The sequence below is a fragment of the Opisthocomus hoazin genome, chromosome 2 (genome assembly GCF_030867145.1).
Source record: "Opisthocomus hoazin isolate bOpiHoa1 chromosome 2, bOpiHoa1.hap1, whole genome shotgun sequence".
In the NCBI taxonomy this organism is placed as follows: Eukaryota; Metazoa; Chordata; class Aves; order Opisthocomiformes; family Opisthocomidae; genus Opisthocomus; species Opisthocomus hoazin.
The window spans coordinates 121,616,086-121,904,443 of record NC_134415.1 but is presented as its reverse complement, the minus strand read 5'-3'; the positions used below and the strand labels follow the sequence as shown (position 1 = coordinate 121,904,443).

Sequence of the window (288,358 nt, the reverse complement as noted above, 5' to 3'; positions counted from 1 at the left end):
AAAAAGAAAAGAAAAAAAACCTGGCAGGCAGACAGCAAGCCCAGCTGGGACAGCGGGTGAGCTAAACTGCAGGCTTCTTCCCAGTATCAATTTGACACCATATCAAACACTAAGTACAGTCATTAAAAAAATTCCTTCATTCTATTTGTACTGAGCGAATAGCCAGTTAAAGACAGAGCTTAGCGCTGGAAACCATATTCTCAAAGAAAACAATATTTGGGAGAGTGCAGGGAAGAAAAGCAAGATATGACTGCAAGGCACAGAGCTTCTCAGCTGATATTGAATCCACATGCCTCTGGTGACTTCAGCAGAGCTACAAAACCAATACAGAGGTTTGGCACCGGGACTGTAATAAACAGGTAAAACTCACCATATTAGTAAGTGAAACTACCATACTACTTTCAATAAATAAATGGGAACTTCTCCATTGATTTCAATAGGAGTAGGTTCAGACCATGGAAGACCATACCAGCAGCAGAGTCACCACACTAGAAAAAAGCACTCACCTTCTGGAAAGCAAATGTAACCACACATTCATGCATTTTTTTTGTAAAACAAATCCAGAGTAAGAAATAATTTGGCATTTTATTGGCAAAGGGTGAAAATCCTTCAGTGAAGCCATCACTTCATACAGGTGCAAACACATTGTAAGTTACCACCACGCCAAAATTACAGCTGAGGCAATGTCAACTCTTTTCACGGCTACATAGAAAATAGCTGATATCAGAAAGAGGAAAACGGTATAGAGGAAAATCTGTAAACAGAAGTTCTATGGTGAGTGAGAGCAGTACCAGACATATCTGATTATGTCCAAATATAGCACTAGGAATAGGAAAATCTACTTCTAACTTAAAGACAGTTTTTAGAAAACTAATTTTGTTAAGTGCTCATTATTGCCACTGCATTTATGGTTTTTACTGCGTATCTAATTAGTCCATATCATACATCACTTTCTAAGTAATTTCTTTCTGAAAAAAAAGCCCAATTTTTGTCCCGTAGCAACAGTTTGTGTAGATCTAGAAAGCAAAGAAAAGCCACTGGTCTGCACTCTCAAAATATGGAGGCCAAAGGCGTTAACCATGAGCTAGTACATTATATTCTTAACAACTGTTTGCCTTGAACTTATCATCCTTACAAAGACATTCAATCTTGACTTACAATGATTCAAAGAAGCTATCATATACTAATCTGAGTTATTACAAATATTACTCATGGGCATTGAAGAATTTTCCACTTTATTTTTAAGTACAATTAATGTAGAATTGTATTCCAAATAAGAGATTCCACTGAGAGTACTTATACACCAGTCTTCAAAGATAAGAAAAAAACTCCACATCTGACAGAACATAGCCACCGCCTGATCTGTCAGAAGCACCTGGAAATCTAGCAAGTTCCTATCTATTACACATCTACTTAAAAAAAGAGTAGACAAAACCCTCCAGCTGGCAAAGCCTACATCCTTTATTGACTTTTCTGTACGATACAGAATAAAATAGGGGCATATGTACATGTGTAAAAAGGCACAAAGAGCATATTTTTTAACCAAAAAATGCATTTTTCCTGACAGTCCTGTACTTCTTCACTTTACTGATTGAAAAGCACCTTTCTGAATTGCATTCTATGGATACGTGGGAAATATTTGAAATGTCACATTTATTGTTCAGTTGGGATGATCAAGACAGATTCTTGATTAAATGCAAATAAATTATACATGGAATTTTCTCTCCATTTTCCTACTTCTAATCAACACATCAAAAGGAAAAACTTCAACTTCAGTTGGTGGAATGATTCCTGCATCCCATTGGTCCCAACTGATTTTAGGAGGAATCCCTATCAATATAGAAATCCGCCCTTGTCAGCCACAAACAAGGCTTTAACAGTCACATTTCTTATGAACTCCTCAACAATAAATGTATAGAAAAAGAAACCTGTATTAAGTAGCAGCCCAAAAACTGAGTATAGAACGGGCACGTATCAGAGATAATAGTTAAATGTGAACAAAGTTGTGTCAGAAATATTGAGGATGCTTTAAGTTAATTACTGAGGTCATTGAATTCGTTTGCGGAATGTCCTTCACTGCAGGTCTCTCAGCGTTTAGCTTCAGTTTTAATCATCCTTTTCAGGCCTGCAACATATATGAAAAATTAGCAATTATTTTATGACAAAGCAGGAACCTCACACTCTTCTATAAACTTGTGAAAGTTGGAATAATTTGGTAATTTCTCCTCAGTCTCCACCCTAGTTTGTAAACCAACTGGCATAAACCAACATAACATTTCAGGCTAAACCAGTCAAAGAATAAGTGAGCTACTCTTGGACTATTTCTTACCTGATTCAAATCTGGAAGTTAAATTCTCTGCTCTTACTAAAGGGATTGTTCAACCTTCTGCCTTCATAAGGAAACTCAAATAGAGGAAAGCTACACTTCCGACTGCGGGTGGCTACCCTGTTCATATGAAAAACTGGCAGCAAGAGCTTTCTTTCTTTTACTCAGTAGGATACCAGATGGCCGCAAAAGTTTATTCATGGGAAGAACTTGTTAATTTCATTAATTTTCAAGACAATAAAACAAGAGAAGGGAATAGCAGTGTGTTTATCAGTGTTACACAGAAGTAGCAACTGCAACATCTACAGGCAGAGGAATACCATGAGGATGCAACTCCTAGTGCCAAATACTCAGATACATTATCCCCACCCAAGAATGCAACTAACAGTCTTCAGAATCAAAAATGTGTTTTCCTATTTGTAAGCCTTTTCCTTTGCCCCCTATAGCCTACCATGAGTATCTGTGAGACATTCTCCATTTTTGTGTCTAGCGGTCATGAAGTAAATGTAAGTTTTGAGTAGACAGAAAACACAAGCTTAGAGTGAACTGTCTACCGCCAAGCTATTGCATCTACTGGGTTTTGCATTTCTTTATTTTTCTTCTTTTAAGAGTGAGGCCTCTAATTATTTCTTTGTCAAAGAGAATTTAACTTCCCTGTGCCCCAACATATACTTCACCAGATTTTCGTTCTTCACATACCTGTCTTCAACTGCCATCTGAGTCCTTTGGCAAGCAATATATTACTGAAACTTTCTAATCATTATATTAAGTAATAAGTTTTTTAAGATCCTCTGAATGCACATAACACAAGGGTGTGGAAAATAAAAATCATGCTAACAGATAAAAAAATATTATTTAAAGTGGAAAAAAAATCCTAGAAATAAAAAGTCAGAGCAGAGATACTCCATTTACGTTGAAGAAGATACCTAGCAAGTAGTAATGCTGTAAAAACATTGGCATAAGAGGCAAACGAAAATTCATTGCAAGTCTGCAAAGTTATATGGCTTTAGCAGAGGCAAATATAGCTCTGAACTACATGTATAGGAAAAGGAATGTTCTTTTTCTTTTTATCTCATGGAGTTTTCCATGGTTCTACCCAGCTTGGTCCTTGGAAGTTATTGACAAACTGAAGGGAATTCATAGGAAAGTACATAAATTGTCCATGGTTTTAGAGCAGTTGGTTTAAAATGAATGTGTGAACATCAGAAAGATAAGTGCTAAGCAAAGAGAAAACATAATAACAACATACATATATTTTAAAGTCCTAAACACTGAGGTTGTAACAGAAGTACTTGGGGTGGTATTCATAGTTTAAGTGGAGGAGTAGGATGGCAGCAGGGAATTGAGAATTCAGGCAAAATTGAGACACCTATTTAACCACAGAATAGTTTACAAAAGAAAGTAAAGGAAGCTTCAAGGCTCCAAATATTTAAATGGGGCAGCCTAATCTATTAAAAATTATTATTCAGAGAATAATTTGATTTTTGAAAGTATTACGGGTTTGCATGGCAAAGATTTGGTAGCAGGGGGGCTATAGGGGTGGCTTCTGTGAGAAGCTGTGAGAAGCTTCCCCCATGTCCGATAAAGCCAGTGCCAGCCGGCTCTAAGATGGACCCACCACTGGCCAAGGCCAAGCCCATCAGCGACGGTGGTAGCGCCTCCATGATAACAGATTTAAGAAGGGGAAAAACCTCTGGTAAAATGGAAGTCGAGAGAGAGGAGTGAGACTACGTGAGAGAATAACTCTGCAGGGACCAAGTCAGTGAAGAAGGATGGGGAGGAAGTGCTCCAGGTGCCGGAGCAGAGATTTTCATCCTGCAGCCTGTGATGAAGACCATGGTTAGGCAGGCTGTGCCCCTGCAGCCCATGGAGGTTCGCGGTGGAGCAGATCTCCACCTGCAGCCTGTGGAAGACCCCAAGCCGAAGCAGATGTATGCCTGAAGGAGGCTGTGACCCCGTGGGGACCCTGTGCTGGAGTAGGCTCCTGCCAGGACCTGTGGATCTGTGGAGAGAGAGGAGCCCGCACCGGAGGAAATTTGCTGGCAGGGCTTGTGACCCCAAGGGAGACCCACGCTGGAGCAGCTTGAAGGACTGCACCCCATGGGAAGGACCCATGCTGGGGCAGTTCGTGAAGAACTGCAGCCTGTGGGAAGGACTCACGTTGGGAAAGTTCATGGAGAACTGCCTCCCGTGAGAGGGACCTCAGGCTAGAGCAGGGGCAGAGTGTGAGGAGTCCTCCCCCTGAGGAGGAAGGAGCAGCACAGACAACGTGTGATGAACTGACCGCAGCCCCCATTCCCCGCCCCCCTGCACCGCTCAGGGGGAGAAGGGAGAGAAACAGGAGTGCGGTCAAGCCCAGGAAAAAGCGAGGGGTGGGGAAGGTGTTTTAAGATTTAGTTTTACTTCTCATTATCCTACTCTGATTTGATTGGTGATAAATACAACTTTTTTTTCTCCCCAAGTTCAGTCTGTTTTGCCTGTGACGGTAACTAGTGAGTGATCTCTCCCTGGCCTTATCTTGACCCTCGAGCCTATCATCGTATTTTTCCTCCCCTGTCCAGCTGAGGAGCGGGAGTGATAGAGCGGTTTTGGTGGGCACTTGGCATTTATCCAGACTAAACCAAAACAGCAAGGGACTAAACTAGATCACTGATGTTTAACCATTCTGGTTGGGTAAGTCACATCTTTCATTAACATTTGGAGACACATATGCCTTACCATAAAGGACTTGGTTCACGTGTTCAATTTTTATAGGCATATAGGTGCAGAGCTCCCAGAAAGCAGCAAAAGTATTGCACATCTGTGAATCATTTGAACTGCACATGTGTTACTTCCATGTACCTAAATCCTGGATTGGATTGGGTCTTGGAACCAGCACACTTACTGGGACATCACCCATGACAAGTCCACCCAGAAGCCTCTGGGAGTTCTTAGCTGGCTGTCAAAGATGACGTCTGAGAATGGGCTACTTCTGCTATTAACAGCTGGACAGATTACTCCCGGCTGCCTTTGTCTTCCCAAGGCAACTTGGGGCTATACATGCTTTGAGGGCAACCTCAACTACTTCCTAGCCACCACTTTTCTGAAAGAAAGACCTTTTCCTCCCAGCTCTAATGAGAGGAACATTGTTATTGCTGCAGTAGATCAGTTGAAATATTTATTTTTGTTTGTAATATCTATGAGATTTCCACATATCTCTCAGAAGCCATATCTTGTCAGATCTGTGTGCTAGAAGACCATTGTTTCTTATTTCCTGTATGTTGTCTTTTTTTATTTACTACACTGAGAAAAGCAATTGGCAAAGAGCAGACACAACAAAGATAATGCAACAGTAGAGAAGATAACTGTAATTGGTAGGTATTATTTACCCATTTACCATAAAAATACTTGAAGTGAAATATCAACTGAAACTTTGTCTTAGAGATAGTTGAAAATAATCCCTTAAGACAAAGGAGTAAGAGATTGTTTATAAGAGCTGGTTCTCAGCAGAGGTTTTGGGAAGGAAATAAGCATTCTTCACCAGTTGCACAGTATATTGCCTTAGGCAGAGTACGTTGATACTAAACCAGTTTGTCTTATTATTCATCTCTGTTCATTTCTGCAGTTGGTTTTGGTGTTGACATGAAAATAGATTAATGACAGAGTATCTAAACAAATGTTTTGTCTAATGGAGATCTTATAAATGACATGCCAGTTACATAAAATGTCAGATTCTCTTCTGTCGCTGTGTTTTGCATCAAAACAAAGTATGTGATTTATGAGGAAAACAATTAAATACAACCAAAAGAGCATGGAAGGGTTCTCCTTAAATTCCTCAGAGCTTCAAAATAGATTTTTTTTTAAGAAGAAACAAAAGTTACTGACAAAAAAAATTTTAACCCCAGAAAGCCCATAGGAATATTGAGAAACTTACACTACTCTGAAAAGAAAGACCTAGTGGAAGCTCCACAAAGCACTTACAGAGAGGAATGGCAAAGCAAGAAAATCCAAAAAAAGGCTCACAGAGTGGATGTAGATTATATTACAATAACGTAATCCATGAATATTTTGTACACAAGACTGCAATTCCCCCAAACGTACAATTATAAATCCAAAAAGTTTCTAAGTGACCAGTATTTCTGTCACCTAACTTGCAGATTTCTTACGGTGTCAACAGAAGGATAGAGAGACTCTCAATCACAAACAATGATTAAAAGCATCTAAGTGAGGTTTCTGCCCTGAATTCTTCAGTGGAGTCTAGACAAGGACTTGCAATGCCTAGTCCTATGTATCTCTCCTGTTGCTACAGCCAGGAGAGTAAGTACCCATGCCTTTTCATAGAGGGTCCTAAACACCTTGTGGAATGCTTTTAACTTCAAATACTCATTAGACTTGAAGTGGAATGGTACAAATTCCTGCACTATGTCTTGTTGACTGCTCTTCCCCAGTCTTGATTTCTGACTGGTCACCAGCCACTCTTTCCCATCATCCAGCACAAATATTATTGATACACCCAGAATCCTACTCCATAGTGGACAGCCCATGGTGCAGCTTATCCACTGGTTAATCACTGCTTCAGAATGCATTTCTAATTCCTCCCCTCTTCCAGGGACTCACGCTTGCCCAGACACATGACTACACTGCACACTGCGTGTGCTACAAAAAATGTCACAAAGCTTGGTGCCTATAGCTAGATGGCCTGAATTCCTGCTGTGAGAACATAAAGGAAAACTTTTTGTTTGACAAAACTATGACACCTGCAGATCCACTTGGTTTCTGCCACTCAGTGCAAAGAATACATTTTACTCTTCCTTTCTGATTCTTTAAAGGAAGGGGACAAGTAGCCCCCTGGACCAAGTCAAGAAAACATTCTGGAGCAAGTCAGGAAATGAGGTCAAGTGGCAGTATGCTGAAAACCTTCTTGGGATGAAGCAAAGACTGTTGATCAATACTTTTGTTGGGGCACATATCCTAGGTTCAAATGTGACTCGATTTCAAACATCTGGAGTCAGGGCCCTGACTGGCCTCACTTGGGGCCAGGAGCCCAGCTCAGGTCCGTGCCTTCAGTTCCTCCATGAGCTGTGTCACAGGTGTACCTGTCCACATCTGACCACGGACCCTGTTGATTTGGACTCAAGATTTGTGGACCCAGTTCCCGGCCTGATCTTGGACTGGCCTGGGGATCACTGGACTGTGTCTGGTCCTAGTTGCCATTGTCAAGCCTGATTCTGATCCTGACCAACATCCTGGCTTCAGCCTGGCCTGCCATGTCACCATGGACCTGCATGATGATCTGGACTCATTGCTGATCCCGGCTGCCATCCCTAGGCCTCCTTTGCTCCCTTCCTTGGAGGCAGCGGGATGGGGCTGGCAAGGCCTCTGACCTTCTGGCCATGGCTCCCAGGCCTTAGGGAGCAGTTGACCCTCACTTGCATCCTGATACCTGGGCTTGGAAGAGTGATTCAGTCTTCCCAGCATAAATTCCAAAGTTCCACTTGGTTCAGGCTCCACTCAAGATGTTAAGTGAGGCACTCTTTGCACAATTGGTCAACAGTAGCTGTACTGTTCTTTCCCATGCTCAACACCCTTCTTGCCATTCACAGAATTGCCTCCTGTATAGAAAATTCACCCCCATGTTAAACTTGAGAGGGCTTAATGCCTCATCTTCTGTGTTTCAAGGGAACCCTCCTCAAGCAGATTGTTCAAAACTCTCCACGTCTGCCTTGGAGCTGAGTCAATGTACAAGCAGGAATGCAAAAGTCGCAAGACCAGAAGGGCAGAGGAAGGAATGACCAGCAATCCCCTTGGAAGGAGGGGTTCCCAAGAACCAGCATTGCATTAGGCCATCTCTAGATAAAAGAAATGGAAGCGGTCCAGACATCAGATATCATCTGTGTTCCCTGTTTCACTCATATTCTAATAACTAGATGAAGATCAAGGTTGGTTTTGCCTTTTTTGTTTCTTTTCCAAGACATTTGCATTCACAACCACACAGCCAACCAGTTTCAAATCTCTTCAGCCTCAAGAGGCAAGTTCCCTAAGCAGTACAATATTATGAAGGAGACTCTCCAGCGACTTGGGTAGAGTTTGACTACCTCTGTTCTATGAAGGGTTAACATGCTTACTTTAAGACAGATGCTATTTAGAAACTGCAGAGATGAATTTATAATTAATTTATAGATCACATGTTAATTTAATAAGCTGAACAACTGGAGAAAAAAAGTGCAGGAAATGTCTTAAACATTATAAAAAAAAAAAACATGTTTTTAACTTTAAACTGTATTTGCATTCAATGACACATGATAAAAATTGTACCACACAAATTTAAGGTAGAAACCCTCCATGCATTTTTGAAGTCATCTGATACTAAATACTCAAAGAAAAAAGAATCTTGAATTAAGAAGTGTACGAATTATAAACTAATGCATTCCAGGTTGTTTTAAAATTTTGTCAAATAAAAGGTGAATTATACCAAACCAAGATACTGGTAAATTGCTGGCAGTCATACCTACCAGTGAGTTAAACCAAAGCAAAACAAAATTTAAAAAGCTGAATTTAGAGAATTTTTAATCACAAAGTCAAAATATGGATTTGTTTACCTGGGGAAATTGAGGCATATTCTATTATAGCCACTCAACAATAATTCTACCAATACAGTTCTTAGAAACATGGTGATTTTATTCTTAAGTAATTTCTAAGAAGATTCATTTATTCTAGAATCATATTGACCAGAGGGCTTTAACTAAATTTTTACTGAGCAGCTGTAAAAGAACACTTAATACCAAATAACTATGCTGTATATACCAATAACTGGACCTTAGAATATCAGTGGGTTTTTGTGTCTACTGGAAAAAGAATCATGGTTGTGTGTTCTTATAAGAATATAAGAATGTATATTTGCACTGATTTAAGTAGTTTAAATTTCTAATGTTCAGTCATGAGACTTCCCTTTGATTGAACTATTTGTGGGATCATTGATAGTCCCATCAATTCTGAGGACATTAAAACCCTGCTCACGAACTGAATAAAAATCTGGATGGAAGAGGTCAGATTACAAGTTTCATTTTAATGTAAAAATTGTTACTTCAGAATTCTATAGAATCAGAATATATATACCGTTGAGCCCTATTGTTTTAAGTAATTTGATTTACTAAGAGATCTGATATAAACAAACAAACAAAAAATCTTTATTTTAATCCATATTGTTTTTATTTAACTTTAAACGCTGCTTTGAATTCAGAGAGTTCCACATTTCTTAAGTTGCAAAGCAAGTAAAAATTCAATAAATTCATAAGAAACATGTTATGGGTAATGGCCTAATTAAAATTCCTGAAGCAGTATGGGTGTTTTGTACTGCACTTACCCTAATATTCACCCATTGCACATGCGTTCATTAATCTTCTTTCATTCGATTCTGTAGTTTCTTTCTTTTTGTGGGTTATATATTACAAAAATAATATTGCTAGTGCTCATTTACATAACCAGAATATACTGTATTCCCGTGATTTGCGCACTTCTCTTCTCTAGCTTGAGAAGGTTATTACAATTATAGGCCAGAACATGGCATGATGATTGGCGAAGAGTGTTTTCTGAAAGACTGTGTGCTGGTTAGAACTGAAATTACCATTTGTTTCAAAATGTTCCAGGGAATGATTGCCCACTGAGATAATGTAAGTTAAGAAAAGAAAACTTCAAACGGAGTTTAACGATGAAGTTGTATCGTGTGTATTTAAGGGAAATTCAATGTATTTAATACAGTGCCCCGTGTTGCAGAGTGCAATACTAATTCTCTTTAAAAAGCTTTTTCTTCCTGTTTTTCTAACAGTACCATAAAAAAATCATTGTTACAATTCATCATTACAAACAGTCAAGGCTAGCATTTTATAGAAGCACAAGTAATTATAAGGAAAGGATATGTTATAGGAATAATAAAACCCCAGTGTAAAGGTCAAGCTATGTGAAGTAAAAAGCTTTTATTAAAGAACCTCTAGTTCTGACCTAGAGACCCTCAAAATCATTATGATCATCCCTACCTCTGTCAAACCTAAATGGTTAGGTCAAGAAACATATTTTAATATCTTCAGCATAACTTTTACTTAGAATGCACTCTTGAAAGATCAGATCATAGCAGTATCATGGGGATATGGGTACAGAATACCAGTATTTGCAAACAGTAACTGCACTCAGCCTCTCACTTTATTTTACTCTTACTTGTGCTTCTGGTTCATTACTTTTAAGAACAATTTGGGGCAATATTTAGTTTAGTCTTTGTCTAAAAATTATTGAAAAAAATCACACTGGATTAATCTTTTCATACACTGTTTCTAGAGCAGCCAGAAGTTCTAATTTTGTAAAACTGAATATTATAAATACTTGTAAAAACCACAAAGGAAGGTGAGAAGTTAATAAGCCCAAAAGGCAGTGAACATAAAATAACAGTAAGAGGATCATGGACAACAGTTTCTCAGTGACCATTCCTAACTGATCTGCAAAACGGCGTGTGCCCAAAAAAAACCCAAGGGATACAAATGTGTATTTGAAGAGAACACAAATGCACACAGTTCTCTGACCACAAAGGACAACTCATTGACAGCTCACTGTCATATATTCTACACAATTTTACTGCCTTCCAATGACAACTCTTGTGCAAAGTATTTTCAGATTTTTTACTTAGCTATTAGTTTAACTTCATTTGTTTCACAGTAAAAGGCAAGGAAAAAATATTTAAGCTATAAAATCTAAGACACTTGTAACAGGAAAGTGTCATTCAACATGATGGAAGATGCTGAATGAGATGGAAGCACACGGGTAAATGAATAACTGTGAACTTGTAGTCACTTTTTGCTAAGCTCCTGGAAAAGCAATGTTGTCAGCTGAGCGTCAATGAAGCGCACACTGATCTGTAATGGATGGAAAACTCTAAGGCCGGGATTTCTTGAACATTGCCTAAAAGGTTCAAAAGTTGATGAAATCAATGGGAATTCTATGTCTCATTTTCAGGAGTGGATATGAAAACCATTACTTTACGTGCACTTTTCAGCTGGAAAAATGAAGCATTTATGTGATGGAGAATGAAAGTCTTTCCATGTTCTCATACAGACCTCCCAGGCACTGACGAGAACATCCTTCCATATTCTCCCCTTCTCTGCATCCACTTCATTCGTCTTCTCCATTCACGTACACTCTTTTTCAGCATAACCTCCAAGTTTTTTCTGTTTTCACCATCTTTTTATCTCTATTGTTTATTGTATTAATTAACAGGTGAGCATATATTTTTATTGAACATGCACATATAAAAAATAACATTAAAAAACCATTTCAAAGTCATATGCAAAAGTGAGAGCGTGCCAGAAATAAGCTCATCCATGCAACCTCAGCTGATTCGTCTTGGGCATTTGCATTTTGATACAGGCTTTAATGACACGATCACAAACTTTTTTCCACAGCACCCCAGCCATCTCAGTGCTCAGATTGGATGGTGCTTACTTCATGAACAGCTGTTCAATATTTACTTCGTTGTTCAATACATGGTCCCATTGTTCAGTGGATGGCCTCATGCCATCTTTGTTGCACACTATTCAAACACTTCTCTGAAGGCATTTATTAACTTCCCCATGAGTTTTCTTTTATCATGCTCATCAGTATAGTTTTGAAAGCTTTACAGATATTCATTATATCCACAATATCCATGTGAGATGATGGGTTTTATGCATATCCTACAAATGCAGAACTGAAGCAGGGAGATTACAGTCAATAATGAATTTTCAGTATCCAGTTTGAAATACCCTGGGTCTGATTTACAGCTCCCATTGACCTAAGTCTTCAGCACTTCTTTAAATTTGTTTTCACAGTCTGAGGCTGGGTACCAAGAAAATGAAGCACATTCTGTTAGCAGCAATCTATCCAAAGATTGTTTGAAGTTACTTTCCCAGTATGACATACCTAGAGCTGAGATAGGAAGAGAACTCAATTGTCTAGACTAGCATCCACATCTTCATTACGAGGTTCTCCCTTTCTCTTACTGAAATCTCTTGCTTCAGCTTTACATTCCTTCCTACGCCTGCAACAAATTGGTGATGAAGACAACCTTATCTGTGACGCAAACTCTAGAGAGACAATCTCCATCGTCTTGTCGGGACAGAGATCCTAGAAGCAAAAACATCCGGATCTCCAACTAAAAGTTGTGCCACAACACTTAGGCAAACCTTTAAAGTAGATTTCCTACCCTTTGATGCCCTGAATTGTCAATCCTAATAATGTCTCATTTTCCACCTTCAGTTTTCCCTGTTATTGACTCTTGCCCAGGTAATCTCCATTTCCTCTCTCTAGTTCCCTTTCGGTTTTCCTTTAGCTCTCCCCTACATCCCTGAGTGCTTATTTCTCTAGATACACTGTTTCAGTCCAGCTCTTATCTTTCTCAGATTCAGCTTTTGTTTCTATTGCATCTGAACACACGGTTCCTTCATCTTTTTGTGACAGAAGAAGGTTTATAGCTGAAAACAGATAATTGTCATAACGAGTATAATGCAAGACCAGTTCCCTGCTCTCATTTCAGTGTCCATATAAGCCAGAATGTCTGTCTTTGTCACTGTGAGCTAGGGCATGTTCCTTTTCTTGGTGAAGGATGGCGCCTACCAAGTGGAGAAAGACCCTGGGACCCTGAGACAGCTGAGGATGCTTTGGATTTTTAAATCCATAAAACTTCAGGGGTTTTATCTGTATCTTCACTGAAGTAACAAAAAAAACCCACTAAAGGCACACCTTTTCTTGCCAAACCAACCCCCTGAAAATTCCCTAAATTTAGGAGTATTGGCACATTTCAAAGCATGGATTTCAAGAACTTCAGTGACATGGGCAAAAATACATATTTTTTCCTTGCATCATTCCTAGAAATGGCAGAACTATTTTGGCTGGAGCTTTCCAGAAAAGTACAGCCTGGGACAGCTACTTGGCATGGAAAATTCAGTCAAAACAGTTACATTTTGGCACTATTATAAGTAGACGAAATCAAGGTTTCATAATAGGAAGCATTAGGTAATTTTAATAATAGGCAGTTCTATCACCTATAAAACCTTTAAACAAAACAAAATATTACGTGTGCAAACAAGTATCAAGAAAAGTCCTATTAAAAACTGCCCTAGTGAAACGGAGAAAAAACAAACATGCAAAAATATGAAATATCACATCCTGATCCTGAAAAATAAAGACACGTACACTTCTCCACCTTAACACAGCAAGTGTCTTGAGATTTCTTCACCTCAGTCCAAGACCAGAAGAACACAAAACATAACTTTAATCTGCCAGGAAAAAAAAGAAAAGTAAATATCAAGTGAGAGTCCTTGAGCTTCCTTGCTTCCCTGTATTAAAGCATGGCTAGTCTAGGGCCTAACCTCCGACATTCTTCCGGCTGCTTTAATGTAGCATAATGAATCTCCAGATACTGTATTTTTACTACCTCTGTGTATTACAATCTGGTGAAGGCTTTTTTTTCATATCTCTCTGTCGTTTTCTCATTTTGTCAATACTGAAAATATTGAAGAACATCTGATTGCCCTGGATTCCAGTCTCGTGATCCAGGACTTACTTCAAAACTATATAATGTCTTTTACTGACTTTTAAACAATTTTATTACAAAACACTGTCCTGGAATGAAATACAGTGGTGATGCGCAAGGAATAGCAGTTTGGAGTGCTTAAGATAGTTAAAAAATCACATTTATTCAGTAGTTCCTACTTTTTAAAGACAAAGAGGGTTTTATGACTGCCTAATCTGTCTTGCACAACACACTACAAATCTCCCACAATAATTTCCGCATTGCTCACAGAATTTTTTTATTTGCTACGGAACATGATTCAGAATCATATTCACTCTGGATTTAAAATCTTTATGTAATGGCAAGTATGCCACATCTTTGAAACAGTGGATTTAGTCATGAAAAACAGACGATCCAGCACTAGCACTACATTGAAAGAAAACCCACCAAGTCTGTTCCGTTGTACTGAGTGCAGCAAGGGATTGACTTGAATAAAACTGATCATAGGCTACGCAGATAGTTCAGGATTCATATCAACTAGCAGAAAATCTCCAGGATGAAAAGAGTTATCTAAATTAAAGGGTTATATGGATATATACAATACAATATAACTTGTAAATATTGCGTCTATTGTTTACCATAATCCTAGGCAGTAAACTCACAGGACCTTGCTGGTTTAAATAAAATGCAAGAAGGAACTGACCGAAGGATACATTTTAATAGCCCTCTGTCAGAGAGAGTTAACACACTTGCACCTCTAACAACAGCATTTTTATTAAATCTTTATTATGTTGTATTAAAAAAAAGTCCCCTTAGCCCTCAGGTAGTTGGTTGATGCTGAGTTTTCAAATGAAATATTGATGAAGTTCTTTGTTTAGAAGTTTAATTGTATCTTTAAATGACTTACATATGTTTATATGCTTTACCCTCCAATATAAATGCCATATGATGCTCTATCATACTGTCCGGAATAGTCATTATGCATTTCACCATCACAACTGTTACATAACAATAAGCAGAAAAAAAGGACAAAAGGATAACTAAGTTAAACCAGATCCTATACATACTTATTTTGTTGGTAACACAGATCGTATCTCCAGCAAAATGTGCTTCTAATCATGTAACATAGCGTAGTACCGTAATACATTCCATATTTAAAATTTTGGTCAATGTATAATATTATAAAAGATACTAAAATGTACTCTGCACTGACCTTTCAATTTCTCTGCCATGGGCAGGGGGAAGAAGATGACTCATATGGATAAAGAACAGGGGTAGAATGAGGAGACCTAAGGTCTATTCCTTAAAAGAAAATCAGTTTTGCTTTTATATGAGCTGTAGAGATCCATCACTCTTGTGGTACAACATTTAAAGGAAAAGAAGATTTATTACCTTTCCGAGTAATGGATGATAATTTTGATATCATTTTCCTGATTTAGGAGCTAAAGGAACACTTTCTAAAGTGACAGCATGTTAGAGATCCATGTCACTTCATGAGAAAGAGGTGCTGCATTAACTGTGATCCCACTGTCTCGTACAAGGTGTTTTGTGTGCTTCCTGTAGAGCATATTTTGGACATCTGCCCCAGGCAGTCTCTATGGTTAGTCTTCAAGGGGTTTAAGACAGCTAGATGACATTATAGGAGATCCTAAACAAAGTTGTCCACAGTTTTACACATGCAAGACACCCACTCAACCACCTGTGCAGCGCTTTTTTGACCCACAGCTTGGGAGTGGTGTCATGGAACCATCTCAATTTCACTGCGAAAAGTGACATGCTTCTCTGTGCCCTGGGTAGGCTGGAGAGTCATCACAGGCAGAAAGTAGAGGAAAGAAAAAGGTACGAGGCAAACTTGAACGAATAAGGAAATTCTGGATTCATTAGGTGGGATACTTGCTTTGGTAGTTGTCAGGGGGGATGGTATCTATGGCTTATATGAACCACACTCTGCAGACTTCTTATTCATTGTTCAAGTACCACACTAAAACCCTTCCAGGGGAGTATCAGTTCACAGCCCATGAAAGCCATTTGCAGAGCTGGCAGAAAGAACCCCCGTTGATCAAGAGGACAGACTGTCAGTGTCTGACTGTGAACAACATTCCCCGTCTTTCTAAAATAGCAAATACTGTCTTGCTAAATTTGTTCTCTTGATGACAATTTTCTTTGTAAAAAATGGCCCCCGAAATCTGTCTTTCCCATATAAGGAACCTGCTCCAGTTATTATACTAGCAATCAACAACATCTGAGAAACAACTTCACTTATCATTTCAAGCAGAAAACAGTGTTTTCCTATCTAATAAGTTAGAATGAGGTCTATGTGGAACAGGAAAAGCTCTAGAAAGTACCTATGAGGACCGTTAGTTTCACAAACAGAGTTAAAGTGGGATAATCCCCTTTTTTTGTAGCTGCTGCTATTCTATCGCAAAGTCCACCTGCAAGAGCTGACAGTTTTGCAAGTTTTTATAAAACTGCTCCAGCAACGTGTATGTAACTTTGAAGTCCTGCATGTTAATTGCATTACCTGAGAATTAATGGAAGTCTTCTCATACAAATGCCTATTTTGGAAAGACAAACTTTTAGCAAGACATGCTCAAACTTGTTAACCTTTTATGTCACACCAAAAATATAACTGCAAGTTTTTTCAATATTTTATAGCGTAAACAACATTTCCTGCTATAATTTTACACCCAATTGACAATGGTATTTCACCAATTTCAGTAACTATTTAGTTAATTGTATCCCACATAAAAGAGAGATTTTTTTTCCCCTATTTTGTTCTCATACGAAGGCTGGATTTTATTCTAGTCTCACTGGTATAATACTATTTATTTTACAGTCGTTACTTATTAACACCAATGGGAACAGAAACAGAGCCATCAAATCAGAATTTCCTCTTTTTTCCTTGATGCAACCTGATGCTTTCTGGTTTACCATGGAATGGTTGCATGGTGAGAGAGACAGATTTGCTTGTGTTTTTAATAATGTGTTCTCTTCAGAGAGAGTCAATATTTGCTCTGCCCAGTTTGGCTGGCTTCGCTTTAAAAATCCTTATTTCTGGTTTAAAAAGATTGGAGATGGCAAAGAACACATTCATTAGGACATTGCTACAGTTGAGGACGTGTGACTGGGAGGAACATTCATTTTCGTCAGAGGGAATTATATTATGCCATTTGTTTTGCAAAGTGAGCAAGTTCTGCCCTAAAACTAAATAAAGCCCTTGACATCCACTGAAATGTCATCCAAGAACATGATGCTTAAAACCCTTTCAATTTTCTGTGTCAAACTTCATGACCATTTCATCTCAATTTGTTCCTGGGCCAACACTGTCCGATAGCCATTCCTTGTGTGTATCCATCCCTTTCTCTTACACTGCCAGACAGCAAGTGTGCGCCCCTTGCCTCTGTTTCCTGCACTGAATAAGCTTGGTACTTCCATCTAATCTGATAAGGATTTAATTCCCCTTATTGTGCTGGACTTTTCTGCTTTCTTGAAAATGCTTACCAGAACAGTACACGCTATTCCAGATAAGGTCTTATCGGAGAGCTGTATCAGGACAAATAGCCTATCTTTATGGAAGAACTGTTTTGGAAGTATTTCAATTGAAATTTAATGGAAATACCATTAAGCTTTGTTTGGCTTTGTAAAAGGTGATACAAAATACTCTGAATCAGTGCAGCTGAAAAAATACAGTCCTCAGTGATGCTCACTGAGAAAAAAAAATTCCTTTTTGAGATGACTCGGTTAATTATTTTGCTTATTTGCGACCCAAAATGAAAAGAAAAAGCAAAAAGCACTGTCATTACTCATTATGTACACAATTTATCACAGAATGCAGTCCTGTCCCTCTGCTTATTAAGCCTCACCCAGACATTCTTTTGTGTTCTGGGCTTCTGAAAAAGCCTTAAGTAAAACTGATGCTACCTAACTGAATCACTGCAGTCTTCTGCAAAACTCTGAGCTCACTGCTGTTTTCTCACCAGTATATAGAAGCTGATTTGGGATTTTAAACATTTCATGCAGTGCATGAAACAAAAGAACTTGATTATTCATGCATCACATGGATTACTCTCTTTTTTATGGTGGAAAAAAAATAACAATTTGCACTTCTTGTTATATTTCATTGTGCTCAGGCAGGAGTCTATCCTGCTGACCTCTCCAGTGCAGCCTCCTGTTAGTGAAATATTATATGTGGCATGAAAGGGAGAGCAAATGTACCACCCTAGAATGCGAATCACTTTGCCTTTTCTTTCTTTCTCCTTCTCTGACTGATCTCTCCTTTGAGAAACTCTTGTGGGCATTTGCGGGTGCAGTTGCAGTCCCCCGCTGCCCCAGCAGCGTGCAGGTCTGTCAGGGACATCCAGGTGGGCTGCGCTGATGTTAGCTCAGGAGATGAAGGCGTCTGGACAGAGGCAGCCCCAGCAGTCAGCCGGGAGCAGTGGACAGGAACAGCCTGCAAGGGTTTCTCAAAGGAGAGATCAGTCAGGGAGTCAGAGAGGGAGTCTGCAGCTGCAGAGCAGGGAGGTGCTTTGTTATTGCTCTTGTTCTTTCTTTTTTTTTGTTTTTTGAACTAAGGTAGATTGTTATTCCTTTAAGTAAATCAGCCTCACCCATGTTAGCCTTCTGGTTCAGCTCCGAGTATTACGTTCTATCCTGAAAATAAGGCTGTGATTTTCAAAAAGCCTAAGGACTTTGGACAGACAGAACTCACCTAAAAGCTGGGATATTTTATGTTGGCATCTTTTGAGTGATTTTCATGGTTGTGCAGATGAAACAGAATCTGAGTTTGCAGTGAGACCTATGCAATAGCTGAACAACGTTCCCGTTCTTCTGGGCTGCTGCTTCTCCCTGGTACTGCAGAGAAGAAGCTAAAGGGAAGGATCAGGCTGTGCTGGACCGGGCAATGTTCTCTTCACTCCCTTCTCCCTCCTTTCCTCCTGTGCCACTCCAAGAATGAGAGGGAATGTAATCCTAACACCACGTCCAGAGTGGAACAGTCACAACCCAGTTTTTGCCCCTGGTAGACAGGAAAGGTTCAGTGACAAATCCCGAAGTCACAGGCCGAGATCATACCTATGGGCATGGTCAGGCAGGCTGACGGGCTTTCCTCACCACAAAGCCAGTGGCCATGCCCTACCGCCTGCCCCAGGGAAGCCGTGCTCAGCAGCTCAGCCCCACCAGGCCCTACCTCTCCAACGCACCACGCTTGCCGGAAAGGCTTTCTTCGGGAACAGCTTTGCACAAACGGATGTTGGAACCTGAACTAGCACCAGACAGCAGAGTTGGTATCAGGTATTGGTGAATTGCTATTAACAGTAGTAAATAAAATGTAAACATGGGTAACTTGACTTTACAGTGCCTTTGTCTACTGTCAGAACTTTTCCTGGGTGTAGGCATATGGATGGCACAACAGGCTTCCCCACTGGCAGTGACACTAACAGCTAGCAATGGCTCTTTAGTTTCTAGCTTCTTAGAAAAAAGGCAATGAACTTTCCTAGTTAAACTTTTCCCCTCATTTTTGCAAACCCCATACCCCTCCCCTGCCCGCAAAGCCCTAATCTTTTTATCTAGGTGGGAAAAAAAGAAATAGAGAGGAAGAATATTTTTCTGATGTACTCGTACAGTTAAAAATCATAAACAGTAAAGAAATCTACGTGCTAAGGTTCCAACAGAAACAGAGACTTGGCTGACTTCTGTAATCTGAACTTTGCATTAATTAAGTGTTTTGAATTTGATTAGAATAAATTCGCCATCCCTTTTGGTCCAGCATTTGCCCCTTTCCAGCCATTTTAAAAACCATATCCAAGATGATCCGGGATCCTAACCAGAGAAATGAGAAAGGAGAGGGGAGGATGGGGACTTGAGGGCAAAAATATAAGCAGGGCCCAAACAGACAGAACAGTTGCCACCTGCCTAGGGTTTGCATTTGGACTGTGTATCTGTCTTACCTTGTGAGAACTGCGCTGACGACACCCCCAACTTCATCCTGAATTCACATATTTTATGCACGTATTTTTTCACTGGAACATAATTATTTTATGAAACCAAGAAACATCAAATAAACATGGTAACAATTATTGGTGCTTTGTTCCTGCTTTTGTTGGATCTTGCAGAGGCACTTGACAATGCAGACCAGGGCTACTTTGACAATGTTTGAAGAACCAGTTCAGCCATAGGTTGATGTCAACTGCACTAATCAGAACTCTCAGTCGATAACTGCATTCATATGTTGCATGACACTACTCAGATATGTGTGGCAAGCTCCACGGGACACACAGGCTATTCGACATTCACTTTCTTTTCTAGACAATCTATTTTTAAACTATTAATTCAGCCGTGGTGTCACTCTAATTTTTCCTTCAAATTCAGATTTGCCCATTCCCAATAATACACATAGAAGTGTGGCCGCCTCTCTTATTCTGAAAACCTTGGAGAAGAGTTCTTTGTTACAACACCACAGCCTCGTAAGGAGAGCGTGGAAGCAGGAGGAACATACAGGGAGTTCAGTTCCCCCTCCAGCTACAGAGAGTCTGAACCCTCAGCTCCCATTCCCCAGTGCTCTGAACAGCAGGCTACGCACCACGCTTTGCTTGTGCAAGCATGCGAACTGTACGCACAGAGAGGAAAGGGGGAAGGTGTTGAAATCTGTTCTGTGCCGCAGCCAAGAAGTCAAGATTCATGGGGCCAGACAGCCACTTAACCAAGTCCGATTGTGTAATCTGCCAGGCAACCCACAGTCCTGGGAAGCAGAAGCAGAAGCTGCTGATCTGAATTCCCCATCTTCACCCTCGACTTTGTATTTTAAATGTAGCTGTGGCTGTTATGCTCCATACTGGACTGAATAATGCCTATGCGTCAGGCAGCTCGGGCACCATGTGCTGTTTTCTTCTGTAAAAGCTATATGGCCTTTTGGGGACATGGTTTCAAAAAATTTCAGCTGCAGCTAAAAGGTGTCTTGAAGCACATGCTGCAGCAGAACTGTAAACACAAGTTTTCATCAGAGTATTTAGGACCCTACAACCATCTGGGTTATTATTCTTGGCTTTAGATGTTTCACATTGGTTGTGTTTCGGGCAACTTTGTGTTATTCTGGATCTCAGACATCCACAACTAAACAAATCTTCAGCTCCTGCTGTTAACTCCTGCACTGCCCCAGTGCTACAGGTTTTCTACTGAGTTGAGCAGAGAGATGTCTGAACTGAGTCCAGTGGTTTCATTAGTATGCCACTTCGGATCTATGTGTTCCTGTTCAGGAATTTAAACATTGATAGAAAAATCGGGTATGTTGAAATACTCACTTGTCTTTTGATCATCTAGAAAGTTTTTCCAAGTGCTATATGCAGCTTGAAAAGAAATTTTATGCTAAGAACTGCTGCTTTTTTAATGCAGAAGTGAAAGAGAGAACCTGCGTTTTCCTTTCAAAAAAAATGGTGTGTTGCCAGAACATTGCTATTCAGTTGCATTAGGATCTTAGTCCTGATGGAGTTCTATCCCTTGAAGACTCATCTCATGGGAAGCACAAGGCACATGCTAGCAGGGGCAATAGAGTATGCTGAGTAGAAACTGACAATAACATGTCTGTTGATCTGGCAGTGTGAGTTGCCACCTTAGTCCCTCCAATACTGTTGTGATAGCGGCAGAAGAAACAAGGTTTCTTCCAGGTTTCTGACTTGACCATGGCCCTTTCCCCTCTGCATGGACCTGGAGCCTGCAGCCAAAGTCCATGGTCCCAGGTATTTCAAATATGCAGTTTAGTTTCTACAAAATTATCTGGAGTTAATATTTCATATTGTAAAATACATTTCTTTCTATAACACCATGCCTGTGACATGGCATGGTCCTAACTACCGTCTTTGTCCTGGCCCAAAGCTTATGTATCAGCACAGCCACATTTTACACAGTAAGGCTTATTCTGCTCTATCATCTCACTTGGAGTTTTGTTTGCAAGACAAAGCTCACAACCCCAGTGCTCTACTTCTCTGTGTTAAGTTACTCGTCCCATTGCTACACAATGAGGAAACTTGGTATCAGTCAATTTTACATGGATTGTTCTGTAATTGCAACAGACCACAAAAAGATTTCTGAACGTTCTGTTTACAATAACAAACAGGAGTTTTGTTTCCGCGCAGTATTTTCCATGATGTCTACAAAACACTTAACACTAGTGAGAATGCTAGAGTGCTGAGATCACTGTTTGTCATGATGACCAGCGATTTCACAGTTTCCCTGTGCTCCCCATTCCCCTATAGCATCTGTTGTCTCCTGTCTTATAACCAAACTGTAAATTCTTCCAGGTATCTTTGTTTTTACAGCACTTAGCACAGCAGGATCCCAAGGACCTCAAACATTTCAGTAATACTGCTACCAGTATCTTTTGAAATCTTTTGGGGCTCAGTCCAGTGCGTTTTAGTTGCTAATCTGTAAAGACAGGGAAAGCAAAGAATTATCTTTACAGCTAATCTTTTCCACCTCCTTTGAATACTGTTCACACAGTTCGTATCACTAGGGTTGAGCTGTCTGCGTGGTCGGTCCAGAAGAACCGTTTTCTCCATCTGAGTTCTTTGCCTGCTGTACGAAGCTGAGCTCAGTGGGCACTGTTATCAGCAATGACACGGGCTATGGCATCCCCTGCCTCTCTATTTTTATTTACTTAATTGAGTAAATTGATTTTTTTTATTTACTTAATTGAGAATACCCACTCATACTAAATCAACTCAAAGTCATTCCTAAAGACCCTCTTCAGTATCAGAAGTGGGAGATTATATGACCTGATCAACAAGAAAGCATCCACTAACTAGAAGCAGATTTCCTCACGGAGCAGCCACAAGAGAAGTTAAATCACAGAATCACAGAAATTACCCCCTTTCTTCTACTACAGAGGAAAGGTCCCACTTCCAAGACATCAAGTGAGCAATGCCTGAGAACAGAGAATCTAGCAAGGTCCTAGGTTACACCCAAGAAGGAACAAAAGGCACAGAGAGCATTTATGAGATGTAACTGTGCCACTCCCACTCTCTCACTGCTCGTAATAGACAAAAAGATTATTGGAAAACATTTGGAGTGGCTGCTGTGAAGGAAAAGGAGAAGAAAGCAGGGCTGATGTAATATTTTGGCATTTGGATGAAGAAGTAGGAATGGGTTTTGAAGTCACAATGGAGAAAGTAATGACAATAATCAGAAGAGAACTTAAAAAAATAAGAAAAATAACATCCATCGTGTGAATATAGACATCGGTGAGCAGGTGCTATTGTAGGTGCTGACAGATGGGAAGGAAAGTGAGCAATTATGCTTTGGCTGATTCTGCTGTAAGGATGAAATGTTTTGCTGCATGAGTGAAAAACTGAAGTGTGTCAAAGACAGGGAGATGGCCAAGGCAGAAGGCTCTGCGGTGCTACCCGGAGAGCTAGGAGGCAGGGAAGGGAGAAGGGGAAGGGGAAGGGGAAGGTGAAAAGGAAGAGAGGAGAAGGGAAGGGAAGGGAAGGGAAGGGAAGGGAAGGGAAGGGAAGGGAAGGGAAGGGAAGGGAAGGGAAGGGAAGGGAAGGGAAGGGAAGGGAAGGGAAGGGAAGGGAAGGGAAGGGAAGGGAAGGGAAGGGAAGGGAAGGGAAGGGAAGGGAAGGGAAGGGAAGGGGAAGGGGAAGGGGAAGGGGAAGGGAGCAGAGAGAGAGATGGTCAATCAGCAGACCTATCTATAACATCAGTGGCCTCAGGAACTCACTACTAAGAACTGAAAGAAATATATAGTATATATAGTATAATATATAGAAATAAATACTATAAAGAACTGAAGAAAAAGCTCAAAAAGCTTCTCATTTTAGGTTTGCTTCCCTATTTTGAAGTCAGATTGTTTCTATATTTATTCCATATGCCCAAAGTGACTTTCTTAAATTACTCTGTTTAGAAATAAACACATGGAATCAATAAACATCTAGAATATTAACTTGCATATTTCCTTAATGTATGCATATTTCTCTCCAATTTTCCACACGAAATGAGACTGATTCACTTAAATATCTTGGGATCCACAGAATCACAGAATCACAGAATGTTAGGGGTTGGAAGGGACCTCTGTGGGTCATCCAGTCCAACCCCCCTGCCCAAGCAGGGTCACCTACAGCAGGCTGCAGAGGACCTTGTCCAGGCAGGTCTTGGATATCTCCAGAGAAGGAGACTCCACAACCTCCCTGGGCAGCCTGTTCCAGTGCTCCATCACCCTCAGAGGGAAGAAGTTCTTCCTCATGTTCAGACAGAACTGTCACCCTCTGTCAAAATTTCCATGATTTCAGGGTTAGCTCAGTAGTTGATCAATACCTTCGAGAGGTAATATGCAGAGTTGTGAACTTACATATTTTAAGTCAGCTGCTCAGCTTGTGCGTAGCTTGTGCATATTTACACTGAATTCAAGTTACCTCTGTCAATTTACACAGATGAGAAATGGCCTATTATTTCCAGAAAAATAAGGAGGATATTATGCATACAGAAGTCACTCCTTGTAAAGAAATACAATCAAGGTTTCTTGAAAGGTTTTTCTACTTTGGGATATTTTGTGCCACGTTTTTTACATGTTCTTTGAAATTTCAAAATGCTGGTTTATATTCTGCAGTTCTTTGTAAATGTAAAATTAACTCACCTCCGCTCATGTTTACAGTCTTCCTCTGGATTAACACTGAAAGCAGAATTTTGTTCAATATGAGCATTCCCTCACTATTTTTTTCTTGAATTCCTGGAGCAAAGAACTTGTCCTCAGATCATCTAACCCTGCTATCCCCAGCAGTGGCAAAAGGAGACGCACATGACAGCACATGATCTTGGCTACTTTTTGTGGTACATTCCCTTCAAAAACTCCCATACCCCATCACCATCAAATGAGGGATGCCAGAGAATATATACCTGTCTGGTCCTTCTAATATCTGTTAATGGACTGTTGTCCATTAATTTGCCTAATCCTTTTTTGAACTCACTGACACTGCCTGCACAACATCCTGGGGCAGCACATTTCAGAATTTCATTACTTCTTTTACAAAGAATAACTTTTTCTGGTCTGTTTTCCCTTTTTTCATTATTATGCCCTTTGACAGTTCAGATTCTGTACAGGTGACTCATGCCAAATTCTCACTGACTACTGTTATGAATTACCAGACCCAGTTCAACACAGGGAGACTACTGCCTGTTTTGCTTTTAATTTTGTAAGGACAACAGATTCCTTGGCTGGAAGGACAGCGTGGCCCAGTTTGCAGGAGGAGGTAAAAGGGAGAGGATGTAAGCACAGCAGCATGTACTCCATGTACTATGAACAAAGACAACAGATCATAGAATCATAGGTTGGAAAAGACCTCTAAGATCATCAAGTTCAGCCCTCAACCCATCACCACCATGCCTGCTAAACCATGTCCCAGAATGCCACATCTAAACATTTCTTAAACTCCTCCAGTGATGGGGACTCCACCACCTCCTTGGGCAGCCTGTTCCAATGCCTGACCACTCTTTCAGTAAAGAAAGTTTTCCTAATATCAAATCTAAACCTCCCCTGACGCAACTTGAGGCCATTGCCTCTCGTCCTATCGCTAGTTACTTTGGAGAAGAGACCAACACCCACCTCACTACTACCTCCTTTCATGTAGTTGTAGAGAGTAATAAGGTCTCCCCTCAGCCTCCTCTTCTCCAGACTAAACAGCCCCAGCTCCCTCAGTTGCTCCTCATAAGACTTGTTCTCCAGACTCTTCACCAGCTTCCTTGCCCTGCTATAGACACACTCCAGCACCAAAATGTCCTTCTTGCAGGGAGGGGCCCAAAACTGAACACAGTACTCCAGGTGCGGCCTCACCAGTGCCGAGTACAGGAGCACGACCACCTCCCTACTCCTGCTGGCCACACTGTTCCTGATACAAGGAATCATGGGCAGCTGAAGAGATCTCTTGATATATTAAATCATTCTCAAGGACTAGGTACGATTGGGATCAAGTGAAGACAAAAAAAAACACTGAATTTGAGAGTCCTTCCCCTGTCACTTATGTTTTCATAGAGTTCTTGATGTTACCACTAAAGATTTTATGTTGTTCTAACCCAGTGGTTCCCAACCATTACCAGCTCATATGCCATAAGACTGGTTAGCAACAACATGTGTGTACATCCTCTTTGGACTTTCAGTCTGATTGATTTCGAGTGTCTTAATGTCCTGCAAGCATGAACAATACCAAAAGACAAAGAATCCATCATCTTCCAAAGCATGGTATTAAGATTTTGCCTGTCGCATAGCACAGGCCAAATACCTTATACCAAGCATTATGGAGCACCGGAGCTTATGTAGCAAGCCTCACTTTATCAACAGACAGTTGATAGCATTTATCTGTTAGAAAGACTTCCATTATTTGTTCACTTTACATGATGTCAAACGCGTTACAGTCCTCACTGCACAATACTCGCTGTGAATTGCATCACTGTGAAAATTAAGCTGCATACTTCCATTTTTCCTCGTCTTCAAATTCCATGCTACTGTATTCTTTCATCCCTTTTCTTTGTTACAATGAAGAGTTACACTGCTGGAATAGTAAATATCTTGTTCTCTGTACACACAAATGTGTTTTAGTAAGTCTGTTAATTTGTTTTATGTATCACTAAACTTCTTTACACCTGATTATCCAAATCATGAACCATTCTTTTGCCTCTTCTTAAGTCTTTCAGTTTTATAAAATAAGGACATAGGGAATGGACAGAGCATGCCAGAAGTGGCCATATTAAGTGCAGAAGTTACATGAGCAATAGAAAGACAGAATACTGTCCTCACTTCTGCCCGCTATTTGCCAGTCTCCATGTCACCTAAGGGTGTGCGAATCTGTACTTCAGTCACCCCTAGGATAGCTTACTGCTTGTTACTGCAGGTTCATCGTTATGTATGCAACTACTTTAGCAGTGATTTTTCATGTAGGAGATTCCCATTGATGTTTATTTTTAGGTATCCAGTTTATTTTCTTATGCTCCGTTTAAACCAGCATTTTCTTCATATGATACCTTCTTTTTCTGTGATCAACTGCCAGTGGTCCTCCCGTAGAATCTTATCTCTGTACTCCACCATACCCTTAAAGGTTGTTTCATGTAAAGGCTATAAAAATGTCAACATGGATTAGCTACATTCATATTTTTAATTACCCAATCATTTGTGAAGGACCTGCTTTCAACTGAATGGCTCTGCAATTGCTTCGTTCCCTTCACTCATTGCTTTTATTAAAACCGACACGCTATACAGCCTCTTTGACAGCCACGCAGGAATCACACAAACAGAAGACAAGGAGCTGACAGAGTTTCACCCATGTGTTTTGACATCATCCCATCATACACACCTCTCTGGAGTACAGGGTTATGGCTTTCAGGCCTACTGCAGGATAATAAAGTCTGTCAGATGACGTTCTTTTTCCCACTGCTGCCTGCACTCTCATAAATGGAAAAAGGATTCACTCTATTTGAGATGTAGTAAGCGAATTTTAATTTAGGCAGACAATAATTTTCCGTAACTGAGATACAGCTGAACTTATGAGAATGATCCCACTATATTTTTCTAAGTTTTATAACTTTTATTTTATAAGATATCATTGTTAATGTCTCAATATTTAATATTTCAGAAGTTGCCAAGTCCCAAAGTCAAAAAGGAACACTTGAAACTTTTAATAGGCAAGCTCTGCTTGACAACATGCCTCCCTACACATAAGTATAAGCTTAAGGCAGAAAATTCAAAGTAGGAAAAAGTACTTACTTTCAAAAGTATTCCCTGGAACAAATTACACAGCAATATGATACTTTTTTTTCCTCTTAGTATCTTCAAATCAAGACTCTTCCTGAAACTACAGGTTAACCAACCACAAAGTATCACATGCAAGAAGAAGTAATTGTTTGAAATTTACCATACATATACTGCATAATAAAATTATATTGAATAATATAACATTATTCTGGCCATTAACTCTATAGCATGAACTTTATAGGATGTACTTGTTGCAGTCTATGACAATAACAATTTATTTTGAAATTCACATGTCATACTGATGCAGTAAAATATGTTTAAGAAAGGCAAGCCCAATAAATCTCGATCTTCAAATTTCTGGGGACAAAAATTTCTACACAGAAAAGTTGAACTTCTTGACACAGTTCGACGTTGTTCTGCCAAGATGTTAAAAAAAATATTCCAGCTGGGCAGAGGTGTATGAAGCATTCTCAGGAGAAAACTTGCTTCTATGACAGTAAAAGAATACATCAGTTCTACCTTTTGGCCCTTCTATAAAAATAAAACTGTCTCTTTTTTTTCTAAACTTTCTAAAATCCATTGTACATAGATTTTTTTTGCCCATTCAGATTTATCTACCTGCCCATTTTCCATCCAGCATGTTTCTCTGCTCAGATTGCTTAACTGCTCGACTGTTCCTCAAAGAAGCAGAGACCTCAGCTTTCCCTTTGGCCTCCAGTGAGGTAGTGGGTTGACGGATAGGATGTAGATTGACAGTAAAGGTAGGTCTACTTTACTGGATGGTCAGATGGAAAACAGGACTTCTTTCACTCTTGCAACATTCATATTTCTCCTGTTTGCAGGAACAGGTCCTGTTTGCACTCACCAGGTGTGGCGACAGGGAAATAGCAATTCCCTCCTGACCTGTTAGTGAAGAAGTGTGTTCCCAACTCTCCTCACATTTCAAGCTCTGCAGACCCCAGGATGCAGTGAGGTAAGAGGCTCACTGCAATCGGTCCTCCTAGGAGCTTTGCTTTCTTTGGTGAGATGCAGCATTTATTTTGTGGATGTCAGGAAGCTGGAGGGGATGGCTTGTTAACAGAGACTTATACTCAAGTTGAATCTCAGCTGAAGAGGAGCAAAGGCTGGAGGCAATAAGGGCTGCATTCTTATATATGTCTCAAGGGAACTGCAAACTATACTGACAAAGGTCTGATAAAATTCAATGAGCAGAAGATCCAGGGCACAGACAATGAATGATTTTTTACCATCTTCCTCCAAATGTAAGTACTTCCTGTTCCACAATTACAGACGTGAAACCAAGCCAGAGCAGTGGCTGTGAAGGTGCGTGTGATAGACTTGGTCAACTCACGCTGTGTAAAAGGTGTATGTGATGTGCCGTTATCTTCCCCTCCCAATTCTAGCTGGATGTTTCTTTCACTGTTAGCACATCGCTTTTTGTTTTGTTTCTCTTTTGACTACTTCTGTTGGGAAAATATTCAGACATTTCCCCTGAAATCGAAGCTGGAAATCAACTTCAGAATGGTGAGGTGAGTCTGTTAGCAGATGATCCCTCCCAGCCCTTTCACATGCTCAAAGGAAATGCTGGAGTTGGAGTGGAATACTTCAGTCCCACAGGTTCAACGCAAAGCAGATTTTAATCTACAGTTTGTATTTTTGCTGGTAACACACATTAAGACACTTGATATCTTAATGAGTTGCCATATTCAAAGTACAGAATCGGGAAAAATAGATTTCAGATGGAAGCTAAGCCCCCTGTAAGCATCCCGAAGCACAACAGCTATTCAGACTGTATGTTTTCCCTTTCAGAGAGGCACACATGCCAACAGATTGTTTAGGGCCTCCTCCGAGGCAGAACATACTCAGGAACTTCAGTCTGCGGAAAGGCTCTTAATGGCCCCATTTACAGCAGTCATGAAAATGAACCACGACTTCTTTTCTGCCCAGCTGACATGGTAGAGCTTTCATCCATTACCACCGAACCATGGCAGCTCCAACCTGTTTTATGGGAACCATCTCTGGTATATGCCACCCTTCGGTCTCTGTTCAAGCATCGCCAGGAAGACAGCTTCTTGGCACAAGCGAGGAGCACGCCCGAGACTCTGTGCTGACAATATGGACGATCACGTGGCAACACCTGGACTCATGCCACCACAGATTATTTTATTAGTAGACATGGAGCCCATGTATCTAGCTCTAATTATTTAATGTCAAAGTGTTCAGCAGCCAAGAGAGCCCAGCCTGAGATACCTTCAGTGCTGCTTTTGGGTGCCTTATCCTCTAGGCCTCCAAACAGTAATACTGCAGTGAACACATGGGCAATGTCTAGCGTGATGCTCATTTATCAGGATAATCAATCAGCCCGGGCAGCTGTGCTTCCAGTTGTTTTTGTTGTTGTAAGTAGACCCAGTGGAGCTATATTGGTCAAACTAACAGACCATCCATCCAGTCTGCTGTGGAGAAAAGAGACCAAGACATCTTTTGTCCCTGGCAGTAATTCTTCCGTAGTAATACAATGCAGTTGAATGGGTGCTTTCCAAACATACTCTACACTATTCTCACAAGCCTGGAGAGCTTTTATTTATCTGTGGACAATGTTTGTTTTTTAATTGGACATTATGGAAACTCTGACAGTAATGTAAAAGATGATTAGCAATAAAACAAAATATAAGCCAATAGCTTCTAAATTTAATAATAGGCTAAATGTCTACATTCAGACATGGTTAATCAAAACCAGTTTGTAAACTTCATTTTATTCAGGTCAGCCAGTCAACAGTACATGTAATGCATACTATAAAACTGATTTAGGGCTTTTGGACACCCAAGCATCTACATAAACCAAGCAAGGATTAACTAGGTCTGTCTACTCATAAATTACAGCACATTGTTTTTAAGTGAACAGGATAAAAAGCAACATGCCGTGAACCATCTACATCATACTTTTTTCTCCTTTGACCAATTTCCCAGTTACTCTCTCAAATTATCACTCCAGTCCCTTCTTTGTTCATCTCTGTATTGTTTCCATATAACTGTCCAAATCCGCCTGCAAGGCAACTAATCAAAAAAGGCTGAAGCACAAGAACATTGACCACTTGATAGTTTGCCCAGCTTATTAAAAATATGAGTTTGACATCCTGCAGCATGTTTTAACAATTGGTTCACAAATTACAGCATGGCTAAATGCAATTAAATTCATTCCATTCTACACAAGAACTATTTAACATATGCTGTGAATCTTGTACACAGATCAGGACTCTGCAGTGTTTTTCTACAGCTGTCAGTCAAGTCTTGTTGCCTTGTGCTACAGACCCATGAGATCTCGTAACACAAACAGGCTTGGGCTGGGTCATGGCTTGGTTGGGATTTTGACAAAACAAAACAAAACAAAACAGGAAAAAACCTCAAAACCCCATTCAGATGGTTTTAAGCAGCAGTGATGGCCTTCCATAAGCAAAGTTCTTCACTTCTCTGCAGTCACTGAAAGTCAGTACTGGGTTCAGTCACCTCTGTGCTTGTAGAGGTGAACCATGCCTAACCACTAGACCAGTGCATTGACTCCTTATCTCAAATACCTGAATGCATGCAGAGCTGTAAGCACTTACCGCTTATTCCAACAGCAGATTTTGCATAACTTCACAGTACTTTTCCTCCCCCTTCAGAGTTTGGACCTGCAGAGTACATGTTTTACCCAGTACAATGTAAGTGATAATATATTGGCTCATATGAACTAACATAGTATCTTTCCCACAGATATTACATGCCACTTCATATATACCAGATCTGAGAAGCATGTGATATACAACTCTCAGGGGATATGAAACACATGTGGGTCTGATTCGCCACTTTGTTATTCCAACTGTACACCGTTGCAACTCTAATGAAGTTACACCAGTGTAAAACTGTTGTACTGAAGTGGAGGATTAAACCCATATGTCTTTCTGTATGAGCCAAATTTCTGGGACAACGTTATTCAAATAAATTCGGTAAACATACCAACTTCTTCAGAGTCCTATACCTGTTTAGTCTTCAGACAGTACTTCTCGTGCTTCAGGAAAAGCTTTACCTTCAAGACAGCAACCATTATTTGTTATCAGGATTTCAGTAACAATCTGACTTCTGCATATTAGTTTAGCAACATTTTACTGCAACTGAAAATTAACTAATTGTGTTTGGTTTGGATTTGTAGAAAATTCTGAAAACTTATAAGCTATATGTTTGTATACTGTCAGATACATTTATCCACTGACAGATAAAAAAACAAATATTGGACTGATTATCATAAAGTGTCATTTAGAAACAGGGATCTGTGCTGCTGCTCGGAGGGCACATGATTAATCTAGTTCAATGGACAAATAAAAAAGTTCAGATTACCTCCGTATATATTTCTTCAGAACATTTCACTGTATTCATAAAGTTGACATTTCCTTCTGGCTGAAGAACAATCATTCAATCAGCCTAAAGAATCAGGCTTCATTTCCTTTCACCATTTTGATTGCTGCTTTTCATGCTACACAAAAGTGTTGAAGTAAAGTAATAATGATGATAATAATAATTGATAATGATCATAATAGTAGTAGTAATAATACTACTAACACTAACACTAATACTAATACTTTCTTTGGAAGACATGGTAAAGAGAGTGATAACTTTTTCCGCTTTTAAGTTATTTCTACAATTCACCAAAAATACGCTTTCAAGAAGTTTCAGTCACTGGAATTCTACATTTGCAGAAAGAAAAAGCTTTTTCTGAAAAAAAAAAAAAAAGAAAAAGAAAAAAAAATCCAGTCCCAGTCCCACTATGTTAAATTCCAGTGCTACTGAAATCAATTTGATTACTTAATGAGCAATTTTTATGTCATATATGTGGTGACTGCAAGATCAGTTTTTTTATATCATCGTCAGTAACATTGTTCCAGCATCAACCAAAATAATTCTAAAATAATATGAAGAAAAAAAATTCCTTATGTATTTTAATTTCAAATAATTACAGCTCAATTCTCACTGTATGTTATGAATTCTTTTCCTCCAGGAAGTGTCTTTGATAAAGGCACCAATTTATTTGTCTTGTTAAGTATTTAAAAACTATTCTATACCTCCCTACTTACACCTTCAATGAGATTAGATATGGCAATCATTAAATAAACTTTGTGACCAGTTTTATATTTTGTTATTATAATAGCATATATTAATAGTTATTAACATTGTAACTAAGAAATAGTAGTTACTTCAGCTACCAAGGACCATAATTAATATCTCATAGAAATATTATTCATGAAGTAAGTACGTTAGAACTAGAAGGGCATATCTAAATAGCAAAATTTCTACGATAGAAATACTTTTTTTGAAGAATTATTTCTAGTCACTTATTTAGGGCGTGATTCCTCTCACCTAATTCTAATACTAACGAATGTTAGGGAGTTGATTCAGTCACTTAAATTTAGGTGTTGTATACCTAGGTGAAGGTGCTGAACACCCAGGGTACAGTAGGGCACCCCATGCACCCACGGAGCTGGCAGCTCTGATGTGCCATTTACTCTCTTCTGCAGCACCAGCTGAAGGTCAGTTGGGAAACAACTATGTTCCCACTATGATCTGAATTTCCAGTTTAAGCAGCACAGTCAGTTGGGTCTGAAACAGCAATTCAGCTTAGGGTAGGATTCAGTTACATAAACATAGGCATCTGTGCCCATTGGGAAGTGTGAGGGCTCTTTCAGAGTAGCTTCCATTCATCCCATCCTAATAGAGATGCGTGAATAGGACAGAAGCAGTAACCATTCCCCTTCATTGAAAATAAAGACTTTCATAAAGCTGAATTAGATGGTGACCCCTGGCATTCCATCCATTTGCCTACACATAGGTGTCTAGTGTCATTTTAGATTCTCTATTGTGTCTGAGATGACCACATGGTGATGGACATTCTGCAGCCTTCTTCAGGCTTTCCACAGCAGCAGCTAGGATGTAACTGAATCAAGGTCTTATGGTGGGATCCAGGCATCAGAAGCCATCTTAGATACCATTTTAGATATCTGAAACTTCTGCATGGGGCTGACCGGTATTAAACAGAACCTAAAGAAAAGCCACATCTTTCACCAACCGAAAACCAGGAGGGATCTCACATATGATGTCTCACGAATGACATCCCTACAGTCCAACACCATTGCTCCATCCCTACTTGGGATTTGATGTGACATCCATTAACTTGTAGAAACACTTGAACTGCTGGTAGGAGCTTTGCTGTATGGGAATTTATCTAATATAATTGTCCAGTGAATCCATTTCACCTCCTCCTCAGTCTCCTCTATTCTCTCTCTAGGACCATTCCTGTTTCTAGAACAGTTTTCCCACAGCTCTCTGGAGGATGACTGGTCATTTCACCAGTGCTGCTGTTTCCCAGAACATCAGTCTCACTAGATGATATTTTGCAGTATCATGTTCTGATGGACAAGGTCTTACAACTAATGCTGCTAGAAAAATATGAACTGTGTGCAGATTCACCTCAAAACCCTACAAACGAGTCCAGGATTTGTGGGTTTTTTCCCTACATTTCTGAGGCTTCAACATTTCTATACAAGATGATTAAACACAATTCCAAGCCCAAAACGTTACAGAAATGGGTAAAGATGGCAAACCTTTGGGCTAAGCCCAGCTAGGAAAACAGAAGGAAATATTACAACACATTTATCGTATATCTGACTATATGTCTAACATCTGAATCGAAATAATTTCTACTTAAGGGAGAATTACATTACAGGTACTTCTAATAATACTGCATACAGCATGAGACATCACAAAATACAAAAGCCTTCATGATGATTTGGAAAAGCAATCAGAATTTAAATGAGATAAAAACCAGACATCTTTTAATTCTTCTTCGAGTTTTGTCCCTTCTTGTTCACAACATGACTCAGAGGGGCAGATCCTTACCTGATATAAAACAGTCAGTCCAGCTTTATGAAAGTCAAAGAAGCTACAGTCACACCAAAGGAAAATCTGGCATGGTGCATCTAAACTGCAGATATAACACTAACTGTGACTAATTGTGAATGTTGTAGATGTTTCCTTCCTACGCACGGTTATGTCTTTACCTGAATATCTTCCCGCTTTTTATTATTAGGCCTAAATAGGACATCAAAGGTTATTTTTTTTAAATCTTCATGGAAAAATGTCTCTCATTTCCATACAACTCTTTAAACTTCTCTTTCTTACTTTAATTTGCCTCTGAGGACTTCAAAACATCTTATTGTCTGCAGTAGAAGAAACATCTGTTGAAGTCATACATAGTTTATTGGCTGGAATCAGTGATAAAAGACAGCATAGGGACTCACCAAAACATTTCATTACTAGCAATGTAAAACAAAATATTATAAAAAACAGCTTTTTTTTTTTTTAAATAAGAGAAACATGGGGAAAATTTTGCAAGCCAAATAGAGAAGAAAAACCGTGACTTTAATTCATCAAGCCTCCGGATTTTGTATTCCAGCCAGCTAAGGCGTAACCACGCTACAAAAAATGTTTTTTAATTAGCTAAGAAAGAGAAACAATTTATGAACAATGGTACTCCTCTCCACAGGACTTCCTGTTTGGAGGAATTGCTTTCCACACTAGAATTAATTTTCGCTCTTTCTACCAGTGATCTGCTTTACCACTTGTCTAGTGCAGCCTGATATTAATTACTACTCTTTTTTTTTGGCATAAAACACCAACAAGGCCCCAACATCACATTTCAGATCTAAGCCAGCCTCCTAGGAGGTAAGGTGGGAAGTATACGCACTAATTTTAGCACTGGCATATTTTTTCCCCTTTTTATTAGTCTTCTCCAATTCAGCACCTCTCTGCATTAGGCACAGAGAATTTGGGAAAGAAAATCATCTGACAAGCTTACTGAAAACTGACCATCTTACTGGCATGACAGTACACAGGCAAATAATTTGGATAAAGCCTCTGGTAATGAGGAGGAAGAATTGCAAGGTGGTACGTCTGAAACTTCATTTCACAAGTTACACTTCTTGTGCAGGAGCAAGGATGACTGCATCATCAGAAAGGACTGATACTTAGCAAGATAATCTGGCAATCTGATACACTTGTCCATTCAATTTCCATCCACTTGCAGGTCTTCAAGCAGGTTCTAGTTCTACTGCTTTTGCTCAATTATTCTTTACTCTTTTGTTATTTTGATATTCCATTTCCTTTTTAATGGTACCCTGTGTACCTTTTGCTTTATGTGTTGGGTTTTTTTCTCCCTTACATCCTAGAACATTAAGTTCTGCCCATTTTCTCATTATCCACTTTCGTCTTTTCCTTTCGCAGATTCCCTCTACTTTCCATCATCTTGCTGTCCCTTATGCACAATTCCATGTGATTTGCCCTTTCTCCCTCCTGATTCCTACTTTTCTTCCTTTCTTATTAGCACTATCTATTCCATTTTCTTCTCCTTCATGTTCATTTTTGTCTATTTTCTTTTATTTGCCATTTCCTTCTCTGCGTTTTTTTTTGAGGCTCTCCATTGTATGCACACATTAGCATTACAGAGTGTGGAATATGGCTACAAATGAAATGAAACCTACTGGTTGAAGCACCAGGGATCTGCTTGTCTCTTACACATTTCTTTCCCGCATTTCTCTCCAACTTGACGATCGTTCTATTCTCCAATGTCCTCTACTCTTTTCCAATAGCATCAGTTGTTTTCGCTTGAGGTAAGAACTGTTTATTCAACAAAAAGTGTTTTCCTTCTGCATATAGAGTCATCAAAAAGGCACAACTATTAACTATGGATGAACAGATAGGTTTTGCCTTTCTTTGCCAGATTTCTTAATTCCAAGGTTCAGAGGTTTATGACTTGTTTCTTGTAGTTCCAGATCTGCGGTCAGGATGCCCTAGCATTCAGCTGGAAGGATCTATGGCTTCTATAAATATTTTTTGTATTTTGCTATTTCAGACAACTCTGTAACATTTATGTCAAGCATCGATATTTTAATAAACCCACAGCAGCCACCAGGATCTTCTTTACAACCTTTTTTCTAAAGCAGGTAAGCATTCTGTCTCCTTCAAGGAAGCTGCAGAATATCAGAAGGATATTAAATATATTAGGATAAGTCAATGTCAATGATTCAAAGCAGAATGTTTACAAAATATAGTTTAACAAGGTAAGAAGTAATATGTTATAGATGTCTACAAAGTAAAAAGCAGAATCTGCTGTAAAGAGTCATTGCTATTGCTCCTACTCAGAAAAATCTGTTTCTGCACTTTGCTGCTTCTAGAGATGCTAGAAACAGCACAGAGTAGCTCTGTTTCTATACCTGAGTTTGTGATCTCTTCCCATAGTTGTGGAAAAGAAAAAAAAGTCTTAGGATACTACTGATCTAAACATAACAAGATTATGTTCATCTGCAAAGCTGCACACCGTAACGGATCTTCGGTATGAAGATGGTTATGGATATTCCTGGATTATGTGATGAGCACAAGCTAAGAGATACTATCAAGATTCATGGAGTCTGAGAATGTGGCTGTATGGTAATTTCACAATGAGATTTTGAAAGTCACACTATTTTTTCTTTTCTAAAAAAAGTACTAAAGCTTGGCATAACAAGCAGTGTGCCATATTTTCCAGTATAACATCTTGCTGAATTTCTGTAGATGAACTGCCTTGAGTTGTACTAACTAAAGTGAGCAGCCACATAATCTTGTTTCTATAACCTTAGCCTTATGCACTGTAAGTTCCTGAGAATATAGACCTACTATATTTATGTCTATTATGGCGATTATCAAGCACATAACGAGAAACAGCAAATAGACTGGGTGAGCATTCAAAAGGTAATCTACAGCAACCCACCCACTTGCTGCTGCAACAGAGAGGTTTATTTTTGCTGAAGAAACCAAATCCTGAAAGGACTATATGAATGTAACAGTAACAGGAGAATTTATTGAAAAATGATGATATATAATTAAATGTCACGTTCTTTAAAAACAAAAAAAAAACCCCAGGATCTTTCCATCAGAGCTAAGGAGACCTGAGAATATAAACTAAGTAATTTCTGGCTGCTGGTTATTACCATTTGATAGTTTTTCTATAGCCTGTGTAAAATGGACTGTCTTAGCCACCTCCTGAGGACTGCAGGCCATAACAATTCCTTTTGTGCTACATGCTCTTTCCATAGGAACTAAAGGTGTGATTTACTGATGGTAGTTGTCAATAGAAAGAAGTTCCATGCCGTTTCCCATGTCTTATAGTATCTTGTCTGGCCTCCACATGGGTCTATTGTACATTGCATGCTGCTCCAGGTGGACACCTCAGGTATCGCAGGCCACAGGCACCAGGCACCTATACTTAGGCAACTGAATAACTACCTACATCTTCACTAAGTGTCAGGGAACCTCAGATACCCAGCTCATGTGCAGATGCATAAATATTGACATATATTTAAGTTTAGGCTCTGAATTTGAAATACGGTTCTGAATTTAAAGCTGAATTCTAATCCCCAAATTAGAGAGGATTAATCACATTCACATTATTCCCCGGTGTTTACATCACACAGAAAAGATGCTGTTTGTTTTGTAATGCTATAATTTTAGCTATTGCTATAGTGGGTTGCAGTTTTCCAGCTCTCAGAGTTCAGGTCTGTTGCCTAAACTTACATACCTGAGACGGCCTGGTGTATCTGCAACACCCACGGGCCACTGACAGATACAGCTTAGGAGCGGGAGGAGACCCATGTCTTTCCAAGGTGTCAGTCCAAGGCCATGTGGGCACCTCAAGGAGCCATGCTGGGGCAACTGAACTGCACCAAAAGCATGATTAGCTCACTTGGGAATGGCTCTTCAAGACCACAGATGAGACACAGTAATAAGGCGATGCCTGTTCAAGTTTATGATGCACTTACTGAATAAAAAGATGACTGGAACATTTCTGTTCCTCCTTCAGTGCATTGGCTTCTGTCAGATTTACTCTTCCTGAGGAAACAGAATGGAAAAAGACAAGAATAGTTGCAAAGCATCTCAAAATCGAATAAAAAATAGGCTATAACAGAAAGGAATATTTACATCCTCTGGATTTGAGATGTGTCAAAATAGTTAAAATAGTGGACAGAACTGTATCAAAGGTTGTGTTCTTACATTTGTTCCCTAAATTATTATCAGTAGTTTTGGTCAAATAGTGCAGGTATTTTTCAAGTCAGTGCAGCTTGTCTGCAGCCCCTTTCCAGCTGATAGCCTCCCCTAACTCTTTGGTTACATAGACCTAAACTGTCAACTATTATTAAAAGGTACATTATTTTCGTTACATAAAGATGGAAATGAACTCTCATGGAAGTTTCAGTGGGATATACTGCAAATAAAACAGTTTAGAAAATGTAAGATAAAACTTCCAGAATTTTCAGAGCATTCATCTAACCATCTCAACACATATGCCAAAAAATCATGAGAAGGTTGGCAGATCATAATATGGTAAGGCAGTCTGTAATGTTTAGCTGCATCACATAATGCTTGTTCAAAAAATTAATACTAACAGTTGCTGTATTTGATCCAGAGCTGGTAGCCAAAACGAAGATTCGCTTATGTTATACTCTTAAGCTAAAGTCTCACCATATTTAAACTGTTTAAATTACTTAAATTATTTAAATTCATAAACCATTGACTCTGCTGGGGTCAGAATTATGTCTTTGTTCACAAGGATTTACTATCAGTGCTTCCTTGATTACTGGTGGTTGCCTGCAACAATTGAGTTGTCACAGGTATAGTAGCTATTTCTGCATTTAAACAAATCAACACCTCCAGTGCTTTATACAATACTGCGCAACAAATTACCAATATTTGGCTTTTCTGGTAACCATTGAATGCATGGAAGTCAAAGAATTATAGATATTTTTATTATTTTTGGCTTCTCAATGGACATTTACTTCAAGTTCATATAAGGTAGCCTAATTAAGTGATAGAGGCTTATCTATCAAAGTTCCTCAATATTCACTAACCTCACAAGCAATCACTGTAATATTCAAAGCTGAGTAAATGCAGGGCAACACAGGATACATGTAATTCCCTGAGTTTACCTCTCTGCCTTAGTCAGTCTGGATTGGCTTTAAAGACTGCCCTGAACTGATCAGTCATGTTATCAGGTTTATTTGCCTTCTGGTAATGTCAGAGAGATCAATGAGGACAGAAACTGTGGTACAGCAGGCACTGTCCCTCCTTTCCTTTAATAGCTGATCTCTGCAGCAGCGCTTCCAGAGTTCAAAGGCAAGATCATCCAACTCGTAAAATAGGCCAAAGTCTACCCAGAGAGTGCAAAGCAATGTAAAATTGGATACAAGCTGACAAGGTTTTCAGATGTACTGTAGGTAGTGAAAGAACTCTGAAAACATGAAATACGTGACTGAGGCTGGAGCCTGTAAAACTACTGCAGTTTTGCCAACATCACATTCTCCTACAGATTTGGAAACACACAAGAAATTCAAATGTTATAGAACAAAGCTAGGATGAAATGAACAAAAAATTTTAAGATTTTATACACTTCATGGTGAATTATATTTTTAGGATCAATTCAACTGACAGACTTCCAAGACTATAAAACGAAAGGGTTCCTGCTTAATTTGAGTACTGAACTGGCCAATGTGGTGGGTTGACCCTGGCTAGCAGACAAACACACACCCACCCACTCGCTTGCCACCCTCCCCGGTGCCACAGGGAGAAAGCAGAAAGAAGGCGAGAGGACTCACGGACTGAGCTAATGACAGTTTAACCGGTAAAACAGCAGTTGCATGTGCAAGCAAAGCAAACTAAGGAATTAATTCGCTGCTTCCCACTGGCCTGCAGATGCCCAGCCTCTTGCTGGGGAGCAGGCCCTCTGCACACGCAATAGTTACTTGGGAAGACAAACGCCATAACACTGAACACTCCCTCTTCCTCCTTCTTTCCCGCAGCTTTTATTGCTGAGCATGAGGTCTTATGGTATGGGATATATGTTTGGTCAGTGGGGATCAGTTGTCCCAGCCGTGTCCCCCTACAATCTCTTGCCCTCACTCAGCCACCCACTGTGGGTAGGGAAGCGGGGAGAAAGCCTTGATGTGGTGCAAACACTGTTCAGCAAGAGCCAAAACGCTGGTGTGTTACCATGGATGTTGTCTACCTCGACTTCAGCAAGGCTTTCAACACTCTCTCCCATAACATCCTCCCAGGGAAGCTCAGGAAGTGTGGGCTGGATGAGTGGTCAGTGAGGTGGATTGAGAACTGGCTGAATGGCAGAACTCAAAGGGTTGTCATCAGCGGCGCTGAGTCTAGTTGGAGGCCTGTAACTAGTGGTGTCCCTCAGCGGTCAGTACTCAGCCCAGTCTTGTTCAACTTCTTCATCAATGACCTGGATGAAGAGTTAGAGTGTACCCTCAGCAGATTTGCTGATGACACAAAACTGGGAGGAGTGGTAGATACACCAGAAGGCTGTGCTGCTATTCAGCGAGACCTGGACAGGCTGGAGAGCTGGGTGCAGAGGAACCTGATGAGGTTCACCAAGGGCAAGTGCAGGGTCTTGCACCTGAGGAGGAACAATCCCATGCATTAGTACAGGATTGGGGCAGACCTGCTGGAGAGCAGCTCTGCAGAGAGGGACCTGGGTGTCCTGGTGGACGACAGGTTGACCATGAGCCAGCAGTGTGCCCTGGCTGCCAAGAAAGCTAATAGGATCCTGGGTTGCGTTAGGAGGGGTGTGACCAGCAGTTCGAGGGAAGTTCTTCCCCTCTACACTGCCCTAGTGAGGCCTCATCTGGAGTAGTGTCCAGTTCTGGGCTCCCCACTTCAAGAAAGATGAAGAGCTACTGGAGAGAGTCCAGTGGAGGGCTACAAGGATGATGAGGGGACTGGAGCATCTCTCCTATGAGGAAAGGCTGAGGGAGCTGGGCTTATTCAGCCTGAAGAAGAGAAGGCTGCGAGGGGGACCTCATATATACTTACAAATATCTGAAGGGTGGGTGTCAGGAGGATGGGGCCAGACTCTTTTCAGTGGTGCCCAGCGACAGGACAAGGGGCAATGGGCACAAACTGAGGCACAGGAAGTTCCGTCTGAACATGAGGAAGAACTTCTTCCCTCTGAGGGTGACAGAGCACTGGAACAGACTGCCCGGGGAGGCTGTGGAGTCTCCTTCTCTGGAGATACTCAAGACCCGCCTGGACAAGGTCCTGTGCAGCCTGCTGTAGGTGACCCTGCTTCGGCAGGGGGGTTGGACTAGATGACCCACGGAGGTCCCTTCCAACCCTGAACATTCTGTGATTCTGTGATTCTGTGATCAACACTGTTTCAGCCACAAATGCAAAGCACAGCACCTCACAGGCTACTGTGATGAAAATTAACTCCATTCCAAGCACACGCAGAATTTGTCTGAGTGGCTGGATAGCAACTACATAATAAATACTAATTCAAGTACAACTGGGTTGATGAATTGTAGAAGGAAGAAGGGTCTAGAAAAGTCACCAACTACCCGTAAATAGGGACTTCATTGAGGATCCCATTGTCCAACATGCCTCATTCTGCAAGAGCTCCAGTGACCCCACAAGAAGGGAGGGGAGGAGAAAGCAAAGTGTTGCATGAAGGTGAAGGATCTCCTCATCATGCAATAATACAGAACCGGCGATTACACCCATTCTGTCAGCAGAAAAGAAGGGGGCTGTAATGCAAAGAAGGGTAATTAGAAGAAGTCTAATAAACATTTCATTGAAAACATTGCAATATGAATAGAATGTCTAAATTCTTCCTTCTAATGAAGAGGAATTATCAAGCCAGTAACTCAGGCAACTTATTTAAAAGTTCTTCCAGTTTTGAGCAGTTTCCATAGACCTAGGAACACTCCCTGCTTTTTGGACTGTTTTACAAGAGAAAGTGTTGATTTTCTTTACATTAGTATGTCCCACAGACCCAACCACAAGTGAGCTCACTCACCCACTTGTGCAAACGGAAGCAGGTCTTCAAGCTTGGCGTTCTCCACAAAAATAGTTTTGGAACCCTCCTTTGGCCTGGAATCCCTTCAAGTGTCACAGAGAACAAAAATATTAACACTAAAAAAAAAAAAAAAGAAAAAAAAAAATCTTCTCTTTGATGCTCTGTACCTCAGATCATTCTCTTCAAGAATTTGGCTTACCCTGTTCTCAGTGTAGCTTAAGTTTGGTCACTGTTTTGGATTTCTTGCTATGCACAAGAAGTTTTCTCACTATTTTCTGTAAACTCTTTCAAGAATTAATCTGGCAGGGTGCTGGACATTCTGGCCTGATCCAGAAAAACACTTAAGCCTGTCTTTAAGCATCAGAGTAGTTCTAACCAGATTGAGCTCATAATACTATTGTTTTACAAGATGGTGAAATATCTGTTTACTCATTAAAGTCTGAATATTAAGATTCAAGATTGCTCGTTATATCCATTACAGATGTTTTCTCCTCATAAACGACAATCAAAATTTCATTTGTTTGATGTTTATATCTTTGTTCAGTTCTCTACTCTATTGGATAACTCGCAGTGAAAAATTCCAGGCTCGTCTTGAACAATTTATTGTGCTTTTCTCTTTCTTCATTATTATTAATGGGAAATTCCAAACTTTGCAGATAAGTTTTATATAGTCTTTCAAATAGGTCAGAACAAGAGAATATCAGAAATGTTTAAAAAGCCTGTTTTGCAATTTATGGCTTTTATAAAAAAAAAACGGAAAAAACAAAAAAAAACAAAGCTTCAATTGCTTTCAAAAGTAGAAAATTGCAAAAAACCTCTGAGACTGATGCACCACAAAGGAATCTGTCTTGCAAACATTTATGTGGCCAATTAATTTTAAGCACATGAGTAGCACACCACATCGTATACTTTCATTAATGACCTAGATAATACAAGACAGAACATGACTATTACGCTTTTAGATGACACCATGAGAGGAGAACTAACAATGTCATGGCATAAAAAAAAGTTAGGCTTTCTATTTGCCGCATAATAATAGATTTATTTGTATATATTTTATTTAATGATCTTTCAACATGAAAAAACTCACGTCAAATATTTTCAATGAGCTCAGCACTGCATTTAGCACAAATCTATTAATCTGAGAAATCATGCCCAGCTCTAAACTTCAACGACTACCATTCCTTGCAGCAAAACTGTTACCTCTACATCCTTATTGTCTCTTGGGATCAAAACCTGTAGGGTCCTGACTGATACAAGAGATGACAGCAATAAAGTCTTTCTGCCTTTCGCAAGGCTTTTCTGACTATTTCTCTGAATTCAGCATTATTCCTGTTTATTCATAATGTCTCACGTAGAAATTAAATTGCTGTTTCTTACCAGAAAATCACTTTCAAGTTCAAGTTCCACATCATGAAGTCATCTCACACCTTTTGAGGCTTCACGGCTAGAAGAACACCCTGAGTAAGCCCCTTCAGTCACTGTAACTGAACGGGTAGTTTTAGATGCCCCAACTACCTGAAACCTTGCAGGCTGCCCTCTATTCTTGACTCTAGCAAAGGCCATGGGTCTCTTTGTAATGCCCAACCTTAGTTAGTCATGGCTTGCTTATATTCAGTTGTCCTTATGCTATTCTTTAGTTTAATTAGCTCTTACCCTTCTTTGGTAGTGACTCTCTTGATACAGCTACAGATAGCAATTATCTCCTTTTCCAAACATTCTGATTAGATGCTCCTATAATTGATCATCTTTTCATTTCATTATAATGACTGTGTTCCAGATCGTGTTTGTTTTTCCTAAATACTTATCACTCAAACTGCATAGTGTTCCAAGTAAATCAAGCATTTTCTTTCCTGTATGACACTCTGATTCTCCCTGTCCCGAGGACACTTCTCAGCTTTGTTTCAGTGAATTTTACTGGAAATGTCCACATATTTCTTCTGTATTCATGAATATTTTTTGCCTTGGAGAGTCCCTCTAGTCAAGGGAAAATTCACTCAATCGTGTATTTTTTCTGGATCCTTGGGTTTATTTAGGATTCTCCCTGTCCCGAGGACACTTCTCAGCTTTGTTTCAGTGAATTTTACTGGAAATGTCCACATATTTCTTCTGTATTCATGAATATTTTTTGCCTTGGAGAGTCCCTCTAGTCAAGGGAAAATTCACTCAATCGTGTATTTTTTCTGGATCCTTGGGTTTATTTTTGTCTCTGGAAGGAACTGGACATAGTGGCTTCTGGATATAAAACCACTGTGACTTTGGTCATACAAAACCGATAGATATTACCTCTTTTTACAAACCATTATAAAGTACAGCTCACTTGTATGGGTTGATATTAGAGCATACAGATTAAAATACTGAAGTCTATCTATAGCATGGTATCCTCAGTGATATTTTCTGCTCTAGGATTCTTCATCTTTTTTTACTCACTTTTGGGACAAGGTATGACTTTTCGTAAGACTTTGCTTAAGATTTTGCTCAAGCTTTTGGCTGTGCCTTTCTGAAAAGATGAGTGTTTGTATTTGAGCAGAATTACAATAGTTTTTAATAAGCACAGTATCTAAAAGTGTGCTGTACAGTCTATAGTACTAAAAGCTTATTACATTTGTTAGCTCAAAGAGTTCAAATAGGACGGAGTGAAAACAATGGAGCCAGACTCTTCTCAGTGTCACCCAACGACAGGATGAGAAGCACTGAAACACAAGAAATTACATTTCAAAAAAAGAAAAAACTATTTTTTTTTTTTGTACTGTGAAGGTGATCAAACATTGGAGCAGGTTGTCCAGAAAACTTGTGGAGATTCTGTCCTTGGAGATGTTCAAAATCCAACTGGACACAAAGCCCTGTGCAAGTGGATCTAATTGACCCTACTTTGAGCAGACGGGTTGAACTAAGCAATCTCCAGAGACCTCTGACAACCTCAGCCGTACTGTGAGTCGGTGACTCTGTGAAACCTGATTCTTCATTGTCAATGTTGAAACACCCAATTAGCATGTGGACAACTGTCTTCCAAAAACTACAGCAGTAGAACATTTGGCCATCTTACAAACTGAAGCCACTCTAACAAGAAAGATTGACAGGAAGCCCAACAGCAATGAGAAAAGAGCATTCTGCTGGGATAGCAGATGCTGACCCTAGGATTGTTTAGCTGTTTATGTTAGACAGTCACTGGATAACACAGAACCAGTTTCCCTTACCGGTGAATACTGAGTAAACTGCAAAGTCAGGTTTCCTCATGCTTCGTCACCTTCCAGCCACTGTAACTTCCTCGTTTGTAGGTGCACAATGTTTTAGCTTCACTGACAGGGCTAAGGTGTGAACCATCTTATTTCTTCCTTCAGCTGCCAGACAGCTTGGTGGTTAGCACACTTTTCTAGACTATGAGATAACTTCCCAGTCCCTTCAATCCTATTTGTTAGGTAAATACCTTAAGTGTGAAACTGTCAAACTGTGAAACTGCTATACAAAAGACATTGCCGCTGCTCCATTGGTTGATGCACGGGGACTCAAGATATTAAAATCTAAGTGAGTGCTGACTAAGGAAGTCTTAATTCGACTGTGACTTAATGTTTAATATCATAGCCAAGTGCTCTTGAGCTTTGTTCTGAATGATAAACATAAAAGCTTATAAATCAGTTAAGGTTTGGGGTTTTTTTAAATTATTCTTTACTAAATGTCTATAATACAGTACGGAAACTAAGAGTTCAAACACCAGTCATAAGTAAATGATATAGGAAATATGTGTATATATAATTATAGCTTATGTCCTGTAAAGATAATCTTTGTTATGGAACAGTGAAAACAAATACAGAATCAAAACCACAAAAAATGGGAAAGAATGGGCAGAGAGGAAAAGATAACAAGTAAGATTAATGTAATCGGCAGTATATTAGTCTGCTATCTGATACTCAAACTGAGAGTGTGTTCTGTAACACTGAGCTACGACTTGACTGATCTGATTGGAATAAATGGGTCAGTCAGTCAGTTTGTGAGAACCAAAAAGTGCAGCCATAACTGGTCTTATATATTCAACTTGTTTACACTGAGCTGGTCGTCTTCTGTACCAAGCCTCTCACTTCTGACAGAAAATGTTAACACTGCATCATAAGATAGTTCTTAATCATAATACATGGTATTATTTTGATCATATTTGCATCTTATGCTCAATACTCTTTACAAACAGGAAAGTAAAATAAAAAGAATAATCAATTTTCCAATTTTTATTTTGTAGGTGTCACTGATCTTCCTGTAGCATAACATTTTACAGAAAATATTGCTCTTTTTCAGTTGTCAGCTTATCCTTACTCAAGAATATTTGTCAGAACATGTCTGGCTAAAGTCACAAGACCAAGGGTATCAGTTTTCAAAAGTGCTGTGCTGTACAGGCCTGCCAGCTTATTTGGAAACAACTCAAGAATCTTTAGTAGGGCACTGCGTAACAATGACAAAAACCTTAACCTAGAAGTGCTATGTCACCTTTGAAACAGAACTAAACTCTCTTGGCTGGGGCCACTAGAGCCTCTAGTGGATTTTTTTTTAAATTGCAAAACTATAGTGCAGATACCGAACCCTGTGGTTGACAGACCTGTTATTCTACTGGAGAAATTTCACAGCTTCCAATATAACTGCCTCAGTCTAAACAGTATCCTCATGACATGCTCTCCTGAGGACCTCAAGTATTTTTCTCTGTGTGCAAGACTTCACCACTTACTTAGAAGTAAACTTCCACTCTATGTTCAGGTTTTGAGGGAAGACTCTATGCCTTTGTCTGGAAACTGGAAGTGCTTTGATGACAAAAATATGCAACTTTATCATAAATATAAAGAGCCAGGTTCAGCTGTGCACACATAAGCTGCTCATGCCATTTTAGATGAAGCAGGATTTACTGCCTAGCATGTAGATGCTGCTTGAGCAAGGCACTTTTTCCCTACACTCTCTGTCTCACCTGCCAGCCTAATGCAGATGTCTCAGATATTGTAAAGCATCTCAAATAGCTACGTATACATCTGTAGGTAATTGAACGAGCCCAAGCAATGGGTTTCAGATTTAGACTTCTGAACTTAGATGTTTGCCAAATAAAGTATTGATAAGTGAGCTAGATGCCTAAGCCCCTCTTATAGCCCGCGGAGATCTACTCAACACCATCATTGCAGCCTGGAGTAGTCTCACCTTACAGTAGACACCTAGGTCAGTTGCTTACATACAGGCTCCATCTACGACACCCAGGGTGTTCCACCTCCTCCAGCCACCTCCACAGAAGGCCAAGGAGCTCCCACAGATCCTGCATCACATCTGCCAGTCAGAAGCAGTTGTCACCCAAGGGCATCTCAAGTGGCAGCAGACGCTTAAGTGCGGGCAATTGAATCAAGCCCATATATTTTGTTTACTTACCTAGGTCACACATAGATACCCATACTGTAGACATACTCTATCATTAGATGCCGGCATCTGAATCTGAACCTAGATCCCAACAGAAGTTTTGACTTGATATCTAATATTGCAGCATAAATTTCCATAACTGGAAAGAAAGTATTTTCCAAGCCAGCAGATTAACTGGAACTATATTACAAAAAGCTTAAAAGGAGTCAGTGGTAAAATCCCTAGATTTTTACTGTATACCTAGAAATAAGTACTTAGAAGCTTTGCAAAATCCAGTGCTGCATATCTATGCGCTTTGGTCCTTCAGTACATTAAGTGATGACGTCACATGACCTACTATGTGACAGTCTGCAAGCACAGGACCCCAAAAAATCTTCTGCATTCTTCTGAATAAAATGAATTTTACATCAAAGTAAATACATTGGCAGGAGTAGATGATTTTGGTGAAATACTTCAGAATTTATAAGCAAGAATATTGACATGATGATTGCACAGTACCATTATGATCTGATGCAATTACATGCAAAAGGGGCTTTGCGCGTCTTGGTCATTACCTTAAACTGGCACATTTTCTCTTAGACTGATTTAACATATTTTTTAGAATTTGTTAACACTTTCTTATAGTACATCAAATTATCCCAGAAAATGTATGGTAACATTTGGAAACATCAAATTTATTTCACAAAATTGCTTTCACATTTTAAGAGAAGATTTCATTTTACTTGCTGTGTTTTAGAGTAATCAATCGCTATAAGAAGAAAATTGGGATTCCTTTTCACGTGTCAGTGGCTGGCCACACATTTAGTTTTCAAAGAAGAAACGCTCTAATTAAGAAACTATACAGTTATAAATGACAGATAAAAGCTAGCAGGAAAACTGCAAAGGCAGTCTACTGGGTTTTTTGGGTTTTTCTTAGCAGATTTCTTTGAGGATTTTTCATTTTGGAAGTTCATCACTCAAACCGTTTTTCATCATACATACTTTAAACAAAATCACCGATTTTCAACAGTCTATTTATTGTGCTACACATCACAATTAGTAATTTAAAAAAATTAACAGTTTCCCTAGAACACATTATCAAAGAACATGTACAACTCTTATTTAGCAGAAGGATTTTTTCTCCCACAAAATCCACTGATGCACATCCAAGAAACCCCTGGATAGAGCCTGCTGAAGATCTTTTGCACTTCATGTATAAGACTACTCAATTCAAATAATGTGTGCAATGCTGAACTTACAAGGCATTAATGCCAGAAATAACAACTGCACTATATCAAGCCCAGGAAAAAGTAATGGGACCAGAAAGGGAGATTTTCCAAAAATTAGAGTTTTTATTTCATCTGTAATATCGTTGATAAATGGAAACGCTACCATGCAAAATCTCAGCACTTTTTTGGCCGGAAAGGCACTCAAGCTAATATAATGAGTCTGGATTACAGAAGTTTGCCAAGCTTAGATCACGTATAGATTAATAATGATGTCTTTTAATGTCTTAATGATCTCTTAATGAAATACATTTATAATGGTACAATTTGGTGAGGACTCACTAAACATTTTTCATATCAGAACATGATGTTCAAAGCTAGGTTCTTAATAATAATTAACACATGTACCGCGCTTTTTCTCTTCAAAGTGCTCTAGGAACATTAGTAGTCAGTTAAAAACCCATGTGCTGAGCGTACGCTATCTCTTTAGGCTCTAAGAGGCCCACAACAATCAAACTGGAGCTAGTCAGGAAAGTCCAAGCAGAAAATATATTTCTTCTGCGTTCTGAAGAATTTTAGATCAAGGCAGGAAAGACATGTCACAAGATAAATTAAACGCAGGTGGCAGCCACTTCATGCAAATACTAGTAGACAAATAATATAAACATAGACTACACTTCAAAAAATGTATCCAGAATTAAAGCTTAATAAATTTTTTCTAAAAAGAAAAGGCAACCTACGAAACAGAAGACTCCCCCAAACCGTCTGAAACCTCTTGCGTTGCTAATTTCTGTCCTCAGCATGCAAAGTGATGATTTTAGCACAAGCAATCAGAGGCTTGTCGTACTGATTTAAAACGTGCTAATATTCAGTATCTGCAAGCTATAACAAAACCATGTGTAAATCATAGTGATTTGCTCCTGCAGCTGATGCCTGGCAGCACAGGGGTTAACTGAACAAATAGGAGATTGCAGCTGGCTAATTTGTCAGTGCTCATCATCTGCCAGACAACTACAGATAGGTAAAGAAATTACAGATGAGTTGTAGTCAAGCAAGACTCGGATTAAGTACCCAGAGAACATGGTAGCTTGGGAAGAGAGGCTTACCTTCTCGAATTCACAATAATATGCCCCCCAAACCAGGGAAAACTTTATTCTGAGAAATTCCTTGCAGTGCTAGAATACAAGAATTTTTTGCACAGCATTGTACTCCTTTGGACAGAAGAATTAACATACACGTGATAACATGAATTCAGAGACATTGTTCTATATTTGGGAATATTACATAATTTTTATTTACATAAATAATTCAAATACATCTTTGAAAACTCATGCAAGAAGCTACCTGTGTATAAAAACCTGGGCTTTCTAGTCAGGCTAGATTTTAATGTTGTTTCCATACCCAATGCAACCAATGTACTTGTTTTCTAAGTAGAGACAACAGGAATTTCTACACTCCCAGGGATATTGTGAAGATAAACGCATAAAAGATTCATCAGTAATAGGGTTATGTGCTTAAAATAAATCTGTTGCTAGCTTTAGTCAGTTCAAGTTGTGAAAGATTTGGTTGTCTGCTCATGATCTCTGTTTCAAGGAGAAACAAAAAAATCCTAAATGTTTATATTTAGTTGAATTTGAATTTCAGCAGTCCAAAAAAGTGTTACTTTTTATCACTTCTCATTTTCTTCACCATTTGTCAGCAATGTAAGATTTAAAATAAACAAGAGATACTGCAGCTTCATTAATATGAAGCCCCATGAAAAAAATCTAATATTAAGCCCAGTATGTTTTAGCAAAACATGTTTTTTTCTGGTTTTTTGAGAAAGAAGTTGGAGAGCGGAGAATTCGGTGATCAAAAGAGTGGCATGAGATATTAAAATAATAAAGAACTGGTTGTAACAAAGGAAACACCTTTAGTAAAGGGCAGAAGCTGAAAGTCTGATTATTTACACATTGCACTCACTTGGACTTCTTCCAGCCATATACTGGAATTTCACTTTATCTTATGTTAATTTTTTGGAATCTGGCAGTGTAATGCTTGTGAGGTCTTCAGAAATATGACCTAAAAAAAGTTGATAGCAAACTCGTGAACATACTTGTCCTATTTAAATTATACAACCAGCACAAGAGGAAATACAAGGGAAGGGGAGAAGGCTGAGAAATGCAGGGCGAGGCTATAGGATCTCAAGCTGCTGACTTCTGAGTCTGAAGAAAGAAGTAACCATTTTCCATTCTTTTTCTTGGAAGCCACGGCGAGGCCATGTTTCATGGAGCCAGCCTTGCCCTACCATAGCCATCTCCCTCCCGCCCGCTGAAGAGTCAGGCTACCCAGGCAGGCAAGCAGTTCCAATAGACCTCTGCAATGTCAGGCAGGAAATTCCTTTCAGCACAGCTTTCAGCAATGAAACGGACTGTCAAAACATCTTCCCAGAGGATTACAGGGCTCCTGCCCAGGAATTAGCAGAGAAAGTTCGGCACTGACATTAGTACAATGCTCTGAGCTCCACTTCAGGCATAACAAGGGCAGTGTTAACTTACATTTATGTGGAGGCTACTTAACGCTTTCAAACTCAGTGCAAGAATGTCGCTTTCATAATACAGGCTATTAAGAACTTCTAAAACTACATCAAATGTAAGAAAATGCTGCTTCTTGTCTAAAGCACAATCTAGTGTGTGAGCTTCCCAGCTTGTACATGGAATTCTTTTCTTAACTAAATACGCAGTCTTTTTTATTTCTGTCCCATGTCTTACATAATTTTATTAAAGACCTTTTTATAGTCTTCCCAAAAATCCCAACCCAATGCATATGCAATCACATTCTGCATGAATAGGTAGGTGTCAGTGGGCAGAGGAGGTACACATGTATGTGTCTTCTGCCCTCTTTCAACCACAGTAACTGCCCAATTTGGAAACGTTGTTAATTCTAGAGGCTTTTTTAGTTCAATTGATAAGGTGGTGCTGCTGACTGGAATTCACTCAGTGATGGCTGACTGCCAGGATAGGATTCAGCCCCATAAACACATGTGAAAGTGCTAGCCAAGGTGTCCTAGTGTATGTCACTGTGTCTCGAGATGTTCAGACACCAGCTGCCAGACCAGAAAGTGCCCTACAGGTGCTGTCTCATCTGTGCCAGACCCCTGCAGATTGTCTTAGATGCACAAGAACATCTCCAATAGCACTAGATGCCTAGGCTTAGGCAGGTGAATCCAGCTTCCAATGACTCTGCAAACAGAATGAACAGCATAACTGCCACAACAGCAAAAAAGCCGAGAGCTCAGTAGCTGCAACAACAGCCTGACCCCCACCTCTGTGCTACTTCAAAAAATCATTGTCTTGAAAATAGCAACTACCTGAAATGTACCCCCCTAAAAAAACCCCAACAGGTTCCCCAAGCCTGCAATGGAAAATAACTGTAGAACATTACAAAGTATCGCTGAAAAGGAACTGTCTGTTTTTATTATCTGAATATACCTTGTAACTTAACAGGAGTTTGTTGACAGTCATGTGTCAGCAAGACACAGACTAACATTTATAGCATTGCTATATTTTTTGTAATTTTAAACAGGTAGGTATCCCAGAGCAACAAACAAACAAAGACCACAACCACTGGCCTCCTCCCCTTGCTTTTCCTAAATCATCTAGTAAATGAACCTGTCTTGGATCTGAATAATAAAACCAGTAGTAACTGGAGAGATGTGTCTGTCTATAAGCCACAAGGAGTCCCCCATCTTTTAGAAGCTTGTCAGGAAAAAAGTGGAGTTATAAAAAGAAAGATGGAGACTCCCTGAAAAGTCTGTGCCCAAGCAGCATTCTGGAAGGAGACATATAGGAAAAGCCTCTCCACTACTGCTAAATGACAGAAAATATAAATAAACCAGAATGAGCTTCCCTTCTTCTGTACAGGGGAAGAAGACCTTCTGTGAAGTCAGAATCACAGGTACAAGGAAAAGGCAGAAGAATTTACTTGAGAAAAACGGATGAGTCATTCCAGGCACTGTCATGCAAACTGTAAGGAAATCTGATGCACTGCGTATTTGGAAACTGCCAGAAACCACGGCAAAATACCAACAGCTCTATTGGGTTTGCATGGCAAGGTTTTGGTAGCAGGGGGGCTATAGGCGTGGATTCTGTCAGAAACTGCCAGAAGCTGCCCCGATGTCTGACGGACCCAGTGCCAGCCGGCTCCAAGGTGGACCCACCACTGGCCAACGCCGAGCCCATCAGTGACGGTGGTAGCACCTCCATGATAACAGATTTAAGAAGGGGGAAAATAAAAACCCTGCAAGAGAGGAGTGAGATGATGTGAGAGCAACAACCTGCAGACACCAAGGTCAGTGAAAAAGGACCAGGGAGGAGGTGCTCGAGACGCCTGAGCAGACAGTCTTCCCATGCAGCCCATGGAGCAGACCATGGTGAGGCAGTTTGTGCCCCTGCAGTCCATGGAGGTCCACGGTGGAGCAGATCTCCACCTGCAGCCCATGGAAGGGACCTCACACTGGAGCAGGTGGATGTCTGAAGGAGGCTGTGACCTGTGCTGGAGCAGGCTCCTGCCAGGACCTGCAGACTCATGGAGAGAGGAGCTCACACTGCAGCAGGTTTGCTGTCAGGGCTTGTGACCCCGTGGGGGACCCACGCTGGAGCAGCCTGTTCCTGAAGGACTGCAACCCCATGGGAAGAACCCATGCTGGGGCAGTTTGTGAAGAACTGCAGCCCATGGAAGGACCCATGTTGGAGAAGTTTGTGGAGAACTGTCTCCCGTGAGAGGGACCTCATGCTGGAGCTGGGGCAGAGTGTGAGGAGTCCTCCCCCTGAGGAGGAAGGAGCAGCAGAGACAACGTGTGATGAACTGACTGCAGCCCCCATTCCCTGTCCCCCTGTGCTGCTCGGGGGGAGGAGGTAGAGAAACAGGAGTGAAGCTGAGCCCGGGATGAAGGGAGGGGTGGGGGGAAGGTGTTTTAAGATTTGGTTTTATTTCTCACTATCCTACTCTGATTTGATTGGTAACGAATTAAACTAATTTTCCCCAAGTTCAGTCTGTTTGGTCCATGACAGTAATTGGTGAGTGATCTCTCCGTGTCTTTATCTTGACCCTCGAGCCTGTCATCGTATTTCCTCTCCCCTGTCCAGTTGAGGAGGGGGAGTGATAGAGTGGTTTTGGTGGGCACCTGGCATCGAGCCAGGCCAAACCAAAACACCCTGCAGCCTGTGGAGCGGACCATGGTGAGGCAGGCTGTGCCCCTGCAGCCCATGAAAGTCCGTGGTGGAGCAGATCTCCAAGTTCGTGGCGGACTTTCTCCCGTGGCAGGGATCCCATGCTGGAGCAGGAGAAAAAAGTGAGGAGGAAAGGAGCAGCAGAGACAACGTGTGATGAACTGACCACAACCCCCTTTGCCTGTTCCCCTGTGCCGCTTGGGGGTAGAAGGCAGAGAAACAGGAGTGAAGTTGAACCCAGGAAGAAGGGAGGGATGGGGGGAAGGTGTTTTAAGATTTGGTTTTATTTCTCATTATTTTACTCTGATTTGATTGGTAATAAATTAAACAATTTTCCCCAAATGGAGCCTGTTTTGCCTGTGATGGTAATTGGCGAGTGATCTCTCCCTGGCCTTATCTCAACTCATGAGCTTTTCATTATATTTTCTCTCCCTTGTCCTGCTGAGGAGGGAGAATGACAGAGTGGCTTTGGTGGGCACCTGGTGTCCAGCCAGGGTCAACCCACTACAACAACCAAGAGCCAGAACTAGTCAGCGGATAAGGTTTTTTCTGAAGAACGGGCTGGGAAGTTAAAGAGGACAACTTCACAATCTCTGCAAAAGAGAGGCTTGAATGCAAGGAGCTTTGCTTTAGAAAGGATAGAGTCAGATGAGAGATCGGAGACAGGGATCTGAGAGGAGATCAACACAGGAGGTATCATAGCAGGAATCTGCCACAGGCTCCTTTGCTGAGAGGACTTCTGGAAAGCTTTTAACTGTCTCCCGTAATACCCTCACGTGCAAACTGAAGAAGTACAGGCTAGATAAACAGGCAGTGACACGGAATGAAAGCTGTCTGAACTGCTAGGTTCAAAGGACTGTGATCAGTGGCACCAAGTCCAGCTGAAGGCCAGTCACTAACAGTGCACTCAGGGGTCAGTACTGGGACCAACACCATTTGACCTCTGCATTCACGACCTGGATGACAGGGCAGATTGCACCCTCAGCAAAAGTGGGAGGAGTGGAGGTGCTGTCATTCATAGGAACCTCGATGGGTTGCAGAGATTGGCAGAGAGGAACCGCATGCAGCTCCACAAAGGCAAGTGTGAAGTTCTGCACCAGAAAAAGGAGTAACTCCACACAGCCGTATGGGCTGGGGACCAACTAGCTGGAAAGCAGCTTTGCAGAGAAGGACCTGGGGATCCTGGTGGACATCAAGTTGACTGTAAGGCAGCAACGTGCCCTTGCAGCAAGGAAGCCCAACAGTATCCTGGGCTGCGTCAGGAAAAGCATCACCAGCAGGTTGACAGCCGTGATCCTTCTTTTCTACTCAGCAGCAGTGAGACCATATCTGGAGTGCTGTGTCCAGTGATGGGCTCCCCAATGCAACAGAGAATGGGACTTGCTTAGGCAAGTCTAGCAAAGGGCCACAAAGATGACTGAGGGATAGAAGCATCGGACCTTCAGTGGAAAGCTGAGAGAGTTGGGATCTTTCAGCCTGGAGAAGAGAAATCTCAGGGGGATCTTATCAATGGGTGTAAACCTCTCATGCGGGGAAGTCAAGAAGATGGAGCCAGATTCTTCCCACCGGTGTCCAGTGATATGACAAGAGGAAATCGGCACAAACACAAATACAGGAAATTCAATTAAAAAACCCCAAATGAACTTTTTTACTGTGAGACTGGTCAAACACTGGAAGGGGTTGCCCAGAAAACATGTGGAGTGCCCATTCTTGGAGAGATTCAAAACCCAACTGGTCACAAAGCCCTGAGCAACCTGCTGTAGCTGACCCTGCTTTGAGCAGCGGGGCTGGTCTAGACAGTCTTCAGTGGTTCCTTCCAAACTAATCCATCCTGTGAGTCTGTGATCTGTAAGTGTAGTTCAAAAGCGTAGATGAAAAAGGTTAAAAATAAAAATTTTTTTCTCTCTGTCCCATGCTTTACTTCAAGAGTAAAATTATATCTACCTACTCACACTTGTCTGTGTACTCTGTTCACTGTTTGCGCAAGACTCAGGAGCAGACAGCTTGACCTCTCTTTCTTTTGATGTCTAAACTTCATGTTTGTTTTGGAACTGCATCTCTTTTCAAAATTACACAAGGAAATAATAGAAAAGCAAAAAGTCACCTACTCCGCCCTACAAAATGCTGCATTAATATCATGGTGGCAGGGAAGGGAGAATGAGGATTTGAAAACGTTAAAATGTTCTTTCATGTAACACTGAAGTACATTGAATGAAAATTGTAAGACATCACTATATCAAATGGCAGTGGTCACAGTATTAGATTGTATTTCACCAACAGAATAGGTTTAGAATGTGAACAACACTGCATTATTATCAAAGACACAGACGTAGCTTTTTAGGGGATTTAATGTAGCTAAACTTGTACAAAAGCTGTTGTAAAAGAGAATAAATCCATGTATTTAAAAGCGCTGAAGCAAAAAGAATTTTAATTTACTATCTGCTGAGGGAATAAAACCAAAATATTACCACAGCAGGTCTTTGCTGCATATTGACCTCAAGGGAAAAGTAGTTGGTGGCATCAATAACAAGAATGAAAATGTGTAGAAATGCATTTGGAAAGTTCACTCTTTCTAGTGGTTTACATTTCACCGTCTCCCTCTAACTCTGCACAGGGGTCTATGATTGCTTAGTGGGAGACCACATGCAGGTAATCACAAATAACAGCTCAGAATAAAATTCACTATTCTGCAAGCGCTAAGGAGAAAAGTGATTCATGGGGTTTAGGCAATGGTTAGGGCTAGAGATGTCTTTTTGCAACAGACCAAATTCAATACCTGAGCTGAAACCTGCACCCTCTGAAACACCAGAAAATCTCTGATGAAGACTCTTGGCCAAACCCTGGTGTGATTCACGACTTACTGTTCTCATGGTCATTTTTAACTAGCAAAAGGGGAAGGCAAGGGAAAAAAACCCCAAATTATTTGACTAGTTCTCAAACGTACTTATAAATGGAATTTACTTTCATGAAATTCAATGTTTTATTTCACATTATAGTTTGTAGCTATTAAATATGAGGCAGTTGCTGTGTGAGTTGTTCCAGTACACACAGCTGCATTAACAGCTAACTACACATACATTTTACATTTGTGGGTACTTTTAAGAACCAAATGTCTCTTTAAGAAGTTTTACCAGCAACTTTTTTTTCATGTATTTACGCAGTTCCAGCTAATTCCGTATGTTTCTCTCCACATATATGCCTTTTTGTTTGTTTGTTTCTGCTGCCTGAAAACTAATTTCCACTCATCTGTGGGGCAAGATTAACAAAGACACTACCATCTGTTCCTTGACAGGATTTGCTATCATATAACTGTTGACATGTAAAGAGTATTTTATATTTTGATTGGACATTAATTGTGCTTTCTTTGGATTAAGTATTTTAAATTGAACTATGAAAATAGCCTTAAATATATAGCTCATAGCAATTATTGTGTTATTTACATTACTAAACAAGTATGCAACAGATGGCCTTCAGGGCCCTGGCCAGAAGAACCTATCTCCTGCAGATTTATTTGGTACTTGGAGACACTACCAACTAACTTCTCAAACCCGTTTGAATGCCATTGCGCCTCTCATTTGTTGCCAGCAAAAATATTCCAGGCTTGTTTGTTTCAACACCAATATTTCTCAAGGCCTTCCTGGTACCTGGCTGTATAAAATGGTCATACTTGGGCCTTGTCAGAGGCCATGCCCCTGCAGTCAAATGAAATAGCACCTTGGACCCTTAACTAGACAAGGGGCCACAGTCTGGCCACAGCTACGCTTCTTAGTACTTGGCCCAAGTTTCCTTTTGGAGCCGGGCGGTACCACTGCGGCCGTTAGGCATAATTATGATATTGTGTAAAGGGTTTCTCATTTGTTAGTGCCTGAAAAATACAAACACTGTATTGCAGCCATCCACTGTGATTTCTCCATTTCATGAAACCTAGGCTGCACGCAGTCTGAGTGCACGTGATGGCTGAGGGCGTGAAGCCTGGTAGGACAACTTTGGCAGACCATGCGAGGTGGAGAACTCCACCTTTGGTGCAGTCTTGTCCATCCCGCTCACCTAGTATGGCTTCTGGTCAAGCCCGTACCCTGAACTGCACCCAGCATTGCTCACGAGAGTGTTCACGGGCCCCAGATAGGTTAACGCTTAACCAGTCTGTAGAGTCAGTGGTCCAGCACTGAGGGACACTCACTGGTCCTGTCTTATGTAGCAGTAAAAACATAAACAGGGCAGTCATGCAAAATACTGAGGAAGATCTGACCTTATAAAGCACTACTCTAAGCTTTCATGACATAGCTTCTTTTTATTCCCTATCCCTGAGTTAAACTGGCCCTTAAACGTACTTACTCAATTCCACCCCAATCTAGTAAAATTTTTATGCATGTGAGCCGCTCTAAGCTCACTGTTTTCATGGAGCTGTTTGTGTAAGCAAAGTCTATGCGTGCTCGGAAGCTCTGGGACCATCGCTTTATGTGAGACTATTCACATGCTCAAAGTTTTGTGTTTGTTGTACTCCGACTTTATGTACTTAAAAAAAGAATCACGAGAGCAATACTCTAAAAAATAAAAAGTACAACCTCCAATTAGCTGCCATTTCCAAATGCTTTTCTAGTCTTATAATACAGGAATATATACGAAAATATTATTGCTGTCATTTATGACACGAACATATTCAAATGCATACCACAAGGTCCACATGTGCCCACACATAAAGGCACAATGAGCCCATCAACACCATGTCAAGTCCATTTTTTTCCACAGAGATGTGGGATAATAACCTTTTCCTATGTAAAGTTTCCCTTTCTTACGTTAACTACCTGAAAAGACAGCTTAGTCCTTGGAAGAACTTTATTCATTTGCAATTTCTGCTTCGGTTGTTTTGGGAACTGATGATGCAACTAATTTTTGAAACTTTTCATTGTCTCTAGGACATCACTTCCAACTCATAATTTTAAAATACATGCATTTCCAACTGCTCTGTAATTAAAAAAAAATGTAATTTGAAAATCAAAGAATTTATTTTACATACTTCTGAAAAATTCTCTTCAGACAAAACGAGTATGCACACAATAGCCGAACTGTTCAGTGTGAACTCTGCTTCCATGAAAAATCTAAACATTTATATGAATCATGTACATTTTTAAATTCTTAATTTTAAGATCTTTATTATACAGATGTTTGAGATATTTAATTCTGCAGGAGTGAGTAGTTCTGCTGAAAATCTATTCAGGATGCAAATGGTGCAATCTATTGCAATCTGCCTTGCCAGTGCAGTCAAATGTCTCCATGTAGCTCGTGCAGCGTGTGTTCACAGAACAAGAAACATAACTTAAAAAAAAAAATAAAAGAAAACAGGGTTGTATATAAATAAAAAAAAAAATTGTCATGGAAGCTGGACATAAAGATGCAGAGAAATCCTTTTTTCTCCCACTGATTAAACAGGTAATTTAAAATATTAGCGACACTGCAGACATACGGACTTCTTCAAACAGGATTTTATCAGTGTCCTGTGACAGATCCTACTTACCGTTATTGTAACTCCAACTTTGGTAAACTGTCTCCAAAACTACTATGCTTTAGCAACATGAAGGCTAATGTTTTAACTGTAAAAGAATCACTGAAATCTGTTATCTTGACTGTAGGTTACTCATACGGCATCAACTTTCCCTCTACCACCTTTAATTTATTACATTTATTTCCGTAAACCCATGAAAGAGGAGCCACACAGACCAGAAATGCCTCTCCATTATGTTGAAAGCACCAGAGAACAGAAGAAACAAAGAGCTGCAGGGTAAAGGCATTTCTATAATTTGGTGAATATTAAAGATGACTGGTTTTCATATTTACAGATAATTACTGAAAATAGTAAATCGCTAGGTATGTCTTATTGATACATATGTATGTATTCATATATACTCTCCCACTTTAGTATTAAACTTGTAAATTATATAAACAGAAATCAGGAAAAATTTCTGATCTCTTGAAAATACATTCTCCAGATTGAATGATAACAAATCTTTGCAGAAATCTTTGAACGCTGCAAAGATTCAAAATCTTTGATTCCTACATCGTACATAGAAATTTAGCTTAAGAAGTTCAGAAACTGGACAACTGATGATTTTAAGGGGTTAAGAAGATTTTTCCCCTTACGTGAGGACATAAGTGATGAAAACACGTATCTAAAAATAATTTATGGAGATGAAAGCAATGACTAATGTCACAGTTGAGAACACAGTGGCTATGCAAGTGATGAGCTGAGATGACGGAGTACTAAACAAAACATGTTGCCCTCAAAACACCCCCTTTACCTGCTTTATTGACTTACATTCCGCCACTACATTATTGACTCTTTAGCATAGACACTGGTTTGATTAACCTTTATTTTCATTATTTGTTTAATACACTCAGATCAACTACAGGTCTGTAATCTATCATAAAGTTGGTTGTTACTTCATGAAGAATACCTAACAAAAAGCACATTACAAATATCAAGACAGAAAACAAATTAAAAAGTAGCTAGATTATACTAAACTATTAGTATTATTAATATCATTACTTCTAAAATACTGGTGCATATGAGCAACGTCTTGAGCAATGCAAACGCATCACGGAGCCCTGTTTGAACAAAACGCACATGAGATGCTTCAAGCCACCCCTCTGCGGTTCATGCCAAGCAAAAGAGTTGTTCATGAAGTCCCTTCCCCAAGGGAAACCACTATGAAAACTCATGCTAATCCGCAATTTTATGGTCTCACTTGCGAAATTAAAAATCACTTAGAACCTGCCCTCTAAAAACCGTATACCAACCGCACGTAAAACTGTGGCTTCTACTTCTGTGAGGACAACTACTACCAATTTTCTCAACTATTAAAAGATACTGAAGAAAATCAGCCCAGCCAAGTTACAGCACAGCCACTGATAAAGAGAATATTGGCATGATCATAGTGGGGTGACCATTCAAATCCCCTCCTCCCACCTTCTGTCATCTGCCCTCATCGCAACTAACCATCAGACCACAAACTGATGAGCAAAAGCCTAATGTTAATTCTCTTGCAGCAAAGGGGCAATGACAGCAACCTTGGAATTTGCAGCTAACCATTATGATTTAGTCTGGGTTTATTAACATTTTTAAGTGGGGAACCTGAACGTCAAAACATTGAAATGATTTCTTCATGAACAAAAATTCACGTGTAAAATGTAGGACAGTGCTGAGGAATTCTGATTCCTTCGAATGTTCACTCAAACCAGACGAGGGCAAACTGCCTCACTCTTCTACAAAGTGAAAGAAAGTGTTTTTTGTGACTGCACTGCAGGAACTTACCAACTCTAGTTCATACCAAATGTAATACATGCAGTCATTATTTGAACATTCACCCATGAGCCTAACTGCTGCTGACAATCAAGTTTCATAAAGAGTTCAATAAAATGGTGTACTCTGATCAACACTACCTCAAGCACCTAGATGGCCCTTTGATCTTTTACATGCACATTCGATATACTGAGCTCTGGAATAAGAAACGATCTGCAGGTCTTGACGTAAATTTCAGAAAAAAGTGGTGTTAGTTGCAAATAGGAACATGAAAACTGTATCAGATAGGCAAACAGCCCATTCTGTCGCTGATAGGATCCAACAGTAGGTGCCAAGGAAAGGGCACGCACATTGGGCCGCCTCCCTGGTACAACCTCCAGCATATTGATGGCTCTCGGGGCTTCATGAGCCTTTAAGCAGCATTTTCATGTTTAATAGCCTCTGATGGACTTCCCTTCCATAAACCCTCCTCATCCTTTTGCAAACCCCTGTAAACTTTTAGGAACCTGCGACATTTCCAACAAAGTTTAAGACTACATTGAAATACTCCTTCTTTTGAAACTGCTGCCTATTCGCTTAATTTGCTTTCCACAGGTTTTGTATTAGAAATTACGACGAGCAAACTCGTCCATTCAACTCAGTTTCGCGAACCATTGTACAGGCCTTTGTCATTATTTCCCTGACCCCCTTCTCCATCAGCTTGTCTTCTGACTTCCATTTTATATAGCGCTCTTTATATGGAAGAATTTCAGACTTGTGAACAACTTTGTCACACCTTTCTGTATCTTTTGTAGCTTTACCATACCCTTTCTGAGAAGGGGGAACTGCTAGACCTGCAGATCCCCCAGATCCAAGCAGTGAGCACATCTCCGTCAGACCGAGTGAGAGTTAAGGCATTCGAATGGTTAGTAAATCTTACTTGATTTGGACCACTCGAAGCACAAAGCACTGCGGTTTCATAGAGCATCTGTTGTGACTCCAAGGTCTCGCTCACAAACAGCAATCATTTGTTAAGCGCCTTTTATTCCATCTAAACACCCAGCTTTATCTCATGCATCAACACATGATCATCATTTACCACTCTCAGCAGGAACTCAAAGGTCCTTCTGCAACCTGACCATTATTTTTACCAATGTCAATAGCTCGGTACGAACAACAGATTTTACTACTCCACTATCAGTCCCCTTTTCCAGACTATTTATGACTATGTTGAACAGTACCGATTCTCCAACAAACTCCTGTACAACCCTACCTGTAACATCAATCCACTGAAAAAGATGGTAATTGATTCCTACCTTGTCTTTCCTATCTTTTCACTGGGCATCCATCCATTTGAAGGCTGTAACCTTTACCTCACGACCGCTGAATCTTCTAAGAACCTTTGACGAAAGCTCTTGCCCAAACGCCTTTTGGAAATCCAAGTTCATCAGCCCAGTCTGCCATAACAAGGTACGGTCACTTGGCGCCTCCAAAGGCTCCCACAGATTTCCAAGGTACAATTTCCTTCCATAAAAAATGATGTTGATGTTTCTCCAGTGCATCATGTTTACTGCTGTTTGACTTGTCTTCGTTGTCTTCACACTGACTTGATCAACAACCTTAGGGCATCCTCCCTGGTCCGCCAACACTGTCTTCAGCACATGGTTACGCGGCACGCCCAGCTGTCTCACGCCCGAATCCCTCTGTAACTCCTCGATAAACACCACCTGATCCTGTGAACCTCCTATTATTCAATTTATTTTCTTTTCACCTTCTACCACAACTTCATCTGGAAACAGCTCCTCCAACCCATTTCTCATAAAAGTAGCATTTCAGCACGAAAACCTCCCGAAGGGCTTCTTTGACAAACACGGGGTGCAGCTTTTTCATTAGAGCCTCATCTTCCCTGAGCTCCTTTCACACCTTATTTAGTGGGGGTACGGACTCCGTGGCAGGACCCCGGGGCGGGCTGAGAAAGGATTTACTGCCATTTTCCATGTCTTGTGCAACTCGGTGCTCAGAAATCTCTCCTTGGGGGGCCTGCTTCACCGCGGCGTTAACACTCCAGGCTCCCAGGTCCAGGCTCTGCACGCAGATGCAACGCCAAACGCGCTGAAGGATGAGCCTGTGGTTCTGCTACCACCTCTCTGCCTTTTTTTAAGCACCCCAGCTTATTTCGCTCTTTCAAAACCACCTTTTTTGGTTTTCTTTTCCAGAATTCCCACAGAAACTGTGAGGTCTGGACAGGCGTGAGGGACAGCAGCCGATAGAACCCCTCCAGCCGCCGCCTCAGGGGACCGGAGCTCTCGCTCCCGCCTTTCCCCAGCGGGCTGCGGCCCTCGCCTGGGGGGACTGGGGCGGCCCCGCCGGCCACCGCCCCAAGGCCTCGCCGCCCGCCGGGGAGGCCGCGCCCGGTCGCCTCAGCGCGCTCGCACAGCCGCCGCCCGCCCGCCCGGTGCCGGTGCGGCGGAGGCGGGAGGCGGGGCGGGGCTGCCCTCAGCCCACCCCGCGCGGCCCCGGCGGAAGGAGCGTCCCGGCCGCCTCCGCCGCCCCCTCCGGCCGCCGCCCTGCGCGGCCTCGCCGGCTGCTTCCGCCCGGCTTCGGCAGACGTCGCTGGGGTCGGCCGCTGCCTCGCCGCGATGCTGGGTGTCGGGGAGCCCGCGAAGGGCGAAGGTATGTGCCTCCGAGGCCTCTCCGCTCCCCGCCGCGGGGCGCCGGCTGGGGCGGGGGCAGCGCGGGGGAGCCGGGGCGGCGGGGCTGGGCGGGCCCTACCCGCCCTTCCCTTCCCGTTCCCGGCGGGCGGTGTCGGGTGCGGGAGGCGTGCGGCCGGGGCCTCGGTGCGCGGCGGCGGGCGGGTGCCCCGCGGCGGGGCTGGCGCGGTGCCTCGCCGGGCAGCCCAGGGTCCGGCGGGGTCGGGTTTCCGCGCTGGGGCTGCCCTGCACGGCGTTGGCGGATTCCAGGTGCGGGGTGAAGGGTGGGAGCGCGCATCCCGTGCAGCGAGCAGGGCTTCGTACCCGCTCCCTCGACTTGCGTTGCCCTTGGTTTGGGAGGAGGCTTCAAGAAACAAGTGCCAAGCAGCGTCTCCTTCTCCAGAACGTAGCTGCGGTGATGCTGCTTGTGGGGTTTTTTAATGTGTGCCAGCGCTTGCTCCTGGGAAACACCCCTTGGAGCGGGGCTGGTGCTGTCTGTCTAAGCCACAAGTCGTAAAACAGGTGGGAAGAAATCTTCTGTGGCCTGAAGGGCCTATAAAGGGGGAAGATGAGATTATGAATGCTTTTAAGTTAACAGTGAGGTGCGATGTGTAAGTGGGAAGAAGTGTCCTTTAACAGAGGAGCTGGTTGATTTGGGAAAGCCGCGAGCGTGGCGGGCGTACGCACCCTCCTTCGGGAGCCCTCCCTGCGCCTGTCGGCTTCGCTCCCCGCACCGGTCCCTGCGCATCGTCCTCGCTGGCGAGCGCAGGGTGGGAGGCGGCTGCTGCAAAAGAGGGAAAACGCCGGTGCCAGGCGGGAGGTGAGCGGGCGGCTCGGGAAGCAGAGCCCTCTGAACAGTGATGCGGTAAGAGAAGTGGTGGCAGTGATGAAGCACTGCTGAGGCATGGTGGTTGTCGAGGGCTTTCTTACTGGTAAGTTTTTTGTTGTATTTGCAAAAATGAGCAAACAGCTTCTTTTCTTGCAACTTAAGTATCATGTTAAAGCCTGATCATTGGAAGACTTGAATGATGCAGATCCTCTTTTTTAAGCTGCGGTATACTCCTGGCCTTTTGGGACTTTATGATATCCAACTAAGGTCTAGGAGTCTGTCTGCATGGACCTGTTGGAAAATCGGGGTATGAGTTTGTATTTTGTGTGTCTCGGAGACTAGAAGCCTTCAATTATTAATTAGGATTATTGCAGTTCCCTGTTTTCTTGCAGCGCTTGCTTATGATGTCAGTGAGGGATGTGGTCACATGTTTACAGAACTGGGTAAGCAGCAGGACTAACGTTTAATGTCTTCCATCATGGTATTGCTGCAAGGACTGTATAAAAGCGGTTGAAGCCAGTGATCTTTCAAGAATCTTTGACAGTACCCGAAGCAGATGCTTGCGAAAGAGGGAAGCAGATACAATTCTTCTTTACCTAGCCCCACTCTGTAAGTATGCACTCAGCCTGTAACAAAGTGCAGCCCAGGAACTTTCTGGAACAAATGAATGGAAGACTTAGCGGATTTCTTCTCCGTCAACTCTTCCTTGCCGTGCACCCATGTGGAGCTCTAGTGTTTGCAGCATCCAGCCTCAAGTAGTTCTGTGGGTCAAATACACTCTAACTCAGGAGGCACCTCCCTTGGTTTTTTAAAACACGCTTTCTGCTACTTCTGTGGTATTTCCTACTTTTTGAATTAGAAGAGACACTGATGGGTTATTACCTATTTATCTGCTTCATGTGATTCACAAAAGCAATTACAATAAATTGTGTATGGGTCGTGGCAAACCAAAATTTCCAGTATGACTGCCAGGCCAAAGAACTTACCAGTAAATCTGACAAGATTTACTCTAAAGCTTCCTGATAGCGCTGCTTGTATGGGCTTTTTTTTTCAGTTAATAGATGTGATTTCTTTTAAATTAAATTTTTTTTAATTATTGAGATTTATTATAATGGCGCACTTTGTCTGGAAAAAGGAGCAGTGTCCATTTTGGATAATGTCTAGATTATATTTACCAAGTATTAGGAGCAGAATTTCAAGGTTTAAGCTTTAGTGGTGTTGTGCGTGCATTTCTACAGACAACACACATACAGGATATGAAAGACAGGTAGTTCTCATTTATTTAAATCAGGCATGCTCTTAGTAGCGATATAACTATGTTTTTTCTGCTCTTGACAAATGACTGTGTAATACTGTGGATTTTCAGTGAAATGTTTGACTAAATTTGATTCCAGCTTACACTTTGAATGGTAACATTTAGGTGTCCGGTAAGTTTTGTAAGCAGGTTACGCTGAGGTAAGTCATTTATAAGAATATTCATAATAGGAAACAAAACTGTAGTATGAAAGGTCTGAACTTGACAGAGTCTGAAGCTTGGAACAAAATCACGCTTTCACAGCGAAATGCTAGCCTGAGTCCGTAGTCGATTAGTGACATGAATGAGGGCTGTTTATTTACCTGCTAGGATTGCACAACCACCTAACTCAGCTGTGCGTTGTGTGGGAAGTGCCTTGTTATCCTATGTTGGATAATCCTGATGTGCCAGAAAAACATCCAACCAGAGATGCCACAGCTCCAAGCAGGGCAGGATTTCTTTCGTCACTCTCCTCATTTCTTTCCTCAGTATCCTTGCTTCCTCCTGGTGCTGCCAGTAACCACGCTGTCCTTTTGGTTCTTTCCTTTTTCCATCTCATCTCTTGCTTCTGTTTAGATCCTGTTCCTGTTGCCCTATGTTTAGACAGATTCTTTCCTCAAATTTCTCTCTCTTAAAAAAAAAAAACCAAACCCTTTACTGGGAGAAACTTACTGTGGAAATCCAAGTTTTACCTCTCAAAAGAAATTGTAGAACTAATTGGAAATGAAGTGAGTATCAGATGATAAGCAGATTTTTATTTGCACCTGTGATGAACACAGGCCTTGTTTATTTATGTATTTCTATATAGTCATGTGTTATCAGGGTTTGGCAGGCTTATTTTGATGGGAGGAGCTGAGTCCCTGTGCGACATAGCGAGACTTCAAGGGTTACTCTCGTCCCGAGGAGCAAGCTAGCAGTGTTTCCAGCGCGGCGAATTGACTGGGACCCTCTCATCACTGGTCAGTCTGTATGCCAGAGCCCCGGCGTGCACAGGCCTGCCTACAGTGGTGCTGGTGCTGGGGGAGACTTTTTGGCTCCTGCACCGCTTTCTCCAGCCTGGTTGTTCAACTCCCTGCCCCACCCCCCTGATCGGCTTATTGATGGGCATCACTGTTGCTGCTTACTGGGAGGGACTTGGACTCCGGGCCGCATATTAATAGTATAGACAATTATATTTAGTGACTCAGAACGGGATCTAACACTATCTGGTGTTATTCTTTGTAGTCTCTTGTTTATGTCTCTTTTTCATTGATTCACCGGTTTGATTTGCCCTTTGCACAGAGCTGCACACCGTCTGTTTGCTGTCGTGTCTCTGCTCGCAGTGCCTGCCTGGCCTGTTCAGGTTAGCAGATATCAGAATGTACAGCTGCTGCAGTGAACGTAAGGAAGAGATAGTAAGCTGCAAACACAGGCTAAGGGATTACTGGAGAATGCTGTTGTGACTAGTAAGTTGGCCCACTGTAAGTAGACAGTATTTTGACTAATTCTTTTATGTACTTGTTGGAAAGCAAGGAAATGACTCAGTAGAGAGCTAAGTTGAGGGTGAGATAAGCAGTTGTTGCCAGAAAACATACAAGTTGAAACAATCAAACAGAAAGAAAAGAAATATTTTGAATTCGGGGTGTATGTTAGGCTAATGGAGAACAACTAACATGAAAATATGGAAGAAACATGTAGTAATAAGGTGTGGTTCCATAGGGAGATTACAGAATCACAGAATGTTCGGGGTTGGAAGGGACCTCTGTGGGTCTTCTAGTCCAACCCCCGTGCCGAAGCAGGGTCACCTACAGCAGGCTGCACAGGACCTTGTCCACGCAGTTCTTGAATATCTCCAGAGAAGGAGACTCCACAACCTCCCTGGGCAGCCTGTTCCAGGGCTCCGTCACCTTCAGAGGGAAGAAGTTCTTCCTCATGTTCAGACGGAACTTCCTGTGCTTCAGTTTGTGCCCATTGCCCCTTGTCCTGTCACTGGGCACCACTGAAAAGAGCTTGGCCTCATCCTCCTGACACCCACCCTTCAGATATTTATAAGCATTTATTAGGTCCCCTCACAGCCTTCTCTTCTTCAGGCTGAACAAGGCCAGCTCCCTCATCCTCTCCTCGTAGGAGAGATGTTCCGGTCCCCTCACCATCCTTGTAGCCCTCCGCTGGACTCTGTCCAGTAGCTCTTCATCTTTCTTGAAGTGGGGAGCCCAGAACTGGACACAGTACTGCAGATGGAGCCTCACTAGGGCAGAGTAGAGGGGAAGGAGAACCTCCCTCGGTTCATGCTGAACAGCACAGCGAAGGATGGGGGAAGCCAAATTGGGGACAGCGTGATGCTAATTGTATTGGTGTATGTTTTTTTTGCTTTGATACCTGCTTCTTGCTGGTATTCATTATGCTGTTTGAGCTTTGCATTACTTAACAAGAACAAAGAAAAAATGGTACTCTCTACTGAGTAGTGAATCTTACTCGCATAGGAGGTGGAAGAGGAGTTAGTTAACATAAGATGAAGTAGCAATTGCTTTCTTCTGCTTTTGCCTGTCATTACTGCTGCTGAAAGATGGAAGTTTCTTCAAATGCTTAACTTTTGGGTGCTGTGGTTTAAATGCATATGTAGGTTACTGTTACTTTAAATTCTTGCATTTTTGGTTTTTGTTGGAAGTTGCGCAGATTACCTGTATGACTGAAACGGCTGTCCAACAGAAATGTGGGGCTTGTAGGTTTTTTTTGATGTAGGACTAAAAGAGTACAGAACATACTATTGTAGAGCCAAATAGTTCTTTCACTGTTTTCTTTTGAAAAGATGCAAAGTTCTTGTTTTCCCTACAGATAGTAGGAATGAAATTGTAAAGAAGCATCATCTTTGTTTAGTGAGCAATCTTTTTCCAAGCCCTTGGACCACAAGCAAACCTACTTGCATGTGCATGTTTTCTCTCTCTTAATACCATTTTCAATTTCTTCTTGTGCGTGTGATAATCCGTTCTTTCACCTTTTTTTTTCAGCATATTCTGCTGTTTCTTTCTCTTGTATGGAAGCCATAGCCTGTGAAATACTGTCAGCTCTTCTCCCACAATTCACATACTTGTTCAATTTTGAGCATGCTCTGTTTTGGGTGGTGATATGTGCTGAAGTTTGAAGGCCACTAATGATTCTTTTCTCTGTATCCAAACATAAGCGTGATGGGTTCTTGTTCATGAAGTATAACATTCACCCCTCTAACCTCAGCAAGATTTTAACCAAGTCTGTAGTCATGGTGTTGCATTTCAGTTTTGCCCAGTTGCTCCCAAAATGCTGATGTTCAACATAATCCACATTCAAATAAACAATTAAACTACATGCTTTGCAGACTTCACTGTATTTGTGACAATTTTCTCATGCTATCCATTCCAAACTGGGATTTATTTCCCTTTGGTTTTCTAGTCTAGAATTTTTGCTTTTTCCTTGGTTTTCCTGCAGGCAGCTGGGAAAGTTCATTTACAAGATTCTCTTGATGCGAGTCTGCTGTTTCTGTGAAATTTGCTGGTCAGAAGAGACCTGGCATAGTTTTCTCCCTGGAAACCTTCTTTACCGTGAAGACGCTGTACTTCAGCAGCAGCTTTATATATTCTCTCACATAGAAATTCTATCCTCACTTGACTGAGGTGTTGCTAACATTGCAGTCCAATCTCAGAACATATATTTAAAGTGTATTTAGTATACTCACCTGTTATTCGTGCCCACCACCTTCTGTTTATTCCTCTGTGAGATTTCAGTTTTAAAATTGTGAAGTTTTTCCTCTGACTCTGATACTTTAATGCAGTATTTGGAGGGAAAGCTGTCATTGAAAGTTACTTTATTTGTCCAGTAGATCTCAATACTATGTGCAGATGAATGACTTTTTTTCCTTTGGGGCTAAAAAGTTCCCAAAAATACCATTTTTTTTTTATTCTGGAAAATACATAGTATTACACCAAATTAAACCATCTTATTTGTTTTCATGAAGATGAAGCCTTCATTACTTCCTTGAGTGTGTTTGTTTTTTAAGCCACAAATTTCTTGCTCATTTCTTTTTAGGTCATCAACATTATTACCTTTATCATCAGGCTTACATATTAACCGGGAAATGGGGGAGCTGCTAGGATCTGTGGGATTACAGAATCACAGAATGTTCGGGGTTGGAAGGGACCTCTGTGGATCATCTAGTCCAACCAAGGGTCACCTACAGCAGGCTGCACAGGACCTTGTCCAGGTGGGTCTTGAATATCTCCAGAGAAGAAGGCTCCACAACCTCCCTGGGCAGCCTGTTCCAGTGCTCCGTCACCCTCAGAGGGAAGAAGTTCTTCCTCATGTTCAGATGGAACTTCCTGTGCTTCAGTTTGTGCCCATTGCCCCTTGTCCTGTCGCTGGGCACCACTGAAAAGAGTTTGGCCCCATCCTCCTGACACCCATCTTTGAGATATTTATGAGCATTTATTAGGTCCCCTCGCAGCCTTCTCTTCTTCAGGCTGAATAAGCCCAGCTCCCTCAGCCTTTCCTCATAGAAGAGATGCTCCAGTTCCCTCACCATCCTCATAGCCCTCTGCTACGAGGGACTCTCTCCAGTAGCCCCTCATCTTTCTTGAACTGGGGAGCCCAGAACTGGACAGAGTACTGCAGATGGGGCCTCACTAGGGCAGAGTAGAGGGGAAGGAGAACCTCCCTCGACCTGCTGGCCACACTCTTCCTAATGCATCCCAGGATCCCATTAGCTTTCTTGGCAGCCAGGGCACACTGCTGGCTCATGGTCAATGTGTTGTCCACCAGCACTCCCAGGTCCCTCTCCACAGAGCTGCACTGCAGCGGGTCCGCCCCAAGGCTGTACTGATGCATGGGGTTGTTCCTCTCCACCTTTATTATGTTTATGAAGTTAGTTTAGGAAAAACCAAACCAAAATATACTCACACTCTTTCGGGGTCATTTTCATGTTGGTAGCTCTGAACAGTTCACAGGCAGTTAGTGATGCTTTAGCTCTTTTGAAAAAGTGAAAGTTACCATCTGGGTATGATTAAATAGATCCACAGGGCATGATCTGTAGGACCTCTTCCACTGTATGCTGAAACGTGTTTGATAAAACATATTCCACTTTAGAATGTCATGTCTTTTTTCTTTTGGGTATGTTTAGAGTTGCTGGTATGAAGCCTCAGGGGACCCTCAGCCACTTCAGGGTAACTTCTAAGGATTTGCTTATGCTTGCTAGGATTCCAGTGCTATGTGTTTCTGACCGAGGGTTAAAGCTGCAATGGCAAATGGAGGACCCTTTGATCTGCCTACTAACAAGGGACAGGGACTCTGCTGTTTGAGCACTGGGCGAGTGTAACTGGGGTTTTGAGACCTTTGTCAAAGGAGCATCAGTGCACAAAAACTGAGGTCTATGATTGCCAGAGGAGAAAGAGACCAGACATAAAACTTAGTGTCTTGTTGCCGAACTGCAATGAAGTGCCAGACCCCCTTGCTGATGATGTTGAGTGCTGTAGACCAAGAGTTGATCCTTTCAATCTTGCGACTGCTTTCGTAAAGGTTGCCATTGTGCCTGATCCCCTTGGAAGACTTTCATTTGCTGTTTCATCCTCTTGAGAGTAGTGCGGAAAACAAGACCAAGAATGCTATAATAGTTCTATTATGATAATTAACAAAAGCTTCATTTCTTTTTTGTAGTTATTAGTACCTGCTGAGCTTTTTAAAGCCAAAACTCTTGGTGAGATGTAAAAATTGGTTAAAAGTTATGGTGGGCCCTCCTAATTCATTTCCCTAGGGTTTTTATCACCCTCTCTGTTGAGTAATTTTGTACCAGACCAGTGTGGACATGTATCATTGTGGGATCTGAAAATGTTTTCTGAGTTCTTGGTTCTTTACCCCTGAAACTCTTTCAAATTTTTCATACCAGAGCAAAGCACCTTGTTGGAACAAGGTTGATGGGGGGATCCATCTGTTCCTGATTTGAATCCACAGAACCTGGACCTTTCCAGGCTAACACTTTTTCGATTTGTGAGTCCTATGCTGCTTTGCTGAAAAGCTGTCTCAATAACTGGTTTTATAATGTTTGGCACTGGCAAGGGACCACTTGTCTAGTGGAAAATTGATACCCAGAAGTTATTTTCCCTGCTTCCTTTCCACCAGGACAGTACACACTTTCTTGGTACTTTGTTACAAGGTTATTAGTGGTAATGAATCCCAATTTTGTGATGATACTGTAGGTCCAGTTCTTAAAACTAGGTTTCTTCTTACTTGGGTCTATGTGCAGTCCACTGTGTGGTATCTCTGTACGAGGTTCAGAAAGGAAGACTGGAATCAGTTTTCATTCTGCAGTTGAGCTTTTTATCATTACAGCTGGAAGCAGGAGTAAGCTGTACCCCATTTCCACACATTTCACGGATGTTTTTGCACAGTCATCAGTGAAATTCTCCGAGCTGTTTTACTGCTTGAGGGAGGGGCATGGGGGGAATGACACAGGAACAAAACAAATTGAAGGCATCAGATTGCTAGGTCATTGAGTGATCTCTGAAAATAAGGCTGCCTAGTTACTTCACCGGTTTTAGACAAAAAACAGCCTGTTTCTCTGAACTGCCTTAGGTATAGATGTTTGGATTTGATTATGTTATGTCGTATAACTGCATTGCTTCGTTTAATGTGTCCGTAGTGTTAACTTTTTAGCTTTGCTCACTTTTACAAAGAACACCTAACAGTTTTATTTATTAATTCAGAACTAGTGTGAAAGGGACTAGCAGGTCCTTGCCATCACATGACTTTGACAGGGGATTGTACTGTGAAGTACAATGAAGAAACGTTTCAGTTTTATGTGCTACTGGCTGCTGCTGCTGCTTTTCTTATACAGAATTGGTCAAGATTTGTGACTGATGTCACAACAGCTTGCAAAGTCTTTGGCTTAACGTTTGCCATTTTGCTGTAGAAAATCTGCTATCCACTATTTATGTATTTTGTCCAAAGAAATCCTTGATGAAATCTAGGCATCCTGTGTTCCACCTGCCCACTCCCCTTGTTCATCTTTGCAGGTTTTCTGCCAGGTCGGTCAGTCTGTCCTGTCTGCTTCTGTTTCTTAGCTATGAGCATGTTAGTTCCAGTCTGCAAATCAAGGAGCTTACATTGAGTCTGGACAATTCTCTTCTGGAGAAAATACTCCAGAAACTGTTAGAGCCTTAGCATAGCAGGCAGCTGAAGGAATCTCACTGTCCCTTTTTCCATTCGCCCTTTTGCATTGTGATACTGAATTCAATCACATGAGCTCACCAGTTAGGGCAATGTTTCTATTTTATGTAAGCTTGTACAGCTAATTCATGGACTACATCTACTTCAGTTTCTTGTGTTTGTGGGGTGCTGATCTAGTGTAGATTCCTTTTCTCCAACCTGTATACTTAGTTATTATCATCTGCTGTATTCATGAAGCCCTCTGCATTTGCTAAGGTACCACAAAAAATTGGCGAAGACTCTTGTACCTCTTTGTGATGTTTTAGGGCAGTAAGAATTGTAAACTGTTCATTTATAGAAAACTCTGGAGAAAATCTAGTCCATCCTTCTGTTCAGATCAAAATTATTGTTTTGTCCAGCTGCGTCTTAAAAACCTCCAACAAAAGAGGTTCCACTGCTTTCCTAGCAATCTTCCATTGCCTTCCTAGCAAAGAATTTTTTTGTAATGTTTTAAAACTGTTGAGACGCAACTTGTGGCTGTTGCCGCTTGTTTTACCATCTGCCATTGTGAAGAGTGGTTTGGCTGTGCTATCTTCGCAGGTCTCTCTCGCGTAGCTCTAGGTTGCAATTCGATTACAGCTTATCCTCTTCTTGGCAGACTGAGAAAGACCCAAGATTACTTGACTTGTTTGACGTTCAGCTGACAGCCAGTGGTTGACTATCTTTCAAGCACGTTCAGTTAGTTTTCAAACTATGCGAGTCAGTTTATTCAGCCTGCATTTCCTTTGCCTGGAAAGGAGAATGCAGTGGGAGATGATGCCAGAAGTCTTAATGCAATATGCATTACATCTGCATCTTTTCTTTCATTCTTGTAGTCAGGTATTTTATCACTAAAGGCAATCGCGTGGCTTCAGCATGATGCCATAGGAAATTGATTTCCTGTTCTGGATTAACGTCTTTTCCTTTGTGTGATTAGAAGAATACATGCTCCTGTGATTTTTTTTTTTTTTTTCTGAGGGCTTAGCTGAGCCAGATCAGTCTGTAGTGCCTTGGGTGCTCCTCCTCACCTCTCTTGACTGAAAATGGCTATGATTTTAGATACTTTCTTCCTGGCTTTTTATGTACCCCCCCCCCCCAATCTTTTTTTCCTGTTTTTCTCCCTAGCCATCAAGAGCTCCCCTGATTTACCATGATAGTTTGAGCAGTAGCCTTGCAATTGCATCAGCAATTCTTGTGGCACTTTCAAGTATATCTAGTCCAGTCTCATGAATTTACACACATCCAACATCTGTAGATGATCTCTAAGCTGTAGTTCAACCCCTTTCGCAAAAAGAGCGAAGTAGTTCAGGTTGCTAAAAGCATTGTCCAGTGTAGCATTGAATATCACCAAGGTTGGAGATTCCACAGCCTCTCTGGGCAACTTCTTCCATTATTTGATAAACCTCATTGTGCATATAGGGAAACCTGTTTGTGATTGGAATTTCCTTCATTGCAACTTTTGACTGCTGGTCCTTGCCCTTTGGACGTGCATCCCATGCTTCAGCATCCATATCATTTAATTGACTCTCTGCAATATGTTGATGTCTTGCGTGGACTGAGGAGTCCAAAACTGGACACAGTACTCCAGATGCAGTCTCTCCAATGCCAGGTAGAGGAAGATGATCATGTCCCTCAACTTGCTGGCTACTCTTGCTAATGCAGCCTTGTGTACACTTGGCCTACGCGGTTCCAAGGGCACACTACTGACTCATTTTCATCTTGTTACCCACCAGTGTCAAATGACACTTAAAACAGGTCTGAGTAGTGTCTTAGGAGTATATCCACTGTCTTTTCTCTGTTTTTCTCTTCAGTCCATTTCTAAAGGCCATAAAGTTACAAATTAAAAACCCAACAATAAATAAAGAAAAATCCCTCACATCTTACATAAAGCTAGTACTAGGAAACCTTTTGGGATTGTCTCCGATGGGCAGTTTTTCAGATAACCTTTTCTTCTCTAGAGTGTAATCTTGCTTTCAGGTAGTGTAACATTGTGCGTATCAGAAATTAGAAGTGAAGTTAAAAACTGGACAAGAGTCTGTGTGAACCTGAAAAGCCTACCACTCCAGTCCAAAATGTGTTGCTGAGCTTTCTTTTTTTCCTTGCTTAATTTATGACTTTACGTTGCGCGTGCTACTTGTGAATGAAGAGTTGTCAGTGGAATTTGCATTTGGAGTTGTTCAATGAAATCAATTAAAAATGAACCTTTACAAATCATTTTATTGGTTTATGATGAGAAACTTTGTCTAAAACCTACTTTCTTGGGTGAGGACTTGGTACTCTTGCTACTTGGATTGTAAACACCTCTGAAAAGGGATGACAAGCTAAATGTTGACTTCAGTTGTTGATGTAACTGGGTTTCTCTATCAGAGCTGCTCTTGATTTCTTTCAGCTTCGAGTAATGAAGAAATGAAAGTGGGAATAGTGCATTGCAAAATATACCTTATTACAGTTTAACAGAATTTTATGTTCCAGTCACTGTAAATTAAAGACGACAACATGGCAAATAATGAACTAGTAAAGATGTCTCCTTTGGCATTAAATGATTTTTTTGGGGGGAAGTGGGGGTGAATTAGGGAGATTTTTTTGGGGGGAAGTGGGGGTGAATTAGGGAGGTGGGAGAGAATTGTGCTGTAATTGAAAGTACTCAACAACACTTCTCCCTTCCCTCCTGCAGCGTTTTCTGTTTGTATTATACTCAGTTTTTCCAAGGCAGTACTTGTTAATTCAAAATAAATAATTTTTCTGAATTTTATTTATTTATTTCTTCTGTGTGGCCTGTTGTTTAATTTGAACGTTTCAAAATTTCAGATTAAAACTGGGGGAAGTAAGGAAATGTTCTTTCTAAAAGTGCACTTTTTTAATGTAATCAAATGTAGTTACTTAGAGTTTCATTCAGATCTATTCCCTTGAAGTTGTGTAGCACTGAGAATTTTCCAGTGGCTATTTGTGAAGGTAGTGTCCTCATCTCATGGTCCTGCAGACTTTGTGGATCTCGTGCTTCTGTTCACATACCTAAAACTTCACAAACTGACTAGTAAATAGAATTTGGATCCTTGTACTCAAAAATAAATGGTCCTTTTTCACTGAACAAAACCATTTGAAGGGTCTAATGTTATCCTTTAACTAGACACTTTTGATGTTTTAAAGGTCATGGTGGTATGCACCAATATCAAGTTTTACTGTGATAGGGTGGAGGTTTTTTTGCATCTTATTTTGTCATGTTCTCATTTTGCTTGAATTATCCTAATTCCATGTGCTGATGAATTGCTGCTATATAAGTTGTACATGAAATACTGACTTTTGAACTGGGGAAAGATCATATTCTTAAATCAAGGTGGTTGCATTTTGTCTTGTTAATTTCGAGATAAGGTTTGCTAAAATGTTTTCCTGCAGTGGCTGCATCTGAAGTCCTTGAGAGTTCCTTTTGAGAATTGCTGGCCTATAATCTGGGGTTTTTGTTTACTATTTCATTATGCTTTTTTCTTTGCATGACACATTTCAGTCAACTTCCAGGTTGTACTAGTTAGATACACTAGAGACTAGTCTATTAGATTAATCATTAGACTTAATTCTTTTGTTCCCCCCTTGTGTGTGACTTGAATTACAATTCAATTAAATTTGAAACAGATAAGTTGGATGGCACTTTCCATCACAGATAGTCATGTATTGATTAAAGAATGCATAGTCATTCCTGTAATGATTTACCAAAGTTTTTCAGCTCTGTGTAAGCCAGATCTGTGGCTTCAGAAGCCTGAAATGTGGTTCTTATAAGATTGGAAATATTTTGTAGAGCTTAAATAGCCCTTGAAGTTGATACAAACAGCTTTGTGGACTTACTGAGCACTGATCAGAGCTTCCAAGTGGTGCTGCTGCGCGGTCATGCTCAAACAAGGGCAAGCTTCTGACTCTGCGTTTGGTAACTGCACCTGCAGTTGCAAATGGTTAATGGCTGCTTTCACAGATGCTGTGTGTGTTGTAGTTCATCTTGATGACGTTTTAATTCATAAGTAGTCATTTGATGAAGTGGATTTTTTACAGAAGGAAAGATGCAGGAGTTTGGTCAATCAGACAGTTCCAAAGTGAGAGACAAATAGTGATTTCATATATGATAAGTGGACATACCTTTTTTTTCTGGCAGCATACTCTTTTATTTCCCATCACTGTATACAGGTAACCAAATAATTTAAGGAAAATTATAAAGGAGAGCATAAACATTTGCCTGAATTGATCAAATCTTAATTAGCTTTAACTAACAAAGACTGACAAAGTCTCCTTCTTTACTACTTTGAAAATTTCTTGAGAAGTAGGTTATGCTGCACTTCAGATGAGGAGCCCACCTAGTGCTGGAAGTCAGCCTAGTAATTAGCACATTCCTTTTGGCCTCTGGTACTTTCTTTTGGGTTTTATTCTGGTTGTTTTTGTTGGGGTTTTTTTGATGGTTTTTAAGTGATGCTGCACTCCCATAGTTAAGGCGCACAGAATTGGCTAAGACATGCATACAGTAGTTCTGTTTGCTTGATATTTTTTCTTTTATTTGCTTTCAGATAGCTTTCAGCTGAAACTTTTAAGGGGACAGCGTGAATAAGAAATTTTAAATTATTTGCCTTTAAGGTAAAAGCGATCTTATTGTCCAATTGATGCCCATATATTTCCGTGCCAAAAACTGAGATGTGCTTTCTCATCTATGGTAGTACCATGTATCAACTTCTAGGAACCATTCAAATGTCAAATACTGATTTGGGCCTCTGTTTACTGGAGATGACAGCTTTTGGGGGAGGGTAGTTTGGGATGCAATTATTCTATAGGAAGGTATAACAGCAGAGAGCCAGCTGTGTAAATATTTGCTGATCTGTTACATTATCTCATTCTGTCTGACAGCAAACATGAGGTCAGCGTCAGAAGAGCCAGTCCCATTACATGAAGAATTTATCTACTGCTGTGGAGCTGCTACCCATGTCTTGAAGTGTGGGCCCTGGAAAGACCTCTCAAAAGATGAAAGCAAAAATCTACCCAGGCTCTTATTCATGATTATTCCTGGTAAGGGCCTCTTCTTGTTTCAGTCCTTAGAAATGTGATGATTGGAAAGGATATCTTCAATTTCAGTTTCAAAAATCTCACTAGAGAAGTGGTAGAATTTGGCCTGTGCATGTGGCCAAAGAATAAATAGTACTGCAGTGTTGAAATTTCTTTGTTATATTTGATTACTACTGTTATCTGTATTTGTAATGGTGATGTAAAGTATAGCTTAGAAGTTAGGATGTCTCACTCCTTTGCTCTGTGGTGGTGGTGCTTTGCTGACAGCGTTGTGGGTTGTGTTTTTTTTTTCCATTGCTCTCTACCCATTTATTTCTTGCGTGTTGAAGTGGTACTGCAGTGTCAGCCTCATGCCAACTAAAAGATGAAAGTTACAATATTTGAGAGAAAACTCTGGATATGGTAGTTTTTAAAGTGGTTTTTTTTAATGGTAAATGTGTTTTAACTTATGTTTTTGTACTTGGATTTTTATGATAAGCCTCTTGAACTCAGTGAGCATCGTATAGTTCTGAGTTACATTTAAATCTGGTCATCTTAAAAATGAAAGCTCTAAAGTTTCATTTAGCATATATTAAAATTAATGAAGAAGACCTAAATTCATTGAAGTTTGCCAATGAACTGTAGGAGTTCTACCTTTAGCAAAAGTAGAGTTTGAGCCCGCTCAAGCACAGATATTGTGACTTTTTCACTGCCTTAGACTTTGCAGATTTCTAATGTTTCCCATAATTTATATGAATGTTTTGGATGCTATTGTTACTTCCCTAAATCAGTGATACAAATAATGACTCTTCTGATTATCCAGAGTTATGGCTTACTGTTTCTGTAAGAGTATCCTCTGGGCCAGTGTGCAGGTTGGTCCTTACTTAGTGGTGAAAGAGAGTACAGGTTCCATTTTTCAGATTTTTTGCAAGGTTTTGGAGGCCCCGTGGAATGTTTTATGTTAGTTTATTTGGGCACAATTATTTTATGCCCTTGCCTCCTGGAGTTGAATGATAGTGTAACTTTTAACCCAGTGACAGTGAAGTTTAAATTCTTCTGTTAACTGAAAAGAAGAAATAAGCCTGCCTTGATTACATCTTGCTCCTGTTTCATGGGAATGACTTTTTAAGCCAGATAACATATCGTGTCACTTTTTAGTAAAAGACTATCTGCATGGATTCAAGTTGTCAAACAGTTTTCTGGAGGTACAAGCCTGATTTGGTGCTTTTCAGTTGCTGCTTTCTTCCATTTAAGGCATTTCTGGAAGGCTTAAATGAACAGCCAAGTTAAGTGTTTCTTTTTTTCCCCAAGCTCTGGAGCTTTCATCTCTCTTGGGGTTGTGATACCCTTGTGTTTGGGTTGGTGGTACAGCCTGTAACTAGGGTAAATCTGTAAAGTTAGCTTTTATCGGTAGAAAGATTTGTAGGGGAACAGCACAAAAGTCAAACATTAGCATCCAAGGCAAGGCACGTCTGCAAGGCAGGTGAGTTATTCTGCTCAAACTATACTGAGTCACACAGACTTTATATGCTCTGTATTCATCACAGGAAACTTTGCATGCAGCAAAATGTAGTGGCAGGGCTTACATGGAGCTTATTTCTTGCAGAACAGTTCTGTGAACCCTCCTTAATGACATCTTACATGAACTAGATAGGTATCCAGAAATAGACATCAGTGAAATACTCAGAGTTCTTCTGTAATGGTCTGCAAGCTTTTGCAAGCAGCTGATTTATGGTTTTGCTCTTATTTCAGAATTATGTTGGTAACAAATTGGAGGTTCTCTCACTGAGGAAACAATTAAAAAACACAGCAACCACAGTAATACTGTGTTCATTTTAGATACCCAAATTCAGCAGTGAATCAAGTTACCCAGGCCCCTTGCTGTGGCTGGCAGGGAGCTGCCTAGGACCTGGCATACCATAACACAGCTTTGCTTCTTGTAAATCAAGTGTTTTTTTCCTACTGGTATATGCCGCATTTTTAGCCTTCAAGCGAAATTCTATCTGCCAAAACAAAAAACACAGCCTGAGGAGAGATCTGGACATTTGGGTCATCTGGCAACATGTTCGTGTACCTAAACAGGATTAGATGGCATTCCCCTCGTGCTTTTGTAACTTCCTGAGTATGAAATGTGGAACCCTTTTGGAGTCCAGCAATTTTCACACTTGAAAGGCATGTATCCCTAGTTGAGATTCCTTATGGAATGAAATAGAGGAGCAAAAGGATAGCTTGGTACAGGTCGAGGAAAGAAATACCCAAAGGCAACCCTGACTCAAAAAGGAGAGTGTGCACAGCCAGGTGTGTTCAGGGATCTGAACCAATCGTAGTTAGTCCTACTGCATGGGGTACGTTGTTCTGTATTAACCTGCTCTGGAACATACTTTTCCAGTCTTAAGGAGATTCATGCATATGATTTTGTTTATATGTTACAAACAAAACAGGGTTGGGGGTGGATACAGAAGAGAGAGATGATAAAATTTTTAGCTTCTGCTGGAATTGAGTTGTTACCAGAGACTTGAGAATAAATCCTGTATACTTTTTTTATTTTTGCCTTTTTTTGTCAAATTTCATCGTAATAGGGAAGATTTCTGTCTAGTCTGACTTATTTTTTTAAAAAAGGGGGGTGAGGGAGGAAGCTGACTCCAAAACATTCTTCTACTCTGAAATCAATGGCAAAATTCGTACTGCCTTTGAATGAGGCAGGATTCTGCCTCCTGAGGACTGACAGCTCGCTGCACTTGAAGCAGCTGGAATACAGAACGTGCAGGGGAGTTCAATCTCATTCAACTACAACAAGCGAATGTTTTTATTAATGGCAGTCTATGTGAACTTATAATTTTAATAAAGTTTTAGTATGTTAGTCATAATGTTTAATGTACGCTTCTTTGTTCAGTAACATTTTTTTCCTTGTGTAAGGAAAACTTTTGTATAGGAGTAATAATCTGTTTACTGAGCAATTACTGTGTACAAGGCCCAGTTCTTCCTCAGTCCAGAATATATGCATATACTTGTTTGCCTTTCTTAATATGAATTCTTTTCTATTAAAATCTATGAGATTTACTCATGAGAGTAAAAGTAAATGTGTACTGTTAAGGATCAGGTCCCTGGTTTTCTGGAAATGTAGGTGTTATGGAAAGGACAGGAATTACTTTTTTTTCCTCTTGTGTCAGAAAGGTCTGTTTTCCCTTTTGCGGTGTTTGTTTAGTGTAAAATTAGCAGTGAAGTATAAAATCTACTACAGCAATATTTAACATTTCTTGGGTTCATTGAAAGCCAGGATCCACAAAGTGTAATGGAATATTTTTTTACTGTTTTAAGAGTATCTGTCTATTTGTGTCTCTGTATTTATGAAACATTTGACTCTGTAAATAAATACAGTACAAATTTTAAAACCGCCATGCTGTTTAGCTCATGAAGTTTTGCTGTTTATCGAGTTGAAGTGCATTGCAGTACCTTCGTTCCAGGCTTCATAATTTTTGTTACCATTGCCATAAACTAGACAATTTTGTTATTTGCAATCTTGTGCTCGAGAAGCTTAGTTCACAGTTGATAATGTATAGTGTAAATAAAATTTTTTGTGGTAAAGCATGCTACACAAGTTCTGTTCGTTAATTGACAGAACTAATTTCAGAATTTGGTGCTTTGGCATGCGTGCAGAGTACTCCCTATGCTTGCCAAGTTGCTTGATCTGCCTGCTTGCAGTTGGGTTGCTGCTGGGTGATTGGATCATCTTATTGTTTTACCAACTCATGCAGTGACTTGGTGATGTTTAAGGCCTATGAGGACTTAACCAGACACTCTTTTTAAAGTTTACAGATCTAATCTCCTGAGCTGATCATCTGAGTCAGGAGTTTCTTATGATTTTCTGCACAACAGAAAGTGAGGGCTTGGATTCTAATCTTCTCCTAGGAGTAGTTACCATGTACTTACATCAACAAGGCTGTTGCCACTTGAAGAATACTTAACTGTTTTTCAGCAGTGAAAATGGTGCAAGCAATTTGCCTGGATTATGACAAGTCTTTAATGTGTTCTCCCTTGGAAGTGAGACGACTTCTTAGCTTAAAAATCTTTGAAGTTCTATTTTTGACTAATGAAGAGACTCTGGAAAGCTTTCAATACATTATCTGGCTTTGTCTTCACCTGCTGTTTTCATATTTAACAATCATCACCCTCGACTTTTGCATAAGATAAGTTATATTAAGAATCACTGTATAATAATGCTAAAATCAGGTGTATAGCCCTGCAGCTTAGTTCCTTTGTATTTAGCTTTTTTGGCTCCCGCTAAAACAGCTTTTTTAAGTTGTGAAGCATTCATTCTGTTCAGCAGTCACTGGGATGGGATAGTTCTTCAGAGTTCTGCTGTCGCCACTGACACCAAGGGGTTGCTTAATAATAAAAAAATCTATTTCCTCATTCTACAAACTGTGTAGAACATATTTACTCCAATTCTCGTCAATTTGGTTTTAGAATGTGCTTTGATTTATACAAAATTTATGTGATTAAATGTGCCTGTTGGTACGTAATCTGTATGTCATAACCATTAGTCTGCAAGAACTACATTGGATCTAGTAAGGACTCATGGGATCGGCAGATTAGGTTGCAGTGTAAATCTTCTGGCAAACTTGGCCAGAATGTAAACCAGAGTCCTGTATGTGAATCGTGGTATTTAATGTGTGATTAAGATAATGAGGGTGCGTCAGAACTCTTTATCTGAAGCAAAACCTGACTGAGTTACTCAAGGAAGGTCCCTCCATCCTCTCAGACGCTACTTTAGAAGTCAGCAGCTGGTGTTTCCTTCCCCAGGACACAGGAGTGTTCACCGTTTGCCTTTGAAATACAACCGGAGGGAAGAGTAATGCTGCTGGCTATGGACAGCTGGGTTCAGAGTAAAGATGGCTTTTTACCTCCTGGACAAGGGGACTTGTGGGTTCTGGGTCATGTTCTGCTACCTATGGTTTATGCTCACAGCCACTGAATGAGCTCCAGCGACAATTCTGTGAACAAAGTTAAGAACCTGTTCTGTCTGAACGCATTAGGCAGCAAAAGCTGTTCTTCTCCTCTTTCTGGTTTTATGGTTTGGGTTTTTTTGACTGAATACTGCCAGACCATCAGCAGTAGGAAAAAATGTCTGTCCAGCTTCACCTCATCTTTCATCTCTGCAGTTTTGTCCCTGTCAGCCTGGTTATGAGAGCTCTTCTGTGCTGTGTTTTGGGGTTTTTTTTGTTTTATTTTTTTGTTTTGGGGTTGGTTTTTTTTTGTTAGGCTTGGTCCATGTCACCTGGTTCAGAAAGGGACTCTAATTTCATCCAGCCTAATATTAAACACCTAATTGAGATGCTAAAGTAAGAAGCATAAATTCCTAACTTCTTGGTGTAATCAGTAGCTAGGGATGGGTGCTGCCATGAGCATTTCTGCCTATGAAGAGGTTAGGTTACCTTGAGATATTTTAAAATCTCCAATTGTGGACATCATCGAAACTTGCCTGGGTGCAGACCTGGACAACCTGCTCTGGCTGACCCTGCACAAGCAGGGGTGGACTAGATCTCAGGTGATCCCTGCTGACTTCAGGGATCCTGCGAATGTGACCCAGGGACTGGCCACCCAGGCTTGTTGTCCAGGTGTGGATTCTGATGCGGGTTGACTTTTGGGATACCCTCAAAGACAGTAAAGATACTGTGTGGATAATCTTGGATAAATACTTGATTAGAATGATTCACTCTTTCAAGAGCTGTAATTTAAGGTACCCTCTCCTTGCCTTCACAACCATACTGCATAGTCAGTGCTTTAACACTGAAATTGGGTTTGTTGAGTGTTAGGAACCAAATAGAATTAAAAATTGATAAGGAATGAATTATGGTACTTCAGCATAGTATGGAAAGAGTATGCCAGAAGAGGGAGCTGTTTTAAAGATTAGAAAAAAATATAATGTTGTTTGGAAAGCTTATTGCTGTAGTAGCCAGCTACACCATGGACTAGCAGGCTTCAGGGTGTCATCTGAACGCATAGGCAAGCACTGACTGTTTCTCTCCTGTATGCGTATCACAAAAAAATTGTTTTAGAAGACCATTCATGTGACAGTTATTAATTGGTTATGTTAGTTGTTGAGTATCATAAAAATGCCTATTACTTGCATTAGGAGGAGTGAAATTAAGGAAGTCCAGTTAGAGCAGAAAATAGGAGGATTGGAGTGCTGGAGCTTCTGTTCCCAGCCTTTCCACTGGGTTCCTTTTCAACAAATGCCCAGTTATCCTCACAAATTGTCTACCAAACCACCAAACAAAGCTTCTTGGTTCACATTTGCAAAATTTGTATAATCTATCACGCAAGTCTCTAAGCTAGTGTTCGGTTACAATTATCTAACACTGGGTAGATAAAGTAACAATAAAAGCACAGCTGGTTAGAGTGAGACAGCAAATACTTCCTCCTCTGGAATGTTTAAATCAGTGACCAACTCCTTGGGCAGCTCCACTCTTACTGATTGTGTGAAATTCTTGCGCCGGGATATATCTCATCTTCTGATTGTACAGCAGTACATACCCAAAGAACATAAAGGAAAATAACTGATCACATTTAAGGACTTCAGGTCTTTGATAAAGGAATCATTCATTTAACTTTGGATTTTGGTGGTTAGAATTAAGTAATCCTTTTAGATGCCATGAAAATTTTTAGGTGAAACTCATGGCGTAACGTTGAAATAAGCTACATAATACTCCTGTTTACACACTAACTTGCACTTTATTTTGCTTAATCCTGTATCACGTAGTTTTGATGAACTGAGGCTGAATAGCTGTTTTCTGTTTGGATGTATATTTTCCATCATATTAGTACTGTGCTTTATGTATTTATCTTCACTTACCTCTACTAGTGTAAGATACAAGAAGTTGTATGGGTTACCTGTGCTTATTTTGACCATACCTTCCCAAGCAGAGCAGTGCTGCTGTTGTCCATCCTCAGCTGAAGCAATGTAGCAGAGGAGAAGGGAAATTTAGGTGCTCAAAAATGAAGATGATGTTTAACGCATCTAGTCTAGGGAATCAACTTAAGAATCTTGTTTGGTTGAAGTCTTGGCTCACCTGACAAGTCTTGTGGAGGATTACGCAGCTCAGAATGGCATCTAGTCTAGCTGGCACACTGCAGTCACATGCAGCTAGTCAGCAGGAAGCAAAAAAGTCTCAATTTTGCAGCTAAAATTCTGTCCTGAGGTAGATGTTTATATCCAGACAGCTGAGCAGTATCCCCTCTCTCTGTGTACAGAGATATTCGCTCTGTTTATATTATTTAAGAAAGGTTTCTCTCTGACATATTAGCCTAGTAGCAGCATTCCTCTGTTCTCTGGTATTTACAGTGCCTGAAATTAAGCTTAGTCCTGAAGGTGTTATACTTGAGAAGAGTATCCACTGTAGAACATCATGCCTGACTGTGAGTTAGCCGGGAGAGAATGGCAGTGAATCTGCAGCCCTTTCATGGAGAGGGGGAGAGAAATGCTGTGCTCTTTTATCATGGCCTCTCCTGCATGACAGCACAGGACTTGAAGCAACCACTTCATGCTTTGAATGTATTGTATTGCCTGCTGGGCTGCTCTTCAGACTGGCTCCGGGAGAGCTAGCTGGTGTTCCTAAAATTTTCAAGAGTGTTTTTCCCAGTATCCCAGCTGTCTCTATTGTGATTCTGTATGATCAACTTCATGGAGCTGGAGTCCTCCTGGAAAGTCTCTACTATTCCCTGCTTTATCAGCAGGTGAGACTGAAGTAGCTGAACCTCTGTTTGGATTTGGGCAGCCTGTAAGGAGACTGGGTGGCAGGACTGGGCTATTCATAGAGCTCTTGCCATGAAGTAAGGTATAAAGCAGATGTTGCTGAGTCTAAAAGTAGTGTGGAAGTTAGAAACTGTTTGTAGAGTGTTTATTAAGACCCACCAGGCACTGGAAATCTAAGAGCTTAGTGCTTGGAGCACTTACAAAACTTCCTAAGGCCATTATTTCACAATCCAAACTGTTCGTCAACAATACTGGCATAAGGTATTCCTGTTCCCACCACACTGTGCCACTCCACCCCTCAGTTATGCCAGAACAATAGTTTGAGAGATCATGCTGTGAATTAAATAAATACATACATTTATTTCTGAGGTCTTTTTAAAGCTGGAACAGTTCATAGAATCACAGAATCCCTGTTTGGGTTCACAGCATGGCCCCACGGAGTAGTGCCAGTGTAATTCAGGGGCTGGTGAGCCATGGCAGGGGGGTGGGAATGACAGTCAAGGGAGAAGGTGGGGGTTCCTTCAGCTGGACTTGCTGCAGAACTTTCTATTGTTAAATTATGGTGTCAGTCCACAACATGAAGCTCGTATATGTGGGTTCAAACACTCAGTCTTGAGACTTCTCTGGCAGGAGTTGGTGCCCACCAGTCACCCCAGGTGGTGGAGATTCGCTGAGAATGCCTCTCCCTTGCGGCTGCTGCTTTTGTCTATGCTGCAGCTCCAGTTTAAGCTGCCAACTCTGTGCATTTGGCCCCGAGTTCTCAGATTTTGATATGGAGAATTTGTTTTTTACATTGCTTTGATTTTTTTTTTTTTCCCTGAATAAAATAATTGACAGTGCGAAAGGAGCTTTCTTACTCTCCAGTAACTGGTATATGTGATGCAAAAGCAATCTGTGAAAACAGACTACACTGTAGAGTTAGAAGTTTGTGTAGCGTAGTAATCCAGGTGGAAGGGTCTGCATAGAGCAAGGTAACATGTTTTCCCCTTTGCCTGTGACGACAGGTGGTCTGATCAGTAGACAAGGTATTAAGAGCACAGCTTTCTGTTTTGGTGAGGCATAAGCACAGCAGAACACGTTTGATTCATGTGCTTGCATGGGAGATGTAATATACATGATCATGACTTTTAAATTTGCGGTTGAATGGGAGCAAAAGCGTGCAAAAAAACCCCCAACCCTGTCTTCCTGTTACTTCCAAAGCCACTGCTTCCAACTTTTCTAGCCACTTCTTTTTCTCTAGCGTGAATATTCATGGCTTAGTTATGAGTCTTATTTTCAGCTGACAATGTATTTTCTCCGATGACAATGCGTATAAGGTACTGTTAACTGGTGGAGTTCTTACTGGTTAATAATGCTTTAATTTTCATGCATAGATTTTTTGGTCTATTTATTATTTCTCATAAAATGGGAGTAATGAAATCTGTGTCAAGTGCTTGAGGACCTGTCAGTTTGGTCTGTATGTACCGATCTGATTCTAACTTTTTTTAACTTTTAACCCTAATAAAATTTTGAATACATCAGTCAGTTTTCCCCAAATCTTTCTGAGAGATAGAGGACTCAAAATGATACCAAAAAAAAAAAGTTTGGATAGAAGACATACGTGCTGGTAGAGTACCTCCTGAGGGAAAGGTGTAAGTATGTTCTATCCCGTATTAGAGAACTCAGTTCTTAGGAGACTGCACTCCATTATGTTTGCTGCTTATGGACTGCTTGTTTGTGACTAGTATTTTAAAATACGCTGACAGTTGTTGTGCTTTGTTTACTGGGTCAGCCCACCAGCTTCCATTGTCTTTCAAACAGAAAAAAGAAATCCATTAAAAATAAAAACTTCCTCATGCAAAGAGGAGCTGTATGTCAGATCAGGCCTTGAAATATGCCACTTTTGTTGGATTTTCCACTGCTCCAGAAGTACCTCTGATGGGGGCTTGGCACGTTGGAGCTTGTTGAGTTTGAGAAGACAGAGTAATGACAGGATGGTTGAACATCCCACTGTGCTCGACAGTGTTCCCTCCCACTGAATCTGGGTGGCAGATGTGGCTTACTGAAGTGACTTACCGAAATTTCTCAGTCCGCCGTCTTCTCTCGGTGTCCTCTCCCTGCTAGTGAGGCGTTTTCAGCATGGGTCCTTCCCGCCTGGCATAATGGGGTGAGGGCGTGATCCCTCTCCTGCAGCATGCAGGGCCTTGAGTTGGCCGGAGTTATGGAAAAGTTGTCGTCTTGGGTATTTTGCTTGATTTACGATGACATGACTGGCTGGGTAGACGAAGGGAGAGCTGTGGATGTTGTCTACCTAGACTTCAGCAAGGCTTTTGACACAGTCTCCCATGATATCCTCCTAGGGAAGCTGAGGAAGTGTGGGCTGGATGAGTGGTCGGTGAAGTGGATAGAGAACTGGCTGAATGGCAGAACTCAGAGGGTTGTCATCAGTGGCGCTGAGTCTAGTTGGAGGCTGGTAACAAGTGGTGTCCCCCAGGGGTCAGTACTGGGCCCAGTCTTGTTTAACTTCTTCATCAACGACCTGGATGAACAGTTAGAATGTACCCTCAGCAAGTTTCCTGATGACACCAAACTGGGAGGTGTGGTGGATACACCAGCAGGTTGTGCTGCCATTCAGCGTGACCTGGATAGGCTGGAAAGCTGGGCAGAGAGGAACCTGATGAGGTTCAACAAAGCCAAATGCAGGGTCCTGCCCCTGGGGAGGAACAACCTCATGCACCAGTACAGGCTTGGGGTGGACCTGCTGGAGAGCAGCTCTGTGGAGAGGGACCTGGGCGTCCTGGTGGATGACAGGTTAACCATGAGCCAGCAGTGTGCCCTGGCTACCAAGAAAGCCAATGGGATCCTGGGATGCATCAAGAAGAGTGTGGCCAGCAGGACGAGGGAGGTTCTCCTTCCCCTCTACACTGCCCTGGTGAGGCCTCATCTCAGTACTGTGTCCAGTTCTGGGCTCCCCACTTCAAGAAAGATGAGGAGCTACTGGAAAGAGTCCAGCGGAGGGCTGCAAGGATGATGAGGGGACTGGAGCATCTCTCCTATGAGGAGAGGTTGAGGGAACTGGGCTTGTTCAGCCTGAAGAAGAGAAGGCTGCGAGGGGACCTTATAAATGCTTACAAATATCTGAAGGGTGGGTGTCAAGAGGATGGGGCCAAGCTCTTTTCAGTGGTGTCCAGTGACAGGACAAGGGGCAATGGGCACAAACTGAGGCACAGGAAGTTCCGTCTGAGCATGAGGAAAAACTTCTTCCCTCTGAGGGTGACGGAGCACTGGAACAGGCTGCCCAGGGAGGTTGTGGAGTCTCCTTCTCTGGAGATATTCAAGACCCGCCTGGACAAGGTCCTGTGCAGCCTGCTGTAGGTGACCCTGCTTCGGCAGGGGGGTTGGACTAGATGACCCACAGAGGTCCCTTCCAACCCCTACTATTCTGTGATTCTGTGATTTGACCTTGTAAAAAAGGATCAGTTTCTCTTCATGTGATATCCAAGGCAGAAGGGAAGAAGAAATCACTTACTGAAGGACCTACCTATGAAGGAAATCCAGTGTTTCCATGTGCATCATGTAGAAATAATGTGATTAAAGTGTTTAAAGCTTCAGCAGCAGTGTATGATGTACTTCTTGCTTTCTGGTAGGTGCTGCTAGAAGTACCTGAGCTGATATGGATTTGCCTTGACATTAAATATTTTGACCTAGTTGTCTCTGAAAATAATAAAAAAAAAAAATCTCGTTTCAGATTCTCGTTAACACAAGACCTCATTTCTATCCCAATAGTAACTCCTGTGGCTCATTGAAGCGAAGTTAGAAATAAATTTGACCGATGATGTTCAGTATCAATGGAAAACAGTAGAGCCAAGAATTCAGTCAGTCATAGCTTTTGCTCTTGTTTTCCTGTTACCGGAATGATGAAATATTTTGGTCATTGCCCTGATTTCCGTTTTCCGACCTTGGTTATTGATGGATTTAAAAACTTCCATAAGAAAAAGTAAATATGTAGCAATACATACTTATGTACTGCCTTCCACCTGTAAGTTTTAGGTCTTTTATGTCTGTTACCGCAGCCTGCTCTGAAGAGGCAGAAGCTCTTCACAATAGGTCTTAAATGGCTAAAATTTGTGCTTATGAAGTGACTTGTGTTTATGATGCCTGCATGAAGTGTGTGGGTTGAAGTCTTCATGGAGCATCTACTTAGGACCAGTACTGAAATCCTGAGTACAAGGGCTTTTACCTGAGTTAGCGATACAGTGGTGTCAGTGCAAGGGATTTTTTCCTAAGGTTGTGGATTCATGAGTCTTGGTTTATCCATATACAGCACAGTTTCTTCTTGTGTCTTACGTTTCTGAAGTTTGATAACAAATGCAAATGAAAAATTCATTTGCAAAATCACCTTAGACTCTTCATTTCAAATGTTACATTCCCTTGACAGTCTCAAAACACAAAAATTGCAGAAACACTTTTTCAGTCTTTTTTCTGAAATTATCCGTCTTCATGTTCTCAGTTGCTCTTTGTGTCCCATCTGTCATTTAATTCTAAAAACTATCTTAAAAAAACAAACTCAAAAACCTAACAGCCCCATACCTATGCTTTTCTTTTTTGTCACTCTGAGAGAAATATGTGATACTGATTCAAAAATGTACTTTCTGGTGCCTTTAGAATGTGTTGTTTGCTTCCTCCTTGTGTATTATTCACAAGTGATCAAATCTGCAGAGCTGTTTATCTGTACAAAACAAATAATTTGTGGCTATCTTGGTTTGGAGTTGTTTATTTTTCTTGTCTTTGTCTTTTTCCTGCTGATGTTGTCTCATCAGGGTTGTTGTTATTCAGATGTTTCGTAGGCTTTCTTGTGAACCCGTTTGACACCAAGTCTCATGTTTGTATTCTGCACACTTCCTTTGTTCCCCCCCTTTCTTTCAGAAGGAGATTTGCTTTCTGCTGGTCCAGTTCTGCTTCAGCCCCTCAAGCTGACTGAAAAATTCCTGCTGGGAGTTCTGGACCCAGCGCAGAGCTGGATCTGCCAGCCTCGGTTGTAGTACAGGTTGGATCAGACAGACCGACCACATCTGGGGTGTTAAAAGTAGTTAAATCTGTCTTCATCTCTGTAAGCAGATGCTTAACAGACTGTATGTGTAGGTGTGTACCAGGAGGCCTAGCTGAATGTGATAATTTTTCATTTGCTATGGAGAAAATGGAACAAAAATTACTTAAGCGCTAGAAAATTGTTGTTTCTACCTTAAAAAAATGTAGTGGAAAATTCACTGCTGCGTTACGAACTCAATTTTTTCAGTTTTATATCTCAATCTTAACTGTCTTCCAAGGACCATTTGTTTACAGGCATATTAAAAATAAATAAATAATCAAGGCTTTTTTGTATTTATGTACCTATTTTACCTGCTTGAGACTTTAGACGTAACTGAAATACATCTGTGGACTTTATAACCCTTGCAATAGCACTTCATCACAGGCAAAGTCCAGTGGGTTTGCAGTGGGCAAAATTAGGATTTCAGACTTTGTATCTTATCTTCCAGGATAGATGCTGTTAATCATTCGTATGAGAACACAGGCATGCCCTGTCACAATTTTTAGCTGGGAATTTTTATTTGCATGCTTCAGGCACAATTGTCACTTGCTCAAAACCAGCTGTGTGAAATTAATGCAGGTTCATCTGGCTGTCCAGGGGATTTCTTTAGACGTGAATGAACCCACATTTGTCCTAAAGGTGGAGCGGTGTTAGACAACAGCAGGGAAGCTTATTTGCTATTCAAAATGCATATAAAGAATGTGCATTATAAAATCCTATATGTAAGTTTTATAACTGTATCAAACTAAGAACTGTGTGTATGTATGTGTGTATATATAGGGAAAAAATGTGAAATGTTCTTGAAAAACCTGTTTAATAAGCTATGTTACAGACACCTGCCTGAATCCTTCTGAGATTGCCTGTTTTCACAACCCAAACAAATATATAAAGGTGCTTTCCAGCCAAATTCATGATTCCAGAGTTAGTGAGGATCAAACAGAGTTTTCACATGTGTTTCTACATAATGTCCTTGTAATTGGTTGCCCTTTGGCTGCTGCTGCTCCCGTAGTGTACGGACTGAAAGCAGAATATAGGGCGAAGAATGACAGTCCCCTAGGTGCACTAACAGGTGAAAGCGTGATTGATGTGAGTTTGCGATGATCATTCAGACGTTACTTGACATGTTTTGTTTGAAATCCCTTGACCCTGCATGTCGGAGAAACCTGTGTGTTTCCTTCTAAAGCCCCATCAGCTGCGGTGTCAGGTTCTGCAGTTTTCTCCCAAGTGTGAGAACATCATTGTGTTTTTTACATGCTCCATTTAATTCCTTCTGACATCTGCGTGGGCTGCTTTCCATTCATTAACATGGGGGAGCAGCATCTTCTTCCATGGTGGCTGGTCAGATGCCAAAGGCAGATTAAGTTTCCTTGAGTGAGGAACTTGTCATTTAGGCTCTTGGAGCTGGAGCTGGGAGCTTTGGCAGCTCTGCGAAGAGGCAGTGAGAATCATTGCCACAAAAATGATTTTTTTGTGTGGTCCTGCTGTGCGCCCCTGGATTTCAAATTTGATTTATGTCTGCTCATTTGGGGAAAAAAAAAAAAAATCTGCGTTTGGTTTTGTTGCAGGAGATTATCATGTAAATACTGTGGCATACATACTTAATTCTGAAACCGTGGATTATTTCTAAAATTAAACTCATGGCAATTGCTGGCGTATTTTCCAGTTCCTCTGAGTTCTCTGTAAACCCACTGTTGGCTGTGTATTTCCCTTCTTCCATTCATGTAGCTGCCTTTATTCTTTATGGTCCTGCTGAGGTCCCAGAGCAGACAGAAAGCGACTACTGGAGAAGTGCTGGAGCACCAGCACTGAATGCCAGCTACTGCTCCCGCAGATGGTCGGGCTTCTGGAGACACGGCTGAAAACACGGGGGAACGTCGCACGGGACAGTGCACAGAACTCAAAAGCTGGTTCAGAACAAGATTCAAGAAACCTCATTGCTCTTTCGGATGATTTAGCTGCACAGAAATTTCTTCTCCTTCACTCCCCAGCACTTCTGGCATTTGCTACAGACTGCTTAAATAAATCCTTTTCAATTTAGATATTCCTTCCAGAACTGCTAACAATTGTTTTCATGCTTTATTCTCCATTTCATTTGAGTAAGCTGAATATACTTTTGAGTTACCCCTTCCTGGACAGAAGGCTTTTCCTGTATGTTTTGGTGTGTATCTTTGTTTCTAACCTGAAACATTTTGCTGTTGTGGTTTATGTAGTACACTCCTCAGTAAGTCTGGGAATTATTTTTGCACAGCGTTATCTGATGCTGTTGGAGAAAGGCCAATGTCACGCCAATCTTCAAAAAGGGCAAGAAGGAGGACCCAGGGAACTATAGGCCGGTCAGCCTCACCTCCATCCCGGGAAAGGTGATGGAGCAGCTTATCCTGGAGGTCATCAACAAGCAAGTGGAAGAAAAGCAGGTTATCAGGAGTAGTCAGCATGGATTCACCAAGGGGAAATCATGCCTGACCAATCTGATAGCTTTCTACGATGACATGACTGGCTGGGTAGATGAAGGGAGAGCCGTGGATGTTGTCTACCTAGACTTCAGCAAGGCTTTCGACTCAGTCTCCCATAATATCCTCCTAGGGCAGCTCAGGAAGTATGGGCTGGATGAGTGGTTGGTGAAGTGGATTAAGAACTGGCTGAATGGCAGAACTCAGAGGGTTGTCATCAGTGGTGCTGAGTCTAGTTGGAGGCTGGTAACTAGTGGTGTCCCTCAGGGGTCAGTACTGGGCCCAGTCTTGTTTAACTTCTTCATCAACGACCTGAATGAAGAGTTAGAGTGTACCCTCAGCAAGTTTGCTGATGACACCAAACTGGGAGGTGTGGTGGATACACCAGCAGGCTCTGCTGCCATTCAGCGTGACCTGGACAGGCTGGAAAGTTGGGCAGAGAGGAACCTGATGAGGTTCAACAAAGCCAAATGCAGGGTCCTGCACATGGGAAGGAACAACCCCATGCATCAGTACAGGCTTGGGGTGGACCTGCTGGAGAGCAGCTCTGTGGAGAAGGCCCTGGGCATCCTAGTGGACGACAGGTTAACCATGAGCCAGCAGTGTGCCCTGGCTACCAAGAAGGCCAATGGCATTCTGGGATGCATCAAGAGGATTGTGGCCAGCAGGTGGAGGGAGGTTCTCCTTCCCCTCTACACTTCCCTAGTGAGGCCCCATCTGGACTACTGTGTCCAATTCTGGGCTCCCCACTTCAAGAAAGATGAAGACCTACTGGAGAGAGTCCAGCAGAGGGCTACGAGGACGGTGAGGGGACTGGAGCATCTCTCCTATGAGGAGAGGTTGAGGGAACTGGGCTTGTTCAGCCTGAAGAAGAGAAGGCTGAGAGAGGACCTTATAAATGCTTACAAATATCTGAAGGGTGGGTGTCAGGAGGATGGGGCCAAGCTCTTTTCAGTGGTGTCCAGTGACAGGACAAGGGGCAATGGGGACAAACTGAAGCATAGGAAGTTCCGTCTGAACATGAGGAGGAACTTCTTCCCTCTGAGGGTGACGGAGCCCTGGAACAGGCTGCCCGGGGAGGTTGTGGAGCCTCGTTCTCTGGAGATATTCAAGACCCGCCTGGACAAGGTCCTGTGCAGCCTGCTGTAGGTGACCCTGCTTCGGCAGGGGGGTTGGACTAGATGACCCACAGAGGTCCCTTGCAACCCCTACCATTCTGTGGTTCTGTGATTCTGTCTCTTAATTGTAGTTTACATTTTACATTAATATTTTCTGTCACGGAAGAATTCAAAATGCTTGACAGTTGGTAAGCCACAAAAGCTGTCATTGCTTGTGGGGAGTGGCTGTGGTCTGCAACTTTTTAAATGAGCATTGTATGTTTGTGGTTTGCATTCAGAATTAAACCAATTGACTTGCACTGATGGCATACTGTAAATAAGTTTAAACTCCCAAGTCTGAATAACTGAAGTGCAAAATCTCAAATATTAATATGTATTTCATTTCAAGACAGGCCAAGATCGACTTTGTGATACTTTGTGTAGAAAATCATGTGAAGTCATGATAGAAGTTATTCTTCATCAGTGATATCCTGGGCCAGATATTTAGTTTGTACAAATTGTCTCTCTCTACTGCTAGCTGTCTTCATAAGATGGAAGTGGTTGGCAGTTAAAATCTTGATTTGATGGAAAAAGCATTAACAAGAAAGTGTTTGAAAGGCAGGCAAATGCATGTTTGTAACTAATTTTCATGTTTTTAACGGTGCGGATGATGGAGTAGTGGTTCCAGTTCTTGAAAGCCTGTATCTGCAGCATGTGTAAGTGGAAAATACTTACCTCCTCAGTTACACCTCTGCCCCTTCGCTCATTCTGTACCATTTTGCTTTAGTTGTGGGTGGAACAGATCGGGAAAGGAAGTGAATTCCTGTTTTCAAATTGAAAATGGAAAGACTTTGGGCTAATGTAGAATGGCTGAATGAAGTGCAGTCTGTAATGGAGAACAGAGAAGGTGGCAGGAGTCCTTTGGTTAATGAAACTTAGGAGTGCACCAAATAAAGTAGCCTTACTGTGTTCTAATTCAGTGTGCAAATTGTCCGTTTGACATACTCTTCCCGTGAAATGCTTAGGTATCTTTTGCAAATTAAGCTAATATGCAGTGTATTGTAGTTTTATGTCTTTTTCTGTTATGGTCACCATTTACAGCTATTGAGTAAAAGACTTCTGAAACAACATAAACACTGTTGAGAACTGAGCACAGTTGAGAGTACCTGCTTAAGACGTGCTTCTTGGTTCACATGACTGCAGCTTGAGATTTGCTGGCATGCATGGATGACTCAGGTGCCCTGAGGTGTCTGAGGATTGATGTGATATTCAAATAACTGGAGTAACCTTCAAATCAGGGAGGTTAACGTTGCCTTTACTGATGGCTTCCATTTCTGGACACTTAGTGCTGAGTGAAAGAACAGAGGCAGTTTTGGTTTGATGTACTGGGAAGTCCTTAAAGTGCGCAAATGAGCACTGCATTGCCAGAGTGCCTTTGTGGTGAACCTGGTAGTTCTTTTTCTGTAAAATATAGTAGTTTAGTTGAACAATATTTCAACAGCGGTAGACGAGCCCAAAATATAGCTGATCACAGACTGCTGTGCGTAGTAAGCCCCAGTTATTTCCATTACCTGTTACTGTAGTTCTGTTGTATGAAAAAAATCTTTACCTGTTCAGGTTTTTTGTTTGTTCCCCTTAAAGTAGTTTGACAAATAGCAGCTAAAGTAAAAACATGTAAAATGACTGCAGTTGCAGAGATGCGAATTTGAGCTATGTTAAGAGATAAACATTGCCTGCTGCTAAGTACCGTAGATGCAAGCTTTCAAGAGCTGGGACTATTAATCTGCATTTACTTAAGTCAGTGCAAATCTGGAATAACTCCATCGAAATTGAAAGTTCAATAAAGAATAAATTTGTAGCGGCTTTACACGTGGTGGTTTCTCTGTAGAAATATTTGCTGTGAAAATCTTTGTTGATTTTCCTTTCTGTTTGTGCCAGCAGTTTGCATTCATACCCCTTCAAGGCATTTTAAAGTATCAGTAGCAGTTCTAACAGCTGACCCCTCAGAATGTCGTTTACTGTGAGCAGATGCTTACAAAGAGTGGGGAAAGGGCATTTCTTTTGCTTTTAAGGATTTTCTATTTTACTTGCACATTTATCACAGGAGAAAAATGCCTTTCCCTCAAAAAAGCATTAGGGTGCCTTGAGCTTTGCGTAGTGCTCGATGCAAAGCCTCGCTGCTCATGAGCAGTTGTTACTTCACTGCTTCTCATCTGGATCCTGGGAATATTGACATGTCAGGGTCAGCTGGCTGGTGGGGGGAAAGAGCCCAGAAGTGGCTAAGATGGCTGTTGCCATTTCTCTCCCTTTCCTTGTTTTGTGTTATTAAAGGAGAGAAAAAGGTGAAGAAGTAAGGGTTTGAGATTAATTTTGTGATTCCTTGAGCTCAAAACACCCAACTACATTGTATTCCAGTATTTCCTTGCTGAAAGACAGGTTTCTTCTATGGAGATTGACAGATGACATCTAGATTGGATTTTATTGTCTCTGGGGCCCTCTATATTATATATTTTTGTTGTATGAAAATGTGGTGCAGTTGGACGGATGTGTGACCCCTGTGAATTTTAAATTGCTTTTCTGGAGATCAGTTTGCAAGTGTTTGATCATGCGTTCTGGAGTTTATATATACAACAGCATTTTTTTTTGTTGTGTTTTTTTTTTTTATTCTCCTTTAACGTCAAGCTTACAAAGGGATGCTTAAAAGCATGTAATAAGTGATACTGTGGTTTTTGGGTTTTGTCATTTTGGTTCTCTTCCAAGTCTGTGTACTGCAGTAAAAATAATGTTGGTTTAGGATCAGTAGTTTTATGAAGGTTTTAAAAGCATCAGAAACCCTTTTTACATGTAAGTGAGGGGTGAAGCATGTGTGATGTATTACCTGGAGTGGAAGGCTCCCCTGCTCTGCCCACGTAGCATCCCTGGTGTGAGCCACGGCCTCAGCTCCTACGCACATCGGTGCTGGGGCTGGCTCTGGGTGCCTGGTGCACCCCTGCTCTGCCCCAAGCGGGCTGGAAGCCCTGGGCTTGTGAGAGCAATGAACTTACTGTGTGTTACCCAAGAAGCAAAAGGGTTGAAGTAAAAGGAAACAAAATGAAAATGCTCACTATAGAATGGGAGGAAGTGGAATAAACCTACTTTTTATATCCAAGCACCGTTTCCACAAGTACTAATTTGATTACAGCTCTGATTCTTCTTTGTCACTGTCAACATTTACACAGCTCAGCCTCTGTTACGACAATCAAACTGATATAAAGGACTTTACAGAATTTTAGTGAGTTTTTTTTTCTCTCATACCTTTCAGTAGTACATTTGTGCTATTTTGGAATGTCTTTGTCTTAAAAAGTGAATGCCTTTTTACACAATACTGCTTTTGCCGCCTTTTGCTGTGGCTGATGTCCAAACGAAGAATTGCCCGGTGTGTTAGTGAAGGACATGTCACTGAGCAACCCTAACGATGATGGTGGGCTTTCCTGGTGTCTAAACGATAACAAGAAATCAGGGGAACTAATCTGCAAAAGTAAATAGAGAGGAATTAAATGGGTTTATGTCTATGTAGAAGCTTTATGCATGCTATGAGAATTAGGAAACAAAATCTGTTGCTTCTTCATATGGATCTATTCTCCAACTTAAGTTACTACTGACATCCGAAAGAGGAAGAAAAAAGGGAGGAATAATGGTTAGAGTTTTGTTTGGAAATCCTGAAGTCCCTAACAGATACATATTTTTATGTTTGGGACAGTATTTCAGTTTCCTCTTCAGCAGTGGTACCTGACTGTTGATATTGTCACTGTTAAGCAATGGATTTAGAGCAAGGTGGTCTGCTCTCTTGGGGCTAGCTGGGTTCGTTCAGACACCAGCCTCTTCCAAGAAGTTCTCTCTAAACCTGATGGGATGCAGGAGGGAGGACAGATGCCCCTGTGATTCTACAGCCCAGGGGTTGAAAAGGAAAGAGCTGCTCAAGCAACGTGGAAGAGGACAGAGAGAATATGAAGTTGCAACCAGAAAACATTAATTTACTCCAATGAGTTTAAAACAAAATCATCCTCTCTTTTATTACAGACCTTTGTCTTGTGAGGATGCCACTTGCCTATTTTGAGGTGGTAACACTGAGATAGTCTGGAGGGCAGACACCTGGATCAAGTGATGTCCGCTGCAATCTTTGTGATCTTTTTATAAGATATGGGGTTTTCTTTGCCGAATTTTACTTGATGGGATAGATAAGCAAGCTGATTGACCTCTGAGAGAAAAGATTTGTGTTTGGCTTCAATTTTAGGTTCTGCAATTTCAAAGTAATTCTGTAAAATGCTTCTCATGAATGCCATTGATCAATGGAATTAAACCAGTTCTATAGCATAGCCCCTGAAATTGGGAATATTAAAATTGGAAATGTACTGGAGGAAATAAATTAACAAATTGCTGTATAACACTGTTTAGTTTGTTTGACGCAGATTGCTTGCCGTTGGAACGTTAATATTGACTGTGCTTGTATGCTTTGTTTTTTGGCAGGTAACCCTGGACTGGCAGGTTATTATAGGACCTTTATACAGGCCTTATACTGTGGACTAAATCAGCGGTATCCCGTCTGGGTTGTGAGCCATGCCGGACATTGTAAGCCTCCTAGTGGTATGGAAATGATAGAAGGTACAATACTATAACTTGTACATACAAACATTTGTAGCCCTCCTGATTTCACTAGCAGAACTTGTGCCTATTAAAAGCAGCATGACGTGATTTTTAAATGTCGCCATTGTATTTCCATGGAACAGTTGTATGAGAAGTTACTGAGGAAAAGAGTATTTTTAGGTAAATTAAATTTGACAGTCAACCAAGTGCTATTAAGAGAATAAGAGCATTTGCTGATGGCAGTCTTTAGAGGCAAGTTATAGAGAAGAAGGTCTAGAGTGTGTTTATGTTGAGAAGAGTAGATGGGAAAATCCATTTTTTAATGAAATGCCCAATTCAGAGATAGAGGAGAGAATTAATTATCTCTGAATTTAAAGATAGTTGTACTAAATTAGTGATTTCCAGAAGCAAGTAAATCTTTCTTAGACCAGGGCATGGGGCGTTTGCAGGGGAGCAGTCACTTGTTTATCTGTTAAAAGTTTTTTTGACATGCAAATCGCCAGCAAGACGTGGTAGGCAACTGCGGAGAGCATTTGTAGGTCTCGTAATCTGCCCTGGGATCGTGTCTGTGAGCGTGTAGTTAGCGAAAAGAGTCTTTGATGGCAAGAGATGTGTTCGGTGGCTTGAGACGGCTGAGCTGGTTGAAATGGAGAGGTTTTTAGGTGGGGCCAACAGGGTTCTTGTGCAGCTGTCCCACTTGCACTGTGACAGCCCCTGTGCTGCTAAGGAGAGTGCAAATCTCGGGGAAGGAGAGCATGCAGTAGGAGGGTACCTTGTTAGGATGGACGGGTCGGAAGTAAAGTACCATAAGGACTGGTGCTGTGTCTAGTTTTATTCAGTATATTAACCCATGACCTGCAGAATGAGAGCAAACAGTGAAATTTCTTAGTTTGTGGATGGTACTTTTAATTACTGGGAAGATATTAGATGTTAGGGAACAACAGAAGGATCTTACAAAACATGATTAATGGGCAAAAAGATGGTAGGTGAGTGTCCGGGTGCATAAATATGAGTTAATGTATCCGACAGTTCTTTAATATCATCTCTCGTTGCACAGCGGCAGACAAATTGAGGCTGACAAAGCATTGGTCATAACCAATGTTACAGACAAGGCAGAAGACATTGTTTTATTACTGTATGTAAGCACAGCAGACCTGCATCTTGAATACTAGAGTGCAGTTCTGGTGGGCATCTCAAGGAGTGGGCATTTCAGGAGTGAAGATGGTGAGTGTGTGGTGAAAGGCAACTAAGACACCAGGGAGGAAGCAGCTTCCTTGTTGTCAGAGATTAAGTGGTTCTCAGATATGGGGAGCAGAATGCTTCACGGCAGCGTGACTGAGGTTTCCAAAGGCGTGACAGTAAATGAAGTAAGTGCAGAATAAAATACACCTGATTCAGTAATAGAACTAATGGTCACTTAACGGTGCTAGCAGGTTTAAAACAGTTAAAAGAAGCTATGTCTGTAGGTGACAGGTAATAAATTTAGAGAACGAGCAGCCGAAGCACTATACTGTGGGCAAATTACATTAGCGGACTTAAAGTAATAAAACAGCCTTATGGACAGCTAGTCCCAAAACAGTCACGGGAAGAGCCAGGTTCTTTGTTGTACAGGTGCACTGAGGTCCTTACTTTGGACAATGAGGTCCTTGCTTTGGACACCGAGGTCCTTGTTTGGACGCTGACCTTCTCCTCAGTTCTGCGCTGCTCCTAGTCCCAGTGGCATCTTGTTGCAGGGTTGTGAGCCCGAGAGATTCACTGCAAGGGGCCGGGATGCAGAAGGTGGCCAGGCTTTGTTTCTCTCACTGAATAGCATCTACTCTTGCCACTGCTGAGCTTGGGGGACTCACTTGCCTGACCCAGTACAGTGTTTTGTGTGTTCTCAGTATAACGTGCCAGGATCTGTACTTACTGGTGTGCTTACTTTAGCACCATGGAGCTAAGAAAAGCATAGAAAGCCACTGATGGATAGTTTAAAAAATAATGGAAAGACATTTATGAGATTGTTTTCATATTTATTTTGTTAGGAGCACAGGAGTAGGAAGCTCACGTCCTGTTATTAGTATACATTTAGACAGCATTCCAGAATATTCCATAGGGAGCCTTTTTCAAACTAGTCTTCTAAGGGAACCCTGAAAATTTAAGTGACCTTTGGAAAGAATGATGTTACTACGGTTGCATGGGTAATATGCTGTGCTGTGCAGTAGCTTTGAATGTAACAAGAAATATGGTTCATTTGGTAGGAACTCAAGGGAATCATAGAATTATAGGTTGGAAAAGACCTCTAAGATCATCGAGTCCAACCATCATCCCAACATCACCATTCCTATTAAATCATATCCCGAAGTGCCACATCTACATGTTTCTTAAACACCTCCAGTGATGGTGACTCCACCACCTCCCTGGGCAGCCTATTCTAATGCCTGACCACTCTTTCAGGAAAGAAATTTTCCCTAATATCTAATCTGAACCTCCTCTGACACAACTTGAGGCTATTTCCTCTTGTCCTATCGCTAGTTACCTGGGAGAAGAGACCAACACCTGCCTCACTACAACCTCCTGTCAGGTAACTGTAGAGAGCAGTTACCTCTCCCTTCAGCCTCCTCTTCTCCAGACTAAACAGCCCCAGCTCACTCAGTTGCTCCTCATAAGACTTGTTCTCTAGACCCTTCACCAGCCTCGTTGCCCTACACAAGGTGGCTAAGAGGCCTTATTTTGCCATTTTATGACAATGTAGGTTGCCTTCAGGGGGAGAAGACATTTGGGATAATTCTCCCTCATCCTTATGGCATAAAGGAAATTAAAAGCAAGTTTTAGATATTTGAAGCTGATTCCCTGTGATTTATTTATTGCTAAAAATGTATTGTCATGAATTGACCATAAAGATAGGATCAAAACCAGTAAATCAAAAATTGAGCATATTTGTGATTTCCCAGGTGACTGACTGAAAGGAATAGGGAGTCATGGACTCGTTGCTCATGTTCTGCTCCTGCTCTTGCATTCTGCAGGAGTTCTTAATGGACTTTTTGTGACACTATAGCAAAAAATCCCAGAATCCCAAGGACCGACAGAAGCACGTGCATAGGGACAGATAATTCTGTTCTCTGCAGCAATTTGTTGCTTTCTAGGTTCTGGATTTGTCAGGCAAAGTTCTTGTGTCAGGGACCACTATGTAGGATTGTGAAAACTATTTAAATTATTACTATGCTACACAAAACCAGAAGAAGGGGATATTTTGGCAGAGAACTGGGCATGAAACTGTTACTGTAAAAATTCCAGGTATTCCTTCATGCTCCTGATGGGCATTTCATAACGCTGCATTGGAAATAGCCTCATGCAAGTCCTCTGGGTAAGTTCAGTATTTCTTGATAAGAAGGATGAGGGCATAACTTGAACATTTGAATCTCTGACACCACTGATTCTTGAGGTTTTTCAGACTGGAATCTAGCAAATCAAAATAAAAAAAAGGGGGAAGGGGAAGCTACAAGGAAAGAAGAATTCGTACTGATGCGTTTAGAACAGTGGTCTACAAACTTATTGACTGATGCAGTCCTATCAGTAAAAAATTTCTATCAGTAAACATTTTTTTGAACACACACCCCCAATATATTTTTTTTACAAAAAAAAAATTATATACATGTACTACTGCATTTGTAATATTTTCTTCCTGCATCCCAGTGTGCATGCACCCCACTTTGGAGACCGCTGATTCAGAGTGTGGAAGCATTTAAACAGTACACTTAACATATAAATGATGCTGCCTGTAAAGTAATAAAGGGTTTAAAATGAAACAAACTGTGTTGGAATAATATGTCTGATTATATTTAGATAAAATGGATTTTGCAAGTCTCAGAAAGACTAAAGCAAGTTTTCCAACAGCAGCCATCAATCACAGACTACTTCCTAATTTTTTGGAAGCATGTCACATAACTATTTGAAAACTGAACAAAGCTAAACCCTTCATTTTTACTTCTGTATGACATCCTTCTATTCAGAGAGCTCTTGCAAGCTATGCTCCACAGGGACACACAACATTAATTGAACATTTCAGTGCTGTAATTCTGCTTCTAGCAATCAATCCACTGTGCAAAAAGATTTAAAACTTATTTTTATGCAGTGAATGCAATAAAGAAGATTTGCCTCGATTTCAGCTTCTTTGTCTTCCTCCTTAGCTTTTAAAAAGCAGTTGTTTTGAACACCGCTGTGACTGTAAAACACCATCAATCCTTAGGTGTAGGCAAAATTACAAAAAAGGAGAACAGTTTTCTAGCTCTCTCTTATTTTATTTAAAACTAACATAATCTGTATATGCTTTATAAATGATCATATAATCTTAAAAGTGTTGCTTTTTTTTTTTTTTCAGTGTCTGGTGTTGAGACTTCAACTCATTGTTTTTCTAATGATTAGGAGTGCGTGCCTCTTGAACAGGTGCCACCTAGGCACAGGTTCTTTTGTGATGCCAGAGCCCCTGCCTACTTACTTACTCTGATGGTTGATCACGCCAAATATGTTGTGATTGTATTGTATGTCTTTTTAAGGGGCAAGTATTTGCACATCATTTGGTTGATTTCTACCTTATAAAGATATGTTCATAAGAAAGGAAAAATGTATACAAATAGATCATAATTGAGATATGGCAAATTTGCCCTTAAAAATAAAAACAGTAGCCAGATAGATATACCCATAGTTGATCTATTTTTTCAAGTTCTGGAGCTTCTTTTAATGTGTTACTCCATTGAAGAATTTGCAGTTACACTTCTGTTGCAATATCTGATCTGGTAAGATACTCTCCTATGTCTAACCAAGTAACTTATTAGATGTTGTGAAATTTAAAGATCAAGTTACAGTTTCCTATATGAATGTGGTAGAAGTACGCTATAGCTCAGTGCCCTCGCTGTCAAAACACTAGTATCTGAGTTAGTATTTTCCTAGGGATTAAATGAGTGGTCTTTTGACTTAGCTGCAAGACTAAAGGCAGGTGATGTTTTCCTGGTATACAGCCATCACTGAATGTTTCATTTTATAGGTAGTGAACTCAGAAGAAAATAAATTATGTTGGATTTCTTGCTTTTAAACATATTATTTCCCTTAAACAGGAACAGAAAACAGTCTAAGCACTTTGGTGCTTTTTAAAGAAATTAAATTGTTAAGCAATGTTACTCTTAAATACTTTGTAAACATCTTGATTTAAAAAAAAAATATAAGGGTGACACTGAAAAATGAGACAAAAAGTATTCCATATGTATTTACACTTAAATTGTTCTGTCAAAATGCCGGTATAGCTGCTCAGCTTGTGGGGGTGGGCGTTGTAATACATCATGAATTGTGAAGACTGGAGCTCTGTACTTTATATTATGAAATCCAGTTGAGCAGAAATGCTTGAGTACTGCAGAAGGTCGCAAGATACATTTTTAGGAGTAGCTCCTCTGATGCCAATCAGTACTAGCCAGTTGGAAGCTTTTCAACAGCCTTTCAACTTCTTTTGATAGGAAACAAGCTGCTAGTTAAAACTAACACACATAAATGAACAAATCCTGAAATTATTCATTGCTGATTTTGTACGTATTGCTAATTCAAGTGCTGTGTTATGAATATCCCATTTTAAAATAAGGACTGAAAGATGCAATCTCACTCAAAATTTCTTTAAAAGCTGTGGAAAATGGGAGATTAGGTAGGAAACCCTTGACACTCAGTCCCTCTAACACATCCTTCACCCCACTTTTTTAGCACCCTGGCTGGCTTTTGCCAGTAAAGGCTCTTTAGACAGCAGGTGTACATGCATAGTCATGCCTTAAAATGGTCTAATGCTGTGGACATCTGTTGTGCTTTGCTAAGGAATAAGAAATACACTGTCTCAGAAAGAAATAAGAGTAGAAGAACACAGGTTCTGTTTTTTTTCTGCTCAGGACTGCCAAGATACTTTGCTTTGTAGCAAAGTAAGACTGAGAAGTAAAGAAAAATGAGATCAGAATTAAATGATTTATTGATTTTTGGTAATATTCTATGTATTTTAAGTGCTATAGAAATATGAAATAGTGTGTTTTATATCTTAATTGATTAAAGAGACACAATTGATGCATTAAAATATCATATATGTACTAAATGACTAGTCATCAGTCATATCTTAATGTTACTATATTTGATCATATAAATTGTATTAGAGATAAATCTCTAGAACTTTCTAACTGTACAGATGAGTATTGAGCCATTCACAACCATAATACAAATGCTTTTTATTGTTTTAGCAAGGCGTGTTTTTCCTTTGGAACAGATTGTCTACTGAATTTTCTGTTGCTTTGTTTCTGAATCATTATTAGGTAGCTGCTTCTGAATGACAGGGGAGAGTTCGAGTGACATTCTTAATAGCCAAGTTACAAGATAAAATTCTAGTTTGATCGTTTATATCCCATGGACTATAGAAGATGATAGTGTGTCTTCAAAATCTGTTAAACTATCGTTAGTTACTTATCCGTGGTAAAAAGAGGTAGATAAGGATTGATTAGATACACCGGAAGGCTGTGCTGCCATTCAGCGTGACCTGGACAGGCTGGAAAGTTGGGCAGAGAGGAATCTGATGAAGTTCAACAAAGGCAAATGCAGGGTCCTGCACCTGGGGAGGAACAACCCCATGCACCAGTACAGCCTTGGGGCGGACCTGCTGGAGAGCAGCTCTGCGGAGAGGGACCTGGGTGTCCTGGTGGACGACAGGTTGATCTTGAGCCAGCAGTGTGCCCTGGCTGCCAAGAAGGCCAATGGCATTCTGGGGTGCATTAGGAGGAGTGTGGCCAGCAGGACGAGGGAGGTTCTCCTTCCCCTCTACACTTCCCTAGTGAGGCCTCATCTGCAGTACTGTGTCCAGTTCTGGGCTCCTCAGTTCAAGAAAGATGAGGACCTACTGGAGAGAGTCCAGCGGAGGACCACAAGAATGATGAGGGGACTGGAGCATCTCTCCTATGAGGAGAGGCTGAGGGAGCTGGGCTTGTTCAGCCTGAAGAAGAGAAGGTTGCGAGGGGACCTTATAAATGCCTACAAATATCTGAAGGGTGGGTGTCAGGAGGATGGGGCCAAGCTCTTTTCAGTGGTGTCCAGTGACAGGCCAAGGGGCAATGGGGACAAACTGAGGCACAGGAAGTTCCGTCTGAACATGAGGAGGAACTTCTTCCCTCTGAGGGTGACGGAGCCCTGGAACAGGCTGCCCAGGGAGGTTGTGGAGTCTCCTTCTCTGGAGATATTCAAGACCTGCCTGGACAAGGTCCTCTACAACCTACTGTAGGTGACTGCTTCGGCAGGGGGGTTGGCCTAGATGACCCACAGAGGTCCCTTCCAACCCCTAACATTCTGTGATTCTGTGATTTATAGTCCGTCAAAAGAGCATTTCCATTGCTGCTTCTTTATGCAGGGAGAGCAGAGCCTTCAGACCATTTTGAAACTGAATTATATCCTGAAGAAGCAATATGGGAAAAAGCACAGAACTGGTGGAGGGATAATAAATTATCAGTTAAGACATCGGTTATGCGATTCCAAAATGTTAATGTACCGTCAGTGTGAAGTTTTGAAGTGACATGAAGTTTTGTACAAAAAAGTGTAATCTAGAGTTACAGGAAAATTTGGAATTCATGTGCAGCTTGAATTTATTTGATATATTGGTGTTTAGCTGTTGTTTCAATTCATCTTCATGGAGTTTGCTTTTCCAGCCCTCTGACTTCTAATGAAACTGCAGAATTGACTGAGTGAGTTTCTGCCTCTAGCTAAAGTGATATAAATCTACACAAAAAATTACTGAAATCGTTTGGGTAAAACCGAATTTATACTTCAGCAAGTTAATTATCTTGTTAGTTGTTAGATAGTTGTCCACCAAGTGACAGGTTCAAGTGTGGGCACGATTAGCAGAGATGAGCCATGTTTCTACCGTCATGATATGCCGTGCTGGCAGGAAAAAAACCTAAAATAGTAGCCTGAGCAAGACAAGGAGCGTGGTGTGCTATAAGAAGAGGCTTGTGTGTTATTTAGGACAGTGATTCCCAGCCTGTGGTCTGTGGTCACTGGTGTTTCCCAGGACACTTGCTTGTGGTCCATGAAGAACTGGCTGATCAGATGGAGTTGGCTCTTTCACTGGTTTCCACTTGCTAAGCGGAATTAATGGTAGCTAAGAATACTTTTCCAGTAACACTTTTTTTGTGTAAGCATTTGCTGCGGTGGCCTTAGGGCTGTTGTGCCACCATGAATGTGTGGTGATGGCAGGGAGGGGGGTTGTGGGCTGCACTGCTGCAAACAGGAGAGGAGAAGAGCGTGAAAGTTTGGTGTTCCAAGAACTGGGTTCCTAAAAATAGGACTTCCTCCATAGCTAACAGCCTTTGTCCTTGTTGTTGTGTGTTACCTCAAAGGAGAGAAGTTACACAAAGGCACAAGCAGTCAGTATACATTTGGTAATTTTAGCTAGCTTGTGACTCTCATTTATTTTAAGTAGTATGGATGTTTTTAATGACTGCTGATGTTGGATAATACCTACACTGCTGAATCAGTTGAATCAGTGCTACAGGTGATCTGTTCAGTCAGTGCAAAACCACCTCAGAGTTAGTGTCTGTAGTGCTTAGAAGGTCTTTGACCAGAGAAGCCTTATCTAGGCTTCGGCGTGGTTCGGTTAGATGTCACACAACAGTAGTAATGGTAGATATCTGGCCACATTCAGCTACCCAGTGATAGCCGTGTTTCAAAGGCATTTACGTCTTGTGCTACGCAAGTATAGGGAGAAAAGCAGAAGAAAGGCAGCTGAGCTGGCCTCTCATACGCATACTATAAACCTATGCATACACACATTTTATTCACATTACAGACATTTAATTCACATTAATTTATATTTCAACAATATTTTGTGCTTCCTAGGCAAAGTAATTAAAATATCTGAGAATCATTGAAAGATGGATTATCTTCAATACAAGTTCTTTTGAGGTTTGGTGAGTTATGTTTAAAGATTATACACCCGGAGAACTCTGTAGTCATGTCTGCATCCTAGAACACATAGGGATGCAAATCACAATCACAGAATCACAGAATGTTCGGGGTTGGAAGGGACCTCCATGAGTCATCTAGTCCAGCCCCCCTGCCGAAGCAGGGCCACCTACAGCAGGCTGAAATTCCATGAAATGAAATTCTATTTGATTTTAATGCGGAATTATATGGCAAGTGTCTCCCAGTCCAATGGCGTCACACTGTAGATACATTAAAAAGAATGGAGTTGTAAGCGTGGTATCTAGGTTGAATTAAGGTAGTTTCATAGCTAAGTGTCATTTTTCTTTTTAATGTATACAGAAGAGAAGCTTCCTATTTACGAAGCTGGCCTTTCTAATCACATTGAGCTCTTCACATGGTGTTCGTCGTCAGCGAGGGATCCCCGTTGGGGTGCGTGCAGGGGACCTGGGTGTTTTGGCAAGAGGTGCCGGCAGCCGGCAGCTGAGCGCAGTGCAGTCCTCCTGCCCCTCCTGGTACAGCAATTGCTGCTGCTGCCCAGAAACCTGATTCCTTCCTTGCCTTGGAAAAGGCAGCTTAAGGAAGGAAATGTGTGTCTGTATGTAAAAGTTATTAGGAGGCATTGAAATCATGAGGTTTTTGTCTTTGCCTAGTAAGATCTGCATTTCACTGCGTGGTTTTAGTGCTAGGTGTCTATTTTAAGGAAACAAATGATCATTTCATGTTATGAATCCACTGGAATGTTTTAAATCTAAATGTGTGAAAAGTAAGCAGCCCTGGGGTTGCTGCAGTACTCCATTTACTTCTGTCCTTTGAGCCACATTCAGTTAATTATTCATAGAGGTCCCATAATCATGCCCATAATTATGCAAATAGATCCTTTGAGTGAAATCTTGGCATTTAGCTTTGACTTTATCGGTTCTGCTTAATTTTAAGCATGTGTTTAAAAATCTTGTTCCATTCAAAATCAAAACTTAAGAAAATAAAATTTCGCCATATGTGAAGTATTTCTGAGTTGCGCTGTTGTTTTCTTTGCTGGCCAACCAAAATGATAACAATTTTAGCTGCTCTTAGCATAATATCTTAGCAGCCATGTATGTATTTGTAATGATGGCTTAAACACTATTAAGCTGATGCTGGTGCCACTTAATGCATAGCTCTGTATTCCATTGGCTTTGATGGAGTAGTGACCAATTTTTGTTGATGTTACTGAGAAGAGGACTTTGTCTTTACATTTCTTATAGCCATATGAAAAGTAGGTTCTCTATATTCTCTATTTCTTTCAAGGTTTTCCACTGAGTCTATCAACATAATATCTGTAGGCATATTATTTAAAAATGTCCACGAATAGCTTTCTAATCCTTTCTAGTACTTTCTTCAGCTAATTCCCCTGTTGAAAGAAAGAGAATTTTTCATCCCTATCTACAAATAAGGGTAATATAATTCTGTTTTTAAAGATGTGTTTTAAAGTAACAGCTTTTGAAACCTGATACAGTCTTCTGGATCCTTACCCAGAAAACAAGACGTTTTTAAAAAAAAAATTACATACATCCATTGGAGAGTATAATGTCTTTACTGCATTCCAGGAAACTGGATGTAGCTTTTGAGATTGTTTATGGATCATTTTCCGCCTTTCACCCCATGACATAGGTATGTTCTCCAGCTGATACCATCATTTCTAATTAGATGCAGATGGCTGTTAGAGGGGGGAATAAAGTGTTCAAGAATGTGAACCCTATGAAAAGGTAACATTTATATCTTTTGGTGGCTTGACTTCAGAAAGCATGTCACAGTTCACTGAGATGACCAGTGCTGTGATGTTTCAGAGTAACTCATTTAAATGTTTACCATAGTATTGTAGAGTAAGTAAAAAGTGAAGTAATTTAATAAATAAAATATTGAAATTATTCAGAATATTTTCCCCAGGGAGAACGCTTAGGAATCTTTTAATCCAAGTCAGTGTGAAAGTTCTATTTAAATCTGCTAGCAGAATAAAAATGAACTATCCCCATAGCAGAGAATAATCCCTCCTATCTGAAGGTGTAACAGGTCTGGATTTATTTTGATAGTTAGGTCACAAAGTTTATTCACTGCATAATTTAGCTGTAGGAATAGAGCTGATCAATACTTCTGTTTATTAATAATAATTTCTACTTTATGATATAGACCTTAGATTTAATTTTGATACCCACAAAGCTTGCAACAAAGGCTGCAGATCTTGTTGGGATCAATCAATCCAGTGTTTAACTGCTGTTAGCACCATACCTTAACAGCCGTGTATGTATTTGTAATGATCACTTAAATGCTAGTAAGGTGATGCTGGTACCACTTAATGCATTCACAGTGATCTACAGTTGTAAGACTGAGGAACCATCAGCAATACACAACATCCAGATTCTAAAAGTAATCAGGTTTGAAACATGGAGTCTTTCTGTTTGCTTTGGTTTTAGGAGTTTCTGTGTCTTTAAGGAGCAATGTAGGTGTTTCAGGGAAATGCAGGAGACTGTAAGGCAGACTATGCGAGAAGTAACTGCAAATAGCCTCATTCTTAGATAATCAGCTTCATTAATGAATTATTCTTACCTCTGGTGCATCTACTTAAACCTCTCAGCAAGATCTGAGTAAGGGCTGTGTGCTTCGAGAAATAGTAAAGGACAAAAGGGTGCAGTACTGTGGGCTCAGGTTAAATGAGGGGGTCTCATTGCTTCTTGCTGCATGAAGGAGTTTTTCTTTTTTCCTTCTTTTGATACTTGCATGGGCCTATTTTTCTTTAAGCTAGACATATTCTTATCTTTCTAAAGGTTGAATTTTATGTTTTGTGCATTAATACATTTATTAAAATAATCCAATTTACTACAGCTATCAAGTCACTGGTTTGGTGAAGTGACTACTTAGTTGCCAAATTAATCTCCATTGGGTTAAATGTTATAACAGACCGCTAAAATTCTTTGGGTTTGCTATTGTGGTGTCATTTTTTTCAGAACGGAACTGTGGTTTCCACCATGTTACCACTAAGCCTTTGCTGTTAGAGACTCCACTGACTTCTGTACTAGTGTTTACATGACTCGGAGGAAGAAGTTTCATCCTGCAGTTAGTCATGAAGAGGCCAGTTGGGTACTTCGGAATGCGTTTTAGTATGTATTAAACTCTACATGATCGTATTTGAGAACTGGCTGAATGGCAGAACTCAGAGGGTTGTCATCAGTGGCACTGAGTCTAGTTGGAGGCCGGTAACTGGTGGTGTCCCCCAGGGGTCAGTACTGGGCCCAGTCTTGTTTAACTTCTTCATCAACGACCTGGATGAAGAGTTAGAGTGTACCCTCAGCAAGTTTGCTGATGACACCAAACTGGGAGGAGTGGTGGATACACCAGCAGGCTGTGCTGCCATTCAGCGAGACCTGGACAGGCTGGAGAGCTGGGTGCAGAGGAACCTATTGAGGTTCAACAAGGGCAAATGCAGGGTCCTGCACCTGGGGAGGAACAACCCCATGCACCAGTACAGGCTTGGGGTGGACCTGCTGGAGAGCAGCTCTGTGGGGAGGGACCTGAGAGTGCTGGTGGACAACAAGTTGACCATGAGCCAGCAGTGTGCCCTGGCTGCCAAGAAGGCCAGTGGGATCCTGGGGTGCATTAGGAGGAGTGTGGCCAGCAGGTGGAGGGAGGTTCTCCTTCCCCTCTACACTGCCCTAGTGAGGCCTCATTTGGAGTACTGTGTCCAGTTCTGGGCTCCCCAGTTCAAGAAAGATGAGGAGCTACTGGAGAGAGTCCAGCAGAGGGCTACGAGGATGATGAGAGGGACTGGAGCATCTCTCCTGTGAGGAGAGGCTGAGGGAGCTGGGCTTGTTCAGCCTGAAGAAGAGAAGGCTGCAAGGGGACCTAATAAATGCGTATAAATATCTGAAGGATGGATGTCAGGAGGATGGGGCCAAACTGTTTTCGGTGGTGCCCAGCGAGAGAACAAGGGGCAACGGGCACAAACTGAAGCACAGGAAGTTCCATCTGAACATGAGGAAAAACTTCTTCCCTCTGAGGGTGACAAAGCCCTGGAACAGGCTGCCCACGGAGGTTGTGGAGTCTCCTTCTCTGGAGATATTCAAGACCTGCCTGGACAAGGTCCTGTGCAGCCTGCTGTAGGTGACCCTGCTTCGGCAGGTCCCATAAAGGTCCCTTCCAACCCCGAAAATTCTGTGGTTTTGTGTATTTGGATCTGTTTATGTGTAGAATTGGTTTGCTGTCCGTGTGGCACATCTGTTTAAAAATGAAAATATTCCTAGTTCATCTATAATGACAGATCAGCTTTGTAGCGGTGGCACTTTAGTCTCTATTTTGGCTGGAATGCAAAACGCCAGGAAAAATAAAGCCATCCCAGTATCTTTGGCATGTGCCATGCTTGCTGTGCTAGGCAGTTCAGCTAGGCAAGTAAGAATGAAACCTTCAACATTTTCTTCAGGAAGGTTAAAAAGAAATCTGCTGTCTTGGTAATGGGGAATAAATCTGCCAATTAATTTTTAAGTAGTGTAACAGAACAATGGAGAGGAGATGATATAAATCATGATTTAAAGTTGTCAATTTGACAAAAATGTGTTTCATCCCCAAAGATACAAAACTTGCACTGTACAGCACATGCAGATGGTTATTTAAAGCATCAGCAACTGATAAAGAAACCTACTACATTTAAAAAAAGTACAAGGTGAAATTCTATTTCCTCTACTCAGTTTTGCTACTGATTTTAATAAATTTGGGCTTTTACATAATCTGTTCTGTCCAATTGTCTTTTGCCTTACGCTGTGCAAAGTGATGAGAGAGCATGGAGTGCTCCTCCGTCAAAATCATGGCTTCTTCCGATGATGGCAGAAAGCGTAACTCGGTGGCGAGTGTTGGACCAGAGCGCTAGATTCTCCCGGTTGCTGAAGTTACTTCGTGTTGTGTCTGCCAGCAGCAGCCCCCGCATTGCCCTAACATCCAGTGGGGGTCGATGCCGGGAGTCGCTGGGCCACCGCTGGTTCCCTTTGCTGTCGGCTTGCGCTCCTTGCGTGAAGAGGAGCCCAGACAGAGACTCAGGAGGCTTTTCGAGAGAGGCAGCGCGCTGAGAAGGACCGATTGAGCGCTGTGAGGGTGCACTGCATTGCACAACATTTTGCATGCGTTTAGTGCTCCAGCCGCCAGTGCTGGTGGCACAGGGTCACGTTCTCTGCTGGAATAAATGGACAGCTCTCTGCAGTCGGCGAAGTGGCACTGGTTTACAGCATCAGGGAATCTAAGATAAGAATTTTGAAAACTTCTTATCATCCATGATTTTTAAAGGATACAGATGAAAGACGGAAAAATGTTATGTTTGCCTAAGTGGGTCCTTTGCTTCTTAAAATAAAAAGGATGCTGGGCAGTGTTGTTAAATAATATGGATCTGTTTACTGCAGGTAGTTATTGCAGATACTAAATTTAACATTTCCAGGGGAAAATCTAGATAGAAACCTACACTTTCCTTTATACTTCTATTAAAATAGCATCATCCAAGATGAATACACACAGGAGTAAAGGAAAAGGACTAAGTCACACTGAAAGCCATCCTTCATCAGGTGCTTGCTTTTTCCCCTTTCCCCATCTTAACGTTGTGGTGAGCTCCTTGTCATCGTCTTCTGCTTTCTTTTTATACCTTGCCTGTAGAATAACATGGGTTGTCTTCCTTGGCCAGCTTTCTTACTTTGCACCAAACTCTGGCTCTCCCTTGTTGGCTCTCAGTCCCTCTTTTCTCTATTTGTATCTGTTTAAACTTCCCAGAGTTTTGAAGTGCTGTTTTCAATAGGTGTGACTGTTAGACTTGCCTACTGCAGCGCAGCACCTCATTTATCATACACCAACTGAATCAATTCCGGTGAAGGGATATTCGTCTATTTTTGTTCCCTTCAATGGTTGTACAATTGCCACTGTCTTGTTACCTCCTGTACTATATCTACCCAGTCTTGGTGATGTGCAGAACATAATTATTTTGGTTTTCTTCCATTGTTAAACTGTACAAACACAAGTTGTTGTTAAAGTATGCTGTTTACTGAGGTTGGTTTTAGTTGCTTCATTCAGTAAGAAAGTTCTATGCCTCAGTTTCAAGACTGAATTTTCCCTGTGTTAAATTGGAGGATGTTAGACCTGGCCAAACATGAGAAGATCTTGATACTCATGTGCTTTTCAGTAAACAGTTACCTTAAGGAACAATGTCGTCTCTGTGCGTTATTCCTGGAGCGACTCATGCGTCTTATGCGTCTCATGCCCCAGGCTGATGATGTGAGATAATTCAAATATCAGTGAATATATTTGCCCTAGCAAAACTGGGTGATACCCATTTGAGATCATATGTGAAATGAGTGTTGCTAAGGGAGACACGCGAGGCAGATATTTGCAGGAGTGCCACCTGCTAGTCAGGCGGAGCAAGGAAAATAGACTTTTTGGAGAGTGCAGGTGGGTTTGGGGGTGCCTAGACTGATTTTTGCAACCTAGCCTTTTTTTGTGGTGTAACCTCAGCAAATCAACAAGATGATGGAAATTGCATAATTTTCTCTCTGTTGCTTGGACAGACATTACTGGTACAATGATCTCATCCAGAGGCTCAGACTGAATGTCAAACCTTTTCAGGTAGAAGTGCACACCTAGATGCACACTTTTTTCTGAAGGTCTAGTTATTGACTTCAGCTTCTCAACCACCAGATCTCCAAGCAGAACCATAGAATCAGGTTGGAAAAGACCCTTAAGATCATCGAGTCCACCCGTAAACCTAATACTGCTAAGTCCACCACCAAACCATGTCCCTAAGCACCACATCCACAGATCTTTGAAATGCCTCCAGGGATGATGACTCAACCACTTCCCTGGACAGCTTGTCCCAATGCTTGACAACCCTTTTGGTGAAGAGATTTTTGCTAATATCCAATCTGATCCTGCCCTGGCACAACTTGAGGCCGTTTCCTCTTGCCCTATCACTTGCTACTTGGGAGAAGAGACTGACACCTACCTCGCTACAGCCTCCTTTCAGGTGATTGTGGAGTACATGAGCTCTGCTTCTTCTCCTTGTTACGAAGTCTCTGCCACTGCAAGGCTACTTCATTGCTTTCTTCGTCATCCCTCTTTTTATCTTATTTTTCTCCTGCAATGCCAGAGAGGTGTGTTTCACCTGGAATGGGAAGGCTGAGCCCAGCGATGGTGACAACTGCTGTGATGGCTTGTCTTTGCTGTGGAGTTACTCTGGAATGCCCTGAGACCTCAGCACCCCAGGAAGAATAAAGTGTTCAGGTGTTCCCACTACCCTGGTGTTACTGGTTTTGTTTGGTACCTGTTTTCTTGTGTGTAGTCCTAACTATTTCAGGCTGTGTTCAGTGATTCTTCCTTAGTAAGCTGTGGTAGAGGTGATTCATTTTGGGATTCCTGGAAGAGGAGGCAATTGCTGGAAGATTTTGAAGGGCTGCCAGTACTGAAATTACTTGTTATTTTGCCACTGTAGTCATGCATACCTAGACATGAAATGCCTTTGAAACTGGGAAGAAAATAGGTAAAGCCTGGGAAAAAAGCCACCTTCTGATAAATTAAGGGTGTACTTTGTTTTCTTGTGCTGTGTGGTTAGTTGTCTCATAGAGGGTATTCTGAAAGTAAAATGGTGTGTTAAGTCGGATAGCTGGTATGTGACCTTACTCGAGTTCTACAACCAAGTCAGCTACATGAGCATGGTGTTACAGGTCTTTTTCTTCAACAGAATTAAGTCTGCTGAAAAGCAGTCCTTAATAGTCCAAGTAGTGTGCTGCCATCAAAAGTGCAGCCTAGAAGTAAAAAAGCATGAGACTAAAAAAGTCATGATTAGTTTTATGTTTGTTCCTGTATCGAGGTACATCTTCCATAGCAGCCAGCCTCAGCAAGGAAGCGCCTTCCAGTTTTGTTTGTGTGGGCAAGTGAAGAAGGGAATTCACAGAGCCTTTCACTTGGCTTCGGCGTGTCCAGAAAACAAGAAACGTGACACGAATAATCAGCTTCCCATAGCCTCAGATGCCTTTGGTTTTGCTCCTTGAGGTCATTTTAAAATGGAAATTCAGATCTGCTCCTATACAGTGATGGTTCGCTAACCTCTGCCCTGCCAAGTTTTTTCATTTTTTTTTACTTTTTTTTTTTGAAGTAATGATATTGAAAATTCTTATAAATTGCACTTTCTGTAGTTACTCAGCTTACTGACTGTAAAATGCAGTCATTTAAGTATAGAAAAAGTTTCCATCTATGTTATGTAGAACACCCATATTAGATTAGCTTTCTGCATGTTAAAAGTGATTCTGGAGGTATAGATTGGTGTAGAACTGCATAATGAGATACCGTTCCATGGGGTTTGCCTTGCCAAAATTAGAGAGAAGCAACAAAATTCTACTTCAAAGTTTGTACTGTTGTCTCATCATGCCTTTGTAATAGTTACTCTAATCAGTTAGAGGGAAGCAAAACTGGGAATACAAAATAAAGTCTCTCACAGGTATCTTAATTTAATACATTCAGTGTGCTCCTGTACGCTTTTAATAAAAATTTGGGGTTTCGTATTTGTCATGTTTATTACTTCATTCTGTCAGACTGTGCTTCTACTAATGGAATTATAATACAGCTTCCTTTGAAAAACAGATTAGGTGTTAAACAAGTGTTCCAGCAATAGGTACGTAGATTGCAAAGGAAATCAGTAGTTCGATTTGTAAATTAAGGTCTCATTTTTTTAATAAAGAAAATAATGCATATGACCACTTAGTGTCTTGAGTAAATGATAATTTATTTGTGGAGGATACCTTTACAAAAAGTAATTACTCCAATAAACACTAATGAGTAGTGTGTTTATCTTAAAAGTTGCATGAACAGTTCCTGAGGGTACTAGGGCCAGAGTTAAGGTCTAAGGGTTAATCTAAAACACAGTGCTTTAAGACTTGGTTCCTGGTGTCAGGTGGAGTTCTTCAGTATTTATTGAACATTCTTTCACGGTTTCCATCCCATTTCTTTGGCATTTTATTGCTTGCTGATACAAATTATCCAGGGTTCAATAATCAAATGAAAGATTGAGTGAAGCACTCATACTTTAAGCAATATATCTTTAGCGGACGTATTTTCTAACACATTTGCCCATACTAGACCCACAAGCTCAGTTTTTAAGCTTACAGTTCTATTTAAGCATTTTCAGATGGCTCATGCAGTTGTAAAGAATTATTATGTTTTGTTGCAAGAACAAAACCAATTAAATTATTTATTTAATGTCCAGAATTAGACTTCTGACTATGCACACCAGTTTAACAGGTAACAGGTACTTTACTTCTAAGTAATTTAGTTGTGGGGTTGCTTTCTGCCTGTCACTACATGAAGGCAAAGATTAAAATTTCCACAGGTTGCTCCATCTAAACAGTAGTTACTCAGTTACAACTCCTGCTTCTCCCACCAGTGTCTGTATGTATCTGTAGTGGAAAAAGGAGCGGGGCATAAAGTCTAAAACACTTGGCCCTGTGTGTTGGTTGCACTTATGGTATTTGATGGAGATGCAGTGGACCTGACATGACTCTGAGCTAGCTCTCCTCAACTATCTCGTTGGCCATACTTGAGCCTTGTGCCTTCTGTTTTCATGCGCTTGGAGATCATCCCTGGCCTTTCAGTATCTTCTCCCTCTTTGCTTTTCTTCCTGTTGATACTTTCTTGTGATGTTACTGCATTTTCATGTGTTCAAACTTGTTTTTTCTCCTCACTGTTAACATTGAGCAGTATGCTGATGTGTCATACAGCTAAAATGAGCAGCGTCTTCAGAGGAAGATGTGAATCTTTTTCCAGCCCCCTGGTTCAGCGTCCAGATACTTACTTGTCCTTGTCCTGTAAAAGGCTTAGTTCTGAAAATTCTTGACTGTGAGAGTTCATGTGCTAGGTTCATTAGAGTTTGTCCTTAGATACCCTGGTGCCACCTCCTAGAAGTAATGACCCAGGGGAAGAAGATGGCACAGTGCAGGTAGGGCAGTGCGTTTTTTCCTCTCTTTCCTTCATGGCATATAATTACAAGTCACATTTTCACACAGTTCCTTACTTGTTCCCGAGTAATTTGAAGGCCTTGTGTATGAGCAGATCCTGGGACAGACTTAGAAGTCACTCCATGACAAGGGGACAAGTGTCCATGTGTCCTAAGGTCAAATGTTCAGTCACCTGTTGTGACCACGGTAGTTGCGAGTTTGGACGCACAAGCATTCCCTTCTGAAATTAGGCAAGTACAAAGACATGCAGAAATTATATGCACAAATTTGAGAGTAGTGTTGGAAAATCTGGTCAGAGGGCTGAAACACCTCTCCTGTGAGGAAAGGCTGAAAGAGTTGGCATTGTTCCGCCTGGAGAAGTCTCTAGGGAGGCCTTATTGTGGCCTTCTGGTATGTAAAGGGAGCCTACAAAAAAGCTGGAGAGGGACTTTTTACAAGGCCGTGTTGGGATAGGACAAGGGGGATTGGCTTTAAACTGAAAGAGGGGAGATTTAGATTAGATATTAGGAATAAATTCTTTACTGTGAGGGTGGTGAGGCCCTGGCACAGCTTGCCCAGGAAAGCTGTGGCTGCCCCCTCCCTGGCAGTGTTCAAGGCCAGGTTGGATGGAGCTCTGAGCAACCTGGTCTGGTGGAAGGTGTCCCTGCTCATGGCAGCGGGGTTGGAGCTAGATGATCTGTAGGGTCTCTTCCAACCCAAACCAGTCTATGATTCTATAATCTGGCCTCCAGTATCTCTTGTAGTCATCGAGTAAGGAGGAGTCTATGATTTTTGGAGACTTTTTGATGAAAGGCTAAATTTTATGAATTTCCAGTATAAAGTCTGCTCATATAACTGATACACTTTTTTTTCTGCCTGAGAATTTCCCTTGCATACACAGCAGGAAAACAAACAGAGTTCTCTGTTATTTCCCTGAAAACTGAAGTCCTCTTTCCTAGCAAGATTAACTTGTCGACTAATCTTAGAGCAAACACTTTATTTTAATCTATCATTGTTTTCTGACTGTGGGTTTAGCAGAGGTCAGAAAAAGAGATTCATTAAAGTGCACATTTGTTTTTCCGAAAGCACATCAGAAGATTAATGCTTTGCCAAAGAAAATATAGACAGTATTTCTTTCAATACACTTCAGCTAAATAAAGTCTTAAAATCACATGCTTGGCCCAGATGGGATGTGTGGAGTATAAGGTACGAGTCGTATAATTTCTACTATCTGAAAACTGCGTAAATGAGCTCTCCTTCAGCCGTGCCATTTATTCCGCACCTGAGGTGAAGTAACTCTGGTCCCTGCTCTGATGTAGAGCCATCGGAGAGCTGACTGCCAGTGTGTTTGTGCAAGTCTGTTTGCTTATATAAAGAACCCGTTTAAGCTTCTCCACCCAAGAAATTAATGTTGATTTTGGATAATCCCTGGGTGATTTTATTCTGTAAAATAAATAAAGAAGTCTTCCGAATCTGTGATGCAGCCCAGCTCTCACATGTTTTGGACTATTAGAAGCACAGCGTTTGTGTTGGGGAGACATGAACTGACATGGGACGTGGGCAATTTAATATTTGTCCAGAAATAAAATAGGATGTGTGTTTCAATACAGGGTTACGTGACTTTGGAGTTTTGCCTGACGAGAGTGCAGGGTCAGTCTGTGATGAGGAGCGTTTTGCGTGTGGCTCACCAGACCCCACGCGGCACACTCATCCTCCGGTGTGGCTTCTCTGGGAGCAGTGCCAACGTGATTTGGCTTGGCAACAAACCACTGTTTCAGAAGAACAGGAAAAGTTGCATTAAACAGCTGAAGCAGGTCTCTGGGGACAGAGATTGTACGTGTGTGTAACACAGGCCAGTAGACATGGGAGTCTGAGCATCCTTGCTCTGAGTGGGGCTGAGCAGGGCTGCGCTGAGGATGCTTTGGCCCAGCATGAACCAGTCTCTGATCATCACCAATCGTAACTAACCCATCTGATTAAAAACTGCTTCTGGGAGTTCTGCTCTGCTCTCCGCTGCTCCCTTAAGAAAGCACTAGTGCACAGGCTGGAGTTGGGCGTGCTGGAGTCTGAAACTCAAGTCTGGGCAAATGAGGAAAAAGCCCTTATTTTCACTCTACTCTTAATCCCCAGCTGTATGATGCGTATCCTTCCTCAGTGTTCTTTCTTTGGCAACAGAACTGCTTCTGAATAGGCACATCTTAAACTAAGGCTCCGGGGTGAGCTTATAGCAGCCTTCCAGTGCCTGCAGGGGCCTACAGGAAGGATGGAGAGGGACTTTTCACAAGGGTCTGTAGTGATAGGACAAGCGGGAATGGCTGTAAACTAAAAGAGGATAGATTTAGATTAGGTATTAGGAAGAAATTCTTCACCATGAGGGTGGTGAAACACTGGCACAGGTTGCCCAGGGAAGTCGTGGATGCCCTCTCCCTGGCAGTGTTCAAGGCCAGGTTGGATGGAGCTCTGAGCAACTTGGTCTGGTGGAAGATGTCCCTGCCCATGGCAGGGGGTTTGGAAGCAAATGATCTTTAAGGTCCCTTCCAACCCTTATCATTCTATGATTCTATGATCTTTGCTGAAATCAGCAGTAGCTATAAATGTTGCCCTGAATCTCTAAGCTGCTATTTATTAGGTAACTAAATATTAAATTAGATATCTAATGTCTTAAATAACTGAAATAATTAACTGTATTTGTGTAACATAGCTATCCACCTTAATCTGGAAGATGTTGAGACTGGGCTAGACTGTCATTGCTGTATTGTTTATTAATTTCGTTGCAGAAACATTCAGCATCTCTTGTTGCAGGTACTGAATTCATGTAGTGAAGTGCAGCCATTAATAAAAATTTGGGTTGTTTCCTGCTTGGATTCTGGGGTCTTGTCAACCATGAGAAGTTCTGTAGAAGATTTATACACCTACTTTACTTCACTTTCCTTTGCTCTAACCTGAAAATAAGCTGAAATTTTTTTAAATCACTCATTTTTAAGAACTAAAGCTATGAATGGAATGTCAAACATTAAAAGACATCTTGATAAATCTCTGGAGATGGCAGTGCCTGAATAAAATGGTGTGGAAATGGCAGTAAATGTTTAGAAGGGAAAGTTGATCTGCTCAACCCAACACACAGTAACATAGGTATACTCAGCATAATATACTCTTTCACTACTTGCTGTATCCAGTGGGCCATCATATTTCTAGTGTTCTGTGTTTTATATGTTATGTGTACCCTTAATTAGACTTGTGATGTAGACAGCCTACTCCTTCATGAGGGTAAGCTGCTGTGTAAATAAATAAAAAGTAGGGAAGACAGCTTTTGCTGAAAATAGAAGCTAAGTTTAAAAACAATGTTTTGGCCTTAAGCTTTTATTTAGGGTTTCGGAAAACAGAACAAGCTCTTTGTTTTCCGTTACTTGTAGAAAGCCTAATAGGAAAATTATTACTTCTCATCTAGTTTTGCATTCCTTGAGTGTGTTTTAGTAAACCCCTTTTTCATTTAGAGTAAACTATTATAAATTATGCTGGGATATGATCATTAGTAGTTTTAGTAGAAATACTAGTTTAACTGAAGAACTTCTTTGTTGTGATGTCTATGATAATAACTTTATCTCAGTAAAAAGGCATCAGAACACATGCTTTAGCAATTATTTTTCTTCAAAAGGTTATGTTTCATGTAGATGATCAAAAAGGCAATATAGTGCCAGCCCACTTAGGCTACCAATTAATGCTATCACTGTCAACCCCCTGATAACTTCACTGCAGTAGCATTAGTGTTTTTTAGCATTTGAGATTACTGACCAATTGCCGTCAAATTTACCACGTGCATGTTAATAAACAGCCAGCCTTCATTATTTCATGAGAGATATTCTCAGACAGAGGCAAAAAGGCTTCTGTTACCACATTCTCCAAGCAGGCACAAACTCAACTACATCTGAAATGGATCTATGCTACTAGCTAACTTTCTTTTACCGTGGTTTTTCAGTGCCTGTCAGTCCCTCTGATATATGTATCTGTCAGTGTCTCTACCTGATGGATACTTTCTTCCACATTTATTTTTCACATAGGGAACTGATGCAGAGGACATCAGAAAAAACCAAGTGGGAAGTTAAACACCTAATACATGGTGGGCTGGTGAGGTCTGTGTGTGTGCTACCTCTGTTAGCTGCTCCTGAATTGTTAGAAGTGGGTGGCTTTTGTCGGGAACCTGTATGCTGTCTGTAGGACCATGGCTCAGTGATGAGCCAGTCCCCATCATGTGTCTGAATCTTGCTGCAAGGGAATTTGGCTTATTCTAGACTGAAGCTGCATTGCAAGTCAACATACAATGTAAAAGATTGATGCAAGTCAACATGCAGTATAAAAGATCAGGGATTTAAACTGGAGTATGAAATTGAGCTCTGAGATAATAGTGTGGATTTAAGAGATTACGTGGTATTAGTACCAATACATCTCTTTCAGGTAAGCTATAGGCATACGTTCCTGCATGCTTTCTGCCTCTTTTCTTTCATTCTTTTTCTCAGTATTTCTTCTTACAGTCTTTTCCATCGAGTAACCCACCTTAAACTGGAGTGGTGTATCCTTAATTTAGCTGTTAGTTTAGTGGGTAGAACACTTTTCTAGCAGGTGAAAGAGCTGTGAACCCCCTTAGATTCAGGAACTTGAGAGCCATGTCACCCACCTCATGAGCAAGAGTTGAAGATACCCAAATTGTTGTAAATTGTTACAGGCACCAGATCATCCTTGTCTTGTTGACTGGCCAGGAAGCAAGTAGCGAAGCGATTCATAATAATATAAGTAGTAATTAGTATAAGTAATCATAAGTGATTGCCCAAGCTCCTTTAGGAGGTTCCTGGAAAAACAGGAATGGAATTGCACAATAGCCTAGAACCATGAAGCTCTAACTTGGTCTTCCTTTTTGTAGCTGGATTGACAATGATAAGCACCTGCCTAAATAGGGGTAGCTTATGCAAGTGCTAGCGCTCCGTGTTGCCACGTATGCACTTCATATTTTACCTTGTTCCATGGGACTTTTTCGTGCATATTTATATTAAGACAGTAGATTTTGGGTATCTGAAGGTTCGTAGTGCATCATAACATATATGATAGTTTGTCTGGAGTGAAGGGACTCTTGTTCCTGTCCAGTATTGCAGTTGTAGGTCCTGATCTCTCAGTGTAAAGTTGGATTCATTTAAGCTGATCCATTGCCTTGAGTTTGGTGTTGTACTGAATGAGGGGGAACATAATGCTATGTGATGTGTCATCAAGTTCCATATGTTTCTGTATCCTTGCCTGGTTCCACAGCTACATATAAGGCTTCACATCCTGTACATGTGCTTCATCAGTCTATATTTACCATTGGTAGTAACTTAAAATTAAATTTTTAAGTTTGAGTTTTGTTGTTGTTGTTTTTTTTTTTTTAATTAAAAAGTTTATTTCTTTCAGAGTTTTCCAAAGAAGTGAAGAAAAATGAGATACTTGAAATTTCTATTATTGAAACAAAGGACTTCTTTTCTTTTATGTTTCAGACACAGATATTAAGGAGCTAGAGGATGTTTTTGGACTTAATGGACAAGTAGAGCATAAGCTGAACTTCCTCAAAAAGAATGTATCAAAAGATATAAAGCTGGTATTGATTGCTCATTCTATTGGTTGCTACATCACACTGGAGATGATGAAGCGAGCATCAGAACTTCAGGTACATTAACCTTATAGAATGGTATTTATATTATTAGCAAAGCAGTGCACATGCTTAGCCTATGGGTAATGCCGTGTCTTTCCTGTGGAAGCTCTATTCTGCCATACACAAATTTTCAACTAGAATGAAGTAAAAACGTTAATGACTAATCCTAACAACATATAATAAAGTCATTTGATGGAAAAGAAAGGTCTCACTCTGAATTTAGACCTTTAAATGCCTTTGTAGTATAAATTATTAATAATTATGATAAATATATTTGGGACTTCCATGTTGTCTTCTCATCTTTAAATAACCTATAAACAGATCACTAGATATTTGGCAATTACGTTGTGTTACTACACCAAAAATTAGGACTGATTATGATTTTAGTAGCAGCTTCTTATCTCAAGGCAAGCAGATTGCTGCCTATACGTGGGGAAATGTGTGGAAAAGAATAGTAATGTAAATTGTGATGAGTACTACAATGAAGGATGTGGGTTTTTTAATACATGTGCTTATATCATTGCTTCTGCAACTCAGTCTTGGTTTGTGTAACTCGATGAGAGTGGGAGGTGTTACTGCATGTTCCTGTGAACCTGAACATGTTTCGTCACCATAAAGCAATGAGAAGGCTGAGGCAGGACCCTGTCCTTGCAACTCTGGAAATGGCGAATTGGTAGTGGTCATTAATAACTCACTCTGCTAGTGGATGATGAATGAAGAATACTGAATTTTATTCTTAAACATTCACTCACTGCTAAATCATTGCCTCTTCCTTTATATTATAAAATCTTCAGTGGAAGGAAGGGCAGCTTTAGTGTAAAGTCTGTGTTTAATATATGCATGAGTAGGCTCCCTCACTTCTTCATAACCATTTCCACTGCACATCTAACTTTTTTTTTCCCTTTCAAGCAAACAGCAACTGAAAACGTGAAACATGAGTTTAACCTGATGCATTTCCACAGGCATATTTCATTTCATGGTTATAAACAAGGTCATTTTTTTTTGAGACAACTTTTATTGCTGTTTTATCTTTTCAAGAGGGAGTGTTCTAGAAAATATCATATGCAGTAATTTGTCCAAAAATACCAACTTTTATTTGGTTAACATCTGTACAGTCTTTAGTACACAAATGATTTTCTCTGGTTTCAATTAAACTATGAATTGTTGAGTAATTTTTTACACCTGGCTCACTGGATAGTGGCAGTGTGCTATTCATCAATATTTTGAAACGTAGGTATCTTTGGGACACTCTTAGACTGCATGTGCACTACGGGCTTGAAGTTAATATATCACAAAGCTACATTTAAGATGCATTTAACAATAGAAGATACTTGTGTAAGCCAGAGTGTTGTGCAACCTTTGTCCCTTTGCCAAAAATAAGTTAACTGTTAGCTTTTATAACAAATGAAGTGCGATAATAAGAAACTTGTGTTTCCATCTCTCCCTTTATTTTTACTGGAATATTTGATTCCCACAAGATTTTGAGCACATATGTGTATTTTAGTAGCTAGATCATTTGATTTTATTTTTGTGTAGTTCTTATGTGATACTCTTTTATTACATGAGTTTTGGTTTTGGTCTTAAATTCTCTGCTTTAAGAGCCTTTGATTGCTTACAGTTTATTATTCTGAGCTAGAGGTTAATGTGTTGTATTTATTGTTCAAATAATTCAGTAAATGTTTACATTTGGAGCATATGTTTAGCAGATTTGATTTTTGTTACCCAATTTAAAGCCCTTTCATAATCTAACAGACATAGACTAGATTGTCCCTCTCTTGTACAATGCTGAGGGAGCATGAGGAACTTAAGCTAGCACGCATGAAGAGGAGAAAGTGCTATCTTCTTATCTCTCCTTCTTGGTTGCCCTTCAGCTGTCGGTTTTGAATGCTGCTCACTTCTTGGGCTCTTGTGCTCTGCAGGTAAATGAGGTACTGTGTTTTTTTTGCTTAAACTTCTGTTTCACAACTGTGAAATATGCTTTCTTATTTCATTAAAAGAGAAATGAAACAAATTGCCAGTTTACCCCAGGATAAACTCAGTTTTAGACCCCATCCCTGTTTTCCTGTTGACTCTAAGGGAGGCTTCTGTTAACACTTTCTTCAGGAGACCCCTTAACACGAAGTTAGTCTTAGGCTGAAGTCTAATTAGTAAAGAAGGATCACACAGGTTACATCCACACTTGTAACTAAGTGAGGCTACTACCTGGATTTGAGTACTATGCAGTGGCATTTTTGGATGAGTCTCCAAGAGGCTTTTTGACCCAAAGCAGCCAGCAGCTCCCAGGCAACACGCTGGCATGGTTCTGGGCTAGGCAGAGGCCCAGGACCATTCGCAGTGGTCAGTCCAGGTGCAGACATCCCGGTTTTAGGCAGGGGCAGATTCAGCCATGTGGATACAGACCATCCTATGCCATCCTATACCATGGCAGGACCAGGGAATAGTTCCTGTTTGCTTTCACTCCTATAACTGCGAACACCTCTCAGCTGTCATGGTGGGCATCAAATCTTAACAAGATTCGCCTTGTCGTGGGAAGTGGAGCATCCAGAGTTTGTCAGGCTGCTGAAGAATTTCAACACTGGGAAGGAAAAAAGTTAATCAGCCTCACTGTGTAGAGATGGAAAATTGCAATAATGTACAGCTTGCTTGATACTTGGTCTTAACCTCGTAATCTTCTTTGCTTTTCTTCAGCCAGCAGAACTGAAAAATGAAGCAGAGTGACAAAATTGTTTTCTCATTTGTTGGAGCTGTAGCCTAACTTACTTACAAGTATGCTATATCCTCCAGGCATTCGCTTCTAAAATACAACTCCTTGCTTGGAGGTTTTCCTTGTTCTTTGCTTTCAACACTACTTCCTAAAACAGTCTGTTTAATCATTAATGTAATCAAAAGATTGATATATGTCCTAACTAATGAAATTCAATCTGTTACAACTTTAGTCTTCCATTTGCAACGATGCTTTTGAAGTGCCAGCACCTTTGTGGTAATAAATTAACACTTATTAATGAGTGAAATCATTGCAGAATCTAAGCATTGCTCTTCCGGTAAAACTCATTGAGAAGAGTTTAAAACCTCTGAGTACATATCAGTTTAAGCAAATAAAATTTCTGTAATATGTCATTCAATACCATGCATTGCTACTGTGGCTCAATGGTGCCAAAGATTATTGGGTAATGCTAGAATTTAGTTGATTTATGAATAATAGCTAACAAAACAGAAGTTGGAATAGTTGTGTATAAAACAAGTTCATACCTTGGAAACCCTGTCACATCATTTTGGTGCACATGTTCATGTGCATCTGCCTTATCTTTCCTTCACTGTGTTCTCTTCCAGACAGAAATCTGTGGGTCTGTACTTCCTTTCGAGAAGTGTGATGAGAGAAACAAAATAACATAGTTTGCATTTAGTGATTCCACAATTTCCTACAGTAGAATAACTATATTTGCATGTTTTTTCTTTTGTCTGTATACAAATTGCATTCAGGTCTTTCACTTGAGGAGCTACAACTTGTTCAGGATCTAGTAATGTACATAGCTTAGAAGGTTTCTGCGCTGTCTTATTCTTTATTAATCAGTACTGACTTTCACCCATCAGGAGGCTGTCTGCTAACCAAGCTTTGTTGAGTTCAGCAAACATTTCTTCAATGCTGACTATTCTAAATTATTTTAAGATGTATAAAATGTTGGTGCTATTCATTCCCTTTTATAAATAAATGTGTCTAACAGGAGGTATTGGGCATTTTTTATTAACCTTTTGAACTAGTGAAATTGGCTATATATCCCTTCTGTTGGTTTTCTGTCTGTTTAGCCAGTTTCTAATCCATATTAGGGCTGGAGTACCTCTCCTACAAGGACAGGCTAACAGATTTGGGGCTGTTCAGCCAATGAAGAGAAGAGAAGTCTCCGGGGTGACCTTCTAGCAGCCTTCGGGTAGCTGAAGGGGGCCTACAGGAAGGATGGAGAGAGACTTTTCACAAGGGTGTGTAGTGACAGGACAAGGGGGAGCGGCTCTAAACTAAAAGAGGGCAGATTTAGATTAGGTATTAGGAAGAAATTCTTCACCATGAGGGTGGTGAAACACTGGCACAGGTTGCCCAGGGAAGTCGTGGATGCCCTCTCCCTGGCAGTGTTCAAGGCCAGGTTGGATGGAGCTCTGAGCAACCTGGTCTGGTGGAAGGTGTCCCTGCTCATGGCAGCGGGGTTGGAAACAGATGATCTTTAAGGTCCCTTCCAACCCACACCAGTCTATGATTCTATAATTCCATGATTCATATAAGAATGTTTCACCCATTATTAGTATTATTAGTGATCACAGCGATCGAATGACCTCAGTGGGAAGCATTTTGTTGGAGCTTTTTGAATATAGTTATTTTAAATTATGCTCCTGTATGTGCATGGAAGCTTTATTTATTTCTTATTTTTTAAATTTTTCAGAATATTTAGTTAAAAAAGCAAAGGAGCTTTCATCTAGGAAACGTTGTTGTTAGTTAGAGAAAACCAGAAATATATTTTATCATTCTTTTTTAGATTTAGCTGATGATAGATTAATCTTTCTCCAAAGTTTCTGTTGTTGCACTGTTAGTCATGGAGTCTGTTATTGCCCTTGTTGCTCCCCTAAATCTCACCTGTAGCGTGACATATGTAGTTCTCATTTTGTGGTTTCGTACTTCAACCAAAAGGCCACGTTCCATCTGTTGTGAACAGCTTGCTTGGAAACTTTGATGGCCTACAGGTACAGAACAGAAGGACAGATGTCATGACTCTGTTAGGGTTTTTTTTCTGTTTTCGAGAAATCTACTTCTTGCTGTTTACCTGCAGCCCTTTGCAACACAACTTAGTGGGAGAAGATATCTCTGCACATGGCCCGTCTGACAAGGACATTGATTGCCCTACAAAATTTCAAAACACCCTTGTCTTTGCCGTCTCTTGGCTAGAGAGCTTTTCTTTTTTTTTCAGCATGTGTGGGAAATTACCTCTATCTGCAGAGGCAGTTGTTTTCAAAGAAGCTTTACTAAACCAGTGAAAAATGGCAATAGATACTTTGCATTGCAATGTATCTTTGTGTGCAACATAGAATGCAATAAATATTCACTTACAGAAGAAATGAAATAAATCTCTCCTAACAATGTCTGAATATCTATCCATAAATACTGTTTTGCATGAAGACAGACTGTGAAGTTTAAAGCAAATTAGCTATTCCTGAATAAGTCATGTAAAACATTCTGGTTCTAAACCAAAGGTCTTTTTCTGATATAGCTTAATCCATTTCCAAAATAGCTTAAGATAATCATAGAATCATAGAATGCTTTGGGTTGGAAGGGACCTTTAGAGGTCATCTAGCCCAACACCCCTGCAGTGAGCAGGGACATCTTCAACCAGACCAGGTGGCTCAGAGCCCCGTCCAACCTGGCCTTGAATGTTTCCAGGGATGGGGCATCTCCCACCTCTCTGGGCAACCTGCGCCAGTGTTTCACCACCCTCATGGTAAAAAATTTCTTCCTTATAGCCAGTATAAATCTACCCGCTTTCAGTTTAAAATCATTACACCTTGTCCTGTCACAACAGGCCCTGCTAAAAAGATCTTTCCCCATCTTTTCTATAGGCCCTGTCAGGTTCTGAAAGGCCACAATAAGGTCTCCCTGCAGCCTTCCCTTCTGCAGGCTGAACAGCTCCAACTCTCTCAGCCTTTCCTCACAGCAGAGGGGTTCCAGCCCTCGGATCATCTTTGTGGCGTCCTCTGGCCCTGCTCCAACAGGTCCAGGTCTGCCCTGTGCTGGGGGCTCCAGAGCTGGATGCAGGACTCCTGGGGGGTCTCAGCAGAGCGGAGCAGAGGGGCAGAATCCCCCCCCTCGCCCTGCTGGCCACGCTGCTGGGGATGCAGCCCGGCGTACGGTTGTCCTTCTGGGCTGCCTGTGCACGTTGGTGGCTCATGTCCAGCATTTCATACACCAATACCCAAAGTGTTTTTGAATGTGTTGTAGATTCAAATAATCTAGAAGAGTGTGTTCACACATTAAGTTATTCAGGAATATTTCCATGTTCAGATGTTCTTTAATTTATCACATCTGTTGGTCAACATCAGTTCTGTAACTTATCAAAGCTTCTCCAAAGTTTACTGGCAGAGATAGTCCTCTTTTTGAAATATAGTTTCCCAAAGACAGAAGCTTCAAGTAGGTGTCTTTTTTTTTTTTAGTTTTTTTGAAGCTTTTGGTTCTCCCAAGAGCTGAAACTGGACAGGGAGAGAATGTTGCTTTGCCACTGTTGGCAAATGCATAATTGGCCATCACAGCGAAGAGATCCCTTCTGCTGGATGAGTTGTATTTCACATCTTTTTATGTGATGAGAATAGTGCTTGTGGTGAGGGAGGAAGGAGTGTGCAAGTTGTTTTGTAACGGTTTAAAATCTCACTTGGAAAAATATTAGATTTTCTCACTGCTGCCTTTCTGCCTCGAATCAAGTTGATTCTTTTGTCTCTGGTAAACACTTAGTTCCTTTCTGTTGAAGTACTTGGGAATTTCCCCCCTAACTTTAGTTAAAGCAGAATTAGGCCGTAAGAGAGAGAAATATGTCAGAATTCCTCTGTAAAGTGAATTATTGTGATATAGAATGCAACGCGTTGACCCTTTACATTAATAATTTAGTTTCAGTTGTGTTGAAACCCCAGTTATGGATTTGGGAAGCATTTCCATGCTGTTAGGAAAGAGAAAATTCGCCATATTTTTAAATAGGCGTATTTCTACAAGAAAACAGAATTCTTTAGTATAGAATTACTTGAAATCCACAGGTAGTGTCAGATGACAAGATTGGAAGAGAGAGATTTTTTAGAGACTGCTAAGTGTGTCTGACCTTTGAGATAATAAGTGAATCTTCTCAGCAGCATGAATAGATGAGGGAAGGGCTGTGGGAAGACAATGCCATTTGTTCAGTTCCGATTTTGCTGAGATGAGAACCTATATGTGTAATCCAAGACTGATGGTGTCATCATTATAGAAAACATTTTCTGAAAGGACACGAATTTAGCAGGTTCTGATGTCCTGAGTTCTAGTGCATTTTGGAAGTAGAAAGAAAATTGAAATATAAACACACCTGAGATAAGCAGGATTGTAAATTTTTATTCCGTTTTCGAAAATTTATTTAACAAAACAGCATCTAATTCAAATGTTGATTACCTAAATTAGATGTCACAGTACTTTAAACAAAGTCAGTTTACGTAGCTGTTGTCTGGGTAAATTCATTTCTGATGATCTCACTGACGATTATAATGTTTATAATATGCTTAGGGAGGAAATATATTTTTCACCACCTTGCATGCTTTCTTGAAAAAGTAAGCTTATCTCAGATCTTTTGAAGCATACAGTGAGACTGCATAAAATAGAAAAATAGCCAGGAGATTTATGAAGAGAGGTAATGGATTTATGAAGAGAGGTAATGTCTTTTCTGCTATAGAGGATTATACTTCGTAGACCTTTGTGCCGGGGTGCAGTGTAACCAACAGCACAGTAAAAGCGTGAATAAATGTCCTTGGTTTGTGCAGCCTTGTTTTGATTTGTCCTTGCTGAGAACTGTTTGCTCTTGATTCCTTAATGGATTGCACTGATGGGTGGAATAGGGGTATGGGGTTACATCTAGCAGTAGGGACCATGATCTGGAGAAACAGAATGGAGAAACCCTTTTTTTATATGAATTTCATGTTTTTTGCATAAATGATAAAGTGCAAAAAATCATCATAAAAATTAGAATGAGTAAAAGACTTGCAGTAATACAGAACCAGTGACAACATCTGCAAAATTATTATGCAGGAAAAAAATAGATGGCTATTACTTAGCAGATCTCACAACGAAATTGGTACACATTTCAAATAAATGTGTATCTTGTGAAGAGAGCTGCGAATTTCTTGGCCGTGATATAAAACTACACCGAGTCTGAGGTATTTTTCTTCTTCAGTCGATCCGTCTGGATAAATGAGCTACCTGTTAAAAAAACACGCAAACAACGTTGGGCTGGTACACACCCACCTTCATTCCCCTTTCAGTGTTGAGGTAACAAAAAAAGAAAGACTGTAACAGTTCTGCACAGATTGAATGATGAGTCGAAGCTCAGCTGCCTTCGGTGAGATGTGTGTGTTAAACTTTATGGATATTTTAATCTGGTCACTGTACTGGAGTATTTATATGATATATATGTTTTTTGCAGTTCTCTCTATCAGTTCTTGATAGATAGCAAGTCTTTGGGAGCATATACAAGGAAGCACAGGTGGTCTGAGCCAGCAATTGGACTAAAATTTGCTTTAGTTGATGGTGTACACATTGCAGAGTCTGTGTAATCCACCTTGCAACAGATGACAAAGTTCTGATGAGTATATTCTCGCAGTGACGCCTAAGGCAATATCAAGAAATCTAGTGGAATAGCTAGTAAGGCAAGCACTACGAACTTGATGCATATGCAGAGATTGTGCAGCTCTCTTATTTGGAAAAAGCAAGAAGTAATGCAGATGATTTATTAAACCTGACCAAAGGAGATAAATAAGATACTGTATCTTCGAAGCATCATGAAATTTTCTACAAAGATTTGTGGAGAGATTTTTTTTTTAAAAAAAGGAAAATGAAAACAACCTTCACATGAAAACCTAAGACAAACATAAAACCTTCTCTCTTTGGGGTGGGAGGCTGCAAAGCAAAGATCAATAATGGGTGAGTTCATGGCAAACAAAGATTTGCTAGAGAGATACTGACTTTTGACTGGGACACTCATAAAAGGCCACAAGCCTGAATTTAAAACCTCAACAAAACTTCAGAACGCTGTCAATGAAAGGCTGATAACCGTGGAATGGGGTGGAGAATGTCAGCTCACCCAGGAGATCACTAGGAACCTTGATTTTCGCTGGCTTGGTGACAGACTCTCCAATCCTAATGGTCCCAGTCATATCACAGAATGGTGAAATGAAGTCATATTCCTTTCTACCTCTCCCTGCCGAAAAAAAAAAAAACAACTTTAAAAAATGTTAACTGTAAGAAAATGCAGCTATCAACAGGCAGATGGAATTTTTTGCATAACCCTCACTGGACTTCTTGTTTTAAGTAGAGAAATTAGTGCTTAATCGTAAATTGTGTACTCTGTTACACATGGTGCCATCTTCTGACTGTTATGTTGACCGAATAGGTTGTGGTCAACAGAGTGTAACTGCCTGCTAGTTAATGATCCAATTTCCTCTATAATGAGATAACAGGATTTATGCTTTAAAGTTGTTCCTCCTAAAAAAAAAAGAGAAAGAGAGAGAGAGAGAGAAAAGTGAAGGAGATTTCCACAGAGCTCTACTTTATGTATCTGTGCTGTCTGCAATCCAGACTTGTTCTTGCTTGTAACCATGGAAGTAGCAAGCAAGAAACAAGGAAAGGTGAAGGTCAAGTTACCAGCATACGATAATAAAATTCTGGATATTTTGGCAACACGAAACTTTAAGATCAGGAATGTGTACAGTTTTCAGTTTTATGTTGGGGAGGATTACCTGGTGAACTATGGCCCTTTTCAAGATCTTTTTTGTGGTTGAGATCTTAAGCTTGTAAACCAAAACCTAGAGTACACCACGGAAGCATGAATGGAGGGTCTGGGTTAGGCTTATGGTCAGCCTACATGGCCAAAGCTCATGCCTGGTTATCTGGTCTAAGGAAAGCTTTTTGAAATTAGCCTTGACTTCAGTTGCTTTGTTTTATTCTGCTCACTAATATTTTATGTCATGTTTCTCTTACATTGTGTCAGCACATCATGGCTCAGCTCATGTTAGCCGCATGGAAGCTGTGATTTGCCATATTCTCAACACCTGAAAGGGGGCAGGGTAGCTGAGTTGTGGACTTGCCTGGCTGAGTTCAGTATCTGACCAAAAAGTGTCAATTCAGAAACTCAGTTTAAGAACCAAAAAGCTTAAAGGTTGCAATATGACAGTCTTAAAAATAGAAAATAGGGATATACATTAAATTAAATAAACCTTAACTTTTAAATCCACTCTTTTTGTATCTACTAAATATAGACTAAAGACTGTACACTGTCAGTTTCTTATCATTTGATTCCTAAATGTCTCTCCTAAAAACAAAAATATACAAGAGTGATAAGAGACAGAAGGTATTAAAGCTCTGGTTTGCCTTCTAGAAAAGCCTTTTGAAATATAGATATGATTCATTCTTAATACTGCCTTGTATGCATTATGAAAACTGTCCTGGTTTCGACTGGGATAGAGTTAACTTTAGATTGTAAGCCTGTAATAAGAAGGCCTGAAGAAAAAGGGGAAAATTAATTCTGAAGACTTTCTGAGGAAAACCGGACTTTGTTCATAATGTTCACTAAAACTTTCACTTCTGTCATCTTCTTCAACATATGTGGTTTACTACTCAGCTGAATATAGGAACAATATGAAAACCTATTTTTGGTCTGTGATGACTGAAAGTAGGGAAGCATAACAATAATTTTGATTTCAAGAGACTTGTTTTTTATTAAAAACATGGTGTTTATTTTGCTACTAATGAAACATCTGATTTCGGATGTATGTAGTCAGAATTCAAACAAACTTGTAAAAATTATTTTTTTCTATGAAGTTAAAAGACATTTAAGTAGCCAAATGTACAAACAGAAAAGTAAGAATAATAAACTGAGAAGCGGAATCTGATCATTCATCAAGAATCCAAAGTAAAACATGAGAATGAAGAGGAAATGAAGGACTAAAAATAAAAAGATGGCTAGAATTGTAAATGGCAAAATAACAGGATTTGTTAAGTAGTGTGGATTTTTACAGATTTGTTCATAAAATCTTGTTATTTTGAATCTCCAAAATTTGGATCATATCATAATAACTAAGTGAAATGATTCTGTAAAAATGAGGGATTTGTAAACATAAAACAAGAAGTGAATTTCAAAAACAATTAGGATTTATAGCACATGTTTTCTAAAGAGCTCAACACCCTTTTGAAAGCCAGATTTCCCGAAGAACTTTTTATGCTGGCTGGTGAGATCTTCTGAAATTCTGGCTGCAGATTTGTGTGCGTAGGACTTGAAAATCAGAGACTCGTCTCCTTGGAGCATTGGACCAAATGATCAAAATTCGGTATCAAGTTATGTTGCACATAGCTTGAATTTGTTTTGGTTTTCTACTGCAATTAATATGCTTTTACGCAAGAAAATAGAGCCAGAAATCAGCAGTTTTCATGCTAATTTAAAAGTGAGTAGCAAAAGGGGGAAAGCTGTCAATTAGGGCATTAAATAATTCTTATGAAAGGACCATGTGAAGGGACATTGTGGAGTTTTTCACAGAATCACAGAATCACAGAATAGTAGGGGTTGGAAGGGACCTCTGTGGGTCATCTAGTCCAACCCTCCTGCCGAAGCAGGGTCACCTACAGCAGGCTGCACAGGACCTTGTCCAGGCGGGTCTTGAATATCTCCAGAGAAGGAGACTCCACAACCTCTCTGGGCAGCCTGTTCCAGGGCTCCGTCACCCTCAGAGGGAAGAAGTTCTTCCTCATGTTCAGACGGAACTTCCTATGCTTCAGTTTGTCCCCATTGCCCCTTGTCCTGTCACTGGGCACCACTGAAAAGAGCTTGGCCCCATCCTCTTGACACCCACCCTTCAGATATTTGTAAGCATTTATAAGGTCCCCTCGCAGCCTTCTCTTCTTCAGGCTGAACAAGCCCAGTTCCCTCAACCTCTCCTCGTAGGGGAGATGTTCCAGTCCCCTCATCATCCTCGTAGCCCTCCGCTGGATTCTCTCCAGTAGCTCTTCATCTTTCTTGAAGTGGGGAGCCCAGAACTGGACAGAGTACTCCAGATGAGGCCTCACCAGGGCAGTGTAGAGGGGAAGGAGAACCTCCCTCGTCCTGTTGGCCACACTCTTCTTGATGCACCCCAGGATCCCATTGGCTTTCTTGGCAGCCAGGGCACACTGCTGGCTCATGGTTAACCTGTCGTCCACCAGGACACCCAGGTCCCTCTCCGCAGAGCTGCTCTCCAGCAGGTCCACCCCAAGCCTGTACTGGTGCATGAGGTTGTTCCTCCCCAGGTGCAGGACCCTGCATTTGGCTTTGTTGAACCTCATCAGGTTCCTCTCTGCCCAACTTTCCAGCCTATCCAGGTCACGCTGAATGAACATAAATTTTGCAAACATGTAGTTAAAATTTGAGCACCGCTATAAGTCTAGTAACCAATATCTGTTCCTAGAAGCTCTATATTAAAATGTAATTTTGCTAGCAATCCTGAACCTTTTACAAAGAAGTTGAACTGCTTCATCAGCTCTTGCCTCTCATTGTATGTGATACAGTTACTCAGGCAGTGAGGAAGGACTTCTGGTTAGAAGAGGTTGCTTCGAATGAACAGTGTTGTAATTCAAAATATTTCCTGCGCTGCCATAGTGTTAATTTGTTCATTCCTCATGGTTTACAGTGAAGTCTAGGGGTGCTTACGTCAGAGGCTAGATTGCACATTCACTGCATTTAGGGCATTTCTCATATACTGTTGAATTAAGTTCAGATAAATACTGGAGATTTTTTTCCCCTGTCTTTTTAGTATTTCTTTGATTACTGGTTATTTTGATTACTAGGTGATTTTTGCCAGTGCCATGATGTGTCATTTCAGATACCTGAGGATGTGTTGAGTGACTGTAAACCTGTGTTTAGAGAACGAAATCAAGCCCTAGATTTCTTCTGAAGAATCACACTCTGTGCTCTTAATACTGAGGTTATCTTCAATATTAAATGTAATAGAAATCCACTTCCTTTTCCATTTATTTCAGTGTATAAATATTTGAAGTGCTTGATTTCTATTGTTTGGATACCTAACTATGACATTTGGGGAAAATTGGAGTATGCCCTTTTATGTGGAATTCAGTGTTAAGTATACATTTAAGTGGAAGTCCAGGAACCACAAATGTATTTCAGAAACTTGTTACCTTTGGAGTCCTGTAAGAAAGTTCAATTAATGTTAATGACAATATGCTTCTAATAACTTTGTTACAACATTTCTGGTCACTGGAAAATTGTAAGTACATTCCACTCCATTTCAAATTCCAAAATGAAGCATAATACTGAATAAGGAGTAGAATTCACTGTCTTAATTGTTCTTGAAAACATTAAATGTCTGCTCCTCTATTCTAAAACAGCAGTATGACTACTGTAAGTGTATTTTACTGAAATGAGAGGTACAAACCCCAAATCTCAATAATTTCAATTGTGACATTTAATGGCAGCTGGCAGAGTTCTGACTTTTTATCTGGCACTGGCAATTGAAAGGTATTCTCCAAATTCTTGTTCTCAGTTGCACTAAAACCCTTCCTACCCAATGACCGGTTTTATTGGCGTGATAAATTAGATATGATAATTTTGCTCTTTTAGCAGATCCTGCCTCTGTTCCATTTGCCATAACACTTTAGGCTCGGAGCAGTCTGTAGTATTGCGAAGGAAGGAATTTTGTATTTTTCTCTTATTACATAAAATGCTTACAGTCTGGGAAAGTGAATGCAAGAATGGAAGAACAAGCTGACTGAAAGAATTCCTCACTCCCTCCTCTCTTTTTTTCTCTTCTTCAGATACCCTGACAAGACTTTGGGATGTAAGTTCTGTCTTGAACCTCAGATATTCGTTATTTCTTTTCTTCCTTTGAAAAAAATAAAAGCTCGGCTTTGTGTTCCGTTTCTTTTCAGTGTATTCTTCCTGGCTCACCCATCCTTCTATTCTTCACTGATATCCCAAGTTAGGACTTGTTCTGCTCTTCTTCCTCTAGAGTATGTCATTAAATAAGCCACTTAAAATTATTACAGTGGTAATGGGCTGAACTCCTTCCAACATCAGATATCAGCTCAGCTTTTCTTATCTGTCTACTAACCCTTATAAACAAGTAGGTCTGTGGGCTTGGGTTGATTGGATGCCTTTTTGAGGGCTGACTTCAGTGAGTGGTGAAATATACCTCTTCGAAATGTCTTAAATGGAGTACTTAAAAATAGAAGTCCAAGGATCTTGAGACACTGATGGAAAATTATGGTCTTCGCTTTTCATCAGCAAAATGAGATTATAATTGTAGGGCTGGTTTCTCATTCACCTTGTTCAGCCACTGTTCCTTAAACTGAAAGGATTATCATTGAGATTTATTGGTGGGTATGGCTGTAAATTGATGACTGTGAAAGCAGTTGGTTCAAGACAACAGAAAATCTGATTCTTAGTACTTTTTTTTTGTTGAGCTGTCTCTCTACTTTAAGGATGTATTACTGATTCGTCATAGGTGTTAAGTGTCCCAGATCATGTCCACAAGGATCACATTTACCAGTCTGTGTACGGTAAGGGTACCTGGACATGCGGTGCAGTGATCTCATGGGAGTGCTACACTGAAAAAAAAAATCCCACCCTGTACTTCCAGAATGAAAACGGAAAGAATTTCTCCTGGAAAGTGGCAGCTGCGTTCTGACATTCGTGTAATGGGAGCAACTGAAAGCTTTATGGTGTGTAACTGTGACACTGCATTCCAACATAAGCTTCTCCCTGCCCTTCTTCCAACCAATAAACTATTCTTCCTCTCTTTTCACTCTCACCCCTCCTAATCTTCTTCTGTTTATATGCTTTAATCATAATAGCAACAAATCCATCCCTGCCGGTGTTATCACACCGTTGCAAATTTTGGCCGTCTCCTTTGGCACTTCCCTTGTAGATGGAATGATATTGCCCACTTTGATGGGGCTTGATTCTCTGTGTAAAATACTGCTCTGTCAATGAATATTTTCTCTATTAAACTATTTTCATTCCAACAATAAGATACAGATTTTTGGGAGAACAGTTTTCTCATTATTACCATAACACATAAAAAGACATCTTCTTTTTTTTTTTTCCCAAACTTTTTGGGCAAGTCTTCAGTTACCCAAATATTTGTAGTACAGAGTAATTTGTATTTCAGCCCTGTGAGACTTGTAAATGTAATGAACAGTCTGTGTGTTTAATATTTTTTATATTTTTAATAATTCACGATTCAGTATGTAGAGCTGACCTGTTGAGAAATAGTTTGCAGTGTCTGCAGAGAACACTTCTGAGTTCTAGTCTTTTGTACGTTTAGCAGAATTCTGGGCTTCTTCTGGAAAAATTCTAGGAGTACTTCTTACTGGAAAACACTTCAAGTGATGTGAAACAACAGATGATTTTTTTCTCTGTCGTGACCCAGTTGTAAGGTGAGATGTGGATGGTCCCTCTGCTGTTGCTGTTAAACAGATTTCAGCACTGGAAGTCGGGTATTATGGAAGATGCTGACAACCTTTTGACAGATGTGATTGAAAGCGCATTGATTTCAAAGGGAGTTGTCAAAGGTCTTGCTTTACTTCTCAAATCCAGAGATTATTCTTGTTTTATACATGTTTTATAGCAGCCATGGTCTTCATCCAAGAACAGATAAGAGAATCTTGGTCTCTAGAGCTGGGAATATTGTGTCTGTGGTGACACAATCTGCAGTCTACATTGACTGTAGACTGTCATATTTAAAAACTGAGAAATAAATCCTTTAATGAGATTTTATTCATTGGGCAGAATGAAGGCCCATTAGACTGATGGAAATTTTGCCACTATTTTTGACAAGAGCAACATCACACACGCGGCCAGACAGTGGGTGGAATCTCAGAGGAGCAGAAGCATTCAGTAGGGTATTGGACATGCTGCAGCCTCATTAGGGCTCTAGCTTTTCATTTACTCTGCTTCTAACCACTGTTGGCAACAATAATTGCTTGCTCTTAGCAGCTTAAGTTAGATACTACCACGATTTCTGTGCCTCTTACTTTCTTCCTAATGAAAGATATATCCTGAGTTATTTTAATCGCATTTTACCTCTTCTATAATTAAACTCTGAAGAGCAAGTTTTAGTATAGTCCTAATAATATTGTGCAAAGTTAATACTGAAGAAGCCTGATTGTGATTCACATTTTAAAAGGATTCTTCATATTGCTGGTCCAATGAGTTTGGATGCAGGATTCCAACGTAGGCTCAGAATCAAATTCATGCTATGTCAGTGGAAAGTGGCCTTAAAATAGACATAAATTTAGTCACACCTCACCTTGGTGCAAATGACGTTCAGGCCTACGTACCTAAGGGTGTAATCATTGTACCCAGCTCTGTATTCATCTTTACACTGAAGACTACAGTTTTGAAATACAAATACATCCAAAAAAATGCTGGTCCTTGGGTTTTGTTTCCATCCAGGTGGAACAGCCAGGAAGCACTGGAGGCTTGGGGCGTTAAAGATGTACTTCAAATAAAATTGAATAATGTATGTTAAATAAAAAGGGTGCCAGGACATGGAAAAACCTTGTGATTGCTGTAAAGCATTTTAAACAGATGAGAATATTGCCTGCTGTTTATATCATCAGGTAGAATCTGAAAGAAAATAGTAAAAAAAAAAAAATCCAAGTCTACATTCATTTGAAAAATCTGTGGTTTATATACATTTGAACATAGTGGTTCCAATTCAGATGTTGAAGGAGGTGTAATTTATATGATAATATTGGATATATTGAATGTAAGAAACTGTAAGTTAATATGAGTGATAGATGGACAGACTGGGAGAAAGTACAATTTTAAAACAGTGTGGAACAGGTACATTAACTTTCATTTTCAAGGCATCCTACTAATTGCTTTTTCTGCTAAATTCTTCTCTTTATCACACAGAGTAGAAGCAAAGCTGTGCTAGATACACAGTTGAGTTAAGGAGGCTCTGCTGCTGACAAAAATTGGTTGTAGTTCTGTTGGTTTACACCAGGGAATCCGGGCATTTTCCATTCAGCTTGGAGGTTGAGTTTTTCTCTTCTCCTGTCATTGTATGTCATCAGCTAAAAGTTAACATCTGCTTTTATCTTAAACTATTTCTTTCTTCTTTTTCCAGGATAGTCTGTAAAAGTACAGCACAGGTTAACTGCCTACAAGGTGCTTTGGTGTATTGATTTTGCTTCTGCATTTCATTAGTGAGGAATAGCGTGCCTATTTGTAGCTGGTGTGTGTGCTACAGCTGAAAGAATGCCTTCAATTAACTTATCCCTGAAATGGAGAGGTACCTCAGGCGAAGAATATACCAGGGGCAGACTATGAAAATGGGATACGTTTCTTAAGTTTTTTTCAGTAATATTTCTCTGATTAAGTCATGAAAAGTAAGGAAAAGATTTGGCATTGTGAATGAGCCTGTAGAGTGGGGAAAGATAAAAATTCAGTTTGCTGTGATCACTTTTATTACATTTGACTACTTCAGCAGGAACGTACGAGAAAACTGATGGTTGGGAAATTATGAACCAGCATACACAAAAAGAAAATTCCCCCTTAAATTTAATTAACTGTTGCTTGGCCCACATAATATTTGTGTACCAATTACAAATAGTGACTTTGTCTAATATCACTGAGGACAACATTGTCCATACAGCTGTTTCATCTTCCCTTTACAAAAAAAAACAACTTAATACGACCTTACATTTTGTAACAGTTAACATCGCAGTAGAATGCTGTGAAGTTGTGAAGCTTATGCACAACTTCACAAGATGAATATCGATCAGTGTGTCCTGTCGCTTTCATTACCCTGTATCTTGACGGAAGTTAACGCTGCTGAAACGTTTGGAAGCAATGCATTTCTGAGGTTTTCAGGAAAATTTGTATGTCTGTTGTTCCTTAGAGAAACCTTCTGTGAAATGTATAAGGAAATATAGGTGTGTGTATACTGTTTCCTGAAGAATGGATATAGCTGATACTTTGTGTGTATGTCCAAATAGAGATAGCTAAAAACACTGGATATAGGATTGTTTGAATTTGTTACCCTGATCCAGCATGTTGTAGTCTCCACAGTTCACTCTTTTGTAATTCAAAGCAATGGAGACCTATCTGAGTTAACTAACTCCTGTAAGGTTGGTGATAGTAATGAAATTTTCTAGAAGTGAGAAGGGGTCAGCATGCGTTGCACCTGCGGTCACAGAGAAACGAGAGTGGTCTCTCACACACACTTGATATTTCTCATTTTGCCAGTCTTGTTCAAATCCAGAATAGAGATTGAATTGAATTGAATATCCCAATCTATTAGAGTATGCTGTAAGTAATTTTAACTATAAAAACATGAAATTAAGAGTGGACACAGGAGAATGCATCAGATGCCAAGAGGCAGAGACATCCCTGCCATCAGACAAAGATAAACGAACAGGGAATAACCGTTGTCACACAGCCAGCCTGAGTTTAGGATGTGATGCAACACAATATCAAGGCAATATCGCTTTGTTAGAAGTATGCTATGAATTTGTAGTAGCTTTGCTTTGCACATCTCTACAGGAGACATTGATTGGAGCTTGGCTACCACTTCTCCCCTGCCTCAGCTCTTGCTGTCTGTGCTCTGGTTTGACCTTTGAGTGATAATCTGGCCAAGGAACAAAAGTAAGAAGGTAGAGAAGACAGCCATGTCAGCAGAGCACTTCAAGGACGCAGCCTCGTCTGTTGTACACGTATTGTAAGAATTAAAAGTCTGGGTGTGCAGGAGAGGGACTTAAAAATGTTATCTTCATATTCTGTATGCTTACTGTTTCTTACACATCTCGTGAGTCATATTTGCACAGATGAAGAGAAATCTGCTTTTCTCACTACATGTAACAAAGTAGACAGTAAAGGGCTAAGGGTCTCTGTCAGTGCTGTTATGAAGATGAATGACGTATATCACCATGTATAGAACTCACACGCATTTTAGTTCGGTGTAATGTGGTTTATGGGACAGAAAAGCATAAGTACTATTGTACAAGGTAATTTGTAGCCAGCTGTGTTCAAGAAAGAGGAATTCAGACTGAAATAAGTAGAGGCAAAGCCAAGGAAGATAAGAAGGAACCTAAATTATGGGACGAGCTCAGGATGTCTTGGCTCATTTAACCTCATTAGACAAAGAATATATATATGAGTGCCTTCTATAAATATTACAAGGCATAAATACAGAGAAAAAATAGAATTGTTATGCAATTATCTATTATGTTGTATTAAAATGCAATACTTATATAGGATCAAATGTGTATAAATAAATTCAGAAATTAAAAATTAGTTTCTGGACATGAAAATATTAAATCTGAAGTTATCATCCAAATAAATAACAGCAAGAAAACTGTATTGTTTTCAATGAAAGTGAGTACTTAATGGAAAAGACTATAAAAAAAGGTAAGAGAGTACATTTGTTATGGTTGCTCTAGTTTTTGCACCATGTATAATTACATAAGTTAATATATTTAAGTTATGTATTGTAAATGTCATATTTATATATATGTATGAAATTTTATTAGTAGTATAAATTATGTCATATTTCAGTACCTCAGCTCTTGTTTGTGGACTTCCCATAGTTGTCCTAGAAATATTTTTTGCCCTGACTTGAGGTATAGCTTCTGTGGCCTCGATTGCCTGTCTTGGAAGCAGTAACGATTGACCACAGGTAGACAATATAGACACTGTTCCCCATAATACTGAAATCCTTGTAGATGGCAACCACTGTGTCTTGTTCACATCCTCACAATAAAATTCATCAAAGATTTGAAATCACAAAGGAGTTCCCCATCGACATTGATCTCTGTGTTTTGCTTTGGTAGGATTTTCTGCTGGCTGAAAAAAAGATCATCTCCTGGGAAGTTTTTGATGTTTTAATTTAATGAGTTCCATATCAGAAAAGGGGACCCATGCCAATGGTAATGCTGTGAGACTGCCATCTTCTCGTCCTGTGCTGCATCGTCTGTTTTGGGAGTTTGGATCTTTTCCTAAAGCATCGTAAAATATGTCATTGGGTGCTGGAGGATTTCTTATGGCTTGATGGGAAGGAAATGCAGAATGGTTGTGGACTGAGTTTAATGATCAGCCTTGTGCTGGACTGTTAAAAAGTTCATTTTATTAAAAGAAATCTTTGAATTAGAGAGAAATAATTTTTCTGTAGTGTTCTCAACTTCATAGTTCATTCTGATTTTTTGGAGGAGGGGTAAAAACTTAGCAAGTAGCATTTAATTGTTTTTCTCGTCCTGAAAGGGTGCGTCTCTTTCCTGGGCATAACCCTTCTGCAAATATTCTGCCAGCTTGCTGTGTAACTGAAACATGCTTAATTTTTTTTTTTTTTTTTTAATGTGGTAACCATTTACACAAAAGGAGGGATAGAAAGAAGAAAAAAAAAACATTTTATGTCAGTGCATTTACTTTTCATTCTTCCTGGATTATTAGTTTAGTCAGTGTATGTAATATGCAGTAGCATACTGAACAAAGTAGTTGCATGAGAAAAGTCAATGTATAAGTAACATTATCAGGCCTTATGTTAACTTTTTTACAGCTTCCTGACACAATGTTCTAGTTTTGGGAACTGAGAGTGTCTGTCACATCCGTGTCAGGTGGCATTTCTCTCTCTTTTACTGTTCCTGTTGGTAACAGTTCTGTGGTGGGGACCTGATAGCTTGGTGCAGCGAACAAGCTGATGTTAACACAGACTTCTGATACCTGCTTTAACATTTGAATTTTTTAATTTCTTTCCGTCATGTCTACTTATGTCACTTGTCCCATCAAAAATACTATTTTGGATCTGTTGCATTTGTAGCCCTTAAAAGTGAGTGGAGTTACGGTTCTCCGTGACATTACCTCTTAGATCCTACTTTGCCAAGCTATTCATATTTCTCTCTATACACGTAACTTCCTTTAGAAATTTTATTGTCCAAGTCCTTCGTTAATTTTATGCTATATTTGTGGCTGGCTTTTGACTGAAATCTTCCCTTGTAAGATGTACAGCACAGAATGCAATCTGCATTGTCTCCGAGGGAGACGGAGCTTCCTCTGGAGTTTGGGATATGTTTGCTCACTGTATGTAACGTTAACTTGCAGAGCTTCTCTCTCACTTGCTTTCTGCACCATATCGCAAACTTGCTTATCAAATGATAAGCTGTTCACCATCTCCCATGTGTCCTTTCTGTATTACTCGCCAGCTTTTTTCCCACTCATTCATGCTTTATATTGTGTTTCCTGGGCATATTTAAAGAGAGTAGTAGTTCCTGAGTTGGTTCTGTGAGTTGAGTAATTAAAATACCAAATTGAACTTAAGAGAACCTCATTATTACAATGCTTCTTTCCATTTTTGGGTTGTGTTTTTATTTGTTTGGGGTTTTTTTTCCCTATACTTCTGCTTGGAAAAAATTGCCTTGAGCATCGTGAAGCAGATACCTAGGTTGGATCTCAGAAAGCGGTGACAGATGTTAAGAAATACCTCTAGCTTCTCTTCTTCTACTGCCTATCTTAATTTGAAGACCAGATCTGCAAACATTGACCAAATACATAATATGTTTCTGATTTCCAAGTAGACCAGTGTCAAGGTCCTTTGGTGCAAATGCAGACTTTGCTTGACTAAGAGGTAATAGAAAAGCAGTAGACAACTTTTTCTGTATATCAGTGGAAGTATGATATCGCTGATCTGCTTCAATGGCAGAGGAAGTGTAGAACTGAGAGACTGCACAGAAAGGAAAGTGAAACACAGTGCAGTTGCAGACATCATGCAGTGATGTTAATAGCGCTGACCTGCCTTTTTTGTCTTGACATGCACTTTATAGACACTACACATGTAGTATAAAGTGATGTTTTGTAATTCTGAATCCTTCAAGACCAGAACCTGAGAACTGTTGCATATCTGCAACTGTTACAGAAGCAAATAGTAAATTCCAGTCTTTGTGCATTGCTGTGTGAGGTGGCACCAGTATATCTACACAGTGTTTTCAGTGCTGGAAGCAATACACTGCTCTGAACGGGCCTTTTCAGAGAACACTTGCTCCGATACTGCTTTATAGTAGCATTTGCTCCCCCAAAAAGTACTTGTTCAGAAGTATGGTCTGCTGCTTCTCCCATGGAGGGATCTCATTTTGTTCTGTGTGATAAGGCTCCTAATTGAAGTCTTAGGTCCTCTGTATTGTTGGCGGGAAGCAAAGACCAGAAAGGGTTTTCAGTTCGTCTGACACCTTCCGAGTATCTGTCCGTGACTGACTTCAGTTGGGAGTCATGGGTGATTTAACTCCTAACTTAGGCACCTCAGTGATGAACTTGATGAAACTGAGCCAAAATGAACTCTGAAAAGGGCAAAGGTTTATTCTCATTCATTTTTCCACCATTTCATGGTGTGATTTCAGCAGGTGTCATTGACACCTGAGTGTGTAAAGACACAGAGTTAGTGACTGGTTGTTCTTTCCTTGCTGAGCGTTTGATGAATGATCTCTTGGTAACAGAAGGGAGGATCTGTATAGAATTGCCAGGGATGACATACACTGTGTTTAGAATCTCACTTAAACAAAATCAATTATTAAATCCCTCTGAACAGTTTGAGGTGTTTCTGATTGAATGAGGTAGATACGCAAAAACTAGCATTTAAATTATTTTTCTGTATATAAAACAAACCAGGGGTTATCCTGTGGCTCTTGACAGCAAGTGGCACAATATAGCTTATATTCGCATAGTGAAGCCTTCTCCCTTCCCCCTAGTCCCAAACATGATTGCTGCACACACGTCTGTTAAGCACAGTTCCTGGTCTGCACTATTTGCTAACCTGTGCCCAGACATTGTCTGGGAACGTACTAGCTGGCTTTGGCCAAAATGACGCCAGAGAACATACTAAAGAGTTTTAGTCCTGGAGTCTATGTCCTAGCCCAGTTTAGTTTACTAGGTATTGAGGCTATGGTGCAAACTGGAAGCCACAAGCATAGCTGATAAAAATTTTGTTACATTTCACCTCTTGCTATTTACAGAAGGCATACAAGGGAACAAAATTGTAGAATCATAGGACAGTAAGGGTTGGAAGGGACCTTAAAGATCATCTAGTTCCAACCCCGCTGCCACGAGCAGGGACATCTTCCACCAGACCAGGTTGCTCAGAGTTCCATCCAGCCTGGCCTTGAACACTTCCACATAGGGTAGTCAGTAGTCAGTGCCTCTGATATGATAGAGCTTAGGTTATTTCTGTACTGATACTGTTTGCCATACTCCTGGCCATAGCTCAGCTCTGTGCATGTGTATTTATGAATTTGCTCTTTTAGTGTAATCCGTCGTTAATATTCATGTAACCAGCGTGCTGGATGGGGATCTCTAGGCTTTGCTGTATTTACTCAGCAATGACTTAGAAGCGTGTACCTGGGCGGTAGGTGTACGTGTGTGTGCGCGTGTGTGTGTATGTTGGACTTGGCATGTGCCCAAGGCAATACCTAGACTGCATGCCTTAGAGGTAACCACACAGTCGTCAAGCAAAATTCAATCCAAAGTTTATTTGGTAAATGGATCTTATGGGCTGCTTGCATGCTTTTATGCTTAGTCCTTAGAAATACATTTGATGTTTACATACTAAAGTTCTCTATCTTTGGCACTACTGTTTGGATCCATATGTGTCAGTGTGAAAGCAAAAAAAAAAAAATCCTGACTTTGTAAGTAATGCTCATCTTTGAACACACTGCTCTATGCTGTTACCTTGCTGCATTTAGGCTGCTGTGGTCTTACCGACATAAAAAGGCTGGCTGGGTCATGGCATGCTTTAAAGATGGCATTAAGTAGTTCTGCTCAATTGAACCATAATTTCTTCAGATACTGTGAGAGAAACTCCACCTGTGAAAGTCTGCGCATGCTCCTCGTGCCTTCACATCTCTGCACGTGTGGGTTCCCTTGAAGAACTCGGTCTTTAGCTGGGTGGATCCTCAGTATGCCTGTGAAAACTCTGCCAGAAGGTCCTGTGATCAAGAGCCTCGATCCAATCTGTTCTCAAGCTATTAAAATTCAGATAACCCTTAGTAAAGCTGAGCTGGAAGACATTGCCATGATGCTGTTAGTGGCACTCAAAAGGTTTGCTTTCCCCTAGGGAGCAAGAATTCCTTCAGCCCATCAGAGAAAATTTAGGTTTATTATTCGGAGTTTTAAGAGCACGTTCACAGAGTTGCATACATTAACTGTGCTTTTGTTTGCAAAACACATCAGGCTCTGCAGGGAGCATATCATGCTCTTCATATACAAAGAATTTTCTTAGAAATTTTTTTTTAAAATCCTGTCAATCTCACAGATTATGTATCATGCAATGAGAGATCTGGAATGAAAGGAATAGAAAAAATTAAATGAATCTCATGCCAAAGTGAAAATTTGGGCACTAATAATAGGAAAAGTAGAAAATTTAAGTTGAAAGTGTGAAATTGAGTGCATGTGCCCCTGCCTCACAGCAGCATGTTGTGAGGGGGCTTTAGAAGACGGTAACAGAAGACTGTTGAACGAAGCAGCGACTAATGAATTAAGCCATCATGACGTTCATGGTAGAAAAATACAAACTTTTCTACAAAATGTTGATTATTTACATTTTTTTTACCACTGTGTTTTACAGAAACGGTTTGGTTACCCAGGAAAGTAAGCTTTGGTTAGAGCAGAGGATTACAAATTACCATACAGTTGTTTTAAATCTTTCTGCTTTCACAATGTGTGTTTTCATGTGGAGTCATCTAATTTCCTGATTTTCAGGTTATTTTTCCATAAAAAGCATGTTAAGACTTCTCTGTGGGACTTACAAAGCATGTTGAAACTTTCAGTGATAAGATTCTCTATTAACTGTGTTGGGGATACTTGTTCTGTTGCCTGTTTCATATGCCTAAACAGTCGTTTAGGATCACAGGAGATCCATAAGATAAATGAGAAAGTGCACATAGTATGTTCTTACTTCACACCAGGAGTGAAACGATTTTTTGTCACTTGTGTTCATTCTTTAGTTCTTTTGCTATCATGAAATCATGCGGGTTTGTGGATATTGAGCTGTGACAGACAGCTCGCTGATACAACAGACCACGTGGCATCTTGAACAGCTGAAGAAGAAATTATTTAAGATTTTAAAATATAACTCTGTATTGTATTATATTATGTTATATTATATCATGTTATATTATATATAATTCATGACTGAGCAAATTGAACTGGCAAGTCCAGAAAGTCCCACTCTGGTGAGAGGAAAGCCCAAGCCGACGCTGTCTGGTTTGTCCTGTGCATTTTCTTGGAAACCTGCTCGGCACAGCTGTGGTAATAAAGCCGGGGATACTTCCCTGACCCTCGTTGTTTTGCCTGCAGGTTTCTGCATATTGAGTAAAAGAAATTGTGATTAATGTGGTACTCTGTGTCAAGGGTAGACTGTAGATTACCATTAAGTGCATCGTTATGTTATCTTTGAAAAATTTACTAGGTTTCACTTGACAGATAATAGCTTTTCCTCTGCCAGCAAAACAGAGGAATAATAAACTGGTATATGGGATGAACTAAAATAGATCAAAAGAAGTGTTACTTTTGACAGAGAAACAGCTTTTCATAGGGTTTTGAAGGAATTTTAAATAAAACGTCCTCACCTGTTTTCTTTCCAGCCCTGCGATTTGAAGTTGTGCACGTAGTGATGCTGTGGCTGCAGGGTCTGTGGCGAGCTGCAGAACTGTATTTGGATGCTTCTTCACTGACCATCGGTCGGTGTGATGGGTCAGTTAGAAAACCTAATAGACTGCTTCCTTGCTTATGCCCGCTGATTTGATCTCGGGATTTCCTCCTGGGCTCTGAGCTGGTGTAACCCGTGCTGGATGTAGGTCTCGTGTTCTTTTTGTTGGTGGCTATTACATTAACCATTTCTACACCCCCGGTGATTAAGGGCAGATGGTTCAGCAGGAGCGAATACTTTCCAAAACCTTCCCCACTCAAAAGTCAATGTGAGCCTCCAGTGACTGCTTCTTCTACTGTTAAAGCAGAGTGAACCAGTGGGTTAATTCTGAGGAAGTTTCACTTTCTTGTGGAAAATAGCCCTCCCTGGTAGGAGGGGTATTTTCTTCAGTGGATCAGAGTCTTGTTTTACGACTTTGGTAGAGAGATCTGAATGTGTCTGCGAGGTGTTGGGACTGAGAAAGCCTGGCTGTTTGGGTTCTCTTGTGAAACAAATCTTTAAAATGGCTGCTACTCCTTTCTGTCAGTCAGCGTCTGCTTTTTCACGTCCTGCCTGCTGTTCTCCCGTTTTCTTCCTCTTAGCAAAACATCCCTCTGTATTAAGAGCAAGCGGCACGGTGTGGCAGCTGCAGTGCCTGTGTGACCTCGGGAAGGTGTGCCTGAGGTGCCTGAGCCTGTAACCAGCGTGTCTTGTGCGTAACCAAAACCGCCTGATTTCAGCAGCGTTGAGCTCCCCTCCTTGGCATCAGAGGAGTTAACAGCTCTGAGAATCATGTCACTCTTTTGAATACTGGTTGTAAGTGGCTTCTAGTTTTTAAGCATGGTGTTATATCCTCAACACTGTCCTTTACCAGTCCCTGTAACAAGTAGTATTACCCACTCAAACTTCAGGTCATAGCTGATGAATGCATTTCAGCTCTTTCAGTAGAAGGCATTAATGAAAAATATTACTGTGCAATTTTTCTGGCTTGATCTGATTTGCAGACTTTTAGTGTTTTTCTAAAGAAATCATTTAAACATTTTACAAAAATCCTTTGCTGGTGCGGTTGAGACTGTGAAGTTGTGCAGTGATAAACAACAATTCGTTGTACATTTAATTATTTGGCTTTTTGTACTCTGTTATTATTTTAATTAAGAACAAAAAAACCTGCTGTTTCTGCAAATCGAAAACATGTTGACATAACCGTTATCCAGTGAAGACTTGAAGATACTCAGTTGTCACCTTGTCATCTTATTTTAGATAGATTAAAAGCTGGATAGAAAGCCCAAATATACAGGAACATAGATGTTCTTTATATAGGTAGCTTGGAGGAAGCCTTTGTTGTATTTGTTAGCATTTGTATGAAGCAGTGATCACATGAAGTGAATCATACTCATTTAAGGCTCCTGCCTAAACAAAGCTCCTTGGTCAATGCCCTGCTTTCAGGGAATAGGCACTTAATATTATTTGCCTTGAGAGCTCACTTTTCCTAAGAAATAAGTAGTTTCTCTTCCCTCCGTGTTGTAAAATGTACTGTGCAGGTCATACATACCTGAGGTTGACAGACTGATCACTCTAGACACCAAAGAATTTATACAGTGACAGAAGTGAAACTCCGACAGTCCCGACACGCTCCTACTGTGGTGTGTGTTGAAGGAACAGAGGGCAGAACATACTGGGTTTCTAGGTCGGTTTGTGCTCTGGACAGATGCTCAGGCCATGCCCTCTGCATTTTTTCAGTGATACATACACTGCGCGACTAGGGACTAGGAGCTGCCTGGGCACCAACACCGGATTATGTGAAGAGCTTGCAGATAACGTTAGCTTTTTGTGGTTAACAAGATGTAAAGCCTGTGAGACACTGCATCATATTACGGTTCATTGAACCATTCAGGCTTTGAGCCCTATGTAATTTAAAGAGTTAAAAATTAATGATGAAAACAGAAGCACTGCCTGGTGACTAACTCAAAGATCAGCTCCGCCTTGCAGAGTGATCTTTAATGCATGCATCATCCTGAGTGTTGAAATCTTGCAATTTAATAGCACGTTAAATAAGTAACTGTTGAATAAGTTGAATGGCAGTTTTACAAGTACTGTTTATTGTCACAACAATCAACAGTGACAATTCCAGTATAATGTAAGAACACACGTACTGGTTTCAGCGGGTTGACCAAAGCACAGCAAGGGTAGGTGGTACGACCCGCAGCTCTCGCGACTCGTGGGTGCAGGGCGTGTTTGCCTGCGGTAGATTCGCTGGCCAGCTTTGTGAAATCCTCAGGTCTGCTCAAATCTCTGTGACCCGTGTGTCTGGTTGCCCAGCTCGCTGCCTTGCCATGCACTTTCCTGATAAAAATCACAGAATCACAGAATGTTCGGGGTCGGAAGGGACCTCCGTGGGTCATCTAGTCCAACCCTCCTGCCGAAGCAGGGTCACCTACAGCAGGCTGCACAGGACCTTGTCCAGGCGGGTCTTGAATGTCTCCAGAGAAGGAGACTCCACAACCTCCCTGGGCAGCCTGTTCCAGGGCTCTGTCACCCTCAGAGGGAAGAAGTTCTTCCTCATGTTCAGATGGAACTTCCTGTGCCTCAGTTTGTGCCCATTGCCCCTTGTCCTGTCGCTGGGCACCACTGAAAAGAGTTTGGCCCCATCCTCCTGACACCCACCCTTCAGATATTTGTAAGCATTTATAAGGTCCCCTCGCAGCCTTCTTTTCCTCAGGCTAAACAAGCCCAGCTGCCTCAACCTCTCCTTGTAGGAGGGATGCTCCAGTCCCCTCACCATCCTTGTAGCCCTCCACTGGACTCTCTCCAGTAGCTCCTCATCTTTCTTGAACTGGGGATCCCAGAACTGGACACAGTACTCCAGATGAGGCCTCACTAGGGCAGAGTAGAGCTGAAGGAGAACGAAAATCACTGGGCTTTGAATTGGGGGTAATTTAAACCAGGTGCATCTGGATTTCTCTCTCTAGTTATGTGTAACATTTTTGGCATTTTGAATGGTTGTTATCACAAGAAACTTCTGTCATTAAGTATGAGAAGGGTTTCTGTAAATGAAGGGGTCATTAACCTTTACACATTACTTAATGGTATGTGCTGTGGTGTGGTGTTCATAGCTGTGACAAGACCTGCGGCTCATGATAGGCAGCATCGTCCATCTTCAGAATGACCGGCCTTAAAATAATTCCAAAAGTTGTAACGTGAATATAGTTCTGTGCCACCTACTTGATTTCAGCTAGTGTAAATTGCATATAGATGACATCCTGGCATGTGACAAGGCAGAAATTATTAACTTATGTTGAGCATTTCAGTCTCATTAATTTCCTTAATTTTACCTGTATATTTCTACTTCACTTATTTCAAGACACAAATATGACATACTTTTTTATGAATGTGTGTGTCATTATAATAAAATATGTTAAATCTGTTGTCTCCACAGTTGCATTACAAAGCAGTTGAACCGCATCTTTAAGCAATTCTGCAGGCAAATGCACATTTCAAAATCCTGGCTCAGGAAACTAGCAGTAAATTAAGAAACAGTCAAAAAGTGTTTGCAAAATAGGAAATTTACAGTTTTCTATTATTGTCTGCAAAAGATGAAAAAAAAAGAAATTAAATCAAGTTATCCTCCATTTTAAACACCATCTTTTAAATTTGTTTGCCATTAAAAAATTCAGGAATACATGGACCATTGTAACAGCTTTTGTGGTTTGTCCTTTTTCCTCCCAAGTTTTAGCAGCTTCCCCCAGTGGTTGGTACAGCACTCCAAGCAACTAATCCTGTATCTAGAAACGGTAATGTCAAAGGATTAATGTGTGCCTGGGAACGCAGGTCAAATCTGCTTTAGATCACAACAGTTTGAGTTCAACTCCTAGCTGAAATATCACGAAACTACCATATAATTTAGTACAAGTCTTGCATTCCTATACTTCAGCTGCTGGTTGCCTTTAATAAAAAGAGGCCCAGGATTGATTTCCCTGAGAATGTATTTTTCTTTGTCTAAAACCAAAGTAGTATCAGCTGGAAAGTAGAAGGATTTCTTAAAATAGTCCTGTATTCGATATAAATAGCACTTTCAAAGTCTGCTTTTAAAATGCTGTGGAAAGCAGAGCATGGCAAGTTACGGATACTGCCTGAATTTCTGCTGGTTGCTCCGTCCCAGCGCCCAACCCTTGCCACCTTGCGGAGGGGCAGCCCCTGCGTTCCCCGGGGCAGCTGCTGCGACCACTGCACTGCACGCAGACACCGGGGCATCCGTCAGTGGAGTCGTGTTGGACAGTAAAGACAGTGATTTTAAAATATTTTTTACAAAAAAAACACATCTAATTTGTGTGATACGTAGAATGATATGTGCAGTAAGCAGACATTTATGTATAACTGCCTGTTTTTTTTACGTTGAGTCACCAGCAAAGCACAGCAATTTATAATTCATTATCTGCAAATGTAATATCCAAAATCTCTCTTACTTTGCTTTCTTGGTACTTCTGTTAGGTATTGTAGTTGTGTGTCTTTGAGGGTTTTTCATATATGAATTCTTGTAATATGTTTTTACTTCCAGGAAAAAGTGGCAGGTATCCTTTTAGAGTATTTGTTTGATCTTAACATTGACATATAATTGAAAGTAGGTATATTCATTCACTTTTGGTTAGTGTGGGTGGATTTTTCCTTAATTTCATTCTATTTTAAGGCTACAGTGTTTTCTATTATCATAACATAAAATAATAACCAGCTTTAGAATATGTCTGTTTTGTTATAACGTATAAAAAGCAGTGTTGTGCAGCACTGTGCACACCTTAGTGAAGGGGCTGTGTGCTCAGACTCCTTTCTGACCAAGTCCACCTACGCTGAACTGCAAACTGAAAGCCCCGTGTCTTGTTAAACCGTACAGACACCGTCACAGTGGCTGGCATCTTCTCATTTCTTTGGTTGGTTCACTGAGTTCGCCGGTTGTGCTGAAGAGCAGTGTGGTTCTGCTGGCATGGGGCCGGCTGGGATGGGGGATGGTTCCCACCTGCTGCCCGCTGGCAGGGTCACATCCTGCTGCAGAGGTGGCTGGAGAACACCTGGAAACCCAACTTCGTTTCCAGTGGAGACTCGTTTTAAAATTCCATCTGCTCGGCTGGGCTGCGGTGCTGTAGGACTTTGCTGACAGCCGTTTTCTTGTGGCCTGGCAGGTTCTTCGCTCCGTGCTGCTGTTTCCGACGATAGAGCGTATGGCTCAGTCCCCTCAAGGCAAGCTCATGACCCCGTTGCTGTGCAAGCTGCGCTACGTGCTCTACATGCCCGTCTACCTGCTGTCCTTTCTGCCAGAGGGAGTCAAAGCCTCCCTGGTGCGGTTTGCTCTGCGGGGAATGAAGACCTGTGATGAATCTTCCATAACAACCTCCGTGAATCTCTTCAGCGTGGACTGCATTGGTGAGCATGTTTGGGTTTTGGTTTTTTTGTTGTTGTTGTTACATCAACTTTTGTGTTGTTCTCAGTTTTTAAATGTTGATGTAGTTTTGTGGGCAAAAGCTTAATACTAAAGTGTGAATAAGTTTTGAAGGACAGGTCTTTTGTCAAAGACCGTAGATACAGGGAATTCTCAAGTCAGTCAGTTTTGAAAAAAAGAAAGTCTTAAGGGGAAAATAGCAAATAAAATATTTACCCAAAGAATATATATTTCCTAAGAAAACTCTGACCTGCTGCCAGTATCTCACATGATTACAACACTGGTTTACGATCTAGTTTATGTTACTTATGTCTGCTTACGTTTTACATTTCATTCATATTAGATGGTGAAAATAAATCAGTAATCAGTTCTTTGCATCTGCTTTTTTAAAGCTGTGATTTAACCAGCTGTATAGATTTTGTCATCTGAGTTGGAATATTGGTAAATTCAGAAGGGGACCTTCAGCCTACAAAGACACGTAGAAGTTACTTTATGCACAGAAGAATTTCAGCACTTTTGGGGGCATAGGGAGAAAGACAGAAGATTAACGTTCCTCTGCTGCATATTGTACACATATTTTGCACATTCTAGCATGAGAAACAGCTTTAAGAAAGGGAATAATTTCAGATAAATTATGTTAAGTTTAGAATGAAAACCAGAATGTGGATCGTGCTATACTCCAGGTCTTTTAGTAAGTTAGCAGTTGAAAACAATTTGGAATAGAATTGACATGCTGACACAGCAATAACAGCAAGAAGGAAGTTTTGATTGCATTAATAGTAGTAAAAACACATTCCTAGATTTCCAGTTGTGCTCTGTCTTCTATCAGTTAAATTTTACCTAGTAATGGTCCAAACAGATGTGCCAGAGTCACTCTGTGATTGCAGCGAGCTCCTGTACCTTTGGCGGGTGTCTGGATGTGTTGGTCTGTGTTGGTGGCTCGCTGTAGGACCGTATGGACACTGAAGGCAGGATGGGCAGTGAGGGTTCGTACTGCCAAACCCAGACAGCGCCGCTCACGTTGTACAAACCTGGCATGACGACAGTTGCTCCGCTGCGGTGCCCTGTGCCTGCCACAGTCAGGCCCCTGGCCGATGATGTAAAATTCTGACGGGAGTCATATGGACTGTGGCTTTGATTCCTATTCATTCATGGCAGTTTTATGATGACCAAGGAGAAAGCAAGCATGCAGTCGTACGTACGCTAGGCTTTCAGGCTTCTTCCTTTGATAATTTAGTCTCAGAGAAAGGTATGTGAAGGTCTGTGGGGTCACATCTCCGCAAGCCAGGAATCCTTCTCTGGTCCCCACAGATAAACTTTTACCTCTCAAAATAGGTCATCCACATCCAGGGTTCTATTGGAAATGGTCCTTGGCCTGCATTAACCTCCAAAAAAGTGTGGCCAGCCATTGTTTTTGAGGGCTGTTTGGCCCAGACCTCAGCAGTAGCAGGAATGATTTAACAGAACGGATTTTGTGTGCTGCTGTTGGAGCCTGACTCTCCAAGCTCTTTAGTCCCTGGTGGTTCGTGTGTGGCAGCCAGTTGTAACTTTCTGTGTGCACCAATCTATGATCTGTGTCCAAGCTGCAAGGTAAATTGAGGCAAGAAACCAGGCTGAAGGCTCTTGTGCTCATAGGATGAGATCTTTGCCTGTGTTCAATTTATGGACTGAATTCATTATACCAGAATGAAAACTCCTGTGAGCCAATGTCTTGTAAAACTTGCATAAATAGGCCTTATTGATGCAACTAGTTCCTCTGGGCCTGTGATATCATCTCTCTTGAGCAGAATTCTCCTTTGGTTTCATCTTTGGGAACTGATGATGTTTTACAGCCCAGTGACTCAGGACCACATGTGTGGATTAATAATCTTAGCGCTTTCCGGATATTGCCCGTTAACCTTCTCTTGTATTGTTTGCGGACAACAGAAAATGTAACCATTCAGTAAAAAATGTGCTCAACCTAGCACAACAATCGAGTCGGTCTTACGGGGCTGCTCATCTGTGAGTTACTGAAGCCTCTGAATTTGTTGTAAATGTTTTCCTTGTTGATTCCTTGCCCCTTAATAAACTGCTAGATACGGTTCAGCAAATGAAGTGTCTCCTCTCCAGGAAGGTTGCATGTCAACTCATTAAAAATATACATATTGCCTTTGGCGTGTACATCTGTTGCATTACCGTAATTGTAATAAAAGCTGTGATTAAGGGCAGAAAAGATGGTAAAAGTTTCCTTAAAAATAATACGTCCTTTAAAACAGACCAACCTGCCAGGGATTTGTTACCACATCCAAAGCTTAGTCACAACAATGTTTTCTCTCCTCTGAAAGGAAATGAGATTTGAAAGCTTAATTATAGCAGAACTCTAAGACTGAGTGCCGCTCCCATTGACATCGAGAGTGAAAAGCTCCGTTCACTGGCAGCAGAATCAGGCCCCTGGTTGAAAGAGTCAGTGAAGGAAGAATTATGTTACCTGTCTGACCCACTGTGTCAAATTATGTTTGCTCCTGCTTTTTATTCAAACTCATCTTTCCATTGTCCCAACTTTATAGTTGATGGTGCGTAGAAGCCCCCATCACACGGTAGAAGGCATTCTGATGACACTGTGCAGAAAGGTAACTTAATGTAATGTCTTGTCCCAAAGGGGAAATAGTACAGAAAGAGGAGAGACAGCAGGGGCTGTGAAGAAAATGGATGGTAAGGAAGCATGGGAAGACATAGTGTATAAATAATAAAGGACCTATTAGAAATAAGCAAAGGGGTCTGAAGACAGTTTGCCTACCTGGATTAAACTTCTAGCAAAGAGATCTTAGAGCAGAAGAAGCATTACAATGAACAAACTAGCATTTGGGTACCTGTATTCATGGACCTAGGAGGTGAACAGACATAGAAATTGGACATTACTGACCTTGAGGTATCTGAAACATTGTCACCGTGTTTATTCAGGCTAGCAAAACAAGGAGACCGCTGTCTAGCACAGTGATGGTGGTTTTACAAATCACGTACAGCCCTGCAAAGCTGGAACATTTTGACACTCCAGCACGTCGAAATTTGTAAATATTTCTTCGGTGACAGATGCCAGTAGCAGGCTAACAGTGACAGTAAGCCATTCTATCTACACGGGACAGGATTTATTGTCCGGCCGTTTGACTGGCAAACTTCCTCCGTTTGTTTCTGTAGAGTTTCCACAAAAGCACAGACATTACATAATGGGCAAACACCGCAAGGCTTTTTCGAGAGGCGAGCCCGCGGGTCAGAGGTTAACGTCTGGATGACAGTGAAGATACAGATAAGCACAATAGCAAGAAAAACCTCCGACTGGCCCAAACGCGGTGCGTCCTTTGTGATCTTGAACCTGTGACTTCCCTGGAGGGATCTCCCTGTTTGTTTAACCTGTCTGGGGAGCAGGGGAGCCCGGAGATGGGGGCCGGGAGGGGGGGTCTGCTTTGTGCAGCTCGGGCAGGTTGGGAAACAGGGGGTTCAGCAACCTGAAATGGGGGTTGCAGATGGGTTTAGACTGTCACACGAATGAAGGCTGGAGACAGTAGATTTCTGCTTCATTTTAAGCATCTGAGAGATATTGTAAGAAGACAAGGAACTGAGATTAAACTTTAGAGTTTGGATTCCAATTTTATCTTGTTCCAAGTGTGGAGACAGTCAGATTTCATGTGGAGTGTTTACATTTCCCTCATTTTACGGAGAAAAAAGGGCTAAGGCAGTTGCAGGCCCTCCACTCTTACACCCACAGGACTGCACAGGAAGCGAGAGTCCCGGTGAGGTGTTGAAGGCACCCACCTCTCTCTGTTGGCTGTACAGGATAGCAGAATCACATCCCTGAAGTGCCGTAGAGCAAAAAGCTTTCTCGTAGGATAAAATTTGCAGAACTGTCAAGTAGCATCTGGGAGATAGATTTGTATGAAAACGTAGGCTTCCAGTTGCTATGAAAATGGAACATAAGCCTTTAATTGACTAAGTTATTTTAAAATTTTATCTCCAGGAAGCCAACTGGAAATTTCATTCTGGGTTTGAATTGTCCCAACCTTGGGAGTTGTCGTGTCTTGAGATCTGTTTCTATCCCAGTTGTCTCTTCTTAATCAGAGAGATTTTAAATGTGACACTATGGGTGCTCTTCGGCTGACCACTGTGGACATCGTGCTGTCCACATAGTTGGCATCTAAAGCAAGACAAGTGAGTCGCACCCTACAGATGACTATTTCTGTTTACTGACCTCAAAGGGACCCTCTCTCTACTCAACCTAAAATTAGAGGAGATAAATCCCACTCTTATCTACTGGCTGCTCATTTTGCTGCAGACATCAGAAAACAGTCTGGTCTGAATTGTCCATATGGCCTTTGCCCATGACAGTCAGGTATCCCACGCTTTGGCTGCACTAGAATTTACAACTGCTGGTTTCTAGTGACAGTCCTGTTGTTTGCTTCCTACCTTCTTTGAAAATTCATTTTACATCTCCACCTCCATTTCCTGACAAGTAAGATGGGAAATTTGTGGAGAGTTCTTTTCTGTAACTGAAATGCTGTAGAAATACTGAAACACTTGGGTAGGGACAGTGCATGGTGTTGTGTTCATGGCACTCCATAGCTCCTCCATCCGTGCTGCTCCTGTTTTTCAGAGTTAAAAACCAGTGTTTAAAGTATTAGGTAAGCACTTGATTAAAAAATTCCCCTGAAATGGTGAAATAAGAGGGCTTTGTCCCCCTAAAGAGTATCTTACAAAGCTATATAACCACATAAGTAAAATTTCGTTTACTTTTCTTTCTTTGTTCTTAAATTAAAATGGTGTTCTTTTCTTGCATTGAAATTAAAATTTGACTGCTAAAAGTGGCAGAAGATACGATGAGCACCTCTCAATTCAGCACGAAAGGCAGAGCTCTTTTGATTTTGTTGTATGGAACTAGAAGTCTTCATTGAGACATGCAAGGCCAGATGGGAGTTGCACATTATATTCTTGTCTAGTTTTTGTTATTTCAAACACTCTACCAGCACATTTTAAAAAGGATCTGATGTTCAAGACAAGCAATGAGCTATCGCCCAGCATCACATAGCTGCTCAGCAGCAGAACTGTACGTAGACCTACATCCCAGGGCAACAGTTTATCTACTGAACCTGCTTAACCAGGAGTTTAACCTTATATGTAAACATACGTATGTTAGTCGTGAGCGGCTTCCACAAATGGCATTGGCTAGACAGGCTGACAGTCTAGTTACAAATGAAGTGCTTTTCTGAATAGAGACAGAAATTGGTACCACAAAGGATTTCAGGTAGCACCTTGCAATCTCACAACTATATTTTTCATAGTGGGCATAAGAATAAAAGCTCTCCCTCCCCCCTGCCACTGGACAGCTGTGCAGAGCTTTGAACCTAGACCAGCAAATTTGCAAGTTGGTTTTCCAGGCTGACTGAAATCAAAGCCCTGGTAGTAAAAAGTGATTGCTTTGTTTCTTCTGATCAGTGTAAGTTTTAGATAACTCCTGGCTATAATGCAGAAATCATTTCAAGGATATTGTTGTCCTTTTCTAATTAAATATGTGTAGAATTTGAGACATTATTGACATGGTACGTAAATTACATCTACATAAACTAAATAATGTTAAATCTGTACAGTGTATGGTATCACAGGTGGACAAAAAGAGTGAAGCTCTGCAGGTCTCCTCTCTTCTTCCCGTGTGCATTCTTTGATACTCAGTGGGACAGAAGGAGGTCAAAATTATAGAGCAGATCATTTCCCTCCCTCTCGCTAGCATCTGACTAATTGGGATTCAAGAGAAGAAGTCTTTCCTGCAGTCAGGTAACTGTACGACTGTCTCCTACAAGGTGGCTTTTGCCTGTATCCGAATTCACTGCTGCCAGATACTGCCAAGGGGCAGAAGGCTGCTTTCGGTGGCCCAGCAGTCTGACCCGGTGCGTTCAATCCTCTGCTGCTGCTGGGTTTCTCTGCAGGCTCCCGTGTGCTGTCGCAGTTGAGTCCTGTCCACGTCTGACATTTTAAGTGATGATCGTAATATGTATTTCTGCAAAGTGTTTAAGAGCGTGTTTCCTTACCTGTGGAAACACAGTAATATTTTATCACCTGCTTCGCAGCAAAAGGGGCCAAAGAATAACACTCTTTAATATTTTCATGTTTCCTCTGCTACTGTTTATTTTCCTGTGTGATGCCTGACTAAAATGTTTGTTTAATGTAGTCGGACAACTCACCTTACCAAGGCAACACTTAAGCTGACGGAAAAACCTCACATCTGCTTTATTCTTTCTGTGAGTGAACTAAACTTTTCCTTATTTCAGAGTAGGATGCTTATATTAAATTACTGGAGGAAGGCAACGACTTTTATGTATTTATAGTCCTATTTATTTTTTAAAGTCAATCTGCTTCCTAATTTACCCTATTTCCAAAAGAAAGAAAGAAAGATGTTTAACAAGGACTTTTATTACTTGCAAAAGCTTTTACTTTCCTGTGAAAGCCTTGTGAAAATAATAGTAATAATGTGGAAATTTCTCATTGGGTTTATTTCTGTTAATTATTCCGCTTTTACTTCTTGAGGGGAAAACCCAATGTAAAAAACTCCCATCATAAATATTACTCATAAGGCGTGAGTGTTTTGATAGTGGAACGGCTGATCATGTCCATGAAATGTGAGGCACAGTTGGGATTTGGTTGGGGAAGGGGCGATTGTTTATTCGCCCCTGGTGGGGTTTCATCCCCAGGGATACAATTGACTCCCACAAATTTGCAGCGAGTCCAATGATGTGTTGCAAAAGGCGTGAAAAAGGAAGGGGTAACATCAACAAAGCAGAAAGGATGTGGAAAACAAGTGTATGCCAGTTAAGTGCTAGCAGCTACAGTTGCTTGTGTTAGCCGGTGCCGGATAGCCATCTGCAGATTGGCACTTTATTTTCCCTGGGCCCAACACAAAGCCCCCTGAATTCAGGAGGAGGATTCCCTGCTGCAGTAGGCTCCTGCCTTTCGTCTCAGAGGTGTCTGTCTAAGCTCCCCCAAGGAATATCTGAAGTAGAGCTAGTGGCTCTGTCATAACTTGTGTTTACTGGTTGGGAATTTAGTTTGATTCATCTACCTCCTTCGTCAACTAGCAGTTGATCCGTGCAGTCCCAGCAAAGCGCTTAAACACACACTAAATCCATTTCCTTAGATAAACTAACATTTAAAATTTAAACATTAAAAACTAAATATTTGTGTCTTGGAATAAGGGTTTTTTTGAGATTGACATTTACAAAGCTGCTAACTAATGCAATACCTGTCATTTCATGTGACTAAAGGGGACACTGGTCTGAATGTAATTCCTACAGTCAGCTAAAACAATACTGCAGTCTGCTTTGCTGCTGCTTCTTGTCATGAAAATGTCCACCAGCGCTCAGCATCTCCCTTGCCTAACCCTTTAATATGGCAATATTGCCAGGGAGAAAATTCCTACAGAGTCTTCATGGATCTGTGGAGGAAATGTTGGCTTACCTTGAGCAAACCCAGGTGTGCAGGAGGTTGCTTACTGGTTAGTGCAATTGTTTGGTGTACTAAAAATGAACTTTCAAAACAGTGGTTTATGTTTAATGAAGGGTGGTGTACAAATCAAAGCCACTCCAACTGAGAGGAAGTTCACCCCATTTAAAGGATGGGTGGTCCACTTGCTGAGTTCCATCAGGGTCCTCAAGAAAGAGTCAGCATCAGCTCCTAATCCAGAAAAGTACTTAAACTGACCACCACAGAGCTACTCACATGCATGAACCCTTGTCTAGAAGAGCATATTAATTCCTGGTAGAGCTCAGGCAGGAACCACAGCATGGAGGTGCTAAATTGCTGCAGTCAGTGTCCAAGTCGGCTGAACATGAACCAGCAGTGTGCCCAGATGGCCAAGAAGGCCAATGGCATTCTGGCTTATATCAGGAATAGTGTGGCCAGCAGGAGTAGGGAGGTGATCGTGCCCCTGTACTTGGCACTGGTGAGGCCACAGCTCGAGTACTGTGTTCACTTTTGAGACCCTCACTACAAGAAGGACATTGAGGTGCTGGAGTGTGTCCAAAGAAGGGCAACGAGGCTGGTGAGGGGTCTAAAGAACAAGTCTTATGAGAAACAGCTGAGGGAGCTGGGGCTGTTTAGTCAGGAGAGGTGGAGGCTGAGGGGGTACCTTACTGCTCTCTACAACTACCTGAGAGGAGGTAGTAGTGAGGTGGGTGTTGGTCTCTTCTCCCAGGTAACTAGCGATAGGATGAGAGGCAATGGCCTCAAGTTGCGTTAGGGGAGGTTTAGATTAGATATTAGGAAACATTTCTTTAGTGAAAGAGTGTTCAGGCATTGGAACAGGCTGCCCAGGGATGTGGTGGAGTCCCCATCCCTGGAGGTGTTCAAAAAATGTGTAGATGTGGCACTTCGGGATATGCTTTAGTAGGAATGGTGGTGTTGGGTTGATGATTGGACTTGATGATCTTAGAGGTCTTTTCCAACCTATGATTCTATGATTCATGCTGGCCGCTCCCTGTGGGACTGAACACCACCTACTCCAGGCCCTTCTATGCCCCTCCTGCAGGATAAGAGAGCAGACCCTTTCCACGACCAAAAATCTGGACCCTAGCAGAAATCCCATCATCACACCCATCTGCCAGGGTATGTGAGACCCTAAACTGGAGATAATTTCTCCAGCTAAGGGATAGTTCTGTCATTTGAAGTTGATGGGAGTTGTTCCAAAGTAACTTAGGGCAGGATTAAGTCCAGAGACATTTCAGTTTCCATCACACACCCCACTCCACCTGCACACGCTTCACCACACAAAGTAAATGAGTGTTATTTGCACTCCTCAACAAAGCATCTATTGTTTGTAAAGCACCTGGGTGCAATTGTTGAATAACGTTTTATTTTTGCATTCAGCCTCTACTATGCTTTCCTGAGCACAGCTGACTGATTTTCTTGTATAGTTCTGATCTTCCTGCAGCTAGAATACCAAGCAGATTGGAGAAGTCCGTCATAACAATTCCAGCTATTTCTGCCTATTTGTGTCGATCATGGTTGTATGTTAACTGGTATGTTTTCATTCTAAATTCAAGTGTCAACTTAAACAGAACCCAAAGTCAATATTTACATCTTGTAAAGCTCTAAACATCAACATTTTGTCTAATGTGTGTGTGCATGTGTGGAGGCACATGTTCCTGCCTTAGTCATATCTGATACTAAGCAGTTCCTTCTGTTTGATGTTTTAAACAATAAGTTATACGGTATTTCCAAGATTGCTGTTGGCAATAATTACTGGTAGAAAATATGTTTCCCCCCATAGGAAATTACACTGCTGTTTGGTATTATTAGTTCTTACCACTGTTTTCTGACTCCTTCTGAGGAATGACAGAGATTGTTTCCTCAAGAGCGAAGGATAAACTGGAGGGGAAACTGATGTTACACTCCTCTGAGGAACCTTACAATAAGGCAGGCAACTTACCAGGAAAAAAATGTGGCCAGGTAGTCGTACATCCCTGAGGAAATCTTATTTTCAAAAGTTCAATCTACCTTTTGCAGGGCATTTTGATTTAGCATGGGAATCCAACCTAGAATTGATTCATCGCTTTGCAATTCAAGCAATTCTGCTTTCGAGCGTAGAGGACTTTTGAAAGAGTCTTATTACAGTACGTCGAAGTACAGATGAGCTCTGTGGCACATGAAAATAGTAGCATTAGCAGTAATTGTCCCACTGAAGTCAAATGACTTTCTTCTTCTACATTCTGTTTGTGGTCTCTCGGAAGGATGAGCAAAATTCTGCATGCGTAGCTGCAACTCAGTGTTGAACAGTTGTGGATTTAGAAATAGACTGTAAAATCTGTGGAGCAGAAATGATGTTTTTCCTGGTAGTTTGAATAGCCTCTGACAAGCTGAAGCGAACCCCTGGTTGGGACCGTTAGTACTCCCGCACAGTAGAACTGATGAGTAGTTACGGAAAAGATCCAGTCAGGCAGTCAGGTAGGGCTCTGCCCTTTGGCTACAATTACCAGAAAATTGTCAGTTTACTTCTGTATTGCCCAGTTTACCTTTACAGAGGCCAGGAGTGGGAATTCAAACTTGATGATATTTTGCACATTTTAAAATACTTGTCAGGCATTTTGTAGTACCAGATTATTGTGAAATTATCCTGCTGCGAGGCAGATGTACTAAGGGAGGCATCAGTGAAACCTTCGGGGAGAAGGAGACGTTGTGGAGGTGCTGTGGGAGGAAGGCGGCATCACTTCAGGCTGTTCTCTGTGCAGTACCTGACACAGTGTGTCCCCAGTCTCTGCTGTGGGGCCAGCACAAACAGCAGTCTAAACAGCAGTAATAGCAGTTAAATGGGAAACGGCAAAATAGCAGACGCATTCTGTGAAAAATTTTACAGTAGGTGATAGTTTTGTAAGGCAGAGCATCAGAACCATCCTGGGAAACTGCAGTGTAAGCGTGGGAATGGAAGATGCATGGAAACAAACTGTGGAAAGTGAGAGACTAATGACAGTGTAATGAGTTTGCTTGGTTTTCACAGGGTGTAGGACATGGTTATGGAAACCACTGTACTTCTTCAGAAGAATATTTGCAAGTATGCACGGGTGTACAGAGGTTGGAGTGCAGTCAGTCAGACCAATGTCATGGGGGCTTTGGCTTCCTTAACCATGAAAAGGTGATTTAACATTGAAAGATTTAGTAAAGAAGGCTTGAGGATGAGCTTAAAGGGAAAAATAAAAAAAATATTCTATGTCATTATGAGCAAAAGTGTGTTCATGAAGGATCTAAAATTATGGTAGACAAAGAAGTTCGTAAGTGGTCAAAGGAACACTGGCAGGAAGAGAGCAGATGAGCTGGATGATGTGTGGGTAATGCAATATAAATTCCAAAAGTATGAAAAATAAACTAGTGTTGCAAGCCTCGATAAATTACCAGAACTATTAGTTAATTGGCTTAACAGACAGAGGTGGGATAACTGACAGAACCAGAATATCAATATGAAGGGACATAACTTGCTCAGGAAAGAAGGGCAGGGAGAAAGGAGGAGGATGGATGGACTTGTTCTGATACCCAGGTGTTAAAGACAGGTAGACCTGTTGAATATTGTGTCCACCAAACCATGACAGACAGATTCAAGAGACTTTTTCTGAGAAATTTCTGAACCATCCAAAGTGCAGTATGTCATGGCTCGATGTCTGTAGAGAAAGGAATCCGGCAACATATAAACTGTTCAGCTACTTCTCATAAGACATTGTCTTTTATATATACCTATATATGTAAAGAGATACATATATATATAGCAGAGAAAGCAATTGGCAGAGAATATATGGCAGTTTGATACAGAGAATTTGAAGGTGAGAGGCAGATTGGCTGAATATATTCACAAAACGGTAACATTTGTGCTAGGACAGAGATGCCTGGCATGTCTACAACACAAAGGTCTATTCATCCACTAATCCCCTTAAAATCCTGCCATAGTCCGTGGAGAGATATAGGTAACACTTGTCTAATCTATCTAGGTGACTACTTTAGGATGAGATGCATTATGTTCTTTCCACTGGCTGTGAAGGGAGAAAAATTAAGCTTTAGATATCCACATTTAATCAAGTGAATCACATGGCAGATATCAAGAAATTATGACCTATGACCTTCAAGGAAAAAAATAAATAAATAGAAGTTGTTTACACTGAACAAGGGACAACTGAAGGACGTGGTAAGAGTTTTCAAGTAAAGGAGAATAATTTAGTCCATGGTAGATAAAGTAATATGTAATGGAGTAGACTTCAGCAAAGATTATTCAGATTAGATTTTAGTTAATGATAAGAATGGAATTCTAGACTGGATTTCCTGGGAAGATAGTGAAACTTTCGTTAACTGTGCTTCCTAAGGACAGGATGGAGAAGTATCTGCTGAAAATGACACAATATCATTGGTTGTCCATAAGGCAAAAAGACCAGTGGAGATCCCTTCCAGCCCTACAATTTCATACACACTAATTAAAGATGCAAGAGTAGCATCCAGAATTTCAGAACTCTAATAAGGGACAATTTACCTTAGTAAGAACCAAGCAAAGCAGATGAACAGATGCAACATGGAATGTTTGAGGAAACCAAAATAGAGGCAAAAAAATGCCAGGCATTAGTTAAAAGCAGATCTGAAAGTTCAGAAAATGTCTGATTGAATGTCTGGATTAATCTGCATTCTGCAGGTTGAATGCAGGATGCAGAGATGTTGTAGCAGGACCTGCCAAAGGTCAAAAATGAGTGCAAGACTCATGGTAAGCACTGCAGTGTGACCATCCATACTGTTTAATTATTAATGAATCTTCTGATATAGTTTTAGCCTCTTCCAACTAGTATTCTTCTGGTACTCAGGCAGGGTTCAGGAGTTAGCAGTGCTATGCAGTCTTCCCAATAAGCAGTTTGGGTAGAGGAAAAATTTAGTTCTGTGAAAACAAGCCATTCTATTCCAGTTGGCCTCAGGGCCACAAAATAGTTCCTGGCTCCATTTAGTATAATGATGCAGATACTTTATACCTGCAAAAGCAGCAACAGTTTGATTGTTGGGAAGCAGCTGTGAGAAAACAGACTGGAAATTTAACTTCACAATTATCAAAGTAGAAGCTGAGAAATTGATAAGTTAAAGCAAAAGATGGTGCATTTCATGTTTGGGGGGGAGGGAGTAAAATGGACTAAAAAGGCATTTTACAAAGGTGAAAAGAGGAGAGGCTATAAAAGTGAGCCAGTGTGCAAATCTGTTCTTTACAGAGTGCTATTTATGGAACAAGAGAGCAGATAGTTCTATAACAACGGGGTGCTTGATGATGATATAGCTAAATGTAGACAGTAAACCCTCGTTTTCCAAACCATCAAGGACTATACTATGCCCTGGCTTGAAGAGTAAACCTTTAAGTCTGGAACATCAAGGAAGGCAAACTAATAAAGAGCTTTACTCAGACTTTTATGTAAGAACTAAACAAGTTGTAGCCACTCTTCATTTTTTAATCTGAATCTGGTAGAGTTGATGTTCAGTACTTGTGACCCTGATAGTACAGTACTAACCTAGCAGGATATTTTCTTAGAGATGATGAAAAATATTGCTCAAAAATTAATTCAAAACTGGATAAATATAAGTATTACTATACTAACAGGAATATACTATTGAGTTAGATAGGACCTAATATCTGGCAATGAGATCCAAGTCCATCCTGTCCAGTCTCTCGTTTCCAACAACAGCCAGAACAAAACGCTTCCAAGAGAGGAGCAAAAACTCTACAATAGAGAAATCTGCCAATTAGTAAAGGCTTCATTCTTAGAGGTAGAGGCTTAAAGACTTGAGGCTTCAGTAGTAGTACATAGCTCTAAATTTTTGTTGTAGTTCATTAAGAGAGTTCTAAATATTTGTTGACTTCCAGTGTCTTTGTTGTCACTGGGTGATTTCTTGGCCCTGAGAGGTTCTTAATTGTAATGGGCTGTATCCTATGTGCTGTATCATATGTGCTATAAAATGTATTTCCTTTTACAGGTTCTGATATTTCTACCTGTTAATATTTCTTCGTATTACAAATGAGTTGCAAAAGATTTTTGAAGAACTAAAGGGATCTCTTCTAGGCCTGGTTGGACTGCAGATTTGTGGGTTTTGATCATAATGAGCTCTTTTATTAAATGCCTCAAACACAAGCGAGGACAGAGACCAGCTGGAAGGTATTATTTGACTACAAAATATGTGAATTAACTAAATGACATTTAAACTGGAAAAATTAAGCTAATAGAATGCATACGGAGAAAAAAAAGTCTCTCAAGCGTAGGTTCTCTGTAGGTGGGGAACAGAGTCAAGGGAGCAAGAAGCAGTAGATGGGTGAGGGAGGCCAGCAGGGGTGATAAAAACTTGCCATGTTGCAGGATTTCAGAATACCCTATAGAAATACTGGTAATAGTCACAGCCTGCAACACAGTCACGAGGGGATCACTGGTCTCTTACAAATTCCTTCAGTTCTAGCTAAAGAAAATATACTCATTTCTTTGTGAAAAAGATAGTACCTTAGTATATGGTGGACTTAGGCAGCATAAGAAGTCTCTCCACTCTATTCATCTGCACAGGGGGTCGATTGGGCAAAATGTGGTAAGAGTAGTGGCACCAGATTTGCATTTGGGAAGCATGATGAAGGTATGGCTATGGTCTCCTTTCCCTCTGAATTTGTCCACTCTGGAAAATCAAATAGTATGTTCTTCCAAGGTTAATGCTGTTGAAATTGTGCTGTCTGGACCTTGAAGTAAAACTTTGGCTTCATGTTTCTCCCTGTACCCATTCCAGAGCATAGCTCCTACTAACTTACAAAATAGAGCAATATTTTGATGTGTGGGACTCAATAAATTTACACCTACTGCCACAATCTTGGTGATAGAGTCAACATAATCTAAAGCCAACAGCAGCAGGGAAGTGAAGTGAGCTCGGGTAACCCTTTGTAGTCTTATGTTTATTTTAATCTGATGAACAAGCTATTAAAGAATGTGTATGTGCATCCATTAAAGTGTCCAGATTGGGGCTATCTTCACAACCACTCATTTTTGTTGGAAAAGGAACTATTCTGATTATTTCCTGAAATTCATTAGCCAATGAAGTTCAAAAGCTTTTTTTTCTTTGTTATTGTCTCTGTTGTTTCATTAGTACGGCATCTCTTTCTGTCTATTCTTCCTGTCACAGTAGATTCATCTCCTTAGCCCAGCAAAGAATACAATATTGTTTTTAAGTAATTAAGATACTGATTACAGAGCAAAACCACACGGAACAAGATCTAGTCATGGCACCACAACACAGAGTTGATTTTTAAATTAATCAGGAGCGTGAATATCTCAAAGTTTATCGGGGTTAAGTCAGAACTACTTAACTCTCTGTTATATTTTACGGATATGGGCACTATGTGTAAATCTGGTTTTTTTTAAGACTTCTTTCCATACAGACATAGTTCCAATTCATCTTGAATTTCCACAGACAACATAATGTGACCCCTCAGTTTCCAGTATGAGTTCACGATTAATCTAGCCCTAATCTGATCTTTTTCTGCAAATAAGCAAGCAAATGATTTTTGGATATTCAGTAATCAAGCAAGAAGTTTAGAGACTTGAGGAAAACCACCTATTTCAGTCCAAGTACACAAGATCTCTGTATTGCTTCAAGAAAAAACTGTAAAGAGAAAGTGTATCTGTACCAAGCTAGAAGCACGTTTATTCCCTGAAATGAGCACAGCTTTTGAAGTTCCAGCATGGATCTACTGATACCCATAGAGTCAACTGACAACATACCGGTTCGGGATTTAGTTCTAAAATCCTTAGAAAGTAATAATAATGCTGCTAGACATGTGTTTCTTCAAAATCAGGAAATCTTTTATTTCGTCTGTTATTTGCTTGACTGCATGGTGGATACATCAATGTGTTTGAAGTTCGGCTCGGTAGATACAGGTATTCATCTAACACCCAGCTAATTGAATTGGTGTTTAAATAACCCTAAGCACTGAAAAGCTTGATTGATTTCAGTTATTATTGTTCATGAAAACTAATAATTTAGCTGAAGGATATTAAGTCCTTGCTGTGACACTTCGGGTTAAAGAGCTACCAGTGACATAAAGCGCTCTTTTCTTTTCTGGATCCTTGGTTTGAGCGCAATCAGCGTTCCTCTATCACAAAACCACCACAAATAAATCAAACACATTTTGGCACAGTTTGTCATCTCTGCATAGCAAATGTATGAGACTAAACTGACACTGATCCTTAATCACCTTTAATCCATGCTGAGGGAATGATCCTACCAGGGCAGGAGAAAGGTCATTGGCAGGATCATGGGGAGAAGCTAAGTTGGCAGTTAATTTCATAAGCCTGACCTGGGAATAAATGAAGGGCTTCCATTTTCAAGGTAATCTGTGTATATAAAACATCTGCGTATAAAACATTAGGATTTTTTAAGAAGGTATTTATATGTTAAAAGCACGATAAACACAGTATTTGTGTGTTAAAACTTTGATTTCACTTTTCAGCTGTAAGGCTTTATTGCTTATGATAATTATATAGTTAACAATAGATTTTTTTTGTTATTAAACTCTGGTGACCTGGTTATGAATTACAAGGGGTATCAGCAACTCGAGATGGAGTAGACTGTTTCAAAAATGCTTTGGGGTTCTACAGCTGTTGCCAGGTATGTTGGCTTTTTTTTTTTTTTTTGAGAAGTGCTTTTCCTTTCCTAGTTGCTATAAGAAAAACCCACATGAAGGAGTATTTACAGAGATCATGATACAGCAGAGATTCATGTTATATGCTTCACTCTCTGTGACCCAAGCCAACTCACAGTATATCAGTCCAGCATATGTACAAGTACAGATTTGAAGGAATGAGGTTAGACCACAAAAATTAAGAAAAAAACCTGCTGAAATTGGCTTTAGACTGTTAAGCCAGATAAATAATTGAATAAGCAAAAATATGTTGGCAGGAAAAGCTAAAGATCTTCTATACGTTCTTGTCCTAGAAATCCTAGGCTGATTCAAGACCAAATCTTTAGGAGCCTGTTTCCTAGAAGAGAGCTGAGAGCGCAGATGTATTGGGCTTTTGCCGTGCAGGCAGAGTGTGAGGGAAGAATAAACTTTGGTCCTTTCTTCCAAAGTCTTTTCGGGAGAGAACTGCACTTTGTGTATCCCTGGTGAATGCATATGGTTTCTTGAGTCAAGTCTCTGTGAGCCAGAGTTTAGGATTCAGCTCCAGCCTTGATATTGCAAACAGTCCGTGCCAAGTGAAGTGCTCTCAAGTCATTGTGTGGGTCTCTGAGTGGAGTTCTGGAGTGCTCACATTCATTTCCACGAGAACTCCCTTTCCATTTCGGGGTCTGAATATCCAGGTTACCAAAGGAACTGGTGTATTTGGTGTTCATCTCATTTACAGGTCTCATCATAGCTATGCTGTGGTGAGGTTCTTCAGATGCTGAATGTTTTCATGATTTATCACTGCTTACGTTCCTCCTTCAGAAAGGAGGTAGAACTGGCTTGTCTTCAGCAGAAAACTGTATCAGCTGCACAACTTTTTGTAAAGCTCATGCAGCCGCTGCATACACCTTCGTTTTGGGACAAGATCAGCTGATTTCACTTGAGCCAAATACCAGTTACTGATGGAAGACACATGTAGTTCAAACTACAGGACTGTTCTGACCCTTCAAATATTTCACATTATCACTTTAAGCGTTCCTGTGAAAAGCAAAGAGGCAGAAGATGATACGCCAAAGTGCGCAGTAGTGTGTCCTCCAAGCATTTTGTGCTGGCTTCACCAAGCCAGTTTAGAAAAAGATTTGCAGTTCAACAATTACAATTTTCTCACAAAGACACATCCTGACTTTGGGTCCTTACAGTCTAGCCGTTAGCTCTGGTTTTGAGGCATTCTTCCTCGGATAGCTTTGGAGATTTTTGTTGCTTGCCCACTACAAAACACAGCTTTCAAGGTGGAAGTGGGCAATTCTAAAGGGGCATGATCAATTTGGCTCTGTAAATTTCATTATTGTTAAATAATTATATTTTTCAAGAACTAATTAGTAGTCATTATGTTTACACAATGCTTTTCACTTCAAGTGTTTTTAAGACAGTCTACAAAAAACACTTCATTGTTGTAGCAGCCTGAAGCATGTTTTTCAAATGAGGAAACAGAGACACAGATTTTGTAATTTGCACAGGGTCTCAGAGGACTACAGTGATAGTTCAGAAACATTCCAGGCCTCCTGACCTTTCATCCCACATTCAGTCTTATCTTTCACATGTAATGATTTTTCAGAATATGAATTTCAATCTTCCTTTGTCTTTACAAAAACCCAGATATGTCTCTCTTCAGTCAGCCGTGAGATGTAGTGGTGAGCACCAAACAGATTGGAGCTACGTGTTTAACCTAACTTCAGCATGGACACCAAGGTCACAACTCCATAAGAGCTTCCACACAGGCCGTTATGGGCTTGCCCCCGTTTGCATTTTGAGCCAGGGTCCTGCGGACTCCTGGATGCGTGTCAGTTTGTGCAGTGACTCATTCTGCAGCTTTCGCTTCGTCACTCACGAAGTTCAGCACGTGGGCTCTAGCTTGCAATTTATATTGTACTTGAAATCATGACAATCAAAACCAATAAATATTTTTCCAGGACTCTTGGTAATGTTTCTGGGAATCTTTAGAGATTTTCAGCTAAAACAAGCATTAGCACTTTTTGGAAGTCTTTCCAGATACTGTAGCACTGGGTAGCGAGCACTGACAAGGTGATCTCCCCAGACGACCTAACGAAAGGTTTCAGAGGCCGTTCATTTTGCGTGTCTCAGCTCCTGGTTGCACCTAGTTCAAAACTGGATTTTCCAAGCTGCTGAAATGCTCATAGTAACAGTCCCTGGGAGCCTTTTGAGGCGGCTTTCTAATTATGCACAAAAAGCAAGTGAATTCTTCTGAGTTACTTCCTTTGAAAAAGCAGCTCAGTATTCATGAAATAAGGAAACAGAACAACATTTTTTTTTCATAAAGGAAAGAACTAAATATTCCAAAAATGCCAAGGTTAGCAGAGTATAGCGTTAGGAAATAGCAGAGATTTCTCCCTGAACTTGTGACTTAGCTTTTGAGAAAAATAGCTTTTCTGAAGAAGCCCAGTTCGATATTCCACAGGAGCAAGAGAGAAGGTTACTGTTCCTGCTTTATAATGGTATCTCTTTCAATATGGCTTTCCATGGACGTTAAATATCTTACTATGTAATGTGGATTAGAGGGGAGCAGTACATTTAGGATATTTTGACCTTAATAAAGATTTTTACAGTGGCTCCTTTTATTCTTGTAACAAAGTTTAGGAAGTACCTGAAACAACTATTAGACAGATATATGGCTGTTTGCAAAATAGCATTCAGGAGGATTTTTGAAACTGGAAAGACATAGCTAGCAGGGTTTTGTAACTGTCTTATCTTCGTTTCTTTGCAATTCAGTAGCTGGGTTAGGGATGTGACTGATGGAATACAGTGTATGTTTATTGGGTTTACAGACAGTACCACGCTGCAGATATGCTGGAGAGGGGCAGGATCAAAATGACCTTCACAAGCTAAGAGAAGTGGTCAAGGGGCAGGGAGAGGAGAATGCTGTCATTCATTACACAGCCAAGTTGTTCTTTGAATAAATTAAGTACAAGGGCGGTAAATTACTGGTTAAACAATAGTTCTGCAGGAAAAAATCCTGTGAATATGGGTTACAAGCTGATGTGGGTTGACATGTCACATTGTAGAGTGACAGATGTGATTTTGGTACATATGAAGCGGCACGTGGACTGAAAGAGCCACAGCTCTGCAGTTGAAGAGGGAGACACTCTCTAGCATAGGCTGAAATAGAGTGTCAGTAAAATTCAAGAGCCACTGGACATATCCAGAGGAAACCAAGCGAGAATGATAGCGGACTTAGAGAACAGTACCCGAAAGGGGAGAGATTATTGGGAGTATTAAGTTATCTGGCCTTCGTCGATGTTTGCCCTAAGATCAGTTGCATTAACTGTATTTACGATTAGAGGTGCTCAGGGCAACATGCTTAGATGTGAATGCGGCAAATACGTGTGCTTATCAGTTTCTTGTGGCAGTAAGGTTCACCGTTAATTGCATATGACATGAAAAAAGTACTTCCTTTTATTGTTTTTCATTTTAATGTACTATGCTGTAAGAGAGGGAAAAACAGTGTATCATGAAGTATCACGAACATGATGCCAACAACACATCTTTAATTGTACTTCTTTCTCTGTGTTCCACCACCATTCTTAGTTTTGCAGTGGCCCACAGAGGCTGTGGCTGTGAGCATACAAAGCTTTTCAGGTGTGGTCGTGTTACGTGATTTACATAATGACATCACAGATTTCTGTATCATCATCCTCCTATTATTTATGAAACATAATACATGATTTTATTGGAGTTCTGAGTAATTGTGCACAGCGAACAACAGTCATTTTAGGGGTCTCTGGATTTCTGATTCCATTCCTTGTGTTAATTTGGAAGCTTGTAAGTGAAAAAATATTTTGGGGTTTTTCCACAAGTATGTTGCTTACTATTTCTTCAATTTGGATTTCCTTTGCTAGTGCGTAGATTTTTTCTCTCTCCTCTGTAGGTCTCTCTCACATTTCTCACTGCCTGGTCCTTACAAACATTGTGTCCTGTGCAAATACTGTCAATAAACTGCTTATCCATTGACCAGATCATTAAGAAAAAGGTTACTCATGATTTTAATATGAAGCTGAACTAGAATCTTAGGCCAGGGTTCATCCCACCTCAGTTTAGGCATTTAATTCAAGTTAAAATCTAAAGGCCTTATCACAGAAAAGAGAGTCATCTGGAGAGATGATTTAACCCACCCCAGAAATTATCAAATCACCAGATGTGTTCAATAATTATATAGAGATTTTAGTAAATTTGTCTCCTATTTGTGATGAACCTAGACCTTATTCTTTGCTGTAATGAGAAACAGCTAATCTAATCTAATCCTAATCTTTTTTCTTTGCTTCCAGACTATTTCTTAACATATTACAAGCTTTCGTTTTACAGCTTTTTAGTTTCAACCAAAGTTTATTGTGTGAAATGTAGCAGAGAGCTTTTAGAAGAACAGTAATTTTTGTCATCTGTTTGTGTCTATTGAAACGTTAAAGAAATCGTAGCTCAGTAAAATGCTCTTTTCCTTTGTAAAATCAGTGGTAATTAGACAGTATTTTCTACTCCCCAAGCCACAAGAGTGGGTGACTCTTACTCAGCAATTCCATATTTAAGTTTCTTTAAAACTCTTAAATGTACCTTCTAGCCCTGATATATTCTGTATTCTCCACTGTCACTACTTCTTGATACCTCACTACTCAAAGAGAAATTGTTCTTGCCAGAAGAAAAACAGAGAGCAGAAACCTCCTGAATGTGTTGAACAAGAAAGTTGGATGCTAAAAAAAGGAAAGTCATTCAGCTTCCAAACAGTGTAATTATCTTCTTTAGCTACAAATTAGCCTGTACAAATTCTGTTGTAGGCCTCTTGTTTCTGATATACCTAAGAAATATTTTATTGTTTATTTTTAAATCTTGTGATGTTTGTTCTCAGAAACCTACTTTCACTCTTTGCAATTTCCTCTTACTTAACGCCTGCAGAAGTTTGAGTTCCTGTTTATTGGCTTCCCTAGGATCATGTATCCAAAATCTGAAGGATTTCTGTTTAGTTGAAATAGACTCTTGAACCTTGCCATTCATCCGGTTTAGCTTAATCCTGCTGTCCTGGTTCCCTGTCTTGCACAGTACACAAGCCTTCAGAGACAGTTCCTATGAAAGTCCTGTCATTATTGCCTTTGCTGTCTTACGGTTTTACTTTTAGGATCTTTGTGTCTAACCTAAGATTACTAAGTGTGCGAATTCCACTTTATTTCTTATTTTTTACTGTAAAAAAAACACACGAGCATCTTAGAAATACGAGCAGAACCCACGAAGAACAAAAGGTACGACAAAGAAACCAGTAAGATGGGAGAAGGGGAATGGGGGAGTACTTATTGTTCCCACTTTTGCTGTATGACTGAACTGGAGGTGGAGAGCTTCCTGCAGAATCCCACTAACATTGAATGAACCAGCCTGTGTCAGATTCTGCACTGATGGCTACCAGTCTTTTCATCCCTGCCAACCATCCACTGCTGATGCTGCAAAGTAATGGCAAAGGTTCTGACTACAGGTAGGCTTTCCACCATGTCCTACAATCAAGAACCTTATTCTGGACTGGAAAACAGAAGGCCTGACATACTAAAATCCGCATGTAATTGGTTGGGTACAAGTGCTGTTGCCACAGATACCCTGCCAAATCCAGATGCTTGTTCTTAGTGCTTTATGAAATCTTGTAAATCCATAATAAGCCATATCCATCATCTGAAGGACCAGCACCTAGGGTAGCAAGGGCTGCTGTCCACGTTCTGCCTTTCCTTCTCAGACAGAGCAGTAGTTTTGACAGACAGCTAGCTTCATTTATAGGTAGGAGTTTTGAGCATTAAATTCATATCTGTCACATTAGAACAGGAATCAATCTGAAATTAATGAAATACCTATGGAATTCCTCATTGTCTTTCATACCTCTCATTTAAGGTTTTCCTAGAAGATTTTTGAAGGTGCATTATAAGATAAGTGTCCTTTTAAAAACAAATATGTATAATGCATCAGTGTTTGGAGCTGAACTGAGAAGAAGACGACCAGTGCTGCAGATGGACAGACTTTTGCCAGCTGCACCACAGGATGAGATGACCAGGTTGCTAGACACAAAACTGCATGGAGGACCTTTTGCCCAGTACATAGGATTAGGTCAGCAAGTTTACTGGATTGTCTGTATGATGTCACATCTGCAACCCTTTCGTCTTGTCTAGGAAAGCAGGAACTTGCACTAGCTGTGTTCAATGTTTAATTAAAAAAGATAGGGGTCCGCATGTATAGAACTGAATTGCATCTTCTTTGGCTGGCTTAGAAGTAGATACTACTTTCTAGGATTTTTTAATTTTTTTTTTCACTGGAGAGCCCTGGCTTTGTCTTTTAACATTTGATCTCTGGAGCCATCACTCATCTCTCTGGTGGCATTCTGTTTCCTTAGAGCACTGCTGGAATTTAGCCAAGTCCGTGTTTTGGTCACCACCAAAGACCAGTGTGATTGCCATTTCCTCCCCTATCACACATTGTGAGAATGTATTACTCTTGTCTCAGAGCAGTATCAGATCCAACACCATCATTAACTATCCAACACCGTCATTAACTATTTGTGCACAAAACTTCATTGGTTAAGATTTTGAAAAGAATTTCAGGAGAGGATTTAGGATTTTAGAATACTTACAGTTCATTCTAGGTCCTGGAAATTGAAATGGTTTGAGATAATTTAGCCCTTCAGGGTCTTCTGTTGATTTTGCAGACAGGTGAGAAAGGAGAGGAATATTGCCCTTCATTCTTACATGTAGGCTGTCATTGTCTCTGTGATCTAACAAGCGTATAGGCTTCAGATTGTGAGCACAGGAGAGGCTTGGCCGTCTTATTAGCACAGTAAGTTGACTGGGCAGAAAAAAGGGGTAAAAGAAGTGCTAATTCTTTGGATAGTGGTATCTTCTCATTTCTTCAGTACAGCACTGATGTCAGAAATGCATAGCCCATGTTAAAACTGGGTAACTCTGAACACCCTTTGGAGGACCTCTCACTATCTGCGGATATAATGCAACACTGATGGTCACGTAGCAACTCTTGATTCTGCAGCTGAATGCATGAGGTTTATTCTAGCAGCAAAACTCATAATCTTAATAGCTATGTGCTTATCCAGAGCCTGGTTTTGGACTGTGTGCTGAAATTTCTGGCCGAACTTCTGTAGGTTCTGTTGTAAGAGAAGCCAGGCTAGGTTGACACAGTATGATCCTTCTGTGTCAAAATATTTAAATTAATGAATATTTAGGCGTTCAGGCAAACTGACCCACTTATCAGAAGTGCTTAGTTCCCACTGCTGTCTAAAGTACATGGGACCTGCCAGAACTCAACTCCTCATAAAATTAGACTGCTTTTAATTAGGTGTCCAAACATTAGACTTAATCATTTATGTCTCTGAGACAGTATAGAATCATAGAATCATAGAATGGTTTGGGTTGGAAGGGACCTTAAAGATCATCTGGTTCCAACCCCCCTGCCACGAGCAGGGACATCTTCCACCAGACCAGGTTGCTCAGAGCCCCATCCAACCTGGTCTTGAACACTTCCAGTGAGGGGGCATCCACAGCTTCTCTGGGCAATCTGTTCCAGTATCTTGCAGACCAACTCACAATAAATTGCACAGAGCCATTTTGAATACTTTACATTCCAGAAAGGTAAGGGTTAGACATTTGGTGTCCACTCCTGTCTGGGTAAGTGCCGTCCATATTATGCAGGACTGCAGTTTTCAATGATAATTGTATTTGCCGTTATTTTTATTATTTGGTATGTTGAATATTTGAATGACTTGCAGATTGAAATGTTAATAATTTAATAATTTGTTGATTAATGATGCCTTTCAATTAATGCTTTGTATTTAAAAGCCCACTCTTGCAAACACTTCATGGGTGATTTGTTGTGCATAACTTGACCTTTCTAAAAGTGTGTAGTGAAACGCAGTCATCAAAGTTCCTTCTCTAGTCAGTAGGGAGAGAATCATCACCATATGCTTATTCAGAAGTCTGTAAGTTAGATGGATAGAATTATGTTCCAAAGGTGTCTTTTTCTTTCCATTAATTATGGAATTAATTAGTGAGGGGTGACTTCATTTGTCTGTGTGCCTTTTTGATGATTCCGTTAGTGGAAATAAATTCTGCCATTTCTGTCAGTGGGACTCTGTTCAGTGGGATTGTCAAGCTGATGACTGCTCTAGTTGCCTTATCTTTTTGCAGGGTTGGGCCCGTATTGTTTCTTGTAAAAGATTTGCTATGTAATTACATTATTGCATGTTTCTTTTTCTACAGCCAACATCTTGTATATGGCAAGCCAAGAAATGATGAAGGTTGTGGAGAGAGACAGTACAACCATAAAGGAAAATTTAAAGAAGGTAACTATTTAATCCTCAGAGTTTTCATGGGAAGCACACACGCATGACAAAATGTTCCATCCAGTTGTATTTGTGCAAAAACGGAATTTCAGCAGGCTTGAATCTGTTTTTATGTTAGTGTCATTCCATTGACTTTGGAGAAGCCATTAAAGGGGTCACCCTTCATTGAAGTGTCATTGACCCACACCTGTAGAGATGTAGGATTCACCGCTATCAGATGTAGTATCCCATCTGGTATATTTTCCTTGGTGGAAGAGAAACAGTCGATGTTCTGGCTTAGCCTGAGATGTGGTTCCCAGTGGGGCCAGTAGTTACCTGGGTTCTGATCAGAGAGGCAGATGGCCAGCCAGGACACAAGTGCAGGCTGATGGACCAAATCCTCTGACTTTGCTGCTGGACAGGTCAAGCAGAACATGTACCATGTACTGTGTTGTGTGGTGTCAGGTAGTACCATGGGGTTCTGCAGGCTAGATTTTTCCGTGGCGTCAAAACATAACAGAGAGGAGTCTGCAAAGTGATTATGGCTCCAGAGTTTCAGCCAGTCGACTGTGGTGTAAGATACAGAAAGTACATTCCTCAGAAACTGGAGCTGCTGCGATACAAGTAAATTAAGTAGTTTTGGGGAACTTTCCCCTGCACTGAACTTTCTTGTCTGTATGGATTTATTGTTGAGAGAGATCCTGGTACAGTTTTGTTCTGGATCGGTAGCATTCTCGCAGTCAATTCCCAGGCACGGTTCAGGGACTGGCACAGGCCAGGAACTGTTCCTAATTGGAGTTTTGATGTGGTCACCCTGTTTTGGAGGTTGAGAGAATTGAATAGTGTGGCCATGGTCAGACAAATGGCTTATGAGCCAGAAAACTGTCATATTTAATAAACTATTATCGTTGTAGCCTCCGTGTGAGTAGATAATCAGTATAACATATTATTATCAGTATAACATATTATTCTACTGTGTCCCCTTCCTTCCCTCCGTTTTTTTGTATTATTCCTGTGTTTTTGCTGAAAGAATGATTCCAGCACTTTGCACTAGCAGAGATTTTCCTTGGAGAATGGAATTTTCTAGGACAGAGGTCCTAGATCTCTGTAAGATTTCTTTGTGCCTTGTAAATAGGTATGGTACAAAGTTCACTTCATAAATCAGTCTTTCTTTTTTTTGCCTGAAAATTGATTTATTCTATAATGATCCCATTTGCCTTCTCTGCACTTTGAAAAGTATGTTCAGATGTTTCAGTTCTAGTGTTTTTTAAAGGAGTTGAAATAGCACACGTGAAGAAGGAACACTGCACTGCACTAGGCATGCCTGGTTTTTCACCTTTTTATTGCAGAGCATTCACAGTTCTCCTGCACTTCGGGGGCAATCTCAATGAAGGAGCTGAAGGGCTGATCTTGCAGACTGCAAATATTCTCTTTATCTTAAACAAAACTTTCCATGGGTTGATCCAAAGCCCACTGAATTAAAGGAAAATGGTTGATTTTACTGACTGAATCACCTCTCCGAGTGTCAGGGAGCTGCAGGGTCTGCCTGTTCCCTGCAGGAAAGGGAGAGGCGAGCCGAGGGTGCTGCTAGCAAGGCAGTGCCCTCACCGAGCAGGGTCCATCCCACAGCACCCGAGCAGGGCAAGGTAACAGGTCTGTGGGCTGTCCCAGACAAGGCAAAGCAATGATCCAGGTCGAGCATCCCTCCAGAGAATCTAGTCAGGAGTAAAAGGAGACAGGGCCCGAGACAGGACTAGAGACAAGGCTACACCGTGGGTCCGAAGTCCATCCAGGAGGTATGGCCAAAGACATGACAGATGGCAAGCTGCAAGGTGGGATCCATCCAGACGACAAGCTATGGACAATGTAGATCCAATGTCAGTCTAGGCCACAGGGCCAGGGCCAGGGCTGGAGACAGATGCTCCTACAGTGTAGCTTGAGAGACAGAGACTAAAGGCAAAGGACAGAGATGGAGACGCTGGACCCATGGGCAGGGAGTGTGGGTTGGGGACCCAGCAAGGCTGGTAAGGTCTGTTAGTGCCGTGAAACCAAGGGCAAGACTGCAGGTTACCATGTCAGTCAGGGTACAAAAGTGAAGAGTTTGCCGGATTAGCACTTCAGGTGCTTTTGGAAATTTTTATCACACGCACGCGTGCTTGAAGTTAAACATAAAAGCTTGGTTGGATGAGGACAATAGTGGTGACAATCAGCTGCAGGTCCAGTGACTTCAGATGGTCTACTCAGATACTTCACATTACAAAAATACTTATTTCTTGTACCCAGTGAAGGCCCATAGCCAACAGTAAGAGTTTGCAGGTGTCCGAGTCTGCTTGGTCTGTGCTTTTGTTGACTCTGTCAATCTAAGCATGGCCTTGGCAGGCAGGAGCTTTTTTAAACCTGTGTTAACTTTCTTTTATTGATTCTTCTATGATGTCCGCATACTTTTAAAGTCGCAAACATCCTCAAAAAAACAAAAAGCTGAAGCAAGCTGAAGCAAGCTTTGCTCAGTTGGCAAACTGAAGAAGCAGCAGGTCTAAAAATGAAGCTAAATGCTTCTCTTTTTTCATCTTCTAGTAATTTCTGGGAATGTAAGAATTAAGGAAAAATTTTTGAGTTGGCATTAGGTTAAATTTGAAGAGTATTGACAATAAAAATGGGCTTAATTTATAAAGGTTGGAAGTTTATAAAAACAGCAACTATAGTCCAAGTTGCTATAGAACTGGCAAGCTGTCACTTCAAAAAATTTATACAGTTTAGTAGTCACTGTGAGCATATGCTAAAAGCCAATCTTAACACCTGACTTTGCCAGCTGCTGTGGAATAGAAAAGTTATTTCTGGATCTTATTTGCATTCTGTGATCTGAAGAAGAAAGAAGAAGAGACACTTAATTATTACAGTCTTTCCATGCCTGGTTTTAACTATAATTATTACTAGTTAGGTACCAGGAGAAATTTTATCTCCAGACCCCAAATTCTTATTCTAACAGTGCTAATTGCTCAGATTTATGTTGAAAGAATGGGAGCTGGAATATTATGTGGATAATTAGGTGAGGTATTTCGCTTGCAACCTTCTAAAGACTGAAGATGTGCACATTAAATAGCAGTAGAACTGTATGAGGAGGATGGAGACCTGTCTTCTAACAAAATAATATATGATAGAGCATTTAAAATATTGGCTTTAAAGCTATTCATCTGGATCAAGTAGTATACGAATGTAGGCTTCTTATTGCAATGACACAGGGAGTTGTGATAAATCACAAAATCCAAAAAAGTAAGGTAGGGGATACTGACAAAAGATTTGCTCGGCTTTGATGGTTAATTGTCATTAGCTGATTGTGTCTAAGCCAGCTGAGCTACGTTCTTTCACTGTAGTAACATCAACTCCCTTTATCCTAATAGAAACTGGAGGCAAAGATACTACTGTACTAGAAGTTTATTGTAATTCTTGAACAAAAGGAAGTGGGTGTAATTCTGTATTCCTAAAAGATGGATCAGCACTGAGCATCATGCAGCTTTTACTGGTAGAATAAAAATTAAAAAAGGACAGGGAAAATGGTTGTGTTGGGTATTCAGTAGCGTGCCTGTGATGGATGATATTCCCATATAGAAGCCCTCTACAGTACTTAACTTTTAAGTCTGTGCCATGCCACATTCATTGTTTTATTTTAAGACTTAGCCTTATTGACTCTTTTTCTGTCAAGTAAACTTGTAACACTGTTGTAACCAGGAAGATACTGCATTGAAGCGTAAAACTAGAGTGTTTACAGAGAAAATTTTGCTTTAAAAAAAATCACCCCTCAGATTTTATGCTATATTTTGTTCAGTACTTCGTGTGTAATACACAGTTGTCCTACTTTTAAGTGTAGGATCTGCTCCAAAGCCCATCTAAATCAATGGAAGAGCTCCCACAGACTTCAGGAAGCCTTGAATCAGTTTGGCAGTGAACTTGCTATAGTGGTTCATAATTCCTTAAGACCATAAATCATCCACTTCAGCAACTGAATATCATAATTCTTTTGGTGAGCATGTTAAACCAGAAAAGGTTTGTATGTTCCTTGAGTGTAGTTTTGCCAGTGGTCTGGTGTAGCAGATGCATTGATTGTGTAAGGAAAAAGACAGGAAACATCTGAAGTAGAGATACAAAGATGAAAAAAACCTGTTGTCTGAGAAGAATAGTTTTTAATCAAATGGGAAAAAGTATAAACTAGAAGTTTATGGGCACAGGAACCTGTTGTTTGTTTTTTTTTTACTCAGATTGAGGAAGTCTGTGTTGTGGGTAGCTTGTAACAGACTGTAGATGGTTAGGTGGGGAAGAAATTCTCTTTTGAAAAAATTAAATTAATGAAGTGTATGTTTACCACTTCCTGCTTATTTCAATGGTGTCTTTAGAATTTAAAGTAATACAAGTTTATATCTCACCAGTAACACCACAGAAAATGTGTTATCCACTGGTATCAACTCAACAGTGATATGCAGAGATTTAGAGTGAAAATTGCAAAAGTAAAGTATGTCCTTTCTACAGAAAAGTGATAGGTTTTTCTTTTGAAAAATTGTCTTTGCTAGAGAAAATTTTTAAAACTGAGCAACCAAGAACTGTTCTGACCCCTGAAGCAGCTGGTTTGCTGTTGCCCTGTGTTTTTGTTTGAGTCTCTGTAGACATCCACAGGGGTTTAGTAATTATTCCCAGTGAGAGGAGCATGATCTGAAGATAAGTGGTTAAAGGAATACTACAAATACTTTGCCTGCCCGCAGCCTGACTGAGTTGCTTGCCTACATTTGTGAAAAACCTTCCAAACACACTTTCTGAATAGGTGCAAAGTGCTCTCTGGAGCCAAGAACACCTCTTTTTTGGCTGGCCTTACATCCTTTTTGGCCTGCATTCCCTGGAGATGCAGAGTTGAAGTTAGGGAAATTGCACATGTGCTTGGGGATTTTGGTGCCTGTGTCATTCAACCACAAAAACAACCTTCTCTTTGAAGCACCCAGAATGCCTAACCAGGGATCAGCAGTTTCTCTCCTCAGTGGAAGAGGATCCCGGCGAGCATTCAAAACGTTCAGTGTACCACAGTGTACTTATCTGTGACATTTCACTTTTTCTGTAACTGAGCTCCTGTTACCATCGTTCATGCTGTGTGGTATTCTAATAAAGAAGCGGTGACATGGACTTCCAGGGTTTGGGGGATGGGTATAAGGTGTGTGCCACACGCAATAAGCGAAGACAGCAGTATTTCTCCAGCCTTCTGAAGAACACTTGTGAAGTTACTGTCCAACCCCTACTACCCCTTAATCACATACCTTCTCTCCCTCTGCCATGGAGCTCGTTGCATGGCAGTCAACAAAATTGCCATTTACGGCCAGACGCTGATCCTGCCGTTGCGACAGAGATCTGACTGATTCACCACCTTCGATAAAGTCCCGCTGAATGTGGACAGTGTCCGGCTGATACTCAGAGGGAAACACTGTTTGCAGTAAATATGGTTGGAAGACTCTGCCCTAGTAATAGTATTACTTAAAGAGTGGTTTCAGGTCTGTTTGGTTTTATTTTGGTATTTATACAGACCTGACTTCTGAAATATTCATGTTCCTGACACGTCTAAATATATACCCTCGAAATGCTTTGAAGTCTTTAAAAGTAACATAGTATAAAGAAGTTAATCACCCGGGTTTGTTGATAAATCCTGTGCATCCTATTTAAAAGCACATTTTTACTTTGCATTGAGTTTGACCCTTCATTATGTGTGAGAAAGTGAAAATAGAAGTGGCCTCGCTTGATCTCTTGGGTCTACGTGCAGAGCAGCTGATAGCATCGCTAACAAACTGCACCAAAGTCAAAGAGAAGCCCTTTCCCCTTCCTCGATTTACCAAATTTCCAATTAACACTGAGAACAGGATGAAGAGGGGGGGTTGCACCCTGCCCTTTTGGTAGAACACCCTAACTGACACCAAGGAAAGGAGTAACACATCTTGACTCACGTGCAAAGCAGCCACGGCGTCTGGCTGCATCTCAGGTTTTGCATCTTAATTTCTCTGAAAGCAAAATATTTCTCCACTCTCTTTCCAGACAAGGAAGCTGACTTTGTTTATTATTTATGTTGGTTTACAAAACTGGCCATGTTCCTTATGTTAAATAAATTCACCACAAATACTTGAACAACCCATTACACTTTTACTACAACCGCTACGGATTAGTATTTAAAAATAGCATCGTGTACCCTAGATTATCAACTGCCTCTTCTCAAAATGGTCCAGCAGAAAAAGTTTGGCTTCGCACTGCCCTTGGAAAGTTAAGAAATTCCAATTCTGGTAAAACAAGCTGAGAAGCAAGTTCCAAAGACCTTACTATCAAACCAGCTGATCTCAACCATGGCAGGATCACAAGGGGAGAGAGAGTGTGGCTCAGAGAACCAGATCCTAAAGCATTTAGGGCTTCCTAGGGCAAAGCCAGCTCTCTGAATTCTTCCCAGAAACTGATTAGTAAAGCCAAAGTACAACAGAAGCAAATCCAAAAAGGAAGCGTGTCCCAAACCAGTCTGTTCCCATGTCATTTATACTATTCTTTTGGCAGGATAAGGTGGAGACTCTTTCATAGTTGCGGAGAAGCTAAGTCATTTTCTATAAACCTTCACTGACACTAAAATTAGTTATGGGCTAGTGCCTTTTAAACCAGGTTTCATCCAAGAGCAAATGAAACTATTCGCTGGGTGCTGTTGAGAGATGTCGCCCGGAGAGAAGCTGCTGTTTCAGCCAGTGAATGCACGTGGGAGTAATACCGATAAAAAGTTAATGTATCAGAGACAAGGATTTCCGCAAGGACACTGCTGCAGTCTTGCTTGCCATTGCACGTGTGCCGCTAGTTTATATCCACAGAGATCAGCCCTTCACTCTTTGCCATCAGCTGGAGTGGTGCCTGCCCGTGTAATAAGATCCTGCAGTTGTTATAGCATGTACCAAATTCCAGAGAGATAGAGGGAACTCAGTTAATATTTTTTAACTTTTTGGATTTATTTTTCAGTGTTGACCTATGGCAGCTACGGAAGAGGCGTAAAAGAAATCTCTGTGTAATTTATACTTCTGTGAACTGTCATACATACTAAAACAAGTGCCAATGGAGTCAACTGCAGGAAATCTTTATTATTTTCTTAGAAACTTTTTTAAATGTAAACATCCTGTTGATACAAATCTCAGATTCTTCTGATGTTTACTTAGCAGCTGCCATCGTTGTGCAGTGTCTTGAGTACACATACCATATTACAGGGTACTAGGCTGACAGAGCCCTATTCTAACTTGTGTTTTACTTTACAGAAGCTAAGGCTGAAGGTAATTCTGAGCAAGTTAGTGGTAAAACAGCTTACAAGAGCACAGCTGTTATTTTAAAACTATTTGAAACTTAGAAATTGCATAACTATTTAAAACATGGTATTGAATGGCCAGCAAAGATAACCCACATCCCCTTTACTCTGCCCTCACTGTCAGATCCTGAAAGAGGACATGTTTTAGTCACTCATAACAAGCAGGGTGTTGCATCAGGAATCACATAAAGCCCTTGTCATGACCAGTGGTAGCTGGGATTTCCGTTCCGAGTCAGGAATACCTGGAACTCTCAGCATTCAACATTGCAAAAGAATAAAAAATACACTTCTCGCCCTCATCGCAAAAAAGTTAAAAAATTGAATCTTAGAATCACAGAATCATAGGTTGGAAAAGATCTCTAAGATCATCGAGTCCAACCATCCACCCAACACCACCATGCCTACTAAACCATGTCCCAAAGTGCCACATCTACATGTTTTTTGAACACCTCCAGGGATGGGGACTCCACCGCCTCCCTGGGCAGCCTGTTCCAATGTCTGACCACTAATGGAAATATTGAAAAGTTTAAGCCCAGAAGAAAAGTAGAAAAAAACCTATTTATTGTTTTGTAAATCTGTTTTATTTTTAAGGTAGTCTCATTGTTTTGGGGGCCTGACCCACCATTTTTGCCTGCTCAGGTTGGCAGTGGTTTTCCATTGCTGGTACGATGGTTATCCTGACTCAGGATGTCTTTACAGCCATGCACAGTCCTCAGGGAAATATGTACTTTACAGATCCATGCCAATCATATAGTGCACGCCAGTGTTTCCTACCATTAATTAAGATCCCATTTACCTCTGGTTTCACATGGTTCATTAACTATGCCTGACTGCGTGCTGTAATAGGAAAGCTCCTGATGTTAAAATGAAGATGAGAATTTATGGGTTCTGGAAACATTTGTTTAAATATGTCTAAAATGAATCTGTCTTAATGTGTTAGGAAAATAGATAACATCCTAACCTCTGTGTGTTTTGTGGCTGTGTGTGGCACAGGCAAAGAGCACAGATATGTTGTCATTCGAAGGGAGACCCTCGACACCACAAACGACAGTCAAGCGTCTGTCAGGCTTCATAGGCCCTCTACCACCACTGAAAATTTACACCTTAGTTGCAACCCTGCTTTTAGATTTTATTGCACAATGCATTATTAGGGAAGCATTTTGAAAACAATTCTGAATTCTGTTGGCAGTTTCTAATTAAGAAACAGGTATGTTAAAGTTTTAGATGTGCAGGCGTACGCACCCTGACACACAAAATGCATGCACCAACATCTGCACACAAAATAAGCAGACAGAATAACAGCAGCATCAAATAAAGTTCCCTGAGTCTTCCTGTTATAAAACTGTTCTTAGTTTGTTGGTTGTAATGTACCGAAAATTTAACTGCATATGTGACACAAGTGTCTGTCCTGCCTTGCCTGTTTATTATTTATTTCACTCTAAAGGGTTCTGCAATGTCTACAAATTAGGGTCAGGGAAAAATGCATCGTTTTCTCGTGGTAAAAATTTTTGACTTGGAGAAGAAAGCTATTCATTCCAATGCAGAGGAGATACCTGCTGATCTAGTGTAGAGGGAACTAGTGAGTGAGGGGTAAACAGAGAGGCAGAGGAAGAGGCAGGAGGAACCAAAGGCTCCATTTGTTTGGCCAGAGGTAGGCTTCTGGTGATGTTGGAGGTGGTGGATTTGAGCTACCTAAGCAAGACTGGCATATGAGACACACGAGCTGCCTGTAGCAGCAGTGGAAACCAAACAGGATATGCTACCAGAGCAATCTGAAGTTGTGTCGGATCATAGAATCATTGAATCATTCAGGTTGGAGAAGACCCTGAAGATCATCAAGTCCAACCCTTAACCTAACACTACCAGGTATTTATGTATGGGCACCAGAATCATGCTTGGTGAGTTTACTTGTAGGAATCTACAGGTGCAGTAGGCATCAGAGGTGCCAGTGACCCCATTAGGGTCAACAGAAATCCATTGAAGAAGGCACGGTGGAATTTGGCCCTTAAACATGGACATCTGGTTTGATTTTGGGCACTGTGGAATATCCCCTGTCTGGCCTCCAGCTGTTTGGCCAGAAAATTGTGGGTCTCATAAAATCTGTCATACCTGCCAGTCTCATGCAGGTATCTCTGATATCTAGAGCATCTCAAATGGCATTAGGTTCCTACACTTAAGCAGCTGAGTTCTTAGTGAAGCCTGAAGTGCAGCCTCACCCACCTTACTGTAGACACCTGTTGTTTCAGCTGAACAGCTTTCTAAGCATCGATAGCTTTACTGAATATATCTTTCCTGACTGTGTGGTGGGAATTTGGATGTCTGGTACACATGTAAACACCACAGTACAGTTACCTGTATTTAGGTGGTTTTATGCTGAACTGAACAGAACCTAGACACTAGGAACGACTGATATTTTGAGAGACATTTGAGGAGCGGTGCTGGGAACTGGTTCCAAACTGATAAAATTGCTGGGGGTAAAAACATCTAGGGTTCCAGCTGAGACTCGGAATGGGATGGAGAAACCAGAAGACTAAAATTTGGACTTGGTAGGGCAAGAATGTGAGACTAGAATAAGAAGCAGAAGTAGTGGAAATCGGAAATGACTAGATAAGGAGAATAGAGTTGAAGCAATGAGCCAACGTGAGGTAGAGCAGTCGTGAGACCAGAAAGGAACAAGACAGAAGTCGTCATACTTGGACAGATTGGACAAACAACTGGCCAGCGAGGCCAGTAGCTGCTAAATATTCTGCCCTTTTCTGCTTGGAATGGAACCGGAATTTCCAAAATGTTTTCATTCCTGTTCTCAGCAGGTGCCTTTGGCTATGTTTGCCTTAGTAACGGGAGCAGCACGCTAGAAGACAATTTGCAGAGATAAATAGTAAGTGGTGAGGACCTGATGTTCCCAATGTAGGCATCTCAGAGGGTTTTTACTTTAGCCAGCAGTTGTCTGGTCCCATGGACTGAATGTCTGCTGGTGACTGGAGTTTGCTAAGTGTGATCCTGAAGAGCGTCTTTGCATTAGTTTCAGTTGAAAGGAGTTCATACAGTCAAAGACTACTCGATGATATGCAGCAAAGCAAGGCAAATCTGGACAAACATGTAATTTGCTTCAAAAGCACATGATAGACCCAAACTAAGTCACTAATTTCTGTGCTGGACACCCCGAGTGTGACACCCAGCAGGAAGGTGTCCCGTGTTCCTCTGGCCAGAAGCTGACAGTGCTACTTCTTTCAGTTACACCATTACCTTAAGGGACAGAGGCCTAACGCAGCAGAACTAGAGGTGCAAACACTGTTGCCAATACATGTAGGTGCCACATGGAAAATACCTGGGTTTTGATTTACCACCTTGAAGTCTAGCTGACTGTATACACAAGCTCTGCAAAAACCAGTTGATACTGCATTACCAAGCATTTCAAAGCTCGGGAAAGCTAAGCTCAATTCAGATGCCTTTTATGTATGCATTGAGAGTTGATCTTTTATTAAAACATCACTTTTCCTTTTTCCTCTTTCATTAATCAAATGAGCTGTGTAATGAAGGAGACAGCAGGATGGAGAACTCCTACCTTATTTGTGGCAGAAGCAGTAAAATGCCTGTTGAAAGAAACGGAAAACAATATGAAGTAAAAATGGATAGCTTCATAGTAAAGGCACCTAAACTTCACATCCAGGAATGAGCTGTTGGTGAAGTCAGTATCTTTCATAGATGGTCAGATTTTGTCCTCGCTTTCCTGAGTATCTCATTTAAGACCTTGAAGTCTGTTTTACAGACAGATAGACAGTGTTTCAGAGCACCCGCAGATGAAGTCCAGGTGTGCTCTCCATTGAGCATAGTCAATACTGTGTAACGCTACACACGCTGGAAAACCAGCTGTAGGTGTTTCAGACCACACTACATACTTTCAAATTAATGTATGTAGTTTGACATTAATATCTGTGCTCCCCATCTGCAAAATGGGGATAAAAATGGCCACTAAGGTGTTGCGAAACTAAATTAATAAATGTGAGCATGCAAATCCTGTAGTGGTGCGTGCCAGAGGAATGCACATAAGAAAATAAATTCTGTCTGTAAACCATGAAATATGTAGTAAATAAATCCTCAGACCACACACAGAATTTAAAATGAAAAATACTATCAAATAGCAGCTCATCAGCTGAACATCATCCTGTCAGTGGATTGAATGAGTCAAGGATCCTTTGGATCATGCAATGAACGATTAAAGCGCAATGCAAAGATAGCAGAGGCAAGCTAAGAATGCACATAAATCTTTTGTTTAGGCATTTCCAAATCTGTGAGTTCTCAAGTTTACAGCCCTACCTGGAGAACAGCCGATTCCACAGTTCATGCAGACTAAGCCAAGTATTTTATCCACCTTTGTAAGCGTAAATGACTTTTCATCTTTTTCTAAGTGATCATGTGATGAGACTCGACAACTAGACTATCAAAATATCTAATAATTTCAGGGACTACTCCATTAAACTGGAGTTGCTCCGTTTCTTTTTTTCTCAGTTTCATAACCTTTATTTTTGTATCTGTTGGTAACAGAGCCCAGGGTTAAACATGATTCAGTCAGATGTTTGGCTTTCAGAAGGCCTGAATGCAGCTGGCCGTTTTACGTTGCCTTTTTTGAAGAATTTTTGCTAGTGTGACATCCTGTGATTTATAAATCGAAGGCAAGATCAAAAGAAATTTTCTACTAAAGCAAACAACATACCTTGTTTCCTGCAATTAGTGAGTGACAAAGGAAACCAATACTATTTGCTAACATGGGGTGGTTTATGTTGTATGTTTTACATATACATAGAAGTATAACTTGGGTTGGTGTCTATGCAATGGAGGTATTATATTTTGGATACAGCCGATAGTCAGCAATATCCAAGATCTGGGTACACTTCAACAAGAGAAAAACGAGTTAGATGAAAACTTGTAACATCTTGTGAAATGAAATCTGGGCTCTTAGCCCACCTCTGCCCCAGTGGGTGCATTTATTTATATTCCACATGGCTACAAAAATGATGGAATTGAAGATTTTTGTGATGAAAGGAAAACTTCTTGTCCCCTAATTTATGTCAGCGTTGCTCAATTATTCACTGAAGTACACAAATGAAATATGAAACAAATGAGAGTAACGCAGCTGGGCCAAGCTCTGTGTGGGACATGTTGAGCAATCAACATCCTTCTGGTACCTGCATTCAAACATTTCAGTATAAAGAGTCCTCGACATTAATCTTGTTCCTGTATAGTTTTAAATCTGTAGGTTTTTACTCTCTCCCAGACAAGCACTCTCCCTTCAAATACTTTATAGAAATTAGAAAACATAGCTATAGTATGCAAAGTTGAGACAGAAATGGGGGGAAATTATGACTTGGGAAAGGGCAGCATTCAGTGTTCCTAACAGACAGAAAAGACACTTTATGATATTTGCCTGGAATTTATGACTTTTGCATCTAGGTGGGCCTTGTAGCACCTGCTTCATAGAAGTTATTGAACAAGGTTATTAGGGCAAGATCAAAACAAAATGGACTTTAGTAGAACTTTAGTTCCACATTACAACCCAGTACTTAAAGGGAGCCTGTAGGAAAGGTGGCTACAAACTTTTTAGTAGGGCCTGTTGTGATAGAATAAGGGGTGATGGTTTTTAACTAAAATAGGGGAGATTCAGACTAGATACAAGGAAGAAATTTTTTACCGTGAGGGTGGTGAAACACTGGCACAGGTTTCCCAGAGAGGTGGTCAATGCCCCATCCCTGGAAACATTCACAGTCAGGTTGGACGGGGCTCTGAGCAGCCTGATCTAGTGGTAGATGTCCCTGCTTATAGCAGGGGGTTTGGACTAGATGGCCTCTAAAGGTCCCTTCCAACGCAAACTCTTCTATGATTCTAAGATTCTATGATTATAAAATTCTCCAAGCAAAAAAAGTTTTGCATCTGAGAATGACCGTAATTGCTGTTATTCTGACATGACTGAGCGAATAACTTCTGGTTTACATCTAACACCAAGGTCAAGAAAAATAGGTGCTCCTCCACCTAAGGCCCCAGCCAGGAAGGCAGAGATCACACCTAACAGATGACAGTAAGACTGAGCTACTCACAAATGTGGAGTAGCCTCCTACTTTCTCTTCGTTTATATCCAGAAGAAAGCCATAACGGTTAGCCCCTTCAGCTGGGACACAGCATGAAGTTTACTGGTAATTTTGCTATTTGATTAAATAGCTAGAAATCTAGCACAGAAAAAAGCTAATAGCTAGGGAAAACACAGCAGCTTGCCTGGTCAGGGGTGGACTCTGTGGACAGCTAGATGTTTTGATCCATAATAACGAATTTCTTAAAACAGCCAGACTTTCATCAGCAGATCTCTGTTGTCAGAGTTAAGCCTGTATTGTGTTCCACAGTTTTACAGGTGAGGAAACCGAGTCACAGAGCATTTAATTGGCTTCATCAAATTGCAGACTTGAAAACAACCGAGAACTGCCAGTTTGCTGTTCCTCACAGTATATCTTAGGTCATGAAGCATCACTTATTTCCAAATAATTCAGTGCTCTTTGTTTGGATATTGGTCGATTCATCAGTAACTTTTCAAGTTAAAGATTTTATATGCTTTGATTTCTAGCTGATTTTTTACTATGGAACTGGAGACAGCTGGTGTCCACAGCACTACTACGATGAGATCAAAATGGATTTTCCAGACGGGGACATTCGGCTTTGTGAGAAAGGGCTCCGCCACGCCTTTGTGCTCGATGCCAGCAAGGAGATGGCTGCCATGATCACAGACTGGTTACAGGATGATCTGACCAAATTATAAACATGGATTCAGTGATTAACAAGAAAATGATGTAATTATTTTGTGACCGTGTGATTTTTTGTGACAGAGTCTGTCCTATTTTTTTCTGTTTATTATAGATTATGGCTTATTTTCTACTGAGATGTTTTAGAGAGAGTTAAAGAGAGACTGGCTGGTCCAAAGTATAGTTTTATTGGTTCAGTGGTGATGTACCTTCACCCTGTGTCTTCAGGACTCTGCAGGACTTGGCAAAAGGTGGAATATTTATTGTCTGCTAGCACTCTAGACAACACTCATACTAGATTCACTGGCTACAAGTGTACCTGAGTTACTACCACCTCACTCACCTGCTGGAGAGCTGTCAGGGACGGGTTTGGAGCAGCCCAGCTGGCCTGCTTTAGCAAGAAACACCAGGCTACTCTGGATAAAAATCCCGCTGTGGATGGATCCTGGTGTGCTTTGGAAGACTTGGCCCTCACCACGTGTCTTATCAGTCCGTGTAACCCTGGTGCATGACAGCCAGACCAGCCCAAGGCCCCGGGACAACCCTAACGTTGTCTCCTCCAGGTCAGATGGGGTTGGTGGTCAATCAGAGGTCAGGCTGAGTTTGGGATAAGTACAAGGGAGATGTGTAGACGAGGTGTGCAGTTTCTCCGAGTCTCAGAAGGGGTTTAAGGTGCTGCCAGGAATCCATAGGGTATTAAAAACACCATAAGGTAACTGTGGCTGCTCAGCGAGGGCAAACATATGGAGCTCTTGTCTGGAACACGTTTTTTTCGATTGGCTGTAGAGAAGGTAAAGGATGGTGGTCGAAAGTGCCAGTATTAAAAGGTTAAAATGGATTGCAGAATCCTTATGTAATTACTGATAGGTGGCCTAGCTCTCCTAATGAAGTCCATGAAAACAGTGCTTGCTCAGCAGCTTTAAAGAACTAAACCAGTTTTGATGCATGCCTAAATTTCAGTTCTTATTCTCTGAGGACCAAAGTATGGAGTTTTCTGCCAAGCCACAAATTAGGTAAGCCCATCGTGAGAAAATGGCTGGTATTCTGCCATGGCTGCACCCATGAAATGGCATGAAATGTTACTGTTGAGAATCAGATCCTTGCTATAGCATATTGCTGACAGGTACACTGTTCCTCACATTTGTTCATCCCTCCCCTTTGCAGACAGCGAAAAACTAGGGAAAAACATCCTAGCCATTGTGGTAACAGAAGAAATTAGAGGCGATAGCTAGAAATGAAAATAATGTAAGGCAGGGGAACAGAGCCAAGTGTAATCAGGAAAAGCTTTCTAGCCATGAACCTGTGAAATGGTCTCCCTGCAGAGTTCATAGAGACATTTATAAACATGAAACACTACAGAATATAGTCAGGGGAAGTCCTGCCCTTGCAAACAGATGCATTTAGGTGATGCATTGGGTTTCTAATTTATATGATTTATTAACAGTTTTAATGTGGTACTAAGGAGAATGGTACTGGAGAATGTTCTCTGTGATGCAAAAAGACCAATTAATTCCTTGCTTTTCTTACACGATTGTATACACACCTTCCACTTCTCTCCAAACCCCCCTTGAATCTTTCACTAATATTTAGAGCAATTTGTAATAGAATTCATTTTCTGGGTATTTTGGACTAGTTTTCAAACCTGCCGACAGTGGATTTAAGTGACCTTCTTTGCATCAGAAACTGGTTTAGCTTTTGAGACTAACCAGTGGATTTTCAGATTACACTGCCACATAGTGAAACCAACGCTGATGCTTGAGGCAGAAGTGTTGAGACCACAGCTGCAGCAGCACGGGGAGGAACCAGCAAGATTCGCAGTGAAGGGACCATGCCTGTGCGACTGATCCTGCTTATGGGAGAGTCATGGGACTTTCCTTCTTTCTACAGGGCCATATTCAGTCGTGATCAAACCGATTCTAGTGCTCACTCTAGAAACCCGTAGTGCTATGTTTCTGTGTGTGTTTAAACACCCCACCGATGCTGGTGTGCGTTCCCGTTGGACGGCCTCGGGGCAGATGCTCAATGCATCTGTTGGCCTGGGTGCTCCTTCTGGGAGAGGCGGGGGGAGGTGTTCACATACGTGGAAATATATCTATGTATATGAATATTCATCTGCACATGTTCGTATCGTAGCAACATAAAAAATACAGTTCACTTGGTTGTTTTGGTTTACACGTTGATCTGGTTGAACAAAACATTTGTTCTTCAAAGTACATGGAATCGGGTAATCAGCTTGTGAAAGTTCAGCTGTTGCAGTGGATCTCCTGAGGACAGAAGTCTTGCATTAACCAAAGATGACAAGCAACTATTCAAGCCTGGAAACTGAAGCACCTACAAGAAGCAGTTGTTTACAGTGCATTATTCGTATACTTTGTATGAGGAATTAATTTAGCAATACTTGTACTTGACTTATGTATGCCTTTTCTACAAATGTTAATTCATTATAATAAATCCTACTGACTGCGTTAAGACCTAAACGGAGATTAGATCTGGTCAGCGATGTAATTCCTACTGCAGGATAATGCCTTATGATTTTCTTAAATGAATTTTCTCTAAGATTATCAAAACCATAGTGATTTAATTGCTACCTTCCTCCTAGAAGCTGTTACCGTAAGGCTAAGATCTGAAAATCTGCTATTCTACTCATTGCAAAACAGCATGGGTCTAGTTTTCACAGATATATTTCCTAAGAGGAGCTGATCTCACACAGTGAGAATCCAGCTCCTGTGAAGCCCGTGGTGTTCACCACGACCCCAGGCAAAGAGTGTCAGAAGTGCTTATGATCCAAATGTGCCAACTTGCCATGAAAACACAGTGTGGTCTTGCCTATTCTAGACTATTATAGAATTCTTGGGAAACCTGTCGCCAAGGAGTTGACTGTATGCAGTAGCACCTCATCGCTGTCATTCACATTTGTGCTTCATTCTCACCAAACAAGTAATCCTGCTGGCTTCAATGACTAACTCATGTTCACGTGTTTGGCTAGATCAATACCTTTTATGAAAAACTACACAACTCCAATAACAAAAATAAAGACATTTATGGTAAAATGTAACTTGATTCTTTATTTTGATAACTTGTTTAGTTTTAGTTCACCTTCTTCATTACTTCATGCATGCGAAATTTACAAAAATACTTGCAAAACCCCAGAATTCACATGTGATGCTGACATCTGCTAACTGCAGAGATTGGGTGGGTGGTAGGCACCTGGCTCACTTAAGCATTTTTATCGAGAGCCACTCCAAAATAATCAGTCAGTGTTTCCCCTTGCTCCCTCCAGCTCTGTTTGCTGCTTTGAATGAGCTGTAGAGTGTGTGGATTAGCGAGGTTTGTCCTTTCAGAAAGCTTGATCAGTGCTTGCCCGGTGGTTATGGTGAAGAATTTGGAGTTGGACTCCATGCTAAACACCAGTTTCTTGACTCACAGGAGACAAATTGCATACATGAGCCACAACAGATAATCTCTTCTCCGCGGCTGAGGTCATGTACAGATTTATTTTACAGAAAATGGGTTTATACATGCATCCACTCCCAGACCCTTTCTTTGGTCTAGCTAATTGCCAGCAAAGACTTTAAACAAGACGTTCAATGTTATCATTAAGAAAGTCGCTCAAAGTATTGCTGGGTTTGGATAAACTTAGCAGACCCAGGAGGCTTGTTTCACCCCGCGTCACAGCTCACACTCCGACTCCCAACTACAGTAAGTTCCTGAGGCTCTTCGCTTGCAGGCAAGTGCTCCCTTTCCTGGCACATTTACAAAAGAAGAATCCAGAGAGCGTTTGTGAGTGACCAGGAGCTATGAAAGCAGGCTGTACTTGTGGGACAGCTGGTGGGGTCTCAGGGCGAGCAGCAGAGGCAGCCGCCAGCAGCAGTCGTTGTGCTCCGTAGCGCCGCACAGAAGCGACGCAGTGGGCCGATGCATGCCCGAATGGGACAAGCATTAAAGCCTGTTTTCAAGTGCTTAAGCTGGTAGTAAACGGACTAGGTGTTACCACTCCTATTGCAGGAACGTGCTTGCAGGAGAGTGGTTGTGTTGTGGAGTTTGCAGCAGCTAATCAAAGGCAGAATGTTATTTCAAACATCTGACTCGCTCTGCACCCGACTGCAGTGTTTGCCAGTCAGCCGCCCGAAGGAGATCTTTGGCCATCCTGTTTGAAGCAATTCACGATGAAAGAGGCAGTGGAGGTTGCCCCTCATTTTCCTAGTCTGTGAACATCTTGAACAAACTCGTCTTAAGGCCCCCAAGCTCTAAAATACACTGTGCTTCGTATTTTACAAGAAATTCTTGTGTATGATGGCTTGAAACTGGGGAAAAAAAAAAAGTTTTCACAGTGTCAGGGGTCAGCTACTCGTTTTCCCAAACAGGCACCCTTAAAATTCGGTAAGGAACCTGCTGTTCCAATTAAACTTGTTCGAAACAGGAATACCATTTACAGAATATAAATATTTTGAAGTGTTAACATCATCTGCTCTCATCGTGCAGGGGGTACTGCGACTCATCAGCATTAATATTAGGAAGGAACCTGTATTTTCATTCACAAAAAAAAACAGGATTTTAAGCATCCAGAGTGAACTGGAGTACAGAACTCCAGTTACAGCCCCAGTCCAGGCTTAACAGGATCACACACAGGCTCAGGGAGACCCAGGTGATCAAGTGGCTCAGACTAGGGCACCAGAGGTGACATGATGTGAACAAGGAGCTTCAGTACAAAAATATTACATGCAAGACAGGAGTTTCCTTTTATCCTCATATCTCTACTAGTTTGCATCAAAATAGGACAGTCCAGCGCAGCTCGATACCTATGGAATTAGCACTTTGTGATAATGGGGATTGAAGTTTTCATAGTAGTGAAAACATGCCTGCTCAACATCAGTTACTGGAAATAAGATGCAATTCTCATACGAGAATACTCTGGGACTGCAGTTGAGCCTCACAGCAAACACATGTCCCTAAGATCTCCCCAGGCATCTTCTGAATTGGTGTGCATTCCGGAGAACTTCGTGGGATGGTACATGAGGGGCTTCAGGTAAGTCTCAAGCCGATGCTGGACCCTGGTCCAAAACCTACTGAAGTTAATATAGACAATAAAACTGATTTCACTGGACTTTGGATTAGGTGCTAAGAGAAAAACTGGCGCTCCAAGCGAAGTCGAGCGGGCTCACCTAACTTGCCCCCAACTCATACAGCAGTGCTCCCAGAACAGATGTCTAAATTCCCTGCCTGGTCTAACTCGGACATCTAAATGGAGGGGTACCAGATCTCCCTCTGGAGGTCCTGGCAGGCACCAACTAATTTTTTTACTACATAATGGACTTAAGCACTTGTTTTAGGGTTAAGTCAGAGCATGCCCAAGTCAGACTATGTCCTGTTCTAGCAATGCTCTGCATGTTCTTCCATTGTACCTGTGTGTGACCTTGGGCATCTCACCTGTCTTCGCTGTGCCTCTGATTTCTTTCAAATACAAACTGACCATGACAATGCTAGGTTTTCTGAGTATATATGAGGATTAACTAGTTTAGCTTATGTTGTAAATCACATGAGTAGTCTGAAATGCTATGTTAGTACTATGGACTAAAAACCTGTCTCCACTGAACGCAAACCTACCACTCCCATTGATTTCAGTGAAGACATAATGGGATTCCTGTGAATAACCATTTCCTCTCATTCTTCAATATTTTATTGAAAATAACTTGTTAAGATAATATTTTCCTGTAAAACTGCACATAAAGCGGGCAGGGGGCGTGGGGGCAAACGCCATCCTGTCGCCCGCCAAGTGCCTAGCTGGAGAACTTGTACCGAAAGACCCCCTCAGCCAACATGACCGTAAATGAGCATGTGGGGATGCAGGATACAGCCCAAAAGGTGGCTCGCACTTGGCCTGTCACTCCATGTGCCAGTGGGAATAGAAATCACCATGAGCTTTTAAAGTTCACCTACCAGAAATGCAAAAGGTTTTAATGTCCCAGCGTGCTTTATTAAGCTACTAAAAAAAACCACACTTTGAAAGAGGGAAGAACAGAATAATAAAAAACAATATTCAGTTAAAAGCAATCTTTAAAAAAGCATTTGCTGCAGTGGTAATAAGCAGCCTAATCTCTCAGGTACTGGGTGATGTATCGTGTACCAGTGATACCTAACAGGAATGAAACCACCAGACCTGATTTGAGGGAAAAGAACTCTCTAATACACTTTTCCAGGTGTATTTTTCACTTCCCACATTTTGAAATTCATAATTTCGTCCTTATTTCCTAAGGGGATGTTTTCAGCAGCCCTAACTAAACCAGGTTCCTCTTTGCTCCCCCAGCAGACCGTTGCTTTGGAGTCCGGCTGCAGGGACTGCAGGGGGCTGGGCACCTCCAGGGGCAGGGGCTTGGGCTCAGGCCAAACCCTTCAGGCCAGCTTTGCATGATCATAGATGTGATGTGAGCAGCAGATATTCTTCCAGGTCTCATATTGACCCCCTCAATTCAATGTTTCTGAGCCTCTAAAGCTTTCTATGCAAGCCAATGGAGAGAAGCCTGTTTGGCTGGCTGGGGCTGGGTAGCCACCAGTCAAGGCAGGTGAACTGTATTCAGAAACACAGGGAAGAAGAGAGGAACATTTTGATGATAAACCCATCGCAAACACTCACTGTTCTGTGACTTTTTTTTTCTTGGAAGATACCCGAGGTTGCCAAGGAAGGCAGTTTAAAATGAATGGCTTTATGAAAAAGACTTTCTGGTTTTAAAGTCTTAGGAAGCCCAGGAAGTAAAGGTGACTTGCAAAGGCTGCTCTGAAATGAGCCATCTGGTTTCGGGACACAGGAAAAAAAACTTGCAGAGATCTATTTATCAATAAAATATTTAATAAACTTATCTGTACAAAATATTAAAAAGGTTATTGAAGAGTATACAAGAATACTTATTTAACAAATATATACTGCTATATAATATATTCAAGAAAATATAGATTGCTGTTTACAGTTCATTTACAATCCCATATGTACAATCTATTTAAACTTTAGAATACATACAAACAATGCATTTACACCATCACTTACAGAGCTATCTTCTTCAGAGATATTTCACACACTCAGACCTGAAAAAGCTGAACAAATACATGGATAGTTTAGAGGCACACACAGGGATATGAGTATTGCTCCAAAAATTATAACTACTAGAGATACGGCTATTGGAAACGCGAGTCCTTTTTCATTTTTTGCTATTTTCCTTTCTAATCAAAGAAAAGAACATATAAATAAAACCATGACTGACCAGCAGAGAGGCTCATTTTGTCAAAGAAGCTCCAGATAGTATTGACTGGACTTCAGAAAAAGAGCACGCGGTGATGGGATGAGTGACTTGGCAAACTGGATCAACAAGCAGGGCTGATGCTGCTCCTGCCTGCGTCTACAACAGGGAGCACCAAGAGCAGAGCAGGTCTTTCCTGTGCAGACATACATTCAGTTCTCGTGAGCAGCATCTCCGCCAGCTTTTCCAGCGAAGAGCTGCGGCACAAGATGGAGTTGGTGACTCCAGGTGGGCAAAGCCCTTAACTACTCCTTCAGGTTGTAAGAGCTCTATTCACAAAGGCACTGCACAAATGTGGCTTTGACTGGAGCGTGTGGAAGCACTGGATGTTCAGCACCTCAGAAACTCAGACCCTTCCCTTTCGGTGATATTTAAAAGGCCAGTTACCCATAGCACGTGGGATGAACGTAACCAGAGTGATCACCCCCTCGCTGGCCACCCCTACAAAATGCCCCATCCCCAGCTGATCGCCGCCTACACAATCACTTCACTTTGGTACCTCTTCGAGGACTAAAGCCTGACACCTCCACATGCCACCATCACTTTTCCTGGCCTATGGGTGTTATTTCATGCTCTCCTGCTGACGGCTGAGCTGCTGCGAGCTCTTCGGTGCTCGGCAGTTCCTGGCACACAGCTCCCAGGGATGATCAGCTTGGGAGCACGGGACCCCTAAGCTTTGCCTCTCATTTTCATAGAATCATGAAAGTTGAAAAAGACCTCTAAGATCATCAAGTCCAACAATCAACCCAACATCACCATGCCTGCTAAAGCATGTCCTGAAGTGCCACGTCTACACATTTTTTGAACACCTCCAGGGATGGTTTCCTCCCTCCTGCCACCCTCCTCTCTCTTTGCCAAGGTAGGATGGAGGAAAGGAATGACACACCATGCGGAATGCTACCATCTCCCCAAAAACTGGGACCAAAGCCAATGCCACAGCTCCCAGGGAGTCCGGGCCTGACCCAGCTTCTGGGTCTCATTTCTCTGATGGCAGAGACCTGGGTGGCACAGGCATAGGTTGGCACCATGGCAAAGTGGTGGGGAAAGGAGACCCAAACATTCCCACCTTCCATCAGAAGAGCACTTGACCCATTGTGAGCAGGTCCTCTCCTCCCACTGGCTTCATCCCTGCCAGACCTGTCCCCTCACCATCCTCTGCTCGAGGGCACAGACTGTGGCCTGGAGTCCGGCTGCGGAGACTCAGCCTTTCCTTCCTCACCAAACACCACAGCAAGTCTCCACGCTCCCCATCCTGAGAACCCAAAGTACGAGCACAGGCATCAAAGCAGAAAAAATGAGCTTACAAAATGTATGAATGAACTAAGAAGTGGTCACGATAGAAGAATGAAGAGCAAAACCTGCTGAAAAACCACTGAAAAATGGCTGGGTTATGTTTTCAGCCATTTCTGGGAATGGATCAAGTTTCAGTTTCAGCTCTTTCAATACTGATCTCCATGAAAATGCTCTGCTGCCCAACGCACCCAGCCTGCCCGTGCGCTCCTTCCCACCACCACCTACAGCAGGCTTCTCTCCAACACCCTAAATTCAGGGTCTGCTCCGCTACTGGTGCCAGTAAAAGGAAAAAGCAGCCACATGGGCTGCACGTGTCTTGAGGTGCAAGGCTGCAAAAACATCCTTTGAGATGTAGGGTGGGGTTAGTGGGTTACACCAGCTGGAGTTCCAAATTTTGGTCATTTATCGGTGGTCCAGAATGCTTGTTGATAGGGCCTAACTGATTTTCAGAGACACCTCTGCACCTCCATGTACCTGGCAACACGCTGTACTAGGAACAAAGAGCTTTAAAAGACTGAATGCAGCTGGTTTTACTATGGAAGACATGAACTAGCTTATGACGAAATTCAAGGCGTCACATACGCCAGCCTGGTGGAACATCTTGCCTTTTACCAGCTCTTAATCCAAAGACAGGGAGGGCAGAAAAACTCTCCCCCTGCTACGCAAGGTCACAGGCTCCTGACCACCAGCCACACCCCACCCATGGGACAGTTACTCCCCAACTCCTCGCCCTGACATGTTTTCATGGAGGACACGCTCCTGGCAGTGAGAATAACACTACACTCTGCTCCAGTGTTTCCTGGGAATTATTTCTAGGCCAGAAGCACCCCTGGCCATCAGGCAGTCAAACTGAGCGTGAAGCCATTTTGTTTCTGACTGTCCCTGCTACGGGACTCCACCAGACTGGGGGATTCAGGACGCGGTGCAGGCAGCGGCTTAAGCACAGGCTTTAGTTTTGTAGACCTCAAGGAGCCCAAGGCAAGGCACACGCACCGGTCCTGTCCTGTCGATCGTGTGTGCCTGCCCGAATTGCAGCCCCAGCGTTTTCAGGACAGGTGGGATTGCTCTGTCCGTTCCCCTGCTCCTGCGCCGTTACGTTCCCACGTGAGAGAAGAGGGAGCCAGTTAAGCGTAGATACACAGCTCTCTTCACATGCTTAGTATTTCTAGCTTCACTGTAATTATATCCTGCAGATAAAAACGGTGCTAAGGTCAAACAAATCCTCCAGGAGAGCATACTCTGCGTGGAAACTATGGGGTGTTTAACTGGAAAGGTTGTATAAATACTGCCGATTGAGAACCTGCAATTATCCATTAAAATCACTCTGAGCTCACTGCGTTCACATTTGTCCATGTTCAAACCCTAGTCTCCTATTTATAATGCTTATATGTGCCCAAAATTCAGCTCTAGGCAAGAGGCAACGGATCAGAAGTACATTTTTCCCAGACAGTTTCTACGGCGTTAGATGGTGATGCTCTATGGGGGACCTGCTCTGGGGCTGGGGAGCTGGGCCAGGGTTGTGCTGTCCCGCAGCCGATGCCCCGCTCACCTGCCTCCAAAGGCAGCATTTACTCCTCCGTGCCCTTCGCAGACACGTCCCTGTCTCGCTCCCTAACACGGCAGGGCTGCAGCATCTCGGCCGTGGGAACCCCCATGCCCGGGAAAGGCTTTCACATCTCACCAGGGGCTCAGCGCTTCCACACAGAATCACACAGAATGGTCGGGGTTGGAAGGGACCTCTGTGGGTCATCTAGTCCAACCCTCCTGCCCAAGCAGGGTCACCTACAGTAGGCTGCACAGGACCTTGTCCAGGCGCGTCTTGAATATCTCCAGAGAAGGAGACTCCACAACCTCCCTGGGCAGCCTGTTCCAGTGCTCCGTCACCCTCAGAGGGAAGAAGTTCTTCCTCATGTTCAGACGGAACTTCCTGTGCTTCAGTTTGTGCCCATTGCCCCTTGTCCTGTCACTGGGCACCACTGAAAAGAGCTTGGCCCCATCCTCCTGACACCCACCCTTCAGATATTTATAAGCATTTATTAGGTCCCCTCTCAGCCTTCTCTTCTTCAGGGTGAACAAGCCCAGCTCCCTCAGCCTGTCCTCGTAGGACAGATCCATTTGCAACGGCTCCAACAGCTGTTGCCCAACCCTGATCCCACTTTTTGGGTGCAATCTCTGACTCTGTGTGGGGACCGAGAGGCAGTCCCTGCTGCCAGCACGTGGGGACGCGAGTCCACCCTTACAAGGGAGGACTGGTGGCTTTTGTTCTGGAAATACTCCTCCGGGAGCAGCGAGCGATGTGACTGCCGAGTGCTGTGACCGAGACCCTTGCCCAGCAGCGCAGCTGCCCGCCGAGAGCCCCGCTCCCCTCCAGCCTTGCCCTGCTCATACGCATCCCCCTGGGGCAGCCCCAGGCAGGGAGCTGCCCTCCCCTGTCCCCTTAGGCAAGCAGAAAGAGGGTACGACGCCATCCCTCACCCTCCTGATGTCCTCCGGAGGTTATGTGCCCAGGGAAGGACCAGATGATTTCTCAAATGAGCGGCCAGCACGGTGGTGTCCCCACAGGTGTAAAGGCCAAGGGCCACGCTGCCGCCGTGCTCACCCCGGGGGACTGAGGTTTGCTCTCCTGCTGAACCGGGGAGGTGCCTGCAGCCGGGAGAGCCCGGACTGGTTCCTGCACGGGCGAAACCACGGATGGCATCATTGCCAGCAGCGGCCTCTGTCATCTCCCCGAATCCTTGCCCTCCTCGTTCACCATAGCGATCCAGGCTACGAAACCGCAGCGACCCAGCCACCGCTCCTCTCGCCAGGGCCAGCGAAGCTGTCGTGGGGTTCAGGGCAGAGCCCCAGTAGCACCCCAGCATCGCGAGACCCAACCTGTCACCCTGCTCTCCATCAGCCACCTCCAGACCCGAGGCAGGTGATGCCTGTCTGTCCGTCTGTCCGTTCCCTGCAGCTGTGGCTGAACAAGAGCCACGAGAGCCGGGGGTGGCTGCTGTCAGCATCCCTTGGACACAGTCCCGCAGGAGCAGGTCCCAGGCCACCCGTTCAGCCGAGGCTCCCAAGAGCCACCAGCCAGGGGGATGCTGGCAGGAGCTACAACTGTCTTGCCTGGATTTGAACCGCCCATGAGCCTCCACCGCAAACATTCGGAGGAAAAGGAAGGGGTAAAAGGAACGAAAACATTTAAAAAATTGTCTCGGCAGTGAGAGAAACTATGAAGCAATGAACGGCGATTGAAAAATTCGGTACCTCGAAAGCTTGGTAACCGTATCTCCGACACGGGGTTTCCAGAGCAAGCCGCCCCGGCACTGCATCTGCCAACCTCCTTCCCCCAGCCGCCTGCTCCTGCTTTTATCTAAAGCCAAAGGTCAGAGGAAAGCCGTGAGCCCTCCTGCTGACCCCTCCTCACCTCCCAGATGCACCTTGGCCCCCTCCGTGCCAACAGTGAGGAAACCCACGGCATGGACATGCGCCTTCCTCTGCCCCACTAACCTCCATCTCAGAACCCCCCCGGGTGAGGTGCATCCCACTTCACACTTATCTACATTCACGCTGAGGCAAGGAGCCATCCATCTTGGATGTATGGATGTAAAGCCAGAGGAGCTCCATGGGTGTCCAGGGGGTTACAGGAGACTTACAGGTACCCCATTCACCCCCCTGACCTGCTGCCGGCTGCAGCCTGAGGATGTAGATGAGGATGAAGATGAGGATGAAGAGCAGACCTTCAGCAGGGCGAGGATGAAGTGAGCCGGGGGGGGGTGGGGGGGAGCGTTCAGCCCAGCAGATACGTCACCGTTCTTGATGTGCATGGTTTACTCCCCACTGACGCACTATTTTGGGGGGGGGGGGGGCTGTTGGACCCTCACTGAGGCTTTCCTGACCTGTGAAACTATTCAGGTCTCAGCAGAACTCTGCGAGGTGACCCCCTCTCTGCTCTGGCGCGGCTCAGACCCCCCCAACAGAACACCCCTGCGATGCAGGGCGACTGGCTTTATACAGAGAAAAACCGTGTTTTCCAGCAAGGATTTATCTCCCCCAAAAGCAAACTGCCCTCACTAAGGAACACTGATGTTTACACGCCAGCACCTTGACCACCAGTAGAAAACAAATGACCAAAAGCGAAATCTGTGCACATGCATCTCAGGTCTTCTAAGCCAACCCAGCGATGAAGCCGAAATTTGGTACCAAATGCCACCGAGGTGCAGCAGAGACGCTTCCCAGCGCCCAAAACATGCCTTGGCGCCGACGCAAGGCTTCCCTCATTTAAAGGCGCAATTTACACTCAGCTGCTGAGTTATTAAAACCCTGCAGCCCTTTCAGCACGGGACTGCTTCACGTAGCGGTCTCCGAGGGTGGCATTCGGCTGTCTGCCTGGGAAATGCCCGCTCCCAGGGGATCCGCGCTCCCTCGGCGGAGTGGGGAGAGGCAGGCACTCCGAGGAGGGATGGAGCTCGCTGGGAAACCGGTGCCAAAGGAAGGCAGGGTGGAGCTCAGAGCTTCTACAGAGGTTATTTAGAAAAAGAAGAACCCAAGCGAAGTGGCTCTTCCCCAAGGAACTCGGGACCTGTGCTTCCCTCCAGACACACTGCGGACGGCTGTGTGACTCGTGGGCCCGACGCCGGGTGCCCGGAGTGCCTTGGAAACGGGGTTTTGTGTGGGAAAGGGAGGGCACCCACCAGCTGGTACCTCCTGGAGGGCATCGGCAACAGGGCCAGCGCTTTGGACCACACAGAGCCACGGCATCCTCAGCGAACGCCTTCCAGGGCCGTTCCCATCTGTCGAGAGCATGAGCCCTACTCCAGACCTGACTCCCGCTTTAGCCTCCGGTGACAGGGACCATCTTTCCCGTCCCCAACAGCAGACTCACAAATACCTCCACGTTGCAAACAGGCCTGGACCAAACGATTCCAAGCAACTACGGCCATGGGTTCTCCACCCCCTGCATCCCCCCCGGGATCCCTCATTCTCCTCCCTGGCAACCCCAGGGCATCAATTTGAAGGCAGCCAGAAGAACTCTTGTAACTCAAAGAAAAGAGCATTCCCACCTCCCCTCTGCCGGAGGGCAATGCTGGCCCGGCCCCTCTGCCGCAGCCACCGCTCTGTCACCCCCCAGGTCACCTCCGCCCGAGACAATTTTGGCCAGAAATTTTCCAAAACCTTTGGGAAAGAAGGTGTTAGCTCGTCTTGGACAAACCAAGGGGATCAGGCAGAGCTCAGAGGCTGAGCGGGCATCCCTGGGGGCTGTGTGTCCCCCTCCCCGGGAGGGAGCGGGCAAGGCATGGAGATGGGGGCAGCTCCGAGCGGGGAGCCCGGCAGCGCATCAGCCCCAGCTGAGCCCCGGGAAACCCGGCGTGGGTGGTGGGGATCGCTCTTTCTTTGAGAGGGCCTGGGGGGAGCCAACCTACACCCTCGCTGTCTGGAGGGGGGGGCATCCTCCATCCCTCCTGGGCTCACGGCCAGGGTAGCCCCGGGAAGGACGGGGACACCTGCTCTGAACTTGGTTTTTGGAAAGGCACGCATCGAAATGTGCATGTGTATATATATATATATTTATATATATATATTTATATTTATATATATAAAATGGGGCAGGGCTGCTGGGTGGGCAGGGCGGGGTGGGGAGGGGGGGAGCTGCAGAAATTGCTACCTGCAGCCGCACGTCTCCACGACCATGTCCTCGTACTGTTTGTAAACCACATTGTTCCCGGAGTCTATGTAGAGGATGCTGATGGGGCTGAGCTTGGAAGGCACGCAGCAGCTGGGAGGGGTGGACTCCGGGTCCATGGAGTTCATCAGGGTCTGGATGATGGCGTGGTTGGTGGGCTCCAGGTGGGAGCGCAGGGGGAAGTCGCAGACCCCTTCGCAGTGATACGCCTCGTAATCCAGCGGGGCGATTATCCAGTCGTCCCAGCCCAGCTCCTTGAAGTTCACGTGCAGGGGCTTCCTGCTGCAGCGGGTCTTCGCCTTCTTCCCCTGGCCTCTGCCCCCAGACCGGGTGGCGATGGTGGTCCGTCTCTTCCTCCGCTTGGGGTATGCCTCCTGGCCGGGATCGGGGGGCTCCAGGATGGGGGGGCTGCCCAGGGCCTTGATCTTATCCCGGATCTCCTTGAAGAGGTTCTCCTTCCTCTGGGTGCGGGAGAAGGCCACGAGCAGGGCTCGTTCGTGGGGCTGCGGCCGGGGCTTGCTGAAGCCCAGCTGCCGGGGGGGCAGGAGCCGCCCCGACTGATCCGAGACGATCCTCAGCAAGAAGCACAGCAGCTTGCCCGGGAGAGATCTCTCCTTCCGATCCCGCAGGGCTTCCCAGACATCAAACACCTCCCATCTGGAGGAGCCCGCGTCCAAGATGTCTGCAGCCCTGGAGTCCAGTAGCCGGGGCTCCTCGCCATCCCGGCTTGGGCAGGTGGAGAGGAGGAGGTGGTGGAAGGTGCCTTCGGGGGACAGGGCCAAGCTCCGGTTTTCAGGGAGGGCACGCAGGACCCGCAGCTCCGCGCCCGTCACCTCCTCCGCCTGGGGCAGGCTGGAGATGTCGAAGAGGTATTGCTGCTCGGAGGCGGATGGGGAGGCATCTGGAAGAGATAAAACAAAAAAATAGGAAAAAAAAAAAGAAAAAAGGAAAAAGAAATATAAAAATCCAGCAAGCTGAAGCCAAGCTCTTGTTAGGGAGGGGCAAGGGACACGGAGCTAACGGGGGAGACCATCGCCTTGCAGTAAGGCTCGCTGCGCATCGCAGCGGGGACACAGCCTGCGTGTCCTGCGCCCGGGAGCGTCATCCTGCCTGGAGGCACTGAAGAAAAATGGGGAGGAGAAGGCGGAGAGGGAGGGAGGGAGGAATCAGTTCAAACAAGTGACTTCTCATCAGCCCTCTGCCCCGCAACCCGAGGTGGCTTCTCTGCCTCGTCCCGGGTGTTTCAGCGTCGCCGGCTGCATCGCCATCCTACTCAGGCACGTAAGCCCCATCCAAGCCCGCGTGGCACAGTCCCGTCCCCATCAGCAGGTTGTCACCGATTTGTTCTGCCCTAAGTGTTACACACCCCCCGCTCCAGCCCCAGCTATGCCAATGCTGCGAAAAATCTCATCTTCCCTCGCCGGCAGGCACAGGCAGATGCTGTGCCTCGGGGTGTCAGATAGAGGCACCCCCAGAAGCTGAAAGGGAGCCCAGATGGAATTTGTCACTATTTTTGGTGGAATCCAAAGCCCGGACACAGACTTGTGCAGTTTCTGGCACAGAGTAAATATACTCAACGTGAATTAAAAAAAAAAAAAAAACAAAAACACAAAGGAGGTGGAGTTGCAGAGAAGAGATGAATGAGTTCTGGGAGGGTTGTTTTTTTATTTTCTCCCTCTCTAACAAGAAACCTGATCCGGGCATGCTGCAAACATTGCTGCTGTGCCCGAGCCCGGGGACCCACTGCCGGCAGAGCCCTGCCCGACGGCCCCACGCCGCAGCCCCCTCCCTCCGGGTGGGAAAGGTCTTTCTCCCCGTCATTTGCTATTATTATTATTATTGTTAATGTTATTATTATGGTTTAAAATAACCATAATAATTACTATTATTATTCGTTTTAAAGCAGATGTAAAACTCCTGTGAGGAGCAGATAAGGAGATCCCTCTGAAGAATTCATCCGGTTCCATTTTGCCCTAAATCTTCCCAGGACCCGGGCGCAGTTTTCCCCCGACTCTCCCAAGCCGGGCACTGCCCACCCTCCCACCGGAGCATCCTCCCCCTCGTCCCCCCCCCTCGCTCCCCCGCCGTTTCCCCACCAGCTTTCAGCAAAAGCCTCCCTGCAAAGGCTGCCGGCGGGATACGGCACAAGCTGGGCTTGGGGACAGAGTTTGGGGGCTGCGGGGGGGGCTCCGCCACCCTCCCACCCGGTGACAGGAACGGGGAAGAGGCTGTGGGTGCTTTTCAGTTTGGTTTTTCATTTTATTCGATTGGGAATTTTTTTTTTTTTTTTTGCTCTCCCTACTCACCGGCAGGGCGCAATGTATACATACATATAAGAATATATATACCATTAAGTGCGTTTATGGGTTTATTTGATTATTATCATTCACTCCGCAGGTCTGAAGGGGGAAGAGGGAGAAGGGGACCATGATGCTGAGCTCAGCTGGCTCCGGAGCACCGCGGCAGCCCGGGGCTGAGTCGGTCCCCACGGGGCACCGCGACGGGACGGGATGGGGAGGGAGCGCGGCCGCGCTCCCTCCCCATCCCGTCCCGTCGCTGTGCCCTGGGGAGTTTTTCAGGCTCCCGGTCCCGGGGATGCTGCATGGAGAAGCTGAAACTCCATCCCCATCGCCATCCCCGACCCCACGCTCACGCACAGACCCACGCTTACCTCCACCAGCAACCCTTTTCCCCAGCTCCAGGCACAAACCCGTTGCTATTCCCATCGCTACCTCAACCCCCTGCCCACGCACAGCCCCATCTCCGACCCCTGTCCCCATCCGGATCTCCCACCCCCCAACGCACGCACTGCCCCACCCCCGTTAAACAACCCTTGCACAGCCCCTACCCCGTTCAGTTCCACCCGCACCCCCACGCAGCACCCCATCCCCGTCCCACCACCCCGCGCTCAAACCAACTCACAACCCCACTCCCCAGCCAACGCACAAGCCCCGTCCCCGCACACCACCACCCTAGGCACGACCCCGCGCTCGGACCAACGCGCGAGCTCCATCCCCGCGCACAGCCACTTCCCTGCGCGCTCAAAGCAACGCACAGCCCGGTCTCCGTCCCCCAGCCCACGCACAGCCTGCAGCCCCGTCTCCATCCCCAAGCCCACGCACAAGCTGCAGCTCCATACTCAAACCCACGCACAGCCCCACCTGCATCCCTCAGCCTATGCACAGCCCCGTCTCCGTCCCCAAGCCCACGCACAAGCTGCAGCTGTCCCCAAACTCACGCACAGCCCCGTCTCCGTCCCTAAGCCCATGTACAAGCTGCAGTTCCGTCCCCAAGCCCACGCACAGCCCCATTCTCCCCCCCACACCCACGCACAGCCCGGTCTCTGTCCCCCAGCCCATGCACAACCCTGTCCTTGTTCCCAAACCCACATACAAGCCGCAGCTATGTCCCTAAACCCGCGCACAACCTGCAGCTCTGTCCCCCAGCCCACGCACAGCCCCGTCTCCATCCCCAAGCCCGCGCACAAGCTCCAGCTGTCCCCAAACTCACGCACAGCCCCATCTCCGTCCCCAAGCCTGTGCACAAGATGCATTTCCGTCCCCCAGCCCCGGCACAGCCCGGTCCCTGTCCCCCAGCCCCGGCACAGCCCCGGTCCCTGTCCCCCAGACCCGGCACAGCCCCGGTCTCTGTCCCCCCGCCCCGCCAGCCCACCCCGGGGCCCGGCGGACCGCCCCGGCCCCGCCGCCCCGAGGGCTCCCCGGGCACTCACCGCCGCGCTCCCGCTCGGCGAAGCCGGTCACCGTGTCGGCGCGGCGGCCCGGGGCGCGGCGGGCGGCCAGGCGCTGGTAGAGGGCCACCATGTAGTGGTGCGGCACCACCGAGCCGTTGCGGGGAGCCCCGTCCCTGCGCGTCGGGGAGGAGAAGGGGGAGGCGGCGGCGGCTGAGGAGGAGGAGGAGGAGGCGGAGGAAGGCGCGGCTGCCGAGGGTCGCTGGGGAGCGGCCGCCGGCGGTCCGCGCACGACGGCGGCGGCCTGCAGCCCGCGGCGGAGGCGGCAGGCGCCCAGCAGGCAGAGGCAGAGGGCGGCGGCGGCGGCGCGGAGGCGCATGGCGGCGGCCCCGGGGCTCGGCGCGGCGCTGCTGCCGCCGCCGCTCCCCGCCCGCTTTTGAACATCGTCTTCGCCCGCCGCCGCCGCCGCCGCTGCCGCCGCCCGCCGCCACCGCGGCGCCCCCTGCCGGCCGCGCCGCCCGCCCCGCCTCCGCCCGCAGGTGAGACACCCCCCCCCCCCACGGGGTCCTCCTCGCCCCCCGGTGGGGGGGGGGGGGGGGGGGTGACAGCTCCGTCCCGCGGCCCCGCGCTGCCGTTTCGGATCGCGGAGCGGCGTTGGGGGGGCTGTGCCCTGCCCCGCGCCGCCCCGCACCGCCACCAGCCCCGGTAGTTCCGCCGCGGAGACCGACGGCGGCGCGGAGCCGCTCACGGCGGTTTCCCCGGTAAAGTTCACAGAATCACAGAATCACAGAATGTTCGGGGTTGGAAGGGACCTCTGTGGGTCATCTAGTCCAACCCTCCTGCTGAAGCAGGGTCACCTACAGCAGGCTGCACAGGACCTTGTCCAGGCGGGTCTTGAATATCTCCAGAGAAGGAGACTCCACAACCTCCCTGGGCAGCCTGTTCCAGTGCTCCATCACCCTCAGAGGAAAGAAGTTCTTCCTCATGTTCAGACGGAATTTCCTGTGCTTCAGTTTGTGCCCATTGCCCCTTGGCCTGTCACTGGGCTCCACTGAAAAGAGCTTGGCCCCATCCTCCTGACACCCACCCTTCAGATATTTGTAAGCATTTCTAAGGTCCCCTCTCAGCCTTCTCTTCTCCAGGCTAAACAAGCCCAGCTCCCTCAGCCTTTCCTTGCAGGAGAGATGCTCCAGTCCCCCCATCATCCTCGTAGCCCTCCGCTGGACTCTCTCCAGTAGCTCTTCATCTTTCTTGAAGTGGGGAGCCCAGAACTGGACACAGTACTCCAGATGGGGCCTCACTAGGGCAGTGTAGAGGGGAAGGAGAACCTCCTTCTAATGCATCCCAAAGTTCAGGTGTTCCTGTGGTCCCGACTGGGATCACGAAGCGGGGCGCTGGCTGGGAGGTCGCTTCCTGTCTCCGGTCCCCGGTTACTCGGGGGGGTTATTTCCTCCCCCCCCACCCCACGCTTCTCACAGGGTTTGTCACTGCAGCCCCTCGTGTTCCTTTCCGCCGCGATTTTACGGGTGCTTTGTCGCGGCGGTGCGGGTGGGTTCCTGTGGCGGCGTCCCAAGAAACCCCCATCCGTGGGTGCTGGACGGCTGGGCCCGAGGACGCTTGCACGCCCCACACAGCCTTCGCAAGGCGCTCGCACAGCTTGTGCAGCCTTTACACGGCCTTTGCACGGTTTGCACGGGGTTTGCACAGCCTTTACATGGCCTATGCACGGTTCACACAGGGTTTGCACAGCCTTTACACAGCATTTGCGTGGGTCGTACGGGGCTTGCACAGCCTTTTCACAGTGCTTGCACGGCTTGCACAGCCTTTACACAGCCTTTGCACAGTTCAAACGGGGTTTGCACAGCCTTTACACGGCCTTTGCACAGTTCACACCGGGTTTGCACAGCCTTTACACGGCCTTTGCACAGTTCACACGAGGCTTGCACAGCCTTTACACAGCCTTTGCACAGTTCACACAGGATTTGCACAGCCTTTACACAGCATTTGCGTGGGTCGTACGGGGCTTGCACAGCCTTTTCACAGTGCTTGCACGGCTTGCACAGCATTTACATGGCCTTTGCACAGTTCACACGGGGTTTGCACAGCCTTTGCACGGCGCTGGCACCGTTCTCCCAGCACTTGCACGCTTTGCATGGGGGCTGGCACGGTGCCGTTGGCACCACCAGCCCGGCTGGAGCGGGAGGCAGAGGAAGGGCCAGCAGAGGAAGGCTTCGTTAAGTGTTTTTCTTCTGTCAGCCCATTACTAAAACCAGGCTGACGCTGGTGAGATGCTACAGGTTGCTTTAAAACAGCATCTGACAAGTCCTTCCACCCCTCGGCACCCCGCTTTCTCCCGGGCAAGGTGCTGGGACCCCGACTGGGTGCCCTCACAGCATTGGGGCAGGCAGCAGCAAGGCCAAGCGTTGGGGTGGCCCTTCCCGAGGATGAGGTGGCCCTTCCTAAGGATGAGAAGGCTGAAAGACCCTGTCCTGGCCTGTACCTCCCAGTCCCACCGCCAGCCCTGTGCCCGGGACTGGGACCCCTGCTCCCCTGGTGCCCCCGCCGTGGGGTACAGCAGCGCTCCCTTCCCCGTAGGGGACCAAACAGTCAGTGGAAAGACAGAAGGATGCACCGGTGAGAGGGGAAGGACCGCCCAGCTTCGGAAAATGGGCGGACGGGTCGATCTGTAAACCTCTGGGCTTCTTGCAGCCCCTTCTGGAGCCTCTGCCTGGGTTCCTCTCGCACAGCCAGTGTCATGGGAAACCGTGGAAGGTGCAGAACCGGTGAGCGGAGGCCCTGCCCCGGGCTGCCCGGGTCTGCAGGTCCTGCCGCCTGTTCGGTCGTGCGTACCTGCCCCGCGTGAGGAACCCCAGGCTTCGCCAAATTCCTACCAGTTGGAAACGTCACTGCGTCTTTTGAAAATTAAAATTATATCGATGCAACAGATAGGCTGTGCCCCCTGTTTTTTTCTTTTTCCCCGACTTTTTCATCCCCAGCCCAGTCCTCTTGTCAGCCCCCAGTGTGGGCAGCAGGGCCAAATCCCCAGCGCAGCCGAGCGATGGGTGCCTCTGCGGCAGTTCGCACCGCACCGGCCCCGTCCCCGCACACAGCCATCGCCGCGGCCGAGCCGGGTGCTGCTGGGTGGTAAGAGCCAGACCCCCATCCTCGCCATCTGCGCGGAGACCCAAACGCAGGCACGCTGACACCCACGCAGCGCCGAGCGACGCGCACACGCGTGTCTGCGCGCACCGGCTGGCACGCGCGCGCGGGTACGCAGAGCCGGGGAGAGAATCCTGCCCGGCTGCGACGGAGGGGAGGCGTGAAATCCCACATCCCACCCTCTCGACCGCACGGTGTCTATCAAGGTGCACGAGCACTGAGTCCTGCACCTGTTCTCCACTGCGGCTTCGTCTAAACCCTTCTGGGCTTTCTCGAAGGCCACCGGCCCGGCCCAGCCTGGCTGCAGGAGCTTCCCAAGCTGCCCCGGCCCTGCACAGCAGCACAACTACTCCTGCCCCCAGCCCTTCCCCGCTCTGAGGACGGGCTCCCTTCTCTCCTGGTGCAAAACTTTTGCGCCTAATTTCACACTGGCAAAGAGCCACCTTCTACCAGCACCCTTCCAAAACCAAATTAGCACGCTGCTGCAGCAGCAGAAATTGGAGACGAAAGGCTGCAGTTTTATTTTACAATTCAATTAGCAAGTGTATGCAGAAAAAAAAAAAAATATAAGCAAAGGAGATTGTATGTCCATTCGGTTTCACCAGCAAATAGACTTGTTCCTCTTGAGGGCACTCCCCACTGGTGTGGGCACAGTGATGTGCTCGCACCAATGGTGGCCCGCAACCAACGTGGTGACACTGGCTCTGACCCTGCTCGCTTGCTCCATCTCTCTTTGCTCTTACACTTACAAATCCTCTGGGCACCTCCAGCACTGACTGAAGAACATGGTTCTGAGACTGTCACATTACCCTGTTCACTAAGTACTAAGCAAACAAGTTTGCCAGAACCTAAGATGAAGATGAAGGGCCACATTTGCCTCCAATTTTTCCCTAAGAACCTGTCCAGAATAACATGAAGCCAATGGCTGTGTGCCCAGGAGGGATCCTGACTCCTGCACCCTAACAGCTCGCACCGTGTCCCACCACGGTCTCACCCTTCCTTCACCACTATGCCCTTCTGCGCAGGTTTTTTGGAAAGAAGGGGGCAGTCAGCCCACTGAGCCTGTTGTTTTTACGGGGAACATTTCTGGGATGATGATTGCTTCAGGACCAGGAAGGAATGGCTGATACTTGGGCTTGTCCCCTCTGTTGCAGTCTCCCTCCCTCCTCTCCCTCTCTTGGTCCCCAGCAGTGCTCTCTTTGCCTTCCTGCATCACCTGTGGTGGTTGGGGATCTTTGTGTGTGGAGCACTGGTTCATTTCTGCACGTGGGGCTGAGTCCTGGGCAGGGTGGACTCCCCTACCACGGTTGCATCCTCTTTTGCAACTGGGGGCAAGGTCCTGGCCTGGGACTCTGGCCTGCCAGAGAGGGGCTACCCTACGGATGCTCTTCAGCAAAGGAAAGAAGAGGGTGTTTGATTTAACAGGAACCCCACCAGCTGCAGGAGACCACTTCTCAAAGGAGGAAACTGAGGCAGAAAGGAAATCCTCAGGCATTAACCACATACCTGGTGTCATAGCCACGTTCCCACAGCCCTGTACCTCCTGCAGATGTTCACAGTTCCTGTCATTCCCGGGTTTTGATGGAATAAAAATAAACTGCAGTGACAAACCCTCTCCACACTTCGGAACTGGGGGTGTTTGGGGCTTTTTCCATTAGCTAAGCCAGTGGGACTCAACCAAATTTGCAAGTCCTAGGCAAGTTCAGAGCAGTCAGAATATTGATGCTAGTGGTTATTTGGAAGAATATGTTTTCATGTAGTGGCCACACAAGAAGCCTCTTGTGGCTTCACTTAACAAATTTCTTCTAGCAAGATGGCTACAAGTGACGGCAAGGCCAGCTCAGCAAGTAACCAAGCAACAGCATCATTTTCTTTCCAAATCTTCCAGCAACTCCTTCCAAAACTGACTTAGGCTGAAGCCAAGCCAAATTCTTCTTGATTGTCTGCATAGGGATAGCCGAGGAAGGTAAGACAAATCAAGGTACAAGCTCCATGCATGAAGCATCAGATGGATGCGAAGCCCCGTAGGGCTGCTGTCCTTCAGGCCCCATCACCGCAAGCTGGGTGTCTAAAGCTCTGCTTCTCTCACTTCACTTTTTATTTGAACACTGTGACAGAAGACTTACAGAAATGCTTTTCTGAGAGTTCAATTCTTCTAGAAACATTAGAGCTTCTTGGATTAGACTTTCCATTGCCCTTGGGGAAAATTGTCCTGTTCAGCATCTGGTCAACAAGGTCTGGCATAAGTCACCTGACGATAGCAAGTCAAATTGCAGCTGAGTGCTCAGTCAATCTTCAAAAAAGTCCGTCTGCTTTTTGAAAAGTGCAGAGTCAGCAGGTAATTTATCAACAAACCAAGCCACAGATGCAGAGTTGGGGCGATGGCTCACCCCAAGTATTCTTGTGGCGGTAGTCCATGCTAGCCTCTGGTTGGAAGCGATGGGATTCACCTTGCTTCATTTTGGCTTCTTTCTCAGTCTAGCTAATCACCTTCCTCCCCTTAATGGTTACTGGAGGGAGAGTCATACCTCCTGAAAGTGATTGCTAGTGTTAAGCAAAGACTCCAGATGAGACAGCTGCTTACAGAGGTTTTGGTCTGCCCATACAGAAGGATCTCAGCTGCTTCCCCAGCCCTGCCTGTCCATGTGAGATGTCACCAGGGGTAGTGTTCTCCTGCAGCTCTCCTCAAGCTCTGCTCCATGCTTCCTCATTTCTATGTATTTCACCCTTTGACCCCCACTCAGTGCCTTTTTCTCTCATCTGTCTCCCTGATTATTGCGTTTCTCCCCATCTTCTTGTCCTCGAACTCCCAGCCCCTTTTCAAAGGCTTCTCAGATTTGGGGGGTATCAGCCAGTCCTGAAGGGGACACCTGGCTGGGAGAGTGTCTGCCAGTGGCCACCCAAGGGAGTGTCAGAAAGGGACCACTGCACACCATACTCCACACCGATCTTCCCAGTTCCCAGCTATTCCCAGGAGAGCCCCGCTCTGCTCTCTCCCCATCCCTCCCCAGCCAGCACTGCTCATGGCTCTTGTGTCATTCTCACTTCTCTGCCACTTGCGACAGAAAATTTGTCCGTACCAAAACCCAGTCCTTTGCTTTCTATCCCAATGCAAAGTCTGACCAGTAACTCCAGTTCCGTCTCACTCCTAACTTTCTGGATGCAGGTGTTCACCGCTACGACCATGGAAGGAAGGCGGGGGGGGGTGGCGGTTCCCCATCAGGTTGTCTTCTCATCCTTCAGTATTGTTTATTCCTTGTCACACAGCTACTTTTGCTCTCTCCTTCAATTCAATAATCCCACACCTTTATTTCCCGCTGGAGACCAGCCAAACGGAGCTAAACTCTGAAGTCCTTAAGGTCAGCCCAATAGCTCTCCACAGTGACAGAGGTCTGGCAATAAAAGTCCTTTCCCCAGGAACTGATTTCCCTCCCTTTTGGAAACATCACCTTGAGCAGGAATCAACAGCTGGATGCATCTTACCCAAGTGCAGCTAAAAACGCAAGGTACCGAGTTGGAGGTATCAGCTTTGGTTTCCTTGACAGTTACTCTGGAGGCATCAACAAGCCATGGGGCTCAGACCTGCCACCCCGTCTGCTCCTGCCTTCACTCCTCCGTGCCTGCTGCTGGGCTGGGCTGTGAGGAGGAGGAGGTGCGGAGAAAGGTGGGTGTCTGGGTGTGGTCCAAAGTCCTGTTCGATTGCAGCTTTGCACGATCTGGATCACTTCTCTCAAAGACCGCGTCTCTCTGACCATCTTGCCAGGGCAATATGTCCTTCTGCAACGGAGGGTATGTGGGTGATCTGGGCTGGACGGCTGGCAGGTGGGAGTGATGCCTCTCACCTGAGAGGTCCCACAGAGACCGGCAGAGACCGTGGGGCAAACTGAGCAGCTCATGAACTACTTTTTACCACCACCTTATGTTCTGGCCTCCTGTCCACTTCTGCCTTTTAACCCCACAATTTCTGCTTTCCTTTCCCATCTTCCTTTTTCCAACTTTTTTTTTTTGTTGCTGTTATTGTTGCAGACGTTTCATGCCCTGGGCCTCTTTCTCCATCAGCAGCCGAGCAGCACGAGCAGCTCAGCGGAGCAGAGCCCAGCGGCCGGCCCCGGGGCTGGGTGGGAGCCCCGGGTGGGCTCACTGCCGGGCCAGGAGCACCATCTCCCGGCCAAGGCATTTATGGCAGCGAGCGGCTCCCGGTGCGAGGGGGAGGCGAGGGCACCAGCGGCGTGGAAGGCGCCCCTCGCTCGGGTTCCTGTCCCCGGAGGCTGTGAAACACGGGAACCCAGCAGAACTGGGTGCTGTGTGTCAGAGAGGGAGGTGGAGAGCTGGCTGTGAGCAGGAACACGTCGCATGGGCACAGTGCTGTCACCGTGCCCTGCTGCAGGGAGGACTTCGGCGTGTGAGTCGCAGGATCGGCCGTTACGGAGTTTTTACTACAGGTGAAGCTCCCTCTTGTTTTGCGTTGCCCTGACTGTCTCGAAGAGCCCTCGAGTTAATAAAAAGGGTAAAACACATCTCGCTTAAGGGTCCTTTGCATAGTTTTACTGTAGAAGTCAGAAGCAGCTTTTTGCCCGCCTGTCTTTGCCTAAGGAGATGCGCTATGAGGAGATTTCTGCCACGTCATACATCCTGCAGGCCCTGCACATTCATTTAGTGCTCCCACTACAGTTAAAGGCATGCCTCTGGGCAGTGACGGCTGCGTGGATGAAGCCACTGATACACATTACTGGGTGGGATGTCAAATGTCCTGTTAGCAATGACCTTGATTTCCTACTACATCAAGGTGGCATGTGTTCACAACTGGATATCTGCAGCTCTTTGCGGACCCTGCAAGTTGGTGTGGGCTGTGCTGACATCCGTATTTAGGTAACACACATTTCTGCTTTTCATATTTGATGCAGGCAGCATGCTTGCTTTGCCTTGCCCGCTTTCCTCTTCCTACCCACCCAAACACTCACGTGCGGGTTCAGGCACCTGAGGCCACCTGAGATGCTTAAAAATGAGCATCTGGTGCTACCTGAGACATCCAGAACTCCAGCCACTGCCTCAGAAAATAGTAGGGCTGTCCTACACCTTCTGCCTCATCTACCAGCACCATGTTGATGTCTTAGGTGCCTTGCAGACTGCAGAGACCCCAGGTGCCTGTTTTAGCACCTGACCAAGGCACATTCCCTTATGAGAAGATCACCAGAATTTAGCAGGAAAAAATATAGAAGATTGGGCTTTCCGATGTTTGAGAAATCCTTGAACAGCACACCACTGTGTGTGACTTCGGCAGTGTACAGGGAGCTCTGTCTATTTCTGTGATTCACATGTTGATCCCACCAGATTAGTAAGTCAAAATATGTCATTTTGGGCTCCTCACTCTGTGTCCAGAAGAAAAGTACAGCTGAAAACGATTTGATATGACTGGCTCCTGTATGAAATGAAATTATTAGAGAGGTTGTGGATTCTCCTTCTCCAGAGATACTCAAGGCCTGCCTGGACAGGGTCCTGTGCAGCCTGCTCTAGGTGACACTGCTTCGGCAGAGGGGGTGGACTACGTGATCCACAGAGGCCCCTTCCAACCCCTAACATTCTGTGATTCTGTGATTGTCTGGCAGGCAGCTGCTGGTGTGCCAACAAGCACTTTGCACTTGGAACAAAGAGGTGTTAAACTCTGCCTCTCTCCTTTGTCCAGGGCCTCACCCTGCAGCACGGATTAAGTCCGGGCTGACAGTTTTAATAAGAACCAAAAGCGCCAAAGGGCGGTTAAACATCTTCCTGGGCCTTGATGATTTAGCGATGTGGAAGCTGCAAGAGAACCCAGGCCTGAGTCTGCTCAGTAGTTTTTTCCTCTGTACAGTGATGGCTTATGGGTACAATATATATAAGACAGGTTGTGAATATAAAGACTCATCCCACGAGCTCTCCAGGTGGACATAATTGTGCAAGTAGGGCTAGCCACTTGAGCTACATCTGTACAAGTAAATTAAATGTTTGTAGGACCAATGTTTGTCGGTATGGACATTTCCAATGGAGTCTTGGGAAGGAAAAGCACCTTCCATGCAACCAGCTTTCCACAGTTCTTGGGTGTCCCTTTCTGCGCCCCAGCTCAGCACAGCACAGACCAACTCACCTGACTATGTAAGGCTTGGGTAGCCTTCATCATTCTGGTCTTGTAATTGTGGCTTTGACCACCTGAGTGACTGATTTCAGCAGAGGCTCCAGTTATATGAAGAGGGAATGGATAAAGCTGGTTGTAGGGCCAGCTAGAACAACATGATCTCTCAAGAAGACTTCATTTCCATTCTCCTCAGTCTGATTGTTTGTCTCACTAGATGGTGGTTGCTGCTTCTTTCTTTATGGAAAGCTGAAAACTTGGCTCGTAAGAAAATCATCCAAAGTTTGTGCTACACCATTGTAATGTAAATGGCTACGTCTGTCTCTAGAGCTGTATTTTCCTCTGTCTTTCTGAAGGACAATCATCCATTTCTACAAGATCTCCAACACCCATATAGTATCATTTTAGTAGATGCTGTTTTGGAGGAGTGTGATAAGAAAGCATTTAGGGTGGATTCATTTCACTTAATCTACACCGTAAACGAGATATTTGCTAGACATGAATCAGCTGTATCACTCTTATAGCTCCAGAGATAGTACTGACTTGATTTTCAATTACTGTAATAAGTACATATGTATTTAATGCACATGGGGGCACCAGTGTGGTGACACCTACTTCTAAGTTCATGAATTTCAACCGTTTAGGCCTCATTCCATTGCCTACACACAGGCACTGTAACTGAGACGTACCAGAGATCCAAGACATCTGCCTGGAGATGCAGACACAGCACAAGAGCAGCATGAGACCTGCAGCCCTTTAGGGAAGCAGCTGGAGGCCACGTGGGATACACTAAGGTCTCTTCAATGGTACTAAGCCATAGCTGACAGCTGAATTGAGACCTGAACACCTAAGCTAGTTCCTATACTCCCCATATAGCCACTGGAGAAAAGTAGGCACTTTCAGGGCACAAATCATCATGTCTTGAAGTAACCACCTGAAACAGATCCCAGTGCTCCTGGAAATGTGTTCCAGAAACACCATTTTCTCCACTGACTGCAAAGCAAGTCTACCAGATCAGCACAGAGGAAGATGTTGATCAGGTCAAAATCTAATTTTAAGCAAGAATGATCTCACTGTGTGTAACTGGAGGCAAACTGCTTTATAACACCTTTACGATGGTAATCACTAACATCTTCATTAAAAACCACAGATTTCAGAAGCTTACATGTATGACCTGGTGAAACCCAGAGTCTGACTGCCAGCCATTTTCCAAGTAAGAGTCAGACCCTCTGACTTAAAATGTCTGCTATAAAACATCTGCAACCAAAACTCAGCTTCTGGATTAAATAGCATTTACCTGGAAAGATATTCACCTCCTACACCACCGTGTACAAGCGACTGGTTGACAAGATGGCTTGTATTGTGCTATGAGACAGAGGTATACCTACAGATCTCCTTGGACAATTGGATAGCTCTATCCTGGCTTGGTGTCACCAAGAAATGGTTGGGTCATTGTGATCCCTCTCTCATAGCATCTGCCAAATTAGTTATCCTGAATTGAAAACAGAGCAGCAGAACTAATGCAGCTCAATCTACCAAAAAATCTGTATTGTACTTCTCTTATACTTCCGTCCCACACTGGAGGTGCACAAGAAGCAACTGGCCTACTGGCAAGCCAAATGGAACAGATATCTGCTGAGTTTATGCTTCATTCTTTCCCTCAGAGGGATGCTGGCCCCTCACCTACTGACCTGTCTGGTTTTTACAATAGTTGAAGGAGCTGAAAGTTGTCCAGCCATCTCCTCTTCTGTTGTATTTGGTTAAAATTGTCCATCGGGTTATACAGTGTTATTAGGTGGGGAGCGGACAGTTAGGCTGACAGACACATGGAGCAACAGACAGGCAGAGCAATTGCACACACTTTCTTTTTTTTAGGAAGAGATGCTGAAGAACAAGGTCCTAACACCCTCTTGCCTCCCATGCCCTTCTCTTTTTCTTGCTAATTCAAAAAGTTGTAGTTTTTCCATTTGGGACTATTGCAGTGAGGTCCAGAATCACTCATAAAACGGAGGAATTTTTCCAACAATGTCCCTGAAAAGTTTCCTACTTTTAAAAAGAAATCCAGGAACAAAATCTGGCCAGCTCTAACTCAACTGGCTCGAGCTGCATTGCAATAAGTGGTTCAGCAGAGGAACCTGGGTCTCCATGAACCTCAGCCTTCCTTACTCCTGCTGGCAGGATCTTCATCCAGGGAATCATCTCTGCATTTCATGTGGGTAGTGAGCAACCAGGACTCAGCACCAAAGCCAAGCAGACCTTGGGCTCTTGTTTAGATCCAACCAAATAAATCAGCATGGACATAAACACCTCCAGAGCTTATTTGGTGGGAGTGAGAGAAATCAAGGTAAAGTCCTTAGGCAACAGCTTAGGTCAAGTGTGTGCTGAAGATGTACTTGAAAAGCTTGGCTACATATTTGGGAGTCTGCCTGGAAACTTGTGCATTTACTGACTTTCCTTCACCTTTGTTTGATCTAGGGAAATACTGTTTTCATTGCACCTATGTAAAAAAGTCAACTACCCAAAACCTATCCTTTCATTGGCGAAAAAAAGTCAACTGTATCTATCTGCTGTAGAACGGATTTTTTAATAATACAGATAATTTTCTGTGTTTTAAGGCTTGTTTTCATTAAACTGGGGCAAACCAGGAAATATCTTTCCTTCCTGACTGGTTACCATGAGATTTGTCCATGATTTACCTAGGATCCCCAAAACTTAAGGGAGGTGGAATTTTAATTCCAGGGCTGCAGCAGGTCAAGAGCCAAGTTTATCTTTCGGCGGGGATTATCCGTGGTTTCTACCGGGTTATTCTTGGCATGTGGCTCATCATATTACAGGTTAACTGTTTGAAGGAGAGGGAAAAGCATGAGGCATAATGAAGAACAGCTATATAACTCTCCTCCCTGCTCCCCAGAATAAATCCATCCTGAGTTTAGGAGGTGCGTAGATGAAAAGGCGGCCTTGACAGGCTATCAACAACCTTACCACATCATATAACAAGAGTGAACTTTAAATCTACCATTTTGGCTACCTTTGAAACTCACAGAGAAGCCCAATCCTAATATAAAATCTCCTAGTGATTCACATCTGGGTTTTGTAATTGTCACATGGAAACAAATAGTGGTAGGAATGATAAAGTGACTGATCATCTCACTGGAATCCTATTACTCTAGGGCAGCCTTTTTCAGTAATTAAAAAATATTGTATTTTTCCCAATATGAATCAAGACTGGGAAAAAGTTTCATGTTCAGCTTTTAAACTGTGTTTTCATAGTAAATTTATTTTGTTTTTAAATATATTCCTCTGTTCTTTCTCCGCACCCCCCCCCCCCCCCATTTTATTTACTATACCCTAAGCAGGGCTCTGATTTCTCCTCATCCTGCCATGATTACAGGCAGAGTCCTCTGCCAGGGATTCCAAAATTGGTGGATGATTCCCCCTGGGCTTATAAGCTCACTCTTGTTCTCCTGCTGTCTTGGGGGAGATGCAAAGCAAATCCAGGAGCTGCCAAGAATCCCATCCAGGCAGAGATGCAGCGCTGCAGGAGCTGGTCCCTGCTCGGTGGCCAGGAGGCTGACGTGATTCTGGGATGAGTTCATGATGGAGACCCCCATGTCCCTGTGCCTGATGGGGAACAGAGAGGGATTAAACCGTAGGGCAGCAGTCCATTTACATGGAGCTGAGTGAACAGACCCCAGCCACAAATCACTCTATTTTAACAGGCATTGGGAGGTTTTTCTTCCTCGCTTTCACCCTATGTGGGAACTCAGGGCCTGCAGAAGCCAGCCGTTGGGCAGGTCTCCAGCACACGTAGCGAAAGGTTACCTGGTGCAAACCTGCATTTACCGTGTCCCAGCCAGAGCTGAAGGGACGGGGAGGATCGTCCCCTTCACCTCTCCGATCTGGGCTTTCCGTTACAGCTGCCTTCCCACACACTCCTCGCCGCCTGTGTTGCCCATCGCCTGCTCACCAAATGGGTCCCCCATTTTGGCACCCAGCTGTTCCCCAAGGAGGACCTGGTTGTCAGTCGTCTCACAGGTGTCAGACCACAAGCTCTGCAGCTGCCTGACAGCCCCTCAGCCATCTGAGCTTGCCCAAGTCCTTGCCAAAATGTCTTTCACCTGTTTTTTAGGTCACCACAGCCAGGGTCAAGGGAAGGGCTTCTCAGTTGTGTCTTGCAAGGGGCAGCAAACTTGTTCATGCCCCTTTCTGAGTACTGGGAAGGGGGATGGGTCACTGCATCTCCATCATTTCTCCCTGTGTTTCCTTGCCCGTCCTGCTCCAGCCCGGTGGATGGAGGATGATCTGTTCTCTGGCAGAAAAGCCCTTGGCTAGTACAGGGAGAGGTCATGGGGGACAGGAGCTGTAGGCTGCTGATTTCTAAACTTTAGGATTTCTTTCTTCTCCCTCTTTTTCATCCCACTCCCACTTAGAAGAGAATCATAGAATCATTTATGTTGGAAATGGCCCTTAAGATCGAGTCCGACTGTAAACCTAATATTTGGACCCCCACAATCCTCTTCGTGTTGAGGCAGGTGGCTGAGAAATGTCCTCTGGCTTACAAGTCAGTGAAAGGTTCTTAGTTTAGCTATTGGGAGTAAAACTGTGTATAAAGGTAAATACAAACACCACCGCTAACTACAAATGTGGTCGTATCACTGACTGGCTTCAGCTCTGTAGAACATACCAGTGTAACCAGTCACAGAGTCAGGTTTTGAGCATGAGCTGAGGGCTAGACTGGAGTCGGTGGGATTAGCTGTGCAAGAAAGTCGTGCTGGACAGGAACTGGGCAGTTGGGTCCCCCAGGGTGGACACGGCTGGGGGTGGCACCTCGCCCCAGCGACCCGTCCCTGGGCTATCGGTGGTATTTGAGTGCTCTCTAGTGGACAGAAAAATTAGTCCACTATTAGAAAAATTAGAGGCAAACACCGCTGATGCTCACCCGCCCTGAGCAGAGGTCACGCTCACCTGGGTGTCTGGGGCACTGGGTCTGTAAAATCTACACTCCTTGGGGCGGAATGTCTGGGAGCAGGGGTTTGGGGTGTGGTTCAAAGTAGGGTCTTCTTGATCTGTGACCCTGCAGGGCAGAGCTTTGTTATGGGAGCGGTGCAGGGTCACCGGGGATGCACACCTCGTCAGATGCCTTTGGTAAGAGCTCGAGCACAGAGCACAGGGTAACATCACAACCCCTTCCCTGTGACATGGCCTTTCAGTGCTGCTCCTCAAGTGGAAGGGAAAACCTACAGGACCTGCTCCTGTCTGTGCAGTCAGAAGGTAGAAGAGGAGATAGGTACCGTGGAAAGAGAGTAGAAACTGGTTTTGGTCCCTAAGAGGTATTTAGTGAAAAGGTGGGGAAAAATTATGATGCCATCTCACTCACCAGCCACTCCAGGAGCCCTCTGATCTGAGACGCCCTGCCAGTGCCGGACACAGTTGCTCCGAGGCAAGGTAGAGCTTGTTTTGTAGCGCAAAGTGATAACCCACTAGACACAGTGGAAACTTAAACTACTTGAGAGTGACAAGAAGGGTTTAATCCCATGGGAGTCAGCTCAGGGTGCAGGCCATCAGGTGATTGCATAGTGGGTGCTCCCAGATCAGCAGAAGTGCATTACTGAACCAAAGTCTTCAAAAGGTGTCCCAAAATCATGAGATTTATAAGGACGTTGTATTGCAGTTGGAGTTTGCCTACATTAGGGGTGTGAGTTTTGAGTTCTGAGAATAACTCATCACATTTTCCTTTTACTTCTCTCAAATAATGACAGCTAAAAGATTTGTGATGATGGTGAAAACTGAAACAGCCACTTAGTCATGAAACGGCTAAACCAGTTATAGACGTTTTATGTATCACTCCTCAGATTCTTTGTTTAAAACCTGTCTTTTTCATTACCCCTGTGTTCTGGGGACTACTATTTCAGGTTTTCAGGATGATACTGTCTGTCAGAAATAGCTCCTCTTATATGAACATTGCCCAGTGCTCAGACATGCTGAAAACAAATGAAACTCCTTCAACCACCTACTGAGCTTAATTACTTGTCTCCCGTTCATTCTTTTCCTTCACTTTCTAGAAGCCTTTGACTGAAATCACACTGGCCTCCTTTTCCTCGAGCACCTTCTTCCACTTGGAGCAGTCGCCTTTGACCTTGCTGCTTCTAGGTAGAAACGACTGAGATTCTAACAAAACACCACAGGTACCTACAGCAAAAAACGTATGGGATTGTATATGTGCAGTTCTTCTGTGCAAATTCATTAATAGATTTGTTAGAGATGCTGCACCTATGCATAATTTAGGCTAGTGAATACTGACCGCACGAACATGTTGATTCAGTTTGTTGAGGGTCCAGAAGCGAAGGGAAAAAAAAAAAAAAAAAAGGAATGGATGAAAATCAACCAACCAACCTGCTAAACCAGTCAACACTAGAGAGTTAAGAGGCAGCAAAAAAGCCAGCAGTCCCAAAGAAAAGAGCTCTGAAACTTCAGAGAGTTTCTTCCTCTTTCCTTTGTTTGTACACAACTGAACTGAGCAAGAGAGACCCGTGAGGGTGAGAGGAGCAGCTGAGGTTAACCCAGATATTGGTAGGAAATCATAATTTTATTAGTGATAACTGGTACTGGTATTGGTTCTCAGATTTGCTGCACAGTCTCCCACAGGCCTTCCTCTGCACGTCTCTGGTTGACAGTCAGCTACACTAAGGAGTACCAGTGCCACTGTGCCCGATGGCCTGCAGGGTCTGGCCAATGCTCATCAACGTGCTCCTTTCTACCAGAAGAAAAAGAAAAAAAATGGGTCCAATGGAAGAAATATTCTCTGTAGCATCCAAAGCAACATGGGGATCAAACTCCAAATATTCTGGGAGGATGCTTCTGAAAAAGGAAAAATTTTTGCTCAGCTCCAGCAGACAGGTATATCAGCATATTACAGTTTTCTTCTGTCAGGTTTGATTTTTGTCCACCTTTTATGCCAAGATTCACTCAGAAATGCATTCTGCAAAGTCACCACCTGATTCAAGACCCTACTCTAACCTCATGAGCAAGTCAGTTGATTCTTTCCACAACTTCAGAGGTTAGCAACACCAAGACCTTTGTTTTGTTATCCAAACACACAATGCTTTTGCTGATATGGGCTGTGGAGTTACAGAAATATGATGAGACTTCACATATGATGAGACTTGCTAAGAGATCAGAAGAATGGGCAGTGCTTGGACTGCTTTGTGAGAGTACCAACACAGTGCCCACAACCTCTCCAGGTCAACGACAGAGCCCAGCAGTACACAGGGGCCAAGCAGACACTTCTGTCTGGGGAGAACAGCTCCAGTTTTTGAAGCATCTTCACAGGCACTCGGTGACGTTTGGATGAACACCGCTCAGTAAGTGAGACAAGCACTGCCTCAGCAGGGGCTCGTGGCTCAGGTACTGCTCTGTTTTTGCTGTCTCAGGCATCAAACTGGCAGCTGCTTACTCCTTGTTACTATCTGAATAAATTGGATTATCTGGGAAGCCAACCACGGATAAAAATGCCATTAGAGAAGCAATTCATTTAGTCATATAACTCTTTAGGATACAGTCATGCTTTCAGGAACTCCAGTACAACATTTTAACCCTTCAGAGGCCACACGAGAACGATTCACATTTCAAAGGTGTTTTCCAGTGGCTTGCAGTACTTCTGGTCAGGCAGGCTGGAGCCATGTGGTGGTATTTACACTCTGCTCAACAAAAGGTTTCCAGTGGCAATAGCCAGGGAGAGGAAACAACCAGGATTTAGGAAGGAACTCCACCTATGAAGTCTCCCCTTTTTGTTTGTTTTGACTCATGAGTTTCATGCTCCAGACTTCTCCTTTCACCAGAAGCAGCAAACAGATCGTTCTGTGTCCGCCATCTCCGGATCTCTCTTGATTTTTATAGACTTCCATCACACCCCAAACTCCTCCGGCTGTTTCTTTCCAGGATGAAAAGACCTAACCCACTTACCAGGTCCTCCCTGGGGGACTGCTCCCCTCTGGGACCCCACTGTGTACCCACTTGGGGCGCAGAGCCTGTTCGGGAGGTGGCTGCAGGGATGCAGCGGCTGGTCCAGTTTCCACTCCCCAGCATCTCCACAGATTTCTGCAGTGATACCGAGGCGTGAGCAGCAGGCAGCAGAGAGCTGTGTCTGGTGCGAAGCTTTTTGACTCAGTCCTTCCCTGCAGAAGCTCTGCACACCTGCACAGAGAAGCAGCGAGGGGCATAATAAAAGACACCCAGGTCAGTGTGAATCCGAAGAATCACAGAATCATAGAATCATGGAATCACAGAATCATAGGTTGGAAAAGACCTCTAAGATCATCAAGTCCAACCATCCACCCAACACCACCTTGCCTACTAAACCATATCCTGAAGAACCACTTCCTAATGTGAAGTCTACACGTTTTTTGAACATCTCCACTGATGGTGACTCCATCACCTCCTTGGGCAGCCTATTCCAATGCCTGAACACTCTTTCAGTAAAGAAATTTTTCCTAATATCCAATCTACACCTCCCCTGCCTCAACTTGTGGCCATTGCCTCTTGTCCTATCACTAGTTACTTGGGAGAAGAGACAAACACCCACCTCACTACAACCTTCTTTCAGGTAGTTGTAGAGAGCAATAAGGTCTCCCCTCAGCCTCCTCTTCTCCAGAATAAACAGCCCCAGCTCCCTCAGCCGGTCCTCATAACACTTGTTCTCCAGACCCTTCACCAGCTTCCTTGCTCTTCTCTGGACACGCTCCAGCACCTCAATGTCCCTCTCGTAGTGAGGGGCCCAAAACTGAACACAGTACTCCAGGTATGGCCTCACCAGTGCCGAGTACAGGGGCACGATCACCTCCCTACTCCTGCTGGCCACACTGTTCCTGATGTGTTCCACACTGTTCTCTTGACATTCTTGGCCACCTGGGCACACTACTGGCTCATGTTCAGCCGCTGTTGACCAACACCCCCAGATCGTTTTCTGCCGGGCAGCTTTCCAGCCACTCCTCCCCAAGCCTGTAGCGTTGCATGGGGTCGTTGTGACCCAAGTGCAGGACCCGGCATTTGGCCTTGCTGAACCTGATGCAGCTGGCCTCGGCCCATCGATCCAGCCTGTCCAGATCCCTCTGCAGAGCCTTCCTACCCTCGAGCAGATCGACACTCCCGCCCAGCTTGGTGTCATCTGCAAACTTACTGAGGGAGCACTCGATCCCCTCATCCAGATCATTGATAAAGATGTTAAACAGGACTGGACCCAAAACTGAGCCCTGGGGAACACCACTCCTGACCGCCAGCTGGATTTAACTCCGTTCACCTCCACGCTCTGCGCTCGGCCATCAGCCGGTTCTTCACGCAGGGCAGAGCACACCCGTCCCAGCCCGCTGTGGGTGCGGGCGGAGGGCGGCAGAGGGAGCAGCTGCTCTCCGCTCTCTTTCCCAAACGAAGCCTGGAGCGGACAGCCGGCCCGGGCAGCCCTGCGGAGGGCCCGCGGGTGGCACCCAGCCCGGGGTGAGCACCCGGGCCCCGGGGAGAGGAAGGAACGGGGCGAGGCTGCCTTAGTGTAGCTCCCGCGCCAAGCCCCTCGCCCGTCGGTGTAGTCGTGGCCGAGTGGTTAAGGCGATGGACTAGAAATCCATTGGGGTCTCCCCGCGCAGGTTCGAATCCTGCCGACTACGGACCAGGCTTCTCTTTTTTTCCCCATCCCGGACGTTTCCGCCCTCTCCCCGCCCCCCCCCCCGCCCGCGGTCTTCCCAGCGGCCGTTTTGCCCCGGAGCCGCCCGCCGGCGAACATCCGCCGCCAGCCCGAGGGAAGGGAGGCGGGACCCCGCAGCAGCGGGACGCGGCCGAGCCGGAGGGACGCCGCTTCCCCGCGCCATGCAGCACGGCCCGGCGCCCGCTGTGCTGGTCACCACCAGGTACCGGGAAGGGCAGGGAGCGGGTACCCCGCCGCCCGCCGCAACTTCGCCGGCAGTGAACGGACGGAGCCGCTCGGCGGGGCAGGGCCGCGGAGCCGTCCCGGAAGGGCCGGGAAGGGAAGCGAAGAGCCGGGAAGGGAAGGAGCGTGGCGGGCGGGGACCTCGGGGCGGGCGCTGAGCGGAGGCCGAAGGGCGGCGGGCGCTGAGGGGACGCTGAGGGCTGAGGCGAGGCCGCGGCGGGCGGCCGGTGCGTGGGTTTTCCCGCCGCGGGACGCTTCGCCTGGGTGCGGTTCCTCGAGTTTTTTGGCTTTTCACAGCCGGGAGAGACGGCTGCGGTCGTCTGGCCCGTCCTGCTGTAAGAACCGGCCTCTGGGTCCTTTCCTCCTGCGGTAGCTGAGGGTCTGTTCCCTTCCGCGGTGGCACTGCTGGGGACACACGTGCGCTCCCACCCTCCGTGAAGGCCTTTCTTTTCCTTGTCGGTATTTCGAGGTGGGTCAGCAGGAATTAAAATTCCTCCTGAAGCGTACGCGGGCGTCTTTGAGGCGTGGTGCTATCGGTGCCGTTGGGTTTCCCCGCCGCCGTGCCCTGCGCCCCGACCCTCGTGTGCACTGGGCCGTGGGGAGCTCGGCTGGCTGGAAGCTAGGCCGGGGATGGGCAAAAGAAGTTTATTCAGTTTCCCCACCTTCTTGAAACCATGCCCTAGGTGGGTGCAGAGGTGCCGTTTTTAGTTGAATTAGATATTTAAAACCTGCGTTTTCCTAGATAGGGCAAACGCACCCTCAAGAGAAATGCCTCAAGAAGAAAACACTTGTGGCAATCTTTACAGAGAAATGATAGAGGTATTTCTCTCTTTTTTTTTTTACCCCTGCAAGATATTTGAGACCACATGAAAGCAGTTGCCTATCAGATGTGACAGGAGAAAGAGAAGTGTTGATTCAGCAAGGTCCCGACTCTCATACCTACAGCCTAGGACATAAGTAGCAACTATTTAAATCACATTAACTTCAAAGGCATTATTTTAATCCTTAAATATTTGGCTGTATCAGGGCCTGACTTCCTTTGGAGCGATGGCCTTGAACCTTCAAATGTGTCTGACTTAACTCACGTGTTTTGTAGGACTGACTTTATATTAGGTTTAGCCTTGGAAGTGGAAATGTGAACACCTAGATTTATTTTACAGTCAAGAGACTTTACTGTTTGTGAATTGTTCCACTGATACTGGAATGCTGTCAGTGATAAAATTGGATGTATTTGTACAGGTCTGATTAAGGCTTTAGCAAGTGAATGTATTTTCTAGCTTCTGGGATAAGATAGCTGTGTAGCAGTGACCTTTTTCACCCTTTATATGTACTGGTGTTGGGAATAGGATTCCTAGTTGCTGTGGTAATACAAATAAATAATAACTTATATACTTGGAGTTAGACTCTACAGAGAAATAAAAACATTTGCTGGCTAATTTGTGGCTGATATTTTGCTTTCAATTAATGAATAAACAGTTGTACAAGTCATTTCTGCTTTTACTGTGAGCTGAGTCATCACAGTTTGGTCACCGTTGGGCAGAGGTTGCTGGAACCGGGTGCTGCTGGTAGGGCTGACTTTATCAGGGCGAAAAGTCCAGAGTCCGCTCTCCTGACCACACAGACACTGGAATAAAGTTTCTCTGGCCACAGCACTTACATCCCCTATTTTGCTTGCTTGCTTGCAATGGCTGCTTTCCCCCCTCTCCCATCTTGGCCTTTCAGCGCAGGAAGCAGATTAATTAAAGTACAAAGCCTTTACATTACAGCAAATCAAAAGGCAGAGTTAAAAAACGTGGCTCTTCCGTGAACTGTGGAAACGGCTCTGTTCAGCTGACCTTTATGTAGTCTCCCCTTCCTCTGTCCCACACTGATCCTGGGTGATCCTGGGTGATCTGATTGTGTAAACATAGCGTTACTGGCATGAATGGTTGTCCTGTGTTCAGGTGAAGTGAGTCGTGTTAACCCTGTGCCCAAGCCTCCCGTTAACCGGCTTCATTGTAGACAAAAGCGTAACTTAGAGATACACGAGCTAGATTTAAGTGAAGAGTAGAAGCAATAAACCTGCATGTGCAATTTAAACAGCCAGCTTTCTTCTCGTTCTTTTTTAAAGCTGCTAGTGTAAAAATAATCGTGTTTGATGTGGAAAAATGCAATGAAACTGTATTCTGTCTTGGGATTTGTAGGTGCTGCTTCTGTTTGAATAACAAAAACAGCATCAAATGAATTAAAACATAGGAGGCTGCTTATTTTGAAACCAAGGCATTACAAGAGCTACTGTACGCTTTGGATATTATGCCATGTCTATCTCAGCTTCCCTGCTGATTTCTGTTTGTTTAGAATCATTTTTATATTTAAAAAACACACAATCCTGTTGCTATGGAAGAGATAATAGTGGCAGGTTTGTGTAAGAGATGATAATGAAACTGATCTCAAGGTGTAAAGCAAACAAAAAAATTGCAGCTATTCCCTCTCCCTCTAATCACTTTCCATTACAGTCGTTTTAACTGAGACTTTTAACAACTTTAAAATAAAAACCCTGGGTGCAGGCAAGGTACTTACTAACTTCATGACATTTTTAGAACTCTTTGATGCAGCAGCTCTTACAGTGAAGTTGTTGTTGTGTCATCTCAGTATATCTGTATGTGGTTGATGTTTTAAGCTAAATAAGGCCATTCAGGAAGGATGGTTTACTGGTGGTTTTTGTTTACATCAGGGGTGAAAACCAGGTTATTTTGTCGTTTAGACTCTGTCTGTGGCTGTGTTAACAGAAATAAGTCGCTCCAGAGTAGCAGCCGACAGACCTGTTCGCTGTCACAGCTGCAGTCACAACTTTTGAGTGACTACATATCTGGACGGCGTTTCCTCTGCTGCAGGTATATCCTAAAAAACCCGGATCCAGCTGATTTTACTGGCAGGTGTCCTCTGAGTCAGCATTTTGGCTGTCACTGCAGGAGACAACGCTCCAGATAATGACTGACTTAGGGGTTTGACAGACTGCGATGTGAAAGCCAGGCATCTATGTATTTATACATAAGCGCTGTTGATTCTGTGTTTGCAGCCCAACAACGTGTAACTGAGAACAAAATTTTGTCTGTTAGTGTAAAGTCAAATCCTTGACTGGCAGAAAATGAGAACAAAATTGGAGCAAACAGAATGGTGTTTAGGTACCTAGTATAAAGTCTTGGTGACAGTAGAGCTGTTGTTAAAGTCCTAATGTTTTAAACACGGCTTGCAAAGAGGACCGGGTACAAAATTGGGCCTGTGCCCTTGTTTGTTGCTATCCGATTTTACAGAGAACTCTTGAGATACTCTCTTTAAAAAGCTTTTAATTCCACTTTGCCTTGGAGATTCAGAGGTTGCCTTCTTGGGAAAACTCCAGTTTCAAAAGAACTGGTCAAGTTTTGACATGATGAGAGGAGTCTTTTGAAACTTTGTTTGAAACTAGATTGTTTAAACCTCTTTAAAGTGTATTTGAAGTTTGTATACTTCATGTATCCTTAGGTGAAAGGGCACCTGCATTAATGAGCCTAAACTTCCTAAAGAAAGAATCCCACAAGACACCTCTGCAATCCACAGGAAGTCCAGGGAAGATGTGACTTGACATTCCTCAGGCAGCTAAGGTTTAAAAAAAAAGCAAAAAAAATGTTTAATGAAAAGAAAACTTGTTTTTTTTAAATAGTCCCTTCTGATTTCATTAAAAAATACATAGGAAGGACACAGTCGGAGATGTGTTCAGAGAGTATTCAGTGCTCTGGATGATCAGCTTCTTTCTGATGCTGGCAGAGTGCTTGGTTCCAGCGACAGCAGCAATGAAGGTGCTGTGGCTTGGCATGGGGTGACTTTGAGGACAGGATCACTGATCAGTTGTGGTCTCCAGTCTATCGAAACAGACTGTTTCATTAAATGTACCATTCTGTTGTGCCCCCAACAGCTGCTGCTCAGTCTTACGTTTGATGCATGAGCACTGCAAGATGATCCTGACATTCCTCTTGCAAAAATGGCATAATTCCTTGGGTGGGAATCCAGGGGGAAGGTGATGCCATGGTTCAGTGGACCTGGAGCTGGCAGGAGAAGAAAATGCATCGAGTAAACTGCAGCAGCAGCTGCCTTGTGTTTTCCTCCGAGAGGAGCTGTGGGCGGTGCTGACTGTTGGCAGCTCTCAGAGGTTAACGCTGTGATTCTTTGTCTACTTTAACTGGTTATGAAAGGACAGGGGGTTTTGTTTCCAGTGGGATTTTCTGTGGGGAAGCTGCGATAGTTTAGCTAGTGTACCCTTTCTGCTGTTTGGTAACAAGACTGTCAGTCAGACAGTCAAGACCAGAAGGCAGCTTCAAGAGATCATGAACTCCTTTAACTTGCTTAGTGCTGATAGGTGTTTGTCTAATTTTCCTGTGGCCCTCCACAGAAGAAAACTGTGTGGTTGGCCCAGCAGTCTGCTCCAGCAACTTCTCTTCGTGTTTCAGGCTTTGATCTAGTTCCCTGGTTGGCTCTTACAAACCTCAGGTTGTCCCTGCACTCAAGCAAGCTTCTTCCTTTTGTGGCTGCTTTCAGCTGTTGTCTCTGCCATTCCTGGGGATGTCCTAAAACAAAGGAGAGGTGGATAGGGCTTGGCGTGAATTGTAGTGAACAGACCTTTGCTTCAAAACAAGCTGTGAACAGAGATCGTGAGATCTCCTCATCTGTCCCGCTGGGTAGGACAACACTTTCAGCTCCTGTGAGCCAAGTCCTGTTCTGAATGAACCCCATCTTCTGTTCCCAGAAATGCTATGTTGCTGTCATTTTGTCTGCAGTGGCCAGTGGCAGGTGCTTTGGGACAGAATATAAGAAGCAGGCCATGTCCAAATTTGTGTTGCTGCAGAGCAGGGGCAGCAGTGGGGTAGGGTCTGTCTCGTGTCCTCTTGAAATGGGAGTCTTTCCACTGACTGTCTTGAGCTTTGAGTTGGATCCTTGGAGAGGCCCAGTTAAAAGTCTTTTTGCCAATGCCTGAACGCTGTATGTATTTTCTTCCCCAGGCAAATTCAGAATATGCACACAGGGCTGGATTTGTCAGTGCCGGAATACCAGGAAATCCGTGGGAAGATGATGTCTGGACACGTAGAGTATCACATTGTCGTCGTTACCCGACTGGCTGCCTTCAAATCAGCAAAGCACAAGCCTGAAGATGTAGTTCAATTTATGGTAAGTGTTTAATCAGTGCTGTGTTAGTGATCACTTTCTTAATCAGCTTTGGTTATTTTGGTCCTGATGTGGCAGATACTTTGTCATCACAGCCTCCCTGGATTAAGGTCCTTGGCAGGACAGCACAGTCTGTACCACTTCTGCAATAGGAGTATTATACATATATTAACTGAACTTCTTATTCCAGGAGTCAAAGCAACAATGACTGACTGTTGTTGCCTTTAAGGCATTTCATATTATGGGTCAATAAATAGAAACCAATTAAGCTTTTTAGTCTTGCTACAAAATTAGTTTCTCTGATACACGTACCAGCACTGGGACTTCATACGTAAACATGAAATAAATATGTAGTAGTTACTTGAATGGAGAGAGAATCATGTGGGGCAAGAAGAGGAGTTAACCTTGCAGTAGGTTAGCCTTGACCTATTAACCTTTGTCTTTTAGCCTTGACATGTTTTCTAAAATCCTTAGCAAGAGAGTTTTACAAGCGAGTGTCCATATAAAATGTTACTGAGTTGGATTGTCTTTTTCATAACCTGCAGAGTAAAGGTTTGAACACGTAGCACATGAGATTAATTTCACCTGGTTGTCTGTAGCATGTGCACGTGCACTTGAGCTGTCTCACTTGGGATGGTGTGTTGAGTTGATGGAAAAAGGTGCATTTAGGGTAGGTGCATTTCATTTGATCTGCTTTCACTGTCTGCTGAACCACTCCCAAGAAGTATGCTGTTCTGTCCACTAACTATAAAGAGACTCTAAGGGGATGTACCTTGTTGCATGCTGTGAACAGTTGCTCTCTTCAGATGTTTTGGGGATAACTGTAATGTCGGAGTGATGTGAGTCTGTGGTTACCTGGTAGACCATTAGCCCTGGTGTCACTCACACTCCATAGAAGATAGCTGATAAACGGATGTTTACACAGTCTGATTTGCAGATGAAGCCACATCTGTCAACACTGGGAAGAGGTGGTGGAGAGGAGATTTCATACATTTATTGAACTCCTTGTGCTATATGTAATTTTACAGTAAAAGCAGTAATGCTGGCATAGGAGTCGGTTCTGTTCTCCCTCCTTGTCCCTGACTGCTGGTTCTCACTCCTGCAACGTTTCTTTCTGTGTGCCGGTGTTGTGTGGCTATTCTGTAATGTCAGCTGAGGAACTGGTCCTGGCTAAAAATGTGTATTTGGGGGTTTGTTATTTAGTAGTAATTTACACCTGTTTCTTGAGCTTGCGAGTTGCACGGCCCTGTTGAAGTTTGTTTTAGGACAGGAGAAGAGCAGACATGGGCGGGTAAGAGAAGAGGATGTGGAATCACATTTTCTTCTGCAACAATGCCTGTTTGTATTATGTAATATTTACATGCAGCTCTGCAAGAAAGAACCTTGACTAAACTCAAGGTGTTAAACTGGGCTATTGTCATCTAACATTTTGCTTCACGTAAGAAAAAAGTAGATAAAATCAATTTGTCCATAGAGAGGAGAAACAGTCTCCCTACTGTGACCCCCCTTCTTGCTGAGATTGTCTGTTCCCATCTCTGCTCTCTCTAGGAGGATTTTCAGCATTTAGTTGCTCTTCTCAAGTGAAATGAACCTTTTTGATTTCTTCTCTGTTCAGACCACCTGACATTTCATTCTTCATGAAGAAGAAAATTGGTATAGTCTGACGGGAATAACATTTATCTCATCAGATACATTTTTTTCAGCTGACTAAGTCTGATATATTATATAGTTTGGTGTATGAGAGTAGTTCAAAACCACTGGGAGGGTGGAGGATGGATGCTTTGCATCGATTCGTTCCAATGAATCTTTTCTGAGTGTATTGCTGGAAGGAACAGAGGGATTCACCTGTCCTAACTTATGTTTCTGTAAATTGGATATTTTAATCTGAGTCTGTCCCTGCTTTTATGGTCAATGGGGAGAAGGGGAATGAATTGACTCATCCTCTGGGAATGCCTCTCTTCTTTGATGGTAAAGGGAAACCATTCTACATTTTAGACAGCTGGGACGGGGGACTCCAACTCCAGGCTAAAACGCTCAAGTCTCAATTGAGTGTCACACAACTCGCTGTCCATAGCACCAGCGGTGCCCTGGGGTTTTGCACCTAGCCTTCAGAATGTTGTGGGTCTCCCATAGGTCCTGTGTGGTATTTGCCTAGGTTATACTAGGTGTCTGCACAGGGCTGGCAGATGTGACACAGGACATGAAGGGCTTGGCACTGCCCTGGAGCAGAGTGCAGTGAGATGCAGTACACCATCCAAGGTACCACTAGCCGCCTGTGTGCAGGTGAGTTGAGTTTCGGTCACATCTTGCTGAAATGTGGTGACCGTGTCTGGCTGTTAAGAGAGCTGAGACACCTCCTGTGTGTTGGCAGTTGTCTTAACCTGGAGGCAAATCGCAACGCCGTGGCTGCCGAGTGGGGTGAGTTGCACCAGTAGTGTCTGCGTAGTGCCCTCTTCTGCTGGATGTTGTACCCACACAGACAAGAACCGCAGCCCTGCTCCACACAGTTTGCAGGTGAAGCATAAGAGAGCCAGGTGACTGGGGAACAGCAGAGAAGAATGAGGTTACCTCGGGCAGAAGGTCAAACACATCAAGTCCCTATAGGAAGGGGGAATCACATGGGATGTCTGAAGGAGGAAAGTGAAACAACTGTGTGCCTGTTCTGCCTTCCCAAGTATGTGAGCAGGATAGGAGAGAGAACTTATTTTTGCTGTTGTTGAATTTATCAATTTTGCGAGGCTGGAGGAAGGAGCCAGTGTCACAGTGCTGAGATGACAGGTTAGAGAAGATGGGTAGGCATAGTAGGATTTTCATTGGCTCTGGATACGTTAATCTAATTTTGGCTACCTCAGGAGCAAGGTCTGTGTTTTGACACCCTTTGTCTTTCTTTTTCTTCCTCCTCCTTCCCCTCTTTCTCTTCCTGAAATGTTAGCTAAATTGATTTTCATTGTCTAGCTGTTCTTCCTCCTGCTTCCATCGAAGTGACTGCTCTCCGCACTCTTCTGCCCTAGGTGGCAGCAGCGAAGCTGGCTTTCTGTGCCTTAGGCTGTGAGAATGGCAGGCTGCACGGCGATTGAGCAGCGTTTATTGCTCAAATAGCTTCCCTGTATACCCTGGAAAAAGGTGGTGAGCAGGACAGAAGCGTCCCCTAAGCCAACTGTGAACTCTGGGCTGCGATTTGGACCGCGCTGGATCAAGATATATTAAAGGCCTATGACCAAAACCAGATGAACAGCAAAAAGAGGTTTCAGATCTGATCTGTGGAGGTAATAGCCATTACTGTGTGTCTAAGCAATCCAGAGTTCCCTGTTCCCCAGCCTTAACGGCACTATGGAAAATCAGTGTCATAGTGTTTATAACTTTGTTTGTGAGGCGTTAACATAAGAAGAAATTCACTTTTGTGATGACTTTGAGATCTAAATTCTTAGAAACCAGAGGGATTTTTTAATTCAAAAAATGCCATTTGTAAAGTAGGATAAATGGGTTGTAGAACTGCTTAACCTTGACTTTATATTTGGTAACTGAAGGAAAACTCAGCTCCATTTTTTCGAAGGTCAGAATACTTTTGCCCCATTGAAAGAGTGAAATTGCTTTTATCTTTGTTATTGCATCAGAGGTACTGCTGCAAAGATGATATTTAATTATCATCTGTAGAACTGCCATTTTCTGTGAGAAGAAGGAAAGGCTTGATTTATCTTAAATGCATTTCTTCTAGCCACACCTTACTTTTTTTTGCAATTAACTTCTCTCTTCCCAACATTGTTAAAAACCCACCCAGCCTATGGCACCTTCTCTTTCTTTCTGTGCCCAGTTTAACTGCTGCTTTTTTACAAGTTACTTTTGTTAGCCCAGTTTGTTCTTTTTCAAAGCTGAACAAATAACTACTGGTGTTTGACAGGCACTGCACATTTTTGGGAGGAATTTACTACAGAACTGTCTTCCTCTCATAAAATGAGGGAGTGTAAGTACGTGGGTGTGTATTCATCTATGTTTTCATCATTGCCTGTTTGCATATGTTGGCTGCCTTTCTGTGGACCTCAAAATCTGTGCGTTGGAGTTGCTATTTCCTGACCATACAGGTGTGCTGTGAAGATAAATTCCTTTGCATTATAACCTCTGTGATGTGAGCGGGGGGGAAAAAAATCGCTGCTCAGTGTAGCAATAGGTTCAGGAGCCGTTAAGAATTCATGTTGATTAAATAGAAATATTAGAGTGCTTGCTCTTCTGCTGGGCAAAACAGGTGGAGAGAACAGCATGTGATCGTGTAATTAAAATCTACCATAATGCATACCCACGAGGTCACTGAGCAGCGTTAATTCTGGTACAGCTTGAATTGGAAGTCTGAGAGTGAAAGCTTGGTTTGTGCTGTCTGTGAGAAGGGATACTTTTGATTCCTGAATCCAGAGCTGGTAGCTGTATAAAGGACAGTGCTGCTGTACCTCCATTTTGTGGCAGTGTTAAAAAGTGGGCTTTGCAAAAAGAAAGTCACAGTAGCCAGAAGCATTTCATCTAATATTGCAAAATCAAGAGCGCTCTTCACTAGTTTGCATTGGCTGGCCAGAGGGCTGGAGTTAGCTCTGAGGCCCCTGTTTTCTTGGAATCCTTGCAGTCAATATAAAGCATATGAAGACAAGTTTGAGGTCAGAAATGGGACATGGAAAGGAGCCTAGGGAAAGGAGGCATTAAATCCCATTAATACTGAGTGGGATCAAATTCTCCTACGCACATCTGAGAGTCCCAGGCTCGTAACCTACAGGCATTCTGGTGTGTGTACTTTCATGCATGAGGTTCTGCTGAAGAAGGGGGCAAGGCACATGTATGAGATTTGAGGGATTAACAGCAAACTTCAGGCTGTCACTTTGAACTTCCCAGTGGTTTTATTAACCTTCTAGCTATATTTGATCACATTCGACTTATTTGTTCCTGGTGCAAAAATATTCAAACTCATCCCTGTCTCTCTTTCAGTTCTATGCTGGATGTTAATTGTTACAGGCAAATAGGGTCTTGACCTAGCAAATACGTGCATGCTTTGCCGTATTTGCATGATTAACTCTTTTGAAGTGAAGCGGATTGAGCCTTTGATATTGTGACTTGACAGAACTCCTTGAAGTGCATGTGCTCAGGCTGACTTACAGGTGGTGGGGGTTTAGCTCAGCAGTATGCATGGAGTTCAGTTAGAGGCATGGAGGGGGAGAGGATAATTGCAAGATCAATACCTAAAGGAATTACAGGCAGCAGAAGAAAAGTAATTGAATATTAATCAAATGGGACTTTGTATACTTAATAGGAGTGATAATATATAAAAGCAGCTGTGGTTTGTTTTTTTTTAACATGACACTTTGGGCCGTAGGATCCATAGACTATTTTCAAAGAGCTGTGAGTGGTAACCAGGAAAAGCAAGATTTAATTTTGTTACATGCCCTTCTCCTGGAAAATTGTCACAGGACGTCAAATTAAAAGGGTCCAAAACTGTCACGACAGAGCAGTGCTTCCAGGCTGGGAAGGTGTGAGAATGCTCTGGGTGACATATGGGACTTGACCTGAGTATATAGGCTCTGCGAGACCTGACTGGCACTGTGTAAGGCTCCTGCGTTGCCTGTGCTGCTGCATCCAACTCTGGGGTCCCCAGGACAAAAAAGACATGGACCTGTTGGAGTTGGTCCAGATGAGGGGCACAAAAATGATCAGAGGGCTGGAGCACCGCTCCTGTGAAGAAAGTCTGAGAGAGTTGGGATTGTTCAGCCTGGAGAAGTCTCTGGGGAGACCTTATAGCTGCCTTTCACTATAAAAAGGGAGCTTATAAAAAAAGTAGGGAGAGACTTTTTACCAGAGCCTGTAGTGACAAGACAAGGGGCAATGGTTTTAAACTGGAAGAGGGTAGGTTTAGACTGAACATAAGGAAGAAACTTTTATGAGAATGGTGAGACAGTGGAACAGGTTGCCCAGAGAACTTGCGGATGCCTGGCATTGGAAGTGTTCAAGGGCAGGTTGGATGGGGCTTTGAGCAAGCTGGGCTAGTGGAAGGTGTCTCAGCCCATGGCAGGGGGCTTGGACTAGTTGACCTTTAAAGATGTGGCCAGCAGGTCGAGGGAGGTTCTCCTTCCTCTCTACACTGCCCTAGTGAGGCCTCATCTGGAGTACTGTGTCCAGTTCTGGGCTCCCCAGTTCAAGAAAGGTGAAGAGCTACTGGAGAGAGTCCAGTGGAGGACTACGAGGACGGTGAGGGGACTGGAGCATCTCTCCTATGAGGAAAGGCTGAGGGAGCTGGGCTTGTTCAGCCTGAAGAAGAGAAGGCTGCGAGGGGACCTTATAAATGCTTACAAATATCTGAAGGGTGGGTGTCAGCAGGATGGGGCCAAGCTCTTTTCAGTAGTGCCCAGTGACAGGACAAGGGGCAATGGGCACAAACTGAAGCACAGGAAGTTCCGTCTGAACATGAGGAAGAACTTCTTCCCTCTGAGGGTGACGGAGCACTGGAACAGGCTGCCCAGGGAGGTTGTGGAGTCTCCTTCTCTGGAGATATTCCAGACCTGCCTGGACAAGGTCCTGTGCAGCCTACTGTAGGTGACGCTGCTTGGGCAGGAGGGTTGGACTAGATGACCCACAGAGGTCCCTTCCAACCCCAAACATTCTGTGATTCTGTCCCTTCCAACCCAAACCATTTTGTGATTCTGTGATTCTAAATGCATCAGTCTGATGTTGTTGAATTCAGCCAGTCTTACTTCTGCATTTCCAGCACCAAAACCAAGGTAAAGATAACAGTAGCGTTGAGTGAAGATGCAGAGGGGCCAGCAGCAGCCAGGGTTTGAGGTGGAGGGGCAGCAGGCGAAGACCCTCAGCTGGCAGGGACTTGCAGGGGCCAGCACTGGGCTGAGGGGAGTGGGGAGTGGCTTAGGTTGGATGTTCGTTCCCTTGCCTGTGCAGTAGGTTATCCCGGCAGAGGGCATTCCCACACTGTTGGATGTGAGCTCGCACGACGTGCTGCAGGCCTTTGGGCAGTGTATCAGTGTGCTTTGAGTATAGCCGTTATCACACTTTGTACGCTGCGTCGTGTGTTACGTTTGGCGGTGGTGTTCAAAGCCCACGCAGATTCACAAAGGTTTAATTAGCGATAGGATGCGAGGGTGTGCATTTACTTTAGGTTCAATGGTGTAATTAGACAGAAATTGAGATTTGTGAATAATTTACAGAGTTTGATAGAGGAGGAATGAAAATTAAGTGGGGAAAGAAATAAGCTTGTATGTCTCAGTTCTGTGTTACTTTGAGTATTTTAAAGCAGTTTTGGCATAGTCTTGTTGATTGGGTGCTGCCTTGTAATGCTTTCAGACATTAATGTGTTACTTATTATGGAAATTAGATGTTAAACATTTTTCACAAATCAGACTTCATTTTTGCTTTCCTCAGTGGAGGGTAATATTGCTTATTCCATTGAAAAAGTACCAGTGGACTCCTCACCGCCCTTATATTTGTGTTCACACTATTTTTGGGACAGACTCTGGTATCATACCCTGTTCAGAGTGCTACTGGGATGGAGCAACTCAGAAATTCCGGAATTGCTTTCCTCTCTCTTTTTTGGGGTATCTTTCAAAGGGATGATTGTCATTCTAGGAACATCTCTTTATTGCCATCACTTTAGTGCTTGTCTGCTGAATTGCATGTCAGATCCTGCATGCGGTGCTCATGCTTACAGGTGTTGCTTGCAGGAGACAAATCTAAATTCTTGTTTTTCATTCCCCTATTGACTTAAGGCTTGTTTTGTGCTTCAGATCTTTTTTATAGAGCTGCTTATCTTTTGTGACTGGACGCTGAACCCATAGTGAACATTGTACAGTTGAAATGCAAATATTTTTCGTGTCAGCTAGTTTGGTTGATAATTACTGCAAAAAGCAGGGAAGCATGAAACCTAAGGCGGCTATTGCTCTTTATGCCTATGTCTGATTTAGTAAACCGTTAGTTTTTTTAGTTAAAAAATTAAGTTGAGGTGTGTCTGTTAATGTCAGGACCTGTTCTTTGGTGTGGAGGGCAGCTAGCACATTCTGGCTGCATCCACAGTAGGACACTTTCTCAGCATCTGCAATGGGCATCAGTACCCAAACTGGCTACTGAATGGTCTCTGCGCCGGGCTATATCTTGAGCTGAAAAGTTGTCTGGGAGGGTGCTAGCTGCCTGGAGTCAAAACTGTGCCGGGCATTGTCAGGTTCCAGTAGACGCTATAAGGTTCCTTACAGACACTGTGAGTTTCGAGTGCCTTGGAATCACAGAATCACAGAATCACAGAATAGTAGGGGTTGGAAGGGACGTCTGTGGGTCATCTAGTCCAACCCTCAAATGCCTGATACTGTCTAGTTTGCTAGTATAGATGCAGTTTGTGGATTCTAATCTATAACACATTCACCTTCTACTTATATACTTTTTGTTGAGTTGACTTTCTTTGATCACTGTGTTGGTGGAAGAGCTCTGCATCCATCCATCACAAGACGTGGTGCTTCAGTCTCTCCATCTTTATTGGTGCAGTGTTAATTAGGATTCACTCTACTAGAGTTCACCAACGTGTTACAGGAGGATAACAGCTGTAGGAGAGAATCTGTGCCATACGCACTCCACTAGCACTATTTTTTTGATTTTTTTTTTTTTCCTCTAACCCTGTATTCGTTGAAACGCATTCATAGATTATGGGGCTGTGATGAATATATTGTCTGTATAATACCACAGTTGCAGGGCACACCAGCCACTCTCCATTGTGCCTGTAACATCACTTAGAGATAGTGTTTTGTTTGTGTGAGGGTTTTGTGTGTGGATTTTTTAAAGGCACTGAATTAAAAACTTAATGTGGCATAGAAGCCACACCATTTCTAACCAGCATTCCCATGGTTATTGCTTTCCTTGTAATATCTTGGGCTTTGTTTCTCCTCAGGCTTCCTGTCTTTGTCTGCAGAAGGAATGACTCCATTCACCATTGGCATCTCCTCCCTGTATGAGAAGCTGTAGGCCATGACCAAGTTGTTGGGTTTTATTTGATCATGGATAAGCTGAATAGTCAGGGGTCAGCTGAAGTCTTTGCCCTTAGGTTTCTGTATTAGGTGCTCTGCAGGGCAGCAAACGTGCTGGTTTTCTAGTCCTTAACAGCCAGAAGGGCACTGAAGCCCACCAGGGCTGAGAAATCAGTCTTCTGGCTCAATGGTGAAAAGATTCATGCTGCTTTCTCCATCGGGTACCTACCTGGCTGGCCTTCTCTTCCCTCCCATCTCTCAGAACATCATACAGCTCTTTTTCAGCAGGCAGGGGTTTTTGCTGTCAAAGGAAAGTATCTGGAGCAGTGACCTCCCCAGTATTGCCGTAGTTGGTGAGTCAGAAAAATGGACGCTGGGTATCTGGCAATGAACTTCAATTCCATTAGGGAGCAGATTGTATAGAATCATAGAACGGCTTGGGTTGGAAGGGACCTTGTAAATCATCTCATTCCCACCCCCCTGCCATGGGCAAGGACACCTTCCACTAGACCAGGTTGCTCAAAGCCCCATCCAGCCTGACCTTGAATGCTGCCAGGAATCGGGCATCCACAGCTTCTCTGGGCAACCTGGGCCAGTGCCTCACCACCCTCATAGTAAAGCATTTCTTTCTTACATCTAATCTAAATCTGCCCTCCTTTAGTCTGAAGCCATTACCCCTTGTCCTGTCACTCCATGCCCTTGTAATGAGTCCCTCTCCAGCTCTCTTGTAGGCCCATTCAGGTACTGGAAGGCTGCTATAACGTCTCCCCGGAGCCTTCTGTTCTTCAGGCTGAACAGCCCCAACTCTCTCAACCTTTCCACACAGGAGAGGTGTTCCATCCCTCTGATCATTTTTGTGACCCTTCTCTGGACCCACTCCAAATTTTAATAACAGAATTAGAAGACCAGCAACAATGTTTGGGGATTCACTGTGCAGATAACAGGCGTTTACTAGGCTATGTATAAAGCTCCTTGGTAATACATGGTTTTCCACTTCAATTTCCAGAGTTAATGTTTCACAGCGCTTAAACTGCTACTTGCTGCTCATGTCTCCACTGTAAAGAACCTTACCCAGGCGGCATTTTTCATTGCAGGTTTCCAAGAAGTACAGCGAGATAGAGGAGCTCTACCAGAGACTGGCAGCACGGTATCCACAGGCTTGTCTTCCACTCTTGCCTAGAAAAGTTCTCTTCGTGGGGGAATCTGACATCTGTGAACGAAGAACTATGTTCAATGATATAATGAAATTCATCTCAAAAGATGAGGATCTAGCAACGAGTCCTGAGTTACTGGAATTTTTAGGTAACTAAAAGATGTGAGTGTCCCCTCTCCCATGAATGCACTCGATAAAAGCGTTATTAAGGTCTTGACTTGGGTAGAGAGAAAATAGAGAATGTCAGAATAAGGGCTGTCACTGAAAATATCCTCTTACGCATCCACAGTGCTGCACAGTGATGTTTGCTTGTGTTTTCTCCACTTCTCAGTGGACAAATGCCTCATTCAGAAGCATTGATACCACAATGCTCGCTTTCAAGGTATCCATCCCACCATCTCTTATTTCCCTTAGACATATACCTAAGCTATGATTTGGAACACAGCAGTTTAGAAGGCTAAATAATCATATATTGTCAGTGGAGAGGTGGACCCTAAAGAGCCAGTGCAGGGTCTCCCTTAGTGATCAGCTGTTACATGTTTTGTCTGTTTTTTATTCCTGATAAAATTGGTAGGCCTTGCTAAAGAGGGTCCTAAGCCAAATTATTGACCCTGAGAAAGATTTGAATGAAAGGCAGATTCTTTATTAGTTAAACCCATTCACTGGCTTTTTTTAAATTTTCCTTAAGCCTCATGTCCAGTTCTTGTTGCTGCCTCCAGTGATTCATATAGTACCTTTCTTATGTTTCTTCGGCACAGCAGGGAGTCATCGAATGCATGGAACAGGTGGACTCTCTGCTCTTAGTTCAGCTGAGAGCTGCTGAGCAGGCAATCCTCCAGCCTAGTGCTGTGCAGGGTTCTCAGTGTAGTGTTAGGTTTAAGGAAGTGAAGTTGCAAGGTGCTAGCAAGTCACAACATGTGAACAGCAGATTTTGAAAGAGTGTGAAGTGTGGCCAGATTAGAAGTTCTGTGAGACTGGCAGCTTTCTAAAATCAAAGGGGGAAAAACTGCATAATATTTGGCAAAATCCTTTTGCTAATAAGGTTTTGCAGCGGGTTGGGTTTTTTTTTCCTTTTTTTCCCTGGCAGTGTTCTCTTGAAAGTAGACCCCTATCACCAAGAATTCAGAATTTGTGTTGATTAACATTTGCATGTTGATTAACCTAACCATGGCCAACATGTCTACAGCTGAATTAGTCTGGACTGTCTTTACACTGTGGACAGATTGAGTGCAAGTGATGTGACCTGTTCTTCGAAATCTGCCTTAGAGTAATGTAAGTCTCACCCTACCAAACCAGGTGTAATTCAGTACATGCACTGCAGATCCTCAAGCTGGTTGTGTGCACTTTCCTTGCAGAAGACACAGAGTCGTGGTTTAGCCTGGCTGGACACCAGGTACCCACCAAAACCGTTCTATCACTCCCCATCCTCAGCTGGACAGGGGAGAAAAAAATACAATGAAAGGCTTGAGGGTCGAGATAAGGACAGGGAGAGATCGCTTGGCAATTACTGTCATGGCCAAAACAGACTCGGCTTGGCGAAATTATTTTCATTTTTTGCCAATCAAGTCGGAGTAGAATTATGAGAAATAAACCAAATCTTAAAACCCCTTCTCCCCATCCCTCCCTTCTTCCTGGGATGAATTTTAGTCTTGATTTCTCTACCTTCTCCCCCTGAGCAGAGCAGGGGGACGGGGAATGGGGGCTGCGGTCAGTTCATCACACATTGTCTCTGCCGCTCCATCCTCCTCAGGGGGAGGACTCCTCACACTCTGCCCCAGCTCCAGCGTGGGGTCCCTCTTACGGGAGGGTGGCGGGTCCGTCGTGGAGCTGGCTGGCGTTGGCTCTGTCGGACACAGGGGCAGATTCTGGCAGCTGCTTACAGAAGCCACCCCTGTAGCCCCCCTGCTACCAAAACCTTGCCACTCAAACCCACTACACATAGTCAGTATGTTCAGGGGGCTTTAGAGAGAATCAGCATGGTAAAATGCAGATGACTGTGGGGATAAGATAAGCAGCGTCCTAACATCCACTGCCTACCCTGACCAGCACTCTCGTGCGTGTAAGGGGAGCGTAAGACCACTTGCTCGGTGTAGACACCCACATTTAGTCAATGAAGTCTGCCCTGGTTGATTTGGCAGATGCAATCATGAAAAGCTGGGTGAGAGGAGTCTCCCTTTACTTTTGCTGTTACTCACTGTTACTTTAACAGTCAAAATTTGACAAGAAACAGCTGAATTTGCTCAGTTGGATCGGTCTTGCATACTGAAGGGATTTAGGACTTCAGGCTTCATTTTGTGTGTAAATTGAAGAGCTGCTGTGGAAACTTTTTCATGCTGTCCGATGCTCTAATTTTAGCCCAAATGAATTAAATTAGTAACAAAAAGTGGACTTTATCTTAACTAGCTATGTGAAAGTTAGCTACCTACATCTAAGCAGAATATTTATGGCCTCTGAAGCCAGCAAAGAGAAGCAGGCACTTCAGAGGGAAACTCCTCCTCAGAAAACTTTGTTTGGATGGGATGAATCACCACGTGGAAATTCTATTGTTTCTATTGACTAAAGAAGGAACATAAATAAGCAAATTAGACATGCGCTGCTATGTCTCAGATAAAGTTCATTTCCTCTGTCTTTCTCTACTCAACTACTTTAAATCAGTAAACAGATGAGACACATAATGACACATCAGTTGATAGAAGGGACAGCCAGGAATGTTGAAAAAGTTTCACAAAAGCCGATTGTGTCTTTCATTCCCCCAACAATACCATGAGGAACAGGTGCAAGGTATTGAATACAACATGGTTGTTATCCTGTGTACTCAGTTTTGCATCCGTTGTTGTATTTTGCAGGAACAAAATCTACTAGTGCCATTGACTTCAAGGGTAGAAACATTTCTGATGACAAGGAGAAAGAAGACGAAGAAAGTGAGGCATTGGATTTTTTCAAAGAGGAGAAGACACCTGACTTAATCTCACAGCTTTCGTCAGTGGAAAAAGCCAAAAAAGGGGAGAAAAAAGAAGAGGAAGAAGAGGAAGAAGATTTAGACCCTCTTGGTATAATCAGGTATGGCTGGTAGTACCTTAGTTTTCAGCCTAGTTTTCTAAACAAATAAGGCTGTTCTTTGTTACTGTTGCCTCATCCCAACATTTTATAACATTGACCACTTTCAGCTGAATTTCACAGAGGAAGTGAGGCCTCTGCAGTTCATGAAGGAGGTGCCTTGGTAGAATGAAGAGACTTTATAGTGCCCCTTTAGTGCATTCTTCAGGAAATCCAAGTGACAGAGGGACATTGTGAATGCCTTGGTAACAGTCTCAGCTACAGTAGGCACTTTACTGGACACTGCAAGGTCCCACCGCAAAAGATAAAGCCTCCAGGGTCCATTGGATGTGCCACTCTGGAGTACACTGGTGTTTACAGTGTCTGAAACGGCTTCGGGGTTCACTTGTGTCTACAGGGAGGTAATGTTATAGCAGCGTAAAGACCAAATGAGCCAACATTTCAGTCATGATGTTCACAAATAGGCTTTTCTTTCCTTCTTCCCTCATCTGAAGGTGTCACATGCTAAATGCTGCTAAGGCATAAGCAATAACAGCTAGAGGAACAACAATTGAATCAAAGTTTGATGGTGCTGTTATCTGGGTTTGCTTACCTGTATGATAATTTTCAGAAAGTTGTTTTCTTCACTTCAGGATGGAATTTCTCAATTCCCAAACACATTTCTAACTCCTGAAGCCTGGAACCTGGGATCGTGAGTAGTGACTACTCTTTTTAGGATGTCTCAGGCTTCAGACGCCCAAGCAGGAAAGGTTTAGCTGTTCTTGATCTTCAGTAAGCACTGACTGACTTGACTGAATTGTTTCAGCCACCCACAGTCACCAGCCACAACTGAGTGTTCTTTGTCTTGGATCTAGACAGTGCTTTCAATATGCTGCTTCACAGCAATAGTCAGTAACTGATGGTAACAAGCCAGAGCCCTCTCTTGGTGTTTCCCAGTTACCTTGAATCATTTCCAGGGGGATCATTCACTCCAGGCTCTTAAGCTGGAGTCTCCCACACTAAGTCGGGTCAACCACAGTGATTAATACTGGGAGCACCATTTGGAATTCACTCCTGCTATTATAATCATATGTACTTGTTGAAGTCCCAATATCGTCCTTTTTACTTGAAGTATTTAATCCTTTACATATCACCAGAGAACTTTAAATATTATTCTTTGGACAAAGCACATGCTTGATTACTCAGCATCAAAATTATTCTTTTATTGAAGGAAGAGTTTAAAAAAGTTAAATAACTGTTTACAGTGAGAAGTTAGATAAAGCAGTACTTCCCATAAAATGGTCCTTGATTGGTAAGTTTACAGGAGATGCTGTCCTTTTTTGGATAGGAAAATGATCTATTGGATTAGCAAATGCCATGTTGGGTTTTCCGACTTACAACAAGTATAAGCTGTAAAGAACTTGCTCTGCCAAAGCAAGCAAGAAGTTTGTTTTTCTGCTCCGCACAGTTTGACATACCATTTCAAAGTCTTATTTTGGTCTTTTAATGTATTGTATGACAAGATTAAGTATGACAAGATCTGGTATTTAATCCTCATTTAGTTTATTCCTTCCATTCCTCTCAAGAACAGAATTCTTACTGAATCAGAATAACTGCATTTATATAAGATCTATGGTCTTTACTGGTACAGAGCTGCAGCATGACATGTTATGCAGTCAGATGTTTTTCACTCTAAACCAGTGGTTAGTTATCTATAAAAAGATAACTCCATATGTATTTGTTGTTATTTTTGTAAATCTCATATGTGCAGTGCCAAGGCAGAAACATGAAAGTGGAAATGAGAATCTTGAATCTGATTTTACGTTGTCTCTATTCTTCTGTAACTCACCCTGCTTCACAGAATCACAGAATGTCAGGGGTTGGAAGGGGACCTCTGTGGGTCATCTAGTCCAACCCCCCTGCTGAAGCAGGGTCACCTACAGCAGGCTGCACAGGACCTTGTCCAGGCGGGTCTTGAATATCTCCAGAGAAGGAGACTCCACAACCTCCCTGGGCAGCCTGTTCCAGTGCTCTGTCACCCTCAGAGGGAAGAAGTTCTTCCTCATGTTCAGACGGAACTTCCTGTGCTTTAGTTTGTGCCCATTGCCCCTTGTCCTGTCGCTGGGCACCACTGAAAAGAGTTTGGCCCCATCCTCCTGACAGCCACGCTTAAGATATTTATAGGCATTTTATGCCTGTATCCTTCCATGGAAGATATTTTCGAGATACTTCCAATTCGCATCAGTGGAGATCAGATCGGACATAAGCATTGTACCCGAGCTTTATGCCGTCTAGTAATAGATGTCCAGGTCAGGGGCCAAAGACAGGAGCTTAGCTGTCAGTGGATGGGCGTTTCTTGGGTGACCATTTTAGGTGTCTTCTGTGCCTATTAAAATGTTAGGTGCTTACATGCTTTAAAGAGAGAGCTTGCAGGCCTCACAGCTTTAGTGCTTCAGATGTGCTTGAAGTTACTTTGAGATGGGAAGGAATAAAAAAGGAGGTGATGCAGACTGGATAAATATTTTTAGTATTAAACTGCTTCCTAATGCCTAGTAAATTCAGGTTTGAAAAAAAAAAAAATCTGTTATCATTTCCCCTATGAAAAACCTTTGAAAAGATGTACAGTCAGCACTGAAGCAAGCCGGTCTGTTCCAAGCGGTATCGGTGGCCAGAGTGATTTGAACAGCAGAGCTCTGACTTAAAATGAATCATGTTTGGCATAATCTTATAGGTTTTTTTCGTTCTGGATGATGATGAAACAGCTCCAGTAGCACAGGCTTCCATATGTTGTCAGCACGCTTCATTTGGTAACAACTTTCCTCCTGGGCCAGAAGGCTGTGACTTGGATTTGGCCCAGCACTTTTGCTGTGCTGCTGAACCACCAGATATCCAGTTAAACATACTGGTGTAAAATGCGAAACTAGGGTCTTTTTTTCTGGTTTTGTATTGCTGGTGATCGTCCAGGTGGATGCTCATAATGGTCTGGTTCCTTTTGCCTGGAGGAGACCTCCCAGTTGTGCTGGTTCTGTTCCTCACGTTGGGCAGCTCACTTGTCCGTTCTAATCTTCAGCTTTTGTGGGTGTAAATGATGGTCTACAAACTTTCTGTTTCTCTGCTGTGTGATTCTCATGCCCAAAGGCTTTCTTTCTGTGTCAGCAGGGTGATCTTGGGCCATGCCTGGGATTCTTAACAACAGAAGTCTTTTTTTTCTTGTCCAAATTAGGGACAATTCCAAAACCATAATACATACTTCTGATTAAGTTTTCAGCTTTTAACACCCGTCTTCCTTTACTTCTTTTCTCCAGGCCTGGTTCTTCAACACTATCTCCCATTACATCCTCCTAGGGAAGATCAGGAAGTGTGGGCTGGATGAGTGGTCAGTGAGGTGGATTGAGAACTGGCTGAATGGCAGAGCTCAGAGGGTTGTCATCAGCGGTGCTGAGTCTAGTTGGAGGCTTGTAGCTAGTGGTGTCTCCCAGGGGTCAGTACTCAGCCCAGTCTTGTTCAACTTCTTCATCAATGACCTGGATGAAGAGTTAGAGTGTACCCTCAGCAGGTTTGCTGATGACACAAAACTGGGAGGAGTGGTGGATACACTGGAAGGCTGTGCTGCCATTCAGCGAGACCTGGACAGCCTGGAGAGTTGGGCAGAGAGGAACCTGATGAAGTTCAACAAGGGCAAGTGCAGGGTCCTGCACCTGGGGAGGAACAACCCCATGCACCAGTACAGGCTTGGGGTGAACCTGCTGGAGAGCAGCTCTGTGGAGAGGGACCTGAGAGTGCTGGTGGACGACAAGTTGACCATGAGCCAGCAGTGTGCCCTGGTTGCCAAGAAGGCCAATGGCATCCTGGGGTGCATTAGGAGGATTGTGGCCAGCAGGTCGAGGGAGGTTCTCCTTCCCCTCTACTCTGCCCTAATGAGGCCCCATCTGCAGTACTGTGTCCAGTTCTGGGCTCCCCAGTTCAAGAAAGATGAAGAGCTACTGGAGAGAGTCCAGCGGAGGGCTACGAGGACAATGAGGGGACTGAAGCATCTCTCCTGCAAGGAAGGGCTGAGGGAGCTGGGCTTGTTTAGCCTGGAAAAGGCTGAGAGGGACCTTCTAAATGTGTATGAATATCTTAAGGGTGGGTGTCAGGAAGATGGGGCCAGACTCTTTTCAGTGGTGCCCAGCGAGAGGACAAGGGGCAACGGGCACAAACTGAAGCATAGGAAGTTCCGTCTGAATATGAGGAAGAACTTCTTCCCTCTGAGGGTGATGGAGCCCTGGAACAGGCTGCCCAGAGACGCTGTGGAGTCTCCTTCTCTGGAGATATTCCAGACCTGCCTGGACAAGGTCCTGTGCAGCCTGCTGTAGGTGACCCTGCTTCGGCAGGAGGTTTGGACTAGATGACCTACAGAGGTCCCTTCCAACCCCTACCATTCTGTGATTGTTCCTAGAATAAAAGGTGCTCAAAATTAGATTACATTTGTGGGGTGCAGCGTTGAAATTCGTTTGAATTATGTTTTTAAGGGATGTACTTTCTCCTCTTTTCCCACTCTCCTTCTTGATAGTTTCGAGTATTGTTATTCCAGTGTATTGTCACCAGTTACTCTGCAAGGTTTCCTGGACATTTGTAGAAATCTTTTCAGCTTTGGACAGAATATACAGATCCTGTAAGAACAAACATTCCTCATATGGAGTAAGATGGTCCTTTGACAGCAGGGAATGAATATAGTGTACACACTTTTGTAGCAGTGGCACATTTCTAGCCCTATTTTATTTTTCTTGGCAGTGTAAGTGTATAGTAACTTCTAAGTCACAAGGCTGTCATAGCCAAACTATTTTTTTTGAAGTTAGCATCTCTTTTTTTAATCTTTTTTTTCTGGTAAGCCACAATCATTAGAATATATCTTTATTAAAATGTTTTAATTCCTTTATAAGTTGGAAATCAGGTGAGTATTTTACTTCACATTGTAGGGACAGTATTAGGTATATTGACTTATCTTTGTCTCTATTGTTCTCCTTAAAGTGAGCATAATACCACTCTTCATCACTCTTCTCTAAATCCGTCTATCTCAACATTTGCAGATACATATTTTTAAGTGCTTAGTAGGCTACCATGGCACTTCAACAATTACCTAGGTTTTTAGAGGTGCAGTATCTTTTAACACTGCTGTCTTTTAAAGGATTTCTGTCATAAATTTCAAAGTAGTACTGTGTGGCTAGTTACAGTTGCAGGGGCTTCTCCAACTGGAATGCCTTCAGGAATGAAAGAAGCAAGAATACTAGATCCGAAAGAGGCTAATCCTCTGAAGGGAAAGGCATGGAAGACAGACACAAGATGGAGGAGCTGTGCACCTGCAGCTAGGATATTCTTGATGATACTGCTGAAAATTCTGCAATGGAGAAAGCTGTAATTTGCCAGTGGTTTGGGAGAAGATTTTCATGGAGCAAAGAGAGCTGTGTAAAGCAGGAATCCGGAGCAGCATCTATGCTAGTCGACTCAGCTGTGCCAGGGCACGTTGGCTGAGGCTGACTGGACAGTATCTGGCTGTGTCTGTACCATTACATTCTCCTGCCCTCCAAATTAGGTTTGCTACATCCAGAATGCCCACTAAAAATGGCTGCTGGCCCATGCCGCCTCCTGGGCTGTGATTAGGACAGTTTAGGAGAAGGCCGGTTGTCCCATGCCGGGGGAGTACCAGGGACTGTCTGAACAGCTGAACTGTTGAACTGAGCTGCTGTCCTCAGGCCCAGGGTATGAAGGAATTACTGAAAAAAATAGCATGGTCCTGAGGTCATCTGCCCACAGGGGTTAGCTTTGTGCCTGCTGCCGTGTTTGCTCCCAGTCTGCCCTGAGGGTTCCCTGGGGTTTTGCTTTTGTAGGGAATTCGACAACTGGTTTTGGATTTTTTTGCTTGATCCAAGCAGGATCAAGTTAGGCATTTCTAGCTCTGAATCTTTAAACAATTTAAAAAACACATGACAGTAACTAAATTGGGTTTTGTCTTCTCCCTCTGTGGATGAACTGTGCAGTTTTATTGTTCATAGGCTGAAGCCAAGAGCTTTAGCATCTCTCTCCTCTCACTTTGTAGTTTAAACAACTGAATTTAGTACTCGTATTCAGTTTACTCCAATAAACCTAAAACAGCAGCTGATGAAAATGACTCAGAACCAGCTCCTCTGAAGAAAGCAGCAAGAATTTTCCAAAAGGAGCATGACTGCTTCATGGGTTAAAGCATGCAGCAGCCTTTTCAGTGCATGCATTTCTTCAGCAGCAATTTAACTTCTGAGGTAATATTTGTTCACCAGCTTGGGAGAACCCACCTTTTCCTGTGCTTTCCTTTCCTGTCTTCATCAGCTCTCTGCAGCCCTCGCAGGAGCCTCTCCTCCACATGCAGTTCCCTCCCTTCCGTCCTTCTTCCTTTGCCTCCCTAAATCTTTCATGACAGCATGTCCTCCCTCAGCCTTAGGTTTTTCCTGGCAAACTGCACAAAGCCCAGAGGTGGGTATTCCCCAAGCAAGAGCTATTCTGTCTCCTCTATCTACTTTTTCTATTGTTTCAGAGGATTTCCCCTCGTGGCTTCTCCTCATCCAAATCTGTGCCTTTCCAGAGGAATAAGGACACGTGGGCAGGTGGAAGCTTTGTGTCTATTGTATTTAAAAGCAGACACAGCTAACTCCTGACAATGGTTAGGAAGGGATGGAGCTGGTGAGGGCTGACCTTTTGGGGGCCTGCTGCCAAAAGTTTTCAAAAGCCTGGTAGCTAGTTGTTGCTGGGGTCAAGCTCATCCATCCCTGGTGCCAGAGGTTTGCCATTGCTGGGTTTAGTTGGTAAGGAGATTATTAAAGGACTCAGGGCCTTTTCTGGCTGCAGATGAAATCGGCGATGGCTTTGAGCAACAGATTGGCAGGGAAGGAGCAGCCAGGCAGCCAGCTCTGGCCTTGCCAGGGCCCCGCAGAGTCAGGCTGGCTGCAGGAGGAGGTAGGTTGGCGCACAAGCCAGCAGCTTTTTCTGGATTGCGTCCTACACCTTCAGGTCTCTCAGCCCCCTCATGGCAGCCAGGCTGGAGTTTGACTCCTGAGCTGTCCCTTTCTCTTCACTTTTCCCTTCCCCCTTCCCTTCTCCTTTCGCTGTTGTGGCGGAAGAGCCTAGGATAGCCTCAGCCTTTTGTCTTTGGGGAAGAGATGAGTGGCAATGTTTGATCTTGCTTCCTCTGCCAGAAACCTTGGGCTACTGAGAATGGCTGACGAAGAGGCAGAAATCGGCGTAAGGGGAGTCCTGCATTTAGCATCTTCCCGAGCGGTTTTATTCATGGAGTGCCCAGAGCTGTAATAGGTGAGGGCAGTGTGCTTGCTGGTGGATTTTCACCTCCAAGGAAGAGAATTTCTGCAGGCTGGAACGGTGTCATGGCACAGCTGCTGTCTGCTGGACAGATGGTCTGGAGCAAACTTGTCAAAATGTGTGTTCAGCTGCTGTGCCTTCTGGTCCTTGGTTGGAAGGGTTGTACTCTTGCCACTCCTCAGGATGCCACTCCTCAGGCATCCCCCTACTCCTCAGCCACTCATGAATTCACAACTGCCTTTTGGTGTAGCTAGGTAGATACATGACTTCTCTGAATCGAGTAGGATTCGTACACAGCAGGAGAAACACTTGTCTGACTGTCCTGATGAGCTGAGAGAGAGTGAGAGTATAAAAGCATCAAAGAAGAGAGAAGATACAGGTTATTTTTTTCTTTAATGAAATTCAGATAATTAAAACAATGAACAAGAAGAAAGCCTTGTTTTCCTAGCAGTGGGTGTATCTGTGCTCACAGCTGTGAAGCTTTCAGAGATTTAAACAGGCAGATCTTTATTTTCTTGTTGAGTCACAAGCTTAGGTTGCAAGGCATGCTCGACTGTCACTTTGCCAAGTGACACAAGTATTTGTCACAGTTCCAATCCAGCTGCTGTCAGATTGGCAACTTGCAAAAATCCCAGTAAACAACCCCGTTGGTCTTCTACTGAAACATTTCTGACAGTTGAAATTTTTCTGAAAACCAAGGACATAGTTTGGTGTGGTATTCTTCCCCATCAAAAAGAGGAAAAAGAAGAAGAGGCAGCAAAACATCTGTATTACCCATCCAGTTAAAGGATAAGGCTCACTTTTCATAAATTGTCTGCTCTCAGCCCTTTCTAAGAGCAACTTTATAGTCTCTCCTTGGAGGTGTTTTAGCTGAGTGGCTAGGGAGTAAAACAGGGTGGCAGGTATGCTCTCCTTGGAGGAATGAGTTCCTCCAGTTTGTCTTTCCTGAAGTTTTTTTATGTTTATAGGTGCTTTGTGAGTGTTGTTTTCCCATTCAATGGGCTTTCTTTTCCCTTCTGCCTCCAATCCCATCTCCTGAGCACAGCTTCCCATGTTTCTTTACTGCAAATCTTGCTGTCCCCCCACAGATGGAAGGTTGAGTGTTATTGAAAGGAAACAATGGAAAATGAAACCATCTTTAGCTATTGAATCTCACAGAATCATCCATATTCATTCTGTGTTGTGTCTTCTGAGTGATTGCTCTGGGAATGTCTTCCTTGGGAGAACTCTACCAAGGCCTGGATGGCACCAAGTGGTGGAACAGAGAACCTTTTCTAGCTGTACTTTCCAACCAAGGGAATCATGTTGGATGTGTGAAGGACTCGGCCCTCTTCTCTCATTGCTGTTCTGTGGTGGTGCTAACTGAATGTAAGTGTACTCAGGAAAACTGAGATTTTTCTGGTATTCCTGGACTTGTAGTTGACATATGTTGCATCCATAAGCACTCCTTGAGGAGAGCATATCTGACAACGTGATTGCAGAAACCCTCCTGCCATGTCCATTTCTGGCAATCAGAAAGAAGTGCACATTGGGATCAGAGCTAGGGCACTCAGACTGTCAGAGAGGTTTGGAGCGGAGTGGGTGTATAACCTACAGATCTAAAATTGTTTGCTTTGTGTGTTCTTTTAGTCTGGAAATAGTCACTTCCCTGACCTAAGGAAAACTTGTGAGAGTCCTCCCCCCTGCCAGCATTGTCCTTATCTGTATTCATATTTCCTGGTCTAGTGTTGGATTTTTGGTCCCATAAGATTATGCAGTCATTATTTCACCGGGTTTTATGTTGCACGTTGAAGCAGTTGCCTTGGTTAAACTTCACTGGTGAGTTTCTGTCATGGCTGGTTTGACTGATTCCAGTACATACACAGCTGGAACATGAGGATGCTTTGGGAACGAGTTTAAGTAATTATTTTAATATGCCTCATTTTCTTTCTGATTAGAACACTGAATATACTTTAATGGGTTTTAGAAATAGTAAATTTGTGTTTATACCAGCATCTTAAACCCACAGGACTGCAAATAACTCTATAGTCTGTGTAGCGTTACAGCTGTGTATGCCATCCGGCAGTGTTTTCAAGTAGAACACAAATGTAACTACACCTGGGGTAAAATGCAGCAAGGACTTAATAGCTTAGTGCAACACTTCATTGCAGCATCAGACAGTAAGTGAAGAACATGTAATTCAGCTGAAAATGCAGGGAAATTGAACCGATGTAAAGGTAAATACCCAGCTTGAGATTTGACCAGCTTGCTGAAGTAGATATGTCTGCTTTTAAGATATCACAGGATTTTTAATGGACCTGGTTCATTGTTTACAATGTGTTAAAGCAATAAAACTTACCACACACTTTTCTGTATGTAGAAGAATTGTAGAGCCAAGTAATGTCAGGGAACTGGAATGAAATACCATTGTCTCTAGCTGGCACCAGCTTTCAAATAATTCCCATAGTCCTCTGAGTGAACTTTCAGCTTTTGATTTTCCCATCCTGTTTAACAGCAATGTGCGGTCATTTGTAGCAGTGCAGAACTAAACAGCACTGAAGGCCTGCAGATGCTGTCGTGAGCCATTCTGCAGGCGTATTAAGCAAGTCCTTACTGAACTGAGACAGGTTCGTAGGAGGCAGGAGATCCTTTAGAGGGAGTACAGGATAAATTTACAACTATACAGGATCAGAAGTGTCTTTTTTTTTTGCTGCTGCTGTGGAAGAGGATTGAACATGATGTAATTGGGCAGATTTAAACATGTTTTGCTTCATGGTCTGTACAATAATAGGATGACTCAAGTCCCTAATTAGAATAAACAAGCGTTACCTCATCGATTAGACTTCTCCTTTCACCAAGGCACAGGAAATCTTTAATCAACAGACACAGGGAACTGCTTGTAGATGAGACAGACTGCTAATGAGGGATGGATTCAGAGCTGCCCTGTTGCTTTTGCGTTCACCAAGTATAACAGAATTGTTTGCCCTAGAAGAAGCTGCCTATAGGGTGAATGTGGGCTCACTTTAAATCGAGATGGGAGGTTTGCTTTTCCTTTCATCTGATGCTGTTAAGTTGCTAATTCAGCAGACTTAATAAAACCATTGTTCTCTTTTCCCCCTGGATCTGCGGCAGAACTTTCTGTCTTGGTTTCAAAGGATCAAAGAACTGACTTTTGGAAAACCATATTTGGAAGTGATCTGTATAACTTTGCCAGTAATGCATGCATCAGCCATTGTAACCAGGGGCTGGTGCTGATTAACACACCTGGGGATCCCATTGCTTGCTGCTGCCCCTTGCAGCAGTTGGCCAGATCTGGAATCACCTGAAGTGCCAGGGAAAGGAGAAATGTCCTTAAGGACAGACACACATCTGGGACTCAGCAGCCCTGCGTTCTGCACTTGAATTTTTCAGGTTGCATCACAGTACTTATAAGTTAGATCTCTCCGTTATCCTTTTGGTAAAAGGAAGAAAACTGATTTTATAGGTCTGCCTGGGGAAAAGTTTCCCTTTGCACAGAAATATGGCATTCAGGTTGTTAATGACAATTGTCATTGGAGTGAATGAAATGCTTTCTGTTACCTTCCATAAATTTTGAATAAGACTCAAAACCTTTCTTTCCATCATAAGGGGTAGTAAGATTTATCATCACAGTGAAATACGCAGCTGGGGTAGGTGATTTGACTGTGGCAAAACTAGTAAATAAACTGGACAGGAACTGTGGTCTTGTTCTTTGCTAACTAGGATGAAGTAGCTCCTGTCTATCAGCTAAATCCTTCCGCTCCCCAGAGCAAGCTGGCCACGTCCAAAACAGGAAGGGCCCTGAGCTTGTACTGATCCCTAAACTATGTCCAGGCATCGTTTGGGAAAGCGATAATTAGCCTCGGCCAAATTCATGCCAGAAAGCATGCTAAAAACTCACAAGACAGATACTGTGTGCCGTTATCTCAGCCCAAGCCCTGACCACATTTATTTGCTAGTATAGATGTTGGCTTTTTGTTGTCAACAGTCCAGCCTGAAGGAGGTGCACATTTAGGAGTCGGGATTGGAGCCTTCGGGGCCCTGTAATGAGGCTTTTGGTGGTGCAGGCGGTGCGGAGTGTGTGTCTGGCACTCAGGGATGATCTCTGAGCATAAAACACCAAGGGCGTTTTGCAGCAAGTATGGACCTGGCTGCTGTGGTTGCTGTCAGCTGGCAGTCTTCTGGCTGAGGATGGGCACAGCTCGGGAGCTAGCCCAGGACGGGGTGGGTGCAGCCAGCCTGTTGCGGAGTGTAACAGAGTTCAGCCGTGTGGGTGTGAGCCGTTGTCTGTCAGTTGGCTAGAAAAAGGTCTTGACTTGGGTTTTTGCTAGTATAGGCCATTTTCTGAGGTCTGCTCCCTGAACCGTGATTTTCTGTAATAACTGCTACTTCTTTGGCACGATGCACAAACTGGTCAGAGTGGCTTGGATGGAAGATTTCCAAGCTTCTCTCTTCCTTGCTTTATTGCTTTTTGTCTGTAATAGCATCTGAGGCATTATTGAAGGCGTCATTAAACACCAAACACAGTGTCATGCCCTCAAAACCACCTTACAACAGTGTCTAGACCCACTTGCTAAAGAGGTCTCATTTTTCATCTGTGTGATGGGTCATCTGCGAGCACAGGCTGTTGCTGTGTAGAACAGTCTTGTCCTGGAAACTTGTTCCCGAGTCATCCGTCTTTCTTGTCTTGGCTATGAGTGACAGACCCATGGCCCCACTGTCCTGTAATATGAAAAAACAGTAAATGCATTCTTAAGAGGCTCCTGAGGGCTAACCCTCACATCCTCCTACGGGGGCTGTTACAGCAAACCTTGACCTCACTGGAGTTGTTTTTATTTATTCATTGGTACTGCCAAGAGACAAGGGCAGTGCCACACAATGCAGGATGCTCAAACGGGAAGAAGTGTGTGGTCCAGAGCTGCTGCCCAAGGTCTCAGGGGAATTGGTTTCAAGTCTTTGTTTTGAAGACATCCTGTTTAGGCTGCAGACAGCTCACTTCTGGTTTTTGGGACTGCGTTTCACTCCCGATCTGTAAAGGAAGAGTGCTGGCATGCCGTGCCACGTAGAGGTGCAGAGAGAGTGAATTCTGAAAGGTTGTGGGGTGTTTGGGGGCTAGCTAAATGTTGCAGTCTGTTGGCAATAAATATTGTTTTGCTGCCCATGGGTGGTGGTGGGAGGTGTAGCCCAGCCTGTTGTGTCCCTTACTATTGTGGAGGAACTTGCTTGGTCTGCCAGTCTTTGCCAGGTGTTGGCAGCACAGCACCCTCGCTCACAGGAGGGGAGCCATCGTGGTGCTCTTGTGCACTACATGACAGATACTACTGGTGGATATTTATGAAGGATGCCAAGGTATCCTTAAACCCTACAGACAAATGGACAACATAGCAAAGGACAGTCTCCTTTCTGCTGTTTTATCTGTTCTTCCTGGGAGGGGCTGGTACCCAGGACCCCTCGAAGGGACCATTTCCAAAAGGTGACATGGAGAAGACTGCATCAAATTTGTCTCCGTACACAGTCCTCTGGCAGTATCTCATCAAACTTTGCTCCTTCAAACACCACCACATGCCTTTGTTCTGTGCCCAGTGGATGTCAGAAGCACTCTCTGTTTCAGGCTATGATTTCACAGAGCTGTAGCACAACACTCACATTATTTCAAGCACTTTGAACCGAAAATCAGATGCAGAATAAATAATAGTTCTAGGACACTACACAGAGCAAGGGAAGACCAAGGCCAAGTGTTTTCTAGTATGGATGCAGTCCTGCCCCAGCCCTCTCGTTCAGCAGGGTAGGTGTGTGTGAGCTGCCTCCTGTGCTCATGGCATCTCTGCTGTGGAATTCTGCCAGCCGTGGGAGGGTGGGCAGCCTCAAAACCCTTCCCTTCCTTGGAGAGAACACAAGCAGGTACTGGTGTCCTCCCTTGGGGTTGAAAGGAAGATGAACAGGAGTGAGGGCAGGAGCTGCAGACAGGGGCTGGATGGGCAGCACGGAGGGGCTCAGTGAGGGGCGCGAGACAGCCTCATGAATCAACACCTGCCATTCTGGCTGTGTCTTGTGTACCACTATATGTTTACAACCACACTGATCCTGTGGTGTTGGTTCTCTGTCCTAGCCATGTGCCATGTGAAAGGTCTGCTGTAGCATTTCTCCTTACGGATCCAGATCTTGAAATGCCCTGAGCCTGTGTTTTCTGTCTGAAACCATCATTCTTTTTGCCAACATTGCCACAGCCACTGTAACACCAGGGAGTAGAAGCTTGAAACATTGTGCAGTTACTTGTAATTGCTACTCCCCTGCTGTCATCAGTGTGATTTGATCACTTTTCTACTAGTCCCTCCTACTGACTCAGATTAGTGATATAACTTCTGCTCCCCCTGTGTGTTCAACGAAAGATCCCCCTTACCAAACCTCAGTTAATTTCTCACATCTCTCCAAATAACTAGATGGCTTAGTTGCACAAGGTTCTCCACCGATGTAAAATGGCATAACTTTAATGTACTCTGAGTCCATTTAGGATTTGTGAGTCAGTGAACTGGCCCAAAGGGTCAAGTTACTTGCCCAAGCTCCCACCTTAAGTCAACAGCAGCTAATCCTGAAAAGAGCTCTTCTTGGGCTAATAGAGCGCTCTCTGAAGAGGCCTGAGGTCTCACATTGTCTGGGATTTGAGAGTCTGAGACATTCACCATCATGTCTGTCCACAGTCTGTGTTCCCTGATCCGTTTTCCCTGCTGCATCCCTTGCAGCACATGAATCTTCAGTGTTTCTAATCTGGCCAGCCCCAAGGGGGATGGTTGGCAGTGGCAGATCATCAGGTAGCTAAGCAGGAGCAAGGAGCAGGGTCTGCAGTTGGGTGGATCTGCAGGCTCGTGTCGCTTGTGTCAAGTTATAATTCTCTGGGGCATATGAGATGCTCATTGGAGGCCTTGCTGAGATCATCCATCCATCAACTCTGAAGAATGCTGTGGGAATAGCAAGCATCACTCTGGGAGAGCTGAGCTCTGAGAGTTTTTTTGCCAATGGGAGGGGAATGATTTTGGTTACGATTTGAGAATATTATCGTGGCTGCTAAATAACACCAGCACTGAGCTGGATCTCGTGTGTCAGCCAGAACACTTGTAAAGACTATGTATTTCTTTTAGTCACATGTTTGTGGATTGCTCACATTTACTGGGTTTCTGTGATTCGGCGCCCGACCTCACTGTGCTCTGCAAGGGGCTCGCCGTGCTTTCCTAGCTGAACCCGTCCATTCAGCATGACAGCCAGCTGTTGAGCACCCTGAGCTCAGTGCCCAGCCCCTGAAATTACTTACGTTGCAAAAGCTTGTGTGCCAGGAAGTCAGGCCAGTTAGCGATAAAAACATAAATAGGAATCCAATTTAAAAAATGCAGAACTACGTCAGCTGTTTTTCTGCTTCCAGCAGAAAGAAGCCCCTTGGCAGCTGCCATTGCAAAGCCTCAGTGTCTTGCTTATGAGGGAGAGTTTTGCATCTCCTGTGCTCCCTGGTGTGACTGTTCCTACAGCCTGACCTCCAGCAGCGTCTGCAACATCGGAAGTGGGATTACTTCATGCAATAGGTGTATCCATGGCCTGGGGAATATTTCACCCAGAGCAATTTTATTTTACCTCTGTTAAAAAAAAACCAAAACAACACAAGAAAGCTTGAGGCAGGAAAGCTGTGTTTTCTTGTTATGGAAGAGGTTTTGATCTCATGATCAGCAGGCGAGGCAGCAGCCAGAGCATGGGGCTGTGTCTGCAACAGCGGCATCATTTAACTCTGACAATGTCTCACTGTGCCCTTCTCTGTTTTATTTCCTGTGGAGCCATCTCTGTGTTGCGGTGAGAGGTTTGTTTTACCCACAGCACAGCCAAGAGAAAAAAACAACCTCTGTGAACAGCAAGATGTGGGGGAAGGCAGGCAGTGGGGAACCCAGCTCAGCCTCATCTTCCCTCCTCAGGCCGTATCGTGGAGCAGTTGAGACCCTGCGCTTTCGAAGCAGTCTGCCTCTGAGTGCAAATCCTGCTTGGCTACTGCTGGAATCTGCTCACTGCCTTGGTAACCAGCCCTTCTCTGGCTTTTCATAAGCTCTCTAGATGTAGTGTGACAGTTATGTCAGGCAAAATTTTAGACTGGAACATCATTTGCAGTTTGCTAGAGATTTTCTGTAGGTTGGGGGTGGGTTTGTACAGGTGCTAGGCAAGGAAAAAGGGTGCCCTTCATACAGAGTTTTACACAGATCCTCTGGGATTAGAGGGGCCAGAGGTTTTTTGATGCGAGCATCCTTTCTTGTTGTCTGTTTGAGGCTTTTCTGTTCACAGGCAGATAAAAACTAGAGCTGTGCCTGCAGTCTGGGTTCTTGTATCCATTCTGCTTTTGGATTTGGTGAGGAGGCAATTCACATGAGGCAGCAGCACAGGGGCAATGGTCTCCTCCCAAGGAGAACAACGTGAGGCCAGGAGGCTGTCAAACACAGATGGCAGGAGATGCTGCTCGATATGATGGCATTTTGTTTGCAAGGAGGTAAAGATCAGGTAACACAAAGTCAAACCTTTGCAAAGTAGATGTGGAACAGTCAGGCTGCCTGTCCTTGGGAGGAAGCACCAAGGCCTGTAGTGACAGGACAAGGGACAATAATTTTAAACAGAAAGAGGGTAGATTTAGATTGGACGTAAGGAAAAAATTTTTTACAGTAACCCAGAGAAACAGGTTGCCCCATCACTGGAAGTATTCAAGGTCAGGCTGGATGCGACTTTGAGCAACCTAATCTAGTGAAAGATGCCAGGGGAGTTGAACTGGGTGATCTTCAAAGGTCTCTTCCAACCCAAACCGTTCTGTGACTCTGTGGTTCTATGATTCAGAGGTGTGAGTGTCCAACACTTCTGGAAACGAGGCGTCAACTATTCACGTGTTCAGTGCTTCTTCAGAAATTACTTCTAACAAGAAGCTACAGTGGTATTTTCCTGTATGTTTGGTGTTTTTCACCATTTCAGTGTCGAAGAAACCAATCACTTCTCCAAAACGATTGCTGTTTGCATGTATCACTTTTACTTGCTAGTTGTGAATTCTTACCACAACACTGGATACTTTCAGTACCATCCATTCCCTATTTCCGAGGCCTTCTTTTCTTGTGTTTGCTCCTGAATCCATTGAGCACGTGGCAGATAACATGCTCACTAACTAGTTTTTTTCACACCCTGTTTCTTTCAGCTTGGTTGACTTTGATTGTGAAGCTGCTTGGGACATTTTGTGAAGAATGTCTCATAAAGGGACAGTGTTGGCACGTTGATTTCATTACAGTTGCCATATTTATGTTCTTGTCACGTCACACATTTTATTGCTGAGTTATACTGCATGTAGATGTCACTTTACAGACATGCAACACAGTACTTGCCCAAGAATTTGTTGTCTTTGGAGCTACAGACCTGTAACAATTATTAATTAGAGTAAGAGAATGGATTTTTTTCTTAGAGTGTAATTTTTACAGGGTCAACAGTTTTACAGGTTTACAGTTTTAACAAAACTGACTGGTAAACATCCGTGTTTATTTTTGGCGGGCAGCAGTTATAGCTGGTTATAATTTCAACCTTACCCTCTTCCCTTTCTCTTGCTTTGTTAACTTGCCTACTGTTACCTCTGCTTAATTTCATCCTTTTTTTTTCTTTACCCTCCCTTCTGCATTTTCCCGCTTTCCTATTGCAGCTTCCTGTTTCTCCTTCAGTTACAGCCTGTGGCCCTTTTCAAAAGCATAATTTGACCAACATAGAGTTAAAACAGAAAAATAAGAGTCCAGAATAGAGGTCTGGAGAGTAAGAGGCATGTGATGTGGATGGGGGGAGAAGAAGGCTGAAGATGACAAGGAGGCCTAATTGTCAGTGTAGAGGATAAGGCAATACTGTAGATTCAAGAGGCAGAGCAAGAAAGTGTCTGATACTGGCCAGAAATTTGGGGAAATGGATTGAGAAGGGATGAAGAGGGGAAATAGGATGATACTGAGCAAAATTTGCAAGGACTAGGCACAGGGAAAATGGAAGGTGCTCCAGAAGAGGCAAGCAGACCAAAAATCAATGTTTCTCTCCTTTCATCAATTTGAAATCAGTCCTACGAAACATACAAATAGAGAAGGAAAATTAGGGACATAATAAAAGCTGGTATACACCAAGCCCTGATGCTGCCGTCATCATGCTTGCCTTGTAGCTCTTATACTAATTCGTAGACTGAACAGCAAGACATAATAGTCTCTCCTCCTCGTCCCACCAAAGCCATGCAGAAGAACCAAAAAAAGAGCATTCTGGTTTCGTCCTTCCTTGCTTGAGGTATGTGAGTGCCTAAGTTAATGCAGAGATAGGTGAGGCTCTCTCTCTACAGAGGAGCAGATACCTGCAGTGCTGCAGTGAGGTCCCTGTCCACAGGAGCTGGAGGATAGGAGCTTCCGTTGTCCTGGTCCTGCTTTGGAAGAAAATGGTGGGAAGTTTCAGGACTGCTGCGTCAGTGCTTGGATAAGATACCATTATTAACCAAGCCTGTAGGCTCATAAAAAGAAAACAGCAGCATAATTCTGGCAAGGCTTTAGTAATGAATGCTCTTTTAATGATTTACTGATTGTATCTGATTATCTGCCTTTCTTTAACTTTACCAAGCACCAAAGCAATGCTCACCAGTCCATGCTTCTCTGCGCTGTACTTTTCTAACTTGAACTTTTCTGATTTCTAAAATAGCTTTATTTTTATCCCTCTGTCACGTCCCTGAAGTTCTAAAATGTGTTCAGTAGTTACATCTAGGGTGCAGAAAGATGCCTGGCCAATTTTTTCCAAAACACGTTAGTGCATGTTATCTGGTATTGCGTATTTGAAAACATGCATCATTAACATGAATGTTAGGATAAGAACTATCTCACTGTTGTCAGAAACCCTGAAAGTACCATTCTGCTGCTTTGCAGATGAAACCCAAAATACTAGTGAGTATTTCTGGTTATTTCACATCAGTATTGGCAACTTTATTATGTTTGTCTTGTTCTGAACCAGTGTCCTTGCTGTGGTTTAATTTAGTCATGATCATATTTTGAAACTTGTCTTTTGTTGTCCTTAACTTGTTTCAGCAAGTCTCATGTTCTGGTTTAGTCTAGAGAATCAAAGGAAAATGATAAAGAAATTTCCTTTATGTTAATTTTGTTTCTTTGCAGTCTCCTCTGTAACCCTTGTTCCCTTGCCAAGCATATGAGTGGCTGTGTGCTTTATTAGTTATTTAGTTGAAAACTTTTTAGGAAATGTTTCTGTATTACGATTATTGCTAATGAGCTGTATACTAAACAAAAGTTGTCTGTCTGTGGTCGTCTTGTCTGTTTTGAAATTATATTAAAAAAGGATATAATCAGACAGCTTAAGGACAGATTATAAAAACAGCTTGGCTTCTTTTAGGATGAACAGGTACTCCTGAGTGCTGAGCCCTTCAGCAAAATCTCTCCACAAAAGCAGGTCCCTAGATGGGAGCTGAACTCTTGAAAATCTGTTCCTTCAGGCTTTCTGTCCATCTGTTGCTCAGCTGGAACAATAGTCCAAGGCTGCCCTAATCCGGGGGCTGCAGCAGGAGAAACTTTGCCTGCAGTTGAATGCTCTTCCTCCAAATGATTTCTAATAAGAGATTTATTCCATCTATTATGCATTAGCTTATTTTGGGACGTGCCAGGGCCATTTAAAACACTGTAAGTTGCTGTGATGTCCACAAGAAGAAGATTACTGTGTGAGGTAAAATATCCCTGCGGCCAGCACTTGTCACGGTTGCTTAATGCTTAGCAGTCAGGCTGTGCTGAGCTGACGGGCTTAGAATTTCTATGCGGCATCCCTTGCCCAAAGCGGATGAGAATGACCCCTTTTGTCCTGTCTGTTATTATCAGGCAGCTTTGGAAAATGAGCACTGTTGAATGAAAAGAAAGCGGCAGATGACATTTTGTTTTCTGCGTGAGCTAGTGTATAGGTTCATTGTTTTGCAGAAACGGTTTTCAAGAAGATGTGCTAACATTGCTGCTATTTTAGCAGTAGTTCTCTCGTTCAAGGCTGAATGTAGATTTGTGGGAGCTGGGGTGTCCATTTATATTAGTGAGCTTTTTCCTTGTAAAATCCCATGGATGTATATTCTGATAGGTTTTTTTTAGTGTTACTGCAACATTCTTTTCCTGGAGCATAATCTTATTTCTATGAAAAAGAGATGGTCATGTTTTCAGAAAAGTAAGTTCTCAAAATTTTTGTCTGTGTATTGAGATTACACTTACTCTGAATAATGACACTCACTATTTTAACCAGTAGCGACCATGGCTTAGGGACTCCTGTCTGTCTTGAGCGCAATAGACATGCCCTTTGATTTAAGCTCTGTGTCACCAAGTGTTAGGTCCAGAGATCCAGTATTCCAAAATACAGCTATCACGCATACAGCTCTGGAAATCTTCCGACTTTGGAGTATCTCGGTCATCTCTGTCACTGTTTTCTACAGCTGACCAGAAAGCTTTTCTGCGTTATTGATGTGCCAGTGAGACATGGCAGCTGCCAGACGAGCGACCTCAGCATACTGAGTCGGTAAACAATAACACAATAATTGCTCTCACAAAAATGGATTAGGTTTGAAAGTGAGTGTCTTCTGCATACAGGGTTTTGTTGACACTTTCATGGGTGATTTGAGAATCGTTGGAGAGCCAGGAGTCTCAGCTGGATTTTCAAGTGTGCCAGCAGCCTGCCTAGGTGGATTCATATACCCCAGCTTCTGATCATCTAGGTTTGGTCCATGTCAGTTAGGAGACTAGTCTTTATCTACAGTCACTTATGAGGCAGTTTGGCTCCTTTTGGACTCAGAGCAGAAGACTGTAGTGTTATTTGACTCATTCTCACAGCACTTCGTGTATAGAGGTCAGTGAGCTCAATTGAGTAAATAGGTATGGTTCCAGAAATCTCTTCAGCTTAACAAAGGATACGTCATCTTTAGGGCCAGTTTGATTTTTGTTAAGATTTTTAAAATTCACTAGAGCAATATTCCATGGTTCACTTGTTTCAGCAACGAAGAAATAGCAATGACACGGGTCGTCTTCTGCCAGCTGGCTGCAAGTAGTTTCAAAATGTCAGATACCAAGGTTGTGAGCGTGATGTATGAACAAGGTGCTAATGAAGTGCAGGGCTTCAGTACAGTAATACTTTGGGAGACTAATGTTCCTTCATTTCTGTCTTCCCGAAAGCCTTTGCATCCCTGCACCACCTTACTGCACCCTAGCACATCGTGATCATTGAATTAATATCCTTGCAACTTCTCTGCATGCCTACCAGCACGTGGCTTCAGGATCACCTCAGTTCCAGCTTGAAGTCACTGGTCCCCTGCTCATGGGGACATGGCAGGAATATATGGGGAGGTGATGAGGGGGCAGGCAGCCGCACACTTGGGCCAGCTGAAGCTGATTGAGAAACCAGGACCTCAGACAGGCTCTGAAACTTCTTACACACCCATTCTCATCCGTTAACCTCTGCTCAGCAGTGCACAGCCTGGACTGGCACAGCTAAATACAGAACCGTGGGAATCCTGTTTCCCAGCTAGGGACTGACCTCAATGGAGTCCCTGTATGGATATGCTGGAATTACTTGGCAGTCCAACTGTGGCTTCCTTAGAAGGGCGGTGAGGGGAAGCAACTTGAAGGCAGAAAAACAACTTCTTCATGTTCCTACTGGTAGCAGTCAAGCCCTGCGGGTTTGGCCCCGTGCCCTGTAACTGCCAGTTGAGTCCCCCTGGCAAAACTGAGAGCGAGCCAGCGTAAGTGGACTGGTTTGATGGTTAGACTAAACAGAGAGTTACTATCAGGAACTTTCAGTTCAATTAATTTTGTTTTACATGGCTGTTCTTTATGACACTTTTCATGGTTCGCTTCCCTTTCCTCAGTATTTCCCACCATTCTGATACTCTTTGCTGCAAGTACTTCATCTGACTATTAGTAAACTCCTTGTTAACTTCACTGGGGTGGAGGGCTGTTGCTTGGAAATGTATTGGCTCATGTATATAGGTACCTGTGGCATAACAGGCTCTTATGCATCACAGGGGAGTTGTAACTCTGGATGGACAAGGGGTCTTGTCAAAGACTTTTTGTCACTCTGTAGGTTGGCAAATCCTGATCCATATTGTCATTCACTTCTCAAAGAATACATTGCAAGGCATGAATTGTGCAAATATCAGTTGCTCCTTCCCCAGTAGATTGGATTTATTTGTGTCTACTAATTCTATTTTTAATCAATTTGTCAGCTCTGAAAGACTCAGTCCTACTGTTCTTCTGGTTTTGTTGTTAAGTATAATGGCTCTCATTTTTTACCTTTTCCTTTAATACTTATGTTCATTGAGTGATAGATTTCATATCACAGTTAATAAAGCAATGAATTTGAGTTTCTGTAGCAATCCTGACTGAAAGCTGTCTGGCTTGTACATATCATAACTTTAAATTTTGTCAGGTTTTGGAAGAAGGCTTTTTTACAAATGCTTCAGTTTGAGGCAGTTCCTTGGCGCTCACCTTTCAAAAGTAGCTCAAATTCAGAAGTCACTTGAGGCATATCCATAATGAATATAAATGCGGAAAAAAGAAAGCCATGGAAGATTCTGCTGCTTAAAAAAGAAGGTTTGTATCATAAACAGTTCAGCAAATTAGTTGCTGACAACTGCAGATAGCTTTAGTGTATTGAATAAGGTATATTTCCAAATAAGTTTCTATTTAAGTTCTGCATGGGGCTTGCTCTTAGGCCTCTAACGTGCAGCATTTCCTGTTGCTAAGAGAAGAAGTGGTGGTAGCAAGGTAATATCATTCATGAGTTCTATTTTGGTGATAATCAACTTGTGAAAATAAATGGAAGTAACTGGACTCCGCTCTTTTGTGTGCAGCTGTAATCGGAAGAAGATTTTACAAGATTCTTTAATGTAGCTGGAATGTATGTGTAATCTTTTGACCTCGTTCTTAGTTTTTGATGACTGTGGTATGTTAAGTGCTGATAATTGGGTTTGCTCTAGGCTGAAAGCTGACCTGCTCTCTGCAAAGGAGAAGATCAGATCTTCTGTTGTAAGAGGCACTCAGAGCAGCTACCTCAGAAATTACAAGGCAGTAACTGCTAAGAGCAAGGATCTCTGAAATACGGCAATTTCTTGGAGAGGAGATGCTCTCTTCAGGAATGCTTCTTTTTCAGCTTAGTTTGAATTTGACTTTTCACCAGAGGTTTTTGTCCTGTTCTCTGAGTTTTCTTTTTTATGCCGTCTGGTTTGCCTCAGAACTCAAGCTGCCCTACTGTGAAAGTTGCCTTGTAGCTTCAGCTAGTGGAACATGGCTCCTAGGTATGAGAGCAAGAGGCACATGCTTTTCACTGTGTTCTTGGGAGTCAGCTCTCCCTGTTTAAGCCGTGTGCAAATGAGGCATCTAATCCAAATTAGTTTTTAGCTTCCTTCTCCAGCCAGTGGGGAGAGGAGGAGATCTTCAGAGATTTGTTGCATCCAAATATCAGTGTTCAAAATAGATGGGATTAGTTGTCCTATGGAGATGTATGTCTATTTCCACTGAGTAGCAAAGAAGCCTAAAAATTAACTTTGTCTCACTGTCAAATTTTTAGAAGACTAATTTTAGAGGAAGTTAATCCTGTCCTTGGTTCAAAAAAGTACTGAGTGACATTTGTAAATTTTGCAAGTAGCAGTCTGTCCAACTAATTATCTTCCAGTCCTTGCTTGATTTAACTTAAATATGATGTAGTCTTCATATCATGTCTCCTCTGGGAAAGATGAGGGGAGTGTCTAACACCTTTATGAAAGGAGTATGCAGTAGTTAAAACCGGCAGCAGGCACTGGCAAGAAAATGGAGCCAAAGGGATGTTTTAAAGACCTGTCCGAAGGGATCAGTGCAATGATCCGACCTGCACTTTGTTTTTCAAACCATCCCTTTTCTGTCTGTCTATAGCAGTGTTGCTAGAACTGCTCTTCTTATTTTAAGCTTTGTGTGTGGGAGGAGTAAATCTGTTTAAAACAAATGTGATTGAGTGGTAGTTTGCACAGTACAGTGTTGTCAGCCCTGCTCTTCCAGTTCCCATTGCGTTCCTTGGTAGTTCTTAAGAATACAAAACCTGAGTACCATTAGAGTATGTCAGACCAGCAGTCCCTCCAGCTCAGTGTCCTGTTCCTGCCAGCCACTAACAGGTGCAAGTGTACCTGTCTCTAATCATTTCCCAGCCACCACCTATTTTCAACTTAGCAGACTTCCTAGCCGTAAATCTTTCTTGTTAAATGAAGAACTGCAGCTGACTTTCTTGTCTCTTATGTTTTAGAACTAAAAAAACAAAGAAGGCATCTGCTCCTCCAACCAAGGAAGAGAAACTCAAATTAACCATTTTTGAAGATGAAGAAGATCCTGATGAAGGACTGTTTGGCCCAGAAAAAGATTTCTTATTGATTGATCCCAGGAAGAAGATGAAAGAGAGTAATTCTGTTCTATACTTGTATATACACAGATTGTTTTATCTAAAGCATGTATATAACTGAGCTTTTAAAATGTGGTGATACAGAGTATACAGGCTAAATAATGACTTGGGAATGTGAAGGCATAAATCTTCAACTGGGGCAGAATCATCTAGAATCATTCAGAAAGAATAAAGAAGACCTGTAGTTCCCATGGCTGTTCACTGTTGACATTGTGGGTTTGGATATTACAGGGCTGTTGGAGCTGGCTGTCCCACAGTCACTCATGCAACACTAACAAGAGTAATGTCACCTACTTTGGAGTGCAAGAAGAAAGCAGATTTACCAGATCCTGAGAGTGCAGAGTATTGCTGTACTTTGTGGATTGGAAGTTCTTGTAAAAAAAGAATTGTCTACATGATCTGTCTTTTCAGCTCAGTAGCCAGATTTACTAGCTAGTGTTAATGCAGGTGTTGTGTTATGTAGCATGATTAAACTACATAATTTTCTGGTTCCACTTTCTAGATCTGAAATTATTTGAAGATCCAGACCTTGGTGGGGTGGTAAGACTGGGTGACTCACTACTGCTGCCAGCTGCCTGTAAGAACAGGGAGCATGTGCTGAACACGGGTCCTGAGGAGGACACTGAGGAACTGCTGAGGTACACATCTCAAATCTGTGGTGCGGGTTGCAGGTGATCTCGGGCAGTATTTAGACCTTAAAAGAGATGAATTTGAGAGCAAAGATTAAAGACTTTGAATGCTAACTGTGAATCAATACTTCTGCTTACAAGTAAAAGGTAAGATATGTGTCATTGAACTTGGAAATCAAACACATTAAAAAGGAAATTAGCAAGACCCTGTAAGAAAGGTAGGGTGCAAGGTATTCTCCTGTGACTCCAAAGGAAGGGTCCTGAAGGCCCAGGCCATGCCGTCTAGTCCCCGTTTTCTAACATGACACTTCCACTTTCTGCAAGTGATCCACAGGGGATGAAAACTGACCTCCGTTATGAAAAGTGACAAACAAAGCCCAGAAGCAAAGAGGAATTCAGCTTCAGTGAGCTGAAATGGGGCGCTCTTGCCACAAGAGGAGTGATTTTCTGCTGGTGGCTCACAGACCTCCATGCCCACTTCCTGGAGGAATCCTGAGCACACCTCCACAGCTGTAAAGGACTCTCATTAATCACCCTGCATTTAATTTTTAATCTAATGGAAAGGAGGGCCAGAGCTCACAGTTACAGGAAGGAATAATGTACTTGCTCTTACACTTACCTGCCACCTTGTTAGTGTAGCGCTGGAACATCTCATCACTTAATGTGTTTTATTCCTGACGTCTCTCCCAGAAGGCGAGTTTGCCTGCACTGGTAATGCTTAAGAGATAAAGCCAGGGAGCCAGTGCCCAGAGACCAGCATCACCAGGGAATCTGTGCTGCACCAAAGAGCCAGATTCATGCCTTCTGGATCTCAGGCTGGAGTCTGAATGATGAGGCCAACCGGCTTCCAGTGGTAATCCTTGCCAGCCAGCTCCTGTTAGGATGTATGATTTCCACAGCACGTACTAAACCCAGGAGAGAGAATCTGTGTGTGGTTTCAAACATCTTCTGAAGCAGGTAGTTTTGCAGCTATTGCTTTCTATGCATGCAAAAGTGCTAGCTATTGCAGCAGTAATACCTAACAATTTGAACAGAGGTTAAATTGGGTTGTGTGCTATCTCACATTACATCCTGACAGCCCACGTGATGTTGATAGAAGCTGATGAGGCAGGACATGACCAGATTTAGTACTGTAGTATAGTGGGAGCAAACACGTATATGCTTGCAATACTTTTGCGTTTGCTTTCTCCTCTGCTAGCAATCTCAGCATATAGTGCTTGATCCAGATTGTTCATGTGGCTAGAAGAGAAGTGCCTGTTTCAATGCAGTCCTTGCATTATTATCCACTAGTGGAGAGAGCTTCTCCATCTGTCGTGTTAATGTCCTTTGGATTATATGTTTTCTCTTCCTCTGTGGCAGAGAAAGGTCTCTGAAGTCTGCTCCGAGACCAATAGACCATGCTTTTAGATCAGTTTGGGGTCATCAGTGTTAGCAGCACACCCAGGTGGTAGTGGAAACCCATGGGAAAAGATTCTGTTTCTTTTAAATTCCAGTAGTTTTCGTTTATTCTTGAATTGCCCCAGTACTTTCAGTAGCTGACAAGTCATCAAGATCCAGTTGGAAATGAATGCACGTAATGAAGCAGAAAATCATGCCAGCATTCCAATGGGAAAGTTGCTACAGGAATCCAGAGGCAACTCCTGGCTGTGCAAGAGGTATAGGCAGATAAGCCAGGACCTGTTGACCTGTTCGGGTGCCTAACACCCTCTGAAATCCGCCGGATAAACCTAGTTCACAGTGTTATCTGCACATCATAGAGAGCTGGTGGACTGAACTGCAAGGCTACTGGGGGTAAAGGAGAAGCTGTTAAAGGAGGGAAGAGTAGAGGCAGTGCTATTTTATCCTAGTAGAATGTTTCACCTCGCCTGTATATAAATTCATTGCAGTCACCTGAAATCCTGTAGCTGAACTTTCTAAAGTGGTAATGAACAGTGCACTTTGTTTTCTGTTTAGCCAGAAGCCTTAGCAGAACTGTCAAGTCTAATACAGAGACAACATTTGAATCATCTTCCACCTTCCCTTACCACTAGACTGGTGTCACATGTTCTTGCAGGGCAGTGCCGCAGTCTCTTTTCCATGCGGTGACCCTTTACAGTGAAAAGAAGTGTTCAATGTGAGTTGAACCTTGCAATCTCTCTGGCATGGGGCTTGAGCGTATGTTGAGGCCTAAGAATAAATCTTGCCTTTGCCCTGTAGATGTCAGCAATCCCTCTCCCCTCCCAAAGGGGACTGAAGAAATCTCTCCCCAGCCCTCAGATCAAAGTGGGAGCTGTGATGACCCATTCCTCCAGTGGGCTAGAGCTGGGTAAGCTACTAGAGGAAAACTGGCAGGCGTCTTGGTCTGTTGGACATACTCTGTTACACTATACAGAAAATTTGCCTGGACACATTTTATCAAGACGTCAGGCTGCCCTGAGCTATGATGCACCAGCAGGTCTGTGGTAGGTCCAGAAACCTAGACATGTTCGCTGTACACAGATGGATTAGCTGAATAATGTAGATGTGGTAGCTCTTGACTTATATAGAGTACATTTGCATGTACCACATGGTCTGCTCACATGCATGTGGTAGATCCGAGAAGGGTCTGGCTTACTGGGAAATGTACTTTCCAGTGAATCATGGGCAAAGATAGGAGAGCAATGCGTAAAGCAGAGGAAGGCAGAACCTTCTTCCAAAGGGGAGATGGGAAAAAGATGATGTTCAGAGCAGAACACAGGAGCAAGCAGGACCTTCGTGATCTTTATGGTACCTGAGTGGTTGTAGCAGCAGTAGCACTACAGCCCTGTCAGCACAGAAGTGAATCCCCAGCAGTGACTTGTAATTCTAGAGGAAGAGACTGTTATGGAGACAAAGGAGTCTGCAAAAGGTGCGTGGGCTGTGCTTGTCACAACATGCGGGAGAAAAGAATATGATAAATGTTCTCATTGCAAACTGAAGACTGTGCTCTCTGTGGATACCTGCTCAAATGAAATGAGAATTACTATTTTAAATAGGATCACCTGCTTTGCATTAACAAATGTCGAGCTTTGAGAAGAGCCAATTGCTTTGAAAATGTAATGAAAGATTTCTTTTTGTGGCAATAAGACCCATGTCCGTTAAAACAAATACCTTCCCTCTTCCTGTTCATTGACCAGCCTTTTACTGGTTACTAATTTCTTGGCCTACCAACAAATAGTAAGTGATGGTGATGGAGAAACTAGGTGAGCTACCTCACTCGAACCACTGGCATTGTAGATGCGGACATGCTTTCCTGCCACTACGTCTGCTGTAAAACATCAGTGAGGTGCCTGTAGAGCACTGTGCTTTCATGTCCATCCACAACTTAGGGCCACAAAGATAATCCAAGGGCTGGAGCACCTCTCCTGTGACGAAAGGCTGAGAGAGTTGGAGCTGTTCAGCCTGGAGGAGGGAATGCTGCAGGGAGACCTTATTGCGGCCTTTCAGTACCTGAAGGGGCCTGTAGGAAAGATGGGGAAAATCTTTTCAGCAGGGCCTGTTGTGACAGGACAAGGGGCAATGGCTTTAAACTAAGGGAGGGTAGATTTAGACTAGATATAAGGAAGAAATTTTTTACCATGAGGGTGATGAAACACTGGAACAGGTTGCCCAGAAAGGTAGTGGAGGCCCCATCCCTGGAAACGTTCAAGGCCAGGTTGGACGGGGCTCTGAGCAACCTGGTCTAGTTGAAGTTATCCCTGCTCACTGCAGGGGGTTTGGGTTAGGTCACCTCTAAAGGTCCCTTCCAACCCAAGGCATTCTATGATTCTGACTTGTGGAAAAGAGATAAATTGCTGTGGTAGGAACAAGCAAGATCAAGTCCAATCATGTTGCCTTCAGGAAAAAAGGAGCATGTCATGCTCTTCCTTCATGGGATGTGGTTTGAGAAAGGGAGGGATAGGTAACCAACTCTTTTTGGCTTATCTCTTCACCACAGGGATACGGAGGAACTCAGGCTTTTCTGAGGAGTCCTGGGTCCCATTGCTTTTGACTCTTCCAAGGTGCAAGGTGACCAGCTGCAGTGAGATGAAAGGGTAGCTGATCAACCCTTTCCCAGATGTTAAAAGAATTATCTTTGGGAATGGATTTAGGACGAGGATTCTCTTTTCTCCTGTCATTTTCCTGGGTCACGTCATACCATATAGAGATTCATTCTGGATGCATTTGGCTATTTACCTCCACTCTCAAAGGTCCTCTTCAGGTCTGATTTCCATTTAAGCTAGAGACAGAAATCAGCTTCCACAGAAATTAGTATCCTCATGGATTCTCATGCCGTCTTATTTTCTCATGTCCGTACACCCAGTGGCCGCAGATGTGCAAATTAAGTTTCCATGCAGCAGGACTGCAGTCGACCTCTTCTGCCTCATTAATCTAAATTGTGCTTGCCTCATGTGATGGATCAGGTGTTTGTGGAAAACCAATGCTAGAACTGATCCTGTGAATGTTGCAACAGCTCTGTGGGCCCACGGAATTACACAAATTATCACACATCCTAGCCTGAAATAATCACCGCAGTTGTCTGAGCAGCTTTTTAGGAGAGATTTAATTAACTTCACCTTTGATAATGAAAAGGGAGTTGAACTGGAAGGAAGCAGCTGTCAGTGTAAGATTTGTCTTTTTCCAGTGCTGAGAACAGTGCCAGCAGCAGGATCCCAGTTCTGCTGCGCTGTGATGGTAGACCTGGTTTGTTCTTTCTTAGGATTATGCTGATCTAAGCCTGCTGTTGTTGAAAGGGACCATCCAGCTCTTTTTGCGACAGCCGCAGCATCCTGCCTGTGCCCTTAAAGGAAGATTTTGTCTGTATTTACAGGTTGGTCTGTATTTACAGCTGTGAACTGTGCCATCGTGATGGAAGTGATGACCCTCTCAGGACCATTACATTGTTATTGTGAAACCGCATCCTAACAACGGCCATTTCTAAACGCCGTTCAGTCTATACAGTTTCCTGAGCAGGTTTGTTAGCTTCAGGTTTGCCAAGGAACTGTTGCCACCTTTGACATGGAAAAAGTTTGTATGTTCTTCATTCAGCACGCCGTTAGCAGATGCTGAATTGAGAGAGCAACACTTACATATTCGGACTAGCCAGGAGTCGTATGGGACACCACCTCCAGCACCACATGATGAGAAATGCTTTCTTGGTGTCCTGAGGATGTGAGAGCAGCACCATAGTTGGGAGAAGAGCTTTGAGAAACTGCAGAGGGTTTAAATCTAGATCCTTTGGGCAGAGGGTTGTTTGGGTGATGGGCAAGTGGTAGAGGGGGTTAAAATAACCGAGTCAGAATTTCCTGACCTTGATTTGGCTGCAGTAGCTCTCACTAGACAAATAAATTCTTCTTTTCTTGATGGTTTTTGGTGGATTTTCTTTGCTGCCCAAGAGCACTTTGCATGATGGTTTTCAAGCATTTACTTTGTTCATTTCTTTTTTTTCTGTGATGTGTAGGGATGCTATTTACAAACAGTGAAAGAGCTACAAAGTAAACTTGGCCAAAAGAATAGAAAGGCTTTTGCCAGACAGGAATCATAAATTCTTGCCCTGCCCCTAGGAACATGTATGGGTTGTACAGAATAATGCAGAGAGGTAACCTAAAGTCCTAGTCCTTCCTAGTGTAGCAAGAGATGGTTTTGCTAGGCTGAAGAGTCACCAGATTTCAACCGTCTTACCCCAGGTTGCTTGCATTTGTGACACCCGTCTTCAGCTGGGGGGTAAAAGCTGCCTGCTCCCCCCCACCCATGTCTTTGCCTAGTGACTGGGGAACTTTCTAGAGAAGCTGGAGACGGAGGTTTGAACATCTTCAGCTGAGGAAAAAAGGAACCAGCTCTCTGGTTCAGACTGTAAAAATCGAATTGTCTCATTTCCTGGGTGAGTGATCTAACCAGTAGGCTGTTTTCCTCAGAGGGCTTCTTGGGAGCCTGTGCATGTAGGACTTACCTGCACTAATGAGCCTATTCTCTGGCCCTCAGCCATGCAGCACCATGGCTGCACACATGCTGTTAGACTCTCTCCAGCTCCAGAACAAAGTGACTGCATGCAGCTGCCTGCTGGGAACGGTCCCTGTCCCACACCAGCTCCAAGGTGTGCCTAGGAGTTTTTTGGAAGAGGGCTAATCTGTCCCAGACCAAAGCTGTGCCAGTGGTTCTTGCAGCATTTCAACAGTACAGACTCTCACGTTCCACTGTCCAGACATATTTCCTGGCACTGGTTAACGTACCAATATGAACTTACCTGAAATGGATTGCAGGGGAAAGCAGGAGCCGGAGGGGAGATACCTCCTATGCAGCCCACTGTGCTTTGTGCTCTTGTGGTTAACTCCAGCCTGTGTTATTTCCATAGGCCTTGTTAGACATCACACTCTCTCTCTACTGACCATAGCAGAAGTGATGGTCAGCAGATGCTTCGAAGCCTCCTGCCTATTTTGGGGCACCAGTCTTTTCCCAAGACATATGTATGATACTACAGCTGTCCCCAAGGCTTCACTAGGTATCTCTCGTACTTGGAATTAACATCAGACAAAATAAAGACACCGATAATAAGATAGGGAAAGATAAAAGTCTGTTCTGCAATAACTGCTGTGAGTTGCATAACCTAGCTTCAAGCATGATCCTTTTGGATAGTTTAGCAAATTATGGGAGTTTTTATCTCTTGCTTTCAGTACAGATTCTCCTCATTAGAGCATTCCTAGCAAGCAGAGGTCACTGTCCCCATCATGCTAGATGCTGTACACGCACATAGTCATTCCTGTCCTAAAGATCTTGTCCGGATAGACAGGACAGAGTTCAGAGAAACAGCATCTAAAGTGTTGATGTTCTGATGGCAGCTGCGTCTGTCTCCGAGTCAGAACTTGTACAGTCTCTTGAAGTCCACATGCTAGCAGCCACATCACAGGGCTTTGTGACAGCCTTTCTTCAGTAACGGTTTTGATTGCTTTCTCTGTCTGGAAACAATGAAATTCCGTGAATCAGCACAACAGTATGGCAGGAATTTTAAACAATGTGGCACTGCTTTTCCATTACAGAAAAAGAAAGAAAGTAATTAGAGAATGATTAATTACATGGATTCTGTGCCTGATTGTCCATAAAAAGATGGGGGATGGGGGTGGGAAGGTTCTTCCTTTAATCTCCTTGTTATTTCAGAACAGTTGCTTGATTTTTTTTTCTTCCTCCTCCTGGCCTGGAGTTAAATATGGTGGTAGTTATGCACTGTAACAATTAATTTTCTTCTCAAGAAATAGAAGTCCTTGTTTCTATCTGTGCCTGAGGCATTTTGCATTTTACCTCTTTAGTTTTCCAAAGACAGTTATGTCTCACATGATCACATGGCAGTGGATCAAACAATTTGCCTATCACTGCAGCACTGAAAAGCAGGTTTTGAGACAAAGACCTCATATTATCTGCTGTGTTCTCTGTAAAAGGCTTCTGTCTAACCAAGGTCTTTAAAAAATTCAGGATGAAAAAAGGTGATTTACGTGATCAGCTTCCAGACTTTGAAAAATCCTGTCCTGCAGAATTTTTGGCCTAAAAGTACACTATCAAAAAAACCCCACCACCACTCACAAAAATAGCCACACAACCTACTGGACTGCATCTTTTGTGGTTATTTTATGACTCTACTGAACGGTTCTGTTCCTGTGATTAGCACAGAAATTAATAGAGCCACACAGGAGTAGAGAATTCAGGAAGCTGTACCATCTGATCAGGTTAATGAGCTGCATGTACTGCTGCCCCTGCTGGGCAGTGCACCTAGTCCTCAGGCTTGCTCCATATGATCTGTACATAGAAGTACAGATCATTCATCTGGTTATTATGGTTTCTGTTATTTATGACCAAAACTTTATGACATGGACACTGATTCATTCAGTATTTATTTATGCCAAGGAGGGAGGCATCAGATCAGCTAAAGAAAACTAGACTTCAGAAATACCAGCCCTAACATGTTTTGCTTATTACACAGCAAAGAGAATAAGAACATGTCTTGGCAATGTGATCACAGGTGTGATACCTCTTGGATATCAGAGTTTGAAGCAAACAAAGATGTCTGGGTTTAAATTAAGTGAATTTCTTCTATGTAGATGAGGAATTCAGAAGGAAGGAATACACCGAGAAGGTGTTTTGTAAGTTAGGTGGGGTATGTCACCCACAGGGAATCACAGAAACTAAGACACATCAGAAATCTTACTATCTAAATAAAAGAGAATATAATCTCCAGAATTGCTTGGGGCATGAAATTTCAGGTAACAGCAGGAGCTGCCTGCTGGAATACAAAGTCCACAAGGTGGAGTTCAAGGTGCAGAGCTTTGAGACAGTGCCCCAGTTCTGTCCATCGATTGATCTGTTTTGGTATTTTCTAGTTTTAGATATTAGTGTTCAGGCAGTTGATTTTACAAGATTAGACTTGGTTAAACCTGAACCTTTTTAGATTCCCTCTGGGAGTCAAAAAAGGATCAGACTTCAAGAATGGTTTTATCTTAAAGGCTTCTGACTATATAGCAGAAAATTCAGGCTAATCCTTTTTCACTGTATGGCCAAATTCATGGTAGATGTAGTTTGTTTCAGCCTGGACAGTGCAGTCATGAGTTCCTCACAGCTTTTAATAAGGGTGAATGCAAAAAAGAAACCCTTGAAATTGTGCAATTTTTCTTAACAGTAGTGGAATCCTTAGCTGAGGGTGCTGGAGATGTTTAAGTTGAGAAGCGCTGCTGTTGAGTGTTCTCAGGGTGTCTGAGCATTAAAATCTCCATGACTGAGCATTCTTCAGTGAAGATGGTAACATCTTCTTTCATCCAGCTGCTCTAAGCCTGCGCCACGCAGTTTTTGGTCACAGTTTTGGTGCGAGGACGAAGCCACTCTGAGTTTGGCTTCTGAAAAGAACGATAAGCGATGCTGAGCTAGTGCAAAGTAAACAGTTTGATTTTAGAGTCCAGCTTCTTCAAGCTGTTCCCTTGCAACAGCTTCTCATGAGGGAAACCGTTAGATTGTCCAGTTTCTAATGATTGAGCATGGGGGGATGGGGATGAAGAGGAAGCAGAGCAGAATGTGAAAAATTTTACTACCCCATGAAAATTTATGAGCTCTTGAGGAAACAAACCATCCTGTCACAGATCAAAACCATTTTTTTTCCCCAGACTAAAACCAAGTTGTTTTTATTTTGATAATTGCAAATTGCTTTTAATTTAGACATTTGAAAACCTGCTGTAAAAGTAATTAACTTGCATGGTGAACTGAAAAATCACATTATAAAAAGACAGTTCTTACTTTGGTAACACTGAAACTTTCATGGAAAGCTCTTCCTGAAAGAGAAATTCATTGAAGTTGATCCTTTGCTAAGGAAAATTTTATTTTGCAATATTCCATTTTCTTACAAAACATAAAGCAGTTCAGAAATTCCCCAAACGTTACTGATTTTTTGTTCTCATTCCAGAGTTGAAGATGATTTAGAGAAACTCTTGAAAGTAGCCTCCAAACCAAAAGCTAAGGTACCATCAAAACCACCGTTGCCTCAGAAGCCACCAGTTGTCCCCAGGAACACTAATTCATCTCGACTGGCAAAGCCAAAGGAAAGCAGCATTCAGACAATGAATGAAGTGGACATTCTCCAGTATATCCAGGAAAATGAATCTATCAACAACCAAGATACAAGTCTTTTTTGAACATTCATATTTTTTAAATCTCATGACGCCTTCTTGGCCCAGTCTCCCAGTGAGCTCAAGTGATGGTAGCAAGAATTGACCAGATCTCTTTCTGTACTGTCATACAGAGAGCAGCAAGTTTGACTGGCAGAGGCTTGACACGATACATTTAAAACAACGCCATTGTGGTATAATGTTGCCTTAGATTTTCAGGGGTTTACAAGGAATGTGGACAAGGGCATAACATTACATATTGTCTACTACTATTTTAGTATCAACATAGTACAGTTTTGGCCAGTTTAGTCCTGATTGAAAATGGTAAGTGTGTTGCACACATGGCATCTCTGAGTAGTGTCCAACAAATGGTCTGAGGCAGGACAGGATGCTGTTCCTGCCATTTTAGACAGCGTATTTCAACTCACTGAAAAGGTAGTTTTCCTTTTATCCTGCGCATTTTTGTAGCAGCCCTTTCCTCCCTGGCTGGTATTTCACTAATTATAACCAGGAACTGTTAAGTATGGGTAACAGTTCCCCTGTAGTTCAGAGAAACACTGAAATCCCAGCTAAGCCTGACAATCTGATGCCTTTGTTGCTGCGCAGATGCGAACTTGTGCAAGAACTTGTAGGACTGCGAGGACTAGACGCTATGCATCTCTGGCCCCTGGGGAGAATAGCAAATGACTGAAGATGGCTAAGAATGCAGCTCCAGACATACACGGAGGTTGCAGGGTGTTGGAGATTTGGATGCTGTAGGCCTGTTGGGAACCTACTCGAGATTCACAAGAGCTATTTTTTTCCAGCCAAGTCTTCCTGGGCTTCTACTGTAGTTAGTGGAGAGAAAGAGATTTCTCCAGGAGGTGACTCAGTGCAGGTGTCCTAATGGAGGAGCTCTGAATTGCTTTCTGGAGTGACTCTCTCTTTCTCCTTCCCTTCTCCCAGAACTTAAAGAAGAAGCCATGGTGATTAATTCCCCTAAGCTAAAATGAGTTTTGTTCATTACTATGGCAATGGTTAAAACAAGGGAAGACTAACTTGGGATTATCCAGAGGAAAAAATAGGAAGAAAATACACTGGAGAAATTTTAATATGCAGGAAAAGAAAAACGTGGTAGAACGGGCATCCCAGACACACCCCATTCTTCCCCGGCTCAGGCACTCTGATTGAACATGCTGAATTTACATCTAATGTGGGCTGATACCTGCTGTCGTGTGGAAGGAGATTCCTGAACTCATTCCACGTGTGTTCTATCCAAATGTTAAGACAAGCTCCCCAGAGGGAAAATATTAATATATTGAAGCCATATCACTATCCCCAAATTTGCCTTTCTAATATAGAACAAAATAAATAGAAAACATTATATTTTTAATAATGGAAGTTATCTCTATTAGTATTTCCTTTGTAAGCCAATGGAAAATATGATAAAGGTATTTTGGTTTAATGGACAGATGAAACTTAACCATTGGCTTTTGTGTATGTACAGTATATTTCAGTATAATAAAACATTTTGCTAACCTGCAGGTGTTATTGTTGTTCTCTAGGTTGTACAGTAGCAGCAAATCGGAGTTGAAGGATGGGTTCCATTTAACACCTAAGGAGCGTTATGTGGTGTTAAAGTGCGCACTCAGCTAAAACCCAGTGTAAAGAAGTATGAAACCGAGAATGTAGCTGTGCTCATATTTCGTTTTAGAGCAGCCAAAGGTAAAACTACATATGGGCAAAGGTAGTACGTGATCCTTTCTGCTGTCACAGTGTCCTGGTGCAATTAGGAAGCTTGTTTATCCCATTCTGCAAGAGGGGAAAGAAGCACTGAGGAGAAAGTAAATGACTTGCCAGAGAGCAGGCAGAGAAGAGCAGGCAGGAGAAATGAATTCATGACAGCTTTTCTGTGGCACTACCTGGTCTCGTGAACAACTGCTATATATTTAACTGAGGGTTGAGGAATCTTGATCTTTGCTTTGTTCAGCACTGTTCGGGGAGGCTACTTGTGTTTCTGTGTTCTTGGCTTACAGCCCATCACACAGCTTGAACACTGCCAAAACTGCCATGTTAAGGGCCATGGATTTCATGATCTTCACCCTTAGTACAGAATCAACAAAATAAAAGGATTGAGATTTCTTCAAGTAAATTAGAGAAATCATAAAAGAACAGAGGTGGCAGGGGCCTAGGAAGACCAGTTTGTCCACCATCCTGCCCTAAACAGGTACACTGGCCTGTGTCCTGCTGGTGACACATCTTACTGGCCAGGACAAGTTGTTACTGGTGTGAGGTTACAACTGGAAGAGTAAGCAGATGGCAGAGCAGTTGGAGTTCATGGCTGAACACAGTTAGGCTGGAGAGATACCTGAGCATAGGCACTGGATTAGTCTTGCAGCAGCAGTAGTTATGCCTGTGTTATCTCGACATTATTCTAACCTGTCCTTAGAAGTTTGTCTGAGTGGAGAGCACCGCTGGAGATGTCATAGCCTCCCTGGGTGTGCCGTTACAATTCTTTGCCATCCTAGTAAAATGTTTTCCTACAGTTTGACATAACTGTTGCTGCCTGCAGCTTAAGCTCGTTACTTCTAATTCTCATCACCACAGAAAGAGAACAAAGAATATTCCTTTCGGTCTCGTTTCTAGACTGAACAACTCAGCCCAGTGATGGTAAGACGGGTCAGGACATCACTGTGGTACCAGCTTCCCACAGCTTGGTGTGCTCTAGATGAATGTTGTCATCTTGCATTAGATTTCTCCCCTGTTTTTAGAAGAATTGCTGCATATCTGCATACCAATTTACCAGGAGCAATAAAGGATGCCAGCATCCCACACCCTTTCATTAACACCGCTTGGTGCAGTGACACAATGTGCAGCCTTTGTTCCCGCTGGGACTATGTTCCTCTCTCACCGTTCCGCCTAGCAGTGTCATCTTGTCTGCATTCCACCACCTCTAAGCTCCACTGTGAAATGGCTCATGCTTTTGCAAAGCAGTGGGAGGCTAGATATTATATATTACCATCATAACCATGGGAACCAGTAATACTGATGTAATGACAGTATAGCTGTACCCGTTTTGACTGGCCAATGAATACTTTTCCCCCAACCCTCCCTAAAATTGTCAAATTACCTAAACAACAAAGGAAAGGAAGAGCTGTTAATTGTTTCCTGTGCTAGATTTTTAAGATGATTTTAAGGTCAATGTTTTGCTTCAGAAAAAATCTGTCTTTCCTGTCAAGGAACTAACATTAAAGGATCCTTCATAAATCCCAGTGTTACGCATTTGTTTTACAATGCAAATGTCTAGCTGCAGTAATATTTATAGGCACTTAGAGGTGAGTTACAGTCCTTGAATAAATTATGTATAATGAATCATTATTATACCAGAGAAGACTGTCAGAAAAATGTAGCCCAGAAAAATTGAACATATTATTTGAAATGACATAGGGAAATCACACAACATACTTTGCATCCTGCCAGACCAGAACTTTCTTTTTTTTTTTCATACATCACTTCTAGTAGCAGCTATTTTACTAGCCTGCTCTTGACAACTCTTGAAATTCAATTATGGACGCTAATGTAGTTCTTGGCTGACAGGCATCACCTTTCACCGTTAGTAATAGCTAGCTCATCAGAAGATTTGATAAGCAAGAGAGTTATATATAAACCCTTACAAAAGATGTTTTCTTTAGTGATTAGAACTCATAATAGGTGTCTCTATTGCTTTAGAAGCTGCTTCTTGCTTAGCATAACCTTCTTGTAATGTAGTACAGCACTAATTAACAAATAACACTATATACTTCATTATTTGGGTCACAGGTAAAATGCTAGTGTCACCAAGCTGGCTATTTCACAGATGACATGTGGGTCATCTACTCAGGTTGGTTCTGTTACTAAATTTTTAGAAAAGCTAATTCCCATGTAGCATTTAAGGCCTAGTTCTGTCAGTGACAGCTGGAGTTGGGTCTAAAAAAGTATATAATTCAAGCTGATATTTCTTCTAATCTTTGCCCACATGGTAGCTTCTGCAAAGAAGCTGAGTTTGCTGCAGTGGAATACACAAATCAGCCTGTGATTTAAGGTCATGAAAATCCAGCACGCTCATGGGGCACAAAGGCGTTAGTTAATGAAAGGAGACTGTAAATGAGCAATCCCTGTGGTTGTTAGATTTAGTATAGAGTACAAGAAAGCACTGATATTTCACTTTAAAAAGTGACTGTCAGTAATGTCACCACGGGTTCTTGAATCTTCATGGGTGTGTGCGTGCACCAACCACATTTCTCAGTGATCAATGTGATCACATATTTGTGGCAGTTTACACCTTTGTAAATCAAGAAGAGAGGGGTATTACTGTGAGGTTTTATCTATATTCTTACTTTTCATCTCAACAGCAACAACAGGACTGAATAAAATCACTCGCTTTCCGTATTGCACCCATTCCTTGCTTAATTCATCTTTAAACCCTTCTGATCCAGTTTTTCAGCCCTCACCATATCACTTCCCTTATAGCCTTCTGCATACTGCTGGTGTTTAATGTCACGCATTGAACCTCATGAAGAATTCAAGTGAAGAGAAATCATGTGCCTGTGTTACTAAAGAAACATCTGTAGGGAACACTGCTTTGAAAAAACTACTAGCAGTGAAAGGTGATGATGGCAAATTAAATTAATAGTCAAATTAAGTGCTGCTGTGGGAGTGCAGAAGTCAATGAAGCTGCTTAAAGGATTGATTAGTCATAGATATTTAGGGACTAAGTTTTATTCATGTCAGGATGTTATGGATGCTAAAAATTTATGTGGGGTCAAGGAGACACTGCTTAGTTGGACTCAGGGAAAAGAAATTTACCAAGGGTTGCTAAAGATGCTGCTTAGAGCTTGGGAAGTCCTTGAGCTACAAGTTGCTGGAAATGACGAGAATATTCAACAAGCGAATATTTTCGTATTTCCTTATAGCATCTGCTTTTGACTGGTGTGAAAAATGCTGTATTGGACTAACCCAAAACTCACACTGAGTGAGTCACTTAGTGAGGATTTGAGGACCGAAAGAACAGAACATCCTCAGTACTTTCTCATCCTGCTTCCCAGCACGCTCAATAAGATCTGTCCACCGGGCTTACAACAACAAAGCCATTTCTGCTATTTACTCAGGAAAGGTTCCTGAAGTCAATGGAGATTTTGATTTGCAGTATATACTTTCTCCAAAGC

General features: G+C 42.8%; 3 protein-coding genes and 1 non-coding gene across 8 annotated transcripts; 3 read left to right on the top strand and 1 right to left on the bottom strand.

The window, feature by feature from the left end:
* Positions 1 to 64,070: 64,070 nt before the first annotated feature.
* Positions 64,071 to 196,733, top strand: LDAH (lipid droplet associated hydrolase). 4 transcript variants are annotated; one of them, XM_075414905.1, is made up of 7 exons: positions 64,071 to 64,227; positions 78,431 to 78,589; positions 99,443 to 99,577; positions 124,026 to 124,195; positions 154,771 to 155,011; positions 179,484 to 179,566; positions 193,504 to 196,733. In XM_075414905.1, exons 1-7 carry the CDS (start codon positions 64,194 to 64,196, stop codon positions 193,693 to 193,695), a joined length of 1,014 nt encoding a protein of 337 aa, XP_075271020.1. In that variant the 5' UTR covers positions 64,071 to 64,193; the 3' UTR covers positions 193,696 to 196,733. The 4 variants fall into 4 exon arrangements, with proteins under 4 accessions (XP_075271020.1, XP_075271019.1, XP_075271017.1 ...); XM_075414902.1 differs by lacking the exon at positions 64,071 to 64,227 and adding an exon at positions 64,478 to 65,176; XM_075414903.1 differs by lacking the exon at positions 64,071 to 64,227 and adding an exon at positions 70,474 to 70,580.
* An 11,061-nt stretch (positions 196,734 to 207,794) lies between these two features.
* Positions 207,795 to 211,992, bottom strand: GDF7 (growth differentiation factor 7). The gene is made up of 2 exons (XM_075410894.1): positions 211,656 to 211,992; positions 207,795 to 208,826 (listed from the first exon to the last, which is right to left on the bottom strand). The coding sequence occupies exons 1-2, from the start codon at positions 211,990 to 211,992 to the stop codon at positions 207,904 to 207,906; spliced, it is 1,260 nt and encodes a 419-aa protein (XP_075267009.1). The 3' UTR covers positions 207,795 to 207,903.
* An 18,460-nt stretch (positions 211,993 to 230,452) lies between these two features.
* Positions 230,453 to 230,534, top strand: TRNAS-AGA (transfer RNA serine (anticodon AGA)). The gene has a single exon. It is a non-coding gene; the product is annotated as a tRNA-Ser (tRNA).
* A 90-nt stretch (positions 230,535 to 230,624) lies between these two features.
* HS1BP3 (HCLS1 binding protein 3) lies at positions 230,625 to 284,696 on the top strand. 2 transcript variants are annotated; one of them, XM_075414901.1, is made up of 7 exons: positions 230,625 to 230,774; positions 235,807 to 235,972; positions 246,054 to 246,261; positions 248,959 to 249,172; positions 272,780 to 272,931; positions 273,435 to 273,570; positions 282,974 to 284,696. In XM_075414901.1, exons 1-7 carry the CDS (start codon positions 230,734 to 230,736, stop codon positions 283,200 to 283,202), a joined length of 1,146 nt encoding a protein of 381 aa, XP_075271016.1. In that variant the 5' UTR covers positions 230,625 to 230,733; the 3' UTR covers positions 283,203 to 284,696. The 2 variants fall into 2 exon arrangements, with proteins under 2 accessions (XP_075271016.1, XP_075271015.1); XM_075414900.1 differs by lacking the exon at positions 230,625 to 230,774 and adding an exon at positions 231,046 to 231,263.
* Positions 284,697 to 288,358: the final 3,662 nt, after the last annotated feature.

Coding starts and splice junctions, on each gene's coding strand:
- LDAH (XM_075414905.1), top strand. CDS start 64,194: ATGCTGGGTGTCGGGGAGCCCGCGAAGGGCGAAG. Junction 64,228..78,430: donor GGAGCCCGCGAAGGGCGAAG/GTATGTGCCTCC, acceptor TCTGTCTGACAG/CAAACATGAGGTCAGCGTCA. Junction 155,012..179,483: donor CTTCAGCGTGGACTGCATTG/GTGAGCATGTTT, acceptor CTTTTTCTACAG/CCAACATCTTGTATATGGCA.
- GDF7 (XM_075410894.1), bottom strand. CDS start 211,992: ATGCGCCTCCGCGCCGCCGCCGCCGCCCTCTGCCTCTGCCTGCTGGGC. Junction 208,827..211,655: donor CGCCGAGCGGGAGCGCGGCG/GTGAGTGCCCGG, acceptor TATCTCTTCCAG/ATGCCTCCCCATCCGCCTCC.
- HS1BP3 (XM_075414901.1), top strand. CDS start 230,734: ATGCAGCACGGCCCGGCGCCCGCTGTGCTGGTCACCACCAG. Junction 235,973..246,053: donor AAGATGTAGTTCAATTTATG/GTAAGTGTTTAA, acceptor TTTTCATTGCAG/GTTTCCAAGAAGTACAGCGA. Junction 246,262..248,958: donor TGAGTTACTGGAATTTTTAG/GTAACTAAAAGA, acceptor TGTATTTTGCAG/GAACAAAATCTACTAGTGCC.